This window comes from Sturnus vulgaris, chromosome 9 (assembly GCF_052056855.1).
Source record: "Sturnus vulgaris isolate bStuVul1 chromosome 9, bStuVul1.hap1, whole genome shotgun sequence".
Lineage (NCBI taxonomy): Eukaryota > Metazoa > Chordata > Aves > Passeriformes > Sturnidae > Sturnus > Sturnus vulgaris.
Genome location: NC_142251.1, coordinates 30,112,662 through 30,400,393, shown reverse-complemented (window position 1 = coordinate 30,400,393; position 287,732 = coordinate 30,112,662). Strand labels below are relative to the sequence as shown.

General features: G+C 44.8%; 2 protein-coding genes, 1 long non-coding RNA gene and 1 other non-coding gene across 14 annotated transcripts; 2 read left to right on the top strand and 2 right to left on the bottom strand.

Annotated features, from left to right (window-relative positions):
- Nucleotides 1–523: 523 nt before the first annotated feature.
- On the bottom strand, nt 524–46,113 carry LOC148222882 (uncharacterized). The gene is made up of 4 exons (XR_015805553.1): nt 45,737–46,113; nt 5,177–6,600; nt 4,415–4,581; nt 524–1,103 (listed from the first exon to the last, which is right to left on the bottom strand). It is a non-coding gene; the product is annotated as an uncharacterized LOC148222882 (long non-coding RNA).
- Nucleotides 45,799–46,113, top strand: LOC148222883 (Nuclear RNase P). Its single transcript, XR_015805564.1, has one exon.
- Nucleotides 46,114–46,640: 527 nt separating this feature from the next.
- On the bottom strand, nt 46,641–66,113 carry SEC16B (SEC16 homolog B, endoplasmic reticulum export factor). The gene is made up of 25 exons (XM_088169547.1): nt 65,812–66,113; nt 64,723–64,829; nt 64,110–64,209; nt 63,879–63,993; nt 63,047–63,176; nt 62,561–62,718; nt 61,903–61,964; nt 60,050–60,185; nt 59,272–59,502; nt 58,522–58,619; nt 57,505–57,586; nt 57,279–57,396; nt 56,632–56,743; nt 56,343–56,448; nt 55,508–55,648; nt 52,507–52,620; nt 51,783–51,855; nt 49,499–49,750; nt 48,972–49,042; nt 48,540–48,677; nt 48,271–48,378; nt 47,369–47,450; nt 47,169–47,266; nt 46,999–47,073; nt 46,641–46,703 (listed from the first exon to the last, which is right to left on the bottom strand). The coding sequence occupies exons 1-25, from the start codon at nt 66,111–66,113 to the stop codon at nt 46,641–46,643; spliced, it is 3,072 nt and encodes a 1,023-aa protein (XP_088025673.1).
- A 28,788-nt stretch (nt 66,114–94,901) lies between these two features.
- RASAL2 (RAS protein activator like 2) lies at nt 94,902–257,859 on the top strand. 11 transcript variants are annotated; one of them, XM_088170338.1, is made up of 20 exons: nt 94,902–95,073; nt 175,787–175,914; nt 183,714–183,837; nt 210,193–210,299; nt 220,588–220,697; nt 229,344–229,497; nt 231,051–231,149; nt 231,950–232,504; nt 234,297–234,441; nt 237,139–237,283; nt 238,135–238,371; nt 239,040–239,241; nt 241,515–241,714; nt 242,962–243,823; nt 247,174–247,308; nt 248,402–248,604; nt 249,041–249,128; nt 251,045–251,075; nt 252,958–253,017; nt 253,119–257,859. In XM_088170338.1, the coding sequence occupies exons 1-20, from the start codon at nt 94,914–94,916 to the stop codon at nt 253,181–253,183; spliced, it is 3,810 nt and encodes a 1,269-aa protein (XP_088026464.1). In that variant the 5' UTR covers nt 94,902–94,913; the 3' UTR covers nt 253,184–257,859. The 11 variants fall into 11 exon arrangements, with proteins under 11 accessions (XP_088026464.1, XP_088026466.1, XP_088026467.1 ...); XM_088170340.1 differs by having other exon boundaries at nt 241,536–241,714; nt 252,958–257,859; XM_088170341.1 differs by lacking the exon at nt 251,045–251,075.
- The last annotated feature ends 29,873 nt before the right edge of the window (nt 257,860–287,732 follow it).

Here is a 287,732-nt window from a genome sequence, read left to right as displayed (position 1 = left end):
TTATTGAAATGCCTCATTTGACATTTTGACTGTTTCAATTAGCTAACAAGGAACGCTCCACTTAATCCACCCTCAGATACTGAAAGAAACCAAGTCTTTCCCTTCCCCCATCCCAGATCCAGCCAGGCAGCTACTTCCCAGCTCTGGAGAAATCCCAGCCTGGGTGATGGCTCCTGCCCTGGGGCAGCCAGCAAGGCAGAGTATACCCAGCCCAGTGCTGGCCAACATTAGGGAGCAACCTGCCCTCAAACCCAAGGCACAGCATCAGAAAGTCCAAGGAGGAAGGAAAAGGGCATTCAAGAAAACGCACTGCCAGTGCCTTTCCTTGCCACTTTGGGGAACACAAGAGCAATGTGGTACTGTCAGACCAACAGAGTGGTCTCTCTTCCTCATTAGGATTAACCAACAAGGAGCCCTGGCTGGTTTGAACTGCACTGAGCTGAAAAATTACCCTCAATGATTCAGTACCCGCAAGAGAGGATGAAACACTGTGAAAACATTTCCCACCTCCTGCACACAGTTCTGGGTTAATTCGATTGGGTTAGTTTTATTTCTCCAGGATTTATCCGCCACTGTGATTTTACGCCAAGGAAACCGAAGTGCCGGGAGCTCTCCTGTCAGCACGTCTAATGGCCAAAGCCTTCCTCCACAGAGCATTTTATGACCTTTAAACACACACACACACACACACACACTCCCCATCCCACAGGTGAGCTCCTGCCTGGGAGGGGACTCACGGCATTACAGGGGAGGTGCTCCACACTCCATAAAGTCAGGGCAGTCACCTTTGGCTGGGGGAGCTCTTTTGAAGATTGATTATCCCACCAGGAGCATTTTCTTTGCTTTGGGCAGATAAACAATTCACCAGCTCTTCCATAGCTAGATTTTCACAGACAACTCTGCAGGCACCACCAAGAGGATTTCCTCCCACATTTGGAGGTGAAGGAGTGGGCAAGGAATGAGGCACACAAAACCACAGATGTCTGATGTCTACAGGACACCACTTCATCCAAAATGCGGGAGAGTCCTGGAGGCTGTAGACCCTCACAGGCAATGCTGTCCACGTTTCTTCATATTTGAAGGGATCAAGAGATTGAAAAAAGCTGCAAAATAAATTAAATAAATAAAGAGTTAATTATTGGCCTTGATGATCTTGGAAATCTTTTCTGGCCTTAATTAAGTGGATTTAGGTGTGGAGAGCTATCTGTGACACCACCTGGTCTAACTACAAGGACTTTCAGGTCCAAACTGGAACACCTGGAATCTGGCAGAGAGGAGTAGAAGCTGCATGGCAGACTACGGAGCAAGGTAGAGGCTATGCATCAAAAGCCAGCAAAGACCTTTTTTTTTTTTTTTTTTGTAAGACCTTGGTTCTTCTGTTGCTTCCCATAAGGAAAGTCTGGCACAAGTGATGGGACAAATCATGCCCATTTTATGCCAACCATCACCTCAACCTGTTTGTTGTGTCCCAACTAAGGGCAGTATTCTCCATGGGAGAAGAGCAAAACCAGGGCATATTTGAAACAGCCTGCCCCACTGCTACTTTAGTAACTCCCACATCTGTGGCAAGCTTGTGTTACTAAAACATGCAATTTCCTCTACCCACGAAAATAAACATCAAAACAATACAAGTGTTTTCAGGACTACCCCAGTGGAACCTGTCTTCCTTTTTCATGGAAACTAGCTGGCTTTGAGAGTTGTGTCAGATGCCACCAGCTCAACACCAAGTTACCTTCCATCATGGGGCTCTCCTCAGCAGTTCAGGAAAACATACGTGTCAGGCAGCACCTAACTGAGTGTGAGACTGTGTGCCAGGGGAACAAAGAGCTTAGCCAGGTGCACAAAGGCTTTGAGGGAAACTGACCCTAATTCTCTCTGGAAATACCTTGGCTATCTTTGAGCTCCTAGTCCCAACAAAAGGCACATTCACCATCATAAGAATTGTAAGAAACCCCACATCCCTACATACAGCCTCTCAGCAGTGCTGGAGTTATGTCAAATAATCACTCCTGCTCAGCTTCACTTTAAACCAGTCCCAGTGCTTTCGTGCTCCATGACTGCTGGAAGGGTTCATTGTCTTTCTGCTTGTTGCCAATCTCCTGAGCTCATGGACAGCCCATAACTAGCTTGTGCCAATATCTGCTTACTATAAACAGTTCTTCTCCCAGAGTGCATCACCTCTTAGCCTGGATTGTGTGATGCCAAACACAGGGTGTGATGGGACTTGTGTGAGTCTGAATTTCTCTGCAGGCTCTTTTCTACCTGCTCCCATTTGACCTCACTGGTCTTCAGAAAGACTGGCCACAGTATCCTCATTATTTCTGATGTAGTCTCACCGGTCTAGCCGACAGCAGGGCCTAACATTTCCCCCAGCAGCATCTCACTAGGGCTTCCAACAATCTGTTACTCCAGCCTTGGCCGTGTCTTTTTATTCTAGTGAATCATAGAATATTCTGAGTTAGAAGGGACCCACAAGGATCATCAAGTTGAACTTCTGCTCCTGCATAGGACATCCCCAACAATGCCACCATGGCTGCCAGACTTCAGGGAGCGTTTACAAATCCTCTTTGAATTCTGGCAGCCATAGGTCTGTGACCACTTCCCTGGGAAGCCTGTTCCAGTGCCCAACTACCCTCTGGGTGAGGAACATCTTCCTAATATCCAGCCTAAACCTCTCCTGACACAGATTCATGCTATTCCCTCAGGTCCTGTCACTGTGTCAGATCTGATCACTAACTCACCCAAGCTTTGGTCCTCTGCTTTCCCACCACAGAGAGCTGGAAAGGTCCTTAATTCCTGGGAAAGGCAGCTGAAGTCTCACCCACTCAGCCCAGTGCCCAGGAGCTCCCCTACCCATGAACAGAGCCATACCTTCATGGAAAGAAAGCATCACTGGGCGAGGAGAAGGGACCTGACAACAACTTCTCCATCCCAATCTCCCAGACAACCCATAGGGCACCAAATAGCTGCAGCATCTCAAGCAGAGGTGCCTCCATTAATCACAGCCCTCTGCAGTTAAAGTTATTTAATTCAGAGGTGAGAGAAGCTGCTCAGTTGTTTATGTCCAAGGGTTAAACTTGCCCCAGCCGCACACTAAACACATTTTTTACAATCTGGCAGTGATCCTTGCCTATTAAGCATCTCTGGCTTCAGAGAAGACGTATTGATTTATTTCACTTTTATGGCTGGAGGTATTTATTCCTATTTGCTTTCTCGCTTCTTCACTCCAGCTGGGATGGGGGAACAAGGAGGAGAAAAAAAAGCATTACAAAGCTGGCGGAGCCAAGAGGTGATGACACACAGTTTTCGAGGGCACGAAGGCTGGGACAAGGGAGGTGGGGACCAGCTTTGGGGCTATGCCAGGCTTTGTCACAGCTTTTATTTTTGTAATGAAAAGAGGAAAATGTGTGGCTGGAAGAAAAGGAAATCACATCAAACTTCAGAGGGAAGGCTCCTATCGAAGTTGTGTCCCCATAGAGTGCTTTGTGAGTTAGAGCTTGATTGATTTGTACCAGCTAAGGACCTCAGCAAATCTCTCCTGTGGGAAGAATCTCCACACTTTCCCGTATCTTAAAGCCAATCTAGAAAGATAAAACCATACAGCTGCAAGAGAGAGCATGGACTAAGATCCCTCATTTTAGCCCATTCCCCATACTGCCAGAGACAACCATTTCCCGGGCAGGGCCCCCACTCCAGTGTCTAACACTGTGTTTCCATCTCTTCCTGGCTTTGTTACAGAGGGCCAGTACACAGATTGGCATTTGCACCCTTCCAGATGTTTCTTTGCATGAAAAGAGGTGCCATGAGATGCCTGGAGATGTGATGAAAGCAACAGGACAATTCAGACCCTCCAATTCAGCAGATGCTCTGGCTCATGGCACAACTCCCATCTCACATGCCCAGTTTGTTCTGCCTCCTAGTTGGGAGTTTGCTTCTCAGAAATGCCAAAAAGTAACTCACAATGAAAAAACCAATCACATCCCTTTTCAGCAGCATCCAATGTCAATGTATGAGCTTTAAGGTCTGCCACAGAACCTTTTCACAGCACAGGACCAGACATAAAGCACCCTGCTCTCCTGTGGCTGTCTGGACTATTTTGGGAATATGGCTTAGAGGTGAACACAGCAGTGCTGGGTTAACAGTCAGACTCAGTGATCTTAGGGGTCTTTTTCAGTCTTAACAATACAATGATTTTGGTTGCAGGCATGTTTGAGGAGATGATACTTTTCACTCCCACATGCAGGTAATGCAGATTTAACACAAGTCCATGGGTGTAGGCACCATCTTCGGATTTCTGGAAGCACAGCTCACGTCTCTGTTTCAGAAAGTGAGCAAAGGCCTGACTAAAACAGGGAAAACTGGGGGAAGAAGGGGAGGTAGGAGCCAGGGGCAGTGGGGAAGAGGGTAGGAATACCTGGACAGGAGAGATGGAGCAGGTCCTGCTGCAGCAGGGAGAGCTGAAAGGCTTTTGAGGGAGGTGGAAGGTGCTCTTTGGAATTTCTGGAGTAAGAAGGGCTGGGGGTTTAGAACTCCATACAGAGAAGCATCAGTCCTGGAACACAGAGCACTCCAAGTCAGGGCCTGAAAAAAAAAAAAAAAAGGACAAAAAACTACAGCAAAAGATTTCTGGGCATAGTATACAGACACTGAAAGTCCCTTCTCTGCACCTCACTGAACCTGCAAAACCCAGGCTGTCCCATCAATCCCAAGGCTGTAAATCTTTCCTAGAAGCTTTGTGTATCCTCTGTTAATTTAGCCTAGCCCTAAGAAAGCAGAATTTGAGCTCCCATCCTATCTGTTTGTCATGCCTCCTGCTTCAAAAATAAACCCACGTTTCCATTTGTCAAACACAACATGGAGACAGACAAGGAATGAAGGGAAGAGGTGGGCTGGTAGCAGAGAGCCGCCCCTGAGCCACTGAGCGCAGCCGGTTCACGCTTCATTAGCATCCTCTCTCAGCAAGCTGTGAGCACAGCCTTGCAGTCTGGCTACACACAGACAGGCAGGAAAGGAGCACATTTTCCATTTGGAGCCCATTTCCCCCCTTCCCAAGCCCAGCTAACCCCCGTGGAGGCTTCCTTGGGCTCAAAGGTGCACACTTCTGCTCCAGTGTCTCCCGCACTAGTTAAATATACCTTCAGGCAAACGTCAGGAACGAGCCCAGTTTGAAACTTACTGTGTTGTCAAGATGACAAGTGCTCCGCCAGGCTGTTAGTCTCTGCTGCCCTTCCCGTGTCTGTTCTCGCCCCCCTTCTCCTCATTAGAAGTTCCCTTGATAAACCAAGGCTGGGTATTTTTTTTTTAAATCATTTAAATGTTTTCTTAACTTCAAAACATCAGCAGCTGCAGGACTGAAAGAAGAAGACCGATGTTTTTACAGCAATAAAGACAGAGATTCAGCCTGCTACAATACGGCAGGATGGGTTCATCGACGGGGAAGAGCCCCAGTGTATTGTACTCATGTGGCCACAAGCAGGAGCCCAGCCTGGAAGTCTCAGTTCTCCATAGGCTGCTGCTGGCTCACCCCAGCCTGGAATCCTGATAAGGGAGTTGGGAGCAAGTCAGCACATCCTGCTGCCTCAGTTACCTCAGCTTTCTCCAGTCTCACGTCCAGTGTGATCTTCAAAGCCCTCAGTTTCTGCCCTCCACACAACAGGCTTCAGAACATCAAGGATGGACTCAGGGTGTGGATGACACTCAGAAGCATAACAGCACAAAGCAAAAAGTCCCGAGGAAGGAGGCCACAAACCAAGCAGGAGCACAGACTGAAAGACAGACATCTGGAAGTGCAAGACAGGCTACAGACAGAGCTCAGCAGCCCACAGCTCAGCGATGCCAGCAGGGGACTGCAGTAGCCCACGGGACAATCTGTCTCATTGTGCTCAATGCCTTTGCCTTCAGTAAATTCTGCCCCTCCCCACGTGGCAACCTCAGGGAAAGGAGGGCTAGACCCTTAGCCCCTTCCTCCAGCACAGGGTCGCCCTCACAGGGAGAGGCACTGAGGGTTGACTGTTCTTGGTTCTCTGCAGGACAGGCAGCAGGGGAGGATCATTAGTCTGGCTTTTTCCCTCCTGGCCAACTTCTCAGTCTCTGTGCCTCCATGTCCTTGGACTTCTGCTCTTAATTACTGGATCTTTCAATCCTATTGGTTAAGTGTTTGAGAAGCACAAACCAAGCTCCCCTTGAAAACAAGGTGAAACACTGAAGCTTCCTACAGACCTTTCCTATTATATCCAACTGCCCAGGTTCCTCACAGCAATAAAATAACTAATTTTCCCTGTCAGGTGTGCTGGAAAGCATCTTCATTAACAGCCCAACTCCTGGAAGAGCTTGCTTTAAGTTTTGGCCATTGAATCAAAGCAACTTGAGAGGGAAGATGAATTACGCATTCTCCTCTTGCCTTCTTTGACTCCAGTGGCTCTCACAGCATCTCCAAGCAGCAGCAAGTCCTGCAGCTAGGGCTAAATGGTCCCAGGAGTCTCCCTGCCTCACCTGGGCTCTTCCTGCATGTTCTCCAAGGCTGGCTCCCACTCCTTCCACAAGCACACGCAGCATCTGGCACTGGGTCTCTAGCCTGAGCAGGGGCTTTTCTTGGTACCACTGAAAAATAAATAATCACGATTAGCTCCTCTAAATGAGCATTCCCATCCTCTAATAAACATCGTAAAAAAAAAAAGGAGAAATTAGCCTTAATTCACTTTTATTGTCACAACTGACATGTTGCAAGATCTTAATTGGACTGAAAAGAGTTTTCAGTAAGGAGATGCTGTTTAACTAACTCATTAGCAGCAGCCCAACAGAGAAGGATGCTCCAGTTTTAGGAAGGGGAAGAGAAAAAACAGATCCCACTAATTCCCCACCTGCCCATGCCCCAGACAGCCTCAGGAAGGAACACAGTAAACAGTCTCTTCTTTAGCTCAGGCACACAGCAGTGTGCAGCACACAACCATTCAAACATCTGCCCTGTGTTCTCTTCCACCAATTAAAAATGACCCCAAAAAGGGCCCTGTGGGCAGCTACACTCCAATTGAAAATATTTGAGTCCTTCACAGTTCCCATCTCTATGCACTACCTACAGGACATTCAAAAGTTCCTCACCAACAAGGGCTTCACCTCTTCTCCAGCACTGTCTTCCACCCTCGGGTTCTCACAAGGTCTTGGGAAGCAAGGTAAGGAGTGTAGTTCCTCATCTGTCTCCCAACAAGCAGAGGGACTGCTTTGCCTCATCTATAGAAGAAATATATTAACCCACCTCAACAAGGCTAACTTTCCAGCAAAGTCTGAACCCCAGGGACAGGAGTGCATGCTGTGCAGGTGTCACAGTCAGCCCAGCATCAGCTGCACCTCAGCACCTCTGACTTGGAAAGACAGACAGCTCTGTGCCAGTTGTTCCACCCAGCAGATCCGGAGCAGTGCCTGACTGCTTTACTCCAGCTCTCTCTGTCCCAATGCAGATAAATTTAGTTTTCTGCTCTCGCTGCCTGGGGAAGAGAAGGGAGGGGGAGCTGACATCTTTCAAATGAGACCTTAAAAATAAGCTGTCTGCATGTCTGGACGTTGAAGAATCCCAGGCAAAGCTTTGTCTGGATAAAAGAGTTCATTCCAGCACCGTAACCAGGCTGTACCCTAACCAGACTGCTACCCAGCCAGAAACAGCTGTAAGCACAACTGGCATTTCCTGCTGCACCCAGGGTGCTCTGGGGGTGCCACCACGCTGTGTGCCACATACACATGCAGTGACAGCCCCTGTGCTTCATTTCTTCAGCTTTTCACAGAGATCTAGAGGACAGGACCGACAGCAGAATCAGGAATTAAAGTCCAGACTGCCCATTTTCCATAACTGTCACCCACTCCAGTCACTAGCCCAGCTTCCCTCCCAGAGACACTTTCTTTCCCTGGGGCTGACAGCTGCTCTGTAAAGGCAAGTAAGCATTTGATAAAGAAACTAACAGGATGAATAAAACCGTGTGTTTGTACAAGAAAGCTTTTGCTCTGATCTTTAGTGCTGCAGTATGTTTTGACCTACTATTGCAAGACCCAGCTACATCTTCCCTCATTCCATATGTGACAGAAGGCAAAAAGGAAGCTGCAGCTGATGCTGCAGAGCCGTGTGCTGGGATTCCAGCTGACAAACAGCCTCGGCAGAGCTGCCCACACAGACACACGGATTAAACCTCACACCCTCTGCTCTCCTGTCACCTGAAGGAGGAAGTGCACAGGGACATACACATATACACACATACAGGACTGATTCTCCACTCAGACACTCAGTGAAACACCAGTAGCCTCCAATACAAGGAGAAACACACCTCCAAGATTATATACTTCCTAATGAGGGCTGACATTTACCAGCTACCACAAAAATTCTGTATTACCCAGAATAAGACTTAGACACAACCACCTCGGCTTGGACAGGGCCAGTAGCAACAGACCTCAAACCCAACCAACAGAAGCTGAGGTTGGCAAGTGGCATCGGCTCTTGTGTGGCATTCAAGGGGAGGATTGATGACTCCAAGTAGCCTTTGCTGTACAGCCTCTCTAGGCTGTCTGGCTACCATACAACCCTGTTGGCTTGTCAGTTCTGTGTTGACACAGAGGAAAAGGGGGCTCTAAGCACCAATATCATAGGCTTGCAGACTGATGAAGACTCCAAAAAGCACTGAGATCTCACCTGGGATGTCACCCAGGACAGGATTAAACTTCCGAGCTGCTAAAATTCTCTGGAAAAAAACAAGTCCTCTTCAGCATAGGCAATCTATGAACCACACACAAACCCAGTGCATTTTTGCAGTGGACTCCAAACCCTCACTGGACACGTCTCATCTGATTTACTATTGCTGCATGGAAGGTGGATTTATTCTCAAATTTAGCAGCTGCCAAATCAATGTTTGAGAGTTCACATGGGGATTTGCCACAAGCTTTTGCTAAGCCAAGGCAGGACTTGCACGCTGAACAACCCTTCCCTCGAGAGGAAGCAGTGGCCTCGCTCCATCACAGTGTGGGTTGCTCATTAGGTACCTCACTCTTGCCTAAATCCAGTGGTGATCCTCTTTGAAGCTGCTCCCTCACTTTTCAAAGATGACATAGTGACAGAAGACAAGGAGCTGACAAAGAAAAGAGGCCTTCTAAACTTCAACCCCAGCTTGGCATGCAGGGCACATGGTAACAGGTTTATTTTTTCAGCAAGCAAGTTTCCTTTCTTCCAATCAACTCTGAGGCAATAAGAAGAGGGTTTCAACATGGCATAAATCTGCCAGCAGAGTATCAAGGCTTCAGAATAGCAAGGGCACAGACAATTGTCCAGTGGAAAAGAAAAAAAAATGGTCAGAGCAGTAACTCTTGCAGTATTTGTTCCACAAACAGAGAAGGTTTACACAGATTTTCTGGGCAATTATAGGGCAGGAAATAAATTTCAACAGAAACTCATCTTCTCCCTCTTTTTGCAGTCGAATCTCTTTGCCTCCCGCCCCTTGCAATGTCCCCAAAATGCTTTGCAACAAGATGTCAGTTACACAACCCAAGGCTGAGCCCCAAGAGCCAGTGAAAAAGTGTATTAAATTTAATAGCATTGCTCCAGGTAATCTATGGCCACTTATAATCAATTGTCCATGCCTGCTGCAGCATGACTGGAGCCATTTTCCCAGGCTGCAGGTGTAGGACTGGCAGAAAAAGCTCCTGCATAGGCTGGGAGTGAGCTGTCTCATAGCCTTGAGAGGCTGAGGGACAGCCAGGCAGCTCATCTCTGCTGCCACACTCCTGCAAAGCCAGGGTCCAAGGTCTCCTGGGAGATTGGAAAAGCCAGGCATTACCACGCCAACCCCAAAGAGACTATCATCTGTCCTGGGGAAAAAACAAGGAGCAACCAGTCTCTCTCCTTTGGCATCAACTCAAGGAAGCAAGAAAAGGATCACTGTCTGTTTTATGCAGTGAAAATGATGCACAGGGAGATAGGAATGATTTCTCCTCTGTTGCGGCAGAGCTGGGAAACCATTGGCATCTCCTGCAGCCCCTGAAATCCAGTACTCCTTCCACACTTTGCAGCACCAGCATCATTCCACTGCTCAGGAGCAGCTCCAGGCTCCTCCACAGGGCTGAGGGGGACATGAGCAGCCCTGGGCAAGGGGCCAGGCTGGGAGAGCCACGCCAGGCAGGCAGAGGGGAGGCAGAGAGGAGAGGGAGGGAATGGAATTCAAGAAGAGAGCTTCAGGAGCAAGGCTTGCTCCTCCCATCCTTGCCATACAGGAAGGAAACGCTGTCACACCCATCTCAACACTTCCCTTAGTACATGTGGTAGGACTTAGCTGAAGAGGAGACTGCCTCACATCCCAGGTCAGCTGTTGTCACCACACTAGCCAAGTTCAAGCAAGATCTGGGTCTAGCCTCTATTTCTGGTCCACACAGTAAACCCAATTTTCCCAAGATGAGGGTACACTTAGATTCATAAAACCCCAAGGAGCCACAACGAATACAAATAGCCCAGACCTTTGCTGAATATGGTGCTTGCCTTCCCCCTGCTCAGCTCTCTGGGGACCTTGGCAAGGGGCTGAATTTTGTTGCCAGCTTCCAGGAGGACTATAATAGGGAAGAGTTACAGGGCACCAGTCTACATGTGCTGTATTTCACAGTGCCCAGGGGCAGGAACATATCCCTGGCTTTCTGAGTCTTCTCCTCTTCTTGACCCCAAATGGGTAGAGTCCACGACAAAATGTGGTCAGAAGCCAAGTGAGATCAGCCCCAAGCTTGAAGGAAAGCTATCAAGTGCAGCCAGTAAGAGACTGCAGCCTTTAGGCTCCTTCCATATTTCTCCCTTGACACTTACATGGACAAAGAAAGTACCTGTCACGTTGGCATCCAGGAGAAAAGATAAACACAGGAACAGCCTCTGAGGTGTGGTCTCCATCCAGCACCACAGCGAAAGCCCTAGGAAAGGAGGAGGCTACTGAGCCCAGGATCCCCATCACTCAGACAGTGAGCAGAGCCAGGTGCAGGGAGGAGGTGACAGCAAGTGACAGCTCCAAGTGTTGAGGAGCAATTACAGTCCTCTCCCTAGCAACATTTTCCTTCTCTAAGCCCACAGCTCTCCTCCAGCCAAAGACAAGGCCCTAGTCCTACACAGGCAGCCTCCACACACATTGGGAAGAGCAGACCCCCTGTCTGCATCCTCAAGCACACACAAAAAACTAGCTGAGCTTTGTCACAGCCAAGGACACCCACCACCTCCAAAATCCCTGCTACCTCCCTGACCAACAGGCAATTGTCTGAGCAATCAATCCTGAGCCAATTTCATCACGTGCTGGGGAAGGACAGCCAGAAACTACTGTCCAGCCCGCTAAAACCGCTGGTCCCCTAAGGTCATAAAATTCAAGACACTTTCACTGAGGCAGCGATAAGAGGCAGCGGGGTGCTAAGCTGTCCACTTCAACCCAGCTTTAATCTCGGAGCTTCTCCAAAGCCTGGCAGGAAAGGGATCCATGGAGCTCGCCTGGGAAGCGGCTGCTGGGCTCCTGAACAGAAACATTGCCATCTAGAGGCCCTGCCTGTGAAAGGGGTCGGGAAAACCTGGGAGGAATTTCCATACTCCCCCGGCACCTGTGCGGAAGAGAGCTGTCAGAAGGGACAGGGAACCCGAGGTTTGGGAGCACGCCAGAAGATTTCAGTCATCATTGCTCAGAGAGCTTTAAGGGATGTTACAACACTTAGGTCTTTCTTTTCTTCTTAGGAGAACTTGGCCAGAGCTTGGGTAACAGTTGCTCCTTCTGCTTTGGGGTGTTTGAAAGCTTGTCTTGCCCTTGGCAACCCACTTGGAGAGATGTGAGCTGGGGAAGCTTCTCCACACCCTTGAGCAGATCACCCTGAGGGGACTGAACTGTCCTGTGGGGAGACAGAAATGCAGCATCACTGCAGTGCCTGGGAAATGGAAATAGGTGTGAAAACATCTGGATCAGCAGAGGATCTCAAACTCTTTCTGCACACAAGAAAGTGCCAACCACCCAAAGTCCTCAGTAAAGGCAGGTTCAGATCCCAGTAGACACTACTTCAAATCAGGCCCATACTCCACAGCAGAGATATTCTCCACAATATTTTTGGCCCATGTTGCTCTCCAAGCCACAGCCTCTCACATGCTGCTGCCTCTATCACACAGGACCAGAGGGGCACATCATCAGCATCTCGTAAGCAGAGGGAACATGGTTCAGGCAATGACCACATAGGACACTGGCAGGGTTGCCTGCAGTGCCCTCCCCTGGTGTGTTCAGTGCTGCAGAAACCACACCTACCCCAAAGCACAAGGAAGGGGGAGAGCACGGCAGCCTCTACCTTTTCCAATTATATGTGAACAGCAGGCAAGGCCCAGCATTGCTCCTGTGGCTGACATGGTGGACTCCACACAGGGGCAAGCTGGACAAGAAGCTGGGTAGATGATAAAGGAGAGCATGAGCCAGGGAATTCAGCTGAGGTCAAAGGTAATATCCTCATGTTAGGTAAACTAAGGTTGGCCCATTGCAGTCACTGGTGCAGACTGAATTGTACCAGCGAAGAACAGGAGCTGGAGCACACAGCCTCCAAGCTGAAGAAACCTCTCAGCCCTACAGAGCAGCTTGCAAGCAAGATGCAGATCTCTAGCACTTCACTGGTCTCACCCTCCAAGATCCCCAGCAACAGCACTACACAGTCACTGTCACATACAGAGAGTGGCCTGGACCCTCTAACTCTGCCCCATGGTTAGTGCACACCCTATTGTGATCTGCTGCCAGGGGTGGGACACAGCAGTGCTCCCTCCACCATTGCAAGCTCACCTGGGAGCATCAAGCACATCCTCAAATCCAGACCAGTGCTTAGTCAGAAAGCTTTTGTCAGCAAAGATTAATTTCTCTGGTTTGCAGGTTTCTACCTGAGCTACCTCAGAGCTTGAGCTCTCTGGGGAGGAAAAGAAAAGATAATAAAATCCCCTGAATGTATGATCAGAAAGGAAGCCTGATCGGGTGTCCTGCAGTCCTCTCACGTTTTTAAACTGGTGAATCACTGGAACTACTAAAGAAAAGAAATATCACCTAGCCTGAGCCCTGGAAATCTCATCTGGGAAGGTGAGAAACTAGAAAAAACACACTTGAGCACAGGTTTTGAAATGAAACCACTCTTCAGTCTTAATTAGGGCTTGTCCAGATGAGGCAGCCATTAAGGTGCTTGCACAGGGAGCTGTGGTTAGTGTCCACTAATGGACGAGTAAGAAGACACCCCAGGATTTAAGCTACTGGCGCCTCTGAGGACTGATGGAGGGGAGGCTTCCTGGCAGCTTTCTTCCTCTCCTCCACGGTCAGCAGGCTGGTAATGGATGTCTGAGTCCTAGCCCTCCTCTCCCACAGCGCATCATTTGATTTACCGCAGACGCGGGGCTGGAGGTCCCCGGCAGCACTCTGCATGCCAGGAGAGGTCACCGTCTCTTTGAATAACGTCTTCTTAGAGTGCCAAGAAGTGACATCAAGCTTTGCCCTCTGCCACCCCCCTGGCATCACAGGGATGCTAGTGAGAGGAGGGGTGAGAGGAGGCGCGTTCCCCGCTGTCTCTGCTGCCCATGCATGATTTATACCTGCCGTGTCAGACGGACAGCAATGGCACACGCTGCCTCCCAGCACTGGCGGCACGGCTGGCAGACATGAATGGAGATGCTGCTCTGCTCCATGCCAGCCCAAGGCTTCCTCCATGTCCCCTCCACAGAGGGCTTGCATGCAGGTGTTTGATGGGAGAGCATCTCCTGGGATGTCACTCTGCAAGGAGCCACGTTGGACAAGCCAAAATGCTCAACAGGTTCACCGCTGAGGTCCTGAGACAACATGTGAGCCATCAACATGCTGACACAAGAAACACAGATCACATAAAAGGCACTTGCATTCCTTTATTCCTTTCCCCAAACTTCTCTCTCCACGCCAACATAGGCTTGCAAGACTGCCTTCTGCTCTCTGACCCTGCTTTGACAGGCACAGCTGGTCCACAGACCAGCAGGTCAGACAAACAAGTGATGGCACGTGGCTCTCAGAGCTAGATAGGAACAGCTGACAGATATAAGAGACAGACCCAGCCACACAGGGAGTCAGCACTGTGAGCAAGGACCCCTGACCCAGGTCTTGGTTGGGAAGCTCCCCATCTTCCAGCATTTGCAGTTTCAAGTTGCTAAGTGGCCTTCCTTCAAAACAAACTGAACATCTCACAACAGGATAGAGGCTACAGGTGTGTTTTCTCCTCATTCCCCTCCAAAACCCGCCTTTGCCGCTTCTCAGACGTGAACACACGTGAGCAGCCACCTACAAACATCACAGATCTCTCTAGAGCCATTTGGTATTTATAGTGGCCCCTCCACTGACCTCTCCAACCAGCAAGATGATGCAGGACTTGAGGGCATCACAGCAAAGCTCTCAGCCTGAAATTACAAACATTGTCCCACCACTGGGTCATTCACCACAAGATCTTCCACCACTGCAGCCAGCTGGGACCCTCAGCAATTTTCAGCTGCAAAGTCAGCATTCAGACAGGGCTGCTACTACTCTCCCAGCCATGAGCTGGAGATTTAAAAACCACACTCCAGATAGGGAACTCCAGGGTGGGTGGCAAGGGGGGAAAACATTCATTTGTCCTTGGCAGAACAGCACGGCAGCACCAGCAAACCCTCGGCTTTGAGGGCAGAGGAAAGCACTGGCAGCTACAAATTACTAATCAATGTCGAGTAACAACAACAGCAGCTAATAAGGAAGGGCTGATCAGCTTACTATGGCAGTAATTATTCCTGACACCAGCCCTCAGAAGGAGCATCCAGGCTTAGCACACTGTCTGCCATGATGATAACCCAAGATAACTAGAGAAATTTTGTGCTGGAAAAAAGGAGGGGGAAGAAAAAACCCTTAGCAATTAGCAAGACTCGTGGTGCTAATTACACTGTGAATGGTGTGCAGACTTTGTCAGAGCTCACTTGAGCCTTCTGGGTGATGCCAGGGAGGGATGAAGTGCCAGCACACCTTTTCACATGACAAACAGTTCTGGCACCTGGTTATTTTTGAGAACAACACAACTCTCTGCTGCTAACACTGAACCTGGCACACATCCTTTGCCATCACTGCCTGAGGAAAAGCCTCTCATCTCCATATGTAGTAATGCTACAGTTCAACATCACATCAGTAGGTGGTACTGAGCCCACCTAACCTGGGTACAGGTCCAAGTGAGGGTGAGATATAGCCAGCATAAGAATACGAATCTTAGTTTACCACCATGTCTGAGGTGTGTATGTTCAAAGTAGTAGCTGTAGGTTAGGGATTTAACCCTTTGGAGCAGCAGAAGTAAGACACAGCTACAGGGTCCCTCTCAAGATAGGAAAGAGACAACTTTATTCTAAAACACGTTGCTTAAGCAGAGCCTCTCACAACTCTGGGGACAGAATACAGCCGATTGGTCCAGAGAAAGTGACACCTCTTCACAGGCCTTGTCATGCATGCAGCAGGTGTATTATCTTTGTTATTAATTCTTCTCTTATGTTTACATTAAAGGAAAACAGCTAGCTTTGGGAAAGAACCCTGGCTAAGTCTGAGAAAACTGGACTGACAAACTCTCACAAGAGGTTTTTCTGGGCCTGAACAGCCACACAAAGTGTACTGCATTCACCCACAGCTGCTCAGGATCCTGCAATGATGATGCTCTGCAGTGCTGCAGCAGCCCAGGCACAAAAGTTCCCATCACTTCCAGCACAGCCACTGGTCCTCCCACTGAAGAGAAGTTTCCACCAGCATCCCTTCACCAGCACAGAGTTACTGCACGCAGCAGGGGTAGCAGAGTGAATGTGTGAACACACGTGTGCTTCCCCCATGCGCTTCTTACTGACAGAACAGGTGAGAAGAAAATCTAACAGCGCCCAAGGCTCGAGATCGCACATACTCCTCACTCACCTCTCTCCCAAGCAGGCATAATTAAAGGCATCGTTTTCTTGCACCCTTCATTCGAGGGGGCTGACAAATTGCTCTCTCAGCAATGGTGTGTGTTTTAGAGACATGACTTCTCAGAAAGGATGTGGGTCACTGCAGTCACCAGCTCACAGAATCGCGAGTTCTGCAGGTGCAGAGACGAATGAAGAGGTCGCAGCTTTCCTCCACACAGATCAATGCAGTCACAGCAGCAACAAGAGCTGCTGGAGCCTGTTCAGACCTTGTCCTCTCCAGCTCTTTCTTCTCCTCCAAGACCCACAGGCTTTGGCACCTTACACAGGACAGGGACTTTACCTTGGCCATGGGGTCTTTGCAGAAAGCCAGCCCCCTGTCAGGAATACAAACCAGTCTGGCAAGATCCAGGAATTCAAGAGACAGTGGAGGTGCCCATCAGCACTGTTTCTGGCCTACAAACTTCCCAACACTTCCCACAGGTGAGTCCTACTCCTCCCCTCCCTTCAAGGGTGTTCTGGTGCTCTGTACCAGCCCACCTTTCCCATTCCACAGACAAAGCTGTCATAAAGTCTACAATCCTAATACAGGGCAGCATCAAGGGGACATGGCTACCAGCCCTTGCACAAACAAAATCCTATTACAACAGAGATTCTGATTCCAGCCTTTATTTACAGAAATTATTATTACAAAGGACCCTGAGGGAAATCACAGTTCTATGCTGCACACACTGAATTCATCATTGCTAGGTAAGAAGCTTCATAGTGTTTTGAGACACACTGAGATGCAAATAACATCTGCGTTGTATGTCATGGAGTGAGAGACAAAGGAGGAAAAAAACAACCACAGCCTAAGCTGGCGCAGGAAGAGAGAAAGGGAATGGTATGTGTGCTTCTTTTGTCCAGCCCAAGGCAATTTTTATCTGCAAGGTGCACTAAATCCTTTGTGCCGCTCGATTAAATTTACAGCTGACCTAAGCACAGATTGTTGTTCTACCAAAAAAGAGCAGTCCAGACTCAGAGCTGTCCACAGGGTCAATGCCATGGCCCTGTGCAGACATGTAGGCAGCCCAAGGAAGGGAAAGAGGAGAGAAATGCTGTAGGGCTGGAACAGTTTGGAATTGCTACCATGTGCAGTATCATGAGCTGTGCCAGCACTGACACTAAATCCTGTGCTGGAGCATCTACTTTCAGGTGAGGGAATACAGATGAGGAAGGGGAGCAAACTCCCATTGCATCCTCCTGAGATGCCACATTTGGACAAGCAGGGAAAATGAAGGCATCAAGCACCTGGGGCACCCTCCCACCTGCAATTCATGCATAGCCCCGTGATGCTCAAACGGCAACATGATCCAGCAGTCAGAGTGCTGCCCTATCATAAACCTTGACTGGCTGATCGAAGCAAAGAGGGAAAAGGATCGTGATGTCCAACAGGGAACAGACAGATCTTCCTGGGGCACATCAACCTGTCAGATGCACACAGTTCAGGCATACTGGAAAGAAGGAAGAAGAGAAAGAAAAGAAGGCATCTGACCTTACACAAATCTACAGGAGCTGCTCCTAAAATTTACCAATGCAATGCAAGCAAGGCATTGGAGAAGGGAGGTGAGGTCTCTGACACTGCAGTGTAGGTGCCATAGCACTGTAAGGGTCATAAATCAGACACCATCAGAATCACACGCACCTTCTCCACCAGAAGGGTCTCCCTTGCACTGCAGATACTTGCAATAACAACCCATCATCGCTTTGCTGTAGACAGGCAAAAATGTTGACTTTAATGCCAGGCTAAGGATGCCTGACCTGCACACATTTCCAAGTGGTTTTTCTTCAGCTATTCCCATCCACCTAGAAATTATTAATCCCATCTACTTGAAAGTATCTCCGCAAGGTGAAGCTCCCATGTCTCAACATTATCAGAGGAAAGCAAATCCTGACAACAAGAGGAAGGTCCCATCAGTTGACACCAATGGGTGAATGTGACAGTTCTCCAGGAGGGAGAACTCAGGGACAGCCCAGGTAGGACTGGCACATCACAGAGGGGACATCAGAACAGGGTGCAAGCTCAAAGGCTAAACCAGATTTCCAGAAATGGAGGCTAAAACCAAACCATTCCTTCTTTGTGTCCTCAATCAACACATCTCTCCTGCTGCTGTCTCCACCAGAAAGTCACATCTATGGAACACAACCAAGGCAGCAGCCTGGACAAGGCAGGGTAACACAAGGGGTGGCCCCTGCAAAGCTGTTTATCAGTATTTCAAGGTGAATCTGACAACACAGCTGGTTTCCTAAGTGTTAAGAACATGCTTCGCTCTAGCCTTTCATCTCAAGCAACATGCAGCTCAAAGGGCAGCTTGCCAAAAGCAAAAATCACATACAGGACGAAAAGCATCACCCCTGGGAAATTTGCTTCCAAGGCTGGAAACCTCTCCCCCAAATCTGACAGAATTCAAATCCCTTCCCTGCTGAGACAGTCTCTTTCAATTTCTTCAGTGGATGTATTTCACGCCTCACCTGCAGAGCTACTGTTTCCTGGAGAAGGAGGAACCATGGAGAAGTTTGAGCACAGCACAAAGACAAACCTGGATTGTGTCCACCCCCTTTTTTTTTTTTTTTTACCATTTCACCCACTACTGAAGCATGTTAGGAGTGAGATTTCAGAGAGCCCAGCATTACTGTCCGTACCTGAACCCCTTGCCAGCAGCCCTGAGCTGGCAGGAACAATACAGCCTCTTCGGGAACCCTTCCTGCTTGTTCTCTCCCCACAGCACAATCGGAGGCTAAACTCACACTCCAACAACAGTGCTGTGGATGAGTCATACTCGCTGCTGTCAGCTGGAATGATTAAGGATGAAATGGCATCACTTATCAGCAATGAGGTGGCTGCAGGACCACTGAGACAGTCACAAATTGGGACTAGGAAACAGAGCCCAAAGCAGGCACCTTCTCAAAAGACCCAATCTTTTGTCCAACTCTTACACAAAGCTCAGCATTGCTTCAAAGCCTAAACCAACTTAAAGCTATCTGCTTGCAGAGACAGCAACTGGCTCTTGCACATGCCTATGGAAGATAAAACTTTGAGGGGCTCAGTGATAATTTTAGGACCAAATTGTGTCAAGTTTTTAATGTTTCCAAGTTGAGAGTCCTGCAGGGTCAACAGAAGTGGGCTCACAGATCATAATGGCTCTGACTAATCACAGCCAACTCTTGGCTGGCTGCCTAGTTAAAACTTGGATTACTCCAATGGGAAGCTGACCCTGATTTAAACTCAAGCCCACATTTTACAGCTTCACGTTTCAGTTGCCAGGCTCTCCTTGACATACCTTCTTTATGACATCGCTGTTTCCTCTCACACTTCTGGTGAGCCACCAAGAATCAGGGCCATTAGCAAGGTCTGGTAGTCCACAGGTCTAAGACAGCAACCTCCAGCCAGGAAACCAGTGTGATACATTAAACAGCTGAGCAACTAAACCCACTGGATAAAATTACTTGCAGCAGAACATCAGTTCTGTGGGGAGGTCTCCCTAAGCTGGCCCACATTAGTATTTATTAATAATTATACCAATATCTTTCCATTCACACACTTTTCCCTCAAGATGCAAGAACAGGATACCCATTGCAAGAAAGAGCCACACGAAGTATTAGATAAGACATTTCAAGGGCACCTCCCCAGCTCCAAATCATCCCCTGAAGTAGCCCTTGGCCAGCAAGACAGGTGCCTGTGTTCCTATGGCATGTGGAACCCTAAAAAGTCATGACTCACCAGCATTTCCACCCTTGGAATTTGAAATGTAACAAACTAGATGATCTTTAAGGTCCCTTGAAACACAAACCATTCTATGATTCACAATAGAGTGGGTATACAAGAGATCACCTCTTGCCCAAATATATATAAATTTAGTTGACAGCTGTAATGGGCATCAGAGCCTTGCTCTCCAGGGGAGATTCAGCTGAAGATCACCTGCAGATCAGATGTCTGACTGGAATATAAAGGCAGGCATTGGCACTGAGAATGGTGCTTCAGGGATTGAGAGCTGATGCTTTTCCAAATGGCCAAGTAAAGCAGATAAAGGAGCTGTAGATTGATTTGATGATTTAATCAATAAGATAATTATATTAATTCAATAGTTTGATACAAAGCCACTTCCTTTCTGTTTGATTTAACTGCATTTCAGAATTTTCATTGCTTAGTTGACCAAATACATAAAATAGCAAATTTGTGCTAATTAATTAATATTAGATGTATTTTCCTTAACCATGAATTGCAGAGGCCCAGAGGCTGAGAGCATTATCACCCAGCAACCACATCATGACATCCCATAGATTTGTATCTACAGTCACCACACAGCCAACTACGTGTGCTAGAATTCATCCAAAATGCAGGACAACTGTACCATGAAGGGACGTGGCAGAAAACAAAGATGCAGGTGCATCCACATCCTTGAAGTGTGGGCATCTACACTTCATAGAAATTACCACTTCTGGTAATGGAGTAAAGAAGGATCAGTATCAGGTATATAGTGGTTTTCCATTTACAGGAAAGAGGAGTAAAGTGTCATCCCTCAGGACAGAAGACTTTAGGGGTTCACTTTCAGCCTTGTACCCTAAAGGAACACCAACTAGAGAAGCCAGTCAGCAACATCACCACCACCCTTGCCCAAAGCTACAGTTACATGGTGAGCCCAATGCCTACTATTATTGCCCCAGAGAACCACTGTAAGAGGGCAAATAAACCCCACTACTATTAATGCCCCAGAGAATCACCATAAGAGGGAAAAACTGTGATGGCAACCTCTACCTTGTTAGACTGCAGGGCATTCCTCCCCAAGGTGGGGAGCAAGTATTCTTCACTCTCCTACCTACAAAGGTGCTCCACTGCTCCGGTTGCTGGGCAGCAACATTTGAGAAAGCAGACTGAAGATGCTGGGGAGACTGGAGGTGTCTGCAATGACCTTTGGTTTTTCTGCTTTTCCTAGGAAGGAGAAAAAACACACTCCCACACTCCTGCCTGCAACTGTATCTCTACAGTAATTCCCGGTGCTACCACAACCTGCTTTCAGACTTAGTTCTTTTTCCTCCTTCTTTCTCCACTTGAAAATTCGCTAACCCCTGACACTGCAAGGAGAGATGCCGTGAAGGCGATCATAGGTCAGCCTTCTTCAAACAATTGCAGGCCTTCTTGCCAGGTTCCTCTCTGGGTAATACCACTCCTCCAGCAAGGAAGAAAAGTCTCTAATTAAAAAGACCTGGACAGCAACCCACCAGCTCCCACTTCTGCCCTGATCAATGAAGCTTGCTAATTAAAAGCAGTTGACCTGAGCAAAGAATGGCTTGGAGGAGATTAGCCCAAGGGAGACAAGATTTAAGAATTAAATTACTTGAATGGTCTGTTTCATTTTATTTTACAATCCCCGTTCTTCCTCCTTGCCCACGCAGGTAAATGGTTACTTTGAGGACTCAGTCCAAATTTGTAAGAGCAAAGGAGCAGAAAGTATGGTCCTGCTGTTTAATTCACTCTCAAACACTAGAGGGTGAGTGCTTGGGGCTGTCGGAGCAGCTGCTCTGTCTGATCACTGGGTGACAACTGAAAAATGGCTGGGTGGCACCTAATTTCTACAGTTTGATTAACTAGTCCTTTGCACCCTGCCACATCAACAGGACTGGGGACAAACACACAAGCAGTACCTCAGACACTCACCCTGACTCCACAGCCAGGGTCTCACTGACATTTATCTCTGCCTGAAACCCTCAGGAGATTTATGCTCAGCAATCAAAGGGAGACAACCACCACCCAAAACTAATAGTGCTCAGATCAGGCCCCCATCATCTGGCCTGACCAGTGACTCACTGGTTTCAGTATCTCACCACACAGGGCTATAAAGCAGGTGAGAATCCTAAGGCAAACTGACATGCAGCAACACACCATGTCCCACATCTGGGATCTTGCAGGATGCACTGGGATTGCAAGGAAAGTTCTCTCTGGAGAGCTCTCACATCTAGTCTCCAAGGTTACTTTGCTCTGCTCACATCAGTGAGAACTGCAGGAGCTCAGCACCTCTAGAAACTCTGTTAGTAAGAGGCAATGCAGAAGAATGTAATGCTTCCTTGCTTCAGGAGAATTGGCTGGAAACATGAGGGTTTTTTCCCTCACTTACAATTAGAAATTCCCGTGCAAAAGTGAAGAATGTTCTCTTCCAACCACCAGTATTTGAGGGCCTTCACCACAGAATAAGGGGATTTGCCCAGAGCATAGACATTTGCACAGAGAGAAAAAAATATTCTTGAGAGAAACAAGAAGCTTCCTAATCAAACGCTTGGGATTTTATGTCTGTTCCACACACAATCTCGGCATTCATTTTCTTTTTTAAATCACTGTCTTGGAGCCGAGAGGAATAAAACCAAGAGCAGGAGTGATGGCAATCCTATCTGTGTAACTTATTAATTCACTGCCCTTTTTCCTCTGGCATGCCATTTGTTTCCTCTTCGCCTCTGATGTGTCTGCAGAGCCCCAAGTGTCCCCCGATACTCCTGTTGATACCAGATTTTCAGAGCATTTCGGATTTCACTCCCCCATGATTATTCTCGCTCCTTTTCTCCTTCATGTAGCCTGCAGCAACTTGCTTACCATTTTCCAACCAGCACAGCTGGACATATCTGACATTGAACTGACCACCAGAGCAAGGCACTTTCTATTTCAGCTACAATTCCCAAATGAAAATAGTATTCTGTGGCTTCTTCCAGTTCCCTTAAAAAAGCATCCTGGTTACAGGGTGAGAAAGAAGTGATTGCACAGCATCCAGAAAAAACAGCTGGTCAAGAACTAGGGCACTAACACTAGGAAAAAACCCCACAATACCTCCTTAGGAATGCCAGCCAAAGGAAAAATAATTTGTCACCAGAAATCTAAACATAGCCAAGCCATTCCAGAGAGGCAGTTAATTCATATTCCTCCTCACCAAGGGAAGTAGTGCAGCATGTGGCAACGGACACAGAGTTAAACCCAAACCTCTGCTAAACCAGAGATCTGCCTCGAAAGTGCCCTAGGTGCCCATAGACCTGATGGGGCTCACCAAGCCCACAGGGATGTCGTGGCTCAGGCATTGTTTAAACTGAACAAAGAATGTCTGAGATGTTATAATATGCTGTTACTTAGGCCTAATTCCCTAGCTGCTGTCCCTGAAGTAATCCCATCATTTTTATTACCAGGAGGGAGTCTATTGCAAACCCAGCCACTTTTCCTTCCAAAGGGGAAAAGATTCAGAGATGCAGCAAAACATCCTCATCTGACTTGTGAAGCAAGAGATTTCTTTAAAGAAGGTCAGTCTCTCCAGCAACACCTCCCTCGTGCCCTACGGAAGAGAAGTACAGGGAAGCATGACGAGAAGCAAAGCTGGATAGTCCATCAGAGGAAGGTGCCAGTGAGATGGAGTCCTTTCCAGCTACCTGGCTGAAATTCAAATGCTAGATTAGCGTCTCTGGCACACTTCTAACAGGAGGCAAAGGAGAGAAATGTAGTGCTTCCTTCCAGCCTTTTGGATCTACAAACCTCTCCCAGGCAGCAGATATTCCAGTCCACCTAAAGGAGGCTAGAATTAAAAATTAGACAATTTGTCATATAAAATTTCCAGGAAGGAGCTGAAGGAACAGAGCTGAATTTCTATCAGGCAGAGATGCTGTAATAACACTGCAGCAGCTGGGAACTCCAGTCAGGCTAAGGTCAGGGCTGCTCAGCATCCATTGCAGCCACAAGCCTCTCAGAAAACCAAAAAAAGCAAAGGATAAACAGTTCCCCTTGGCAAGCTCGCTCCTGTCCGGCTGGATACAATGGGCTTTGAAGGTTGGAAACTCAGCGGGGCTGGCTGCAGCGAAACAGGGAGGAAAAGGGAGATATAGAAGAAGAAAAAAGTTAATCTTCAAAAACAAAGTGGTTTTGTTCATCTTCTCTTTGGTCACCAAGTTAGCTCCAGCTGTGACTTGGGTCTGGGACTGAAAAGAGAACTCTAGCTGGAACCCTAGGGAATTGGAGTCACTTATGTGTCTTCTTTGTACTGAGTTATAGCTCACATAAAAATTAAGGTGGCAAGCCCTGAAGGTGCCCTTTAGCCACATAAAGGGAAAAGTGCTGCAAAAGACAGACCTTGATAAAACAGATCCAAATGAGGACACATTCGGCATCCCTCGGGGTACATGATGGCTGCACAGGCAATCATCCTGACAGAGCTGGGCAGGGCTGCGGCTCTTCCTTTGGCCCGCACCCATTCTGGGGAGGGGAACACAGGAAAGTGCAGGGATGCTCACTCAGATTTGGCTGTGTCCTATTTCTCCTATCAAATCGCTACAAAAGCGGCATTCTTCCACCTCTCCCCTCGGACACCTAACAAGGATCAGCAGCTGGAAGCCCCTTACCACTGCCAAGCCCAGCACCCAAGGACCTTCCATCTGTGTTCTAGCCTGCCTTTTGTACTGATTTGTTACATTTTCATCCTGATTGCACGCCTCGGGCAGGCAACAGTTGCTCTGTGCAGTACTTGGAGGAGGGGAGTTTTACAGCTTGGCTGCTGCCAATGCACAGATGTTACAGATGCTGGGTCACGGCAAGGTGCTAAAGGCCTTCAGAAATGTTGCAAAGCATTAATTACATTCCTGCAGCTGTTCTTTAACTCTCATCCATGTCTCCCTTCTCCCAGGGGCTGCCAGAAAGACAACTGTGAATGGGAAATCAAAGCAGGAGGCTTTGAAAAGAAGTAAGGCAGAGTCTTTAAAGGTTAAAATAAACAGCACTCTGCAAAGACAGAGCTTTTTTAAATCTGTCTGTCCCTGCCACTTGATTAGATATCTCCTATTTTGGTACAGTGCTGAACTCCAACAGCATCCAAGGCGAAATGGAAGAGGTCACCCAAATCCTGACATTCCACAGAGCATGTCTCAGCTTGAAGGTTGATCCATGAGCTTGGGAATGCTTTGTCTCACAAGACTGGAGCAAGGAATGATTAGTGGCATGCATTTAACCAACCCTCCCATCCATGTAGATTTAGAGACAAGGGGTTTCCCTGGTTTTCTACAGGTTTCTGTGAACCTCTTGAAGAGAGTCCAGAGGAAGACCACAAAGATGTTCAGAGGGATGGAACACCTCTCCACTGAAGATAGGCAGGGAGAGTTGGAGCTGTCTAGACTGAAGAAAAGGCCTCAGGGAGATCTTGGAGCTCCTTCCCGTGCTGCTATAAGAGAGGCTGCAAGAGAGCTGGAAAAGGTCTTTGGACAAGGTTCTGGTGCAACAGGAAGAGGAGGAGTGGCTCTAAACTGAAAGAGAGGAGGTTAGATTAGATATTTGTAAAATCTTCTTCCCTGTGAGGGTGGCGAGTCCCTGGCACAGGTTGTCCAGAAAAGCTGTGGCTGCCCCATCCCTGGAAGTGCTCCAGGGCAGGATGGACAGGAGTCACAGCAACTTGGTCTAGTGGGAGGTGTCCTTGCCCATGGCAAAGGGAGTTGGAATGGGAAGATCTGTAAGGCCCCTTCCAATCCCAACCAGTCTGTTATTCTGCAGTCAGAAAAAACCCATTTTGCCCCAGCTGGACCAGAGCTGTACTCAAACAGACCAGTGACTAAACTGACCTGCAGAACCCAAGCTTAGAGCTTCTTCCATCCCTGCTATGGAAGCTAGAGTTATGCTAAGAGTCAAGACAGCATTCAAGCAGGCTTACTTGGAACAGCTCTGGGAGATATAGGGACCCAGATTTCCTGAACTTGGCTCTTATGCTTCAGTTCCTTGACAGCCACCATGTGCCAGGGCTGGCAACACACAGGCACTTCTCTGGGCAATGGAAAACCTAGAAAACATAAAGCTACTGCTGAAGAAGTAGATCCATGTCTACAGCACAGTGCCATTCAGAGCTGCCACTGCAGGAAAGCAGTTAAGGAGGTCTGCACCCAGATTTGAACCCTACTAAACATCAGGAATTAATGAATATCCACACACCACCAAGGAAGCCATTCTGGTGCTAAAATTGCAGCCTGCCTGGGGTGGCATCTCCATACCCCACAAACCAGAGGTTCTCAAGGGGAGAGTTTGTCCACTGCTTATCCTCAGACCAGCTGCAAAGTAAAGCTCCAACTCAAACATGGGCATTCACTAACATCTGCATGGGCTGGGCTGCAGCTGTGCCACAGAACCATGAGTGGGCTGATAAAACCCACCAGGCTTCTAAAAGGCCTCTCCCTCCCCTATTCCCCATGCTTTAAGCTGCAGTCAAACAGAGCATAACCCCTTTTAAGACTTGCAGATGTGTTTCTGAATCTGGTTGGGCAGCTTGTGCTGGTGAGAGGGAACAAGATTGTCTCTGGAATCCTTTGTGCTGCAGCTCTGTGCACAATAGGCTCCTGCACACTCGGGGGCTGAATAACTTTTTATGCTAGAGATGAAGCAAGGGCGGAGAGAAAAAAATAATACAGGCACAACAGCAAACTAACAGGCAGAGACAGTGAGGTGATGGAAAAGCAGGAAGGAATAGCAACACTGGTGTGCCCAGACACTCATTCCAAACAGCATCTCCCACATTCAAAAAATCATAAACTAATAAAGAATAAGTTTTTGCCTGACATCTCTTGGATGTGCCTTCAGTCAGGGATCGTTAGGACTCAGCATGCAGGCCAGGACTTGAACTTCTGTATAATGGCCCCAGACAGCTGCTGATACCCTCAGCTGCTGCTGGCACAAGTGTTCACTTCTCTGCATTGCTTTAGAGTGACATCTAAAAAAACAAAACAAAAAACCTCAATGTCCAGGCATTGAAAGCGGATCCACGATAGCATTAAGCACTGAACCCCAAGGCCCTGTCACACCAGACTGGGCTATGCTGACAGCCACAGGAGAAGGAGCTTCCTCCAGGTAGCCCAGGAGCCTCACCCTAGGTCCCCAAATAGGATACAATTCGTCCCACACCAAAGCAATGAGTGATGGCTTTCTCCCCTTCCCTCTGGGGAAGCCTGCCCCCGGGTATGCAGCCATTTCCAGCAGGAATTGGAGATCATCAGCATCATCCTAACAGTCCTTACACCTTGGGCTTGCCTTCCTTGGGCAGCTGCCCTAGAGCAGACAAAGGTGGGCCAACTTCAGATTCCCACCAGGATGTACCAACAGCCTAACAAAATCAGATTAAAGGCTTTGCAGGACCAGTTTTTTTGTTAAGACATTTCTGGACACCCCCATTCTGCCTAAATATCAGAAGACAATGTTTTTATCTGACTAATAGAGCTCCTCAAACCATGTGGCCCAGGCTGGCTATTTTAAAACAACATTCAACAGAGACTTTTGTTTCTGACAGAATAATTTAACATCCCACTCTTGCTGAGTACTCTCACCCCAGGTATCAGAGTGGATCAGAAAGGCTGTGCTGGGGAAAACCATAGAATCAATAAGGCTGGAAAAGACCTCCAAGATCATCAAGTCCAACCACTGATGCAGCAACATAACTCACATCACCTGTGATCCTGGAGCAGAAACTCCTACCTGCCCAAAAGATCCCTCAGCAGGGACATGCAGAGGCAGCTTCTCCAGCAGCCTCTCCCAAACAGCAGCTTTCCTCTTTTCCAGCATTCTTTATTTATTTTTCAATCTACTTCCCTCCTCTCCACCCCCGACTCCAAATTCAAGTTATGTAAATTCTAGAGAGGGGCTGACATCTTCTGATGAAGATGATCCCATCGGTGTTATTGTCTGGCTGCTAGCTCCTGGGAAACAGGCAAGGCATGAGGGCGGTTGCTGTTTTTAACTGGAGGCCGTGTCTGACTCGAGCGTTAGGGGAGTTAATGAGCACTGTGCAAAGGGAGGGATGGCTGGCAGAAAGCAAACAGGGAAAGCTTTATTTTTACATTTCATTATTTTTTGTACGAAAAATAAGCCTGGGACCTTAAGGGAGGCGTAAAGGGGATTTTTAATAATTTTTTTTAATAGCTGAATTTATATAAATAGCAGGAAGAACCTGCTAAGATACCCTGTGCCTAAATAGCAGGGAGGTAGCTGGGTCTCCACAGAAGTTACCTTACTCTTCTAGGCTTCAATACCTGTGAGTGTGTACATACATACACACTACAGCTCTAGGAGAGAGCCCTCTGTGGCTCAGCCAGTCCATCCAACCCCATCCTGCATACAGGATGGATCTGCACAATTATCTTCTCTTGGGGGTCACAGTCTCCAGGCTGCCCCAAGGAGTCCAGGCAGACTGGGAGCTCCCTCTCCAGCTCTAAAACAGATTCAGTGGGCCACTCAGTGGGGGCTCAGCACCAAGCAAGTTGAAACCAAAATCAGTAGTCTCTAGAAAAGATGGATGGGACCAGCAAGCCTGACACTATTCTCCATAAAGCAACAGGGAAGAGGTTAAAAGCAAAGATTTATGAGCATATATCTCTGCCAGAACCACCAGGTGATCATGTGTACACATTTCTCTACTCTAAGACCTAATTTTCCACCATTTCCCTTGATTTGCTGTTTCTATTCTCCCATTTCCGTGATTTAAGGCCCAATTATTTCTTGTCCTCTTGCCAGTGAAACAAAATATTTCATAGGCACTCCTGCTGCCTCTTGCCACTCCCTCCCTCCTTTGGATGCTGGTTTCAATGCCTGACTCATGCTTCGTGCTCTCTAAAATTTAGAGTATTTTAGTGAACACCTAACAATGATTTTACCATTTTTCTTAGTGATACAAATGGGATTTGGCACCAACTAGCTTGCTGTTGGAATTTAAGTGAGTCTGTGGCTGCCACAGCTCTGGTAAGTCTCTGCAAAGCAGTCCCTGGAGACTGTCACCTGGGCAAGATTTCATTGTGTCCTTCACAAGGGATGAGCTACAGATCCTGGGCTGAGCTGGAGGTGACTGTGCTGGGATAGGGAGAAAGGCAGACAAGTAAAATCTGTAGTTTATCCAGGCCAGCCCCAGCCTTCCAAGGGAGGGCTGGGAACTACCATCCCTACACAAGTCCAGGATCTGGTCCTGCTCCTTAAGGATATAGATAAGCTCTGCCCTCATTAAAATGAAAGAATAATGTCACTGGTGGGTCGTCCCCAGTCTAAACTTCTAAGCAGCATCAAATCTTCAAGTGGTTCACAGACTGGCTTCTGTCAGCCCACTGAGCACCAGTCCTTTAAAACATTCCTAGGCAAACACCCTCCCCTTGGAACAATAGTTTTACAATAAATTTCCATTCCTATTCCTCCTCTTTGCCCAGGCCTGCATTTCCATAGCATCCTCCTACTAGCTCCCTTAGTCATAACCAAACCTACCCCAAAACAACACAACCATGAAAAAGACAGTTAAAAGTGCTATTTCAATATTGCCAACCTTTTTCAAGGAGATGGATCCACAATGTTAGGCAAGATTAAGCACAGATCAAAAAAGAGGTTCCTTAGGCCACGAGCCTAAGAGGGGGAAAAAGGCTCAGCATTGCTCTGAACCAAGCTGAATATGGACTCAAAATTAGTTCTCCTGTATTCTCAATTCATGCAGGTCCCCAAAATCTTGAACTTCCATGACCATCAGCTTCGATGACCATCAGCTGCTTACCTCTACCTGCACAACATAATTCATTTGGCCTTAATTTTTTCCTAAAAAAAACCCTCCAACCAAAACCAAACTTAAAGCTCAACTTGCTGGGCATGCAGCCTTTCCATTCAAACACCACTGAAAAAAATCTCAAATTTGAAAGTTGTAGCTCATCAGCTGGCTCTAACTTGGGTGGCTCTCCAGAAGGGACATCTCCAGAGATTCTAGCCCTTCCAGTGGCTGGCTGGAAGACAACCAGGAGGAAGGAGTAGGATGAATTACCCTCTCCTACATATTCTGAGCTATGCCTGTTCTCTTCAGCCACACAAACATATACCATAGCACATGAAGATGTGTCCAAACCTGATCTCATGCTCAGATTTGGGGTCAACTCAGCAGGAGAGCTGGACACAAGCTGGGAGATGCAGAACTCTGTCAGAAATCAGGCCCTAAAACATTGCAATGGACCTAAGAAGGTCAAAACATTCACACATCCCAAAGCAGGCAGGATCTGGTCTTCACACTCACCATGGCTGCTGGCAGCTCATTCACACATTTCATGGAGCCCAGAGGACAAGCTGAGGACTGCAATGCTGTTTCCCTACACCAGACTTGCTGCTCTGTTATCAGGATTGGGCAACTTCACTCCAAAAAGCTTCACAAAATAATCGACCACCAAATGCCACCAGAGTAAGAGGAGTTTGTCTTTGGTAACCCAAGAAAGGACTGAGATTTGTTGCGGGGGCAGCTCTTTATCTGAGCTTAAAAAGAAGAAAACTAGACACAGCTAGAAATATCAAGTAGGAATGGAAAACATGAAGAAAAACTTCAAAGACTACAGATTTCCCCATACAAAGCCATCATCTCTTCATAGCTGGGGCTACACAAGACAAGATCTCCTCCATTTTGAGTATGGCCTGGAAAAAGCTTCTGGGACCCCACCTGCCACTCTGTGGGGCATCAGACCTGCTCTGGACCCCTTCTAAGGATCAGCCCAGTGAGGGCTTCTGAATTCCACTCACGGTTTGGGGATCAGCACCCCCCAAGATCTCTAAAATCCAGAGGCCTCAGAGGATCCTAACTAGTCTAACTTTATTCCTCCCTTGGTACAATCAGCTCTGCTAACTGTATTGGCCTGAGGGTTACTAGATTAATGTCACTTTTAATTTATCATGTGGCTGGCTAGAAGCATCACCTCCAGAGGAAGCTGACTCACCCTAAGCACACTTTTCTGAAGGGCCAGCCAATCCTGCCCATTAGACCACCTTCCCTTCAAGTTACCTGTCAGCCCAGCACAGGCTGGACAGCCCCCAAAAGCTGACACACCACAGTTCATATTCCTGGCAAGTACCATCACAGAGCTTAAATCCCCTGAACAGTATTGGAAACAGTAAAAGCTGACCATTAGGGTAGTTTTATATGGAATAGATATTCTAGGTTGTAAAGTGTGTTTGGAAGGATCGTTACACTCCCTCGGCTGCCTTTCCTCAGAGGAAAGAAGATAAATGTTTAGACGGATGTTCATAGCCCAGGGCAAGGGAAATACAACATCTTCTGGAAGAGTGAACAGAAGTACCAGAGAGCAGACACATGCCGAGACTCTGCTCAGAGCCAGCGTGACCGGCTTCCCCAATGTCCCATCAAAGCCAAACCACCCATGGCAAGCCCACTCCAGGGCCTCTGTGCCACTCTCCCAGCATCCTGAGTGGGAGGTGTTATAGAATGAGGTGCTCATTAGAGAGCCCACCCCGATCCTGGGCAGTGTCAGGGATGACCCAAGATAACAAGACTACAGCACGTGAGCTGTGCAGTGCCTGTGTGCTTACTCTGCTGCCCAAACATATCCTCTCCCATTTGATTTGACCATTTCGCAAGCACAGGATGAACTGTGTAGTCCTTGGGGAGCTCACTAAGCCAGTATTTCTGTAGGAAACAGAAGCTTGTGCAACTGAATCTAAATATAGCTTAAAAAAAAAAAAACAGCCTTTACTCTATCTGATCAAGAGAAAAGTGTTTGGAGGGTAAATTGAGACAGGAGTGTTTGCTCAGATTTATGGGGAGAGGTCAGAACTGAATCCATCCCTTGAGCGGAAGTGTAACTACATAACCCTGAAGTCCAGCTATAATTTCCTCTGCAGCCTGGCAAAATGACAGAGACCCTTTCAACCTCAGCTATTTCATAATTCTGTGGGATGCAAAATTAACGGCACTTTATTTTGACACTAGGAACAGGAGGGATATGGTTAGGGCTCCAGCAGATCTTCCATCCCTCGTCCCACCTCATCTGATTGAATCTAAACCTTTACTAGAAAAGAGGTCCAGCCCTTTTCCCAAAAGAAGCTGTTAAAAGACATTTACAGCCTTGGAAGAGCAGATGTCCACCAGAGATCAGTTTTTCCATTCATCCATGGAACGGATCAGTTCAAAAGAATAGGGACAACACAAACCCTAAAATGCCCAGGTCCTCACATGCTGAAATATTTCTCAGCGTTTTCTTTGCTAGAATGGGGGCAGGGGAAGGGGGAAAGACAGCAGGGAAGAGAGATGTAACTTGGTTTACTGGACGCTCCTAATCGAGCACTAGTGCCTAGGATCAAAGATTAGTTGATTAAAATCCAATTTCAAAGCTTATTAACTTTTGAATGAGAAATGCTGCTATGGTGAGTCTACTTGGGCAGGCTATTTCTGGCTTGGCAGAAGCAGCTGGCAGGGAAAAACAGCTCTTTGCTTATCAGCACCCAGCTTAGACCCAGATGAGACAAGAGGATTTCACCTCCTCAGACCACTTTAAATCAAGACTAAATGAACAAAAGGACTTTCCTTAAGCTGGATATTAAAACCAGCTGGGCATTTCCCCTTCATGCCACCACAGCTCATTTGAAAACCATGCAGAGCCTTTGTGTTGTTTTGCTAAGTTACCCAAAATGCACTTCCCTGCACAGTATTCTGGTCAGGCTGGCAAGTGACAGCTTTGACATGAAGTCTTGAGGTATCTTCATCCCACATCCTCCTTGCCCAAGCAGCCCCTTGTCCCTAGGGCAGCTGTGCCACCACGACCAGCTCTGTCTCACTACAAAAGGGGCAGGAAACCCTGGCACTGCCAGCTGAGGGGCGAAAAGCCAAGCTGAGATCTGTTTGCCACAGGCTCTTATCCTGGGGGACATCAATCACAGCTCCTAACCTGAGATCCTTTCAGGACACCCAAGTATATTTTAAAGCATGTAAGATACAGAATCACAGAGTCATTTAGGTTGGAAAAGGCCTCTTAAGATGTAGGGTGGAGCTGCATCCTGGAGCTTTAGCGTTGAACACATTCCTCGTCCTAAGGACAAATGGGGGTTAAGCACTGCCTTTGGGGAGCCAGTTCGCCCCATCCCCTCCTGTTTGAGCTAATCCTAATACTGCTTGCAGAGTTTCCCAGCTTCTCTGCTCTTTCCCAGGCACAGCAATCACAAAGATGAGAACTCCAACACACAATCCCACAGGAAACTTTTTCAGGTGGTAAGAGCCCATTTCTCTCTCAGGTACAGAATTTTTCAGAACATCTCTCATCCAAGGAAACAGTATTGAGGGCCATCTGTGCCCAAACAAGAATTTCACCACTTGTGCAGAAGGACTGAGTTTATTAGCCAAACACAGTCATTGTCCAGGTCAGCGATTGACAGGGACTCACATGTGTGTTGCAAAGGTGGCAGCTGTGAAGCACCAAGGTCTAGGTCTGACTCTTGTCCTGCTCACAGTGAAACATGTGACGTGTCCTCAAAAATCACCAGAACAAGAGGAGGTTAACACCAAAGCTGGAGGGGAAAGGCAATTCCTGCTGTTGTATATAAAAGAGGGAAAGTGGCAGGCAGTCTGGGTGACCAAGTTTGCTTTGGTTGGTGACAGCTACATGACAAATACCTTGTCTCTCTGCAAGGCACCTCAGTAACTTCTTTCCTCTCTCCTGCTGCACTCCAGGAATCATGGACACACTGCCCAGAGCAGCATGGCTGAAGGAACTCTGCTTCCAGACAGTTTCAGACCCAACTCCAAACAGCCATCAGATCAGAAATTGACACAGCAAACACTGACTTCTCCTTGGTTCGATTAAATCTTATCTTTAACCATGGAAAAAGGAAAACAGCCTTGCAACCTGCCTCCAGTACACACGAAGTATGCAGGAACTCTTCAAAAGGATTCCTGCTCCTGCGGATCAGGCATGGGCTTTCAGAAGAAAAAAATCAGTTATTTCCACACATCTTTTTGCAATGTTCAACCAGATTTCTGTTATACATAGTGACTCTGGGGGAGGAAGCAGTATGGGCAGCACAAACCAGAGGCCTCCCCCATCCCTGACAAACCCTAAGCATGTGATAATAGAGAGAAAAGGGTACAGCTGCAAACTTCACCTCTACATAGGCACAGCAGGGATCCAGCCTCTGAAACCAAGCCCACAGAAAACGTTGAACATAGAGAAAAAATGTCGGCATAGAAATGTTGTAGTATAAAACCTCCCTGCTGGTGGTGAGACCAGTCTTGCCTTGGAGAAAGAGCATTGTGTTTCTCCCCTAAACTGCAGGGAGGTCAGGACGGAAAGGCACAGAAGTTTCTTTTATGAGTAAAAGGCCGTTTTTTAAACTACCTCTAGAAAAAGAGTGACTCTCCTGTTATTCAGCCCATACCATCGCACCAGCCCAAAGGGCTAAGAGTCCCTAAGCGTGGGAAAGGGCCAAGAGGTCAGCATGGGTGCCACCCTTGAGCTCCACCTTGTGCTCCCAGGAGCAGCAGCCCTGCTCTGTCCTGCAAGCCTACCTTGTATTCCAGCAGCAAGCTACAACTGAGCTGTGAAACAACACTTGGAAGCAAAGGCAACACCCGATCAGCCAGGCGAATGCTGAGGAGAGGTGACAGTAACAAGGAAGGTTATGTTTAGCCTCACATCTGTGCTGTTTGGAACTCTCTTCACAGGGAAGAAAAAAACAGCTTAAGAATAAATCTTTTACTTGGAAAACATCCAGTCTGGAAATAAAAAAACCAAGAGTCTAAGAGAATGAGTAATTGAATGGAGAAAGATCGTTGAGCAGGAGCAGGCAAGGTCAGGGGATGCAAGGAGCACAAAGGAAGGACCACCAGCACAGGAAGGATTTGGGGAAAGCAGCCATCTTCAGGGCAGACAGCCATACTCCAGCTGTCTCACCAGGATCATCTTCTGGAAGGGAAAGAACAGAGCCCTGTGGTGCCTCCACTTTGCACAGACCACACTCCTACAACCAGCCACTCCACAGTATCCTAACGTCACAAAATCCACCTGCACCTCCTCTGAAGTGCCCCAGTCCTTCCTTCTCTACCCTCGCTCAGCCTCACCTGAATCACATCATACTGTGGCAGCCAGTGCCAGCACAGGTGTAGAAAAGCATGCACTGTTTGCTCAGGACCAGTTCAAGCACACATCATTGCATCACATATTCCCATCTAGCCTTCCAGTGCCCAGGAGCCAACACACCATGGCAGCAACATGATCCTTCTCTGCCTACCCCAGTCCCAAGAAAGCAGCACCACGCTTGGTTAAAATGCCAGACAAATATCGAGGCCATATAATCCAGCTCCAGGCTTGCTAGGGATATTACCCCATTACTGCTTCAGTGCCGTGTGAGCCATCTGAGTCCCACTGCATTACAGGTGGTTGCAAATCCAATTTCCTTCCCCAAAAAATGAGGCATGTTTGCAGCTACCTCAACTCCCCTGCACCCTGCATAAGGATGGGGAGACCGGCTGAGCAATGAGCGCAAAGCCCACGTGGCATTAGTGCTCCATGCTCATATCAGAAATCCAAATCTCTAATTTACTTCATCCTGAAGTCACTTCAATGAGAGCATCACTCCTGGTCCTACTTCTGTATTTATTTTCTGGTTGCAAATATAATTGTTATACTAACGGTGCCTTAGTTGTGATTATAAATACCCAAACCCCCATGCCTATGCATGTGCAGGAACGCATCCACACACGTTCATTCTTCTGCCTCTTGAGAAATGGGTCTGTTCCGCTTTCTTCTGCTACTGATAAAATATTGATTAGGGAATTTGAAAATTTGAAATGATTTAGGAGTCCCTGGATGGGAAACGTAATGTACTGTGCCAGTCGCATTATGAGCCATCCATCACCTGTCAGCAAGCAGCAAGAAAGTGACAGAATCAATACAAACGTGTCTGAAGATGGGTTTAATTCATTTCCCTTCCCCCTCAGGCCATGGCTGGAGCATCCCAGCCGTTCAGTAACACCAGCCCAACCTCAATCCACCTGAAGTACAAGGGGGTTAACTTCTTCCTTGGAAGTCCAACCACATCAGGGCCGAAATGGGTGACCTTGACCACATTCCCGGGGGAGCATAGTCACTCCAGCCAGCCAGGAATTGCTAAATCTAATCCTGAGGGTTGCACTCAGCTGCCCTTGTGCCCCAAGATGCTCTGAGGTACCTGCAACATCCACATGGATCACAGCACCTGCACAGTTCCTACTTGAAGCTGCTTTGATTGACGGGCAGGTTGTTATTTGTCCCTAAAGCCTGCCCATGGATGGTAATTCCAGCCTGTCCCAGCACATTTTATGCCATGAAACACTCCTATACATTAGTCTGGTTTCAGAGGGACCAGACTGGCCAGAAGTCAGTGTGAATCTCTCCTTGCTTCCCTACTTCCCTTCTGCATCACCCACCCTTAGTCAGCATGGCCGGATCCAGCTCCTTGTGCCTCAAGCATTTGTTGTTCTTACACTCACCAAGAGTTTTAAAATAAAATTTAAAAAAAAATTAAAAAAGAAAGGGTAAGCAGAATCCACCCATAAGGCGATACATCATCCTCCCACATTTTGCAGATAGATTCAATTGGCCTGTGGTCCTATTTTGCAGATTCCCTTAGAGTACTGCAATTCATCCTGCAAGGCATTTCAAATGAGACCAGACAGAGCACCAGAGAAATGACAGGAGTCGGGTGCCCTGCTGTGCTCCCCAGGAGCAGAGAGGGTGACCAGGCAGGCTATTGCTCATGTGTGATTAGAGCCAATTATTTCAGGGCACCCCGCAGAAGGTGACGGCAGCACCAGGGCAGCTCAAACAAGACCAGAGTTCCCAAAAGCTGCTCTTTAAGCCAGCCCACTGTGGACTACGTTAGGCAGCAGCATTAACCCTGGCTGTAGAGCACATAGTGTGGCACAAGGGATATTCCACAGCACAAGACAACTTTTGACCTGCCAGCTGTGGGTGGAACACTCAACAGCCTGCTGGGTGGGAAGAAACTTCCACCTTGACTGACTCTTTGTCCCGAAAGAAGCCTGACAGACAACCCTCCCCTCTTTCTGACATCTTTCAAGGCTTCAAGGAGGCAGCGCAGGCCAATGGATACAGGAGCAAGCACTCATCTTCTGGGCAGCATGCTTCTCCTCTGTTCTTTGCCTGATGATGTAGCTTGCAGGTATGACTTCTCAGACAAAACGTCCTCATTTCTTTTAATTCCATTATTTAATAGACTTCAAAAAACCCTTTATGTGGGAGTCTCAACTACTGCGACTATGCAATTGACTCCAGATACACCCCTTCCACCTCACCATCCCTAATAGACTCAATAAATGGTTTCCAAATCCAGCAGAAGTGCTCTATTTGCTGCCTAGTATACCATATAATCTTTTGCAGAGGTAGTATTGATCTTATTAAACCTGTAGCCATCGAGTCTTCAAATGTGTCTCAGCATTGCTTGCCTACAGCAAAGTACCTCTTCCAGCCCCACAGTGACGTGCAGGTGACAGCACCAGCCTACATTCACCCAGAGACAAGAGGATTAGTGCATTCCTGAGAACAACTGAATAGTCAGTAGAACCATGGCTTTAGGATATTTAGTCAGAAGCAATATCCCATCTCAAAAAGAAATGTCTGAGTCATTTTAACTGTAAGGGACAGAAATTAGGGGCTAATTCAGGCTGTAACAGGTACTGAATACCAAGTCCAGAAGCAGCTCTGCTCATAGCTAATGGATTTTGTACAATGAGAATGGCTCAGGGCTCTCGGCTCATCGCTCCAGAATGCTCCCAAGACTTGCTATCAACCACTTTGCCAAATTTTCCTCACACGTCCATAAAGGGAGAAACTCATGAGATTACTTGCACACTCCTCTCCAAAGAAGCAACCCTTCTCACAGCACAAAAGTTGGCTCCATATGAGAGAGGAGAGGCTGTAGGAGGCTGGGCAAGGAAAGCAGCATTAAGATGTAAAGCACAGAACTGGAATCCTGGAAAAAAGGATCTATATACACATCTATAGGTACAGGTACATGAAGCTCACCTTTTTGAAGGAATGCAGCACCACAGTGTGCTGGGAAGGCAGAGGCATAGAGCACAGTCTAACCAGATGTTTGCCTGACAGAGCATCAGCACTGGGTTATGTTCCCAGGCTGCCCTGGCAGCGACATCCAAGGAGAGGACAGATGGCAGCTCCACAGTGGCGCATTAGGACCATGACTTGTGTCTTTCTTCTAGACAAGGCTCTGGGGCTGCCAGCTTACAGCAGGCACTGAAGGAAGGGGTGATAAGTGGCCACTGTCTGGCCCAGAGGTGCTGGGGTACCAAGCAGAGAGGAGAAGGAGGCATGGCTTCCACCCCTTTGACATTCGCACTGTCCCAGTTGTGTCAGCCCCACTTTTCAGCCCATCCATCACCCTGCTGGCTCCTGAGGGGCCTCAGGACCTGCAAAGGTGGCTACACATGTTGGACTATTTGTCTTCTCAGGTTCTTGGGACAAGGGGGCTGACAACCCTATTAGTTATCTCATAAAGCAGAGCCCTAACACATCCCCAGAGAGGAGGACAGGGAATAACCCCAGGGAGTAAGAGAATATCAAAACCACACGGCTCCCAGTTTCCCAGGGAAAGGCAAAGCATCAGTACAGCCCGAGAAATTAAATCCTTGAAAGGAGTACGTGGGGAAGACGAAGCTGAAGCTTCCACTCATCACTTGTCATCTTTCCTTAGCCAAGGGTAAGTTGCTTCTGTAACAGGCAGGGATCATCTCCCCTTTCAACACTGACCTTTGAAGCTTTGTCCTGAGACGTGCCCAGGCTGGGAGACCTAAACTCCTCCTGCACCAACTCCAACTAGTCCTGCAGTCTTCAAGAAGACACATCATTGCTCTGGGAACCAGCTACCCACTCACACACAAGAAGAGGAAGAAATACTGATCCAACAGCCCAAAGAAATCATCCAAACCTACATAATTCCCACACACCCTGGAAGCAGCAGGTAGGCACCGCTGTGCTGGAAGAAAACCAGGATATATACAACAGCTCATCAAGGTGCTGAAAGCACCAGGCACAGAGGTCAGATGACTAAGAATTGTACTACAAGTCCTCAGAACACAACAGCGGGATGTCACATCATTTTATTCCACAGAAGAACGGCTAAAGAAGTGCCCTGCTTCCCACATTGCCAAACCAACACTCCTCCAGCCAGTGCAAGTATTCCCAGTGCACACATACATCCAGGCATCAAGGCAGCTCCTAAATTCCCATATAAACTGGTTTTTAGAAAGGTGTCTCCACATGAGTGATTATAACCCAGCTTATCACTGTCACCCAAAGCTGCCCACCTGCCCTGCCAATACCTCCAGCAGAGCAGGATCCCAGCCAGCACCAGTTCCAGAATCTCCCCCAACCATTCAGGACACAGCCAGAAGGCAGAGACTGAGCCAAGGCTTTGTAAAATAGAGCATGTTGTAGGTGGGGAGGAGGGGAAACAGCTCTTTGAGCAAGTAATTTCAACTGCCTTGAGAAAATAGGTTGTTAAAATGATATAAATAAATGGGTTGTTTGAGCAGCCCCAGAAATGCTTTCAGAGAAAGCTTCCTGGTAGGAACATTGATTGTAAATGCTTATTAACTGATCCTTCATTATCATATATGTGATACATATGTTTACAAATTTTGATACATTTTTATTAATCCTATTTAACTGTTTGGCTCTCTAAACCTTCCAAGAAGAACCATCACCAAGCAACTCCCTAAACACAAATTCCACTTCTGCACAGGCAGGCGTGGGCACCAGAGGAGTCACTCGAGCATCTGCCTGTACCAAGGAATGCATGGTGCCAGTGCTAGGCCCAAAATGGCTCTTTTGACCCCAATCTCTCAAAAAAGGAAGATCTCACTTCAGAAGATGTGTGATAGGGTCACTCAGCCACCTTTGTCCACCCATGTAATCCATCAGTCAAGAGACCAGGTCCCTCTAACTCTGCCTCCTGTCTCCCACAGGAACTGGGCTTGAGGCTAATAGCAAGAACTGAAGAGAAGGTGGAAAGTGGAGGTACTCTCCCAGGATGATTCTCCAGTTCCTAGCTGCCCAGCACTTAAAAACTCCCAAACTGTAAATTGTTTCAGGGCTGTTTAGGCCCATCATCAAGAGTTATCTGCCATGAAATTGCTAAGTTCCCTTTTAAAGGTTCATGATGGTTTTTTGGCCACCACAACGTCCCAGGACAACACGTTTCCAAGGCTGAATTAGCTCCCCCCACACACAGCATGTAAAGCTGTTTGATTTAAACTTGAAGTCCATTATTTTCTTACCCTGCAGGGAACAACAGTTACCTTCTAATCATCTTCTTGGGTGGTTTTATCCATGTCTCAAGCCCTCCTGGTTGATGCTTTTCCCAAGCTGGTGAGTCCTGACCTAGGCTACCCTCAGATGGAAGCTGTGACACCAAGTTACATAAAGCACAGCTCCTTGTTCTTGCCAACATATTCTCCAGCAGCAATGTCAAGCATGAATGATGCCCTGTGCTGGGACAAGTGTTCTCCTCTGGGGCTCCTCCCTGGAGCTGCTCTACCAGTGGAGAATCTGAAGGTCTGTTTATTTTAAGTAGGCTAGAGAGAGGCACAGGCAGAAGATAGGTGAGGAGGATCCCTGCCTCGGGTCACTGCTTCAACAAGAGACAAGATTTCCCTCCAAGAAAGCCAGAGGGATGCACAGATTGTCACCTCCTGGCTACTTGGGTAGGAGTTTCTGTCCAAAGAAGAGGCATCATGCTGATGGTCAGATTCCTGCAGGCTTCCACAGCTTCCATCACCCTGCTGGAGGAAGGGGGTCCCGCCAGCCCTTCTCCAGTAATCCTGCCTGAGGACTGCAATGTTCCAGCTAGAAACAACCCTCTGAGTACACAAGAAGCAGTGATGCTGGTATGGTCTGCAAGCTCCACCTGCCACAGAAATCACAGCCAGTCCACCAACACATTTTGTTTTCAGAAGCTGAAAACCCCGGAGAGCTGCCAAGTCACGGATTCTTCATCATTAGCACCTTGCCTAAGAGTGCACGTAGCACGGTTGGGGTTTGCAGGAGAAAATGGGAAATATCCTCTCTCCACATACAGCTGTTAGAGAACACTTCATCACAACAGGAGACCCAGCAGGGCCCAAAGCAGAGACTCAGAGGTACAAACTGACAGGCACAGTACATCCCATGGCCTGCATTCCCCAGCAAACACCTCCTACCAGCTCAAGCACTAGGAAAGCAGTTACACCTTTCTAGACACATTGCCTTGGTGTTGCGATTTTCATACCACTAAAGACAGTGGGTTGTAGCAATCAGGTGTGTTTGGGCCTTCAGCACTGCTGCAGGGTCGCAAAATGGAATCAAACTCCTTGCCACAAAACCTCAAATCACCTGTGGGCCAAACCTAGGCTTACATCTCAGCCACACACCTTCCACGGACACCTTTGCCAGACAAGCCAATTCATCAGTCCAAGAATGCCATACCCTACATAGTTCAATCCTAATCCAGCACCTGCAAATTCCACTGAGAGGTGGAGCAGAGCATCTCTGTCACCAGCAGTCAAGCACACACAAAGCTTTGGGCTTGTCTGTACTGCCCAGGCATTATTTCCCCCACAGAGAGAATGCAGTGGAAGGACTTTTCAGACACACAGACCTCCACCCCTCCCTCACTGCAACTGTGTGGTCCCAGGGGCCTTAATTATCCAGCATCCTTCTTGCAGGGAGCTGCTCTCTGGGAACATTTGCATGTTCAACTCCTCTGGACAAGTTCTGAGGCAGGCAGCTAATCCTCTCCCAGGTCTCAATGTCATATCAATTTTCCTGTTCGAAGCTGAGCTCTCTCCATCAGGGGTTTTAAACTAATGAGACGTACTGAGGCCTTCAACTCTGGGAATATCAAATGCAGTGGGATTCAATTTCATTTGATTTTCCTGTGGTTTTCCCTTTGTAATTAACACCAGACAGCATGCAACTCCTCTTCATCCTTTACCACTGGATACCATCTCCGCTCAAGACAAACATGTTAGGAAAGGTGATGCTTCTACCCTATGCTGCCAAAAGCATAATAATTTTCTTTTGCTTCCTTCCCCCCAGCATGAATATAATCCACATCCTCAAGGTGCTATTCAGACCCTTAAATCTCCAAGAGCAGTGGCACAAATCCCTCAGGGTTCACAGTCCCTCCTACTTCTTACTCAAATAGATTATGATCCAGAAACACTGGTGCATCAGCACAAGCTCTGAAAGAGTTTAATGGGTCAGTCTTTCCTAAAATCCTTAGGGGGCTGAGGATCTCCAATGTACCCTAGCAAAGACGAGGAAGTATGAATCATAGAATCATTAAGGTTGAAAAAGACCTCTAACACTATCAAGTCCAACTGTATCTGTTTCCATCTGCATCCTTTCCAAAGGCAGCCTCGTAGTCGTTCTACTACAGCAGGTTTTCCACACCGCAAAAACACAACAGCTGGCACTGACCATTGGCTTGGAGATCACACAAGCCAGTAACTACTTTAAAAAAAACAACAAAAAAACACCTAAATGAGCTCAGTTGTGCCACATCTGGCAGGACCTGGAAGAAAGGCAATGTTCTGTTTAACCAGAGGAGTTTGCAACAGTCCCTCAGCGTAGCAAGGGGCTGCACAGCAACATAACATGGTGCAAAAAGACCTGATCATCGAGGGGCAGCTCCTACAGGCACTGTTATATGAAGGTTTTGAGGGAGAATGTGTATCTTTCAGTGTCTATTACTAAAACAGGACACTGCTAATATCCCATGGCCTCAACCCAGCAGAAATTCCTGCAGAAGGGCTCTCCTGCAACCCCTCTAGACAGAGAACACCTGAGGCAGAAAGGGAAGATACTGCTCTAAGCAAAAGCAGGTCAGATCTGCATTACACCAAAAGAAGCAGATTCTTCTCCACAGTTTAGAAATAAAGGTCACCAACCATAAACCCTATACACCTTGACCTTGGACTCTCACTGCAGGAGCTAGGTAAAGGTTCAGAGCAAGACCTGGGGTTCTCTCTGCCCTTCAAGCACATATATTAAATATATAGTTTTGAAAGGCACAGCATACTGTGTGATATATTCCAAATTAGCATGCAAAATATCTCATTTATCAAAGAAAAAAAAAGATTTTGCTTACAAGAACTCAGAAATCACCTTGACTTTTCTACAGAGAACAGCAGAAGCTGTAAGAGACTCACCTGGACTAATGCAGTCTGCAAATTTAAAATCATGTTCTTCCTTTGTATATCTATAACAGCCACATCCCATTTCTTATAGTGATTTCCATGCCAACAGCCCAAAATGACCATTTCAAGAGATGCTACATTGCATCTGCTTTCACCCCAGTTCCACATTGGAAAATATTTGGGTTCCATTAGCCGGACCATTTGCCACCTGAAGCTGCAACCAACAAACTCTCCCATACCTGCAGCACCCTCCTGGATGTTCAAGGGTTGAATCCCTCCCTTGTTAATGCTCACAGTGCTGTGTCCCTGCCTTGGAAAACACCAGCTCAGCTTCTTGCTGCTGTGCCAGGAACCTGCAAGTTCCAAGTGTCGAGCAGCACCTCAGAGCAGAGTTCAGCAACACTTTATTATCGTTCCATCTTAGAGTTCCCCACAATGCCTGGCAGCTCTGAATGAGCCCTCCACGCTGTGACAGCGCCAGGACCATCGAGGTTTCATCAATATTCATGTCCCAGTGACACTCCAGAGAGCAATGGAAGCTCGTTTTCACCAGCAGATCATTAAACAAAGGGAAATGAGTGACCTCGCAAGACCAGCTGGGTCACTGATGTCACCAGGAGCCGAAGGGACAGACAGGGTCATCACCCAGCACTTCTTTTAATAAATAACAGCTCTTAATGAGCATGGCCTTGCCATGCCCAGTGGAACCCACGTGAGACTGGAAGCATCATGGACAAAGATGCCCAAATTGCAATGTCGGGCACAGCAGTGCTTCCTCTCAGAAAGCCTGACCAGGGGGATGCTGTTGGAGGAAGCAACATTCAGCAAAACAGGGCTGTAAATCTGAATTAAATTGCTGTTTCAGGCACAGTTAGCCCAGTGAAGGGAACACACACAACTCCCTCCAAGGCAGTAGCATTTAGGAGCACCCCAGGGCTTCCTGGAATGCTGCATCCCAGCTCAGGGTGTTTAGCAGAGAGCTTCCCCAGGCTGCACTACAGCACTCCACAGGCAGAGACTGGATTACAGACCCTAATTGCTGCCATCCGTCACGTTAACAATTAGCATCAGGTTAATGCATTTCCACTGCTCTCAGGAGAGGATGGAGAAGGAAAAGGGAGTCTAAGTCCCAATTTACCTCGAATTCACTGGGAGGTCACAAGAAAGCAACTGACAGGCAAACTTTCCATATACCCAGGTTACCTGGGATATTCCCAGCCTCTGAAAAAAAAACAAAGTCCCACAGGAAAAAATCAGTTCCTTCCTGATGCGCAAGCAGAAAGCTGCCCTACCTCCACGTTCCCACATACAGAAAGTAGCTAATGGAAAAGCATCTTTCACCAAAAACGAGACAACCCCAGGGGTGAAAGATGCCACAGACTCTCTTTTCTTAGTTCTTTAACTGATGTTGATATCCAACTCAGGTGCACAGTTAAGACTGATTCAGCCTCTAAACTTTTCCAAGACCCTTGATCTCGAAATGTCCAAACATGGTATCAAGAGTGCAACAGGCAGGCAAAGAACCTCCTGTACTCCACGTGCATGGCTGCACACTGAGTCTAAGGGGATTTGCAGCACACTACTTCAGAAAAATATTGCTATTTAACTCCTTACAACCTCAGGGGGATGAAGTGTAGAGTCAGAAACCAAAAATCTGAGAAGCAAATCTAAAATCACAGAATTTATTTCTAAAATTATTTGCTAGATCTGCAACTTCCACAAGCAAGAAGTCCCCTGTATTTATTTTCCTTCTGAAAAAGAGATTGCCCGAGTAACAGGATAGACCATGTTCAGTCTTGGAAGAGCAGGATGTCTAAGACCTGAGGTGAGAGATTTGCACACTCACACCCTTTAAACCAACTCAAAGGACTGCAGGGCAGCAAAAAGACTCTACCACGCTGAAAAGCAACATCCTGAGCCCCCAAAGAGCTGCCCAAAGCATCCTCCAGCTGGGACTGATGGACATAAAGGTGTGTGGGTGCACAGCTGCAGCACATAGAGCTGTGAAGACACCCAGCAATATGGGGGTCCCCCCCTCCTGCACCCACAGAGGCAGAAACATCCCAGATTTAGGTCCCATCCTCAGGAAACCCACTGGAATTGTGTGCTGCAGTCAGCCTGACTCACCCCAGCACAGCATCCTGGGCTGGGCCAGCTCTGTGGTCCTGGGAGCCAAGCAGCCTCGGAAGAAGGGACAGCCAGGTGACGGTACCTCTATCTGCCCACGCAGGTGCCCCCAGTTCATATCGGCCTTGATACCCAGATATTATTAAAAGCCAGGAGCCCCTGCCCTGCGGGCCTGGGGGAGTTAGAGCCATCCACATACTCACCCACCACCGCCAGCCCTCACAGCACCCTGCTGGAGCTGCCCAGGGCAGCCTGGACTCGCCCCCGCAGCCCATCCCGAGCGGCTCCAGCCCCACGGCCTGCTGCCAACAGGGCTTGGATCCAGCGTGGATCCGTGGGGCACGAACCCTACAGCCTGCCACGAGTGGCCACAACCCCACATCCCTTCACGAGAGGATCCCCATCGCACAGCCCAGCACAGGCAAGTTCTAACCCCACAGTCCTTCAGACCGAGATCGAGACCCCACAGCCTGCCACAGACAGGTTTCGGCCCCACTGCCCACCACAAAGATTCGCGGGCCCAGCTCCGAACACAGCCCATCAGGCGGCAGCTCCGCGCGCCGCCATCAGCCCGCGCTTCAAGCTCCGCAGAGGGACACGCCCCCAGTCCCCCCTTCCGACGAATGGGCGGCTCCAAATCAGCATTCACTGTAGAGCGCGCTGGGTAACGCCGGCGTCTCACCCTGAGCTGGAGAAGCCGGGCAAGCAAGGCTATATATAGAGCCAGCAAGGCCTTCTCAGGCGTCTGGGGGAAGCTCACTGCCGAGGCCACCCACGGGGTGCGCGTCACCCACGCCCCGCCTCGGGGAAGGTCTGAGGGAAGGGCCGCCCGCGGCCCCAGCAGGGCCCCGCCCGCGACGGGCGGGTGAGCCACCAGCAAGGGGGGGCGCGGCGCGGGCCGGCCCGGGCAGGAGAAGCCGCGGCGGTTCCCCCGCGGAGCCCCCGGCGGATGCTCATGGCCCCGCGGCGCTTTGAGACAGACTCACGGCCGGCGCGTTGAGTCCAATGGGTGAGGTGGGGCAGCGCCCCATAACCCAATTCAGACTACTCTCCCCCGGACACCTTTTTCGGTACCTTCCTTGCCTTCCCCCACTCCTACCCCCTATTTATTGTTGACTTCAAAGCCCCAAACGTGGAGCCCAGCAGAGGGCAACAAAGATCATTAAGGAGCACTCGGCTGTGAGGAAAGGCTGAGTGAGTGAAGAGGGAACTGGGAGGGGACTTCATTAAAGTATCTGTGTATAAATAACTAAATGTTAGCAAAGAAAGCTACAAATAAATATTGAACTGGACTTTCAGGAAAGACACATAAGAGATGACAACAATGACTTAGACAAACCAGACTTAATTTTTGTGAAGGAGGAAGGTAGGGGCCTGGGTTGCCACCTGGGTGGCCAAACTGTTCACCCCACTCCCAGTCTCACAACCCCCATTTTTTGACTTTAAACCCAGAAAACTCACCCTTATTTTACAACACCCTCCACCAAGCAGGCTGAACTGCTACTACCCCATCCAAAATAACCACAAACAACATTTTAGTTAAAGAAACTTCCTGTAATTAGTCTCTGCCATCCCCACCCACCGCATCACAGTGGGTTGGGATAGCGATGCCGGGAAAGCAGCCTGGGTTGGGTGGGTCGAGCAGGAAGCTATGAAATAGAGAGAGGTGGTGTGAGCTGTGGGCTCTACCCCAAAATGTTGATTTCTCATTATCAGGATGCAAACACAAGCATCCTCCCTACATTTTGTTCATTCATCACACCCTCCCATCCATTTACTCATTAAAAAACCCTATTCCCAGAATTGGTATCAATCAAGTAAACACCCCTGCCCACAGCAGATCAGGATGAAATCCGGCACCACCCCAAAATCCATGAGACACCTCCTCCCCAAAGTCAGGAGCCACCCCCAGCCTCATGCAGCACCGCTGCTTCAGGAAAATGCTCTCACCTGAGAGACCTGGGCAGGGTTGAAAAGAGGAATTGAAGCCAGTGGTGGGAGAGGTCCAGGGTAGCCAGTCTGGAAGGACTGAAGAGAGAGAAACTTAACAGACACCCCAAGCAGAGAGGTGTCCTGGACACCCCCGTCACACACAGATACACTTCTCTCCTCACCTGCTGTCCTGCTGACTGCCTTCCCTCCTTCTCCCATGAGCCTTTCACATCTGCAGACTCTGCACTAACAGCAAAGATACTTTCACCCTGCATTCCTCCTAGGGCAGGCAACCAGAAACAAAAGGCAACTTAATTTTAAGAGGAGAAACTTGTAAAAGGCTGATGGAGGAGAGAGGTGAGGGCAACCATGCAGTATTTACCGGAATTTCTGGAGAGAGGCTGAGCCAAAGGGTTTGTCCCAGCTGCAAGAGGGGCAATGGGTGGGGATGGTGACGTCCGCTCCTGAAATCACATCCACACATTTAGAGCAGAAACTCCTTGATTCAGGAGAACACCTCTACACCAGATACCACACCAGGCTTTTGGGGTACCTATTCTGCACCTGTCCTGCTGCAGAGGTACCCCAGGAGCTGCAGAAAACATGGCTAAGAAGGAGCTACAGTGTCAGGGCAGGGCAAGCAACTCTGGCACAAAGCTAAACCAGCCTGAGGGTTCAAAACTAGGCAGAAGGCTGGACACTGGTTACAGTGTAAGGGGCCAAGGTCCATGGGTCCCCTTCTGTTCTTCATTTCTGGCTAGTTTTAGAACAATATCCCAATGCTTTTTGCTCTGGGACTGTAGGTCACTCTCTACCAGGAAGAAACTTCCATGGGAGGTTCTCACTCCAAGCCCCACCATCACGGATGTGACGCCCTGAGGAGCTGGCTAGGTCTGGGATAACCACACATGACTGCTTTCCCCTCGCTGCTGCACCTCGGATTAAAGAGGTTTTCCCTTCCCTGCATCTAAAACCTGCCAGAGCACTGCTGCTCACAGCTGCTATGTTCCACTCCAGTGGAGGGCAAGCAATCCCTGCAGAGTTTGCCAAGGGCTTGGGTGATCTCATGGATCAAGGAGCCTTTATGAATTTACAGTTATTATTAATTAAGGATTCACTTCGAGGCTAAAAGAGCTCCCAGTCCCACTCTGTCCCCACACAGAATGGCCATGGGCCCTGCACAAGAACAGAGGGAGAAACAGTGGGTGATGGGGAGATGTGTCAGCTATTCTCACAGCTGCACCCTGCATGTCACCAGGGATGGGATGGCTTTTTGTCCCCTACCTGTAATCCTGATGTGGGAGAGTCTGAGTCTGTCTCAGACTCAGCTTTGGGAGAAGTTTCCTTGGTGGGTTTCGACCGAAACCAGCCAAACCACCTGAATCCAGAGCTCTGGGAAATGGAGAGAAAGAGTGGAAAGGGATAAGAAGGGGTGGATGCCAGGGTCCTCCAGGTGCCTGATGGGAGTGGGCACCATTTTTCCAGGGGCAGGGCTGGGATCAAGGACAGGCAAGCTCAGTGCATGAGGCTCACGATGGCTCTGGCACGCTCACCTTGTCCTCCTCTGGCTTCTTGGCCTCTGCCTGCTCTCCAGCAGTGTCCTCATCTGCACTGTCCAAGGAGGGCCGGCTGTCCCCCAAGGAGACAGTGGAGGTCTCTGAGACAGTCCGAATCCTGGTCGGTAACTCCTCCTGCCATCAGACATGGAAGCTGCTACGTGCTGTTCCCACAGGAGCTGCACTGAGCATGGTCAGAGTCCCCCTGGGACTGCTCCACACCCAGATTATTGGAAAGCATCCCTAGGGACCCCCACATGCCTTACACAGCAAGAGCACCCGCAGCAGGGCACAGCTTTCATCCAAGGACACAATGGCACAATGATGGGGGGATTCCATGTGAGTTAAGTGCATGGAAAGATGGATCAACATGTCCCAGATCCAGCCAGGACCCTCAATAAAATGGTTTCTCTGGCCTCTCTGACTCACCTGCTCTGTGGAGAGGGCTGGCTGCACCCCTCCAGGGGACAGCCTGGCATCCCAGGGCTCCCCAGCTTCTCCTGTGGAGCAGAGGGAAAGACACAGTCAAGGTTTCATCTGTGGTCTGATGGATTTATCCAGAGCTTCTACCATGCCCCCCTCCAGAGTACAGTCATCCACATGGTGGCCAAGATGTTGCCCAAAAGATGCAAAAGGCCGTTTTGGTCCCTGCCACCACCAGGGAGTAAGTGGTAAGGTAAGGTAAGGAACTGGTGCATCTCAAAGGCAAATTCTAAGGAAGAAATTCCCTGCAGTGAGGATGATGAGGCCCTGGCACGGGTTTCCCAGAGAAGCTGTAGCTGTCCCATCTCTGGAAGTGTCCAAGGCCAGGTTGGATGGAGCTTGGAGCCACCTTATGGAAGATGTCCCTGCCCGTAGCATGGAGTTGGAACTAGATGATCTTTAACATCCTTTCCCAACACAAACCTTTCTGGGATTCTGTGATTTTTGCAGGGAAACAAGGCTGCAGCACTTACCTGCTAGCAGCACTGGCTGTGGAGGGGGCTCAGCAGAATCCCCTCCCAGAGGGGCATGTGTCCCTTGGCCGAGCACAGGGGACTGCAGGTCTCTCCCAGTGCTGGGCAGTGGTGATGCCACGACCTGAGCAGGTGCTGGGGACCTGAGGTACACATCTTCCTGGGAGCTCAGTCCCTGGGATGGCACAGGCTCAAACCACTGGTCATATTGGTAGCCTTCACTCTGGGGAATCTCATTGCCAGGCTCTTCATCTGCAAAAAAATCCCACACCTCAGGAGTTTAAAATTTTTGTAGTGTTTATAATTCTATCAGGCTGTTGCCCAGATTTCTCCCCTTTTCCATTACGTATCAGCAGAAGCTGAGGGAGGAAAGACTCCAGGGACCACAAGGGAGAAACTAGAACTCAGCACAGCCACAGGAACCTTCCAGAGGTTTCAAGGAAGGTGGGCTGGGAAAGACCAGGGGAAATATTTTTTTAATCCTGGTAAGGTTATAAATGAACTCAGAAGTGGAATGCTGTGGAAGCAAAGAACCCACAAGCAGCATGAAACAGTGACTCAAAGGAGCCTGAGGTCTCCAGCCTTTTCCCCCACTCCTGCTGCACACCCTGAGTAGGAAAGATTTATCAGGTAGCCTTCATTATTGTTCCACAGCAGCACCCACAGATGAGTTCCTTGCTTTAGGCAGATTTATTCAGGGTTGGGTTTTTTTGTTTGAAAGGCAAGTTGAGCGAGCGAGATTTCTTTTATTTAACACACACATTGGTCCCAGGTGTGTGTCCTGCTTATTCCAGCTCAGCAGCCTTCTGCCAGAAACACTGGGCACTGGGAAATTCCTTTCCCAGTGCTGTGAGACGTGGCAGGCAGGATCCAGATCCCCTAGGGAAGGATTATGGCACCTCTTGATGCAGTGCTATCAAACCCTTTGCTTTGCTGCCAGCATCACCTGCAGCCGTCTCAGGATTGCCTTCACACCCATGAGCTGCTCCCACATGGCCTGGACATGCTCAAGATCCACAAGGAGGAGGCTGGATGCTCAAACTCATGCTGCCTGGCAAGCTTAGCTGGAACAAGTCAGGGAGGACCTTGTGGGTCCCAGATTGGCACCTGATTCGGGCTTTGTCTTTCCAAGATGGATGGATTCAGCACCAAGCCAGCTTTCTCTGCATGCAGGTCCCTCAGGTGGCAGCTCTGGATGGCCTTCATCACGAAGAAAAGAGCCAAGCCAAGCAAGATGAGCTGTGGAGACTACATGGAGCAGATTTGGCCCGGAGAAGCCAAGCCAATAGGATCATCATACCTGCAACTTCCTTCCAGGTAAGGAAGATCATAGTCTCAGCCCTGATTGCAGCAGAAGGCAATCAGGATTGATGATTCTTTTTACTGCCTGGGAGAGCTCTTTGAAAAGGAATTTGGCAGAAGCAGGCAAAGCTGATAGGAAGGAATGGCTTGAAGGAATTAGCTGTGTTTCATCCTGTCTGCACCAGCCTCTGCTCTCCACACTTCAGTGCCAGCATTCCTAGTAGGAAGCCAGATCCAAGCAGCAGGGTACTGTGTAGGAGTGTCCTGCTGCTGGAGATGGATGTGAAGCAACACCTGCCCCCAGCTTCTCCTCAATGGGACATCCCAATGGATGCCTGCTCAGCTGGGAAAGAAAAGCTTCCCTTTTCTGGGAAAAAGGAGGGTTGTGTCCCTCATCTTGATGTCTTCTGGACCCTCTGGGGGGTTGGCACAGGAGGGAACTCTTGGGGTCACCAAAGGGTGAAGCAAAGGGATCAAAGAGGCAGAAGGGAAGGAGAAATGCTGGGTCTTCAGCAACAGGCATTGTGCAGCCTGGCAAGCAGCAGGATGCACTCCCTCCTGAATCCTTTGCTCTTTAAGTGTGAAATCCCTTTAGTTCAGCTCCAGTTTGCACCCTCAGAGGACTGCCTGGGAATGAGGCCGTCTCCCCTGAGGCTCAGCTGGGAGGCTCATCCAGCACCCACCCCCAGCTCCTCTTCTCCTCCCACGGTACCCACAGGGACCCCGAAGCTGTGGTAATTAGGCCCAATTACTCAGATTTTGTACAAGGACATGAGTGTTGTACCCTTGCTTTGCAGCCCATGCCTGAGGGATGCATCCAGGCAGGAACAGCCTTTGGGCTCTGGGGAGATGCAGGGAGCAAGAAGTTGCTGCTGGTAAAAACTCCAGGGATTAGGAAACTGCTTCCCAGCCCATGGCAACACAATTCCATGCAGGGAGAGCCCACTGGGGACACCACAATCTGCTGCTTTGTTTTATTTACCTGCTGTCGGTAGAACAGCACAGGGCAGCTCCAGCTGAGTGGGTGCCACCTCTGGAGGGAGATCATCTTCCACCTGCAGAGGTAAAACACGGTAAAACGGACAGGAAAAAGGATGGCACAGGACAAAGACTAAGGAAACCAGGAAGCCAATGCAAAGGAAAGTGCAGTGTTAGTGGATATGAGGCTCACAGCCCACCCCAGGATGCAGGAGAGACCCACACCAGCGTGGACACAGCTCTTTCCCAGTAAGTGAGAGGGGCTGCAGCACCCCTGAGAGCAGGCAGGAAGGGAAATGAGGTGGAAAAGGCCACAAAACCAAAAGCAGAGGTGAAATCTGAATGAAGAGCATTAATCCAAGCATCAAGCGATAGTTAAAAGACCCAAGAGTACACCCGCAAGGTGACACTCCACCGGTGACCTCTGCAATGTCCTCCCTGCAAAGGGAGACAATCACTCGCCCACCAGCCCCTGCCTGCCCTCCTTGAGCCAAAACAAGGAGAGTTTTGCCCTGTGTGAAGCTCTGCAGCCCTCAGGTACTGCAAGCCCTTTGCTCCCACTGAATCTGCAGGTCCCAGAGTAGAGAACACATCTCAGAGTTCACAAGCCAAAGAACATCAGCTTTGGAACCTCCATCCCTTCAGATTCAGGGAAGAGGAGGAGGATGCTCCTGCAGGCAAACCATAGTACAGCCCAACTGTCCCACTGCATCCTCGCTCCTCCTTACCTGCCTTTCCCAGCAGCAGGCTCGGAGCTGCTCCAGCCAGTCAGGCTCCAGCGCCTGGTCCTGCTCCGGCATCTCCAGGAGCAGAGGGTCGGAGAGCTTCAGCCGCTCAGCCAGCTGCAGGGCCAGAGGGACAGCAGGGATTGTCACACGCATCAGATCCACAGGGATCTGTCACACACAGCTGAGCACATGGCTCAGGAAAACAGCATCACTTCGTAATACAGGGGTTAAATAACACCAGCCTCTTCTGCAGGATTTATTCCCTCACCCACACCACCACAGAGGTCCCAGCCCACCCCATGCCCTGCAGTCTCAGCAGGGCTGGCTCAGCACCTCCACAGAGATGCCAAAATACTGTGTCAAAGATGCTCCTCACATCAAAGAGACAGGCAACTATCATCATCCTTTTTCCCCCCTGAAGAAAATTAGTGGCTTTAATCCCCCCTAACAGCCATCCTAGGGCACTAGCAGATTTGCAGGACACCTCACCAGGAGCCCTGGAGAGAGCCCAGCTCCCAGGGCAGTTCATCAGCTCCTCACCTACCCCAGGAGGATGGATGGAAGCTGGTGTTTGTCTGATCTGCATTTACAAATCTCTGAGATTTCACAGCCTCCCAGGCTTGTCCTGGTGCTTGACGTTCTTAGAGCTAAAGAGTATTTTCTTAATATCTAAGTGAAATCTTCCCTACTGCAAATTAAGCCTCTCTATCCCTGCTCCCATGGAAGCTGTGAGAGGAACCAGGCAGCATACCCCACGAGCAGCCTCCTGTGTGCTGAAGGGCTCTTATCACATCCTTCATACCCCTTTCTCCCCCACCATATCTTGCCTAGAAGAAATAACCCTCAGGCCTTCTTCAGAGGTCATTTTCCCCTCAATCTCTTATCACCCCAGCTCTCCACTCCCACACTCACTCCAATTTAGCCCTGTCTCCACATGCAGCAGCCCAAGCAGGCCCCAGCCAAGACCCCTGAGACCCCAGCACAGGGGAATTATCACATCCTTGTCTCAGATATGCCAGTTGTACTCTCACAACCCAGAATAACATTATAACATTGGTCGGTTTTTTTTCCTTTTGTAACAGCATCCTGTTATGCTGCTGCTCAGTATTTTTTCCATGTTCCACTATCTCCCCCATGTCCCTCTCTGCAGTATTGCTGCTATGTGTTTAATTTCTCCTGCAGAAGAGGGGTCTGTGCTGCCCTGGCTGCAGCCATCTTGGTGACATGGGGCTCTAGCTCCCATTAAAAGAGCAAGAGGCTCTTCTGGAGTTGACCCGGGAGTCCAAGGTGAGATGTAGGGCTCCCTGCAGAGCTAATTCCCTGTCTGAAGAAGTTGTTTAGACAAGAATCCAGTTTTAAAACAGCTGGGTGAGGGGAGATGGTATCGCTCTTCATCCAGATCTTTACTGGATTTTCTCTCACTGGTATCAGCCTACCATCTCCTTGATCTACTGGAAGATGTCCCCCATGGCAGGGGAGTTGGAACTAGATGATCTCTAAGTCCCTTCCAACCCAACCCATTCTAGAATTCTTGGGGATTTCTCAAGTTTCCCCTGGCTACTTCATGCTCCCTTATGTTCAATGCTTCGCTAGAAGGCTGTCACCTTGAGGGCCACCAAAAGCCACCTAAAGTTGATTTTGCAGCTCAGCCGCCCTCCACAGCCACACAAGACTCAGTTATTCCTTCCTGCACGAGTCCCCAGCAGCCATTTCTTTCTAGTCCTGACCTTTTAAAAAACAAACTCTAAAACAGCACAAATCACACTTTCCAGTTCTGTGAGTTTACAGCAAGACAGGACCCCAGCTTGGGACTGGGAATGGCGACAAGAGCAAAATAATCTAGCAGCCAGCCAGGAGCCTGCACTACCTGCAGACCCACTGTCCCATCTCTTTACAAAGACACATACACTCATCCTAAATCAATCACAGGAAAAAGGAAATTATAAGCATGATTACTCCTAAACGGGATGAATGTTTAATCCAAAAGCTAATGTGCACTTTGATCCAGTATTAATGAACCAGCACCTGGTTGTATATCGTCCCCAGCTTCAAAAGAGGGGAAGTCTTAATCAAACACTAATGTGTATCATAATTTGTAACACAGTCTAGAACATCAAAGACAAGAGCATCTACGAGTGCACTAGTTTTTCAGATGAAAGTGTTTTCTCCCAGGAGAAGCATTATCCCCAGCAGAATGGCAGATCTGAGAGGCTGTTAGACAATATATAGACTTAGAAGATGGGGTGAAGAAGCAGTGGCAGCCAGATTTTGGGTGAACTCACCTGCACCCACTTCAGACAGGCATCTTGCTGCCCCTCACCTCACAGCACCATGGCTTTAGTGCCTTTCATAGAATCACAGAATGGTTTGGGGTTGGAAGGGACCTTAAAGCTCATCTTGTTCCAACCCCCCCACCATTTGCAGGGACACCTTCCACTAGATCAGCTTGCTCAAAGCCCCATCCAACCTGGTCCTAAAGTCTGGAGGAAGGTGACAAGCAGCCTCAGCACTGGCCTGGTCTTGTGAGAGCTCCACCTCCCTGGGGGACCTGGGACACTTGGCCTCACCCCTCTCTGCCCCAGCCCCCTGCTCAGGAAGTAGAGGGGCTGCACTTGGTGCTACAAGTTGGGCCACTCTCCCTCTCAGTGTTACCCCAGAACACCACCCCTTAGGAGGTAAAGAGAATTGCAGATGATGTGCTGAAGGGGAAATGTGCATTTAGACTTCACTTCTTAAGTCTGTGACATTTAGAAGTTCAGAAAACCTCTCCAGACTTAGAAATATACTTTGTTTCCATATAACCCTGCTCCTACTTGGCAGTCAACATAATACCTTTGTTTTCTACCTCAAGCCCATGGGGATTAGAAACCCTGTGGAAGTTGGCCTTGCTGTGCTAGGCAGCAAACCCTGGGGGACTGCTCAGAGCCGCCAACCACTCCCACCCGAGCAGGTGCTGGGTGGGTATCATGCTCTGGTCGGGATGCAGGAGGTGCACACTCACCCTCACCACTTGCCGGGCCAGGACGGGGTGTGCGGGCGAGTCCTGGCGCAGGAGCACGGTGGAGATGTGCTCACAGTACTGCAGGGCCTGGGCTGGCAGCCCGTGGTCAGCCAGGCGGGAGGCATAGAGCAGCTTGTACACCTTGGGAGAGGGAAGCAGAGCAGCCATGGGTGGGAGCAGGGAGATAGACAAGTCTGTGGGTGCCCTGTGCACCTCAGCGTGACTCAGAGCTCCCTGGATCATGCACCCACAGGTCACTTGCAACTTGGGGCCACTTCCACCCACCCCCATGGAGGCATCCAATCCACACCCCCCCCCCCCCCCCCCCCGCCTCCTCGCCTCGAACCAGGCAAGGAGGAACACGGCAGTTTCATAGAATCCTAGAATGGTTTGGGTTGGAAGGGACATTAAAGCTTATCTACTTCCAACCCGCTGCCATGGCCAGGGACACCTCCCACTAGACCAGGTTGCTCCAAGCCCCATCCAGCCTGTCCTTAAACACTTCCTGGGATGTATCCATCCAAATCCATAGTGCTCAAGGCAGCAATAGCTGGGTACTGCTTTGCAAGAGGAAAACCTCACCTATTACCCAGGAAGGTAAGGCAAGAAGGAGCAGGAAGGCAATGAGAGCTAAGCAAGCACTGATCAGACACACTGTGCACCCCAAAATCCACCCTGCATGAGTTCCTTGGCCAAGACAGCCTCCCTGTCATTCCCAAAGCCCAGTAAGGGGACTAGCCTCAGGAACAGCTTGAATTCCAGGCTTCAGGGAGATGGGTGCATGTTTTGGGGCAAGTCTGAGCTGCTGCAAGGTGTAGTTGAGCATATCCAATACCTGGAAGGGGAGCAGGAAGGATTCGGGCTGGCGTAGCTGCTGGCAGTACTCGAAGATTTCCGTCCTCTGGATGGCCTCTGACCTGGCAAACTGGGAAAACGCCTGGCTGCAGAGAAGAGGGGCAGGGTCAGCGAGCAGGAGCAGAGCTCCTTCTCCAAACAGCCCCACACAGAGTGCACATTAGCAGCAGGAAAAACCCCAACCAGGGATTGCTTTTGTAATCCCAGGGACAGGGAAAACGTGGGGCAGGTGACTCTGGCAAGAACTCCAACCTCCAGTGCTTGCTCACCGGTGGCTGCTGCCCAGCAGGGCCATGCGATCTGCCTTTGTTCCAAAGTAACCAAAAGGAATGTCTGCCATCAGGTAGCAGAAATGAGCTGCTTCAACTGCTCCCTTGCTGGCTGGATGGGAGAAGAAAGACAAACATTAGTCCTGAGACATCACCACATGGTCAGCTTTGCTTTGGAGGCCCTCAAGCTCAGGCAAAAATGCAAACCCAACTGCCTCACTTTCCTGCCCACGCAGACCCTGATCCCTTCCTTGTCCCTGTTTTTTGTCTGTTTTCCCCAGCTGCTGCTTTTTGTTTCAGGAGGTTTCAATTCAGTGGTAAAAACGGGTGAACCTAAGCAGGGCCAGCTCCAGCTCTTGCAGGATACCAATATTTGCATAAAATCCCACCACTGGGAGCAAGGCTCAGTCCCTGCAGTTACCTACACATTCTGTGGGCCCAACTGCTCCAGGTGTATCCACAAGAGCAGCTAATGGGTATGCCTGGGCCCAATTCATCTGAGGATCCATTGGCATCTCACCCCTTCCACCACACAGGCACTGCAGCTCCAGGGATACAGGCACAACCATCTTAGTGCGGAGTGTCCATGCATGGTGACATTGCAGTGCCTGCCCCTGTAAGGGCTGCTTCCACTGATCTCAGCTCACCCAAAGTGTCTCCCATGGTGACAATGGCTCGGTGGTTCAGCTCCGTGTCTCCAACCTTGTTGGACAATATCACAGCCAGGTGGGGCCTCCAGTCACCCCACGTGGCATCCCCACAGCACTGGAGGGAGAAGAGGAGAGCAAAGGTGAGCTGAGATGGTCACCAAAAGATGGGTGTCACAGGCAGGTGACAGCACTGGGGAACACATGTCAGCGTCAGCTCACAGACCAGTGCTGCCTGAGGGATCCTTCCCGACATGAGCTGGAAGAGGGTCTGCAGTGGGTCATTAGTGGCCAGTGTGCTGGTAAACCTGTGAGGAGACAGCAGAGAAGGGCTGCACCCCAGGACCCCAAACCTTCATTCACCTCCCAGAGCACGTCCCAAATACCCCAGGAAATTGATGTCTTGGGGCGTTTCTCAGAGAATCCAAGAATGGATTGAGTTGGAAGGCACCTTCTAGTCTAACCCTCGTTCCATAGGCAGGGACAGCTTCTGCTCCAAGCCCAGTCCAACACGGCCCTGGACAATTCCAGAAATGGGGCAGTCATAGCTTCTCTGGACAACCTGTGCCAGGGCCTCACCACCCTCGAGGGAAGAATTTCATTCCAACATCTAACCTAAATCTACCCTCCTTCAGCTCGAGACATTCCTCCCTGCCCTATACTCCATGCCCTTGTAAATAGAAGGCAGAGAGGATCATCAGCCTCTGGGGATGATGATCTATATTGCCTTCAGAGAAGGCAGGTCTCCAGGACAACTCTGCATAAAACCTCCTTAAAAGGATTTGGGTTCCACAAGACAGAAAATTTCTGCTTAACTCTCCCTGAAGGGATCAACCCAATCCAGACTAAGTACATTAAATTCCACCTGAAAATGCTCAGACAAGTGGGATAAACAGCTGGGAGTAGGCTGGATCACAGTGAAGATGGCTCAGCTCCCACTGCCCCATGGCTGTCTTTGCAAGGGCAGCATGGCCAAAGCCAAAGACTCAGAATAAATTAACCCTCCATTTCCAGAGAATGGCTTTCCTCCTGCTTTCCAAACCCCACTTGTTTTCTCCTGTCTGTTGGGAAGCCTGAAAGACTTGGGCCTGTTTGGATGGATGCTCTCTGTCCCTTTTGCCCCCTCTGGAAACGCTCCAGCTGGGATCAATGCTCTTTTCCAGTTCAGAGGGCACTGAAGGGATAGCAGGCTTGTAAAGCCAGCCATGGAACGTCATTCCCAGCTTTAGCTTCTCCAGCTTACCCAGTGAGGACCCAGCTGTACGTCCGAGGGTCCATCTTGCTAGAGAGGAACAGGGCATGGCCCCACAGCTGGTTTCTCATGGCCCAGACCAGAGCATCCTGCAGTTGAGGGGGAGAAGAAATATGGTTTGCACCAACTCTGCTTCCCCCCCTCCTCTGCTCCCCCAGCTCAGAGAAGAGTCCCAGTAACTGCTCTGGCTTTAATTAGCATCCTCCAAAAATCTCTTCCATGTTCAAATCTCCTCCAGGTCCCTTTGTCTTTCTATCTTGAAAATTTACAAGAACTTGGACCTTCAAAGCAATGTTATATCCCCTAGATTTCCAGGTCTGTGCTGCCTGTTAGCTCTCAATGCTGTGGGATCCCAGTCTAGGCACCCAAGCTGCAACCCCCCTCTCTTCTCCTTGTGCCTTAGGTATCCTGTGAGATCACATAGCTGCAAATGAGTTTGGAACAAGATGAGTTTAAGATCCCTTCCAAAGCAATCCATTCTACGACTCTATGAAATTGAATGTGTTACAAGTGCTGGTAAAAGCCTCTGCATCTCATCTTCACTTGGGTCCCCCATCCCAGTTCCCAGTGGTGGGAAATCACTGCCATAAGCCTGTTGTACAAGCACAGCTTGGAGGGTTGATCCTACAACCACAAGTCACTTCTTGACCACCCTTCCCTTTAAAACCTGCCAGAAGAGTCCAACAGGTCCAAGAAAAGAAAACCTTCAGCCCCACATACTGGATCCCACTCACCACTTACTTTCTTCCTGCCATAGTAGAGGAGCTTGGTGAACTTCTCCACTATCTGTGCCTGTGTCTCCACGATGGGAGGCACCTCCCCGGTGATGAGGTCCAGCGTGCCCGGCTGGCGCGATGCCCACTCGTCATCCGTCAGGCCCATCATGTTGCCTGCAGGGTCCTGCCTCTTGTACTTGTCCTGGCGCCTGCAGTCCTGCATCAGCAGCTCAGCTGCGTCCGAGCCCACCATGGACTGGCAAAGGGAAGGAATGAGGCACGTGGAAGCTGTGCCGTGAGCACAGGCTGATGGCGCTTCCAGTCTGCTCCCTCCTTACACCTGCATCCTTGTCCCAGCACAGCCCCCCAAGACCAGCTTTGGCCACCAGCACATGGGTTTGGAAGGAAAAGGACTCAGCACAATTAGCAAGACCTTCACAACACTCCTGATGGCCTTATCCACCTGCTTCCAACAAGCAGCTACAGACTGGATTGGGTGGATTTCAGTGGATTAAGGGAATGGCCCCCTTTTAAGCGTAAGTGCTGGCTCCTCGATGAAGGTGGCACCAGTCCCCTTCATTGGCTGTTGGTAGTTCCCAAGAACAAAAAGCAATCACTGAGAAAGATTTGCTCCAAATATCCAGACAGCATCAAACTGAGGGATAGCAGTATGGAAACCAGATCCTCTTAAGGTACACCACTTCCCTCCAAAAATAGCAACTGAATCAAGAGGCACCTAAGGGACATACTACTTGTCTCATTTCCAAGATCAAAAGGGTCCTCCCCTTCCATGGGATACTTACCCCATTCTGCCGGCAGAGAAGGACCAGGAGTTTCCAGAGGAGAGAAGAATCTCTGCCCCTCTGTGTTGAGAGATCACAGCCTGTGGTTATCTTCTGCTGGCAAAACGTCATCACATCCACCTTGTGCAGATCTTCCCTACAGCAGTAGAAAGAAGCATCAAAGAAACCCAAGGCAATGCAATCTAGGGTATCATTCAGGCTCAGTCCCCAGGTTCACTGATGGGGATGCCAAAGATTCCAAGAAAGAGCTGGAGGAAAGAAGATCCCCAGTACCAGTGACTACTTTTAAGTTCAAGCACACTCAAATTTATTGTGACTCTTAGCAGATTTCTGTGTTTCAGGGAGTACATTTCAAATCCACTCTTTGCAGTCCTAATAATATTTTCCTCCATCCATCTGCAAAGAAACAGTTTGGATTTTCTGTGCTGTGCTGCCATTACATCCATGGATGTCCAAGGCTGTAGAAGCAGGCACAATCTGTTGTGGAGGCAGAGTGGAGGGTCACTCATGTGACCACAGAAACCCTTTGGGACTGAAACAGAAACCATTAAGCTACATGCAAGCCAGGCTGAAGTGCTGCCAATAAGATAACCATACAGTTAGAAAGAAAGAGTGGACAAGGCAGGAGAGAGAAACTGCAGGTGGAGATGTTGATCCCGACTCAATTGTTCCAACATATTATATGGAGATTCCAGATGTGTCCTTTGGTACAAATGCAGTCCGAATCATAGGATGGTCTGGGGGTGGAATGGGAGCTTAAAGCTCATCTAGTCCAACCCCCCCACCAAGGCCATGGACACCTTCCACTAGACCAAGACCTGTCCAATTTGGCCTTGAACACTTCCAAGGATAGAGCATCCACCACTTCTCTGGGCAACCTGAGGCCTTACTACCTTCACAGGGAAGGGTTTCTTCTATATATCTAACCTAAAGTTCCCCTCTTTCAATTTGCACTCATTCCCCTTTGTCCTGTCTCTACTGTTCCTGACAATGAGACCCCCTCTGGCTTCCTTGTAGACATTTCAGATACTGGAAATATCTGTATCTTTCAGATACTGGAAGTGCTGTGATGTCTCCACACAACCTTCTCTTCTCCAGCCCAAGCTTCCTCAGCCTGTCTCCATAGGGAGGTTGCTCCAGTCCCTTTATCCTCCTCTGGACTTGCTCCAACAGTTCCATGTCCTCCTTATGCTGGTGGCACCAGAAGTGTTTGCAGCACTCCAGCTGGGTCTCCTGAGAGCAGAGTACAGGAGGAGCTCCAGATCTTCCACCCAGCTTCTGTGTATATACAGCTCTTTTGCCCAGAAAATGCTTTTTCCTTTTCTCTCCCTGCCTTTTTTTTTTTTTTTTTTGGGCGTGGCCAGCAATAGAGACAACCTGATGCAATACACCCCCAGCTCACACTGGATGAAGGTATTTGTTGGATTTTGTCCTAAAAACTCTCTACAAATCCATTTCCTACAGATACATACTGGGTCTGACCCTGCTGTAGCTCAGTCATCTCAGGGGACAAAAACCTTAGGAAAAGCTTAGCCACAGGTTGACCCAGGGTTTTAGACGTCCAAAGGAACTCAAAAAAATCATTTTTCTGAGACAAAATGAGTACAAAATAAGGTCAGATGTACAAACCACACTAGACCCACATCCTATGCATATTCAAAAAAAACATGTCTCACAATCCAGACCAATGCACGCTGCATCAAAGGGGCTGGGCTCCCAGTCTGAACTTAGACATGGCCTTTGTAGATAACTCAAAACCACAGGGACCCTTCGAGTCTGCCTTGAGCTCATGTCTCCTCATAAAGGAGACAGCCAGGAGGACACAGTTCCTAGACCTGCCTGTGCTGCTGTACCTGGCCAGGGGCCCGGGGAAAGCTTGCAGCTCCTCTAGCTCTTCTGTGCCATGAAGGATCGCCTAAAAAACAAAAGTAAATTCAGCAGCTGGACTCCAGCAATCAGACCAGCCACAGCTGGGCTATTGGAAAGCCAGTGCCTTGGCCAAAGATTCAAGGGGACTTAACCCTGTGCTGTCTTAAGGTAACCACAGAGCACAGACCCTGAGCTATCACATGGACTCCAGTGCTAAGGTCCAGTAATGAAAGGCCTGCTGAGATGGCATCTGCCTCCTTCTGGAGGTAAAATAGGAGACTGGAATACTGTGGTAGACTCGGGGCATGGACAAGGCCCCTGTATTGGAGCACCTTAGGAAGATGAATGGAGTCCTTTGGAGAGGTACAAACCACATCTGTCCCCATGAGAAGGGATCACTATGAGCAGGTCACAGGTACCAAGGGTTAGACAGCTGAATCCTGAAAACACCACTCAGGCAGAGGCTGGCATGATGGAGACTCAAAAGTCCATGTGGGATGGACAGAAGATGGGAGCAAGGAATGGGAAGGCTGCTGAGGAGGCTGCTTGGGTTATGAACCATGTTTGCATCCCTCAGGGAAAGAGGAGCCACTCCGGGGGGGGTGGGGCGATGGGGGTCCTGGAGGGACAGCTGTGTCCTACCTCCAGGCTGTGCAGCTCAACACGGGGTAGCCATCCCTCATCAGGGTGGTGGGGACACACCAGCACCAGGTGGCCCCCAGCTCCAAAGCACAGTGCTGTGTGCACCTGTGGGAACTTGAGGGGGACTACTGCGGTCGAGGTGGACACCAAGAGCCCCCCTGCAACGACACACAGGCCACTGTGAGCCACTCACACTGATCACACACCACATCCACTGTGGAAGACTTGACCAGGTCCCAGCTTTGTGCCCCAACTTAGGTAACCCTCCACTGGCCCCTCTATGCAAGAATTGTCCCCCAAAGCAGATGTATATAGCAGCTCCTACACCTACCCAGGCAGAACCCCTGGAGCATCCACCCACCCCACAGCCCTCCAGCCTGCACAACCTCCTCCAGGAGAGAACCAAGCTGAGAGACAGCCAATGTCCTATCACCAGCCATTTATTCCCTTGCTTCCCTCTTGTCAGAGCCCCCCATTACACCTCACCTGTTTGTCCCCCATCCCAGGGCCCTGGAAGCACGGGGTCACAGTGGTCAGCACCATCACAGATGTACTGGCTGAGTTCATGGCTGCTGGAGCTGAGTCCTGACTCATGGTACTGCAGGAGCAGGCTGGGCTGGCCCAAGGGCTGCGAGGAAGGGAGAACATGCAAACCTGGCTCAAAAACTAGGGACACTGCTGATTTCCTGCCCCCAGGCAGTGGGGCAGGCTCTGCCACTCCAGGAAAGTGCCCAGCAGGAACAGCACAGCCAATTCCCATCCGAGCAGTTAATGTCCTACACCAGCTTGGGTTCACTTAGAAAAATAAGCCTATGCCAGGGTTTGACAACCCTTTTATTGAAGAAATGTTTCCTAGTGTCCAACCTAAACCTTCCCTGGCACAACTTAAGGCTATTTCTTCGTGTTCTGTCACTTGTTATGTGGGAGAGGAGCCTGATCTCCACCTGGCTACAGCCTCCTTTCAGGGAATTGTGGAGAGTGACAAGGTCACCCCTGAGCCTCCTTTTCTCCAGGCTGAAGCACTACAGTCTTCTCTGCCTCTCCTCATCAGGCTTGTGCTCCAGACCCTTCCCCACCTCCGCTGCAGAACATCCCACTAAGCCTGGATTTCTGTCCTGCTCCTGGGCTGAGCATACAGCCCTGCACCTGGGGGAGTGACAGCCCAGCAGATGGAGACATCACCAACACTAAAAACCCACTGTGATAATCCCCAGGGAACGTCAGGCACCAAGTGCAACATAGCTGGAGGAGGACACGTGGATTGTTCCCAAATCTCTGAGAGATTCTTGTCCTCCACCCAAGCCCATCTTGAGGTTACCTCTTTGGGCTGGCTACCAGCCTCCCCTGAACCACTGCCGAGGGTTCCTTCCCCTGTCCCTTCACTCCTGGCAGTCGAGGCGTAGCTCTCGTCACAGAAGTTGTAGGTCTGCGTCCTGCAGGTGGGAGCAAAGGGAGGCATGCTGAAGGTCTGAGATTTTTGAACCACCCATAAACCTGCTAATTTTGCAGCAGATGATTTCACAAGGTTGCACAGACGTCTCAGCTTTACCTGTCCTGTCCTGGGGGGCCCGTAGCCAGGTTGGGGTGGTAGCCCCTGTAGTAGTGCTGGTCCCGGTAACTCTTGTCATAAGACTCTCCTTGTCTCAGGTCTAGAGATAATCGAGATTCAGCATCATCACTCCAGAGCAACAATGAAGTTGTAAAAGTAAAACCATGAGTCAGGCAATTTGCCATGCCCACCCGGTTTGCTTCCAAATTATCCCAACACAGTGGAGATACGATAATGCCTTGTACACATTTGCCAACACAGCACTCATGTCCTTTTCTCTTTCCTCCCTCCTCTTCTGTTCAGTCTAGAAGAAGAAAAGAAGAGGCCCTGGCCATCCTGATCACACAGCACCATCACACTCAGGCTGGAACCAAGAATGACACAGGTTTTAGCTGTGGTAATGAAGATCAAACACCCCTTGGGTGCACCTAGTTCCTGCTCATATTTCCTAAATGCACACAGGGAGCCAGTGCTGCAAAGAGTACCACCACCCAGGAGTGTGGGCAGGAGAGAGCCCTGGATATGTGCAAGCCTTGGGAGAAGAACCCATCCTGGGGAAAGCATCACTTCTGCAAGCTGCCTCCATCCCCAGACCCAAAGGATGAGCCCATACCTCTGTCATCCTGCCACGCCACTGGCTGCCTCTGATGGCTTTGGTAGGGGTAGCCATTTCCATACCCAGCTGCAGGATACTGCCAGTGGGGGTTTTCATACCCCTGCCTAGAAAACAACACAACATACTGATCTGGGGAAGAAAGGGTTCCAGGGTCACATCTAGGGGCCCTCCTGCTTGCTTGCTTGCTTGACCTTTGAGGCAGAAAAGGTGATGGAAATAAAGCCAGGTCCTCTGCTCAGTGGCAGGGCCAGAAACTGGTCCAGCATCACAACTGGAAGGAGCAGAAGGAGGTTTGGATGTTTTGCCATCCCCAAAGCTGTGCACTGCAGTCTCAGGTGACATCCAGTTTTATAGAATCCAAGAATGGTTTGGGTTCAAAAGGACCTTTAAAGGTCATCTCATTTCAACCTCTGCCATGGGCAGGGACACCTTTTACTAGACCAGGGTGCTCCAAGCCCTGCTTTGAATCTGGCTTTGAACACTTCCAGGGAATGGGCAGCCACAGCTTCTCTGGGCAACCTGTGCCAGAGCTCATCACCCTCAGAGAGAAAATTTACTTCCTAATATCCCATCTGCATCACACGACCTCAGCACAAAACCCCACATACTGACTCCATAATTCACTGAGGGCAATAACTCACGCAAATGAAGCCAGATTTGCTGGAAGCTCCTTCTCAGCACTGAGAGCATCCTCCAGCCCACATTTTATCTGTCCACTCTCCACTGTTTCAGCAGCTGAGCTTGCAGGCTGCCGCTTGCTCCTATATTACTGCTTGTATTTTTATTGTTCATCTTGCACTTAGGAAGAAAGAACTTCATTTAATCAAATCCGTAAGAAAAATGCACCTCAGGACTGAGAGCTTGTCAGACAGCAACCACAGAAGTGACAGTTTTAAGAAAAAAAATCAGAGCTGCAAATGCTACGCAGCCTTAAATATAGAAGTCATGGTGCTGTTTGAATAGCTGGACATCACCTACTGACATGTAGCGTCCCCATGCAGTCACAAGGGCAGGAGCTGTGAGCAGTGAAATGGGCAGTTCTTATTTTAAGAAGGTTTCCATGAAGAGGGATCAAAGGCACCTCACCTGGAGTGGGGCTGGCTGGGGTAGCCGCTGTCATAGTGGGAAGCCGGCCGGCGGGCGTCACTCCGGGGGTGGTGGCCCTCATCCCGGGGGTGGTGGCCCTCATCCCGGGGGTGGTGGCTCTCATCCCAGGGGTGACCGGGGAGGTGTCTCCCGTGCCAGGAGCCGGGGCGAGGAGCCTGCCCTGCGTGCAGGAGCTGCCGCCGGAGCGGTGCCGGGGGACCGGGGTGCCCCTCTGCCCATGACCCCCGGGCTGCCGGCCTCTCCCTGGGCTGGGGCGGCTGCTCAGGGGCCCAGGGCTCCATCACAAGCTTGCCAGCAAAATCCTCTCTGGTTTTGGGGAGCTTAAGCCCCAAATGGCTTTAGTGGCCTGCAAATTATAAGTCACAGTGTGTCTGATTAGCAGTTTTTCAACCTCTTCAAAGCCCCCTTTGAAGCCCGTTGCCAGCTACTCTCTGCTTTTCAGGAGCATCCTGGAAACCCAGGATCTTTTCCAAAATGCCCAGAGGCAAGGAAAAGTCATCTCTACATCTTCCTTAACTTGAAGCTCCCCTTAAAACACCAGGATGAAATGGTCTGCCTTTAAATGCAACAGACATCCATCTCTTCCCAGAACAAGAATCTCAGAATGGTTTGGGTTCAAAGTGACCTTAAAAATCATCTAGTTCCACACTCCTGCCATGGGCAGGGACCCCTTCCGTTAGACCAACCTGATGGGGCTTTGGGCCCATCCAATACTTCCAGAGATGAGAAGTTTCTCTGGGCAACCTGTGCCAGGGCCTCACCACCCTCACAGGAAAGAATTTCTTCCCAATACCTAATCTAAATCTCTCCTCTTTCAGTTTAAAAATCATCACCCCTTGCTGTTTTGCTACAGGCCATGATATAAAATTTTTCCTTATCTTAAAAAGCTCTCTTATACCCAGGTAGGATCCTCCTGCACTCTCAACTACAAAACACCAGCACTCACAGCCGCCTCAAGTTGTGAGGGAGTGAGAAATCACCCTCACCTCTGGGACACGGCAGTGAAACTCCATTTGATATGCAGTAAGGGAGGAGACATTGGCAAAGCTTCGGGCAGGACAAGGAGTTTTGCTCAAAGAAATGAGCAAGCGGAGAGAAATGGAGGTTTGTTCTTGTGAGCTATGGGATGGGGTGGAAACAAGGATTTCCTCCTGCCTTTCAGCTCCAGCTGAAGAATTCCAAGCAGGCACCAGGTTTAGTTATAGCAGTCCCATGCAGAAGAGGAAATCCTGAGGAAAGCCCAGGGCAGCATGTGGGTGAAGCCCAGCTGCCAGGGGGATGTGACCCTCAAGACCCCCCACATCTCCTCTTGCAGCATCAGTACCCAAAGTGCCCCCACCACTACAGACCTCCCCAATGCAGGGAGATGGCCAAATGCTATCTGAACCCCTCCTCACTCCTCCCCCTCAAAGTTTAAGGCACTCTAGGGTAATTTCAGGACTAGAAGACACACAGGTCTGAGGTGACTCAGTTCGTGGCTTTCTAGGTGACATCCAGGTAAACCCTTGCCCCAAATAGTCCCCGGCCACAAACATCCAGGCACCCATTATTTCAGTCCCACCAAGGCCCACCCCAATTTTTGGCCAGGGGCTCCCACCACCATCCGCCCCCTGCAGCAGCCACACACACCTGCTCAGAGACTGCTGGGGCCCTTCCTCTGCTCCCTGTTGCCACTTCCAAAGTCCACTTCCACATGGGCCAGCGGGCAAAGGGCAGCCTCTGCTCCTCCGCCCCGTGTCGGCCGCTCACTCGGCTCCCGGGGGGATCCCGCTGCTGTCTGCATCCTGAGGGTCACCTCTCCCATCACTTGGGTCTCCTCCCACCCAAGATAAGGAGCACGAAGCCCTACGAGCTCAAAAAAAGCCAAGTATTTCTCCTGGGGAGTTTTTTAATGCTGTGAAGTAAGTAGGGGCTGATAATGATAGGACAAAGGTGAAAAGCTTTAAGCTGTAAGAGCAGAGATTTAGATTAGATGTTAGGAGGGAATTCTTCCCTGTGAGGGTGGTGAGGCCCTGGCACAGGGTGCCCAGAGAAGCTTTGGCTGCCCCTGGATCCCTGGAAGTGTCTGAGGCCAGGCTGGACAGGGCTTGGAGCAGCCTGGGACAGTAGAAGGTGTCCCTGCCCACGGCAGGGGGTGGAATGAGGTGGTCTTTAAGGTCCCTTCCAACCCTAACCATTCCAGAATTCTATGAAGTGTCTTCTTCAATACATCCTCACATCTTTAAATAATAATAAAAAATAAAACCTGATTGGTTTAACTGAGACCCAGTCACAAGTCAAGCAAATAACATCCATCCCACCATGTACTGCTCAGGGCAGAATTTGGGCAGGATGGAGCTGGGCTCCACCCCAGCACTGCCTCATCGCAGTCATTACAGCACTATAATGCCCTTGCTCTCTAAGTGACCAGGGATTCCTGCCTGAAGACCCCATCCTGAACTCCCCTAGGCACCTTAAAAGCTGAGAAAATGAGCAAATTAAGGCAAATGATGTCATAGAAAACCACATTAAAAGCTAGATATAAGGTCTATCATCTGCCACCCAGCAGTTTAGTGATGTCTCACCTTCTCCCCCCATTTCCAGAGCCTCCAAATTACCTCCACTGTAACACCACAGCACTGATTTGGGATTCACAGGCAGGAGAGTTTGCTTTGCATCATGGTGGCACTGGCAGAAACCCCCTCCTTTAATGATGTTGAAAGACTACATATATTATAGTTTCAGACCTTGAAATTTCCACCCTGCTGGGAGAATAAGAAATTTTCCCTGGTGATCCTGAGAAATAAGCCCTTGGTCTCTGCAGAATTCAAGATTTCAAGTAAAAAAATATCCTTAGCACTCAGCCTTACAGAAATCCGACTGGGAGAAATACAAACCAGGGCAGCCCTGTCTTCGTGCTGCTGAGCTGCTGCAGTAGAATGAAATTAAGCATCTCCTCTTCATTTCACAGCTGCCTTTCAAAACTTCAGGAGGTTTTGAAATAAAAGGTCTGTTACGGACAGATCGGGTCTTGGGGGAAGCAAGAAAGGATCCCTAGAAGCCATGAGAGTCACACTTTAAAAATACACAACTTGATAGGCTATTTCATAAATATAAATAACATAATTCCACTTGGTTTCTGGCTTCTAATTTTAGTTTTTTAGCCAAGAAGTGACTGCTGGATGTTTCCAGCCTGTTTTCGTGCAACAACACAAATCTACACTGGGAGCCTGCAGGGCTCAATCAGCATCACATAAAGATGCTGAAAAGGGGAGTCAATTTAAATTAGATTTAAGAAGAAGTTTTGGGTTTTTTTATGAGGGTGGTGAGGCCCTGGCACAGGATGCCCACAGAAGCTGTGGATTCTCCATCCCTGGAAGTGTTGAATGCCAGGCCAGATGGGGCTGTGAGCAACCTGATGTGGCTGAAGATGTCCCTGCTCACTGCAAGGGGAGCTGGACTAGATGACCTTTACAAGTCCTTTCCAACCCAAACTACTCCATCTCTACCATCCTTAGGCTGCTGTTGCCAGCCTAAACTGAGAAGTTTGGATTACAAGGAAGATTTGGGAGCTTGTCCTTCATAAAAGCAACTGCAACTTTTGATGCTTGTGTCTAAGATGTGTGCAAACTCTGCTCCTGTTCTTGCTGGGGAAGAAGTGAGAAACCCTACCAGCAACAAAAAGCTTTGAGCAGAAATGGTTTAAAATGGGTGGGGAGCACCAACTTGAAGGCAAAAGCCAGAAAGTGTGTTGGAAAAGGAAAGAGCCAAGGAATGGAGCTGGGGAATGAAAAGTGACAGAAGGAAAAACAGAGACAAAAGGCTCAGATGGGCTAGAAAGAGGGGAAGAAAATTATAACCTTCCAACGTCATCGCATCTAGCCAAGAAATTACAATTTTAAAGGAGTCTTAGCTTCCTTGGAAATCTAAGCCCCGTGCCCTAGGACTGCCATCAAGCTTACAGGACTATTGTAATGCAGGCAGCACATGCTACAGATAGCATTTGTCACAGAGCTGAAGGGACACCGCTATCACGTTAAAACATCACATTTTTCTGCTTTAAAATTTTCACTGTTGTTGTTACAGTAACAAGATTAGGTGGAAAACATTTTTCTTCATGCCCTCAGTGTGTTTGTGCAGCTCCTTGGGGCCCTGATCACAGACAGCCCCAGGCTCTCAGGTCAGTCCCCCACAGCAAACCCAACCTCATCTGAAACCTTTGTAACCCAAGAGTAGAAATTCAGGTGGCTTCAGTACTGGAAACTATTTTGAGGTGATTTATGTTGTTTCTACTTGGTTCTGAGATTATGTTTATTTTTTTTTTTAAACAGAATTGATAGGAAGCTTTGTTAATCTCTGAGCTTCAGCCCCCTCTAAATGTGAAAAATATATATATGTAAACAAACATGCCTTTTTTTGGTGGAGATTACTTGAGCATCATGCAGGGCAAAAATGCAAGTAGCAAATGAGCTACACAAAATGTGAAAACTCATCTTAAATATTCTACACAGCAAAAACACCAGCCCTGAACGTGCTGCCAGCTTTTGAGACATTTGACACCCTATTTCATGTCACACGGAGTAAAAAAACAAAAACCACCCGAGACTCAGGTTCTCAGACAGGCTGAGCACCTGCACCACATGACGACAGCCTTCATCCCCAATCAGTCTCAATGGCGGCTAATTAATAATTAGCTTGATCACCCCTCCCAGGCTCAAAGGGAAGGAGCTGTGAGAGCCCCTGCTCCAGCTAGGGGGTGGCATTTGGAGCTTCCCAGGCCATGGGAATGCTGGTGGGAGGAAGGTGGTGTCTCCTAAAGCAGCTGGATGAGGTCAGCTCCCACCTGCAAGCCACTGCATCAGCACCATCCTGTGGGTGTGATCTGGCCATCGTGGACTCACTCCATGTCCTCCTGCAGCCACTCTGTGAGCTTGAGTTCCCACCCATGGTTTTGCACCTTCCTTCCCCATAGGAGGCTGTCTCCAGCTTGGATGGACTAAGCTGTCCCTCCCCACCACCCTCCTGCACATGCACAGCCACGTTCAGCAGCTTCCAGACACACCTATTAATTTTTGGAGACTTAGGCAAGAATATTAATTGCATTCCAGAGGCATTCAGCATATTAGAAAAAGCATTTTATACCCTGCATTGTATCTGGTGAAGAAACAGAGCTGCAAAAAGCTGTTATTTGTGAAACTCAAAACACATCCCTGGTGTGGATGCAGCAGAACTGTGACCTCAGCCTTCTGCATGAGCTCCTATTACCAAACAAATACCAAAGAACTTCCTAATCTTTGTCTTCATTCCCACTTCAGCCAACCCTCCTTAACTCTTGCCTGTGAATACTAAGTCCTGGGACCTGCATCCCCCACCCCTAAAGGAGAGGCTGTGCAGCTCCTGCATCCCATCACGGGTGGCTCTGCAGCATCTCACCCGCCTGGACCCACTATGGGAAGGGATTGGGATGCACAGGGACCCACGGAGGGACAAGAGCTAAACCCAACTGCAGTGAGGAGGCCAGAGAGTTTTCAGTATTCAGGTCCTCTCGTTTTCCTGTGCAACACCCCTTATGTTTTCCCAGCCATAAAATTGATGTTTATCTCGCTTCTAACTGCCTTACAGAGATCATTACACATTGCAAATGCAGCCATTTGTGGATAAAATGAGCACAAGCAGGCTGTAGACTGTCACACCACACCTTCCCGTGCCACATTGCAATGCCTTACAACCTTTAAGCTGAAAATTAACATATAAAACCAAGGGAAGCAGAAATATTTATCAGACAAATGTGAAAAAAACAAAGCAGAGGTAATTCTTCCACCTGCCCCACACCACTCCCTGTTCAACCATGGAAAATTAATTTTTAAGTAGGACGTCCTGCAGCTATCCTTGTGGCATTAAGTTAAAAAAAAAACAAACAAAACAAATAAAAAAACAAGAATAAAAAAAATAAAAAAGCCAAGAGAAGGTTGTTATTCCTTGTTGAAAATCTCCTTGCTCTAAAATGTCCCTCTGGATCTGTGTCTGTTGGAAGGTATGGAGGGCACAGAAGGCAAAGAGGGGGATGCAGATGTCAAATGAAGAAAACCCCAGCGGCCACAGCTGCTGCCACAACACCTCTCTGTGTCTGTGCCATGAAGAAGCAGGGCAGGGATGCCGAGCTCTGGATTGGAACACGAGGCCAGGGCAACAGCAGCCCTCCTCAAGCTGGTGCCCTCAGAGACTTTCACGTCACTCCAGTCACCCCCAGGCTCCTTTCCTGGTGGCCATGGAGGGAGTGACCAGACAGAGATCCTTCCCCAGTGTCTCCATCAAGTGCCAGAGCAGGGAACGCTGAGCAGCTGGAAATCCTGAGCCGGGAGAAGCTGCAGGGTGTCCTTTGGAAAACATTGCCATCTGGTGTCTCTTCAGACACCTGAACGCTGGTGGCCTCCCCATTGGAGCCATCAAGGAGCTTTATTACAGGTAATCAGGGGCAATAAAGACCTGTGGCAGTTACAGATCGCTTGGCTGTGTCCTGTTCCTACTGCTACCTTGTAAAGTTGGACAGTAACCGTTTCCCTCATTTTTTTTCATCTCAATTTATGACTCCTCTGCCATGAAAAGCCACTTACGCCCTCCACAGTTACATACACCGTATCCTCCAAGGCCAGTAAATCACCGTCTCAAGTCATGTCAAATTTTGTGAAATAAAGCTAAATTGCAGCTGTACTCTAAGGCGAGAAGCTGCAAAATTGAGAAAGAACAAACTCTGTTTAAAGCCAGAAACCCAGCTGGCAGCTTCCCACGGCTTGTGGAGGCAAAGATCACAAAAACCCCTCAGTGAAGGAGAAAATCCTGATAGTGGGGAGCCCACAGGACCCTCTGTGCCACCCCAGGCTGCCTCTGTAGGTCTTCTGTGGGGTAATCCCAAGAGTTAAAATAGTCCAAACTCAGAGGATCTCACTCAATAAACTGATCTGCAGTCCCTCACAGCTAGAACAGAGAGGGCTGGGAGAAGGACAGAGCCAGGTTCCAGCAGCACTTATTCACTGAGGTCCTCAGCCTGAATTCGGGCTTGGAAAGAAAACTGGGGAGCTGATGGGGTCATAGCTTCTTGTTTTAAGTTTTGAGGTTTGTTGGGGCTTTTTTGTAGAGACAGGAGTTAGAGAAGTACTAACACTGCTGGATTTCACTCTGCTGAGCCCATCTGGGCTCACTCAATGTGCTGGGCACTGCACCAACAACTGGGGAAACTGAGGACAAAAAAAACTTGACCTCAAACCACCTTTTACATTTTTCAGGGGCACAGTGACTCGTCTTTTCCCTTCTGCAGCAGAGTTAAACTTTCATGAAAGCTGAATTAACCTGGAGAAGAGCCAGCTCCAGGGACAGAAGCAACATGATGGAATGAGAGCAACAAAGACCCAGACCACTGCTGTTCCTGCTAATTCCCCTGCCTGCATCCCACAGTCGTAATTTCCATGGGGCTCAAATTGCTCCATGCACTGCAGCTTCTCCATCCCACCATGACAGAACATCCAGCCTGGCACAGGCACTAAGCACCTCTTTCATTATTTCTCAGGAAAACCCTTGCAAAAAAACCAAATCAAAACAAAACAAAAACAAACAAACAAAAAACACCAAAAAAACAAACAAAAAACCCCCATAAAAACAACAACAACAAAAACCAACAAAAGCCACACCAAAAAATCACCAAGAGCCACCAAAAACCACCAAAAAACCCTCCTGCTATTTTGGAAAACAGAGTCTCAGTTCAGGAGTCTTCTTCACTTCACAAGGTGACCTCAGCCCATTGCATGAGCCCAGAGCAAAGGCTACAAGCTCTCCAGGTGGAAGAATGCCTCCCCAGAAACAGAAAAGATCCAAAGTACACACACATACAAAAGAGGAAAATTACGAGCAGCCATGACAGAGACAAGGAAAATCACAAAACATCTCATGCCAGAGTCTTAGCTGATAAAAACCCAACGTGCATAGCACACAGCTTCGGGCTGGGATACACTTAGCCCCCTCTGTTTAATGGGAGTACATGCATCAGTTAATCAGCAGCACAAGACACAAAGCATTTTGTACCTCCTCGCCCCGTGTTGTGCAATTAAAAGGCTTCTCATTCAGGCACAGAAAGAAAAGTCAAGGGACTTCGGCTGTGAAACATCCATTATTCAAAAGTATATCCATTATTCAGAGTTTTTCTTAAAATCCTATTGTCAGTTTGAAAGGAAAAAGAAAATGAGTTTCTGAAAGCTGCGCTCCGTTGATATTCCACTCCAATTTTTGCTGATTGTAAGTACTAAAACTCCAGACATTTTGAGGAACTAAAGAAATCCTTCATAGCTGCTGGAAAAGGCAACACCCAGTGGGTAGTCACAATTTTCCCCCCCTCACTTAACTCTACCGAGCAGAGGTGTGAAACACCCCGGCCAACAATGCACACTCCTTTCCCAAATTGCTCAGTGACCCCAGCGTGAGGCTGGGGAGCAGCTGCTCAGGAGGAGGCCATAACAAACTGCTCAGCAGGCAGGAATGGAGAGCCAGCACTGCACCCCAGAGCTGAGTGCACCCCAATAGTGCTGGAGTAAGCCTGGGTGGGAGGCACAGCTCTCTCACAGCACTCAGGAGCTTCCACGTCGGGTGCCAGGGCTCAGCTGCAGGAGCTCAAACGGGGAACAGATCCCAAGGGTGCCTCCTGCCATCCAGATGTTGGGGAAGAGGAGCACCAGATCCCACAGAGCCCCCCCAAGAGCTCTAACACAGCCCTTGCTGCCCACAGTGGAAAAAGCACTGGGACAAACAGCACTGCTCCAGAAAAGATGCTACCCAGGAACCACCTGGACAGTAGAAAATATACAGGAAATCGTGATAAATTGCTGACGTTAGAATGCAAAATAAGTAGCCAAGGTTTTACCTTCTCTTGGAGCTGGAGGAGAGAGTACTGAGCATCCCCTGAGAATACAGGCAGCAGGCACCTCTGTAGGGATGAAACAGGTCTTAAGTCCAAGTCCTGAGGCTGGAATTGGGTCCAGGGAAACAAATATGCTTGGCCAGGCCCACATCACCAGGGTCTAAGGCCAAGCCGCCTGTGCTGAGCTGAGCTAGGGATTAGTGTTTCTAGTCAAGGCTTAGAAAGCAGAAAAGCCCCCAGTCTGAGCTTATTCAGAGCCACAGCCCACGGGTGGGGATGCACCAGAGGCACTTACAGAGAGGTAGAGGAGCTAAAAGCTGCCGTGCTTTAGGGTTGGCTGTTGAAGAAAGAGCTGAAATGAAATTATTATTGAAGTTATATATCAGATTAAGAAGTAAGGGCTAAAACCTGAAAAATGATTGAGAGTTATGAGCCAATAAAGGTGCTTATAACTTCAATTTAAATAAATATGCGTGAAAGAGGAATGGGAGCCTTAAAAAGGCTTCTCTGTCCTTGAAGAGATGAGGCTATAACATGTAGTAGTCTCTCAAGGCTCAAAGGTTCATTTATGTGAGTAAGGGAAGAACAAAAGAAAACATGGCAGAGGGAAGCAGCATTCAGTGATAAATACTTGTTGTAACTTTAATACTATAGAAGAATATATGCTATTAGGTAGGCTTAAAATCTGTTTATTTAGGATTTCTGTATGTAGAGTGTGTAACTAAAATGTGGAACCTCCAGTGGTGTGACCTGAGCACTGCAAAGACATGACTCCACTAGAGCAAATTGATGCAAGGGTGATGACTGACAACTAATAAATGCAGTAACTTGGGTGTAACGTATTAAAGCCCTTAAACACTGCTGGAAACTCAGTGGGTGCCACAGGGTCGAGGTCCTGCTCTTCCACCATCATGCTGACTATTTTTCTACTGTCAGACTACCAACTTTAGGTGTTGCCAATAACTTGGGGAACAATCTGAGTGTATAAAATGAAGGCATTATTCAGCAGCCTGTGCTGACAGCTATCTTTAAACAGCACATTTATCTGAAGTACAATGGTGCTTCAATAGTGGATACCTATAGAGTGCTTCCAGGGCACTAAAATGAGCTGGATTTTATCTGCAGGAAGGCTATGGCTCACAGCTTATTTGGACAAATTTTTTGCTGCAATAGGCCATTTTCTGCTATTACCAGTGAAATAAGCTAAACACCCACTTCTTTTCTTCCGCAATGAGAAGCTGTGCACGATGTGATGAATTTGCAAAGCTTTTAAAGGATGGATGGAAATTAAAGAACTTCCTCCAGGGTCTAAGGCACTGCCAAGCAGGACTGGAGCTGCAAAAGGATGCCGGGAGGGGTCTTGCAGCCCAGGCAGTGCTGAAGCAGCTTGAGGAGCCAGAGCTGCTGTGATGCTGGAACAGCAGGGCACAGCACAGACAAATTGAAGCACTGACAGATGAAATGGTTTGACTGTTGTGACTCCACAGCCCGCTGTAGCTCAAGTTTCTCTCGTTAAGCTTCAAAGAGTAACAGCCAGCTCGTTAGTGGCTCTCAGGGTCCCTTTGTTTGCAGTGGCTCTTAGAAAGGTAACAGTGTCTGTGATGGCCCCTCCTGGGACCAAGCTGGGCTGATGCAGGGTCACGAGCACATTCATTCTCTCCAGGCAAAAATGCCTGGAAATGTGGCAGGCTGTGTGGAGGGAGGGCAGGAGAGCTGTGTCCCTTCCTTGCTGGTCACTGCTAGTGGCTGCATGGACTTCATTCCCTGCTCAAAACACACAAACCTGTACCCTGAAATAGTTCTGATTGAGAGGAATGTCGAATTTGTCTTTACAAACGAGCTGTGGATCTGCTGGTAGATAAGTCTAGCACTGAGAGATAAAAGAAACAATGGGATGGATTCCCCTGATTGATTAATGAAAAAAGTTATTTGCCTTTACAAACAAACTGTAAGGCTGCTGATAAATGAAATTGGATATCGAAAGATGAAAGAAGCAACGGGGAAAAAACTATGAATCCCATAAGAATTAAAAATTAAAGGGGAGGGTTATACATTAGAGGGGAATTTCAGGTATCAGGCGTTCCGGGAAGTCTGTGCCTCTCAAGTACCTCAGCCAATGGGGAAAGAGAGAGGGAAATGCGGCCGGGAAAACAGGATAAAAAGGAGGCTGCGTCCTCCAAAAATTTGAGAGATCCCAGGGGAATGTCCCATGGCCTCTCCCTTTATTCGAATATAGCAAAAAGGACTCCTTTATCTCCTTTTTGGACATGAACCTCTTGTGTTTGTGGATTAATTTTTCTGACATGATTTTGGTCCTCATTTCACCTCAGACCTTTCTGTGCAGCTCCTGATGGGTGTGCTGCTGGTGAGGCACTGCTCTGATACAGAATCACAGCTTTGGCTTGGAAGGGACCTTGAGGCTCATCTGTTCTACCCCTCTGCCATGGGCAGGGACACTTTCCACTATCCCAGGTTGTTTCAAGCCCTGTCCAACCTGGCCTTGGACACTTCCAGGGATGGGGCAGCCACAGCTTCTCTAAACAACCTGTACTTCACACACCCCCACCACCATGGCAGGGGCTCCTAAATGGGCACCAGTGGGACCCTAATTAGCCTCTGCTGCTCTTTGTACAGCTCAAACTAAGAAGCAGCTGGCAGTGAGCTATGATGCTCTGCTCCCTTAACCACTGACTGCAGCCCAGACACAGAATTAGGCTGTTGTAAGGGGGCAAAGTGGCCCCCAGCCTTCTGATGGCGTTGGATAAGCAGTGTGAAAGCCAGCTGGCACCTGGAGATGATAACCTTTCCTGTGGCTTTATGCTGGAGCAGGTGGTTGAAGGCTTTATTTAATTGCAAATTCAGTCAGAGGTATTTATGGTGATGGCCATGAGGCTGGGAAGGAAGGGGTGGAATAAGGCATGTGAAGAAGTCTGCATCTAAGTCTGGGCTTTCCACTCCTGGGATCCACTGCAGAGGCTGAAATAATGCAGGACCAGACCAGCTCCTGGCTATTCCTCTGCTCTGCATCCTTGAGTGTGCTGGATGGTGGCTATGTAAATATTTCTGTGGACCTGAGCCATTACCTAAGGATTAAAATACAATTGAATAAGTAAAAAAAATTATTTGAACACCTTCAAACATGCTCCAGGGGGAAAATGCATTTGAAGGAGCATCAGGATCCACTAATCCACTTCTAAAGCATATCCCAACATATTATTCTTTCAGAACACAAACCCTTTGGTATGGGAATGAGTGGGTTTTTATGACATTGTCACTAAGCACATCACAATTCTGGCCTTGCAGTACCCAATCAGGAGTTAGTGATTCCCTGGCTCCAACACAATGAAGGAAGATTTAAAAGGATGAGGGGATAATGGGATTTCCTGATTGAATATTTTTCTTAGAGAACCAGGACTCTGGAGTTCCTGTGCCAGGGGTCTAACTGCTCACAAAACTCTGTTTTTACAAAAAAGAAAAAGGATATTTGCCAGAATAATTCTGAGGAGTCTTCCCCATGCTTACCCTTTCTAGCTTGGAGAGTGCTCCAACATGGGGATGGGTATTACTGGGGAACGGAAAAGATAAAGGAAAAACTGAGAAAAAATCTTCCTTGTAGGGACTTGGAATGCTCCCATGGCACAGAAGTTTCTTCAGAAGCAGCAGGCTGGGGGGAAGAGGAGGATTTTTCTTCCTGCAAAACCCACTCTCATAATCCTGCCCTCTCACATGAACCTGCAAGGGGAGTGAGGAAAGAAGATGCACTAGAGGTCTTGCATGTAGTCTTGAGGCCTAACTGTGGGATGGTTTGTAAGGATAGTGCAGGAGGCAATCTTTTCCCAAGGAATTGCAGCTGTACTGATTGCAGAGGAGTGCAAACAGCCTTGCCTGCCCTGTGAGGATGGGTGTTATACAAGAGTGGGTTAGCTGGTCATGAGAAAGTTACTGGTACAGTTGGAGACCCAGGGTCTGCTGCAGTTTGGGATGGAGTGTGCTGGCTGTGCTGTGAGGAGGAAGGGACATTAGGTTGTGCAAGTGACAGCTAAGGTAAGAAGATGCTGTGTGAGGGACAGACAGGGTTAGGTGGCCGGGTAAGGGACAGCTTGGGGTTAGCCAGTCATGAAGAAGAAAACTTGCTGAGAGGAGAGAAGGAGTCAGAGCTGTGTGGAGCTGCCTGTGAGGAAAGGAGCCAGTGCTGTGTGAAGCAGATAATGAGGAAAAGATGTTGGAGTCAGTAAGTCAGGAGTCTCTCTGAATCCTTCAGAGAGAGATTAGAGTGCAGGTGTTGAATTAAAGCCTTTGGATGGAATGAGTGAGTGAGTAAGTAGTAAATGGAATGAGTTTTAAGTGCTTTTAGTAAGTAAAGGGTCTTATATACCAGAGAAGTAGTACATGTTCTAGTGAAGGTTGAAAAACATACTAGTGTTTCTGTGGAGGCTCCAAGAACCTGGCTTCAGACATAATAGAGTTAAGAATATTGCTTACATTTTTCAGTTAGAACAAGATAGGCCATGTATGTAGTCTATAGGTAGCCTGGTGTGCTAAGAAACTAGAATTCTAATAGGTTAAGGAGTAGTGGTCCGAGTTTGTGTCTTAGTTTCTATAAAAGATTGGGGAGAGCTGCTGCTCTATGCCATGTATGTTTTGCCTTTGCTTTTATGCCATTGCTTTGCTTTGTTTTTGCCTTTGAGACTGATGTGCCTCTGCAATAAATAACTTTATAGCAACTATTAACTTGCTTGGCTTTTTAAAGAAGAACATAACCTGACAGTGTGGGTGCCTTAAAGCACCCAAAGGTCCACAAAACCTCACAGAAAAGAGTCAGAGTTGCCTGAGAGAGGGCATGCAGAGTTTTTAATGTAAGACTGGTGTTGGTGCCAGTTGTGTCTGTCTCAACATAATTGCTACATATAACCTGTATGCTGAGGCAGGCTTTTACTTCAGTGCAACTTTCCAGAGTGTCCTTGAAGATGCTTAGTTAGGATAATGGGGAAAAAATCCTTTACTGTGAGGGTGGTGAGACTCTGGAACAAGTTGCCCAGGGAAACTGCAGATGCCCTATCTCTGGGAGGATTCAAGGCCAGGTTGGATGGGGCTGGAGCAACTTGAGAGGTGTCCCTGCCCATGGCAGGGGCTTGAAAGAGATGAGCTTTAAGGTGCCTCCCAACTCTTTCTGTCATTCTGTTCCCACTAATGGCCTTGATGGCCGTGTCAACTGTTCTGCTGCTTGTGAGCATTTCACCTCCTCTCTGCTCCAGCTGCAGTTCGTGCTGTGGCTTGTGCTGCCCTTCAGAGCCAGCTCACATTTGGGGTCATTCCCACTGCCACCTGAGACTGAAGGAACACTCACCACCCCGTGCAAAAGCTGCTCTGCTCAGAGAAGCACAGAGAACCTCAGGCTGGAAACATGAGGTTTTTTCAAGCAAGCTGGAAGCTGGGGTGTGACCAACTCTTTCTCTGTATATATTTAAATGTGTATATGGCACAGTGGAAAAAAAGCATGCCATTGATTTCTGAAATGTGCAGTGCTTCCAGGCCATGGGAACCCCCCTGCCATCAGGGATGTGCTGGGCACTGCCATCCAAGGAAGATCTCTACAAAAAGGAGCCCCATCCCCTCCCCTCTGCCCCAGCACAAAGCTTTGATGTAGTGAAGTGAAACGTTCTGCTAACAAGGGCCCGTGTTTGATGCTGACTTTACAAGCAGGAGTGCATTAACTCCAGGCTGTATTGAAAATGTCACTCCTGTACCATTCAGACTGCCCATGTAATTGCCTCTGCTGTGGAGCAGGAGGAGGAGGCTGGCATGGATCAAGGTGTGGAAATGATCCCTGCAGCCTGTCCCATCCTCTGCTGCTGTCGCTCTGTATGACCCTCAGGACATTGCTTCCTTTCAATGGCTTTGTCTAGGGACGTTCCCATCTTTCAGAGGAGTGGAGAACTTGGCATTTCAGCTGGTGGCTGCTGCTGAAAATTGCAGGAGTTGGACACTCCCACTCCAGCTCCCTGGTGAAGGCTGAGTGGCACAGACACCGCTGCTCACAACCAGAGCTGCTGCCCTGGAGTCCATCAAGGGACACTGAGCTCCTCTTCGGTGAGACAGCTTTGTGACAGGGCCAGCTCAGGATGCTGCCCACTGAGGGGAACGGGGAATTAACTCACCACTGCACATGGCCTGTGGTGTTCCAGCACTGGACAGGTTCACCAGGAATATTCAAACTCCGGGTAAAAAGTTTGTGTTGAACAGTTCTGAAGTTTGCACTGTATGTATGTGGGTTTAGTTTGTAAGAGTTGCCTTTCCTGCAGCTCCTGACACGTTCAGGCTGTTGAAATTCAACAGGTCAGGGCTGCTGACTGAATGTCTCACTGGGTGCATCCCACCTGGATGCTGTGCAATCCTCACCTCCTTGGCACCAGTATGCTTTCCCCTGCTAGAGGGAGGGAAAATCAAGGTGCAAACTTGAAATTATCACCTCTGCTTATACAGATAGGTGCCAAAGAGACAAGATGCCAGGTTTTTTGACAAAATTGTGACAGCTGAAATACCCAGGTGTAGGGCTATGCTTCATGTGCATGCTGAGCAGCTGCTGCTGTTTGCACCGGTTAAGTCCATGTCCCGTGGCCAAGAACCAGCAAGACTGTGCCACAGGTGGTTGGCAATTGCACCATGTCCTCAGACTACACCTCCATGGATCTGCTGCAGCACTTGCTTAAAGACCTGTGACATGAGTAATCTCAAAGAGGGATGGGGCCAAAGATCTGTTGAGCTGAACCCATGGTGGGGCTTGGTATTTGAAAAAGTTTTAGTAGTTTTTTTACATCTTTTAATAGCCCACTGTTAGGAAAAACTTCCCCCAAGCATCATGCTCTGTCAAAAATGACAGGGTAAGGGAAAAAAGTAATCTGAGGGTTACAAAGCAGTGGTTCAAGCAGAACTAAAGGCCTGAACAAATAGACAAAAGTCTTTGCAGTTTTGGAAAACATTGGCTCTGTAGCCTCAACTTCTGATCAAGGATCCACTCTGTCGCCACAGCTTTAGTGCCAGTCACACCACTTACTCTTCCCTCTTGGCTTCCCTGCCAAAAAACCCTTATTGGATGGGTGTCAGGAGAGAAATCATGTAGTCCTGCTGTTCTCTCTGAATTAAACATTTGATTTCCCTGTGTTTTCAGGAAGAACTGTGAATAGCCCGTGCTATGTCTAGTAACAATCCACTTAGCAATTGCATTAACCGAGTGTATTTACCCCTTTCATCTCCCGAATGTGACTCCTCAGGCAGAACCTGTGCCTTCTCCATCGGCAGAGCTCAGCATCCCTCATCCACAACCACGGTGCCAAGGCTTGAAGGGGGCAACCTCCATGGCACACCTGGATCTCCACCCACACATGATGTGGGAACACGAGCCCGTTCCTAAACTCCTGTATCCCTACATTTTCCTCACCTCCTTTCCCTTGACATGGGCCAAAGACTGGGCAAGTCGTGAGCAGCAAAATTCCAAGCGGGCAGAAGATGGCAGCAACAGCCCAGCAACAGCTCTGCTTCACTGGATAGGAATTTCCTTTCTTCGGGAAAACCGGTGTGGTTTTGCAGAGGAGAGCAGATATTTTCACCCCTTTGGCTTCAGGACTGTGATCAAGGCACAAGAGGCACCTGGACTGGAAAACCAAAGGAGACAGCTCAGCGTGAAGAGCTTGGTGCGAGAAGGACCATGTCAGCATTACCCATGCATTGAAAGGCCGGCTGGATCATTACAGGAGACTTCCATGGATTTTAGATACTGAGAGCAGGTACACAGGCCCAGCAGACTTTCTGCATGGTCTTCCTGATACAGTGAATGCTGTCCCATGGGAGATGGGAAATGGGCAGCAAGCATTGAGGAGCAGCAATGCTAGGACAGTTTTACATGTTTTTTCTTTTAGTCTTTGATCATTGCAGACTTGTGAGGATTTTAGCTCCTGGGTGCAGGTACACGAGGCTTTGTGGATTTTAAGCTTGACATCCCCTTTCCCCAGTGGAAATATTTAGGAAAAATCAGAAATTCACTTTTTTAGAGCTCTGCTTTTTCAAGGATGAGGCAAGTAGATCCTGAACACTCCACTGTGGTGGGGGTGTAGGCTGGGATGGGCTGGCAGACACTGGACGTGACATGTGGGAGAGGAGAGACATCTGAACATCACACTGCCTTTCACCCTCTTTTCTTCCGTCTTGTACACCTTTTGCAACGTGCACATAACTTTTGTTTATGTCCTGTTCTTAGGGAGAACAGGATGGGACTTTGAATTTACACAGGTGACTCAGCCAAGATCTTCTTGAGCAGAAGCAGCAGCAGAGCTGGAAGATGTTCTGTGTCCACACTTGTTAAAGGGAGTCCAAGACTCTTTCTTCTTCTTGGTAAAGAGCCTGAGATGTAAAGAGATGATAAAGAGATGTATCAGTGAAGAGAGGTAACTTTTTTTACTAATGCAGCATTGAAAAGGACTGATTTGAAAACAGGGCTTATGTTGTTGTAAGGTGTTTCCCAAATACTATAAAAAAATAAGAAGTTCTCATGTTAAGGAGGTTTTCAGGGCAAATGGACAGGGCAGAGGGTTTGAAGAGGGAGCTGGAGGCACAATCAAATTCCCAGAGCAGGGCTTTCTCTGGTGTGTGAAGCTGGTGGCTACTACCCTGTCAGTGTTTGTAGAAGGGACAAGGAAGAGATCTAAAGTGAAAGGGGTTCTGGAGAGGGAGTTGATTTGAGCTGAAAGAGGGGAGCAGAGGAACAGCAAAGACAGGCGAGGCAGGTACAAGCTCCTTTGAGAAACATTACTTGATTTACTTTCCCAGTGTAAGGGTATTAGATTATTCTCAGTGACCCAGTAAGTGCCACACAAGCCTTTGCAGTGATCACTGTACTTTATGGGGCTGCAGAGGAGGGCATGGAACATCCCCCATGACCAGAAGCTTTGCCAGTTTGGTAGCCTTGAGAATCTCCTCTTCAGGAAGCTTGTCCCGGGATGAACACCACAGCCTGCAGGAGGGAAGGCTCTACCATCCTCTTGCCAGGGCAGTGTTTCATAAAGCTCTTACAATTAAAGCTGAGGAGTGTCTTCGGAGTGCTCCAGATGGTGGTATGGGAGCAAAGGTCTTCAGTGCTGGGCTTGGGGGGAAAGCAGAAGAAAGCCCTGCTGTGGGGCTGAGCTGCAGGCACACCTGGGGGAGCAGAGAGTGCTGAAGGGGAGAGATAAGTGATGGGGAAAAGAAGATAGGAAAAAAAGAAAGGATGACCTGTCCCAGCTTGGGGGGACTTGAGAGGCAACAGGGTTACTGCAGCTCCTCCCAGTCCTCCTCCCAGCACAGCATCCCAGGCACAGCTGTGCATCCCCAGCGGGCATTGAGCTCTGACTGGTGCTTTCAGTATTGGGTAAATATAAAAACGCTGGGTAAATAATTAGAGTATCTAAGTAGATGTAGATCTTTGCAGCTTCAGTGAACTACACCAGATGAAAACTTTGCAGAGGAGCATTCTGGCTTCCAAAAGCTTGATTTTTTATTTTTTTTTTAATTTTGTGTGAGAATGTGCCTTTGCAGAAGCTTGTGGTGGTTCCCAGCAGTAAAAATGGGCTGTGTGCTGCCATCACAGTGTGTCATCACACCGGTTTTCCCAATGGGGAAACCAAACATTCAGGGGCCGTGGGCTGAGTCAGAGCTCGCAGAGCCAGGGGATGAGAACCCTGATCTGCTGACTCTCCACCCCATAGTTTAACCACAACTTTGTCCCTACCCCTCGAGGGATCTCGCACGCCAAAGCTGTGCTTCTGCTTGCGCATGATTTTTGGAGAAAAGTATTTTCAGAGAAAATAATGCGCTTCTTGGGCTGAAACGTCTTATAATAACTGTCCGGAAGGCGGATGGGAATGCATGTGGGGGAGGGGTGATGAGACAAAAATTCGGGGGTGGAGAAATCAGTGTGACTATTTGTTGCAGCTCTGACCCTAAGAGGAAGACCAGAGCACACCCAGCAGTTACTACTCCTCACAGCAGCTACCTGACAGACCCGGGGCTGAGGTGGGTGTGGCTGTGCCAACGTGGCTGCCCAGTCCGTGTCATGCCAGCTGTGGGGTAAAATGGGCTGGCTGATTGTTCTGGAGGCAGCTCCCGGTTGGCAGCAGTGCTCACACCACCTGTGCATCTTTATCTGCGAGTGAAGCGGTACGTTTGCATATGAGCACCCTTTTGTCTGGCATCAGGATCAGGAAGAGAGGTGAATTCCTCTAATAAAATCCTGCAAGAGCTCTAAGGGGCAAAGTAACAGCAATGGGACTGAGAGACGGGATCTGTGCCCTGATCAGCGCTCCAGCAGACATGCCACAGTGCAGGATGCACTGCAACTGAATGGGTGTGAGATTTTCTGTGTCTCCCTTTTTTCCTTATAAAATTAGCTCAAATAGGTGGTATTTTAGTAGCTTAGGGGGAGAGTGCCTCTCTTACTTGGATCATGACCACTAGCCCTGATGCTTTGTGGTGATGTGAAGAAGGGAGCAGGCTCAAGCTGAGTGCTGGTACCATTTTTAGATATACCAGGTTGTTACTCGACGTCATGCTCAACTTGTAGGATTCCAATCCTGCAAAAGGACCATGAACTGGCTATTCTCTGGAGCAAGTGGATTTTAAAATACCAGCTGTAGTCATAAAAGTGCTGAGACTACACTCCCATAGAAAATACAGAGGTGGGAGAAAAAATACCTGATGCAATTCCCGGATGCTCAGTATTTTTCTGGCAAAAATGTGCACTCATGCACAGGAAGCCCTAAACATTTTGGACTGTACCTGCAGAGAGGACTGGGCACTGCATGTCTGGACAGTGGATTCCTGTTGGGAGCATTAGCTGTGGTTTGGGAGCTCAAGCTTCTAGAATTCAAGCTGTGTATCTCCAGGACAGTCATGGTGTGGGCGCTGTGTATGCTGTCCTTCACATCTGCCCTTGCCAGGCATCAGCCCTTACCTGTGAGCTGAAGTGGACAGCTTGAAAAGCCTTTTGCTGCACTTTGCCACAGGGAGTCTGTCAGCTCATTTCATCCATCAAATCAGCATACGGCCAGCAGTAATTGCTTCTTGTCTCTGCTGTACAGCCCTGATTAAAAACCAGGGGCACAGCCACTAAATGTCATTGCTGTGGTATTTTGTGCCCAGAGGAACAAATGGTGCTTCCCACCAGCTTCCAGCTTCCTTCCCCATAAGCAAGGGAGGGCTCACCTGAATGTACCTGCCATGAAGGCAGATGCAACCAACTTGAATGTCTGTGAATGACCATGCCCCTGCCCAGGATCACTGTCTGGGGGACAGCCCAGTGTTTCAGTGTAGGAAACAGGATGGTCAGTTCCACCTTTGAAGTAGTTCAGATGCAATTGAAATGAATCCCTTGTGGAACCCTCCTGGCTTCTGCTGAACTACGACACAGATGGGTCTGGCTCACTGCATGCAGCAAAAGCCACTTAATTACAGCAGCAGCTCAATTTATTTGTTTTGGATCATCTTTATTAGCCATCACTTAAGGTTGTAATTAAGGGAAGAATAGAGACTGTAAAAAGAGTACCATCCTATGCTGCTGGTCTTCTTCCTGTGCTGCAGCAGCTGAGTGTTGCTCCAGTCTGCTCAACACCTTCAGGACTGTCTGCCCTCCTGTATGCCCAGCACTGCTGTCACCTGTGCTCCAAATTGCCTGCTTTATTCCTGGAGAAGCACTGCTGTATTTTTTCCTGGGACACTTTCAATTGACTTGGGTGGAATACCTGATACCCCAAAAGCTCTGTAGGCACAGTATGAGCAGCAGGTACCTCCTGGAGGGATTTTACTTCTTGAGAGCATCAAAATCCTTGCAGAGACCCTGGCAGGAAAAACAAAGGCCTGAGGAGCGAGACCTGAGGCTCACATGGTAACCAAAGGAGCCCAGACCTTCTCAAGAGAGAACACTGCTCAGAAACACAAAACTACATCACGGCTCTGATTGTGGCTGTGGTCACATGCTTAAATCCTTGTGTTCAGTGGAGGTGTAGCTGTTCAGGTGCTTCATCTCAAGTGCCCAAGATATTTCTGTGAGTTTCAGCCTGCCTCTGTATCACTGTCCTGAATTTCCTCCTTGCAATCCTACATCTTGATTGCACTCTTAGGGCTGAAGGGCTGCTGTGGCCAGGACCAAACAGCCATTTTCTACCATTCCTGCATTAAGACTCAGTTTTTGTTTGTGCAGCCCAGTTCTGGGATTCCTGCATCTTATTTTAAATGCAACCTGAACAACCACAAGCATCAGCAGAAAGCTTTAATGATCTCTGTGTTTTTAACAGGGACTGAATATCTCATCCATGTCACTGTGATGTCTGCTCCTGGACCAGGGCCAAAAATGGCCTGTGGGATAAACTTTGTTCACAGGTGAGTGGCAGGGATGCAATTCCAACCCAGCCCCTTTGCAGGTGCCATCCTAGTGGGATGCAGGGCTGGACTTGGCTTTGACAGCTGGCAGCTGTAGTCAAGCATTTTTGTGCGGTCCATGAGGAAATTCCCCAAACTGGCATCCACCCCCTGTAAAAGCATTAGAAGCTCTGTTTGTGGTGCAAGGGAATGTGTATCAACTGTCAGGGTCTGCTCATAGGACAGGGGAGAAGGCTGGATGTTGTATTTCTGTGTGTGTGAGCTGTTACAACCTCCAGAGCAGTGTTTTTCCTTTATTTATTCAAACATCTCAAGGAACAATAGATTGCTGGACTGGGATGGGAGAGGAAGAGTTTGTTCCTCCTTTCTTCTGAAGCGTCAGCATGTCACAGTGCTCTTGATCACTCCTATTTGGTGAATGATCCCATGGTAAATGTGGAAGTGCAGCACGGAGAACCCCAGGGCTATATTTGTAATGAAGAGCCATCTCCAGGCTACACCAAACAAGGTTATTTGTGTCCTGGTACAGCCTTTGTTTGCAAACAATGGCCTCTCTAGGTAACCACACTACAGAGCACAAGTGCCTATTTATTTGCATCTGCCTCTGCTCACAATAGTGAAGGAAGGGAACCCATCTGTTTGGGCAAGGGAGAACAAAAATACAGCAGAGGGAAGTTGGTTACATTTTTAATACAGGCACCCCAGAGAAAGAAGCCCATGATTCTAGAGATGTAAATAAATCTAGCGATTACTCTTTTCTCAAAGTTCAAGCCAAGTAATCTAACTGGGAGCCAGACAAGAAAAATAGAGGCAAATAATTAATTCTTTCCTTGCTGGCCTCATTTCTTGCTCAAAGACAGAACCCCAACCTCTTTGGCTGAATTACAGTCCAGGAACTGCAGCCTTTCACTGACCCTAAGTCCATCCCACGACCTTTTCTGCACTGACTCATCATAGCATCTGTTGTTGTCACCTCCCCAGTGTCCTGGGGACCAGCTTTATCACAAAAAAAAAGACCTGTTCAAAGGCTACATTTCTAAATGCCAGTCCTGGGCTGCCTGAAGACGATCCAGCCCATGAAGAGAAAGATGGCAGGTTTGTCACAGTCTTGCCTTTGCTTGTTAGAGTTAGTTGGAGAGTTTTACAGATCGGTTCTGAAGGTTGCTGGAGGCTAGTTATTTTGTTTTAAAGTCAGGGCAGCAACAGACAGGCAGCCACTATTAAAAGGAGAAATTTTAAAAAAATCATTTGGGCTTTAAAGGCAGCTGACTGCTTCTGACAGGCTGAAGGATTTTTCATGTCTGGATATTCCTGACCTGCAAGGTGAGGAGATCTGCTGTCTTGGAAGAGGATTTGAGCAGCTCCAGCAGACAGAGAGGAACCTCCACCTTCTTTAACAAGGGTCCTGTGCTGACTTGTGAGAGCCTTTAATCAGACATCAGGTACCCTGGCATGGCCATATCCAGTCATTCCTTGAGCTTTGTTTCCAAAGAAAAGATCCAAAATCAGACCTTTCTTCATTTCCCTCCTCCCCAAATCCCATGAGGGAAAAAATTACATTTAGTGCTGCATATGTCTTCAGATTTGCTTTTTATAAAGGGATTGGGATGAAGGCACATTTCACCCTAAGAACATCCTGTTGGAAGGATAAGGTGCTGTTACCTCATGCTGCTCCTTTAGTCTCCACTGAATAGTTTTACTTAGGTTGAGAGAATGTTTCTCAGCAATTAGATTGAAATTGGCTGGTTTGGTGCACTTCTGACACATTTTGCAAAAATACTTGATGTGCCACAAAAGAAGTGACTCATACGAGGAAGAAAAATGTTTCTCTGCTAGAAAAGTTATGAAAGTTAAGACCTCACAAGGGTTCAGTTGGTCACCCCCCAGCCCGAACTGTCCACAGCATCACCAGGGTTTATATTTGGATGATGTTCTCCCAAGACTGAGTCACATTTCCTGCTTCGAGTTGCTCCAAAAGGCTGCTGTTTCAGGCAGGGTCCACATTTCAGTCTGATTCATGCAATAGGCAGGAGTGGCCCTTTCTGCTGCTTTTGGGTGGACTTGCATTATCCAGTGCATATGAAAATTAGACCCAAGCTGAGTAAACAAATATTGATCTACTCAACCTCAGGTCACAGCTGAGAATAGCATTCTGAAGGAGTATATTGAAGGGGCAGGATCACATCAGAGGGTATAAATGCAGGGTGAAATTCAACCCTGCTCCAGGGAGTTTGCAACCTTAGCACAATCAATAGGAGCATCTGAAAATGCTGGTCTCATTTGGGTTACAAAAACCCTGTGTCTTTGAGTGCTTCCTCCTTTAGCAGCTGAGTGTAAGAAAATAATTAATCAACAGTCCAGAGCTGCTGAAAAGAGAAGGGGGAGTGATGCTGAAAAAGCTGTGTGTCAGGGGCACGTGGGGCTATAAGTAGATTGGGATGGGAGCAGAGGCACAGCCTGTTTGAGAGAAAAGCAGGGCACTGGGATACCCCTGCTTGAGATGATTAATGCCAACCCACACCCCATCATCACTCAGGGTATGAGCATTCCTTTTAGATGGTGACTTGTGCTGCTGAACGTGCTATGTGGTAATTTTCCAGGTACTTGGCCATTTGACTTGAGGGTTTTTTAAACATGCTGGATGAGATGTGATGTCTTGTGAGCACTGGAGGGGAGGCAGCAGAGCACATTTTTCCCACTGTGGTGAATTAAGTAGGATGCGCTGCTTTCCCAAGTAGAGTCCCCGACCTTCCCGTAGCTCTGTAGGGTCACAGTTTATTTGCTAACACCTTAGAGAAAAGCCAGAGCCAGCTGGTCTTTCCTCAATAGTCTGAGCTTTCCTCCGAAATCTACATTGTGATTTCAGAGGAAAATTCAGACTATTGAGGTTGGTGTATTCAGACCAATAAGGCTGACTCATTGCAGGCCTGATCCCTGACCAGCAAAGTCTCTGGGACTACCAAGAAAATTATTTTCCAGTCATAGGATAGTTTGGGTCAGAAAGGACCTTAAAGATCATCCAGTTCCAGCAAACTGTCTAGTCAGATGGGTTTTCCCTGTTTTCTCCCCAGCAGGATACAAGGAGAGGAGCAACCATCCATCAAGGCACATTGTCACCAGCCCAGCAGGCGGCAAGCCCCAAGTGTGGAGGGGACAAGCTCTCACAAGCCCACATTTTTGGGCCTGGTTCCTGTTTCACGTGGCAGGTTGGCCTCGACCCAGTGCCTGCCCCAACAGAGCAGGACACGGCAGCTTGAAATGGGCTGTGGGGAGAAGAACAGCTGAGATCCCGGCATGTGTATAAATAGAGACAGAACTGTTATCCTGATGAAATGAGACCAGATGTTTCTCCCAAATCCCTCCTCTCTGCTAGTGAAAATTATAATTTACTTACAGTGGGGCAAAGCAGGCAGCAAAATATTTAAGACCAACTAATGTTGGGAAGTCAAAGGGGCAAAATGCCTCACTGGAGTAGGGGTACCATGCCCTGTGATGGTGCAGGGATGGATAGAGCATGGTCAGAGTGGGAACCAGAGGAGTCCCTTGCTGCTTCTGTTCTGTTTTTCTGCTTCCTATCCCAGTATTAATGGGCTGAGTTTTAAAGCCCATGCCATGGCCGCTTTTGTGACGTAGAAATTCAGAGTCAGCACATGTATCCTGGAGGCAGTTGGCACAAGATGAAGGAGGGATGGCAGCAGCAGTTAAAACTGGGTCTTGGCTCTTTAATATTTAACTTTCTCCAGTGCTTGGGGTTTTTATTAATCAGTTTGTGTATTATCTGCCATCCCCATTCAAAGAGGGTTTTAGCACAGAGATTTCAGTGCTTAATCCCAGGGGCAGGGAAAGTGGAAGAGTCTCTCTGAAGGTTCCAGGGCTCAATCTGGCCTCAATTACACCAGCCTAAATCAGCAAAGAGTGGCCACGACAGACTTTGCTGTGACCGCGTTGGGCTGCAGGTAACAAAATTAGGGGTCAGTCCTGTATCTCTCCAGGAGACACCTAAGGCTCTAGCCACAAGGGAGTTCCCAGGAGGATATAAACATTGTCAGACTGGCTCAGAATAAAGGTACACCTTGGGCAACAACTAGGGCCTGGCTGTGGCCAGCTGCAGATGCTTAGGAAGGGATATGGGAAGACAGAGAGTATAAAAGGATCCTTCCTCTGGCATTTCCTCCCGGCTCCTGGTAATCAGCAGTTGAGGGACTTCCTAAGCTGGAAGTTGCATGAATTTGTGTAATCCCTTTTGGTTTTTTTCCCATTCATTTATACTTTTGGCCTCCATGACATCCTGTGGCAGCAAGTTCCACAATGTAATTATGTGTTGTGTGAAAAAGTACTTCCTTTTGTCTGCTTCAGACCTGAGTCCTGAACATTTCTCTCCATGTTCTTGAGTTGTGAAGAAAAGGGAAAAAGAATTCCAGGTCCATACCAGACTGCTTTTGACCTCTTCAGACTTCTCTATCTTTATTTGCCCCAAGGTTTTGTTCTTCCAAACTAGAGTCTCCTTGTTTTTCCAGTCTTTCCATCTCATATGGTATCTATCCCATCACTTCCACTGTCCTTACTGCCCTCCTCCATGTCTCTTCTCATTTTCTTATTGCCTTTTTTTTTGAGATAAGATCACTGAAGTGAGACTTGCTCACTTCTGAAGGCATGAATTAATTCTCCTGGAAGAAGGTCAGCTCAAAAGCTTTCTTCTCTCAAGTCACACTGTTATACTTTGATTTCTTCTACAACACATAAAGCAGTCTTGGGCTTAATGAAAATACACATGCAGCTCTCTTCAAATACTTGGATTTAACCTATTCTGAGCAAACCCCCAGCCCTAATTTAACTACTGTCTGTGGGTTAAAATGACACCCACAAGTAGATCAACTAATGGGGCTGGTTTATACAAAGGGAATTTCATGCATGTGCTTACATTACTTCTCATTTATGCCTTCACAAATGCCCTGAGCACTACGGGTGAAGACCCCCAGCCAGAACAGCTGAACAGGCGAGCATGAAACTTGGGAGTCTCTGGTTTCCACGACATTTTTATTTATAAAATAGATCTATTTTTGCTCCTGTCATGCCCGCAAAACCAGTCTTCCAATTTTAGTCATCTCTGCTCTTTATTGTTGTTTATATAGTCCTGAACCCCATGAAAAAAGGCTGGAGAATGGATTTTGTCTTCTTCTGCCATGTGAATTTCAGAAACCACACTAGCCAGTCCTTCCAGACCTTGCTGTTAGGATGGCTTGATCATACTTGCAGATACAACCAGTCCTCACTTGATGAGAACGAGTTGTTTCTTTCTTGCTCTGCTCCTGCATAAACGTTGTCCCAGGATTGTGCAGCAGCTTTTTTTAAACTCCACTTTTGGCAGAAGCTTAGCAGCCACATCCTTCCCTCACAATTTGCCAGCTCCTCTCCCGCTTCTCCAAACAGCTTCATCCCCCTTTCCCCTCATGTCTGCTTGTGTGAGTTTCCTGCAGCAGGGAAAGGGCCCAGGCTCAAGTGAGGGATGGGGATGCCTGTCTGGGAGGCTGGCAGCAAGAAGGGAGCTATGGGGAGAGTAGGAAGGGAAAACCTTGAGGAGTTTATTGGATTGTGGCCACTAAATGATAAGCTGGGAGAATATGTACATTTTGTATTATCAGGAGCATTGGGAATGAGCAGGGGCTGAGAGCATGTAGGAGGGAAAAACTGCTTTTCCTTCTGCTTTATGGTATTATTATGGCAATTTATGCTGATGTCTGCTCTGGAAAGAGTGTCCCACACACCCTCAACTCTCAGAATTTTAGAAATCATGCTGCAGAACATGTTTTAGAGTGAGAAGGAGAAAGGAAATGTTACTGGGTGTCCCAGCTGTACTGCTTCTGAGAGGAATCACCCCCGTCACAGTGGTAGAGGGTCAAATCCTTGCCAGATTTCATCCTGGTTTAACTCTTCCTGGTTAAAAGGGAAGTTTTAAAATCCTTTTTTCCCAAAGACTCGAGGCTGACACCATTAAACTCACTGTCTCTTTCTTTCCCTGGTCTTGTCTCTTACCTCCTAGAACCTCAGGAAGCGCCAAACTCACTGGTTTGTTTTAAACGAAACAAACAGAGGGATAAAGGTCCAAGAGCTAATCCCAGCACAGTGAGATCCTACAAGCCTCTTCACTGAGGGTGTCCACCCTCTACCAGATATCAGGTATGAATCTGTAGGAAACTGGGCTACGCCAGTTCTGCCAAACACGAAACAACCTAACATTTGGAAGAAGGTTTCTTCGTTTGCTAACTCAGCCTGGAAATCACAGCAGGGTGCATACGTCCACCATGGCAGAACTCATCCTGTTCTCTCCCAGTTGGGTATAGAATGACCCAATTGTAGGGCGAGATTCAGGTCAAGCTCTCAGTCAAGCATGAGACAGAAACTCAGAGAATGAGGTTTCATCAATTAATCATGGGGATGGCAGGACTTTTTTCCTCCATTGAAACAGTTAATGCAGCTTCCATTGCAGACCCAACTATATGGTGTGAGGATACTCCAACTCACTTGGATCGGGAGGGCACTGTTCACTGCCACTTTGCAAGTCCTCAGCTCCCAAGAGGAGCTTTTAGGGACTCCTAAGACACACCTTCAGGTTCGGGCAATGGATCGGGACCTGTCAAGCTGCAGAGCTTAGAGAGTTACCGTCCTTCTTTTCTAAGTGAAGTTGCTGTTCTTCAGCGACAACTTGCTGGGTAAACCCTCTTTATTCTGCTCTGGTGCAAAACCAAACAAAGGTGTGGGAGCTGTTATCTACTTTAAAGCAGCTTTATGGCACCATAATTGCTACAGGTCCACACTAAATCAACCTCTCTTTCAATAAAGAAGAAATTGTTAGTGCCTTTAGTCTGTGTACAGAGGTGAGCCCTTGGAAACAGCCTGTGCTAATGGAGATAATCACTGGATCTGAGTGCTTGAGTGAACCCACACAGCTCATATTGATCATAGACAGGCGCAGAATCAGTCCAAGAGATTTTGGGATGGAACCCAAAGCTGAACCCTTCTGCTCACCTTCCCTGCAAATTCAAGTCCCAATGCCACGATTTAGAAGTCACTGCAGGATGTATGCTTTATTCACAGCTTTATTGTAGTGGGGGAGGCGAGCAAGCAGACATTCAGGACAAGCCACCCTGCAAATCCCCTAAATGAAATGCATTTAGTCAAGCCAGTTGTCCTCTTTTCCCCGCAGCACATCTCCTCGTGTACCTGAGAAACAGCCTGTGTGAGCGCATTAAAGATTTATAAGTCTCGGTCAGGCGAGCGAGCGCAGGTCTGAGCCTGGGGAATCCCACGGCAGCCGCTGTTTGAGAATCAACCCATCGGCCTCGCGTCGCTGCGGCGTAACTGGGAGAGCGGGCGGCCGTGAGAGGAATGCGGCCCCAGCCGGATTATCCCGATTTGTATTCCTCCGGGACGCCTCTCCCGAGGCGTGACTCCCCTTCCCGCCGCTCTCCCGGCGGGGCTGAGGGGAGGAACCATCTTGGGTCCCCTCCGGGGCCGCCACACGAAGCCCCGCGCAGCGAGGCGGCCCCGGCAGGAGGCGGGGGCCGCGGAAACAGCTGCGGGCGGCTCGGAGGGCAGCCGGAGCACAGCCTCCCGCCATCGCCCTCAGGCCAGGGGCGGGGCGCGGGGGCTCCGCCCGCGCTGACGCGGAGGGCGGGGAAGGGGCGGGCCCGAGCAGGGAGGGAGGGAGGGATGGAGCCGCACTGAGGCGAAGCGGGGCCGGGGCGCAGCGCGGGCGGCGGCGGCGGTGGCGCCTGCTCGTCCCCACGGCAGCATGGAGGCGGCCGCGGGAGCGGCGGCAGAGCCGGCGGCATGGGTGGCAGAGCCCTTCGTGGAGCCGGAGCCGGGCTCGGAGGAGCTGGAGGCGGGCGGCGCGCTGGACCGCGTCCTGCGGGAGTCGGTCTGCCAGCAGCAGGGCTGGGTCCGCGTCTACGGTGAGGGGCGCCGGGGCGGGGAGCGGCGGAAAACTTCCCGGCCCCAACTTCTTTCTCCCTTTCTTTTTCTCCCCGCTGCCGAAGCTCCCAATTCCCCGTGGCTCCTTGCCTCCCCCCGCCCCGTTCCCGGAGCCCAGGGGTTCGCCCCGCGCCACGCCTTTCCCTCTCCCGAGGTGCAGGATGCTCTGGTGTCGGGATCCGTGTCCAAAGCTTTTGTGTGCCCGGAGTCCCAGGATGTGCGCTTGGGATGCGGGTGCCGGCAGGGCTGAGCACTCCCGGATCTAATTAGTATTAATGAGCTACTTAAGGCCTGGGAGGTGCTGATACCGTGGGTCCCGTCGCCACAGACTTACTGGTCTGTGTTACATTGGCACCTTTATAATTTATAAAAAGGATGTTAAGATCTTTAGCAGTGCAGGACGAGGGGTTGTTTCCCCTTCTTTGTCAAACTCTCCCTGGTATGCAACCTTTTAAAATTAGCTTGATTTATGTGGCCAGGCCTCTGGTTTGTTTAGGCTTCCAGCTGAAGTGCAGTCGGATTTAATCTCTCGATCAGCACCTAAATAGTGGAGATTCTGTTTTATCTTTTCCTTGTCTCTCCCTCCTGTTTGTCTTGGTAATCTAAGGATAATTACTCCCACGTTTAAGAGTGAAGAGCACCGCAGGCATTATTTTGTTTTCCCTCCTGTAACAAATTTGATGGTCCAGCCTTGAAAAGGCACCAGTTGTGGTGTGTGCACGTTACCTTTGTCTGATCTTATTATTCTCGTCCCCTCCCTGGAAGTGGTCAAGGCCAGGTTGGACGGGACTTGGAGGAACCTGGTCTAGTGGAGGGTGTTGGAGCAAAACCATTTTGAAGGTCTCTTCCAATCCAAACAATTCCACGTTTCTGTAATTATGGAGAACCTGTATAAACACTCTTATTGGTACTGTTTTAGATGTCTTATGCTGGTGATTGTTCCTTTTGTCTTCCTCCCCTGTCCTGAATCCCATTGAGATTCTCCAGGCTTTTCCCGACCTGTAAAACTAGAAGCAAATGCTCTCTGTGTCATTGATCTGTTACTGGTTGCGTTATTCCTGAAACACAACAGTGACATGAATAAGTTATCTGCAACAACTCTGCTGCTTTTCTTGGCTGATGGCAGGTAATTATTGTGAGTACCACCAGCCTGAGCCTTCACACATACCAAATGAGGAAGATCAAGCTGCAGGTTTTCTGGAGAGCATGGTCTGTTCAAAGACCTTTGTGTTTATTTTGGAAGCTTGAAAAGCTGGTGGGTTGAGGTTGTCTGTCTGCTTTCTGTCTGGTGCATCAATGAGCAAAGTTATACTTAGCACAATTAATTGCAATAGAAGTTTGGGATTTTTAGTAGTTTGCACTGTGTTTAGCTTGCTGCTTCTTGCCTACCTTGCTTCCATTAATCCCAGCCTAGAGCTGAGACTATAAAATGCAGCCTTATGCAAAAATATCTCTGCTATTGTTGAGAGGAGTTCCAAAGAAAGCAGTTTGCCTTCGGATTGTTTTTGTTGAGATTACTTTCTAAAGGTAGTATGAGAATGTGCTTAAGAAGAGGATGTCTGGCACCAGCCTATCTGATTGTTACTCAAAGTTGTATCTTCCATGAGTGGAAGCAGGTATGTGCTTTCAAAATTAGCCAGAGTGAGGAGCTTGTTGATAAAGTCATATGTTGTGATGTGCTTGTAGTTTGACACTAACATGTAGATAAATGGGAAAAAATTCCGTGACAGGGCCCGGCTAGCTCACAGGCTATAAAAATCAGCATATACTTCAAGCACGTGAAAATACATCTCATAGCCCAAGGACAATAACTAATTATTCATAGTCTGTGTTTAAAAATAACTCGTTATCCCTCTCCCTCATAAAGAATCTGATGTGGTAGCGTCTTCTCTCCTTCTCCAAGAAATTGCAATCGGATTAGCTAGTATTTGTTTGTTTCCTCCTGCATATTAGCCTTTTTTTTTCCTTGCGTGAGCACATCTGGAGAAGTTTGTGGACAATGAATCAAGCTGAAACTGTGCCATGTTTGTGCACAGCTAAATATGGGTTACAAGCCCATGAGTGACAAGTGTTATTCATAGGATTAAAAGTAAAGCCTTGCACAGTTGTTTGAGGAACCACAGCAGCATAGCGAAAGAAAACAGGAGCAGAAAGCTTAGCCTTATTGTCTGATAAACAATGAGAACACTAACACTAACACTAATTATTTCACCATGAATGGCTGGGGGAGGGAAGGAATATCGAGCACATGAAAAGTGAAGAAGCGTTTTCTGGCATGGCAAGAAATACAGCTTTTGATGTCACTGCATTTCTTTTCCACATATCTCTGTGATCATGAACTGCTGTGTAGGGGAGTTATTGCAAACGAAAGGTGTCTGTCTGAAAAGTGTCCCTGGTACTGAAAACGTGTATTTTAAAGAAAAAGAGCTCAGCAGCCACTTCAAAACAGACTGCTGTTTATTTCTGTGCATCTCTACTTGGCAGTGGTGTGCTATCCACTTTGTCTCTGTCCAAAGAAGTAATTACTGCCATGAGGGGAGCTGGTCTGGTTGCAGAGCCTGTAAAACTTCGTCTGTTAGCACAGAGAAAAGAATTTAGCAGTAAAGTCCCATCATTGCTGGTCTCTGCGGCTTGCCAGCAGTAGGACAGTGATGTGAATACAGTAGGACTTTACAATGTCTGGGATGTGATTTCAGTGTGACACTGAGGTCTTGTCTGACTTCACTATGAGATCTAAATCACAGTCTGGCTATTTTTGCATTTCCTGCCTTAGCTGCACTAGTTCCAAGGGTGGCTGTTTCATTCTGCGTTCTGGAGGTTCAGCAGCTTCTGCTTAAGTGAATTAGCCAAGACATTATCATGGAAATACAGTTTCCTCACCCACGGATGGAGTTTGAAATATAATTAGTTTCCTCTAACCTGATGTTTGTATAGTGGACAGAAGCAGCAGATTTGCTTGTCAGAGTGATAGGTTTAATTGCTCGTGAAACACAAATCATGTGAGTGCTGTTGGATGATGTTTCCAAGAACTGGTTTTTGACACACAACTAATGTTTCTGTAAAATATGTATCGACGTGTTCTGGGTGAGGGCCTCCATTCAGATTTGTGCCATGTGTGCAAGGGGTAGGAGGTGGGAGGTTTCTTGCCTGGATTAATGCTATGATTCTTTTAATTTTTTTTCTCTCTCTAAAAGTGATAACTGACTTTTGAAAGCATCCACCCATGTTTCAAGATGTTTTGCTCTGCTCTTTGAACTAGGTTTTGTGAGGAGGAGGCAGGGTAATAACTGAATAGACAGCATTTTCACTTCTAACTGTGAAAACAGAGCAATTACACTGCCTGGTGTGGCTGACTGAACATCCATGGATTTTGCAGGAATGATTCCTAAAGTCAGCATCACAGCATTGGTGTTAAATGTTGCATGTGATGGGGGTAGAATCAGTTTTTGCCTGATGTATGGTCTGTGTCTAAACAGGTTGCAAACTTGTGTGACGGGCTTGTCGGATTCATTGATGATGTGCCTGCTCCAAGCTCACTGCAAAAGTTCCTGTGCTAAAATTGAAAAAGAAGAGTTGCTGAAATATGTAAAAAATAGCACAGGGAAGAGTCTGTTCTTAAATGCTCATCCTGTGAACAGACATTGTTGCTCTGGGGCCTTATCTGGACTAGGAAATGTCTTTTTCTTTTAGCAGCAGTGCTAAAACATGATAATAATTGCACAAACTCCAGTGCAGGTGGGATGTGGACTCTTTGATCGCTTTGTCCTCTAATCCTGCGGGCAGTCTGGAGACTTTCCTCACTGCTGGAATGACCCTCCTTGCCCCCCTTTCTCCTGGCAGAAGGAGAAGGCTCTTCAAGCATATGCTAGAAGGGCTCCATGACTTTTCATGGACATCAATCTGCAGACAGAGCTCCACTGGCTCTAACTCCAGAAAAAATTAGACCCTAGACCCTGTGCAACCAGACAGAAACATCTCTTGGCTGCCTTAAACCTGAGTTCCAGGCTTTTAAGTATTGGCCTTCAGAAAATACCAGACCCATGCTCAGGACTGAAGCCATGGTAATGTACGTGGTGTCATGTGGAGATTAAAAAATAGCTGTGGCTTGGGCACTGAGTAGAAGCATCTCCTAATCATGTGAAATTCAGTTCAAATACCCAATTTCTGTGAGCTGTCCATTCCAGCAGTTTGTTGTCTGCCTTGCTCAGCTCTTTTAGATCAATGATTTCAACTCTGTTTTGAGGGGTTTCTGGTTCTTTACAGTCTGCCTCGCTATGACTTTGTAAGTAGCTTTTTATATTTACCTTTTATTTTTATATTCTCGTTTTATTCCACTGTTTGCAGTCGCATCTAAAACCGCATAGATTATCCATTTCCAAACCATCTTGCTTTGGATGAATACCAAGAGGCTTTGGTGACAAGTAGCATCTTCTTGTCAGCAGATCCTTTCCTTCCAGCCCTGCTCAGGCTGCTGGCCGGCTTTTTTCCGAGATGTGCACGCGGGGATGGGAGTGTGAGCCACCACCCTCCCTGCCCGGGGTCCTGCCTGCCCCCCGGCTTCTACCCGAGCCCCAATAGGTCCCACCAGGTGGCGGCATCTTCATTGCGGTGGTGCAGGACCTGGCGAGGATGCCCGAAACACGCGGGGGGGATCCCGGTCCTCTCCGCTTCCAAACCTTAGCACTCATCTCCACAAGCTCAGTTACAAAGTGCTCTAGAGGCCGGCTAACAAGGGGGAGGTGGGAACGGTGTAGTTAACGTAAAAACAAAAAAGCCCCTCATAGCCAAGCAGCGAGGCAATCTGATAGGTGAGATGGCTGTTACTGAGGGTTTTCTCCTACTTGAGACATGTACAGTCAGCTGGGCTGGGGTTTGTATACCTCTGCCTTTCTGAGTGGGTATGGAGCTGCAATTCCTTGCAGGAGAACATTTGCTTTTAGGAAGGATTTAACAGGAGATAAGGTGGGGATGTGGCCGAGACCCTTGGAGAGCTGCACGACATCTGTGCAGCCAGTCTTGTGTTGGAAAGGAGAGGTCAGTGTTCACGAGTGTTCCTTTCCCCTCTGATCAATAGGCTTATTTTTAACTCGACCAGAAAGTTGGTGCAAAAGCAGGCTTGAAGATAAACCTTGTTGGGCCGGGAAATGTAATTTCCTGAGTTTTTTGGACAATGCGTGCTGTGGTGATGTTTGACCTTATCGTAGCCTTCAGGTATCAAATGAGGGACAGACGTTGAATACTGACAGCATAAAGCTTTTGTTCGTTTTGTTGAAATGGTAGGTAACAATGAATTTTAGTTGGAGACCCATTGTAAAAGGCAGAGTTTAATCCAAACCGAGGTTTAAAGTGACTGTGTTTGCTCTGGATGAAAAGTGTGCTGTGGGCAGAGATGCTGCTTTCCCTTGCCAGCCGGCAGCAGGGAATATCAAAAGAAGTGCTCTTACAGGTGATCTGCTCATGCCTGCTCTATTCCAGCTCCTCTAATAGCCCTTTTTGACTCCAGGGAATTCTTACAAGCATGCAGGGCGTGAATTACAGATCTTCTCTGCCTTGTTCTCCTGTGCAGAGGTGACTTGGAGTGGAGCTCCAAGGGCTGGACACAGCCTGTTTTCTCCTTGGTTGCTTTACTCTGAAATCTTATTGCAGAATCAGCCCTTTGACATTAAATCTGTTTGTCTTTCCTCTTTTTAAGGAACACTGACAGGGGTTTATATATAAATGAAGTTCTAAAAATTTTGGGGGGAGTTTTTAGCTGGACTCCTTCAGCTGGCTGTGTTGTTGCTAGTGTTGCCTAGGTTACTAATTTATTAAGTCACTTAAATATTTGGAGGCATCAACAATACTAGAGTATGCTGGGGAAAATGAGGATGACATTATTTTAAAACACTGGTTTCCTGACTCCTGTATTTCAGTCACACGATTTATCTCTGGCTGAACATTTTCATGTGGTGCTGTTTCCTATTTTTAAACAATAGGGAAAAAAAGGGGAAGATAAGAAGAGCATAGCTGTGACCTGTTGACTTATTATGAGATCATGGATTCCTTTTAACTGATATTTATAGATTTTTATAAAAAATAGCTGAGACTTCAGTATTTTCTGACATACATGCCTTTTTAGCCTCAGGGTCAGAAGTTAAGCTCTCATCTGAATTCTTTCGAATCCTCTGTGAAGACACATAGTAATAATGGAAATACAAAATGTATCTGCAAGGAAAGTAACCAAGTGAAAAGAAATATTGCTGCATTTTGGTTTGTAAAATTCTCTCAAAGCCCTTTGTGTGTTTTGCCACCCTCCTATCTCAGAAAGCTTTTATAAAAGTGATCAGGAAGGGAATAGTATTTGTTAATTCTCTTTAATAGGGTTTAAAAAGGTCACAAAAATGTAGAAAGGCTCTTCTCCAGGAGTCGGGATTATTTTTAATTGTAAAACGAGTTGGAGCAGTGCAAGTAATAAGCTCTTGGAGGTGAAGGGGTCTTTGCACTTAAGTAAATGTAAAATCAAGTCCTGGATTTAGATCCTTTATTATCTAAAGGGATTTTTTTTTCCAGCTGGGAATACCCCATTAGAAATTAGCTCTTACACTGCAAGCACTGGCAGGCAGTTAAACACATTAATTCTGCAATCTGTGGGAAAACGACACCCATTTCAGCAGATGTGAGATGCGTCTGGTGTGGATTTGCATAAGAATGCATATGCTTCTCTGTGAGTTTCTGCTTGATTAAAACTTGCCGGCACCTTTTCTCTTCCTCTGGTGCTGTGTCTGCATTCTTGGATATTAATGATTTAATTGAAAATACCCCGGTTTTTTCTGTCTTAAGATAATTCATTTTATTTGCACAGTGCTGCACTGTAGATGCACTTGGTGCCATATAGACAGAGGCTGCTTTGCTTGTCTTTTGGAATTTGTAGCCAGGACCGGAGAATAAAGGATACAGCAAACATGAAAAATGGCAAATGTGTTTGAAAGTGGATGGAAGATTACACGGTGCAGTATCAGGAGCGGGGAAGGGATTGTGTGTATTCAGTCCTAGCTTTCCAAGTGGGAATGCAAATCGGTACTGTGATGAGAGGAAGAGAAGTGTTGAGGAATATGTGACTAAAAATTATCTTAGACTTAATCCCTCCCATGTTAGGATTTCACAGTAACAGTCCAAGAGATTCAGCAGAGCCTCTTTACCTCGGTCCTGTTCTCCATCTGGATGGCATGAAGAGAGTGTGGAAAATTCCTTCAGGTAGACCATAGATACTCTAGCATTCAATCTGAGAAAGCTTTCTTAACTCTGGTAGTAGGGAATTGAAGCAAGGTACTGGGAGGCAGGATATTGGAAAAGAGGAAGATTACTTGGATTTTGACTTAAGATTTCCAACAAGGAGACAAAAGTTCCTAGGAATAAACATTGTGTCCATTGTATCCAAGTAACATGATGTAACAAACGCTGGATGCTCACTGCCACCTCTAGAGCTTCAGGAGATGTTTTGTGCCGGGAAAGGGAGGAATCTTAAAGCAGAGGGGTCTGTGGGACAAGCACCAGATGGCAGTGAGCCAAACTGCACCAACAGCAGCTTCATGCCCTCCTGAGAGAGCTCTGATGTTCCCCAGCTCTGGAATAGCAGTCTTCAGGGTTAGGCTGAATAAGTTGGAAAGCCTGGAAATTTATGACATAGCCGCTTTTTTGGGGATTCCTCACAGAGGAACTCGAAGTTACTGCATGGAATGTAACAGCGTAACTACATTTCTCCTCTTGGGATATGCATCATCCTTTGCTAGTAAGGGCTTGGAGGAAATATTGGTGGGTTTGGCACTTCTGGAGGGATTTCTACTCCAGGTTTGATACTTGCATGACAGAGTTAAAAACCTGCTTGCTTTTTTCAGGATCTCATTACTTGAGTCAGTGGATTGGCTTGAGATAAGCAGAGGTAATTCACTCTCTCATTTAGCTGACTCTTTAGTGCACTGATACTGGTCTCAACAAGATAGGGGACAGATGCTGCACTACTCAGCACAGTGTGTGCTATGAGGGTTCCAGGAAAATGTGTGCAAAGCAGCAGTGGCTGGGAGGGCTGAATGCAGTCCTTGAATCTCATTTAGAAATTAAATGATCGCTTTGCTTCAGTTTTCTGTTCAATTTTGTCTTGACAAATGGTGACTGCTTTATTAACAATTCCATCAGGGTTAAAGGAGGAAGGATCAGTTTCACTTACTTGCACCATTCATTGCCTTGCTGTGTGAGTGCATCCAAAGCATTAATGGTTTTATTTGGGGAGGCTGCTCTGAGCTGAGGTGAGGAAATGAGGCACAAATAGGTCAGATAACATGTCCAAGGACATACAAGAAACTTGGCAACAGAAGCCAGATCTCCTGACACACCTACAGTGCTTTGCTTGCATGCCTTGGGTTGCACCGCTTTGTGTTTTGGGTGTCTCTAAGCCCGCTGCTTTACTTGGATCCTCTGTAACTATTAATAATCCTCTCAAATATCCTATTAGCTGTCAGATCTGTAGGTCAGCAGGGCAAGATGCTTTCAGAGGGGGGACTTTCATTCAGGTGATTACATCTGCTTGGTTTTTTTTTTTTACTCCCCAGAAAGCCAAAGGTAAAGTTTTGTTGAACTTCAGAGTGGAATAAACTTGTCTCATTACAGTGATAGCAGACTGGGCCACTGGTATGAAGGTGTTTGGATAGTCAACATGCATTCGCTTCTTGTAATTTGTAAGCAGGGCTGGGTGGTGCCTAAATCATTAATTTCAGGTAGGTAACTCTTCAGTGCTGACTGAGGGAAGAAAATATATCACAGATCAAAACTGGAAAACCATAGAACAGTGGTTTAACCACTTTGAGCCCCAACATTTGGGACCCGGTGCAGTGTGTAACACAAGTTTGGTTGGCTTTGCCAACACTTGACTGACCCATAGTAGTTTTCCATGTTAGTTAGGTATTTTATTTTAGGAGTAAAGTGCAGTGCAGGCTCTAGGAAAAAAGAGGAGACAAAATGCTTCCTGAGCAGATGTTTATTTACATTATGAGTTTATACCTCAAGCTGTACAGACAAGCTGCTGCCTTTGCTGCGTTTCCTACTTGCTTAAATATCTGGAACACGTACATCACACACTAAAAACACAATGTGCTTACACTTGCTAGGAAATCATTAGACTTCCTCGTCAAATAATACTAAGTATTTCCTATTCTGAGGTATGTTTCTGTAATTATTTTCCATCTTTTTTTGTTCAGGATGGGGGGTAGTTGATAGGTATCCTGGAAAATAAGAAGTCAGGAAAGAAACCAACATCCTTCTAAACCAGTTTTGGGAAGATTTATCTTTTAAATCACATTGGTTTATGGAGGTCCCTTTCTCTCTTGCTTTCTGGCAGCACTTGCTTAGGATGTCAGTGAGGTGTGGGGTGATTGATTACTCTGTTGAATGGATTTCATGGGGTCCTTCCTTAACTCCTTCCATTAGCTAAGGCCTTGCTCACTGAAGTTTTCATATAGCCTCAACTCCCTAGAGATAATGAGTTTTATATCCCATATAGTGAAGTAGCAAAAAAAGTTTTATGGTCTTGCCATAAATATTTATGTCAGTTTGCTTTCACATACCCTTGGCTGGTGACTCCTCTGCTTAAAGAAGCTCCTGTAGTTGTTGATGTCCAAGTCTGTACATACTGGCAGAGCAGTGTGAACTGAGGCCATTTCTAATTCAACTCTCCTCATTTTGATTCCTGTAGTTACTAATTTCTCAATTTATAGCCATTAAATCCTTATAACCATTAAATCAAATTAGGAAGAAAGCCTCATTTTTTTTTCAGCCTAGACAAACTTTACAGATGGAAGTTAAGCATTTTCCACCCTAATTTTGGTGGGTTTTTTTTCTTAACTTAGGAATGTGAAGTAAACGGCCTCTGTTTGCAGAAATGATGAATGTGTAGGATAAAATAAGGGATGATAAGAAGGAAACAAATATTTTTTTTATTCCAGATCAGTGCTGGAAATGGGGAATTTGCATGTTGTAAAAGTCAAAATATGTCTGAAACTTTACTGGAAAAAATTTGAGAAGAATGCAGTAATAATAGTTAAAAACTTAAGTGGTTTGATGAAATGAAAGGGCAATAATCTTCACAATTCTGGCACAACTTGCTTGGTGCTATTTTATTTTATCAGAATACGTTGTTTTTCTGTGTTAAAAACCAGAAAAGGGTGGAAATACAAAACTGTCTGAAAATGCAGTATGGCTGTCAATGATAAATATATGTTTGCTGTAAGAGCAGCATTCACCTGAATCATCATGTCTCAAATTTATCTGGATCCTGACTTCAGCAGCGTGTTTGGCCAGTTATCTCAAATTGTACATTTTTGATAATTTGGGTTTAATGGCTCTGTTGGCACCTTTAACCTCCTGCTTATATATAATGGTGATATAATACTGGTCTTCTGTAATTACTACGTATTTGAGCCAGTAAGCAACTGTGAACTATACATAAGCAAATAGAAGGAGGCTTTCTCCGTAGTCCTATATTTTGACTTACACATTTTTATAAAAATAGATCATTATCCCTGTCTTTATGAATAATTAGAAGAGCAATAGCTGTTAGGATCGAGAGACAATAACTGTTTTCTTTGCAGTGGTCCAAATCTCTTCTCAGAACGGGTTGGAAACCAGACAGCCCTGGACACAGCAAGTGCTCTGGTAGGAGTTCAGGTAGTTTCCCCTATGAGCAGGTTCCTATAAACAGATGCCAAGAATTAAATCAACCTGCTTCTTCTGTGCTGAGAAAATACTTGCTCTCATTACAGGTTACGTTAGCTTTGATGTCTCACTTAATTCTGGGGGGAAAAAAAGGGTCAGAGTGGACTCCTGGGACCTAGTTTTGTGTGTGTTCAGGCTGTTGACCTTTTACATCTCTGCATGATTACCACAGGTATCTGCTAGCCAGGCCATGAGGTCTCTTGGCTGACATAGCTATCCTGTTGTAAAACATGACCACCACATCTGTTTGCTGATCAGTCTCTACCTGGATGGCTGTAAAAAAGCTTTGGAATGAATCTCAAATGGAAGCTGTGGTGACAGAGGGGTGTTGGGAGGTTGATACCCAGCACTGTAAATCTTTGCTGTCAAGACTGCTGTTGTTGTTGATGGAATTCAGAAGGGTTATCACGAGTTCAGTCTAAAAAGCGTGCAGTTAAGTTTAAAACTTTAGAGCAGCTTTGCAGGAGACTTATAGAGGAAAAGCTGTAGTCTTTCACTTGGAGTGTAGTTAATTTGTTTCAGCAGTTTACCAACTGAGATGTTCTTGTACTTTTGATTTCCATTTATAACAACCACTCAATTCTATAGCTGACACAGTATCCCTCCCTGTTTTGTTTCCCGACTTTATTGATGTGGCTTTTTTGTGACCTACTTTCACCACTTCAAGGTGGCTTTTTTCATTGCCTTCCAAAAGGAACTGCGTTCCTTGAGAAATGCTGGAAGCTCACTAGTGAGTTTTTAATACTGGTGGATGAAAACTTGGACCAGCCTGAGTGGCCTTCTGCTGACACCCGGGATAGATGATGTGACTTACTCTTGGGTACTTTCCTTACTAAGTTCTGTTGCTGACCATTTTGAGACCCTGGAGGCGGGTGTTTGGAGAATTAGGGAAGGAAATGCCTGTATTTCCTTGGAGCTCTCATTACTCATGATGGAACTGGCCAGCCCTGTGACTCCTAGGGACATTGCATTGGCCTCTTGTCCCTGCAGTATGTCATGTGCTTATTACTTAAGCACTTGCACAGCTGGAGGAAGCAACATCCCAGTTCTTATTACTTTTACTCATTCTGGGGTCTTCTTCATGTGTGTTGCTCCTTGTGGTTTTCTCTGTAGTTTCCACTGGTGGTGATTCAGTTCGAGGCTGAGCTGTAACTCTCTTCAATTAGTGGTGCCTTTGCTTTTTATCTGGGCAGGAGGTGTGTGTTTACTTCTTTGTGGGGACACTGAAAAAACAGTTAGTGTGATGCAGATGTGCAGTTTTTAGCAGACATGTAACATTTAGCTAAGTCTTATGGGGAGATTAATACCTCATTGGAAAAAAAGAATTCACTCCTGTAATTTCACAAAGCAAATGCAGCATTTGTAATCATCATCTCCTAAAACTGACTGCTTTTCTCCCTGCTCCATTTCACTTGGGTGTCAAGTTGGTATAAACACTGGTTACCCAAAAGAAAAATCTACTCCAGTCCTTTTTCTGGAACCTTGGTGGCTTTTTGGTTTCCAGCAAAGAGTAGCCAGCTTTGTGTGTGTGTCTCTATTATAAAATGGGCATGCTATTAATTTTAACTGCACAGTTTTTGCTTGGAACAGCAATTCAAAAATTCCCATGAGGGAAATTGTTTTTGTGTGTCGATGTCAAAGGAATTTCAGCAAAGGTGACATTCAGCACCCTTTAGGGTCTGGAGTTGAGCCTGTCTTTGCTCTTCTGGGGTTGGGTGCACAGTGCCCTTAACTCACTCAGGAAAATCTTTACCAGAAGGTGAATGGAGAACTTGAACTACAACAGATGTTCAAGTGCTGCAGGTAGCAAGTATTGGAGGAGAAACACATTCTTGTAGCCCACTGTTGTAAATCAGAATCCTCACTACCTCCCTTGTTGCCTTGTGTCTAACCAGCTGTGGGCTTGTGTGCTGGTATGAACATGAGGTGGAGTTATGCTTTGTAAATGGAATGCTGAAAGAGTCTGGGGGCTAAAAGTACAGCTGAAAGTAGCTGCAATGAAGTAATTTGTCTCAAAAGGCAACCTCTGGCATTGTGCTGAGCGTTACCAGGGCTCTGAGGTTAAAGGAGCTGTGTGTGATTGGGGAGAAAATGCAGAATTCAGCAAGTGTGGGAGTGCCAGCTGGAGTGACCAGTGGTTTTCTGGGTACATCATCTGTTTCTCCGTGTTTCTTGCTAGCAGGATTCTGGGTGAAAGTGGGGTGGTGCTGTTTTTGTTGGAAGCAAGCTTGGTACAAGGGGCCATGCTGGTCCAGAGGCATGGCATGTGAAAGCTGTTAGTGGTTTGCAGCTTTTTAGGATGTTCTTTTTCTCTGGTTGAAATATTCAGCAAAGCAAGTGAAACATTGGCACTCATGAGGGATAGCTACTGAGTTAATACCTTGTTTTTTTGTTTTTTTTTTTAATCTTTCCCTTCATCAGCATATAGGAAACAATGAATGCAAATATATTCCCCAACACATGCAGATACGTTTGTTGCTTGGAAGCTGAGCTGGGCAGGACTCAGAACTATCAGCATCTGATTCCAGAGCTTTGACAATCTCCAATCTCCTTAATATTCTGATGAGCCACCGTGGGTACTATTCCTCTATGGGGTTTTTTTGCCTTTTTTTTTCTTGAAACTCATATTGCAGTCTGAATGCTGTTGGTTTAGGATTAAAAGAGATGTTGGCTGGCTCTGTGCTTTGCACAATTTTCCTGTGACAGCCAAAAGAGGGAGAGTGGATAGTATGATTCTCTTTCCTCCACAGTAGTACAAATTAAGCCTCAATTAGAAACAACTTTTAAAATTGAAGAGTTATCTCCTGTTTGTAATTGTGTCTCTCTAATACTATGAGTACCAAGGCACATAAATCATTCATGCAAGGAAGATATCCTCAGAAATTTTTCTTGGGGAATCATAGGACTTCCAAGGAAAAAACTTTTTGCCTCTAAAGACACTTAGAATCTCTGCTCTGGATTTTTTGGCGAGAGTATTACTCTAGTTACATCTTATCTTCAGAAATAATTGCAAATTGATTTAAAGAGACACATGTTGTTTAAAATGTAGCTTTCTTACCCTGGTGGCAATTAGATTAATCTTAAATGTAGTGTAAATCTAGATTAGCTCTCCATCCTAAGGGCTGGCCATTTTACTGTCCAGCTGTTTTCCAAATGATTTATTTCCTTTTCTCCCTTGGTTTCTTTGCCTCACCCCTCAGCTTCACTCCTGCTGCTTACAGTGCAGTGAGGGAAGAACAGCTGCACTTAGCAGCTCCAATAAATGACTTTATTAGAATTAGAACTGTGTCTGCATTACACTAATACCAAAGGTCTTAGTTAATCTTTTAGCCTCTAAAACGGATTGCCATCATTTCCACACTACCTCCTTACAGTGGAGGAAGACAGCTCTGACTCAGCCCCTGGATAAATGGGAATACAGGGAACTGCATGCTGCTGCCAGGCAATTTGTTCAGGCTTTGTCAGTGGCTAGAAATGTCTTTCTCCTCACTTACTGTGATGTTGAGCATAACATGTGGGAAGAAGACTTGCTTTACAGCAGCTCAGGAATAAGGATGACCTACCTTTCTGTCAAAACGATGTTAAAAAGTCCTTAAGCTTGAGGATTTAAAGGGGATATTTAGAGGACAGTACAAATGTTATCCCAGGACACAGCAAAACCAGTGTTCCATCTGAAACCTAAAAATTCTTCAGCATTCCATGCTCACAGAAAATAAAATGAAACACCTTACTCTTTTCAGGTGTTCCAGTAAACAGGTGAGTTGGGAGTTGCCTTTTTTTAGTTGGGAAGTAGCTCACATATTGTATGGCAGGATGGAAATTTCTTGTTTCTTGTCCTGGTTCTTTGAACTTCAGAGCAATGGAATTACATGCCAAACACAGCAGAGTTATGTGCACTCCCAGGGAAGCCATGCCTGCAGTGTCCTGGAGGTGGAGCAGAGCAATTCTTAGAGGTCAAACTCAACTCCAAGGTCTATATGAAAGATCTGAACGATGAGTTGGTGCTTAATGGTTCCTGGAGAGGCCTCACAGACAGACTCCTTTGCCTGGGAGGAGGTTTCCATTTGAAATGCTACCTCTGGGCTTTACTTTGAGGCTTCCTAGCTTTTCTTATCTGCTGGACCAGGAAAGTCTCTACAGAGCACTGGAAGATCACCAATGGAGAGTCCCAGTGCCCAGGAGATGTGACCCCCAAGGGTACTAGGGAAAAACATTTCCTCTTCTGCATTTTCTAATTTCTTGTATACTATTTGTAGCCTGTTATTTTTCCAAATTAGTCTCTCTGCTACACCCACTATGGCTCCTAAGCAAAATTTTATCCCTTTTAGAAGTGCAGCCCAGACAGAATATTAACACCATTATAATTTATTTTGTGAAGAAAGGCCTAAAATGGAACAATTTGCCTCAGTTGTCTTGTCAAACTTGTTTCATGTCAGTATGTGAAGTATTTCACTAGAATATTTCCACCTTTACTCTTAGTAAGTGGATGTTTTTTGTGGCTGGTACACACAAGGTATGAGCTTCCATTCACACATCTCTACCATAGCTGCTTTGATCTCACTCATATACCACCTGTTTCTTTTGCATAACTTATATAGTGGCAAACAGAACAGGGTAGAAAAAATGGGATTTGATTCTTATTTTTCTGAAGGTGTGCCATTGTCTTGAAGAAAAGAGAAATTGTTTTTTATAAGCCAAATAATGGATTTTCAAATGCAGTGTGTGGTTTGGAGTGTCTTTTTTTTTAACTGTTCTACTTTTAACTGGCATTCTGTGGGTGAAGTGCTAGAATAAAACCCAGCAGCAGCTTGGTGCTGTGCACCATTTGGATGGTAAAGCAGAAGGAAGAATACCAGGGAAGCTGAGGAAAGGGGCAGCAGCCCTAAAAATCCAAACTCTTCCTAATCCATCTCTTAATTGTGTTACTGCACTCTCAGGAGTTCATAGGCAGCCTGAAAGCTGAGACCCAAGTTCTTCATGGGATATTTGACAAATCCACCTGTTAGCGTCACCTGACAACTGATTTATCATCCCTGACAAGTAGAAAACTGTCTGCAGAACAAGTAAAATTTAGTAACAGTGATGGGGTATTTTAAAAATGGTCATGATCATGTAAATCCTGTTATATCTTTAACCCAAGTTCTAACTGTAAAATGACCTTAACTTGTTTAAAAAAATTTAGAAAGGTCTCATTTTAACAGATAACAGGACATTTTCCCCCCTCAGTTAATTTTTAAATCCTGTTGCCATTTAAAAGCTGACATTTCTGTCTTTTGGCCCCATTTCTGTGGTAATAGAATATTGAAGATGATGTCTTTTAAAGAAAAAACCCAGCATGTAGCTATATCACATCAAAAAATACAAAGGAAGAAAGTCTGCTTAATCTGACAAAGCATCAGTGTTTAGGCTATAAGCTCATTATGTGGCTTGTGTAGTGGGAGCTGATCTTTTTCAAATTAATTTCTATGATTACCATAATAAACATTTTAATAATATCCTTTCCTTCCCTCATATCCTCAGCAGCTGAATATTTCAGTAGGTTATCTGGTCTTTCACAGCAAGCCTTTATCCCAATCAGCCATGCATGATCTGTTTACAAGAATGCTTATAGGTATTTCCACTATCATTTCATGTTCCAGGTTATGCTGCTTCAGCAGCTTCTCTCAGTGCATTTGGGGTGTTCCCAGAAAACACTCAGGGAGTTTTCAGACCTTTGAATTTCTAATTTTATTTGCTAGTCAATGCAAAGGAGTCACATGATATTCTATTTAAATCTTTCAACTGTCTGGAAAACAATTTGCTGTAGCTAACATCCAACACCTTGAACAATGAGGCTGGTGCTGCAGCATTTGGTTTGGTATGTGCATTATTTGCTGACAGTAATAAGTAAAGCCTCGTGTTCTGCTGCTGCTGTGACTGAAAGGTTGAGAGAATCTAGAAAGTATGAGTAGGGCACAGTTAAATGGCAGAGATTTGTTGGGATTAGGGATCTTTTCAGAGCCACCTCCTCCTCTAGGGTTCTAACACAGGAAGGACATGGACCTGATGGAGGTATCCAGAGAAGGCACCAGGATGATCAGGGGGATGGGACAGCTCTGCTGTGAGGAAAGGCTGGGAGAATTGGGATTGTTCAGCCTGGAAAAGGGAGGGCTTTAGGGTGACCTCATTGTGGCCTTTCAGTAACTGAAGGGAACCTACAGGAAAAATGCAGAAAGACTATTTACAAGGGCATGGAATGATAGGACAAAGAGAAATGGGCCCAAAATGAAAGAGAGTAGGTTTAGATTAGATGCAAGGAAAAAATTCTTTCCTATGAGGGTGGTGAGGTCCTGGCACAGGTTACCCAGAGAAGCTGTGTCTGCTCCATCCCTGGAAGTGTTCAGTGCCAGGTTGGATGGGCCTTGGAGCACCCTGGTCTAGTGGGAGGTGTCCCTGCTGATGGCAAGGGGCTGGAAGTGGATGGTCTTCAACATCCTTCCAGCCCAAACAATTCTGTGGTTTTCTTGAAGCTGGTGGAGTTTTACGTCCATCACTGGCTGTTGCACCACATAGGTTTGAGTCTTGCAGCTCAGCATTCTGATGTTGCTTTTCTTCACTTGCATTTTAGGAGCAGTGCCAGAAATGTCAAAAAATATTGTACTGATCTAGGCATGGTCATAACATACATCCTCTGGGATCCCTCATTTCCATCCAAGACCTGTCCTGGCTCAGTTTCTATAACAATCTCACGTTCTGTATGTTGTCCATGATTACTCCAAAGCTCCTGCTTCCCTAGTTTGTTTCCCATCAGTAGTCTTGAATATCTGTCCTGTTGCCTTGAGCATTTCTTCTGTGTCTCGCACTCTCCCAGGCTCGTTGTCAGCAGGTAGAAGAGCTGCACCACGCCAGGTAGGAGATCTGAAATCCATGTATGGGAAGGCTAGGCGAGCATTTGAAATCAAAATAAAATCTCCCAGCAAAATAGTAGCATAATCAGCAATTCTAGTGTGTAAAGCTGATTTTTCTAACCTGTCACTTTTCTACATATGGTTCCCCCTCACCTCCCCTTTTTTTTTTTTGCTTGCCCCTGCTGTTTGGGCTTTGGGGGCAGGACACCTATTTTTAAAGATGCATTAAGTGCACTAGCTAAATTTACTGACCTAAGAAAAAAGCACAAGAATAATGCAATAATTGTCAAAAACTCCTATCTAAACCTTTGTAACAGAAAAAAAGCATGGATAAAATGTATGACGCTTTTGAAGTGATTACATCTGTTAGTACTGAGAATAGACAACAAAGTCTAGATATTGTTAGACTTTATTCTTTTTCTTTTTTGAAACTACCTGGTTGCTGGTAAGTGTCAGCATTATTGCTGTCTTGAGGCTTTTCCAGTGACAGCTTATTAAGAAACTGAACCTCTCAGAACTGCACTATTTTAAAAATAGGGGATTGGGGGTTGTGTGCAAATGAGGAAGCAAACAAAGAGGCTTTGGAATTCCAGTCTGGTGCAGAGGAGGAGATTCATTGCTGCAGGAAGAAATGGCTTCTAAGAAACTTTTGGAAAAAAGGAGGAAGAAAATAGCAGTGCTTAAGCCTGTGACCTGCTGTACACTTTAAATGTTTCAACATCAACATGGATACAAGTAGTAAAGATGGAAGATAGGAGTAAAATACCTCTCATGATAAGACCAGAAGAAACAGGTTTTGCTGTACAGATTAAATGCCTCTTGCACTTGAATTTTAAGCAATGTTTTGCTCTTTTAAAAGTGTTCGAGGAAGACAGATCAAGCAGGAGACATGATAATTATACGAAGCTCGTTTACTTCTGACATGTCACGCCAACCATTAAATCAGATGTGATGAAAACAGGTTTAGAAGGTTGTTTTGCTAAGCCTGAACTGTTCATTGTTTTTCCATTTTATTTTAGCTGTGATTTTGTCTTGTCTATGAAGGTATAAATACATACAAATATGACTTACTTTTAAACTTCCCATGTTTCTAATAAGTGGTGTAGGAATCTGCTGCTCCTTGTTGACCCTGTCCCTCTGAACATCAGTAACAATATGTTTATTTTCCCCATCTCAAATATTAAGCTGTTGATTTCAGTGGTTTTGACCTCCATTTCCTGTTGGAATGAGACTTTTTTTTCCCCTCCTTCTCCTTGGATTTGAAGGTTGACCATCAAGAAGCAATATTTTTTGTTTGTTTTAAGCTATGCAACACACATTCATTCTGTGCTTTTTCTGTCCTTGGTTTCAGCTTGTAATATCTCAACTTCTTCCTCATTTACTCCAAACACATCCAGAAAAAAGGGCTGTCTTTCCTCTTGCAGGCTCTAAGGCTTTAGTAACACTGACATTAATATTATCAGCTGGCTAAAGTTCATAGGGTGATGCTGAAGTGAGAAATAGAGAGTGTAAAGGAATTGCTTTGTTACTGTAATCAAAGATGTTTCTCAGGTAGAAAAATAAAACTCCTTGTTAGAAGTTCAGCAAGATCCAATCATCAGTGTTGGGGTTTGAAGGGACACAACTAGAAAGCAGACTGACAGTGGGATACAAAGGAGATGCACAGCATCTGTCATGCCTGAAATTGTACAGATTCTGTTCAGTTAACCTGATCACTTAAATTTTACCCTAGTTTTACTTGTCCAATTAAACATTTTAAGTAAATTTTGTTTAGTTAATACACATGTGATTGGTGTCTTCATTTTTGCTCTGCGGCTTTTTTAGTCTGATCCTTCTTTCAGATAGCATCATTAAAATACTGGCTCATTAGAAAAATGCCAGGTTTTTAACATCATCTTAATGTAGCCTGTGTGCATCTCTTTTTTTTTTTTTTTTTTTTTTTTTTTTGTAGCAGTAGTGCATGCAAGCTTGCCTTTTTTCCTTTTATATTCTTTTGTTTCTCTTTCCCCCGACTGTATTAACAGCTTGGTAGATGAACCAAGAGCAGGGACCCCTGCATTATGTTGGGACTCGACTTCAGTGGTGACTTATCTGAAGCCTTGCCTGAGTAATGGCTCTGTCATTGTTTGCTGGAGGGGATATATTTGGCTTCCCTGGTCACAGAGTACTAGTCTGACTTTTCTGGTAATACTTTTGACTCTTTCTTTGCTGGCTCAAAAAAACCCCAACAGTTTAAGTAGCCTGTAGCAAAGTTGGAGCTGGAGGTACAGTACATTTTAATCCTGTCTTCATTTCAACAGTATTTTAATTACATGAGATGGAAAAGTTTAAGTCACTCTGTGTCTGCTTGGTGTCAGTAGATCACAGACACTGTGTAACTGTTAACATTCTAAAGAAAAATATTCTTCAAATTTAACTTTGAATACATTTTCCCTCTATTTCTTATGCTTGTGATGTGAGAGATGGGAGTATTTTCTCTCTTACTTTCCTCCTTTTCCCCAAACTCTTACTTAGTGTCTCCAGACAGAGAGAGAAATGGGATATGTCAAAAACTTACATCAGGTTTGTTTGCAGTGGCCTGTTGGGCTCTGGATGTTGCTTTGTATAACAGTTACCTAGGAATTTGGGTCTCCTCTTTTAGGATGCACCCATTACCTCTAAAATATTGTGGCTCACTGACCTTCAAGAGAGTATTTATGGAACATTCATCTTCATGAAGCAAATGCAAATCTATCAGATCCCACATTTCTCAGCAAGAGGCTTTCTGTCACTCTAATTCCCTTATCATAAATGCAGCAACTTCAGTTGTCCCTGAGTCCTGGCCCATCTGTCTAGGATTTACTAGAATAGTATCATGGTTTAAATAACACTGCTTCCATTTGTGGAAGCAAACATTTATTGTTTTATCTGCAGGCAGAATTGATGAATATTAGTGTTTGCAGGGATAAACGGCATTTTATCATGGACTCATAGCAATATCCCACCTGGCTGCACCTGCTGTTGGAGACAAAGTACAGGGAAAAGTGACTTACAGGCAGACTTCCAGGCCCAGAGGATACTGGAACCCTCTCTCAAAACTGATTAGAAATTACTTTTTTTCCTAATTGCAGCTGTCTGTTAAAATTTTAAGTTTTATTTTTGTGATCAAACACTTTTCCCAGCTCCTTTTCCTGACCAGTTTCAAGGATTATTTTTTTCCCCATGCAGAATAAAGAATGACAATGTGCTGCAGCTTGGGGGCACATTTGTTTGAATGCTGTCCCATTTGATTAGACATCCTCGATGAACCAAACCTGCTGATTTTTTTTATTTTTTTTTTTTTTTAACCCATCATCCTAGCATGGAGCCGAATTTTGTTTCAGATCAGGATCCCTAGTACTTCTACTGATTTCACAGATGGTGGAACTATTTTCCAATTTTGCAAGCTGATTTTACAGATATTTGGGGAAAATCATCCTACTGTGTAACCAGCATGAGTAAGCATCAAAACTTTTCTGTCTCTTTCCAGTATCTTTTTGCTGACATTTTTTCTTCTTACAGTGCCTTTTGCAGTACTTTCATATCTATTTTATTCCTGGCTTGTAGCAACTGTGAGAAAAAAAAAATCTTTTAAATAAGGACGGTTGTTATTGTGTGGGGGTTTGAGAAGTTATGAATTCACAGCTACTTGAATGTGCAGGAAAAAATAGCCCTCTTTTTCCAGCCTTAATGATTTGAGGACTTTTGTGGGAGGGCAGGAGGCATCAGTCATTTCTGTGGTCATTTCATGCTGCTGGATCCTTCTGCATCTTCCAGCCTGTGTCAGATCCTCTGATGGGTTTATGACTGTACGTCAGTGTTGGAAGGCAATTTATGCGCATGCTCTGCTATGTTGGACAGCTTCAGTAATTAGAGGCTTCTCATTTTTTCCTTGATATTTTACTGCTCTCACACTTGTGATCCCAGGGGGAGGTGGTTCTCCGAAGATACAGCCCAAGGCACAGCCAGACCTGCTAGAAGGAAAGGTTCTACTAACCTGGTTTAGTGCTGGACAAAGGGTGTTGTGAATTTCCTCCATTCATCGATTTGCCACTCCCAAACAAATGAGTAGTCTGTCCTTGTTTGCATCACCTGATTACTAGCCAAAGTTTAGGAATAGAAGGACAAAGTAGTATGTGTGCTGTCGAAGTAGCTTCTAAACATTTGATTACAGGGTTAGAAAGAAAATAATATGCCAAGAAAACGCAAGTACAGATTATGTGTGAAAACAAGATTCTTCCTCGGCTGCTCTGGGAGCCGGCAGCACACTCTGCTGCTCTTCAAAAGGCTCCATGGCTTTGGGATTTCTTCAGGCTCACAATTCTCTTGCTGAAATCACTGCTGAGCACAGCCTTCTCCTTGAGCTTAAAATAAAACAGCCTAGTGCTCTGCCCAGGCTGGGCTTTGAGAGTCAGGTGTGAACATGGAACAGGATAGTTTCTCCCCTGTGCTCTCAGCTGGGATAAAAAACAGGGTGAGAATCCTTTCTTAATTTTTCCACTTAATTTGCACATTTGTATTTTTGGGTCTTTTGTCTGTCTTTGACCGTTTCTCAGAGTTTGGGACTTTGGTTGTCCACAGACCTCATGAGCTTTTACCTTCCTTCTCTCTTTGAGCACTGCACGAAAGCCAAGTGTCACACATATGACAGGTTTGCTATTCCCTGCTTTTTTTCCTTTAAGTTACCTTCCTTCCTTTCCCACCACTTCTTTTTAACATTTTTAGCTGCTGTAACCTTTCTGCTATAATTAACTCTGAGCACAACTGTTATCTTTCCAGAGTTTAATTTTTAAAAGACAGTCTAGAGGAAGTAATGCTCACTTGGCTGAAATCCTTTTATTGTTTTAGCCAAGTGGCCAGCTTGGTGATAGTTAGCACAACAGGCTTTTTAAAAAGTTATCTGCTTGTCCTCTTCAGGTCCTCAGTCTGGATAAAGGACCACACGTACCATGTGATGTGCAACTTAAACATTAGACATGCACTCTCCCCCCAGAGCACGTGCTGGTTTATTTTGACTTAGTCTGGATTTGTATAATTTGTTATTAGGCTATCAGTGAAAATAAGCTTAGGGCATTATATGCAAAGCAAATCTGATTTTTGACTTGTTCCCTCCTGAAGAAGAATTCTGTGCAAGGTGTTAATTTTGCAGAGATTGAGGCTTGAATGTTTGGAGGGAAGAATTTTCCTTGCTTTGAAGCTTGTGCCAATTATGGCTGAACTGGGGAGGTGGCATGGTGGAAGCTGTGCATCCTTTTCCTTTTAGTGTATGAATGAATTTTGTCTCCATATTTTGTGAAATCAGAAAGAAAAAATAAGTTGAATAGGATACAGGAACAGTAACTTTAACTTCACCTTGCACCATCTTGCAAACAAATCAGCAGCTATCGTCCTGCCCTTCCCAGAACTGGGTGTGGTGGCTGGAATAAAACATCTCACTAAGCGAACACAGCCCTATTGTTTCAGGGCAGCAGAAAGATGACTTCTAAAGGCTGAAGTGAGGGGTTTGGTAGTTATTTTTACTGTGGGTGTATTTTTTGTGGGTTTTATTTTTTCAAGTAGGATATTGGTGCTGGTCTTGCTGCTTTGTTTCCAGTCTTTATTATTTTATTGATTATCTAAATAAAGAAATTTTACAAGGAACCTTCAGGGCCAATCTCTGTAATTTGAAGCTCGTTTCAAAGTATCTGCTCCAATTTAATTGAAGAATTAAAGTGAGTGATAGCTTAGCTTTGAAGTGTTCCTCTGCACCAAAGAGGGATTGCACGGAGAACTTCCCTCAACAGTTGCGTCCATATCCTTTTTCTTCCACCTCCTCATTGTTTTACACTCATGCTTATGGCTGTCTTGAATTTCATTTTTAGTTTTCAAGCTGGGATTTTCCGTATTCATTTTGTGAATGCAATGCAGGAGTCAGCCTTGTACCTTAAACCCAGTCTAGATTTACTAGGTGTAACTAGGAAACAGGAACAAGAAGGCCTCCTGCATAACTGGTATCATTTATTTTGCTGAATAAACATGTTCTTATGATTATTTCTTTACGGCAGCAGTCCCGGAAGGTTTCTGACTGGGTGTTCATGCACACCTGTGTCCTGTTTTGTGACTTTTGCCCATGGATGGGGTCTGAAGTATCTCTGGTGTAAGTGTGGTGTGTATGCTCCTCTTGGAGAGATGCTGGATACTGAACAAGATAGCTGGCCTTGGCCCAGGGATGACTGGTGGAAAGCTTGAGAATTGTATTATGCAGAAGAAAAGGCTCATGGACTGTAAGAGAGTCCCCGGGATCTTGGAGTGTGAGTCTTCCACAGAACCCCGGATGGTGGTGCAGCATAACTGAAGATAAAGGGAAAACCACGTGTAATAAAAGTGTGATTTATGATTGTGACTTCTGGTGCCAAGTACCTACGTGTAGAGACTGTTGTTCTCGGGAACATAAGGAGTGGTCTTTGTGTTTATGATATTGTTTACTCCAAACAGTAATTGACACTGAGTGTATTAGAAAGGAAGTGATTTTAGGATGGGTTTTCCACCTGAAACACAAAGGCAGAAAGAAGTAGGAGATTCTTCCTTTGCTAGAACCTGCTGGGGCATTGAGGTGTCTGAGCACAGCCCCAAGTTTGACATTTCAGCAGGTCTCTTATTGATGAAGTAACACTTGACAGTATATAGCAACATTTTTCTTTCAACTTTTGTTTTCATTTACAATGAGCATTGCTCAATTAAAAGTTTTCCTTTTAAGATCTGCTGCTTTGCCTTTTATATTTGATCTTTCAAACATATTCTTCTGTGGCTTTTCCATCTCCTCTATGTTTTCTGTTGCAGAAAATCTAATAAAAATGGCTGACTAAAAAAATAGACTTAAAGCATTCTGCTTTACTACAAACCCAATGATACAAATTTTAGAACATGAAGATCTTGTCAGAGCAATCATTTCCGTTTGCTTACTGTGGTGGACTAATGTTTGATCCTTCAGTAACATTTAGAAATATAAAATTGCAAATTTTGAAAACCTCCTCTCCATTTCAGACTGAAGTCTTAGACTGCATAAAAATCCAAGTAGCATAGAGCAACATGTGCTAGTCAAATGAGTGAAATACTTGACATCCTTCAGCTCTGGTAACAAAAGGACCATAGTCTGTGGAATCCCTGATGCCAGCTGTGTTGAAAGTTGCTGACTTGGCCTGTGGCTGTTCCCTGCTCATACAGAGTTACACTTTCACAGACACAATCTGAGCTGTGTGCAGTTTTCTTTTTCTTTCTAAAGAAAAACAAACATATGCTTGAATATAAGCAGAGAAGTATGTCAAAGATGCAAAATAAAAAGCAGGCAACAAAGCATGTTTATTTACAAGAGTGCCTTTGTAATTTTGGTTTCTGACTATGGTTTGCCACACCTTCATTTCTTTATCCCTTTCTCCTTTCATTCATCTTCAGAAGTACTGCGGTTTGGCCTAATTCCTTGAAGAGGAATGCAATAAAATGATAGTATTTCTAAGGAATGCAGCATCGCATCTGACTGTGCAGCCTTCCTCATGTTGCTCTTCGACTTCTTGGGCTCTGCTAAATGCAAATAATCCACTTCTAAAGGGCTTTTCCTGTGTGGTGCACATAATACAGATAGGAAAAAAAAATAAAGAGCAGCTTCTGCTCTGTGCTTTCTCCCAGTTGTAATGGGGAGAGGTGAGTGATGGCACAGCGCTTCCTTTTTTGTAACCATGGTTAAAAAACCAGAACAATCTAACAAGTCTAGGCTGCAGGTAGGGCTGCCCTTTGTGAAGATCAGTGTGTTGTGCCATGGAGGGTTTAAACGTGCATGCCATGTGAGCCATGGATTTGATGACATCTATAGTGGCTACTTGCAAAAAGAACAAACTCTGATGTTCTTTAGCAAAGTTAAGTATTTCCACAAGTATTTTCTGTTCTACAGAATCGTGATCTTCAAATGTAGGACTGTGATAAAATGGAAATAATCTGAAGTTATAGAAAACATGGACATATCTTATGTGGTTAATTTTGGTAAGCTTGACCTGTGAAAGTAAATATCTGTTTTACAGTGTTGTTTACACTAGAAATCAGTCGGGAATACGTGTTTCTTTGAAAGATGATTCTTTTGGCTCAATTTTACTGGGGGCTCTTGGGATCAGTTTGCTCTGCAAAATGCATTGTACCCTAGTAGTTATTCTCCCTGTGTGAAGGAGGATGGCTGGTAGGGTTGACTGTCAAGGAGCTGTTGAGCTGAATAATTCCCTGACACATCTTCCTTACTGCAGGAGAAGTTTCCTTCTAAAGTCAAAATCATTTTCCCAACAATAAAACTGTTAGGAAGTGCAGTGCTGTGATTTTTCACTTTGCTAATGCAGCTGGGAAACCCTTCGGTTTAGAGGCAAGCTGAGCATTTCTGTTGCTAATCTGCTATATTAAGGCAAATTAGAGTTAACTGGTGTGCTTCTAAATGTGGCCTGTGTGAAATGAAGTTCCTTCCAGTGTAATGTTTTTTTTCCTTTCTTTTAATAGCACAATTTATTATTCCAGAAGTAGGTAATTCGTCTTTGCTGATAACCACATGCCTGATCTTCCCTTCTGCCGTCGTGGTTCCCTTGCAAAAGCACCGTGCCTTTCAAAATGCCAGCGATTGAGTTGGAGCCCCTGGAGGGGCTGGATTTAGGCTGGCTGTTAACAGATCAGCTCTCCTGGAATTACCGAGCTCTGGCAGAGCAGCTCCTGTAGCTGAGTGCACATTATTGCTTTCCATTTGCTCTGTGAGTCGCAGGACAGCCCTTCCTGCTTGGTGAGGAGTTTGTGCCTTTAAAAAATGAAGAAATAATTTTGTAGCTCCCAGCAGACCTTTCAATAAACATTAGCAAGTTCCGCTTATCCGTGACATAGTATGAAAATATTTTCCTGTCTGTGTGTCATGACTTCAATGGCTTGAAATGACACCTTTTGGAAGTGCCTCTCCTGCTGGGATGCTTTGTCTTTGGAGTGACAGTTCCCACCTGTGTCTGTCACGGACTTCACCATTGTGAAGGATCCTTGGTGAAGCCATACCTGGCTTTGCAGCAGCTCTGTTCACTTGACTGCAGGAAACACTGGAAGGTGTTGGAGATGGGATTTTTTTTCCTGAGACTCTTCTGTTTATTTTTGTTGTGTTTCAGCACTATGGAACAGGATGAATGAGGCAGTGCAGAGATAGGGAGAAAGGCTTTGTGGTTTTTATTAGCAACAACTGTGCAAGCAAACTTAATTTGGCATTCTGAAGCCCGCTGGTGGGGTTCCAACTTTACCCCTCAGCTGTTTCTCACTGCATTGCAGAGGCCTCTGTAATCTAGCAATTTCTCATTGTCTCCAGCCCCTGCCATTTATAAATGGGGACTCAGGTTGCAGAGCAGATTAAGTGAGCATTCCCTTTTATTTTTAATTTTAATACAAGTGTTTCCTCGAGTCATAGGAAAAATACACCTGGCACTCACTAGCCAGGGGATATGTGCTTATTAGATAACATGGAAAATACCTGTATGATCTTGTTCCCTATGGCTTTTTAGGAAAGAAGTAATAATATGCACTTTGAATATGACACTACTTATATGTCATCTATTCTTCCACTCCCAAAACAACCAGTCTGGTTTATTTCTCTTCTTCCTCCTCTCTCATTTCCTTCTTCTATAGTTCATGGTATTTCTCATCCTGTCTCTTTTGTCTGTGTGCTTCCCTTCCTTACTGCTGCCCCATGTGCAGCAGAAGTGCCATATTGCTCATTTTTAGATTAAAATTCTTATTTTGAGTGGGATGTTTTTTTGGATATCTATCTTTATCTGCTTTCTTTTTCAGGTTGTAGGAGAGTTAGAAAAGTTTGCAGCAGCTGCCCTGTAGAGGCCAAGCCTTCTCTTCTCTCCATGCCAAGGGGACAATCTCTACTGTTCCCTCACCCAAATTCCATGTTTGTACTTTTATTTGAGAGGATTTGTGGGCATCACTCCCCCTACCCCTGCCCCCTTAAAGCAGTCATTTTCCATAAAACCATTTTGCACAGATTATTCTAGGTGGTTATTCATGGCAGTTACCATGCCAGTGGTGAGTTAGCATGTGCAACCATGCTCTGGGGATCCAGAGTGCCTTTTGCCTTGCACAAAAATGGTATCCCAGAGCTATTCTATGCTAGTGGGGAGGGCTTCTCTCTTGGGAACTAAATTTTTGTCTGCCTATTGTTTGCACTGGTTGCAGTCCAGCAGCCTGTCAAATGTCTGACTTATCCCCTCTTAGAAAAACTTGAGCAAGTTTGGCATAACACTAAGCTGACGTTTTTTAGCTGACTAGTGACTCACAGTCCCACTTACAAGAAAGCAAGGAGTGATTGGGTTAACTCTGCTCCAATAAACAAGGCAACAAACAAGTGTTGCTTATGCTTAAAGGTATTCCTGATTTCTGCAGTAAAATTGGCATCTCGTAAATGCTGCTTCATGTTTTCCTCCTCTCCAGACAAACATTTGAAAACCAGGAAAGAGATGAAAGTCAGTGCATTTTTTTTTTCCTGCTTGGTAGCCTCTAATTGTAGTTCAAACAAAGCCCAGGATTACCAGCACCTAGGACGGAAAATTTACGAAGTACCGTTTAGCAACACACCTGGAATCTGATGTGAAGATGTGGTTTACTTTTTTGGGCTACCCTATCTTGTAGCTTTTTTTTTCCCCCCTCTCATCGACGCTAAAATACAAGAGCCACGAGGAAGAGTTGTGCAGAACAATTGAAAACAACTGCCTTTCTGTTCTGCTAAAGGAAAAACAATTGCTTCACTAGACTGCCTATTCAGACTTTCACACAGCCAACATGGAAACCCATGAGTTATCAAAAGAGGCAGTTTTGATTCCCATGATGACATGGGACTGAAATGCTTGTTTGAGGTTTTGTGAGGGAAAACACATTCCTTTGCACGTGGATTGCAGTGGGCTTTCAGGGTTATTTCAGAGAGCAAATTACAAGATTCTCCTGTGGTTCTGAACTCTTCTGTCTTCCTTACCAATGTGCCCAAGTTTAGGGATTAAGAGTAGGATTCTGGCAGCTGTCTGCCAACAGCAAAAGTATGACCTCGTATGCAGTCACAGCTATTAAGCATGTCTGGTCTGTGGTGGGGGAAAAGGGCGATTCCAGGAGGAGAAAAAAGAAACCAGCAGACTTCTTCTGCTGTTATCGACCAGGACCTCAGCAGTCTGGCCTCTAAGGTTATAAATTCCTGCTGGGAGGATCACTCCAGGTGGAGGGTGGCTCTGCACTGTCCTCTCCCACAAGTCCACAGACAGAACTGTTGGTTCTGTTTATTTTGTGCTGGAGTGGTTTCATAATATTCCTAAAGCTGTATCACCTCCCACTGAAAGCAGTATGACCTCTCACTACCAGCACTGTCCCAGAGAAAGGTGCTGGGTGGGTTGTTTGTTTGTTTGTTTATTTGTTTGTTTTTAAAGTGGTCGTTTTGGTTGGCTGACCTTGGTAAAGAAAACCTTTAGTTGAAGATTAATATCTGCATCCTTCTCTTATCATATTGGTGCCTGCAATAAACATATTTCAGACTTCAAGAATTATCAATAGAGCTGCAATGAATAAATTTTATATCACCAGGGCGTGATTGAGAATGAGGGAAATGGGTACTTTTGAGTCTCTTGTACCTTGCAGAGTAGCCAAAGTTGCAATTATTGTCAGTTAACTGTATGTTCTGTTACTTACAAAGATAAGATAGTTCACTAGCAGAGTAATAGCAGTATTTTGTTATTTTAACTTGGCAGTATTCTATCATAAAATAGGAAATCTGTTAGCATACTAATGAATTATGTACTCTTTCTGTGGTGCACCAGCAAGTAAACTGTGTGAGGAGACACTTGTTCTTTTATCTTTTTAGCATCATTTGGCTAGAAATCCTCGTCTAAAACAAGAGGCACAGGGGAGGCTGAGATCTGATGTGTTTTTCTTTGCACTGGTGCTGACAAGAAAATAATTTATTTCACCTCCCAGCAGAGCTGGTGGCAAGCACTGTGAGCAGTGCTGTGGTAACAGTGATCAGAAGTGAGATGGATGTTCTGCAGGTGCAAACAGCATTTCCTCCTTGTGCTGAGCACGGGGTTATAGAAATGCACTTGCCTCTGCTACGCAGCCCAGAATTATTTTTCTAGAGAAATCCATGTGCATTCCCAGCTTTGCTCATACTGGATGAAGGACTGCAAAGTCCTGTGGGAGGACCCAGGAGAGTATGTAAAGACTAACCCAAGTGCGTATTTCTTCTGGTTTTGCCCCATTTAATCTGTTGTAGATACCTCATCTTATTTTAGTTTCCCATCCTCAGTCTCCCTGACTTCCCCGTTTTTTCTTCTCTTTCATCTTTAAAACGTGGAGTTTTATTAGGAAGCTGTAATCTCTTTATAGTTCATTTAATTTAAAAGCACATTAACCTGCAGAATGAGCCACTGGCTGTCTCTTGTTCAATTTCCAACGAATTTCCTGTTTGTCTGGATGCTGGGTTATTCACTCAACAGTTAAGGGAGGCAATTAGGCTGCTGAAAGCTCCTTGTGGCTGAGATCTGCCAGGCTGGCACTCGCTGCTGTGTCTCAGCCGCAAAAGCTTTACCCCTTACTGGCAAGGGCATCATTTGTGCAGTTGTTTTTCATCTTTTGGTTCAGATTTCCCATCTTCTGAATTTAGCTTCTTGTCTTTTTTTCTTGTCTGGCTCAAATTGCAGCTCAAAAGCATTCTTTAGTATGTCTTACCTTGCATGTTTATGTGGAAAATTGCCTGTGTCCCGAGGGAGTGAGAACAGTTGGAGAAGAGAGAACAATCTACAAATTCTTCCTTATCAAAACCATTTGACAGAAATTGAAACTTCACCCTTTTTTTTTTTTTTGAGTGCACTTTAAAATACTGTATGAACTCCAACAAACTTAATTTGTTCATCGAGAATGTTGTGTAAGAGGTGAGAAATACTTGTCACTGTGTATAGCTAGTATTTGTGGGGAATTTTTTGTCTTATCCTTGCAGGTTTTGTGTGGAGATAGAACAGACAATTGTAGGCAGTCTGTGAGTGCCTGCCTTGTTCTGCCATCACCTGTAGCTACTGATAGGACAAGGGAGAATGGCTTCGTGCTGAAGGAGGGTAGATTTAAATTGTGTATTAGGAATAAATTCTTCCCTCTGAGGGTGATGAGGCCCTGGCACAGGTTGCCCAGAGAAGTTGTGGGTGCCCCATCCCTGGGAGTGTTTAGGGCTGGATGGGGCTTGGAGTCACCTGATCTAGTGGCAGGAGGATGGAATGAGATGGTCTTCAAGGTCCCTTCCCATGTAAGGACATGAGACCCCTTCTGCTAGACTTGCTGTACCCTGCATATCCCTCTGTGAAAGGACCTGATCTTATGTCCCTTCCCTCTTCTCTCCTTTTGCACTATGAATTGTGCTAACGTGGGTAAGAGAAGCTGCAGGGGGAAGGGGACTTCTTCCAGAAGATTTACATCACTGGGGAAGAAGGGGACACCTGACTCAGGGAAGGAGTCTGAGATTTGAAAAAGTTGAGATAAATAGCTCTTGGAAGCCTTGGTGAGGACTGTGCCACGTGTTCAGACCTCCACAGCCAAGGTGAATGTTATTGTTCAGAGGAGGGTGAACCTCAGCCCTGTACTGAGAACTTGCAGAGCAGCTACTGTGAAGTTTTGATTTTTGCAGAGGCTTGGATATAGTAATGAGGTGCATTTTAGAGAATTCATGCTGCAAAAAAGGGTGACTCCATGTTCATGATTTCTTTGCAGTGTTTTTTTGTCCTATCAAGAGTTATTAGAGACATTTGGTTTTGATGTCTTGGATTCAAGAATAAAATATGTCACTTTATTAGCACGTTTCTGGAAGGGTATGTGGTTCTCTGCACACCCCCTGCCCTTGCTCTCCATGGCCCATAAAGCCTGATTGTTCTATCAGTCACAGCAGTGTTAGTGCAGCTTGCAGTTACTGATAATTTTGCTGTTTTAAATGTTGCTAAAGCAAAACAGAGACATGGAATTGCAATTGGCATTTAAACATAGTAAATAAATATACTTCTGCTCCCAAATAAAGACTGTCTCTAGAGACAAATTTATAGTGATCTTCCATGTAGTCTCAGTGGTCTTTTCCTTGCATATCTTAATTCCTAGCTAATGTGCAGAGAGACGTGGTATTGGAGATGCTTAAAACATGGAATTTTTCAATTAGATGGCTTTTTCCAAACTGGACATAATTTGTGGGTATGGGAGGTAGGGAGTTGGTGAGTATCTGTAGAGGTAGACTTTAAATTAGTAACTTATTAATTATTTGTTATATTATTTGGTTTGTTTTGGGGTTGTTTTGTTTGTTTGTTTTTCCCAAAGAGAGTCTTTGAATGCAGACTGTACAAATACTTTGAGAATGATCGAAGCTATTAATGCATCATTGATTTCTTCCATTGACTTGTCTATTAGATAATTAATCTCTTCTTTTTAACAAGTGTGTATTTTTCTGTTTCAAAAGCAGCCTCCCACTGTCCCTTGCATAGTGGGAAGCATCTAAAGCTGGCTTTCTGTCACTTTGCCAGCCTTGAGACGTGGCTTCCAAGGGTAGTTGAACACTTTGGACTTACCCTGCCTTTCTGCTGGAGCTGGAGGAGATGGGGAGCAGATTCACTCATTGCATGGCCACTCAAGCCAGTTTAATCTGTCCTGCCTGGACAGTTCATGCTGTGATTCTGTGGTTTTGTCAGCAGGAGCAATCTGAAACGAATCTCAGCAGTTCCCTGGATACTTATTCGCTGTCCTGTGTGCTTTCTTCAGTCCCTCATTTTTCTTAGGCCAGTTGTAAGAATGCTTTGTTAGATGGTCACTGGTGATGAAGATTTTTAAAAGTAGCAACTGCTGTAAAAAATTGCTGAACTGCATGTGTTTCACAGAGTTCTGTGAAACTATTTCTAAGAATACATTCCACTTAACACCAAAAATCCCATAAAAATGCGGAATGATGAGCTGGTTTCGGGTCTGCAAAGGGACCGTATTTTTGCTGTTCTGAAACAATTTGTTGAGCTGCATGCCTGAGAAACAAAGTGATTTGACTCACTGCTTATATTTAGTATCATTACCTATTTCATTAGGTCCCGTTTTCTTCCGAGCATTAATGTTTCTGCTCAGGAAGGTTAACAGGGAAAACGCCCAGCAGAAGGCATTTTTGTGCTTATCAAAGGGCAAATGTGTGGAAAACATCAGGTCACTGTGCTGGGTGTCAACTTGTTGGGTGTTTTTTTTCTTCTTTTTTGAAGAGTCTGTGGAAGGAGCAGTATCTAAGGGTGGAGAGAGGATGTCCTTCCTTTTTGGTGAAGCCTGTAAAATTAGAGGAGCTGGTGGATCCTTAGTGCAAATGTGAGCTGAAATTACAGCACCCTCTTTGTTGTGGTCCAGAATCATAAATATCATAAATATACGAGATCCCAACCTTAAAATATACCCTGTGACTCTACCTGCCCAAGGTGATAATTTTTGTAGTTTTGAGTATATTTGTAACTGAAACAATTCTAATTGTTGTTTTTATATGTAATATTAAAAATGTGTTTGGTCTTACATTTCTGTTTGAAACAAGTTTTTACTAAAACTTTCTGTAATCACATGGGAAGCAAAGGGGAGATGTGCAGGTTTAAAGTGCTTCTGGTGAAGCTTTAGTCTAAAGTTTAAATCTTTGAAGATTGTTTGAAAGCTTTGGCTGCCAAGAAAGCCTGGGCTCAGCTCAGGAAATCGCATGATTCCTGGTGCTTCTGGAACCAGGTGAGGAGCTGTAATTGCCTTTTCACCAGGGAAGTGTAGAACATTCTGTTCAGTTGGTGTGTAACAGGTGGATGCCCCAAACACTGGGGAAGTGCTGTTGAAAGTGGAAGTGGGTGGAAGAGTTTGAGCCCAGCTTTGCTGGTCTGAAGCCTATGTGCTGCTCTCCATTCTCCTTATTGCCATCTCTTGTGTTAGTATTGGTCTATCCCAGAAAAGCTCTTCAGGGGGTTAACTGACCAAACTCATCTTTCTCTGTGACCTTAAAAGGATCACAAATTCAAGACCATTTTTCTTCCTCTTATGGGGGTGTGAGAAGCTGCAGAGCTGCTATCACATTTTCCTTGCTGAAGCATGAAGGGCTTTGATTCCTCAGAGTGCTGCTTCTGGGAGCAGCAATGTTTTCTCTTCTTTGCTCCCAAGCAGTCTCATCCCAGGGCTTTTTATTTTTACTACATGGAACCCCTCCATAACCAGGCTGAGGAACTTCTGCTGCCTGAAGTAGTTGCTCTGTACATTGGTGCAAATCTGAAGTGTCCTGCAATATCTCCTGAGATTCCCTGGGATAATCATATCAACCTGCCAACAAATCCTGTTAATATTCATGTGGCAATTTTGTACTGTAGTAGTGTAGTAGTTTTGTACTGTAGCAGTGATTTCATTTACACTTGAAGAATTAAATTCTGAATGCCTTTTGGTAGATATGTACATAAAAATATGTATTGAGTCAGTTAGCTGGCATGTTGGACTACACCAACCTCTCCCTCATAAGAAGGGTGAGGACATGCTGGTGCAAGTCCAAAGAAGGGCCATGAAAATAATCTGGAGAAGAAAAGACTGGAGCACCTCTCCTGTGGAGAAAGGCTGGCAGAGTTGGAGTTGTACAGCCTGGAGTAGAAAAGGTTCCAGGGTGATCTTACAGCACCTTCTGATACCTAGAGGGCCTGCAACAGCTGTGAGGGAATTTTTACAAAGGCATGCAGTGACACGACAAGGGGGAATGGCTGACAGAGGGCAGGGTTAGATGGGATATTGGGAAGAAATTGTTCCTTGTGAGGGTGGGGAGCCTCTGGCACAGGGTGCCTGGAGAGGCTGTGGCTGCCCCATCCCTGAGTGTTCAATGCCAGATAGGAGCAACCTGACCTAGTGGAAGATGTGCCCGCCCATGGCAGAGGGTTGGAATGAGATGATCATTAAGGTCCCTTCTAACTCAAACCCAGTCAAGTGAAAGGGAACAAGGGCAGAAGGATGTTTGCTCAGTCCAACTCTTACAGGCTAGCAAGATTTTCCTGCTGAAATGGAAATGAAGGTTTGAAACTCTGTGCAGTTCTTCCATAATGAAGTGTTGCTATTCAGGCTTCAATGGTGGAATGAGAAGGAGCCCTTCTGCAAAAGGCCACTGGGCTTTCACACTGCTTGCCCTGTGCTCCCTTGCCTCTCTGTAGCTGGGCTTTGCTTATGTGGAGGGTTGTGAAACTTCTCCACTGTACCTGGAATTCTCATGTGAATTCTCTGGTTTTGAGAGCAGCTGTTTCTTTTTTGACTCCAACCCCTTGATCTTGCAGTTAACCTTAAGGAATATCATCGATTTAATTGTACTTTACTGTTATAAGAATTTAATTTCTTGAAAGACAAAGTGAAAAGAGAAGGGGAGAAGAATCTGCTGTTGCCTTATTAAGACAGTAAGAAAAAATGGGAGTCTTCAGTAGCCAGCTTTGCAAGATGGTAATAAAAAGGGTTTTGAATACTTGCAGATCTCTCAGTGTTTTTGTTTAGATATTAAAAAGGCCTTTTATGAGATAAGCGGTCTTTGAGAGAAAGACAAAAAGCATGTCTGAAAACACATAGGATGGCAGCTCCTTCAGACAAGCACTTCTCATCATCTTGGGGCTGAGGATTACTCACTCAGTGAGAATTCTCCTCACTCAGCCTTTTGTACCAACCACAGCGTGGCTTGCTTGAGAAACCACATGGAGGTCAGGCACTATTTCAGTGGTGTTATCAGTGAAGACACTGCCTGATGAAGGCTCCAGACCAAGAACTGCTATAACTCTGGTGTGCTTTCAGAGACAGGAAGAGTCTCTAGTGCTGCAAAGCCTTTCCTGCCCCAAGTGGTTGGGAGAAGTCTACCTTTGGAGTGTCATTTTCCAAGCACTGGATTACTGTGAGCAGAAGGGCTTCTATGTCTGTGTCCCAGCCAAGGTGAGAACGATCCCTGTTTGGCTGACCCTAAGGGATAGACCAAGACTCCCCTGTCCATCCTCCCTGCTCTCTCCTTCCAAGGATGGCACCAGACATGCAGGTTTGGAGAGCTGCTGCTGGACAGAGCAAATGGGCAGAATCTGTGTACAGGTAGGGCACTGTCCAGAGCCACTCAGCTTGTCACAGTCTGCAGCAGGGTGTCTGTGAGCACAGCACTGGACATAAGTGGCTGCTGCTGTCTCTCTCACGAGCTCTGCTTGCCCTTACTCATCCTGCCTACCAAGTGCATGGACCTCCTTGGGGAGTCAGTGGAGTTGTCAGTGAAATCATCATCTTGCTTTGGAGCGTTTTGGGTCAGTAGAACTTGACCTGTCTGCTCTCTTCTCCATCAACAGAGATTTTGTTGCCAGCAGTGGAGCAAATGTTAGAGCCCTCTGGATCTGTGCAAAAGTGTTTGGTGCATGCTGGTGGTGTGCTTTGTTTGCTCAGAGGTGGAGCTGCCTTGAGGTAAATGCCAAAAAAATGGTGGGGAAAAGCCATTGGAAGCTGAAGGAACCTGAGGCTTTGTGTGGTGAGGTGGAGATCTCCCAGAATACAAGCAGGCTGTGCTTGAAATGCTGTTGATGAGGATGTGTTTGACTCCTGCCAAATCCCTGCACACACACTCATTTCTGCCATTTCTGACCTTGTTCCTGGAGAGCTGGGGGCTGGCTTGTGGGGCAGGCTGGTAGCCAAAGCCATATGCTCTGACCAGCACACAAACTCAGCATCCCTCTTCTGCTCCTTCATTGCTCCTGCACTGCAAGGTGCAGCAGCTGTAGGTGGTGGTACCTCTTCTGGGGGCTTGTTTCTGCATCTGCCTCCCTCTTCTTTGCCTTACATCCCTGTAGTGACTGGAGCTCTTTTCATGAACATTTTTTGATCAGGCACTTGGAATGCTAATGGGACATTTCGTACTGGAAATCCAGGAGACCTCTCCAGAGGAGGAAGCAGCGTCTCCTGTTTGTCTTGAGTTACCCTGTCACAACAATGGCTTCACAATCTGCCTAATTTAAAAGCTAGTTTTAATCTGATGGGAAGATGTTTGTGTATTTAAAATAGTTATTCCTTGCTGGAGCCACTCCCTTCTTTTGTCCTTCACTGCTGGACTTTTCGGCTTCACTCAGCTAATGTGCAGTGCTTGTTTACAGCCGAGATACTGGAGCATGAAGAAGGAAGTGTGTCCATTTAATTCTGATTCAGTTCCAGGCTTCCTGTGCGTGTGCATGCACGCGTGTGTGTGTGTGTGCTCAGCCCTGCTCCTCCAGTCGCTGTGCAGCCTCTGCAGGAAAAGCCACGGCGCTGGCAGAGACAAGATGCAGGTGTCTTTTTTTACCTCTTCCACCTGGTTTGGGCCTGAGCAGGTTTAGGCAACACGGGTAAAAATTCCAGTATGGCAAGCCTGATGAGGAAGATGCTGATGCAGGCAAAGACATGGAGTGGTGAGTACGGGAAACATCTTGTCTGATGGGAAAGATAACTGCTCAGGAGGGTTTAGGTGCCTGGGAGGAGAAATGTGGTAGCAGGCAGAGCTGTTGGGTATTGCTGTTGTTTTCATCTTTCATCACCAGTGTGAGATGGCAACCTGAAAATGCCAAAACCTTTGTCTGTGGAGAAGATGGTTATCCAGGTGAATGTGTGTTCAAAGTCTCTTTCTTAGCCTGCCCTGGGATTTCTGCCTTACCTTGGCTCTGTAACAGCAGCAGTCTGTCTAATTTGGAAGTTTTGGAGGGAGTGGGGAGTTTGCAGGAGACAGGCATCTCAGGAGCATTTAAACTGTTGTGTGAGCTGTGACTGCACCAAAAGATGAGGTTGAGAAGAAAACAATACTGGTATTTTATTGCTTTGCTCCTGTTCTTTTGATTTGGTGGCAAGTATCTGGATTCCAGTAAGGTGCTCTCGTGTTGCATGGTTACAGAAATTGTCATCAGCGGTGCTGGATATTTTGGATTTTAAAATATTCCAGCAGCAGCACCAGCCTGTGCCTGGTGTTTTTCATTTAAATTTATGATGTTATCCAGCTCTTAATTGTGCAAATTAGTGCAATTATGGTGTGTGATTATATGCATATCCAGTGACTGTTTCTAAGAGGCTGTCTCAAATGGCAAGAAGTGATTTTATTAGCCTTGTGTCTTTCTGGTGCAAGCACCTTTCTTCGTGCTGCTGTTCTGCCAAGCAGACATCCCAAACTGCCTCAGCAAGAAACAATTTTTGCAGTGCCATATCTGAGGGAATGACTCTGTAATAGGGCAGAAGGCTCTTCAATAACTCTGACTAATTAGGATTGATGAGGTGATTTAGCAAAGACTGAAACAGCCCTCCTGAAGCAGGACAACTTCTTTGCTCCAGGCTGGGATAAGGCTAGGAGTGCACAACCTGAGCCACATGTGGTCAGGTTTATCCAAGTGCCAATTTGATCAGTGTGTGAATTTTAATGAAAAGTTTTTCTTGGAAATTAGGACTTTTGTGAGAGTTATTGGCTGCTGTCACTCTCTCTGCAGAGCTGCAGCTGAGAGTGTGGAGGGAGCAGTGTAGGCAGAAGCATTTCTCTTTTGTAGAAGTTACGGGCTAGATGTGCCAAGTATTGTGCTGCCCTTTGCTGGGAAGGAGGGCTTGCTCGCAAATGCAATTCCTTTCTGTCCCAGACTTACTGGTCTCTTCCTACTCAGTCAGGATTTCTCAGAATCCATGACTTTCTGCCCCTAAGAAAAATGGAGATATGACTTGAAACAGAGTAGTCTCCTTGATTGCATTGTGACAGATGTGGTGTGACAAATACAGGAAACTGTAGAGATCTCCTTCATCTCTCTATAAATAGCTTGGGACTTAGGGTAAATTAACCAGTCTTTACAGAAAGAAGCTGAGTGAAAACAAATGTCATAGAACCATGGAATGGTTTGGTTGGAAGGGACCTTAAAGATCCTCTCATTCCAACCTCCCTGTCATGGGCAGGGACACCTCCCACTATCCCAGGTTGCTTCAAGTCCCCTCGAACCTGACCTTGAACACTTCTGGGGATGGGACAGCCACAGCTTCCCTGGGAAACCTGTGCCAGGGCCTCACCGCTAACACAGGGCAGAATTTCTTCCCAATATCTGAAATGACCCTGTCCTCTGTCAGTGTGAAACCATTCCCCCTTGTCTCGTCACTATGTGCCCTTGTCAAAAGTCCCTCTCCAGGTCTCTTCTCGGCCCCTTTTATTGCTTCAGGGATAAGGAAAATGGAATTATTCTAGTTGAAATTTCACTTAAAGAAAAAGTCAGTCTGAGAATTAACATAGAATGCTTTTTTTATAGGCAAATCTAGCAGGTATTAAGTGACTAGAGCATGCATTTACTTTGTGTACATACCTTGTGTACATTTCTTCAGAGACATTTTAGTCCATCAGTGACTGAAAGCACAATTCTTTGTTGAGGAAAACACAGCCAATAGGGCAACATGTAAATAGCCTTGGCTTTGATAACTTCCAGCATGATTTCAGAACCCCTGGAGAGCTGTGCTGTTTTGGGGTTTTTTTTCTTCAAATCTCACTGTTTACACCATGGGGAGGTGTGCTAAATGGGTTTTTAAAATGCCTGCAGGATGTTAAGAAGTTGAGGATGCTGGAGAATGAGGTGAAGGGAATGTGATCCCAGAACAAGTGTACCCATTGAAAAAGCACTTGGACAGGGTGTGTAAATACAGGCACTCCTTCTGTCCCAGGGAAAGCAGGTGCTTGAAGCCAGTCTGGTTTCTGCATTTGCAGAGGGTTGAGTGCTGGGACCTCAGTACTGTAATCCCAGCCTGCTGCCCACGTCTCCATACCAGTCCATGGGTATAAGGACTACTGCAGTTAGCAGGCTGAGGGAAAAAGAAATGGCACAGGAAGGAAACATTACAAAGAAGCACAAAGGACATTTACAGTATTTATTTTCCAGCGTTGATGGTATGGGGAGCAGCAGAAATACAGATCTACACCTTATTGTGTGTTGTCACATGTAATTCTGGCAGAAAAAGTCTGCTGCAAAAGACGCTGATTTTGTCTTTACTAAGTAGAGTCTTTGTCTGATGACCATTCTTCTTTATTTAGTGCTTCTCATGTTATTAAAAAATAATATTTTCTTGCATTCTTAGTTGTTAGGGAGAGTTTTTTCTTGAAGGAAATCTGAAAGTGATCATGGGTTTGTGTGGTCCAAATGTATGCATTTGATTAGCCACCAACAACTTACAGCACCTTTCAGAGACTTCAGGACTAATGAACTACATGAAATATCAGACGTTAAAAGGGACTTCTAAGTGGTGACTTTTGTATAAGAACAGATGTGGTCAGATAGTATTTCAGCATTATTTATATTCCACATACGTTGAGACAGTAGGTTTTTTTAATGACCCCTTTAGAATGTAATATTTTTAATATAATGAAATATTTTTAATGACTCCTATTAATGTATAAATATGTTTAAGGTTGGTTATGGTGGAGAACTTGTGAGCAGTTCATGAAGTGGTGGTGAAACTAAACATCCTAAGGTTTTGATCTTTATTTAAAACAAAAAGGTTGTAAAATGTCATGGTCAAAATCAGCAAATGGCATTTTGCCAGCCTAACAAATGCTGCCGAATTTATCTCTCCTCTCTTGAGATCCTTGCTGTTTTTAAATACTCTTTAATTTGCCTGTCTGCTGGTGTACAACTGCAGAGAAAATGGTAACCATTGTTTGGATTTGGGGTAAACTGAAATAAGCTTGAGCCATGCCTTAGCTGAAGAGACTTTAAGTCGACTGAAATTGGTTGTTCTTGAACACTGTTGTTTGTCTTACATAACAATACAAACTGAATGGAAAACTCAACACATTAAAGAACAGCAAGGTGGCAAAATCTTATTGAGAAGGACTTAGCTAAGCAGTATCCTTTGTTTTCTAGATATGACACTCCTTATTTCAGCTGCATCACCACAGCTGTTGCTGCCATATTACCTGGAGGTTCTGTAGGATGGCAGTGAATGCAAGAAGCTGTTCAATGAACTTTCAAATTGTCACATCAAAGCTCTCAAATAGCAGAAAAGTAACAGCCTTAATGGCTGCACCGTCTTTACATTTCTGTCTGCTGGCAGGTAAATAATGGTAGTACTAGGGATCTCGGGTAATTTTATTTAAGCATCAGGAATATCTTCTGTCTGAGAATCCTGAGGATGATGTATCAGAAGCCTTTACCTTTATATAGAGCATTATGGCTTTTTAGGGTGGTAGCCCCTGAGCTGTCATATCAGGACCCGTGGCTAAGGGATTTCAGTATGGATTTAATCACCTGAGTGCAGTGACATTTATGCTGCCCGTTCAAGTGAACATGTTATAGAACATATTTACTCAGAAAAGCTTCTTGTTTAATGGCAATCTTGCAGCACAGGTGTCAGAAATATTTTAAATCTGTTTTGCATTTAGAATGCTGCATTCTTCTGTCATGGAGCCATCAGAATCCTGTCTGCAGAAAGGTTTTTAATATTCTTTAAAAACAAACAACAACAAAACAAAAAAAGAAAATAATCTGTTTAAAAAGAACATGTATATGTTATATAGGTTGTAAGCTTGTATATTCATTGTTCTTATGAACCTCCTAGCCAGGCACAGAATGCTGTGTGCTATTTCCTCTGCAGACAGATAATTGCAGGAGGGAGAGGAAATGTAGAGGAGCCATGTAAAGTACAAAAATCTTAGTAAATTCCTATTTCTGTTTGCTGGGAACTATTTTTTTTTTTTAATATGTCATGAAAATATTTTAGCCTCTAAAAAAAGAAAGAAGTTGGATTAGTAATAAATCACTTTTGGCAATAAATTGTATTGTCTCTGAAGGTACCTTATATTAAAAGTAACTTTTTTCCTGTTCTTGAATCTCTGTATCTTCTCTTCAGTAAGAGACTGTTACTTGTATTGTTCCAGTCACTTTTCTTGTGGAGGTAGATCTGCAGTCACTTTCTGACATGACAAAACACTAATTATTGCTGCTGGTGTAAACACTGGAAGTATTTGGGTTCACTTGTCAGTGTATTCAGTTATTATTGTGATTAAATTTGTAATCCTGAGGGTTGTTATCAGGTAACAGTAAGAATTAGTTTGGAAAATGAGGTTTCCAATTTCAGTTTTAGTCGGGCCTGAGAGGAGATAACAAATTAGATGATAGCTTAGTAGTAGGAAGAGTGAATTTAAACTGAGTTTTGTGAATACTGAAAGTAACTCTGGGGGTGAAAGTTATAATTAGGCTAGTCAGAAAAAAATCCAAACATTAATTTCCTGATTGTGTCTGTAGATTTTAAAGTCTTAAAAGTCCCTGTATGGAACTTTTGTCATGGCCAGGTATTTTCTGGGGCAATCACAGGCAGCGGCCTCTTCTTTGAGCTAAATTTAACTTTTTCCTGAGTAAGTGCTTTAAATAACTATTCTTGCTAAATTGCAGCTTTCTACCTGTCAGATAGCAGGAGCTCCACATCAATTGGCAAACGTGTGTGGCGAGGCAATGGCAACATTAGACCTGTGTGTGTCAGAACTGCTGCACTGCTGTCTCTGCTGCTTCTTTACTCCTGGAATCTCTGGAGTTAAGCTCTTGAGATAATGAGCACATGTTTCTTCCTTCTCTTCCGTTGCCTTTCCTCTCTCTGTCTTGTTTCCCCTCTTATTTCTGGCTCTAAGTTTCTGAGCTTTAAATGCACATTTATTCGTACTTTAGTGAGACATTGTGTGGTGTGTCACTATTCTCTTCTCTATTGCTGCATAAATTCTGCCTCATTTTCCCTGTAGTGTAGTTTGTGATGATTGGCTTCTGTTATTTTACTAGGAACCCTTGCATTTAATTGTATTGCATTTAACAATAGGAAAAGAATGTGAGAACAGTGATTTCCCTTCCCCCTGCCTTTTTTTGGCTTTATTTGGATTACCCAGAAATTACCACCTTCTGGTTCATTCAGAAGTTCCCTTAATATCTATGTAGTACAAAATTTAGAGGTCTTAATGGCAAAAGAGCTGCAGCTTCTATTTTAATATTCTTTCATTGCCAGTTTTAGGAAGAGAAAATGTAAGTTGATGTTGGAATAGAAATTTTTTTGAGTGTTGAATTTATCGAACTGTGAATTTTTTGGTAGTCTAGAGTTGTGATTAGAAGAAGGACTTTCAAAAATAGGCTGAAAGCAGAAGTGCAGGTGGGTGAACTGTCCTGTTCAATTCAGTGATCAATACCTGTAAATGGGAATTGAATGGATATGGACTATTCAGCTGTGAAAAGTACAGTGACTACAACAGGAAAGTTTGTGGGATTTGATCCATTTTTTGGCTGTGTTTGATAGGTTATTGCATGGGAAGAGCAGAGGAGAGTAAGTGGGAAAAGTAACTGAAAGAACCTAGTAGGCTAGAAGAATGAAGGACAGAAATAAACCCAACTTTTTTCCCAGTGAATGTGACAAAGATTCTGAATAAGAAATTGATGTGCAATCATCTCTGCATAAATCATGCACTATTTCTGGAAAACTTGCAGGCTTCAAATTCCACTGCAGACTGATTAGTTAACAAAGCCAGTTTAAGAGGTATTTGTGTCCTCCCCCCTTTGCTTACAGGTTCCTTTGATGAGCCGCTTGAAACTGTGGAATTGTAAAACCACAAGCACCAAAGTGAAAGGTTTTAAACAGCTCTGAACAACAAAGTGCTTCTACAAGGTCAGCTCGTAGCCAGAGCTCCTGCAGGGTACAGAAGCCCAGTGAGACCAGAGCATTTTGGATTTGCTGGCCTTTGTCTGTGCTTCTGAGATCCAGTGAATGTTGAGTTGTTGGTTCTCTCTGGACTTCACAAGCTTAGTTATCCTCCTTCTGTCAAGATGACCATTGCAGCTTTGCAAAGTCATTCTTTGCATACCTGAATTTCCACCCAAACCACTAAGAAATGCTAAATTGGGTGTACATTCTACCATTTAAATGTGGTTTAGTGGCTTGGCAGCAAATGTGAATTTTTATTCACTTGATAGCAAAAGCTGCTTAATTTAGGCACAATGAAAGTTTGCGAAGTGGTTGGGATTTGGGGGAAAAGTGTTGGGAGACCTTGTACCCGCACTTGTGAGTACCCAGTGAGTCATGGTTTTGGCTCTGGGAACAGAGCATTCCACTTCTCAGCTGCTTAGGGAACATCATCTGTGGATGATGGGGAGCAAAGAAAATAAGAAAATAGAGAAAGAGGAGCTCATGCCTTCTGTGCATCACAAATACAGCCTGCATCTAATCTTTAGAGATCCAGACAGGAAAGACTTGAAATGCAGACTCAAAAGAGAGCTTGTTAAGATAACTCTTTAAAGACTGAATAAGAGTTATTTTAGATATCAACACCTAAATTTTTTGAAGTGTAAAAGCAACTGTGTATTTAATGTACGACAGTAAATATCTGTGGTATTATCAGCTATTTTCAAGCACTTTCGTGTCAGTAATTTCTTGCTCATCTGTGAGAGTCTGAATCCAAAAGTAAGATGGCAAATGTGCAGCTTCCCACAGTAACGTTGCTGCATCTGTTAGATGAATTTATCATAGAATCCCAGAAGGTTTGGGTTGGAAGGACCTTAAGGCTTGTCTTGTTCTACTCCCCTGCCACGTGCAGGACACCTCCCACTATCCCAGACTCCTCCAAGCCCTGTCCGACCTGGCCTTGGACACTTCCAGGGATCCAGGGGCAGTCACAGCTTCTCTGGGTAACCTGTGCCAGGGCCTCCCTTCCCTCACAGGAAAGGATTTCTTCCCAATATCTAATCTAAACCTACTCTCCTTGTGCATATAAGTTCAGTGAAGTTTTATATGATACAAGCTGAGAACTGAGACTTCTCTAGTTTAATAATTAAATATTCAAACCCTCTTTATTGAACAGTTGTTCCAGTGGTCCCAGACTGTCTTGCCCACTTTCTATTCTGGCTGCTGTGTTCATCTGGTGCGAGAACTTCAGAAATATGTTTGACAGGCCAGGTAAATGCAGATGCTGTGAAAAATCCCCCAAACCAAACCGCAATTTATTAAACTCTCAAGGTGATTTGTTAGAGCTTATCTTGAGGATTGGCTTTTTGTATTTAATTGCAGCAAGTTATATTCCTTGGGGGTTTATATTTTAAGAAGATAAACTCAGATTTGCCCTTTTTTTTTTCTTGTTTTCTACTACCAGAGTAATAATCAGTTTTCTTATGTCAGTTTTCTAGACAGTCAAGAAGGTAAAAGAAGGACTTTATATACTTGACAGCTTTTCAGACAGGAAGAAACTTGATTTTATTTTGGTTTCAGTTGTCCCTAAACGTGTGTTTGTACAGGGAGGTGAGTTTTGGCCCCTGTTGCTGGACATCATGCCAGCTGAATGATGGTGAAACCACAGCAGCTTCTCATGGGTCTCAAAATTGTGTGTCAATCCTGAGCACCAGAACCTTTTAATCTAAAACTGTTTGTGAGGAGCAGTGTGGTTGAGATGCAGGAGGGCACAGCTGCTCCAAAGCTGTAGCCCAAGGCATGGGTTGCAAAGGAGACTTTTAGGTGCATTCCATCACCATTCCTACTTTTCCGTACCTGGTGTGAGCAGGAGAAGCACTAACTGGGTCCCCATATTTCCTCCTTTCCCCTACATGAGGGTTGCAAGTGGGGAGAGGGTTGTTTTGAGCTTTGGGATCTTTTCCTTTCATCCTACCTTCCTGTTTAACAGTCTCTAACCGCAGATTCTTCTGGCTGCTGATGGCCAGAGAAGAGACTATTTTACAGGAGGCTTGGCCAGTTAATCTTTGGTCCAGAGATGGGAAGTGTAGGAGGAGCTTTAGTGACCTGGCCTGGGTTTTCATAGTCAATAAAAACTGGATACATTAGTATGGAATAGAAGTAAATAGAACAACCCCAGTTTGGCACAGGGTTGACTTACAGGACTTCTCTGTTTGTAGCATTCCTGGTGTTGGCATTGTCCTGCTCTGTCCTTACTTGCTGGGAAGTGGGGAGGGAACAGGAAGCAAGGATTTTCATCTAAAGAGGTGGCATTGAGAATGCCAAATTCTGAGGATTTCCTGACCTTTCTTGTTTTTCTGGAAAGAATAAAACAAAACTTTAATAAGAGAAAAAATAAAATCCTTGTCTGTCTGCCTCTTCCCTTGCCACTCCCTAGCACTTCTGCCTTGTGCATTGCCAGCCTGGGGTGGGATGTTTCCAGGCTCCTTTTTGAAGATGTTTATTAATAAGTTGAGGTCTATATGTTTTGGGGTTTTTTTCCAAACAATTTCTTTACTGTAAGTTACTGTTTTTCTGTGCAATTGATCGATGTGTGGCAGCTTGTATCTAGGGAGGGAAGTCACAAATGGGTTGGGCCCGTGCTGTGCAAATGTGGAGAAAGGAAATTAAAAAAATAGTTTGACAATAACCCTAATAATGACAGCTAGGGACAGAAACTTGTTAAAAAAATACAAGTTAGAACTAACTTGCTTTCAAACAATAAGAATAAATGGGATGCATAACTGTTCCAGACTAAAATAGAGCAGGGAATAGAGGCTGCAGATTTCTCTCCTCTAGCCTCAGCCTGCCCCGCAGAATTTGTCTTAAAAATATCCATAAATCAAGAAGGGCAAAGACACTTTAAGATGTGAATATTTTTAGCAAGAAGGAGGAGCATTTCAGTGGTGTTCCTTGCCATACGTTGTGGTTATAAATCCCGTTATCTTGCTATACTTCACAACAAGTCAGGATTTCAGGTTTGGTGTCCCCAGTATGTACATTTTTGTTTCCAAGCACAAAGTGGGGAATTCTCCTTGTTTGTTAAATGCTTTGGGGAAGAGAGGGAATACGTGGCTGGATGTGTGCTGCAGGCAGGAATATCTGGTGGAAAGATATGAGCCACAGCAGGGCAGGGGTAGCAAATGCCCTTGCCATGTCCCATGTAAGGAGATTAGGTTAAGACTGCAGCCTGGACTGAGCAAAAATTAGAAAGGATTGTGCTGCATTAATTCACACAGGTCTAGCTTCTGTAGCACAGTGACAAAACAAAATTAGTAATAGTCTAAAAATATAACCCTGAAGAGAAGAACTTTCTCCTCCTCCTTTTGCCCTGGGCTCTCTCCTCATTTCCTGCATGAGCACCCGAAGTTAGAAACTTAAGAGTGGGTTTTGAATGGAATTTTTCTTTCCCCTCCCATGCCTTCATTTGAAAAAAATTAAAAAAAAAACAACAACAAAAAAACCAAAACAAAAACTTTAAAAAGCCTGTTTCTGTAGCAGTGACTCAGTCCTGCAGCGCCTATCTGCCTTGTGTCAGGCACGGGGCTGTCTGGGGGAAGCAGAGTGTGCACATACCCGAAGTGTGAGACAAGCTTTGAAATTGCACCAAGTGCACTCGGAGCATCAAATGTGCCGGATCACGCTGCGATTCCAGTAACAGCCAGAGCTCTCTTGGCTCCCAGTGGGAAAGTGGTCATGCTGCTCGAAAAGGGGAGAGAGGCCAAACTGCACATTCATTTGGATCATTAAATAAACAGTAAATAAGAGAAGGCCTCTTCTACTCAAACTCCATTGTTTTTTCCTAAATGTCTATATTTAGATTTGGCAACCAGATTTATCACAGTGATTGGTGCATTGTTTAAACAAGGTCACCGATGTGTGTGCGTGTTTATCTCTGCTTAACTGGATTGCTTATTTGAAGTAGAAATACCTCCAAAAATATTATGCAGAGCTCTTGAAAATTTGGGTACTCGTGCCCCAGAGCACATGGTCCTTATTAGAAAATAGATGCAATTATTCCCATTCAGTTTTGCAGCTTGAAGTCCCGAGGGATTTGTACATAAAACTGTGGAGATTTGATTCCATCCTGATTTTATGTCTCGCTTGTAAGAGTGTTTCATATGTGTAAAAACCTTTTTATAAGGCAGAGGTTATAATAAGTTCGTAAGTGAAGCCAGACGGGTGCTGTCCTGTCTGTCGGAATTGGAATACACAGGCTCATTAATTTAGTCTAACTCTGGTGGTTGCTTGTGTCTTTATAAAACCTGGAGTGCCTTTGTGTTTTATATTTAGAGCAAATATTCTGGACTTGTTGTCAGGTTGGTTTGAGACTTCAAGGTACAATTTCGAAGTCAGACTTTATTGTTCACAGCAGTTCCATGCTGCTTGGTGAGGATGAAGCATGGTTTACTAACAGTGTGAGTGTGGTTAAGGTAAAAATAGCAAATATCAGCTCATTTTCCCTATTAGCAATGAAGTGAGAAAACAAGAAAAAAAGGCATTTCAGAAATGTCAGCAACTGGAGCGGATTTTTCTGTAGGCAAGAGCATGCAGTTCTGGGGAGTTTGTTTCCTTTGTTTTTTTTCATGCTTCTGTTAAACCTTTTGGTTAAAATTTCATTTTTTGCGATGAAAATAATTGAGAATGTATTTTTTAAAAGAGATTGCTTAACAGTGGCTGCCTACTGAAAGTGCTGCTTGCACAGACTTACAAATGCGACTGTGCTCAATTCGGAAAGGATTGGCCTCAGAGAGAGGCAGTTCTGGTCATCTGGTGTTCACACCTGATGAAACAAAACGAGTCATTTTGGAACTTGAAACAAAAGAGATCTCTGCTACCATAATAATGAATGAAAAGACACCAAAGAGATGAAGAGCTTGTGCATGGCTTGCTGGAAGAAGGGGCTCCATGTACAGCTGACACACACAGCAGTCCAGAGGGTGCCCTTGGTGGCTGGGGACCCTGCCTGGGATGCAATGACTTGTGCTTCATGCAAATCATTTTTCACAATGTCCACTTCTTTGTTTTGTCCTGTGGTGAGGAAGTGTGTACACATGTCACAAATTAGTTCCTTAAATAGTCTCTGAAAGAGAAATTATCTTCTTGCTCTTCCTCCCTCCTTCCTGTCCCTTCAAAGGTTGAAATTCTTCTGTATCTTTCCCTTTTGGGGAGAAACTCTTTTTGTATATTTAAATTCCAAGGCCAGTGCTAAGACATGCAGGCTCATCTCTCAGAGATCACGCAGTGTGTCACAAGCCATGTCCTACACTGGACATCTTTAATTATTCTTTAAATTGCAAGCACGCAGGTTCAGTCAAAGAGGGTGTGCTCCTTTCTCTCTCCGTGCTGTTTTGGTGCCTGCAGGTCACCTTGCTTCATCTTTTGGCTCTGTTTTCAGAGCTGGAACCTCCTCCTGGCCTGGCACCGGGCTCGCAGCAGGTCCATCTTCTTTCCAGCGCCTCGTCACTGTCACTCACCTGTGGCTTCTGCACTGATTCAAAGCTCTTCCTGACAGACAACCTGTGGAGAGAAAACTCTGCTGGTTAGGAGGTCGTTTGCATTTAAGAAATGCTCTTTTTTCTCTCCCCTGCCCCTCCTCCCCAATCTCTTTTTTAATTTCATATTTGGTTGTTTCTTTTACTACTTTCTCAATGCATTGCTAAAGCACCTGGAATTTTACAGAGACCCTTTTTCCATGCTGCTCCTAAGTGTTTTAATTTCAGACTTTTGGCATTTTGAGATACCCGGATGTTTCATCTTTCCTCTCTGAAGTTTATATCTCCATTTAGATGAAGGTTTAATCCTAAATTTCTGCTGTCACTGGTTTGCTGTCAGTTGTTGCACTTTAATTTGCTGATATTAGCACAACATTCTGATGGGGTTACAAGATGGGTGTTAGGATAGTTCTTATCCAGCTCAAGGGATTGCCCTACCTAAATTCACAGCCTAAAATAATTCTGGATTTGTAAATTCTTCCTCGTGTTTTGCTGTCTAGGGACATGGCTTAGTGGTGCACTTGGCAGCTTTGGGCTCGTGGTTGGCTTCAGTCTGAAAGGTTGTCACAGCATACAAAGTATTTCTATTACTGATGGTGTTTGATGATAAATGCAACAATTTAATTATGCATGTTGCTAAAGTTCTTTATTTATATACATTGTAAGAGTACACTCTCCAGTGATTTGGGTGAGTGTTGTCCATTAGCTGGTGGTTATCTTTTGCTGCCAGTTGGCTCTTACAGTGGAATTTCCAGTATCTGAAAAGCTTTTAAAATATATTTACATTGTAAAATTTATTTACAAAACTAATATTGTCTGAAGGAGTTGTTGATATAAAGATAGTTTATTCACTCTAAAAAAGGATAAAATAAGATAATAAATTATAAATAAAATAACAGTTACAGCAACTAATTTAAAAATACACAGAAGGAAATTATAAATCCAGCTCCTAACATCCTTGGTGGAGAGTTAGTAGGTCTTATTTTTGCACCAGTCTGCAGTGAAGATGTGTTCCTTTCTACTTGGATAAAAATAAAGGCTGGAAAGCTCAAATAAATGCACCTGCTATTTGGGCATAGTTACCAAGACAATTTTTGGAATTTTATCCATTAGGTTGCCTATATACTCTAACTGTATTTCCTCCCCAGTAGTTTAGGCTGCAGTTGGTTTGATGAACGCAGGGATCACATCTAGAAATAAAACTGTGTTTTGCTGGTAAAAGCCTTGCTTTAAGATTGCAGCAGTAAAGATTTTTTTTCCCTAGTCTCTCCGCAAAAATCCCAAACACTTCAGTTGGGAATGACGAGGGGTGATGGGAAGTTAATTTTGCCTGCCGAAAAATAAGGCTATTAAAAACTGAAATGAGCAGCTTATGTATGGTATTTCTGATGGTCCGAAGCCCAACCTGTAATCATGAAGAAATGGTTGTGAGACTGGTCATAAGTGCTTTTTTCTTTATGCAGTCGAAGTTTATTTATTGATATAGACATAATGATGTATTTTATCTGTAGAGTTGCAGGGGTTGGCGGTGAGGTGGGTCAGTCCAGCTATCTTTCTCCAGGGCTCAGGCTGGTGATGTGTGGCTCCAACCTCAGCTCCCTGTGTGTCAGTGGCTTCACAGCTCAGTGTTAAGGCCACAGAGGAGCCAGAGCTGTAGGAGCAGCTGTGTCACTTCCCCACAGTCCCCAGATCTCTCCAGATATCTGCTGTGAGTGCCTTCACTCGCTCAACACAGGTCATTCTGCTCTTACACCTTTCCGTGCTGCAGAGCAGTTGCCAGCATGCTTACCTCCAGGTCATGCATTTATTTATTTGCACCAGTGCACGCTGCTAAAATCCCTGGCTGCCTGGGGTGGCTCGCAGCTGCGTGTGGGCTCAGCCGCTGTGTGTGTCTGGCTGCCTCTTAAATGTACATTTTTATGGCCCTCGAAACTTGGCACGAGGCTGTGTTTGGTCGTCAACAACAACAAAAGATTGCTAGTGAAATTAAAACCTGGCATCACCGTTCTAGAGGTTTATTCGCGATGTATTGAAATGGGATTTTCTTGCTAACGTTTCCTGGCACCCATCCAAAGCCCAGCATCTCATAAATTTATATTATCTCTCTCTGCTCTGCTCAGTTGACAGGGCTGTAGCAGCTTCTCATGCAGATCAGGGGAACAGCATGGAAAAATGAAACCAGGAGAGTTTCAGAGAGGTAGTTTGTGTCAGCAAAGAAATTGTAGCAGTTTTGCCAGGGAATCAGAAGGCAGAAATCACAGAATCACTGGATGAGTCAGGTTGGAAAGGGAGCACAGTGGGTCGTCTGATCGCAGCTTCCTGCTCAAGCAGGATCATCCCAGAGCACAGAGCAGAGATTGCATCCAGACAGATCTGGGATATCTCCAATGAGGGAGACTCCACAACCTCTCTGGACAATTTCTTCCCATGTGTGGTCATTGCCCAGTGAAGTTATTCCTCATATTCAGGTGGAAATTCCTGTGCATCTTGAAGAGTTTTCAGTACTTGTCTTCAGAAACTAGACCATAGCAAAAACAGAGCTGAGTCAGGCTGGCTTGCTGTAGCTGTAGTGGCAGGTTGGGCTTGGAATTGTGGGGCAGGGACAGCAGTTCCAGCCTGCCTTGGCACCGAAATTTAGGTGAGGAAAATGAGGTGCTCTGTGGCATTTAAATAGTCTGCTATCACTATTTCGCTTTCCAGAGGCACTTCAGTCTCAGCATAGTGATAGTGGAAACAGCATATCTTGATTTATGTGGGATAAGTAAGCTTGCAGTGTAGCCCCTGGAAGGCTTGGCCAGCTCCAGGCTTGTGAGAGGCACGCATGGCAGCTTTGCTCTCAGGAGCTCTAGTGTGGGCTTAGTGAGGGATCTCTTGTCTTCCAGGCATGCCAATTCCAAGCCTCACTCTTCCAGTCACTCTAATCCTAAATGCAATGATTTCTAAGGTGCTGTTTAATTCATCCTCTGTGTAACTTCTAAACATGAATTAACTTTGAATATTAAGAGGTCGGGTAAGTCAGGTGCACTGGTCTGTGCTGAGCTGAGGAAAAGTCATATCCACCTGCAGGAAATGTTGTGGGGGGAAACAGATGCTTCTTGGTGATAGGAGATGGGAAGGGGATGTTAGGTCATTAATTACTTAGCCTTGCACAAACAAAACTTAATTTTTTGAAAAGTCTCTAATTTAAATGGAAGGAAAAAATCTTTCATCTTCTGTACTGTTTAACTATGTGTCAAGTTGGGTCAATTGGAAAACTTTTGTATTCATTTCTGCTTTGTATATTGATGACTCCTTCACGAACTGTTCCAATGCACTGAGTGTTGGCCTAGCTTTAAATGGCAAAAAAGGTAAGGGGAGCTAGACTGCTAAATCCAGGGTCCCTGACCCTCTGTATTCCTTCTGGCTTCTCTAGGGAGGATACAGGGTTCAATTTGATTTACTTTTCTACAGGTTAAAGCTCATTTGATGGCTGGTTGTTGGGGACTTAAGCTGGGATCTTTTCAGAAATGGTATTTGCTTAGCCTGATGATTTCCTCAATTAAAAAAGAGGACTTGGTTGAAACCAAGTGTGGTGAATAAATGTTCAGGGTTTATCATGGATGTTGGTGGTTGTGTGGCATTTTGGTTTTGTTTCTTTTTATTCTCTTTTAACTCTCTTCTTTCTCCTTTTTCCCTCCATGTCTTGGTAAAAAATGAGAAGCTGCTTAGTTTGTTTGGTCCAAAACTAATTTAGAATGGAGCAGTTCGGTCATGGGAGATTGCAGTTCATCCTTTTTTTTTACAATATAAGCTATGAACTCAAATTTTACACGTTGTAGTGCCTTTACTCAAGCACTAGACAGCTTCCAGAGAGCAAGCAATCATTAAATATTAATTTGTAACATCAGAGCCAGGTTCTCCTTCTTCCAGCTGTTTGGCAATGGTGCACTTGGGGTTTTCTGTGGTTTTGCTTTTTTACTTTTTAAATTGGTCGGTACTATTTATTAAACAACATACTCTGAGAAATTGCTGAAGCTCCATGCAGCAGAGCTGGGTAGTTTTTCTGGAGAGCTGAATGGTGTAGAGCAGAATTCCTACACAGGAGGCCCTTGGCAAATATTTATCTTCATATGCTCAGCGCAAATGTAAGGCTGCTTGTGTATATTTTCTGTGAAATGTTATGAAGTTAAGAAAGATTGTTTTCCCAATACAATCTTAAAGCTGAAATACAGTTACATTCCAACATAGCAAATCTGCATTTTGTGCATAAATTACTTAAATATCTAGGAGTCGTGAAAAAAAAAATGCTGTTAAACATGTCAAATGTGATGATTAAGTGACTGGATTGTTAGGAAGAAAGTAGTAATTTTCTGAAAAGCTAAATGAATGATTTGGCACAATGAACTGCAAACACTGCTCAAACAAAAGAAAACTGAGGAAAATTTGCTGGTGAAGGATCATGTTTGTAGGCAGTTGATATTAAAAACACGGGTGAAAATATTTCAGATTTTCTCAACTTAATTGACAAACTCGTTTATTCCCCTGACATTATTTTACCTGCTGACAGCTGCGTGGGTGGCTTAGTATGGCTGGAGATCCCACATCACTAATACAGTGGCAGTCACAGCTGTAAGCGGATTTCTTTGTGATACTGAGACTGTGAAATGCTTCCCAGGATAAACTGCTGCTCTGGAAGGCCTGGACTGGAGCCTGAGTAACTGGACTGCAGATCAAGGAGAAAGTGCCTTCGGGATTACTCGCCTGCATGTTCTGTGGACACAACAAATGCTGGAGCCACTTGAGACCAGTTTTAACTCAGTGGCATTAAATTCATGTTGACAGAGCAGTTTTTGGAACATCATTGTTGCTGCTGCTGATGTGTGTAAGGAAGGGAGAGATCAGTTTGACTCGTAGCCCAGGCTAAAATTTTTGAGTTAGCTATTTAAAATAATTTTCTTACTGGTAGACTAAGCAAACATGTCTGTCAGTGTTTTTATGTTAATAAACATGTAAACCTTGTCTGCCTTTTTAGAAGCACTTTGAGAAAGACCCTTTTACCCTCTCTAGAGTACACTGTGAAACCTCAGCTAAGGCCACGAGTAGTTTCCTTTGATCATAAAATGTGTTATTCTGAGCAGTGGTAACATGAAATAAAAAGTGAAATCAGAATTTTAAAAAAAGTTAAAAGCCATCTCAATATTATTCAAACTTAAACTAAATTGTGACTTTGATGTTCTTTGGCTTCATGTAGAGTGCTTATTGAAGCCTTTCTCTGTATTGTTAGGTCTGTACAGAGCTGTAGTCCAACCCCTGGCCACACCAAGAAAAATAGTTTTGAGTAGCAGTTAACCCGTAACTGGTTTTGCACATTGCTTTGTGCTGTAACTTGAGATGTGGTTATTCTTTCTGTGTGTTCCCTGAAATGGGTGGTCTGTGAGTCACTGATCAGTGCAATGCCAGCTGTATATGGAAGGGGATGGAGGGATCTTTCGTACGGTCAGGTGTCAACAGAATGGTGATGAAAAAGGAGGGAAGAATCCTGGTGATCATCTCTGTCCTCATGCTGAGACTGGTGTCTTGCCTAAAGTTCTGTCCTGTCCAAAGTCCTGTTGTGCTAAATCTCTGCCTTGGTGCAGCTGAGGTTGTACTATCCGAGCTGAGTCATTCCTCAGGGGTACTACGTGCTCTGATAGGGCAGGTAAGGGCTCTCCAAGGGCTGTTTCAAGAGTGTGGTCTGTGTGGATGCCCAGCCTGGCAGAGATCAGTGGGAGTTACAAAGCACACTAGAAATCCACGGCAAGCAAGCCCAGGAGAGCTTCAGCGCCTGAACTATCTGCATTTGCTGTCCTCTCCTACCCTTACGTGCTCCCAGCCCAAAAGGAGATGTCAATATGTTAGTGGAAACTTGTGCAAACATGGCTTGCAGGGCTGACCAGAAACCTGCCTCACATTCTCAGCTTTCCCTGCTGATTATGGCTTGTGCCACTGGAGTGAACCACATCATCATCCCTTGGATTTATTCATACTCCTGGAGTTCCATAAAGCCTGCTTTACCAGCCTGCCTAATTCAAAGCATTTGGCCAAAGCACTGCTGCTGCATTAGCAGCAAAAGGCTCAACAAGGAGAAGGAGGACCAGTTGCTGGAAAGGTTGGGGAACTCAGTAACAGCAGACCTTGTTAAAACTGAGGTTTTCAGTGCTTCTGTTTGCCTTGGTCTTGAAAACATGGACACCTGGGCCTCTCTGCTTGGTGAAAGGGATCAAGGAGGAGAACAGCTACCAGCAATAGATGAGGGTTGAGTCAGGAGTTACTTTAAAGAGCCTTTGTGAGGCCATGGGGCCAGATGGGCTGAAGCCAAAGGTGATTAGCAACCCCTGGGATCAAGAAGCAGAAGACAAAAGCCAGCTAACTTTTTTCTGGTGGAGTCTGTGTCTTATTTTCACAGTACCAGTATCTCTGTGTTTACTGCTTGTGCTTCTTTTAAACTTCATTGCTGTGGATGGAAATTGTAGCAGAGTTGTGGTATAGGTACATTTTGTCATTCCAGACTTATGCTCTGAGCATGATGTTGACAAAGCACAAGAGGCAGCATCGTGATTTGATGCAGAAATTGCATTGCAATGTCCAAGCTGTTTCTGTTTCTGGGGTTATGTGTTGTGACTTCTTAAACATGGTCATTTTTAGATAGTTGCTTCTGTTATTTATAATTGAAAAGTCTAACTTGCTACTGAGTAGAGAAATTATATTTTGATTTGAAAGAGGTTTTAGGGTAACTCTCTCTCCGTTCTAGGGAGCAGTGATACCCTTTCCCATATATATACATAAGTAAGGAAGTTTTTGTATCAGCAGCTGTCAGGAATGTACTTTGGCTGATGAATGCAGCCTAACTTGAAGGCGGGATCCTATAGCCGGTCAGTTAAGCTTTATTGGTCTGCCAGAGCAGATTATCATTTTATTTAAACGGAGGGGTAGTTTTCTTTGTTACTTTATTGCCAAGGGTGTGTCAGCATTTCCATTATAAACCCCCTATTTTCAGGGATTTGAGTAGACTTGAGATTTAAGTGTTCTGGTCTAAAACATGGGAAGCGTATTCTTCATTCACCAGCGGATATTTTCTTTATGAGATTTTAGAGCCATCAGCTGTTTCTCAAATTGTAGTGAGGGCAAGAGAGTTTTTTCCTCTTGGTTAAACAGATAGGACTATTTTTTCCATCTCATTTATTGCAACTAGAATTATAAAAAATAGTCCCCTATTCTGCTGTTTTAAAAGGGAAGAAAGGGGGAGGAGAAAAAGGAGTACCTTACTGCTGCCCTGTTCTGTTTGCCATGCCTCAAACCCTTCCCTTTGGTCTGTGTTTGGTGAAGTCCCACCCATCCTCTCAGTCCCTTCTCTCCTTCTCTTTACTTATTTCCCTGCAGCGTGTTTACACTCTCACTGCATTGAGTTGCAGGGTTTGTTCTCCTTCCTCCATTCTTCTTCTTTGCTTTCCTGTCTCGTGCTTCCAGCACTCAATTCTGATGAATATGCCTGTATTACCTTTCTCTAAAAGGCAGCTCTGAGGTACTCTAAGTGATACAACATACCTGTGGTAAATAGAGACTTTATACTTAACTATATAGTAATGTACTTTGCTACTTAACTGAAGAACACGTGCATGACTCTTAGTTGAGTACTGCAATTTTCCAATGCTTTTCTGAGACGTTGCTGCATCTCTAGAGCAAAGTGCTTTCTTTCGCCTTTTTTTTTTAAACCAAATCTTTAATGTAGACTGAAAAAAGTGAAGTGTGATCAGCACAGAACAGCACTGTGGGTTTTCATTGCTGGGCTCTTTTAGTCATTTCCTGAGAGCCTGGTGCAGAAATGTGACAGCCCAGGAAGCAATAGCAAGCTCAGCAAGGCTTTGTGTGCTGTTAGAAGTTGGTGTGCTACAGGTGAGGGCATATGCATCTTGTAGCTCTGTAGGAATACCTGGTTCTGGGATTGGTGCTCAAGGTCTTCAGGAAGAACCTCTGCTGTTCTGCAGTTCACAGCCATGAACAAAGTAACGGGGGATGTAAAATGGTGAGTGAGGAACTACGGCTACGTGACTACTAAGCAACAAGGAATGTGAGTGAAGCGCCAGAATCCAAAGGGTGGAAAATGAGTGCTTTCAAAAAGCATCATAGTCTTTTTCCTGGGTCCATCAGAAGATCTTTGTTGGAACAAGATGCTGGCACAACTGCCTTGCAGCACTATCATTGGTACCACCAAATTAAAAGGAAGAAGTTGAATAAACAGATGAGTTTTGACTCAGAGAAACCTCTTGGAACGTACAAATGGCAAACACATCCTTGGCCTCCCTGGAGGGTAAGCAAAAGAGAGACCTCCTCCAGTTTGGAAGGGGAATGCAATGACCCAAGTCTTGCCAAAAATTCTGCAATCATGGGTGCTACCAGTGCTGACAATCTCCACGAAGACCCCCCTGAGACTCTCTCCCCGACAGGGCCTCTGCTGTTGCGGGCTCCCTTCAAGCGCTCGCTGTCCGAGCCCGTGCCGCACACCGGGAGCGGGAGCGCCCGGCTGTGCCTGCGAGCCCTGCCCGCGCTGGGCGCCCAGCCGCACGGCTACCCCGGCCGGGGCATCTTCTCCTCTCTCTCTAGTGGCTTTTCAAAGATAAGGAGTCGAAAAGGGGGCTCTGTCAGTGAATCCATAACCGAAGGGAAGACAGAGGACAATCAAATTGTTTTGAGTCCAGGTAATGAACTCACTTTTGTTTTGTTCTGCTTCTGTTTGTGTAACAGGTGAGTGTGATGGTTGTTTAAACTGCTTTGTAACTTGTCTTTATTAACATGATGGCAATGCTCTGATGTTCTATCTTAATTTTTAAAAAGCAACTGAAAAAAAGGTCCTTTCCTGATAAGGAAGTGGTATGAAATATTTTAGTGTGTGCTTTAAAACAAGCATCACCTGGTGGTAGCGGTAGCATTTCCTTCTCAAGTGTGTGGTATATGCAGTCCTGCAGGCACAGTGTCCTCTGTGGTGTTGCGCTGCTCTGATTGAGATATCAAGCCTGCTTCTGTCAATGAAGTACCAGGGAGAGAGAGAAATTAAGCTGTCTTTTAAACAGAGTTCCAGACAGTGGAATGGATCTAGTTCCTCATACCAGATTCTCCATTTTGTAATCAAGCAGCTGGATTGGTGTCTGCTCTCTGGTAGATGCCAAGGACAGCCGTATTGTAAGGGTTTAGCCAGCTGGGATTGAGGTCAGCAAGATGCCAGTCTGAGATTTCATTTCAATCTACCCTGCTGATAACAACACTCTTAAGGCAGGGTGGGGAAAAAAAGGTGTGGGACAAAGGGGAAACTTGCCTTTTTTCTCAGGCTTTTCTCAAACTTTCTAGTGGGCTACCCATCTTGAACCTGGTAACTGATAATGCCATGAAAAAAATCCATAAAGTTTAAATTTGTAATAAAACAAAAAATAAACTTTCCTTCTCCTTAAAACCTCAGCACTTTCCAGAGTCCTCCAGATTATCATATTAAAAACCTGATAACATCTGGATACAGTTGAGGCTGCTGGACAAGTCATCAGTATTCCAAAAAATTCAGTAGTAGTAGTGAAAGAAAAATATACTATGTCTGCAGGGGTGTTCATCTTTCAGTCTCAGTGCAGTGTCCCTGACAGGCTTGTGCTTGCTATTGGAAGCTGTCACGTTGTTTCAAAACAAAAACAAGTGACCAAAAAGAAGAAATAACTAAGAAGGACTGTATCTGTTCAAGCCTATTTATTTACAGTCACTGATTCATTTCTCCAAGACCTTTTTCAATAGAAATTTGGCTTGATGATGCTTAATAAATTGGGTGGAATACATGGGGGAAAAAGAAGGTAACAGAACTGCTTTTCTCCTTTTTCTTGTCTGTTGAAGTCTTCTCATTAAGGAGTTGGTTGGGTTTTTTCTCTCCTCTGTATTTATTCAGATGAGGAACAAAGGTTTGTACTGCAGGCTCTCACTGTTGTTGAGACCTTCTGGGTCTCTATGTGATATGAGCATTTTGGATCAAAACCACAATATATGAAGGGCTGAGCATCCTTCTTTGCTCTTTTCTGGTGCTCTTGGAAACCAAATGGTTCTCTCATAATTCACAAGTATTGCCAGTCTCTGTGTTACTGGGATGCTTGCTTTTTAGTAATGTGTAAAGTAAACAAAGGAAAGGGATTATTTGTGAGAAGGCACCACTTGGTAAACTTCATGTCAGTTATGGGACTTTGACGGAGCCTTTTGGCTCTTTTTTTTGGTGGGGGGAACCTCTGTCTGAGCCTGCCAAAATTGGTTTTTTAAAGGGAGTCACAATTCAGGAACTGAGAGAAAAACAGTGGGTCTCTAGATTAAAAGTCAAATCCTCTCGAGGGAGGAAATTGTAGCTGAGAAGGTGTTTGGGGAAATAAGTTTGATGAAGTCACCCATAAAAACACTTGCAACAGCCATGTCCTGCTTGGGCTACTTCACAGGAAATCAGAGCTTTTGGTGAGATGGACAAATGCCTCCATGGGGTTTCTCTTCACCCTTTGCCATCACAAACATTCAGTCTCTGATCCCTCAAGTGGAAGACAGCTTGTGTTTATCAGAATTAGTTCATCCTGTAAGAGGTGCAGCTGTGTGGAATTTACAGTCAGAGGACAACTGATTGCTCTCCACTGGTTTTATTTTTCCCTTAAAGAAGTGCTCCTGTGGCATAATTAGCTGGAGCTGCTGGGCAGAGGCTCCTGCCCTGTGCAAGACTGTGGGCTGAGACCTGATAAACCAGTGGTAAAACTCGTGAGTTCCTGGGGTTTACAGCTGAGGTCTGAGGGAGGTGACTTGAAGATAGAAGGGGTGAGAGAAGTATGCATCTGTTCTCAACCACAGTCTAGATGTTCAGAAGGGATCAAATCTTGTATTCTTCCAAAAACCACACAAGTTTAATTCAGTGGGTGTTACTGGATTGTCCATTCTGCTTGGATGGGCAGAGGGTGTCTTTCCATGCCTGTAGTCCTGTTTACTGTTCAAAGAAAAATCCAAGAAAATGCATGCTTCTTCCTCAAGAAGCAGAACTTGGTAATCCTCATGCAATTGAGATCTGTGGTAAAAGTGCTCAGACACTCAAACTAACAACAGGATGGTGTGAGACATGGGGTTTCTCCAAAGTATGCAAACAGCTTTACGTGGAAAAGCTTGATCAAAAGTCTCCCAGGAAATGTCTGTTTGGACAGAAATTCTTCTCAAAATGACTGAAACCCAAGAGACCTTTTCTGTGTTGTGAAATACACAGTGAGAGAGGCACACTTTGGACTTGAACCAGGAGAAGCCAAGGGAGCACGTTCCATCTCACTTCTGTCCATGGAGCCAAGTCCTCTACTTCCACAGCTTCACTCAATTAAAAGCCCTCTCCACTTTCCTCTGAAATATTTGGAGATAATCAAATTTTTTTAAAGTTTGTCTTCCTTCTAATGCTTGCCTGGCCTCTTGTGTTTTGCTTCATCTCTGTGCCAGAATGGTTCCCTTCAGGAAATAACTCACGAGAAGACCAGTTGTTTTTATGGCAGCTTGAAGAGGGAAGTGGGATTTAAAAAGAAAAGAAAAAACAAGATCTGGATAAATATTTTCCAGTTGGTCTCACAGTCTAAGGAAGCATGTTCAGACACTGTTTCATCAGTTCTTGGCTATGGAAATCCCTCCTGGATGGATTCACTCATTCTCTTAGGCGATGAAAGGATGCTGAACCCCAGGAGAGCTGTGTCCTTTGGCTCTGCCCACAGCCTTGGCTGGATGCAGAGCCTCCCCAAAGTGCATGGCAGGCTTCTGCATCCCACTGCAGAGTGGGTTTGGGGAGGAAGGGCACAGATGGAGTGGACAACCAGCAGCAATAGCAGAGCTCTTTCCTGGTGTGCTGAGTGGGTCTTCCCAGGAGCAGCCTGGGCCGGGTTTGGGTGTGAATGAAGTGTTTTTGGTGCATATCTGCTGATTTTTAACCACTCCTAGAGCCAGGGATTTGGAACCAGCATTTCCACTAGCATGTGCAAAGCCTGAAGGTAAAAGTCTTATGCTCACTATTATTATTATTTACTACTTAAGAATTATGAGAATATATTAATTTCTGTTAAATATGTTAGTGTGAGGAAGGAGAAGTGTCATTCTGTTAAACTTGTTGATTGAGAACATACCTTGAAATGGGCAGAAAGAAGATAAGGAAGGAGCTATGCAGACAAAGCCTTGGATCCCAGGGTTGTATGTGAGCAGCTGCACCTGTTATTATTTCTGAGTATTACCGGTGACCCTGTTATATTCTTGAGAATGGGTTTGTGAGAGAGTTCTCAGATAACATTTATTTCACTGTTGCTTATCTGGATCTTGGGGTGGTGTGTGTTTAATTGTAGACTGATGACAAAATAATCCTTCAGTAGAATGCCTTACCTATATCTTCCCTGGGTATCTCTGTTTTGGTTTGAGGGGGTGAAGGTAAACACTGATTTCTTTTATTTAGTGTGTGTTTAGTTTTCACAATTGCTCTCTTGTTAATGTTTTTATAAAGACAGTTCTTCAGAGTTCCTTCCTTCTCTTTCATCACCTGGATAAAGATATGTTTCTTCAGTCTTTTAATTTTGATTTCAAGCTTTCATTCATTTTATAGAGGATTTTTTGTGCCTTGAGTGAGAGAATATTTTATGTCTTTGCTTTTCCAAAATTGTTTGGGTTTTTTTTATAATTCACGAAAGTAATTTGAACTCCATGCTCTTTTTAAGATCTTTACTCTGTAGGCTTATTAAATGTCATTTCTTTCATATTTCCATATAAACTTATCTAGAGATTTGTATTTTCCTATTTATAACTCAGAAGCAAGGCAGTTCCCTCTTCAGTTTCTTTTAGCAATTCCCAAAATACAAAGCTATTTGTACCTGAGTAGGATTTTAGTATTTATTACTCATTGGAGCAACTTTTCTGTATTCATGTTTTAAAAACCACTTGCTCATTTTAGAAACCCTTCTACTGACTCATGTTCTTCCACTCCCAAATCTCTAAGTAGTTTATGCTCTTAAGTAGTTTATTTTTGGTGAGGTTTTTATTAGGGAATTTTTACACAATTGAGCTTATTCATGTGTTCCTTTAAGTGCTGTGCAAATGCCTTATGTTGTGAAACCTGATGTTGATATTGAAAGGTGTAGTCTTAATGTTCAAACTCCTTCACCTTTAATTATCAGAGCAGATTCAAGGTAGCTGCTTGTACAAAATCCTTCGTTGCATTAAACTGTAGTTTTGTGTAGTTATTAATATGAAAATAACACATTGCTGCTCAGTTTCTCTTTTTTAAACTGTAGTGTGGTCTTGTGGTAGTAAATGTTGTGTGAACATGGTATATTTGAAATTACAGGGGTCTGGGGATGGACAGGGAACATTTCTGACATTTGACAATTTTAAGTACCACTTAAACATCCCTCCCCACTACTTCCTTCTGCCTGATTCCTCCCAGGCATTGTAACGTTTAATGTGGGCTATAGGCTAATACTATGCAGCTGAATATTTATGAACACAGCACAAGATAATTAGCCATAATATCCGTAGCCATTAAAATTATGCTTATCTGATTTTAATTCCATCTAACGGACAGTGTCTCTATGCAAGTAGTTGTGGTCATTTCAGCATTGACTGGTGATTTTCCTGCATTTAGTCCCCAGACTACTTTGTCAGAATCCAAAAATTCACATTCAGTGGGATGAATGAGGATGTTTATATTTGTAAGAGCTATTTTCTGACTCATGAAATCATGGCAAGTGACTGGCAGGGTGTTATGTTCCAGGTTGCTTTTTTGCCATTTTTGTGGTCAGTGTCCGTGGGACTGTCAGGATGTTGGACTTGATGCTGCTCGTGCAGGGGTCTGACAGCTGGTGCACGCAGGAATATTATCTGTGATTACCTTGATCATGAGAAATTATTGCATAGGAATTATCTGAGGAGAGGGTAATCATGTCCTGGAGACGTCTTGTCTCCTATGTTTTCCTAGCAGGAAGAGAGGGGTTTGAAGAGATGCAGCTTTCTTAGAGGCAGCCAAAGAGTGGAAGTGTGGAGATTAGGAGAAAGGGCTCCCGGTGAAGTAAAGCTCTGGGGTTTTGGTGGGAGAAGCTTTTCCTTTGATAACAGGCCAGACAGGGTTGAAAAGAGGTGGCTGGAGGAGGAAAAACAGTCTTGGCTTTCCAAAGGAGAAGATGTGTCTGGAGCGGGCAGATTTGGAGTCTTTGGCAAAGCTCTGTGTTCCAGCTGTGGAGTCTCCAGAACAAGAAACTTCGACTGTGAGACCCAACAGGGAAGGATGTCCCGGAGGGCAGTGGGAGATGCTCACAGCCCAGGGCTGTCTGTGCTCCACAGCCCAGGAGGGGGCCCAGGCTGGTCCTCACCAATCCCCTTGAGGCGTCAGCAAGGCCAGGCTTGGGAAGTATGAAACTGTGTTAGACTCTGCTCAAAATCCTGTTTTTTTTTCTTAAAGACAGGCCTAAAATGCAGCTGCCAGGGGGTACAGAAAGGGGAAGTGTAGCCAGTAGTTCAGTTCCTGCTAAGCTTACTTGACACTGGAAATGGGAGCCTTAACTCTTCCTGACACATATGTATTTGGGGTCTGGAGAGAGAGGGTAACTTCTGCCGTGCTAAAATTTTCTTCAGGCAAAGCTCCCTGGTTTGCATTTCCACAAAGGCTGCTCGTAATGGAACTTGGCGCGAGATGAAAATTGCTTACAAAACGAGCGCTTCCTAGGCACATTGACCCTTTCTTCCTTAAAATAACAAACCCAGAGGAAAGTATTTGGGTTTTAGGCCTTTGGTTTTTTTCCAAATAATGAATGGTGCAGATTTGCAGAGCTAACAGTATGTGATTTAGGGCTCAAAGCAATGGCATTTTAGAAGTAAACATGTGCAAGATTATCTCTGTGCACTTATTTATCCCATTACTTTGCTATAGAGTTACTTGATTGCTTGCTTTAACTAATTAACTTGTATTATCAATTTGCTTTATGTTTTCTGTGGTGATATTTTCTCTGTGGTAGTTACTCAAGAGACTCTTTAGACTCATCTGAAATAAATACTTCATAATCCTGTAAAACATCACTTGTTTAAAGGAAGCTGTTTATGTAAACAATAGGCTAATGCATGAAACTCTTGACATGTTAGCATTGAAACCAACTGTCCCCTGTGTGGTTTTGTTCTTACTCTGAGGAAAGCTGAAGCTCGACATCTGGTCTTCTGTGGGTGAGAGAACTTTTTACAAGTTACAGGACCACTTGTTCAAATGAAGTTAAAAAATATTTCCTACAGAAAATAAATTACCAAAATAACTTCTTAAAGAAGCTCATTTTTTAGAGAGCAGGCATTCCCTGTCTTTGTACCTTATGGGGAATAAGCTGGTCATTTTAATCTGTGCATTTGGTATAGAAGATTCTTCTCAAAACATAAGAATTTATTAAGGGTATGTAGTGATAAGATTGGGGGCTATGGTTTTAAGCTGAAAGAGGGCACAGGTTTAGTTTCCATATTCAGAAGAGATTCTTTGTGAGGGTGGTGAGGCTCTGGCCCAGAGAAGCTGTGGCTGCCTCACCCTTGAAGCATCCATGGCCAGATCAGATGGGGCTTGGAGCAAACTGGGATAGTCAAAGGTTTCCCTGCCCATGACTGGGCCAGGAACAAAATGATGTTTAAGGTCCCTTTCAATCCAAACCATTCGGGGATTCTGTGTTTCTCTGAAAAACCACTTGCCTGAAAACTGCTGCAGAGAGGAGCCAGATGAGTGACAGTGATGTGTGAGAACAGGAATGAGCAAACCCACTTCTGCAGTCAAATGCATTTATTTGTGTCAGCTGTTACCACACATCACTGCTGATGCTGTCTATAGGTTTGAGACTTAGGGGATCAGGATTACATGGTTTTTTGAGGTTTGAATTCTAGTTCTTGAGATTTGTTAATTTTGTAAAGATCTGTGATTCTTTTTGCCCTTCCTAGCCACAGACAAATCCCTCTTTCTAAAAGGTGCAAGAAAGTACTCTATCAAGTCCAAAGGCAAGTTGTAAGAAGACCTGCTTACTCCTTTTATGTCTGACTTCAGCTGCTTTTGCATGTTTTATAGGTATTGAAGAGCTTTCCTGTATCCTATATTCTGACTACTCCCAAGTAAAATCTTCTGTGACTATTACAGATAGTCTCAGAAGACACAGATATTTCTGTGATGATGGTATGGTCAGAGTTTTAACTGCATCTCACTCATCCTAAGATGAGTTGCTGTTGATTACTTCTGCTTACATCTATGAATTTACAACCTATTTTCATAGATAAAAATAGTAGGCCTTTTGATGTAGATACTCTTATAAGCAATTTTCCTCTAACAGTCATTTAGTGACACAGATGCTTTCACAGGCAGGTTTGGCAGGCTTTGTCAAAGTACTACAAAAAATCTGCTGAACTTCAAACTCTTGCAGTGAGTCTCCATCTACTTTCTCTCTCCAATTAGCTCTGGCTGCACTTGTACACAAGAAGAGGCTTTGTTGGCAACACAGATCCAGGCAGTGCCACTGAGAGAGCTGCTTGTGAAGGGAAGAAGGTGAACACACAGATCCAAAGAGCTCCCAGTTGCCTTCAGTTATCTCCACTCACGCTGTGCTTTTTTTAACATTAGTGATGGGTATTTTGGCTGTGTCCTGTATAAATAGCCTCTCTCAGTAACCACTTCCTCTGCCAAGCTTTGTGAAGCAGTGAATCCTTGCATGCCTGATGTACTGTGGTGCTGCTTTTGCAGGCTGGGCTGGCTGAGTGCGTGGTGCTCAGCAAGGGGAGGATTCTGGCTGCACTGTGGTTTATTTGTAGGTTTCCTGTCAGCCCTCCTGAAGCTGATAAAAGGAGTGTGGTTCAAGCCACTGATGTCTTGTATGACAGCCCATTCCTTTATTGAGATAGTACTTAAATGATACTCAGACTTACAGAAATTGGGATGAAGTTTTCAAAAGGAGAGGGGAAGGAGAGCATAAGTGTTCAGTCTGTTGTGGCAGAGACAAATCATTGTCTTGATGTTGGTTTTCATTATTTCCAATTGTGACTTCCACCCCCACTTGTATATGCAACTGTCATATGATAATTTGGCTGTTCTATATGGTAAAAAAAAAATGTTAGGGCTGACCTGTGTTGGTAAAAGCCTTTCAGTCAAGAAGAGTTGGTTGACAGCACAGGGCATCTAGGAGAGTGTCTAGTACCCTGGCAGGGTGGCAGGTGAGGCCCTTGAGCCTTTGTGGGGTTAGGCATCAACAGGTTTCTATATATTTTCTATGTCTTTTTTGTATCATTTACTGTTACTACATAATCTCAAGAAAATGACTGAGGCAGTCACCCTGGTACTTCAGAAAAATCAGTGTATGTGATTAATACTAAGGAAAGAGCAAACCAACACATGTCAGGAAAAGGTGGTGCAAAGTTTTCTGCATTTTGGCCGTGCAGAGACAAATCCTGTGTATGGACAAATCCTGAAAAAATCCAGAATCAGGCTGGTGCCCTCCTACACACTCGAGTGCTGGTGAGCAGAGACTAGGGCTGGGGAACTGGGACTGCTGTAGGGTCTGTCTAGACCCAACACAGCACTGCTAATGATGTTGTTCCCCCTCCTCACACAGGTGCCTGACTGCTGTGTTCACTGCTTTAGCTGTGCTAACAAGGTATTTTCAGCTGCTGTGTCCATACCAGCAGAGAGGAGGTTGTCACAAAACCTGCCCGAGGAGCTCTTTATAATGACAGTTCCTTAGCTCCTGCTTGGATATACTCTAAAAAGGGAAGACTTTTTTCCAGGGAATATATTTTCCCTGTCTTCATTGTGGAGTTTCTTCTGAGCTTCTGAGCTTTCTGTGAATGCTTCATGCCCATAAGCAGAAGTGAAGGCCCTGAAATATAATTGTAAAATGCAGTTATTTTTCTGGGGGCAATTATACATGTAGAGCGGGAGTTTTGAGTTACTTTGACAAAATACTTGAATGGCTCAAACGTACTAATTGAAAAAATTCTGTTTCTGCACAGGAACCAAAACAATTTATTGGGTGCATATGTAGCATCTTGTAGAGCCAGCAGCCACCAAATGCAGGAGCCTGGCTGTGCTGTGAAGCATATGTGCCCAGATTTCTGACACCTTCCTACTGTTACTGTGGAAACTATCATTTCCAACACAGTCCTGAAAAAGGGTTTTTTTATCTGCAAAAGGGGACAAGGTCTGCAGATGAGAAAGACATACTCCTGTGCAGTATGAAGCCAGCTGGGGCACTGACTGGGCTGGATTTGCATGGTTGTGCTTGATGTGGAATTGCACGTTCAAATGGATGTTGATGTGCTTATTGTAATTCTAATGGTAAAAATCCGGGTGGGTGTGTTATAAATGCCCTGAGACATATGGACCTAAGGAGACCTATCCTGAGAAGTGGAAACTAGGGAAGGCAAGGGAAAGAAAAAACATCCTTAGAGAATCAGACATTTCTGAATTATCAGGTACCCAGAAGGAAAAAAGTGACAGCATAGAGGCTCATTAGACTCCCTCCCTGCCCCCAACAAGCCCGGAATGAATTAAAAACACGTAGAGCAATCTCCAGTCTGAATAACTTCTGCATGGCTATATAATTTCAAAGAGAAATGCTTTCAGGGTGATGATAGGTTTTGTCTACATCTGTAATGTCTCATTTGTCTTTGGATACCCAACAGCCTTTGCTTTGTTTATTCAGAGCTAAGCAAACATGAAGCTGAATGTACTTTCCAATGATCAATGTAAATCAACGTGAAAAATGGAAATCATTATAAAACATAGACACACATATATATTTTAGTGAGGTTTGCTAGATTGATTGCTCCTAAACCTAGAGCTTGGCTACTCTTACGTGCAGAGAATTCAGAAAGAGACAGCCATAGCCCAGGGACAGTGAAGTGTGGTCACTGATGGATAAAATAAAATTCATGTCTGTTTGCATTTTAATGGATTTTAATCACATGAGAGTTTGGGGGGAAAAAATAGATTTCCTTTTTTCTTTTCATCATTGTGTCTGAGTGCTTCAGGGCTAACAAAAGTGGTCCCAGGTACTGAGATACATACCATTTTCAGTTCTTGTACTGTTGTTAAAAAAGGCTTTTGCAAAAACAAGGGATGTGCACAATCATCATTAGTCACTGACAGCAGGACAAATAGTACCGGTCTGTAGATGTGACAAGGAAAGCAGAGCTTAAAGTTTTTGGCAAACTAACTAGTGAGGAGGAAATGAACAAGATGCCACGGATGGTCTTTATCACTAGAGATTTACAAAAATAAGCTTGACATCCATCGGGGTTGGGGAGTAGGGTACCATCCAGCTCTAACCACGTGGAAGCAGCACCATCTGTCTCTAGAAAACGAAAACTCTTGAAAAAGGAGAGTTGTTCCTTCGTCTTTCTTTGGTGCTGCCTCTCATCTGTTTGTCATTCCCGCTGTCTGTGACATGATCTTCATACGTATTTTAAACATTCTTGCTTTGTTCTGCTGGCAGGGACCAGCTCTGCCCAGTTCACCATTCCTTCCTGCTTTGTCAGCTGCTTCCTCTGGAAGTCCATTCCTCCAATTCCATATTGGGTGAGATTTATCCCTCAACTCACAGAAATAATTTTTTGTTCAGGAACCATTGCTTAGGCAGCTAAGCCAGGTATTTTGTGATAATACTGTCACTAAAAAAGAAAAATAAAGGGAAGGGAGGAGCAGAGTGTGTGTAAAATGCCAAGATGTTTCATGAAGGGCACAAAATACAGAAGCTTTTTGCCTATTTTTTTTGTTATGTCACTAAGTGAGATGTTTGTGTCTGTTTATACTCTGATTTCTTGTGTGTTTTGAAATCTCATTGTACTCAGTGGTGGAAAATTGGCTGCTTAAGTAAAGGCATGTTAAGGACAGCTCTCTACAGTAGCTGGAAGGAAATCCTTCTTGAATGTATTGTCCAAGTTGGTTCTAGTTAATAGTCTCTTGGGTATGTGAACTTTCCTTGGCTTCTCCACCCGTCTTCTGGCAGCAAACAGAATTCTTAGCATTTCAATTTAAAAATAAAATAATTAATAAAAATCTATGCTGCCCTTCTAAATTGTGTCCCAACAGGAGTGGAATGCACTTCAGTAATAACTCATAAAGTCACTTGTGTGGGTTGATTATTCCTGCTGGGGAGGAGATCCCCACAAAACAGCAACATAAAGCAAATCTCTTCAAAATATTATAATTATTATGTTTCTATAAAAGATCCCCTCTCTCTTTCCCCCAATCTGATTGGGTTTACTGTTATGAGATGCAATTGCTCTGCAGGACTGCTAATTAGATGTTACCAGGCCTGTTTCTGCAAGGTTGTGACCTATAAAATTCTGTTTAGCATTGCTGTAGGACAGACATTTTCTCTCCACTGGTTATTATTTATCCTTGCTGAGTTCATGTGTTCTCTTTCTAGGATTTTGGAGAGGAGTACTTGGCTGTACCCTTTGGACAGAAGGGGGTTTGGATTTTCCCGGGGAGCTTTGTGCTGTCAGTTTGCAAAGCAGACAGAAGGGAGGACATTTGGGAGCAAGTGCATGTTTGTACTTAGGCATTAGATGTAAATATAAATTAAAATATAATTTAAAATATAAATTTTTTCAGTATAAAAATCTGGCTTGAAAATACAAATCAGCTAAAAAGCAGTGAGGAGAACAAAACGTTTGGCCTTCATGAGCTTTATATTTTACAAGTTTTGGGGAACAGAGCAGGAGTAAGGAGGAAGAAAGTGAGAAGGTGAGGGTTTAAGGGTAGTGAGTGTTTGGGGGGAGGATGTGGCCTATATTTGTCACAGCTTAAGCTACTGGAAAGAGAATGAAACGTTAAGTAGAGGGAAAACCCAGCTGAAGAATGCCTGAAATACTGCACCCTACCTCCAGATCCTTTTAATTAGCCAGCCCATCCTCAAAGGATACATTAATCATGCTGCTTGAGGTTTGCCAAAAGCATAGGGAACCTGCTCCACCTGTTCAGGTGGTATCTCAGGAGCCTTGAGCTCAGCAGGGCAAAATGTCCAGACCAAGCTGGCCTGCAAGAAATGTCTTTCCCCTGGCACAGGACCAGCTCAGCTGCCTGGCACTGTTACTTCTTCCCGTGTTGCCTCTTTATTCCACAGCTGGTTTCCCACAACTCAGTATCCTAAAGTGGTTGGGGTCTGCTATGGGCAAGGACATCTTCCTCTAGGCTGGATTGCCCCAAGCCCTGTCCAGCCTGTTTTTTTGAAACTTCCACCCAGCTTCTCTGAGCAATACAATGCAGAGTAAGCAAGAAGAAAGAAATCGCCCACTATAGTCTGAAATTTTGGAACAAAATGAAGCTTGATGCTGTGTGGTAATGAGGAGAGCGAAGCACTCTTGATGCCAGCCTGCAGCTCAGTGTCCTGCTTTGACCGTCTTGGTGGTGACCTCCTTATGCTTAACCAAAGGGGATTTTTCTCCTAGCTTCTCTCCATAAACCATGTGCAATAGCTGGATTAAATTACACAGAGAAACCAACCTCACATAACCTTTAACTGAAGGTTAAGGGTAGAGCTGATAAAAGAGGTACTACAGGTCATTGCCATACTGCATTAAATGTGGGATTCAGGTTATTTCCCACAAGACATCAATTTGCATAAATCTAAATATGGCTCAGGATCCCCATTGCACTTTTATAAGATCCAGCCTCGTTCCTCTAAAGTTTTGTGTCATTATCATTAAATTATGAAAAAAGCCCCATCTTTTGTATATTAGTGTTGATTTACTGAGATGCATGAAGACTTTTGAGTTGTTAGTGAGGACAATGGAATGAGGTGCTTTTGCTTTTAAGTAGGTCAAATCAACAAATTCATGTGTAACAACCTGATGGTTCCAGGTTCTTCTGAAAACATTTTGAACATGCTATAAGGAAGCAGAGTGAGTCTGTCTAAATAGCGGGAGGGCTATTTAAAACTAAACTGCAGGGCTTCTTGTACATTATATTTGAATCCCTTGAGGGGGTCCCTTACTAAGTCATTTGTTTTAAGTGGTTAAAATACAAAAGCTAACTTTAGCCTATATGGCTGAATGACCTGGTTAATATGCAAAAACATGCACATTATTGCAGCAGATTTTAGTGTCCTGTGAACTCTCCCTTTGACAAGAGAAATAAACTCCCCTCTGTGAGACATCAGCAGTGCTCACAATTCTTCTTTTCCCTTTTCCCCATAGTCTGAGGCAAGAGAAAACCCAAACTCAAAAGAAGCACATAATTATGTGTGTCTACTCAGGCATCAAGAAACATTCAGGCTGAAAGTAGCTAAAATTGTACAGCAGAAGCTGGCTGTGCAGTGGTGGCAGGGTGAGTGAGTGTTTAAAGCATCATGTGAGATCTTCGTGAGGGTATTTTTACATGTTATTCTTTATTTTTCCCATATTCTTTCTTGTCCTAAACACCACCACACACATTGAGATAGCATAGGGTGGGTTTCAGAGGTGGGGAGTTCAGCAATCCTGCCATTGCTCTGGGAAATGAAGTTTATATGGTGACAATGAAAATACCTGCTTATTGGAAAGAAGGACAAAGGTGAAAGCTTCTAAAAGAGACAGACTGCATGGTGTAGTTCAGGCTGCACTGAAAGACAGCGTGCTTGGTTTTCAGTCGTTCATCTGCAGCTTGTTGTGGGCACTGTCTCATCACCTGCTCCTTTCCCCTGGTTCTTTGTCTCCACGGAAATGCTCCCCTACCTTTGCCTTTCCCATACCTCCTTCTGGAAAAAGCAGAAGGGTCCTGCTCTTTTTAAAGTGATCTGTGACAGATGAATGTCATCTGGCCTATGCCTTCTTGGCAAGGGTGGGGGTAAAGCAGTCTGTGAACTTTGGTGTTGGTACTTTTGCCAAGCTCTGTGCGCTGCTTGTGCCACGCATCTTTAATTTTGACCCCAAGTACACTGGTACATGTTTTTGTGCGTGCACCAAAAATGTGTGCAGGAGCTGAGCAGCTTTTGCTTTTAAATTGTTTTGTTCGTTTTTTTTTTTTTTTTCACAGCTGCCTTGGGCCAAGGTCCTTTTAAAGTTCAGGACGTTTTTTCTTTTGTCCTCTTCCTGCACTGCTGCAAAAAATAAAGAATGAAGAGGGAACAGCCCACTCTGGATGCCTGGTGCTGAAGAGGCTGTGAGATGGAGATTAGGGGTTGGTGAGAGCAAGCACTGCAGAAGGGAGAACAAGGTGAAGGGCAGAGAGCTGGATAAGAAAAGGACCATGCATAAATTAAGAAGAAAAGCTGCAGACTTTTTTTTCCCACAAATAATTAACTTTTCTGCTATTCTCCATTTTCTGCTTTCTAAACCTCTCACGAAAGCCTCTCCTTGCTTTGAGGAGAAGTGTCACTTGAGAACCTTCTCAGAACTTGGCAGCTATGTAATAGGGGCATGTAATCTTTTATAATCCTCTCCACAGGTTTGTAATAACCATTTCTGTTTTGAGATTCCAAAGTGTTTTGTAGGCCAAGTGGGAATTTAACTGTGAGAGAAAAATGTACTTAATATTCAGGAGTAAAGATGAGTGATCCTGGGCAGGGAACGAGACCTGAATAAGAAGGAAGGGAAACTTGCTTAAGCACTGAAGGAAGGGTCACAGCAATGGCTTCAAGCAACTGCGGGTTATTTGAAATCTTAGTTATCCTGGGAACCAAATTGGTTTTTTACACGGACAGCAGCTTCTGTTGTGGTGATGTCATGAGATTTATGAGGCTGCACAATGAGCCACTTGTTTGCAGGGCACAGGGAGGCCGGGCCAAGCACAGGGCGCACCTGCGTGTTTTGTAAGGTCCCCGCCTTGATCGGGTTGTGATTTCTGGTTCCACTCGTTGAGCCACCAAGTGCGCGGTGATTGCCTGCTTGGAAGTTGCTGGCACCGATCCATCTGAGAAGGTGCTGATGTCTTTGACAGGCACATCTTCCACGCTGTGTCCCCTGAACCGGGGTGGGGACAGGGACACAGAGCAAGGCACAGCCGAGGGAAGTGAGGATCAATTACCCTTTGTAAGTTTAGCGTTTAGCAATCGGCTGTGCAGCAAGTAAGAAGCTTAGAGGAGCTCAGTAGTATTCAAGCTAATTGGTAGCTTTAAACTGCTATTAAGAGCTCCCACACCTTTTGTTCAAAGAAGCTGCTCTGTGACAGCAAGCTGGTGCAACTTTCTGCTTTCTAGTCAGAATTACCCTGCCAGGCCAATTTGAGCTTTAGGCCTAATTTTTGCCTCTGCCCTTAGCTCCTTTGCTCTCATTTTTTAGGACATTTTCAAGCAAGAAAGCTTGCGATTGTTGGCACATTCAGCATCTGCTCACTAAACTAGTCGTAAGATTTTAAGACTTGCGGTTTCTTTTTTGGAACAGCTCCATAATTTTTCCTTTTGAAAATAAAATCTCGGTGAAACTGCTCACATGGTTGTGGCCTAACTGAATTTGTGCTCTCGAGCTCCTGCAGAGCCCTTGGGTACCAGGGAACACTGAGGCCTTTTAGGAAATGTCAGAGGCTGAGGGCGTCAAATCTGTTAGCACAGGCCTTGGGAAAGGTTTGGGTTTGGAATTGCATGTGTTATGGGGAAGTGAGAAGGGAAATCTTGGCTGATCTCTGCCGTAGTCTCAGCCCTGGTGTGAAAACTCCAGCTGAGCTGTAGACAGGCACGGTGGTGGCATTGCAGATGCAGTGACTCGGGCCCAAGGGAAGTTGGCAGAGCCGCCTGGGAAGCTCAGCTGCAGGAGTGAGGGTGCTGTACCTTGCTTGCTGCTGGCTGACTCTTGTACAAACAAGTCAGATCTCTCCTAGGGAAGGAATTGAAGGGGTGGGAATGATGTCAGCAAGAGATCCCGTCCTGCTGGGAGATGCCAGGCTTGTTGAACAGTAGCATTCTGTATTTTGTCTCCTGCTGGTTGCAGAGGAGAAAGCCTTTGGTTGCTAAGACATTCACTTATCTGATGGTTTATTCCTTCCCACTTAAAAATTGCTTCTGAAATGTTTTCTTAGTGCAGAAGATTCAGAGGAAATTTAAGAATCTGTCTGGTAGCCCTGATAGTGGACAAAATGTTGATTCTCACTCTTTGAGTTTTAAAGGTTAATCTTTCTTCCTTGGTATCGAGGTGAGACTTCTGCATGTGAGAAATTCTGAGCAGCAAGGTGATCCTTCTCCAACCCCATCACAGATGTCAGCAAAGCTTCCCAGCAGCTGCTGGGTTAAAGCTATGCCTTTGGCTGAGGGCAGCAGAGACACACAGCCCTCATTCAGAGGAAGTGAAAATCCTTCAAACCTCACCTGTAAGCAGTGAACAGCAGATACCTTCAGACTTCCCATCTCTAAATTTTGGGAGATTCCTTCTCCCGGAGCTGACATACTAATTGTAGGGAAATGGAAGCACACCCCAGAAGCATGAAAATTGCCAGTCACATTTCTTTAAGGATGTAGGGCATGAAAACTGTACCTAACTGACCAGTTTTTGCTTTAATCTCTCTGTGACTCCTGAGATTCTTCACTGGGAGAGTGGAAAACCAGTCTTGAGGCTGTGTCTTATCACTGCCACTCAATAAAAGACCAGTGGAAAGTTAATAGATTAAATTGGCAAGTTTGGCCTATACGAGAAAAATTAAAGATCTTGTGAAGATCGTGTGTTGCAATGCCAAATACATTGGAATCTGAGAAAGTCATGGCACTGGTCGTGGCTTCTGCCAGCTTCTAAAATACTGTTTTCACCTACTTAAACCTTTTATGACTTTATTCTGAGGAGAATGGATTTTCCAGGTACTGTTTTGGCTGTAAGCAGTTTGCGTGAGAGCTTCTGAGATCTCTGAAACCTGATGGTTTGAGTAAGCCTTCTTTACCTCCTACTCAGGATATTAGATTCCCATAAGAGAATTTGGTTATCATTGCATGCAGCTGCTGGAGGAGAGCAACTGGATTCAGCTGAATTGAGGACTGGTCATTGCACGTGTACTGAACTTTTTTGAGTGTGGCTGTTTTATGTAACAGGAAGAATTCACACCAGATACTTACCTCTGTAATAACATCCTACATAAATGGTGTGCCTCTCATCCCAAAGGGTCTGCTCACTCTTTCTACACTTAACATGCCACCTGCTGCACCAGGGATCTGTTGCTGACCACTAAAATGTAGGTGCCTCATAGCTGAAATGGAGCCATGCCACAGAGTGATTTACAGGGGAAAGTGAGCGCTGCTGGATCTCACAGTAGCTATGAGAAGCTTCCTAGAAAGGAAGCCCACGTTGTGCTTTGAAACAAAATGGCAAAATTAATGGTGTTGTTTCTAATGTATGCTGGTCATATTTCTAAGTGTGTTGTGATTGAGAGAAAAATTAATCAAGCCTGACAGTATCATGTTTTCTCTGTAGCATGGGAATCTCTGCATTGCCACACGCAGTATGCACTGAATTTTCTTAATATTATACCATTAGTCATGAGAATATTGTTTTCTGTGTTGGTGCAGTGTGGTGGCTGTCTATACAAACTTGGAAGAGGAGTGTCCCTTCCTCTTCCAAGTGAGTTTGGGCATTGTGATAAGTTTCTCTTTGAACAATTGTTTTTGATAATGTCTGTCTGCACCGTTGTGGCCTTGGTTGGATCAGAAACCATTGCACATGGCTGGGAGTTGGTTTGAGAAATAAGAAATGCAAACAAAATCTCTGTATATCAGCATGAGAGAAAATAGAAGTTGCCTTGGTTGTGCTTCCCCCAGCACAACCCACCCTCAGTGGCTGACCTCTCTCAACCTCTGCCCTGTGCAGATGTTGAGAGATTGTCCCTCTTGCAGTTGGGCCAGGATTGCCTCAATGCCTGTGTAGATTTGTAGATCTTCACCTGAGCATCAACAGCTGCCTGAGCTAGGGGCACAAACCCACCCAGCTATGTCACAGAGCTGCTGTTGCTGTTTATTTTCACTGACATTAGTAACTTCTTTTGCAGAAATCCTGCCTTGTTTCAAATTTTGAATGAATGGAGCATGTTGAGGCACTGTGTATTTCCCTTTCTGTCACATCTTTCCCTTGAGTCGTTTCAGGAGCTTTGAGATGGTGGAAGTTTAGTGAAAGGATTTGTAATTGTTATTTATCTTTGAGGCTTCATGTCGGTAGTAAGGCTTGTTTCAACTTCTGCTTAACTTGCTTTATCAAGGCTGGAACTGATGAGTATTCAAACTGGACCGTGTGGTCATGCACAGCTGGGTAGGTTGGGGTTCGGACAAGCTCTCAGATGACAGCACTCAGCTAAAATGCTTCTGTCTCATCCCGTCTCTATGGTAAGTACATAAAACACTATGGAAACATTGACATTGGGCAAGCAGACCTGTTGTCAAAAGGTGTTAGGACTCCTACTAATCTCTCTTCAGGGGAAAAAGAATTCCTCCCAGCGTACAAATTTGGCCAGCACATTAGTTACTCAGCTGCTTGGCAGCTCCTTGTTGGAAATACAAGGAACAGAATATGGACCCTAATAAAGTCGAGGAAAATTTGGCAAGTACTTCCATTAGCCCTTGATTTCACCATAGGAATAGTGCAGTTCAAAAAAAGGAGCTCTGAGGCATGCCAGGGGTGCTGTTGTCATCACTGGGATGGAGGGTTATTTCTGTGTTTTTATTGATGTTATGTAGAGAGTGCTTTTTGGCAGAGACTGAAGGCATGAATTTGCCTTTAATGTAGTTTTATTGGCTTGATTTGTATTCTGTCCTTTTCACTAGCTCTGAGGAGAGAAGATGACGCCTTTCTGGTTGTAGGAGAGCTGTTGGGGACTAAATGACTCTGAAACACCTATTATCTCTTGGAAATAATTTTCTGATTCTACCCATTGCCTGCTTTTTTGAAAATACTCTCCATTCATGGATGCGTTTGGAATTTTAAAGAAAATAATTGTTGCATGTTTGGAATGGAAGCTTTCAGAAATGTTCCCATCTGATAGCACTGTTCTGCTCCATAAATACCACTAAACTGCCATCAGTTTTCCTAAGATGTCTTACCCTGTCTGTGGGGATTAGCTTGGCAGTGGCTGCTGCTTTCCACGTTTCCTCGCCCTGCACCACTCAACACTTGTTGTTGATGTGTGATTATGGTATCACTGCCCCTCTATTTTTCCCCTTCTTTAAAAAGAAGCCCGGTACTTCATAAGAATAATAAGGTACAAGTTGTCATCTGACTGAAAGAAAGGGAGCTTTGTGGATATTTATAACATGGCCAGTGGCATTTCAGAGCCCCAGAGGAAAAACAACACAGTTTCCAGTCTTCAGTGATGTCGGATCTGGCAGGAGGCAGTGGCAGGGATGTACCAAGAAGGGGATTTTTTCCAAGCTGTTACTTAACTGATATTAGCATTTGAAGGCACATAAGGCCTGACCTTTAATCCTATGTGTAGACTTGCTGATCTCCTTACTTGAATGCCTCATTGTAGTGCTGCAGAATGAAGGGATTGCATCAGACCTGAGGGAAAACTTCTGCCACCAGAACTTGCCTATTGAGGTGTGTGGCTGCATGGCCCATCCCACGTGTAACATCTGCATACTCAGAGCTTTCAGATGCACCTCCCTGATCTCTTCTCTAGCTCCTGTCTGAGGTTGCATTCATCAGTGAGTGATCATTCATCTCCAAAGCTCAAGCCTTGTTGTATGAGCTGACAGAGAGTAGCCCCAGAGTTAGAAAGAACAGTGCTGTCCTGCAGTCTTTCTCAAAAGTTTCAGTGTTCCTAGTTACACATGGACTTCCTGCAATTCACTTCTATAGTGATTCAAACCATGGTGCTTTATTAGTTTTTAATCAGTGGGGCTTTAATGGAAGAGGTTGGTGGGTTTCATTACATTCACATGAAGAGTTGGAGCCAAGAATGTAAAATGAAAACCGAAGATGAAGGGTACCGGAAAGCAGAACAGGGTTTGTGAGGCGACCAAGTGTGTATGTGATACTGTGCAAAGTCCCAAAGAGTCTTTTGTCTAAACTGGTGACATACTTCAGAATAAATTTTGAAGTCGCAGCTGTTGTGAGAGGCGCCAAAGATAGCCATGCAGGAGGGCGAGCTGAGAAGTAATTTAAATAGGTGGGACTGACGCACCAAAGCTACGCTGAGGTCTTTGTTGCCGTGAGGTTTCTGGGAACACACATTCCCCATCCGTGTAGTTTGGGATGTGCTTGCAGTGTCAGCCTGGGGAGAGGACTGGAGTTACGGGATCCAGTGCTCTGGAAAACCAGCTTGCTGAAGAGAGCACTTGGTCAGGCTTGCAGGAGTGGTGGGGCTGTGCCTCGACTTGTGTTCAAAAGGACACAGGTTCAAACCAAAATGTTTTCACTGTGGTGCTCTCTAGGGGTGATTGACAGCTCCAGACACTGGCATGGCATGTCGCTCTGCCAGCAGCCTGTGGAAAGCTGTTCTGACGTAGCCAACCCACTTGGCAACAGAGCCATGGCTGGCTCTCAATGTCTGATGACTCAGTTAAGTCCTGGAGTTGTTATTGCAGTGGAAGAAGTCGTTCTGTTCTTTAATTCCTTTGTGCAGCCCGTGGATCAGTTGGATGGTATTCTGCCAAGGCCTTAGTTAGAAGAAATAATAACACAAAGATCTTTTGGGGCTGGGCAAGTCGTGATTGTAGATTCTGTGTTGGAGCAGATGGCCCAGGAGTTTTTTCTTTTGCTATCAGAAAGTTTACCAGCAGTTCCAAATCAGCTTACTTGGTTATTGCTCAGCACAACAGCTGGAGGCACTCTCGCTGCCAGCCCACCCACATGAGCAGGACAGGGCATGCACGCCTTCATCCTTTTCTCCCGCTGCTGATTTATCATGTGCTTTCCTTACCCAGAAGAACAGATCCCCAGAGCTCTCATCTCCCCATTTCTGTTGCACACTCATACCAGGAGCTCATGGCTTCACCCTTCTTGCTCATCTACTCTTTGTCAGGTTTGTCATGCTTAGGCAGGGGTAGGGCTCATGTGCTGATGTTTGGGAAGCCAAGGTCAAAGCAGGCACAGCAGTGGTTTTATTTTACATCTGCTTTGGGTTTTGGTTGGACACAATGATAAATGTGAGTTGCAGTTATGCCAGAAATCCACCTGGAGGGCTCATGTCTGTGAAATGGACTAATACGTTGTGGGAGAGTCTGTTGTGCTCCAAGGAGTTTGCACAAATGCACTTTTGCTTCACAGAGCTTATGATGGTTTCCCTTCATGATGCTTACACTTAGAGTTTTGGGCAATTTTGAGACAGCATTGATTGTTACTCTCACAAACTGAGTTGTGTCAGAGAAGTAATAGTGTGGGGCCTGATTCTGCATCTCAGCTTCTTCCCTGAATTATTTAACCTGACATTAAGAGCACAAAGGTGCTCTTTGTTATTCGGTAGGAGCCATGCAGCCCCCTCCTTTTTCTTGCTTAATGGTTGCCTATTTCAAGCACTTTCCTGAATGATCACAAGAATCTTAATGCAATATGAGATTGAACAAGGGCTGAAAGCCATCTTCCAAGTCTGGCTCTAGAAGCTGACACATCCCTTGCAACGCAGAGGCAAAGTTGCAGGAAGAGAGCATGAAGATGCTGCAGCGTTTTTGATAAAAAGGGGGCACGTGGAAGGTCTGCAAAGAGGAAAGTAAATAAGTAAGGTTAAACCTTAGTCCAGGTTTAACGCTGGCTTTTGGACTGGCTCTCCCTGGAAGGTGCTGGGTGATTGAGGATTCGCTGGCCTCTAGTGGTGACACTCGGGAGAAGCTACAGGAAGCAGCTGTGGTATCTCTGTGCGTATTACTAGGCGTGCTAAAAGGCAAGTAGTGCTACAAAACATTTCGAGTTTGAACACTCCGTTTGCTCCTGAAACACTTTAAGGAGGTCCTGGATTCCTGTGCAGGAATTCCCTTGATTTTTGCAGTGTCTGTTTTAGACCCCTGGGACTTGAGGGATCTACAGTGTCTACATTGAGAAGGGATGATTTTTCGATCATTGCAAGTAAGTTGTATAGAACTAGAGTGCGAGATAAAAATGAAACTTAATTTTACGAAACAACCAAAACCTTGTAAAGAGATGAATCATAGAATGCTAGAATGGTTTGGGTTGGAAGGGACCTTGTTAGTAGTGACAGGCACAATGTCATATGCAGCTCAATCGTGAGAGACTTATGGGAAACTGATTTTAAATTTAATTTTAATAGATCAGGGCTGGGACCCAAACAAGTTGGGTTGTGGTTTGGTTTGTGGTTTTTGGGAGGGTTGTTTGGGGTTTTTTTAAAGTATGAGTTTTTGTCACTGTAGTGTCTGTGGTTAAATGAAAATGCACAATTTCATCAAGTAGGTTCCCCACCAAAAGGTGCTAGCGAGCCCTTCTCGATTAAATGCCAATCCCTTGGAATTTTTCCTTCCCTTCTTAAAGCTTGCCTTCCTTGATCTGTGTCTTCCTTCCTATATCTCTCTATCCTTAGTCTCAAATAATCTACTTTATTAAGATTTAGAGTACATTCAAGGCCACACCCCTTTGAACCATGGTTTTGAGAAGGGAGTGGAAGATTAAGTTTTCATAAGAGCTCTTGGTCTTTTCAGTATATTTCAGCCTTTGACAAAGACATTTCTATTCATCTCTGGTATTGCCATTTTTGTAAGTCATGCTGTAAGTAAATAAATATTTGTAGCACATGAGTGCCTCCCACGATTCCCATTTTTCCTTTTAAAATTCTGAAACAGGCCCCACTAAGCACAGAGTGCAGTTTTGGTTCAGATCTCACTGCAGAACTCTGAAAGCAAAGAAGGTGGTTAATGCCACGTGCTAACAACATCATGATTTTCTGTTCCCAGATGTGAAAGGACCACCTACCCACAGACTGTCCTGTGGCCAGTCCCCCTACACTGAGATGACAACATGGGAGAGGAAATACTGCATCCTGACGGACAGCCAGCTGGTGCTGCTCAACAGGGAGAAGGAGGTGAGACGAGCTCGTGTTGGTGCTGCAGTATTTGCCCTTTGGCCTTCTTTGGTAAAAGGAGAAGGCAGGTTTCTTCATCTCTCGTTTATTTCACTCACAAATCCTTTGGAACGTGTGCAAGGGGGAAAAGGGAACTTTAAAGGAAATTCTTTACTGTGAGGACAGCTTGCCCAGGGTGATTGTGGATGCCCCATCCTTGTAGGTGTTCAAGGCCGAGTTGGATAAAGCCTTGAGCAACCTGGTCTAGTGGGAGGTATCCCTGCCCATGGTAGGGGGTTGGGACTAGATCATCTTTAAGGTCCCTTCTAACCCCTTACCATTCTATGAAAAGGGGAGCTAAGCTATCCTGTGTATGGATGGCATGGTGCACACAGTTACAATCCAGAGGGCCCAGATGCTGGTGGCATGAAAGAGGTGACAGCAGCCAGAGTGCAAACTCCTTCCTGGAGTTCTGCAGCCTGTGTTTGTCTGCCATTGTGTCTTCTTATGTTACTACTTCTTTTAATGGTAGTTAAAGCCACCACAGGTTTGTAAACCTGACTCTTTATGTCAGTGCAGGCATAAAGGTAGGGAAAAGTCAAGGCTTTTTTTCCACAAGTGTTAGTCTAATATAATAGTTTCCTATATTTGGAGATGACCTGAATTTCTATGGCTTTTCTTGATTCTTTTGAAGCTGCTGTATATGGCTGTTAGAGACTGCTAGTGAGACCTGTTTCTGGTGTCGAACAAAATATTAGTCAGCTGAGTTCAGGTTTATTTGCAATGAAATATTGCCTTGCATAGGGGGAGTGGGAGGAAATGGTTTAGAGAAGGACTTGAGTTATTAGAAGGGAGCAGCATTAATGCTGATGTGTGGGAGAGGTGATCAAACACAGGCAAAATGGAAAGCCCATTTAATGTTATTTGTTTACTATGTAATTCCTTTTCTAATCTGACAGGACTGATACCTGAGGAATTGAAGTATGCGCTGTAGAAACTTAAGGAGATGTGAGAATCATTCTGAAACAGTGCTGTAGCAGCATAGCTGGACCAAAAGGATGCATCTAATTAAAGAAATGTAATCAAAAACAACTCTGGCTCATATCACAAATGCTTACCTGAAGGTGGTAATCATGCACTTAGGGGTTTTTATTTCTCCTACTACAGACAGCTGAAAGCATTTTGCTGGGAGTAAGATGAGTCTTTTGACTAGATCCTGAGGAGTAAATGTGGGGAGTCCAATGTATCACATCATTATATTCTCTGTTTAAATACACTGGGTTTTGTCAGAAGCTGAGGAAATTCAATATCAGGCTATAGAGGGCCTGAGGTTTAAGCGCAGCAATAACCCCAAGAAAGCAAGCAGTAGTGTGCATTCTTTCAGTGTGCTCTCAAAGGAATCTTCTGCACTACCACAGCAAGGAATAGCTTGTTTTGGGAAATGCTGCATGCAGATAGGCCAAGCAGACATGCCTTTGGTGCAGGTGTGACTCTGCATACTGATAATGGGATTTGTTTCAGAAGCCTGTAGCTGGAGTCAGATTTGCCATTCTGATTTTCAAGTAATTTGTGACTACTGTGAAATGAAAGGAAAAAGGGAAGTCCTTGCAGAGCCATGAGTGCTCAGTAGGAATATAAGAGATTGGCTTAGTCTCACTTCTGCAAGACTACACAGCAGTGTGCAGACAGTCCCTTACATACAACATATAGAACTGCCAGTCAGGAGAGAGACACAGGGCTGATACTCTGGATTTACACCTTCTTCTAATTTTTCTGAACTAGGAGTATCCCTTTGCAGCCTTCCTGAGAAAGGGGAGGGGAGGCAATGCAGTTAAATTTTTCTTGGCCAGTCATTCAGCACTGAAAGAGGCTCTATGAAATGTGATCTAGAAACAGGAGTACACAAAGGCCTAAGGCAGCAGTGGAGTGAGATGCTTGTCAAGAGCCTGAAGATGGAAAAGTCTCTACAAGGGGAATCATACAAAGCTCCTGGGTGGGACCACTGGTACAGGGAGACTAAACAAAGCCCAGGTGAATAAAGAAGGGGGAGGTTACTTTAAGAAAAAAAATGAAGATTATGTTTAGAGTAAACTTGTTGGAAAGGTGATGCTGGAGGAACTGTTCATTGTCTCAAACCAGGCAATAGGAAACAGGAGCAGGAGAGTTTCCTGCTCTGAACATGGTCATTACTGATAGAACGGGTAGGTCAGAATTCCTTTGGGCTGCTGAAGAGGATCTTAGAAAAAGTGTTCAGGACAGAAGAACACCCACCAGTGAGCAAGAGGGTGTAGGGGAAGGAGGAGGAGATGGCAACAGCAGAGTGCCCTTGCAGCCCAGAGGGAGCACTTGCATCATTGCAAGGCTGACATAACTTGAAAGGTGTAAGTCTGAAACCTTTAGTTTTATTCTCTGTGCATTTGCTTTGTTACTTCACGGAATAAAATTCGAGAATCTTGGCCTGTGTGAGTCTGGAAGAAAACAGAAATGTGTGTTTACACTTTGTAAAATCCTTCTACAAGTGCGTGTGTCCAAGTCAGAAAGTGAAAAGCATACAAAATGTAAACGGGTAAAAGGAACAGTTTTCCATTGTTTCAGTTATAATGCTAAGTTTGGGTTTTTTCAGTTAGTGCTGCTAAAATACAGCATTATGAATTGCAGATTTTTAAGACTAAGAGAACACTACAGAAATAAACAGTGCAGTAGAGAAAATTCATTTATCGTAGTGTCCCACCACTATGAATTTATTGTCAAGGCAATTTGAATGAAGTATATGCAGGAGAATTTTGTGCTGTGCAAGAGCAAGAGTAGGTTGAAAATCGGAGGCCTTTTGAAGTGCAACTTGATCCAAAAATATCTGTAATTACTTAGACAAAAATAGTCTGGCAGTATCACCTTGTGTAGTGTAGAAAAACATTAATTACTTGACACTTTGTCAGCTTTATAAAATGAGAATAGGTGAGACTGAAGAATGAAAATTATTAATGAAAGGAAGAGATCAACGCCCAAAAAGTAAGTAGAAAGAAAATTAATCCCTGTAGGAACATGAGAGACAACTTAGCAAATAAGGCATCCTGAGTGACAGGAGATGTGCAATTATTACAACATGTCCCAGTGTGATAATATTTATTAGCATTTTCCAAGACAAGGAGAACAGACCTAGACTGATGCCCATAAAAATCAGGTATTTCTTCCACAAGGAAGAGTTTCCCCTGTCAGGAAGGTGTAGATGTTTTCATCTGCTCTGGGAAACCTGTTTCATCAGGTGGGAGGAGCTGTGAGGGTACAATAGAAGTGTCTGTAAAATCAGAGCCATTTAAAACAGGGAAAGGCAATGAGTGCTCATGAAGAGTGGTTCCAGACAAACAACACTGCACAGCACTTCCACTTTGAGGGATGTGACAAATGGGTGCACCTGGCTTTGGGCTGCTTTTTAGTTAGGCTTTGTCAGCAACTTGGCTGCAGTCCTGCAGAATGTTTTAGTCTTGTGTTCACCTAGAAAAGAAGATGAACAACACTTTTCACTGCGTTAGACTCTTCCCTCTCTGCACCAAAACCTCATCTTTCTTCTTGGATTTAGAGGTGGTTTTAATCGAGGGAAAAGGCTATCAAAGACCTACATTCACTGTGACAAGATCCACTGCTTACTGGTGCTGGTGGCAGAGACCAGCAGCAACAGCACACCTGAGATGTATTTTCCTACTCTTCCATCTCCTGTGACTGACACCAGAAGTGGTATGACAGTGGTGATCCCAAAGGATCACTGCTGCGTGGGGCCCTGGGGGAAGTTCTTCCCAGATCCCACTGCCCTCCTCCTCAAAGGACTTGTCACATTGGTGGTCTTGCAGCAAACACTTTTCACCTGTAAATAAGAGTTTGTAAAAGCTGAAACCAGCCATAGGATAAGATTTTCCTCAATTCCCAAGCAAATTTAATTATTTAATTTCCAAAAGCTCAGAGAAATGTTTGTTGTCAACATTTTTAAAGTGGATTTTCGTGTCAAAATTTTAGCTAGCTTCTAACTTTCTGAAGGAAGGTAAAAATTAAAATGAAATATTTAACTGTTTTTCTGACATGATTCCAAACTACCTGACTGTTAGATCAGAAGAGTCTGCAAATTCTCAAATTTATGTCTTGAACCACTCTTTCCAATCTTGAAAAAACTTACTGCAATGAAGACTTCTTTTTCACCTACTTTTTTTAAGAGGGACTATCTTAGTTTGCCTTTAGGAGGCATCAAATGCTTGGAAAGCTCTTACTCCTATTACTTCTGAAATCGCCTCATCATCAAGCTGCTAGAAATCCCTGACACAGACTTTTTATACTTAAAAAATATGTTTGGTGGCAGGTGAGTTGGCATGCTGTTCAAGTATTTAGAGTCTGAGCTCTGAACCCATCCTCATTAAATTGTGAAATCTGTCGCAGAAACGTGACCTGTGATGAAAATTGTTAAGATTGCTAAAATGATCAGTATTGGGACTGTCCCTATTTACCTTTTTATCAGAGAATTAACACTGCTCAGATCCCAGTCCTGAACCAGCAGCCCTTCAGCATGTCAGCTGAGGGTCAGAGAATTCCCAGGTTGGTGAAGTTTCAGCAGAGAAAGAAGAGGATAAAACTGAATAGGGGAAAAAAAAAACCAAAAGAGCTGAAAGGCTGAATCACCATTAGAGTCCTGACTCTGCAAGGCTGTGCCATTCTCTTCAGTCCTTTGCTGAACTGCTTGCTGGAGTGGCAGGGGCTAGAGGAGTGTTGGGAAGCAGTTGTCTGCCTTGGTCTTCACATGGTATTTATTTGTGCACTTCCTTGTGTTTTGGTGCCTCCCATCCATGAATCCGTTTGTCTGACCACAGAGCACTTTATACAACTGTTTAAAATGTGTCTAGTCCCAAGAGATGCAGAGCTGCTGACCAAGCTCGTTTTACATGTTCACTAAGCTGTATTATTTTTTAGAGCAGGCTGGTCTCATGCTAAGCAATAAATACTGGCCCTGCAGTCTTTGAGTTATTTCTTTTTGTCAATATAAACTGAGACTATGTTTTGGAGAAGCTTTACTGTAAATAACGAAACATTTTGAAGTCAGACTTTTTGAGTTACTTTGCTACTTTAATCTTGTCAATTAGATTGGGAGATGTATATTCTCTGGCATAGAGCAAGCAATATAGCATTAAAATGTTGTTCCTTCTACAATTTATGAAATTATTGAATGAAATAAATGATAGCAGGTTTTTTCTCAAGCCACTATAAACACTAAAAAAAGCAGGGTTTTGCTGGTGTGGACTGTACTGCTATAGGTGAACACAGCTACACCAAAGGACTGCTTTTAGTGACCCTGAGCATGTGCTCCTGCTCTGGGCAAGCGCTTGGTCCAAAGAGCTGAGTGAGCCAGTGCTGGGACCTGAGCTCTCAGACAGTCCTGCTGCTAAGGGCTCAGTCCCTGCCTGATGGTCAGTCCTGTCTCTGGTATGCAGGTTTCTGTTCACCACCAACTCCAGTGAACAGCACATGAGTACAGCCTGTGTGCTTCTCCCAAGGATTCAGAGAGTGTTGTGGGCTCACTCCCCATTCTCCCCTCCCCTGTGGCAGAGTCAGGCCATCCCCGTGGCTATCCATGCTGTCATCAGGGTGGCAGTAGTGGGATTTTTTGTGTCAGTGGATTAAAAGAATGTTCCTGCCACCCCATGTCTGAAAGCCCACAGAGGTACTGAAGTGTGCTTGGAGAGGGACTACATTCATTTCTCAGTGGAAAAAAAGCCTAATAGTGGGCAAATCAACTCTGCATTGGCTGTACTGCTCTAGAGCAAGCAGGTAGGTGTAGGTGCAACGAGCCCACTGTGGCAGGAGTTTAAGGAGTGCTGAAGCAAGTGTGTGTGGTATGACTGGTAATAGCTGATCTGGAAACAGGGCTCACAGCATCCTACCAAAAAATTCCCTGAAGGAAATGAGAAGAGGCAGAGGATCAGGAGAGTGTTTAGAAGGAAATAAGGCTAAATGGAGCCTCCAGATGAGAACTGAAAATTTAATATGTAAATGTGATGTAACAAATGTGGCATAAACCAACAAAATTAGTCAGTGTTTAACTTACTGATGTGCTTTTGCAGAGAGATTATATAGCTGTAGAAATCACCAGAGAAGACAAGTTTGATCAGAATAAGCACCAGGGGCTTGGGAAACCTGTATTGAAAAATGGGCACTGTTTGAAGGGGACAAATAGACCAGGATAGTAATTAATAGCCATTAAAAAATTACATTAAGAGAATGCTAAGTGCTTAGAAATCAGGAAATGCCAGAACAAGTGTGGAAGAGCCATTGTAGTGTGCAGCTTATTTCTTAAAAATCCAGTATTTCTGAGATCTTTTACAACCTTCCGTGCAATTGAATGTGTAGCCGTGGAAAGGGGTTTTAACCCTTTAAGTGCAGTGGAAATAAGATGCACAGCTACATGGTCGTCTTTCATGACAGGAAGAAAGAGCCAAGTTTATTCAGAAACACACTTGGTTTTATAGCATGACTCGCAATTCCAAGAGTAGAGAAAAGGTGATTGGTTCAGAGAGAAGACACCCAGTTGCCAGGGCCTGGTCACACACCACAACAGGTGTTCTATCTTGTTATTAATTCCTTTTTATTTTGACCAAATTATCACCCTGGGAGAAATTCTCCCTGGCCTTGAGCTGGGCCAGCTTATTGGCTGGGAACAGAGCTGAAAAGCTCCAGCCTGGAATATTTTTCAGGCTGTAATTTTCTTACTTTCTCAATATGTGTCCCACATGAATGATAGCTTTTTGTTTGCTATTAATACTCATTTTTCAGAGTTGATGGAAGATACGAAAGGATAAGCAGCTCAGGAAGTAGGACAGGGACTTTTTTTTATTCCTTTAGGTGCCAGCTGTATGTTATGTAGCCATATGAAAAGAAATTGCCATCCTACATGTACTGTGGTTGTACTGTTGGAACCAAAGTCCTCATCAAAAGTACACTGAGATGTGTGTTAGTTTTGAGCCTCCCTCCAGTCCCTAGGTGCTGAATCTCCCTCATCGTTGAGGTTTCTTCCAGCAGTTGGAATGTTCAGGGGAGTCCCACCCAAAGCACAGATTCTAGGCATGGTAACAGGCACCAACAGAACGTGTGGTGAGCAGTACCGAGCGGTGTGGTGAGCAGTACCGAGCGGTGTGGTGAGCAGTACCGAGCGGTGTGGTGAGCAGTACCGAGTGGTGTGGTGAGCAGTACCGAGCGGTGTGGTGAGCAGTACCGAGCGGTGTGGTGACCTGCGTGGCTGCAGGTGCTGCGACTCTCTGGCTTGGAGCCACCACAAATGCAGTGGTTCACCAATCCTGAGCTCACTTATTACCTGACCATGCCAAGACCTGCTGGACCATAGCCATGAGCGTGCTGCTCAGGGGTCTTCATCTTTGGAGGTGGCTCTCTGCAGCCTGGGGCCGCCTGTACAGCGCCTTTGTCCGCCAGGTAGCTGTCGCAAGTTTTGTTTCTGCAAAGTCTAGCACGGAGCCATCTGAGCAGCAGCCTTTGCCTGACTTTCCCAGAGTGGAAGCAGCCATGGGTCTGGCGCTGGGGCAGCAGTTTGGAAAGGCAGGACTGCTTTGTTAGTCGGGGGGTCAGAGGCTGCTGGCCCCGCTCGTGGCTATCGTTGGGCTGAGCGTGCTCTTTACCACCGGGGAGCCTCCAGAACTTTGTGTTAAGGCTACAGATACCAAACTATGCCCGAGAGCTATAAGCAGAGTCTAAAATGAAGTCTCCTATCAAAATGGCATATTAACAACGTGGCCTGTGGCGAGTTAACAGCTGTCGGTGTGGTTTTTCCGCAGGTGCCGACGGAAGGGACCCCGGAGCCGCAGGATGCCTCCCGCGGGCGCTGCCTGCGCCGCACTGTCAGCGTCCCCTCCGAGGGCCAGTTCCCCGAGTACCCGGCAGATGGGGCCGCCCAGCTAGGTAAGACAGAACCTCGGCCACGGGAAATAAATACATCAGTTGGGCTGCGAGCTCTCAGAGGGCAGCACCCTGCCAGGGCAGCCTGGTTAGGTGAGTACCACCGCAGGATGTGGAGATCCTGCAACCCAGGCTGCGTGTGTAAATGCCTCCAGCAAAGCGACTGCCAAACACCAGGATTTATCCGAATACCAGAGAGATGGCTGTGGGATGCTGGAGGAACTTGGCACACGGGGAGCTTTGTAGCTGTGTTTTTAAACTCGCTAGGCACCCTGGGATTTAAAGGTGAGAGCTGCTGGATGCAGGTCAGTGGGAATGCAGCTCTTGCAGATGGCTCTAAGTGGTTCCCACTGGTTTTGAACTGTTAGGTGGTTATGTTTTACCTCACCTCTGGAATTTCCTTTGCTTCATGTTTTCACAACAAGCACCAAATAACAGGTTTTTCTCTAGCTTACCTCATCCCTGTTCAGGGTACAATTCCTAAAAGAAACAGCCATCTGCCTGCTGTTTGCTATAATTATCCATGCTGAAATTTAGGCAAAGCAAAAGAAAAGATAGGTATTAAAAATGACAGACAAAGACTCTGTTGCAGTGCTTCCCCAGATTTGGCCCAGTTCTCCCTCTTTTCCCCACCCCATCTGTCACTGCATAAAGAGCACCATTCCAGCTCTTCCCAGAAAAGAAGGAAGAGGTGGCAACCACACACAAATGAGCTCTTCTTTCTCTTCCCAGCCTATGCAAGAAGCTTTCCTTCACATAGGCTGGTGAGACTTAGGAGCAGTTCTTCCCTGCTTCACTCCTGGGAGAGTGAGCTATGAGGAATAAACATGCATCCGTAAATAGTAAAGCAGCCTTGATAACTGCTATCAAAGGTAAAGAGCAGATAAGGTATTTTTCATTTCACAGCCTCAGCTGTTTTGTTTTTACTAAGAATTTCATTTTGCAAAATATTGCACACAAGTAAGGAAAATCCCATTCTTGTAGATAGCTAATTAACACATTTCAACTGTATTGCTTATTTATTTGTACTTGTCAATAGCACTGTTTAACTCTTCCTTATTTGAGGAAGGCAGATAAAATAATTTTTTTTTATTTCTTAGATTCCAGATTGGAAGTCTGAAAATAAACAGGGTAAAGTTGGGGGATTTAGGAAGGAAAACTGCAAAATACTTTGAGATGAGTGACATGAAAAGAGCCCTGACTAGATTTTTTGGTGGCGTTTCAAATGCACCTCTAAATGATCATCTTGTTTTGCCACATGAATAAATGTTCATTCTTGTTTGGAACTAAACCTGCTATTAATCATGTTTACATAGTGTTGTAGGCAGAATACTTACTCCAGGTATATGGCTAGTGAGGTGAATGAAGAATTGTATTGCAGCCAGTCTGCGCTAGGCAATGAATATTATTTATAGCTTCACAAGCTAGAAAGACCTTTAAAAATCTAAGATTTAAATTCCTTCTTCTTCTATACCATGTGCAAAAAATGGGTATATTTTCTAGACTTCACTGAGCGTCTCAATAGCTAGAAATCCCAGTGTTATTTTTTTAAATGGAACCTTGTAACATTCTTGATCTTTCTTGAAGGCCATAGGAAATGGATGACTCTGCTATTTGGTATCCGCCTTGCTGTGTATTTTGCTTCAGTTTTAGATGCAAGTGCATCTTGTAGTGTGTTATTTGATATATGCCTGACAAGAATATATTAAAAGTACAAGATATCTACATGGTCTTCTCCATGTGAGAGCTACAACTGTAGTGAATACAGATATCAAGGAGTGTGTAGGCAAAACAATTGGGCATGCAATGGGAAGGGAAAAATTGAGCAATGCCCTTTCTGTGAGTATGGATGAGAGTGAGAGGGAGGGAAGGTCATATATGATCTCAGATTGCAGTGCCCTAGGCAGTTCCCTTGTTCTCACATCCTAGTTAAAAATGTCTCTTGACATGATTACAGAATTCCTGCTAATGAAAAAAGTGGGTTGATAGCAAGCAGTGGGAATAGCTTTATGTCAAGATGCTGAGCCAGAGGACACATTAGTGAAGGGAACCATTGCACATCTTTATACAGTGGAAGAAACAGATGGTGGCAGCCAGGACCTATCACAAGCAGTACAGATAGCAACTGCACTAAAATAGCTTTGGAATGGACACCAAAAGCTGAAAGGCGCAGCTACAGTATCTGGAAGAGAAATTGCTATGCAGAGCTGATAAGAATATCATGCTAGTCCTAGGGAAGCATGTGGATAACTGCAGGCCTTGCATCTGACAGTGATATCTGAAATTACTCTTTGCACAAGAACTCCTTAGGAATGGCTCTAGTGCAGAGGTGAAGGCATAGCAATAGCATTTGCTATTTTCTCTGAGTAAGGTTGCCATACCTCTCTTGTGATTTACTAATTAATAGATATATTTATTAAAAATTAAAAAGGGGGATAAGGCTTTTTTTTCATTTGTAGAAATAAAGTTATAACTTGTATGAGAATCTTTTTGTTAATGGAGCAAATGGAACAGTGCTTCAAGGGCTTTGCATAATCAGCAGTAGCACTCATTCTGCAGATTTCTGTGGCATTCTTTACAGAATTATGCACACATCTGTGTAGCACCATTCTTAGGAAGTGTGTGGGAGAGAAACTACCCACGTTACATCTGAGAAATTGAAGCGAGAGCTGTGTAACTCCCCGAGTTCAGCATTAAGTCAAGTGTGCTTCACCCAAGGGCTGCTGAAGTATTCTCACTGGATCTTTCATTTCTCACCCTTGCTGCAGGGTTGGCTCAGCTGTTTGGGAGACAGCTGCTGCACCACCGTGGTTACAGTCCCATGTACCAAGATAGACACCAATTTCCACATACTTCAGTACAGTGAGCCATAATTTGTGATGGTTCAGCAGCTGCCAGAGGAGCAGCTGAGCCATCCCTTCTGTGCAGCAGGAACTACTGTGGTCACCCTCAAACGAGGGCCAGAGGGGCAGACACAGAAAAAAACACAAGATGGAAAGTGGCTTGTTTAAACACTGAAAACTAATAAAATAATTTAAAAACTGTAACTCCAGAGGCACTCAGCATATGCTGCTAGCTTAACAGCTTGTCCTCTGCTTGTAGGAAGTGGAGAGGTTGTTGCTAATGCTGAGATTCTTAATTCCTGTCTGGAAGATACACTGTACACTAAGTTGTGTCAGCAAGCCATCTGTTATATATATGCCATAAAATTTCCTTGATGCATAATCCTTATCATTGTAGTAATACCTCTGTGAGTGAACAGGCACACTCTAAATATGTCATTTACTTGCTAGAATTTCATCTCGGCAGCACTTACTCAGAGGAGCCTCCATTCAAGAAAGCTAAAAATGTAGCTGTAATTTCTTCCTAACTCCAGCTTGACAGCCTCTAACCTTCTTTCAAGTGTTATTTGCAATGGGCCAATTCTGTTACAAAGTGTGATTCAGGCCCTGGAGACCAGCACCTAAATGTCACAGGAAGAGGAACTCAAGCTGGCCCATCTCCGTTTTGCCTCCAATTCTGCTCCAGATTCTGCTCTTTTCTAACAGGTGTATTTTTTCCTGTTAGGGAGATTACATCCTTTTAAAGGATTGTTGTTTATAACAGTCTGTTGGAATTAGCCCATTCATATAGTAAAAGCATGATTCAGATTTCCACCATTCATGCTGTTTGACAGGCTAGTAGTAGTTACCACTTCCTTTCCCAAAATAATTGTCTTCTCTCTTGCTCTACTTCCTTCTCACCACCTGCTCACTCTAAATGAGAGCTGTTTAAGAGACTACACAGCAAAAGTTTGGATTCTGGAAGCTTTGTGGCATTAATAAGAGATTTTTTTTGCCTGCATATGTGGAAATATCAGGAGGAATTGAAAGTGATCAAAGGCTTTGGGGTTCTTTGTTGCTGTTGTTTTTTTAAAGTATTAGGAAAAAGCTTCATCAGGGAGAGTTTTGAGATTCTCTGATGCTTGGAATGGCTAGTGGTGATGCAAATAAATCTTTTTATATTTGGAGGTGAAATCATACAAGAAAAAGAAAAAGACTGTTTAACTTGTTGAAACAAGTTAACCCGGCTTTTTCTCAGTCGGAATGTGCCTCTCTTGAAAAAAGGTTGCTGAAAGGAGGTCAGAGGTGAAGATGCCCCTTGTAAATTTTAGTTTTGTCCTCACCCTGAGTCACTAGCACTGAGAATGAAGCACTGATCTGTTTCGATGGCAGACCCAAATTGCATTGCTACCAGGTGAGCAGTTAGCTGGGCAGAAATCCTGCCTCTGTACTCTTCTAAAAATCCAGAGGCTTTGGAATTGGAGTGAGCAACAGAAGATGAGTTAAGCAGCATCTGGTTTCATTGCTGCATGGTGTGTACCTCTTAGAATAGTTCCTGCAAGTCTCTGCTGAGCCCTCCTGCCTGGGGAGGATTGCTCCAATACCCAGCCCATGCTCTTTCTTCAGGTAAAAACCTGGCAGGAGAGAACAGACAAGAGCTAAAAAGATTCCTGGGGTGGTTTTAAAAACTGCTGTTTCTAAGACAAAGTTGTTTACAGCTAAAACTATCAAAGCTGAGCCTTGCTTTCTATATATTCCAGCTGGAATGAGTATTTGTGATGAATGAAAAAATAGATTTACTCTGTGCTCACCACATAATTAAGAGCATTATACAGTAAGAGCTAGGATAAGTACCTGGAAAGGGTTACTAGTTTTAGAGATGGGGAGAGAGACTGTTTTGAAAGAAAAAGGATTGTTTGTTACCTGCTCAGTGGAAGAACCTGCAATGCACCAGTTTTTACACTCAGTAAAGATTTTTATGTTCCACAAAAATTTATTTAGGAGATATGCAGGAATTTGATATAATGGAAGTCCTGTCACTTCTAAGGAAACTGTGTGCCAACAAGCGGGCTGTCCTTCACCCTCCACCACTCAGCTTGGCTACAAAGAATATCTGCTAGAAAGTAGGGATGAAAAAATGCACTCCCCTGTATCTCATCTGTAGGAATTTATGGTGTGTCTTGATGAAGTAATTTTCCCAGTAGCACTGTCTGCTTTTTCACCCTGCTGCCATGTGCAAAATACCAATCTACTGTCAACTGTTATGCATAGCAGGGATGCAAAACAGGGTTTGTGCTTAGCCCTCAGTCTGAGGGGTGTGTTTGGCAGTATCTCTGGCAGGAAGATGGATTCAGATGTGCTGACTTGACGTGTTTGCCTGACCTGGGCTTGCACCAGCGTGTTTGTGTGTACCTGTGAGAGATTCCCATCCTCCTCTGCAGACTCAGAAGAATCAGATGCCTTGCTGCCAGTTCCCTTTATTATGTAATTTAGCAAGCCTCAGTGAGCGGTTGGGGATTTTCTTTTACTTTTTGAACTGTGCTTTGTACCACGAACTTCAGTTGCAGTGCCCCCCCAGCAGCTGCAAGGTGATGCTGGACTGAGGTCGGGACAGGGAGTGTGGTTCTGCACCCTGTGGGATGTGGCACCACACGGTGTTTCCACAGGCTGCAGGTGGTCCCATGCATTTTGAGCCCCATGGCTCTATTCTGTGCTTCCCTTCAGCCCAGACCTGCCAGAACTCATGCGTGGGAGCCTTTAGCAAGCTGGGATCTGAAGCCTTTGGCTCATGTAATTACACAACTAAGGGTTTGCTGACAACCACAACCTTTGCCTGCTTCACCGTGTGGTGCCTTGGGTCATGATCTCTTAGTGCTGTGACTTGGGTATGAGTAGTAGGGAGTGTAACTATGCCAAGATCAATTGAAATTCTAAAACTTCTAAGTCTTTAGATGACATTGTTTACCCATCATGTTCTGTCCCAAAATGCAAATGCATACAAACCATGAGTTGCCTTTTAAAAAAACCTCCAGCTCTTGGACAGGCTACACAGAGAAACATCTACTGTGTGAAAAGTGCCCTGCTATCTTTTGCATCCACAAAAGAGGTTAGGAAACTTTGGAAAAAGCCCTGAAGTAATCTGAAATTTGGACAATGTACAGTGCAATTTGCCTGCCTTGGAAGGATGAAGAGTCTGGACAACTCCACTTGAAATTAAAGCTGACTCCAGGGAGGCTGGATGTAACAAACAGGATGCCTGGATCTCAGTGACATTCCCCTGGGCAGTTGGAGTTATTTGTATACAGAAAATTGCCAAGCTGCTATCTTTCTTCTTCTGTAACGTGAGCGAAGCCAAAGGATTTTGGTTTGTTCTGAGTACTGCTGAAACTTTATTCCCTTGCACACAGATCATCTGTGCTGAAAGCTGAGTTTCATCATGAAGCAAATTTTATCTGTTTAGATCTTAAACCTTTTTAGGGCAGAGATAAGGGGTAAGAACACATAATCTCAGCTTTCTAATATTGACGCATAATCTGTTAGGGCTTTTTTTTTCCCTTGGAAATGTATATTTCATCCCTGCCCACTGCTTCCAGAGCACACACAAAAAAATCACTTTAGTGATTTTTAAATTTTATGTTGAGAGCATAAAAGAACACTTTGTAAGGAGAGCGTGTTGTGCAATGTTGTAATTTCTAAGAACTGGTGGCTCTTGGGCCATCTGGGGCAGATTTGTTGCCTGTGTTCTAACCAAATCCTGGTTTATTATGGAGGGCCTTATGATTTTGCTTTGTTTTCTCAAGAACAACAATAAAAAAGTATTTATTAAATTCTTTAGAGACATCTCCCTTAAATCATACATGAATTCACTGTGGATTGTTCAATTTTGTAGACCTCTTTTCTAGTTGTTTATCTTGTGGCAAAAAGTAATAGCACTTCACCCAGCCATCAATAACGACTGACTTTTTTCCATCAGTAATGACTGGCTTAACACTTAATGGAAGATCAGCCTTCCTTCCTACTGCCTGAATTTCCTTGTCTTGTCTAGAGTTGATTTGAACTGTTGACCTAAACTTAAATGTACTGATCTGCTTCAGAGTTTGGTATTAGTTAACAGAATTAGCTGTTGATCAGTTTATAGCTTTAGTATAAATTGATATTGATAAAAAATGCAAATATTTATGAGATTAGGTGCATCTAGTTTGAAATCTGTATGAAATTAAGTGTACAAAGCTGTCTCTGCTGTGCAAGGATATGCACATTCCGGTCGTCTTGCTCTCCCACCCTCCTTGGTGCTGCTTTTGTTGCTTGCCAGGGGAATCGATGTGACTTCACACAGCTAAGTGATGATCAATTCCTTGTTGTGTTGATGGGCTGGCCTTGAATGTGACCTGGGAGATGTTCCAAATTAGCCCCAGTAGCAGCCTGGAGTTAGAGGAGCTTGGGTGTAATACAGAGCTGCTCTCTCTGTTGGCTTTGATGGAGCCAGTGCTCTTACAGTAGGAGTGGAGCCACGGCCCAAGCACATACTGGGGACTTTATTACCCTGCCACCCTTTGTCAGTGTTCCCTCTTTCATGGCACAAGGGGAGGAAAGAATTAGAACTGTGATTTTTATCTGCAAAGTGGATAAGAACGTTTCAGCAGCTCAGCAGAGAGAGATAATTTACTTAAAAGAAAAATTTAAAAGTTACAGAGGAAAACTGGGGTATTGAACTCCACTGGAGTTCGTCAGGAACTCTTCTACCAGGCACCTCTGTGCTGCAAGCTAATCATGGATTCCCAAAAGCAGCCTTGGAGCTGGAGAGGACTATCCATTCTAGCACTGATCAGTGCCCATTAAGATACAATTGGTGGTCCAGTAAAGTGCTTTTGGCTACAGACTAATAATTCTTCATGCATGTTTGAGGCTGCTTGATCTCATGCATCGCCCAGTGAAGAACTGAAGGGTTTTTCTGCTTTATTTTTGTCTCAATTGAAACTGCAAATATTTCCTTCACCTTTCAGAGAGCTGGATGCAGTTTAGGTGAGGATCTGACCATTGAAAGTTCTAGTCATCTCACTTGTTCCTTCTCAGAAATAGTCTTTTCCCACTGTTCTGTGGCATGGACAAACTAAAGCAGTATCATAAAAGTCCTGTTATTTGAACCAAAGTCATGCAATATTTTCAGAGGTTTCTAATAATTTTTATTCAATGTCACAGTCTTTTGGAAACAACTCTTATCCCTAGACTTTGCAAATTGCATTTCAAATTTCTGAGTCTGGGTAGATTTCTAGAATAATTCCAAGTACTTGTATAATCTGCCTTTCTCACCTGTAATTTTTTTATTTATTAATTGCCCCATTCACTCTTTTTATCTGAGTCTTCAGCAGATGTCTTTGGTTGAGTCAGACAGATTCTTCAGCATTTCAGAAATCTTTTTTTGAGGTCCATACAGCAAGTTGGAGGATTGACAAAAATAGCTACCCAGACTGAACCTTCCTGCATCACTAAAAATGGCTTCTTTGGGAGAAATAGGCAGATTATGGCCATATTTCAGAGCTGAATCTGAAGTTTTAACTGTTCTGTTAGAACCTGATTTTGAAACAGAGGATTCCTAAATGATGGAAAAAGAAAAAGCAAAACCTGGAAACAAATCCAGACAAATTGCAAACAAATAAATAAATAAAAAGAAAGAAAGTAAGAAGCCAGGATTTGCCCATAAAAGCACAAGAACCCTTTGAAGAGATGTACAGGCTAACTTTTACATCCCAGTCCTAAATTTTTCCATCTTTTCTCTCATGCCCTGTGGTACACGTGAATTGTGTGATGTTGCTCCACCCTCCGGAGAGATGCTTTTCTGTGGTGCCGCTGGTACAGAGCTCTGGAATGAAGAGTGCTGTGTAATTAGCAGAGCATTCGTGGCTCTCTGCCATGGGGTGGGCACACACAGGAGATCATGGGCCCTTAGGAGCTGTTGCTGCTCTCGGCGGAGTCTGCCTCCACTCTGATCCCAAGTTTTTACTACTGATTCCAGGAATTAGGCATTTCCAAGCAAGAGATCAAACCAATTTGTCCTTTGGAGGGACTGTATATTTTGTTATGCTGCTGTTAGTGACAGATCTTTGCGGGAAAATGCCTTTTTTTTAAGCCTCTCTCCTGTTCCAGTGCTACTCTTGGTGCAGGATCCCGGATCCCTTAGTGATTGGCTTTAGAGGGCTAGGGAGCAGTTACAATTTTTTATCATTTATTTTGCAGCCAGTAATGTTTAAGCACACTTTGAGTAAGTTGCTTTCCCAAGGGCTAGGCTTGCTTTTCCCACAGATTTTCCACCTGAGCCTTGGCAGGAGGTAGGGTGACCAAAGCTTCCAGGGGAAACACTGAGGGTGTGGGAAATTGTTACCTGAGATAATGTGCAGAAGTTCGTTTTAAGTAACCCTGCAAGAAGAAAGGTGGTGGAAAAAAAGGACTGAATCAGAGGGGAATATGGTATTGCAATCAAACGGCAGAATTGGAGAAAATTAGGAAACAATTGAAGAAAATTAAAAATAAACAGAACACTCACTCTTGGCAAGAGCAAAAGGTAGGAGGGAGCATGCAGCCCCTCATTTCTTGGTGAGCAATTTTAGCCTGTTTAGCAACAGGCTGAACAATTTCACATTCTTCTTGTGTGTGTGTTTGTGTGCTCCGGTGGCCCTGGCTGGCAGGTGGGATCTGCTGGAGGGCAGACTATGGGCTTTTAAACATGAGACGCTCTTGTCTTGGGGTGTCACAACGTTTAACGGGATGGTATGGTGGCAGCAGCAACCAAACTGTGTAGGGCTTGGCTTCTGTGTCTTAAAAAGCTATAAATAAAAATGCTATGCCTGGAAGTTCAGCTCCCAGCACTTCTAAAATAAAAAAAGAACAGAGCTCAGGAAAAGGCAATTAGTATCAGACTTCACCATTTCACTCCCAAAGCCACAGATCTTTGAATTTAAAGACAAAAACAAAAGTCAGTGCAGAAAACAAAGGGGGGGAGGGAAGTTTATTGTTTGCTTAAGTGACACTTGGGCTTTTTTTGGTGCTGTGTATTTCCTAAGCTGTAGGAGCATTTGAAGTGGGGAAACATCTTCAAAGGAAGTGCCGTTTTCCAAACACATTCAGATGTAGTTCCTCGTCCAGCTCATGAGATATTTTCATATAAACTGGCTTCTTGCACTCTGGACAGCGTGTGCAGTGATATCACCCTCTTAAGTTTCCTTGTAGCCGATTTTAGCCTCGGAGTCAGCTGCTTGAAATGCCTGAGTTTCCTCAGCATCAGACGAGTTTTCGCAGGAGTGTCTCCTCCTGCCCACACCCCTCCCACCCCACCCCGAGTGCTTGCGCTGCTCTGGGCTCCGCGCACTCCCTGGGGCCGGGCGGGATGGAGTGCGTGTCCATGCCGGCCGGATCGTGTGGCCCTTTTTGGGGAGCATCCCCTGCGCTGCGGGGGCGGGCGGCTCTCGGAGCGCGCCTCTCGCTCAGCCCGAGCCAAGGAGCTGAATAGCGAGGCTGGCGCTGGACGGCTCCGGCTTTTCTGCATTCCTGCCCGGCCGGGGCAGCGAGCGCGGAGGCTCCGCCGCCTTCCTGGCAGGACCATGGTGGAGCTGAGAGCATTCCCGCAGAATGCAGTGCACAGGTGAGACAGAACCCCCCTGTAGGGCGGGGATTGCTGCGGGGATTGCTGCCAGGCGGGGTTGGCTGCGAGGCACAGAGCTGTTCTGTTTTTAAAATAAATTGAGTTGACTCTAAGCTACTAAAAACTTGCAGGGGTTTTATCTGCGTTGCACGTGTATATCAACTCTTTTATTCATTATTTCGGCTTTATGCAAAGGTGTTTACATTGGTACTTTTCTGCTTACTGGTACAGAAATTAAATGTTAGTATTAGAACAACATGTAGATGCAAAGATGAAGAACAGGTTTTTGTAAGCTGCTTTCATATTATTGCCACTTAAATCATGATGTTTATTCTCCCTCTCACTGAGAGCCCTTACCTCAGTCAGTACATTCTTAAAGGACATTGAATTTCTAGGTAAGGCCAGACATCATCATTCAAGGGCACGCTGTGGGAATATATGTCAGGATTTACTTGTGGCTGGCATTATGTTATGTTTCCAGCATAGGAAGGATGTTGCCAACCTTACTTCCTGTCCCCTAGAAAGTGATGGTAAATCAAGGTTGTTCAAGGAATCCTATAGGTTGCACATAAAAAACAAGATTTGGTTTCCTTTCAATATAAAGGACACTGCCTTAGCAGTGCCACTTGCTTTTCCAGCAGCTTTTGTCCTAAAATGTATTAAGTGTTAGAAAGCTAGAAAGCATTTAAGTTTCCTGCCTTTTGATATGGTTGAACATTTTCGAGTAGATACAAAACCAATAAATGTTGTCTAAGGAACCAGGGAATGAAATCTCCTGAGTCAAATGTTTTCAACCTTGGAAACCTCCTTTAATAGGTGCTGATTATGACATCCTCCTTCCGTAGACAGGGTGAATACTAATTTACTAACTTGAAGAGAACTGTTTTTGTTAGCCTGAACCAATAGGCTTGCTCTGCAGCTGCTTTTGAATTACATGATCAGAAAATGAAAACCTTCTGCCTTAGCTTTTTTCAAACAAACATGCGTTTCTTTGAAAAACAAGCAAACTTTTGGCAAACTGCTTATAAAGGTCAAGGCACCACAATGCCCATCCCTTCCAAATTTCATTTAGGTGATTTTGAGGTAGTTACCATGAGGTTGTCTTTAGAATTTCTTGTCTCCTTTTGGGGTTCTTTCATACGATTAACATGGTAATAGGGTAGAGAATTGAGAGTACAGTGCTGGGCAGTTGTGAAGGCAGATGTGAGCAGCAACTTACTTTCCTGCAAATTCTTCATGTTTTGCCCAGCTTTATCTGATACTCTGTTGGTGCTCTCGCTCTTTTTCTCCTTAAAATCTCCAGGGAGTGGGGAGAAAAGTGTAATTGCAATGAATACTTGAGGTGACTAGTGTCAGAAAATCTGTCATGGCTCTTTAAAGCTCATGGGAGCAAATCAGCTTCATTTGTGCATAAACAGGAGGAAGAGACATTCTGCTGCACTAAGCCTTAACCTTGCCATTTTCTGATACCTGGGAGTCAGTGTAATGTGTAATATTGGAAGTCAGAGAATTTGGGGATGCATCAAATTACAGGGTGTGAATGACATTTGTAAATGACTCGTTGGCATCAAGAGATAGATTCAGTTTCCAGCCTGTAGAGGTATGTACGTTGTCCAAGCTTTAATTCTCCAGAAAGAGAACACTTCCTTTTATCTAGATTTCTTGGCTAATTGGCATTAGACAGCACAAATGTTTTTTAGGAGGGCTAATAATGGTGGGATTTGAAACTGGGCCAATGGCAGAATGGAGACCTCATGATCCTCTTCCATTAATTTTCTTCAGCTATGGATGACTGCTTCTGGTAAGGGAGAGGGAAATCTGTACAGGAAGTCAGCAAGCAAATGGTACAACTACAGGCAGAGCTTATGGTTTCAGCACTATCGCCTCCACATGTGAAATTGTCTACAGGCTAGGAGTATATATGTTATAGATTTAATGGGAAATGATGGTGAAATTGTCGTGGTACACATGACAGCAAAAATTAGATTACAGAGTAAGAGCTGCTTCTATGAGCAGGAGATGGCAACTACAAATGGCTGTGGTGAGTCTGTATGGAACCATAGAATTATTAAGGTTGGAAATTATCTCCAAGATTATCAGCTCCAACCGTTAACCTGGCACTTCCAAGGCCACTACTAAACAATGTCCCTAAAAGCCACATGCACACATTTTTTTAACACTTCCAGGTGACTCCACCACTTCTATGGGCAGCCTGTTCCAATGCTTGACCACCATTTCAGTGAAGAAATTTTTCCTGATACATTCTTGCCTAGCAGAACAGTGCTGATCCTTGGGCAGTGGGTCTGCTGTGGTAACATATGATATTACATTCTTCTTCTCCTGCACCTTCACTGTGCTCAGCAGGGACTTCTAGAGGGCAATGTTGTGATGTGAACACCTGCCAGAGAAGTGGAACAGCTCTGCCAACATGTTTCCTTAGATTCATGTCTTTGGGCAACCTTCAAAAGTGGCATCAACCACAAGCATTGAAAAATCAACATCTGGCTTAAAGAAAGGGGATTTAAACTATTTTTTTCCTATTTATTTATCCATTTTCCTAATTGTTTTGATTCGTTTTGGAGTAGGCTTCCATCAGATTTCCAAGTTCAGTCTCACTGACACTCTGACAGACAGGTCCTTTTTCTAGAATAGATGTTGTAATTGTCTCCACATCTGTTTGGTTCCAGAGGTAACAACTACAGAAAAATGCCAACTGTACAAAATAAAGCATAATTCTAATGCCAGCTTTCACAACATTCATGGTCTTAAAGTCCTGGCCTAGTATGTCCCAAGGTCACTCCAAAATGCCATCTGTATTTTCTTCAGAGAAACTCTCACCAGAGTGTCCAGGAGGAAGCTCTAAGATATTGCATCAGTCAGAAATTAAGCCCATGTCCACAAGATGGAGGACTTGGTATGTCCTTGTAAAAGTTCCTTAAATTATGCAGTCTCTTCCCTTGCCATGCTTCCTTGCTTCACCACCAAATCCGGTCCGTAATTTGGGAAGAGATTAAAAAACCCCTCCATATGCTCCCTTTCTTGCACTGATCTCTAGTGCTTGGCAGGGCCTTGGGCTTTGGCAGTTGCTGTATTTTGGTGCTGATGCAGAGATTAACGTAGTCTTCCTATAAACACATGTGGAACTGAGTGGTAAGAGGGAGGGAGACCACATGATTCATGGGGCAGGGGTAGGGAATCATATTGCTGGTCACAGCCACTTGTTCTCTGGAATGCTCCTGCTTTTCTGCTGCCTACCTGGTAAGTGCAAGCTGCATGTTTTTGGGCTGCTGCATACTAAGAGCTTTTTGGTGGTGGTTTTCTGTCTCTTTATGTGGTGTTAGAAGTTAGCAGGTAACTTTTTTTTTCTGTCTGTGCTAGTCATGGAGAGTTCAGCTCTCACCTGATGGGGTTGGCAAAGCTTTGATTTCTGGATACATAAAGGGAGCAAGCAGTGACCTCAGGGTGGAGCAAAGCTCCCTGCTGGCACGGCACCCTCCACCCTGCTCTGCAGGAATCGCTGGTATTTAGGTTGTGCTGAAAGCAACAAGTTGAACTTGTTGTGGGAGTGCTACATAGGGCTGTCACCTGGAACCCAACATTGTTGGAAGAGGGTAAATGATAATTTAGTTGATGGGGCAGTTCCTGTGATCTGGACAGAAGCCCAAGTGTCATGGTCAGTAGATCATCACATTGATCATGGTGAATGGCGTCCCACAACACTTGGAAACCATCCTTGTGGGTGTCAGGCATTCTGAGGGAACCAGAATGTTGCAGACTGAATAAAATTCTTATTTCTCTCTCATATTTAGTTCTCTGTCATGTGAACTGTTTTTCTCAAAATTCTAGTTCTCTGTTTTCTGTATGTTAATGTGGAGTCATAGAAGGACATGAGACCCCAAACCAATCACCACTCAAACCCCAGCCCTCACTAACTTTTCTTTCATTTGTTTGCTTGTTGGAGATGTCATCCAAATGAGTCTAAATAAGAAAAATAATTCCTGGGTGTTTCCCAACTCTGGTTGAGAAACAGTAGGTCAGGAAGTAATAGTAGAGACCAACAAGAATGGTGGAAGCATGCCAACAAAACTGCCTTAATCAATTATTTTCACAAAATAGAGCACTTGAGAAGATATGAATTGTGCAAGCTATGTGGCCTGCAAGGTGAGCAAGAAAAATTCTTGGGAAAAATGTCATCTTGTGAATGCCAGCATCAGAAATTAAGTACCCTTTACATTCTGCTCATTAAATATATAACTGGGTGTATTCATACTTTAATATGTCTGTTGACATGAGGCATATGGTTCACAGTCTGGAACGGCACTCCAGAGTGGATGGCTCTGCAAATAACGTCTTGGCCCCATTTGGAATTAAATTAGCTTAATATTTTTGGAGTGGTCATTAATGGTACTTACAAACTTGCCGTCCTGTTAGTAACTTAGCTGAATCCCTTGGCTATTCTGAGGATACCAAGGAAGTTGGATGGAGTACAAAAATGTAATTAAGATGGTGTGGAAGTGGGAAAAAGTAGTCCATGGTTGTTCATCAGTGAAGTTCTGAAAATCCAACAGCTCTGTCTGGCTGAATTACCTGTATTATTATATACTAGAGAACTTCAAGGGATGTTGTTTTTCTCACCTTCATTTTGAGCCTTTCTATCCATATTTATCTTTCCAGGATGTCAGTAGGCAGCACTTTCACTGGGAAATTCTTTTTTTCTGCCCCCCTCCTGAGTAACCACTGGTTAAGGTCTCTGATCTCAGCTGGGCTGGGAAGGATGGTGTTGTTCACTCTGGAAGTGAGGAGAACAATTACCCAGCTAAGTGACAATATTACATCAGTGTGCAGAGGTTGTCATCTGCAGCTGGGTAAGAGCTGTTGAGAGTGAGTGTAGAGATCAGTGACTGTGCTAAAATCACTTCATTAAGCAATCTGAAAGGATAAAATACTAGACGATAATGTGTATGTGTGGGCTGGCACTTCATCAGCATGGTTTCGCTTTCCACAATAAATGAACTGGCTTGAAGAGACACTTGAGTGTCCATCCTTTTTTTTTTTCCCCTGATTAAAAAAGACTTTCTGTGCACTTTGCCATGCTCCAATGGGGCTGTCCACATCTTCTCATGTCTGATGTAAATCTTCTACTGATTTACACTGCAACAGAATGATTCTGATAGTAGCTTGTTCATAGGATCATGTCACAGCACTACATTCTGCTTTTGCTTAGGTAGCTTAAGCCAAAAAAGTTACCCATGTTCCAAAATAGATGTGAATACTTCCATCATGATCTCCTAATACAAATCAAGTTACTCAGCCTTTTCCACTGGGATCCTCTTGAACTAGATCACACCTTGGTTAGGAGGCTCTTATATTGTAATGCTGATCCTCAAAGCAAAATTACTTCCATTATAGATAGGCATTTTAAATTATTTCATGAAGGAAATTGAGCCTTGTGCATATAAAATTGACATATTTAGGTGTCTGGGATACTTATTTTAAGCTAGCTGCTTGTTCCATGCTATAGCATTGAAAATTGGATTGGAAAGTTAGAACTGCTTTCCATTTTTCTGGGGCAAAGTGCCTCAAGTAGCTCCTGTTATTTCCTAATGGGCAGGTATGAAGGAGAGTAGTTTGGCCTGACACATGAAATTGATCCAGAGGTTGGAGAAACAAACATTCATTGCTTCTTATTCATTCCTAAATTATCTGTAAGACATTTTATTAGGAATGACTTGGGTGTACAATATCTAGAGTATATTGCTGTGAGGACATAATTTACTGACTAAAGCAATATCCATCAGTCAGTCTGTCAGCACCTATCCCTAGTGCATGCAAGACCCATTTTTCCTCCCCTTGAAAATGCCACATGCAGAGAACATTAATACATTATGATTTATAATACCACCATGACTATGTGCTTACAAAGCATCTGCATCAAAAGGCATCTTTGCTCTATTATTTGCATATATTATGAATTTTCATTTACAAAAAATTCTTGTAGAAAACTCTGAGAGTCATGCTTTTGGGTAGTTTCACTGATCAAGAAAGCTAATTTTTTAAATTCAAAGGATGGTAAAGCTGCTTAGCTTCACAGGTTTCAGACTCATAATTTTGGGAGAGTGACATTTGTCACAACTGCAGAGTTCAGTCAGTGGCTGTAATGCAGGAATTACCAGGGAGGGATGTATACAAGTTTTAAATGATTGTTTTTTGTAAGATGCTCTAAAGCAGAAGGGCTTGCTTTAATTTCCAGGCTTAACAACTCATCTGCTTTTAGAACTCAGAGGTGAGGGAGATAAACCCAAACACTTTGAACAGGCTTTCTGATGTTCTCACCTGCTACTCTGTACAGCTACTGGTGCTAATTTTAGAAAGCAGTTTCTCAAGATAGATGTTAACTGCTTCTTGATTGTTCCCTGCTTTTTGATTGTTTTTTGGATGTTTTTTTATTACTGCTTTGCTGACCCTTCCCACCTCTCTATATTTTCATATTTTCCATACTTCTACTCTGGTCAATAGAGCCATTTGTATCTGGATTTGCATTGGTTCAACAAACCAATGTGTAAGTCCCACAGCATAAAAATAAGTTAGTCATGTTTTGAATGGTCTTCTCATGCTGATTTGCATTTTGTCTTACAATCTGAGTGTCCTGGAAAATTTGGACAAGACTTTTTTTTGTTTGTTTTTTGGAGAGCTTTAGAGCACAAGACCTCCTTTAAGACAAATTTAAGAAGCTATTCAAAGTATAACTTCTTCTGTGACCAGCACTACATCTCTCCTGCAGCTGTGGAGCTGTGTCTCTGTCTTTCTTGCACAGCAAAGTCTGAAAATCAAAATCAATGCTCCAGAGGAGTCTGAAGATATATTTGAAGGGATTGTTTGAAACTAAGTATTCAAAGGATAGAAGCAGAGAGGACATTTCTGATACCAGTGTTTGACAATGGACGATCAAAGCATACAAATATCAGCCAGAGCCCAGCGGTTGGCATATGAGGCTTGATAAATTCAGTCTTGGAACTAAGGAGCAATTGGCTTAGCAGGAGAGGAGTTAACCATTGGAACAGCTTACAAGGGATCAGACAGGCTCTTTATGTCTTTGCCATGTGTGGTGACAATTGGATGTCCCTTTTTTTGGAAGATGGGTCTTTGTTCAGAAATAATTCAGTGAATGGGTGAAGTCACTGGGTGATATTCTGAAGGTGTTTCAAGTCGTGTTAAGATGCGTTTGGTGTTTTGTAATGTCAGTGGCTCTTCTGCATCTTTCCTATCACTTTAAATTTCCAGGATTTCTAGGGGGACTGTCTTCATGACTTACTTTCTTACAAGGATTTTGTAATTCTTGCTTTTATTCTGATGTCTGTCTCCACATCCTGACAGTCCGTTGCAGGCAGGTGACCTTCATGTTAGTGTGACCTGCTAAACCACACAAAAGGAAGATAAATAATAGGGAATGTATTTATGCAGGATTTTCCCTTCTGTGGGTTTCCCTAGGAACGTTAATTCACAGGAGAAATCTGCTTGTCAGAAACTTCACTGTCCTTTCAGATCCTCGTTGCATCCTCCTGACTGAAGTCTTTGTCAGTTCTAGCTCCATTTTTTACAAAGTTTTTTTTATCTTCCCATATTTTAAAATACTCCAATAAGCCAGTTTCATATTTGATATGTAATATACTGCCCCTGCTATCATGAACATTTTAAAATATTGGGAGGGATTAATAAAGCTAAATTATTACACAAGATGAGGCAGCCAGGGAGGAAAACAGGATCTGTATGTGATTTGTACTTCTAGAAAGGATGCAAAATTGGTAAGCATTCATGGGAAATCAGTACTTATAACTTTTCTTTATAGAGCTGATAGTTAATATTGCAATTTTTAATGGAAAGACACACAGCTGACTGTTAGTACAGTATTTGATTAGGGAACTAAAAGAAACGAGTTGAAATTTTAATTTCATATTGACCAACCAGATAGACCAAAATAGCTGTCTAATCCTTTCTCGAAAAGTTCTTTAATTCCATTCTTATTGCAAGTAGATTTACGTCATTAGTTTGCAGAGTCTTAAAGAAAAGGTTCTCCTTGTGGAAGTTGGACAAAATGTGATCCTCCCACACACAGAGGGAAATTTGTTGGAACCATTTATTTTGTAAAAAAAAAAAAAAAAATCAGCTCTTTTTGCATGGGTGGGAAATCTATGTATCACAGGATTTTATATGATGTAGGGAACATTTCTGAGTTTTCGTCCCAGATAGGGGATACAGATGCCCTTGTTCAGTGGGAACAGGAGGACAGCTCTGCTCAGTTTGGCACGCTGCTGGGGTACCTCACTCCTAAACCTCCTGTCCCATGTTCCCTCATTAACTGGGAATTCTGTAGAGCATATGCCCTGCTTGGCAGGTGTTTTATGAAAATATCTGTCCTGCACAAACAATACTTGCTACAGTTTGTCTTGGTAATTGAAATTTTCCTCCCTGCTGGGACTTGATAGCTCCTTTTTTTTCTTCATTTGTTGGTTGGTATCTAATTTTTTGCTTTGCTGATCTAATGGCTTTTTGGTGTAGCTTGGGTTGTAGTCAGTGGTCAGCAAATATCCTTGTTTGTAATAGGGATTGGCAAGTGTATAAATTATTCAAAATAAAGACATGTTCAGAAATTGGTGAGCAAAAGGCAGCTGTCTCTTTAAAGGGTGCAGTTTGATCAGAGCATCAGCCCCAGCCCCTGAGGACAAAGGCAATTTTGATTTGTGGGGCCCAGGAGTCCCTCACTTACCAGGATTCGTCACTGCTCGTGCATGTGTAAACCTGCGAAATGCCCTTTTGTGTAGAATAAATCTTACGCTGTAAATCCCGTGCAGTTTAACGTTACCCTTCCTTCATAAAGTCCCGGCGACGAGTCTTCACTGCAGAGCAAGCTCGCTGTCCAGGCAGGGCAGAATTATTTCCCGTTTAGCTTGTTTTTTATTTTTTAGATAAATAACCACCCATCAGTGCTGATGGCTTCCTTGAGCCTCCAAGATTGCTGCTGTCTCCTTACCTCTGTCTGCTTTGCCCTGCGGCAGTGGGGGCTGAACCCAGCAGGGCTGTGGTTGTTGTGGTGCTGGGGAAGAGGAGCAGTTCCCCGGCTCCTGCTGCTGTGGCAGCCAGCTGTACATTCCATTATTGCCGATCAATGCTGCCGCCATGCGAGAGGAGGGGAGAGGGAGGGGTGGGAGCTTCCTATTCACAGATTGATCAACCTGCCATTGCATGAACAAATTCATTGCAAGGAAGGCTGGGATGCTGGGATAATAGCTGGAGCAGGAAGGGGCTTGTAAACAGGGGAATGCAGGCTCGACAGTAATGGGGAGGGGATTTAAATTGCCTCTGAGCTTGCTGTTTTTTCTTCTAGCATAAAGCACAATACCTGAGCCTTCAAACAAAGCCAACACTGTGAAGAATGTTAGAGCTATATTGCACTTAACTGATGAGCTATTGTCCTGATTTATTCGAGCTTCTTCAGCACTGATGTATTTCTACTTTTTACCTAAGTTGATTCTGTTATAACCTCCTGCCTCTTCTGGATTTTGAGACCTCAATTTCCCCTGCTTCCCTTTTTTGCCTTCTTTCTATTCCTACTTGGACTGAAGCCTGACACAAAGGGACAAGTACAAATCCCAGTTACCGTTCCCACCCATGCCTGCAGTGTCAGATGTACAGTTGAGAGAACAGGACAGGATCACACTCTCATGTTTATCAGTGTAGACAATAACTGGAGTACTGGAATCCCAAGACCATCAGCTCCTCCCCATCCTTCCTACCCTGCTTCGTTCACTCACTGTGTTCTGCATGGAAAAGTTTTCTGGCTGGAGAATAAGTCTTCTTTCTCCTGGACATGTGGCCGAATGGCTGGATAGCAGCACCGAAGATGAGAAAAGCCTTCTCTCGTTCCTTGGTACGGTAGGGTGCAAACTGTATTTTTTGGGTTTTAACACTTTACTGGGAAGCCTTTACGACTTTGGTGCTTAATTTCTTCAGTCTTTTCAGTTACCTGACCTTACTTCTTTTTAGAAGCTGTTAAGTGATGTGCTGTGTTAATTAAACTTGGTTAAAGTCTGTTTGAAATAGTTACAAACACACTGAGCGAAGGTTACCTTGTAAATGGGGATGTGCCCTGCAGCAAAAGAACTAAACTGGACTGACTAAACAATGTTACTTAATGCTCTGGTTTTCTTCTCTGTGCCACTTGACAAGCTGATCACTGGGTTCCATCCACTTCCTCTCATTTCAGTCAGCTTGCCTGATTTCTGAATGTGTGATGGTAGCAAGATAAATCAGGGGAGACTGCTCAAAGTTTTTCTTCTTAAGAGAAATGTGCAGATGCATTTAGAATAAAAATTCTAAAGTGGTGTCTTAACTCTAGGACCATGTTTAGGGTTCAGTGACACCTCTCGGATGTCTGAAGTACATTGGGTCTTTTCCTGTCTCAATAACAATAATTCTTACTGCTCAGGCACAAAATCCTGCCACAGGGAGCAAGAAGTGCTGAGGCTCAGAGCAGCTTTCTGGGCCATGGAGAGGAACAGGCAGGAGCTGTTGAGCTTTGGTGCTTCTAGTGGCAGTGAGGCTATCCCAAAGGATTGCTTTTTAGAGAATGCCTCTATTCACAGCCTTTTTACACAGACAGTAAAAAGATAGGTTGGGAAAGCTGTGGCTCAAGGCTGTTGTTTAACAACGAGGACAATAAATATTGATATCATACTAATGTGTGTTTAAGTCATAAGCCTCTAAACAAATTAGGCTGCAGGAACAAGTTACCATGCGTCAGCTGATCGGTGTTAATTATCTGTGTGCAATCTCTGCAGCAAACACAAGGTAATTTGAATTAGCAGGGGCAGTCCAAGATCATTAGGAGCTAACGAGGACATCAGCATCTCCAGGTCATGAGCAGCAGCTCCTTGTCTCTGCTTTTGTGTTGGCACCCGTTGTCCGGGCAATTTGTTTGACTGTGTGTGGAGCCAGCCATTAAGGGAGGTTTTAGAGGCTGCTGCATGAGGAGACCAAAAATGAGCAAGGATCCCAAATTTTGTACAGCCGTGCACATCAGGCAGAGGCTACGTTGAGCAGTTTAGGGATGTGCATCTGCTTCATTTCTGATATGGTTTGCAGAGCTGGAGGATTTGTTCTTCCGCTTCAAAGCGAGTGCATCAGTCTAAGAACAGCTGATGATGTACTCACACAGTACCATGTACAGTTTCCTCCATACTTTCTGGGAAAATAAACTGTGGGAATTTATTACTTGAAACTCCAAAATTATTCTCTCCTATGATATCTGTGCCCTTTCTTCCAGCCTCCTCTAGTATTCATCTGCTTCACATGTTAGGTCTTGTCTTTCAGACTGTAAGGCTGTTTAGGAATCAATGACTTAAGAATCTTTTAAATGACTGACTATTGTCGTTTAGGTTGCTTTCTATTCACCTTCTCTACTGGGCACTAATTCAATTGCATCTTTTTATATGCCAGCACAGTGTAAGTGTCTAACAACAACGAATTGCCTGTCTGTAAATTTAAAATATTTTATGGTTACCTGGATCATCTTTCAAGACTTATCTCATGGACTCAATCCCTAGTAAAGCACAGTATCTTCTTTTCAAACCCTTGCTAATGGACTGTGAGTGTTTTTGATCATAGTTTCTATCTAGCAGTTGTTTGATGCTGGAGTTCTACAGCAAGTGATATTTGCAGGGTTCCCTTTGTATTTCCCTTTTCAGGCTTAGCAGCTTTTGTGCACTTCAGTGTCCTGAAACTTGGTTGCATTCCCTCTGATGTCCCTTCTTGTGATTTTTTTTTTGCCGTCTGGTTGCCTTGATAAATGTGGAAAAGCTATCTCTGCAAATTTTCCCTTTTTTTCCTTTAAGTTATACCTTGCAGGATTTGCATAATGTATTTTGTCAGAACACAAACTGGTACTTCAGGACTTAAAACAGATTTGGGGTGTTTGAGTTTGCTTTTACATTAGGCTTCTTGTACAGGCATTTAATGAAAGTTTTATGACAATCTGTGAATTGGGCCTGAGTCTGAATTCTCCCCAAATGATCAAAATGTGAGAGAATGCTTATTGGAAGATAAAACATTAACATTTTTATTTATTTTGATATGAGGCTTCCTATTTCACTAGGTACTACCCATTTGAAAAATGCTTTTGAGACACTTCTTCTTGTTCTTTCTTCTATATCTGCAAATAATTCCTAACTGGTGTGGCTGTCTCACAAAGCTGGGAGGTTTAGTGTCTGCTTCTCCCACCTGGATAAAAAGTTCTTCACAGTGAAAATACGAATTTCCACCACAGCAAGTCTTTCAAGTGGCCACGGCACCGAGCAATAGGAAATTTAGGTCAACCCCCAGAGCCCTGTGGTGACAAGAGGTCGCTGAGGCTGCACCACTGTGGCACAGAGGGTTCCCTTCAAAGGAGGGCAACCTCACCACTACTCCATGTAGTAATTGGCACCTGCTTTACACGAACCTTCCTCCTGGCCTAAGAAGAAGCTTTGGTGTTGCTGAGGGTAGAGAGTGGCTCAACTGCATTGCATCCTTGGGCAGTTCCCTCCTCAGAGGCATCTGCCACTGCAGAGTAATTGGCTCAGCTAATTTGAAACTGACTGTTGCTATATAGTGTGTAAATAATTATTTGGATAAATACCTATTAACATAAATATTACTGCATATCACCAAGGTATCAGGTGATAAAAGTACCCATTAGGATGCTTGCAACTTATTTGTTTGATGGTATTGAGGAAAGTGTCCCTGCCTGGATGATCTTTTAGGCCCGTTCAATCCCAAATCCTTGTAAGATTCTGCAATTTTTTGTTGAAGGTTGAAACAGGGAGGATCTGTCAGGTGGGTTTTCTCTCCTTTTGCCTTTTTTTTTTCTTCCCAGAAACAGAAGAACTGAAAAGGCTTTCAGATTGTTTTGATGGATAAACAATGTGATCCATCTGTAGCCTTGGTGCCTGAGAGTGGGCAATGCAAAAAGCAGTTGTAATTTAATACTAAGCTGATGAGAGGTGCATTGATTTTTGCAGCAGGTGAAGATTATGCAAGAGTAGCCTCAAGCATTACTAGTGGAACAGGGGAGGGAACTGTCTTAATTTTTTGCCTGGTGGTGACAGTATAGATTTCTTTCACAAGACTCAGCAAAAATACTGTTCTACAGGCATCATAGCAAGTTGCTTCAGCTTTTGATTTCCAGTTAACATATCCCGACAATTTTGCTGCATCTGAGTCTTCCTTTTCCTAGGAACCAAGTGTGTCTATTTGCTGTTGCCTTTTAGAAGGAGAAGAGAGCAAAAGGTGGTTTTTATTTTTGGTTCACTGCAGGCACCTAATGAATATTTCTTTTTCCCTTCCCCATTTGGTACACCTCTGTGATGGTGTGAGTAAAGAAGCAGCTCATTTTACTGATGAAATGTCAGCATTTTATTTGCAGAAAAGTTGGATTGCTGCTGGCTGGATGCTGGGGAGGAGAGGGAAGGCAAGGGGAGCCAGGCACATTCCTTGTGGTAGCTTTTCAACTCCATTCAGTTTCAAGTTAAGCTCTTTCCCAGACTGCCCCTCCTGTAGAACGTGTTGTGGAAAATAGTGGGGAATTTGGGGTCGCGTTTCCATTTATGACTCAGCAAAGTTAACAGACTGTTTTAAATTACCGGAGCAGCTTTGATATGATTTCCTGCGCGTGAGAAGCAGAGGAAGCCAAACCTATTATGTTACTCCTTACTAATCAGTGTAACATAAAAGGTGCTCACTCTAGCCCTGTTCCAGTGGAATATGTCAATCCCATTTGCCTTTGTTACATGGACATGGGAATGGCAGTGACAGTTCTTTATATCCTACCTAACACAGCTCTGGGCAGAGCAGTACTTACAGGTGCTGCAGAAAATAAAGTTTCCCTTCATGTAGGTCAGGGAGGCAGCTGGTGATATTAAAGTGCACCGTCAGGTAAAACTGGCAGCACTGCAAAGGCTCCTGAGGTGGTGGGACTGACTCAAAAACCTCGGGCTGGCACTGGCCCCGCTCCAAGTGCTTTGTTCTCTAAAGGTGCCCTGATGGGGACTCACCCTCCAGCTCTGGAGCAGGTGGTGCTGTAGGGGAGCGTGGCCGGTGCTGCTCCGGAGGAGGAGGGCTCTCCCACGGGGACATCTCTCCGTCGCGGCTCCCCCTGGCTCCGGCGGGCCGGGATGCGCTCGGTCGCTGCGGGCAGGGCTCGGGCATCGCCCTCACATCTGGCTGTGCCCTGCCCGCTCCCCAGCGGAACACTGCACAGCGTGTGCTGGACTCTGCCTGCTTCACGGGGCTGCTCTCCCTCCTGGCACTCCTTTCCCCAAGCAGACTGAGGGGCTCAATGTCACCAGTTTGCTTTTTTTAAGTGATAAATATCTACCGAGTGAGACACTAATACTGCAGGGTCCGGATTTCTTCGCCTCTCCTTCTCCTCTATGCTCCATTTTGTCAGTCTCCAAGCATCCATGGGAGAGTATTATAACTCTGCTGAAATCAAAATCCGGTATGCAAAGACATCACAAGTAATGTTATCCCTGAAGAAGGCTTCTCTCCTTTCTTTTTTGCTTCGGCTGTTTGGAGGAAAATGCCGCTCTCGTGGCACCAGCTGGCTGTCTCTCCTCATAAACCTTGTTTTTTGCTGCCGTGAATCAGGATGCACAGGGAAATTTTCGGTAGCGGAGGGAAGCCGGCAGTTGGGCGTCTGTTAATAGCCTGAAAGTAACTAATGAGGATGTGCAGCCGGAGCGATTGATTGAAGAGCTGCAGTCCTGTGTGCTGCTGCTTCGCTCGCTCACTCCCCGCCAGCCCCGGCAGGGAGGGAGGACGGAGACACCCGGCGAACCCTCAGGTGGAAGTCACGGATCCCCAGGGCCAGGAATGGAAGTTTAAGCTGCATCTGGCTCTTGAAAGGAGAACAGCAGGAGTCAAAATGTCACTACCTGGCGTCACGGCTTGCTCCTTTTCTTTAAGGTTCAGAAGATAACAATGGACTTTCTGCTAGGAAGTGATTTTTTCCCTCCCCATGTCGGGAGGTGTTTTATGAAGCTGGATTCCTTAAAGTCTGGCAATTGAGCTGGAGATGGGCAGCACTTGTGATAAAGGTATCTGTATGCATACATATGCATATCTAGCTCTATATAAAAATGCATATATGTGTGTTTGTGGAGAGATTTTTAATACTGTGTGTACCTTATTGGCTATTATTTCAGTATTTGTACTAGTCAAAGACATCGGTGCAGCTTTTATGAATGTTCGTGCTCATCAGATCAGTCTGCATGGATTTAAGATGCCAAAGTCGTGTCTTAGTAAGGTCATACTGCCAGAACAAGGAGAAGTTGACCTATTTTTTTTTTTTATCTGCAGAGATATATATGTCATTACCCAGGCACTTATAAGTCTTCTAGTTACATGCTTTGAGCAAGTGGTGGGATCATACACAACCGAACTTTGCCCTTTACCAAATTACGTTCAGCTGGGACTAAAACTGAGCTTCCCTGGGTCTTGATTGTAATTATCTGTTAATTACTGCACTGCTTACGTAAAAAAAATTAGATGTTAAAAAAATAGATTTAAGTTCTCTGAATACTGTCTCTCAAACAGTAACAGAATATTAAGTATGTCCAGATACTGATCTTTACCAACACTTTTTATTTTAATCTCCCACAGTCAAGTCAGATTCACAACCTTAAATCTGCCAATGAAAATGCCATTGTAGGTTAGTAAGTGAAAAAGATACAGGTAAATAGGTGGGTTAATTCAGTAATTGAGTCATGCACTCAAAACTTTCCTGAGGCTTCTGTCCTGCAGAGCACAAAGCCTGACTGTTCCCCACCCCCGGGCACCCATTCACCATCATCTTCTTCTCTTCCTCAGAGGTCCCAGCAGAGAGATCTCCTCGCAGACGGAGCATCTCGGGGACCAGCACCTCTGAGAAGACCAACTCCATGGATGTTCCGAACACTTCTCCTTTCAGAGTACCAGTAAGTGTGCCTTCCCTGCAAAGGGGCATATTTCTCATTGGATGGGAGGAGGAGATTAAAATACCACAGTGTACAGCCAGGCTGGGGGAGCCTGGGGGCAAAGGAATGTTTGGTTAATATTTCCAGTTGACCAAGAGGTTTTGCTATCAAGTGTCATATATTATCAATAAGATTCCTGGTAGATCCCTAACTTGTTCCTTTTCATTGCCTTTATCTAAAGTTGCAGATTGAGAAACATCAGTGTTAATGTGGGCAGTGACCTATATAAATACTTTTGAAGTCACCTCCTGGGACTGCATTCCGTATTCAATCTTGACAAGGAAGCAAGTTCCTTTAGCATGTGATAGCATTGAAATGGTTTTATAGTTTATTCAGAAGCTAAGGAAATTTCTGCAGGTGTGTTAATTCCTCTTTAGCTCTTTGGGTCTTGTCTTGAGTTTGGTTGGCTGTGAGTCTACATGAGAGTTGTTCAGCTACAGCCTGGATTTTGCTTGGGTCAGTCTTTGTGTCCAGAAGCACAAAGACATTTGTACTATTAGACTGAGGACAAATGTTACAAGTTGAAATGAGGTGCCTAGTAATTTCCAATAGTATTTGTTCATGTTTTAAAATATCTACCTTGAATACTGCAAATGTTTTTAAGCCCTCCTTTACTTTTGGCAAGTAATCTGCTGACTTGAGAATAAATCTGGCATCATGTAATTTTAAAAGTAAAATTTAAAAACAGCCAAAAGATTTGATGAGAGTTATTTAAATTATTCAAGGATTAAGTTTGGTCAGAATGTATAGAGTACATGATGTTTAAAGCAACCTGTGAATTCATGGTATTTTGGAATGCAGAAAGGGACCAAGGAAGCAGTGAATACACTGGGTATCCTTACTTGGGCCCTTTTCAGAGTCATAGAATAATACAGATTGGAAGGGACTAGATAATCTCCAGAGGTGCTTTCCCACCTGAGCTATTCTGTGTTCTATGAACAAACCTCTGTCACGTCAGAGATCTGTTTTCTGGATAGTACTTGGGAAAAAAGGGCCTTGGTCTAGTTGTATGTGAAGTTGATAGAAGAATGTTCTGTTATGTCACGTTCTGAGATTTTGATACCAAGTCCATGATCAGAGTTCCAGAAAGATTTCTGAACTCTGAGAGCCTTCAGAAGTCTTATCAATGTCTTCATTTATAAGAAATTCTGTTTTCTTTGCCTTCATCTAGAAGTAATAGCCCAAGCCTTTAGATGTATCTGTACATTGTAGTAGCTTTGTCTAACTGCAAGCTGTGTATCAGAAGTGTTTGATGACTATCTGTATTATTTTATATGCCTGCTTTTCCCCCTCATTTTTGTACCATTCCTTTTAATGATGATCCTATCTCTTAAGTAATGTTTTAATGGTTCTCTAATTCTTCTCTAATAGTTCTCTGATACTACTTAGCTCCTGCTCGCTTTCAAAACAAGAAGCCTGCAGAATGTTTCTCATTTCCCCTGGTGGTGTGTTGGGCTTTTAGGACTCTGGCAGATAGGCTCAGGAAGCAGTACCTGGCTGCTTTTCTTGGGCAGAAACCAGCAGAAAGCTAGAAGCTATTTGTGCCATGTGGAACTGGATTCTGCTGCCTTGTCTGCCTGGCCACCTGTACACCCAGGAGCATAATGCACCCTCCTGTCCTCCTCATGTGGGGACAAGGCTTCTGGCTTTGGAGGTTTTGTTCTGAGTAGCCCATTTATACCCTGTTACCCCCAAGTAGGGGCTGAGATCACCCTGTTTTAAAAACATGACAGCTTGTGAGCTGTTTAAAAGAGCAAGCTGCAATTAGAAGTCAGCTTGCTTAACAATACAGAGGAGCTCAAGCCAAAACTGCTGAAACCAAACACACTGTTAGCTTGATAGATTGGCACACATCTAATAGGTAGCTGAGAAGATGGGGAGGAATCATGTTCATGCCTTTGACTGATAATAAGAATTTCCCAGATCACAGGAGGAAAGGTGACTTGGGCGCCTTGTGAAAGTCTCAGTCTTGGATCACTGATCTGAGAAGAGCTGCAAGTGAAGGATGTAAAAGGTGCCTGTAATGGCTTCAAATCTATGTCTGTGAGGTTGTCCCTATTTGACAGGGATTTATTCTACATATAAAGGAGATTAATAGTAAGAGAACTTGCTTTTTTGTTTTTCCAGACTTTTTCACCTACAGTGCAGGTTGGAGGGCTGCAGGCAGCTGCAGCATAGTGCTGTCTCAGTTATTCTTCCTGTGGCCCTGACTCTGTGCCATACCTTGTCTACTCACTGCTTGGATTTCTAACAGAAAGCAGCTTAAGGCAGGGGACAGCTTAACCTTCTTCCATCCTGATGGAAAATTATGCTGAGACTTTCATAATAAGTTGCTTCTACAGCTTTTTAAGTTTGTCTCTCAGAACAGCTATTTAAAAGCTGTCTTCTCAATAGGACAGTAGCTTCCAGCATGTTCTATGCAGGTTTTTTCCTTTCAAGAACAGGCAGTGGTACTCGGAACAAGGCATCTGTTTTTTTTAACACTGCTAATTGGCATTGCTTTAGCATCTGGAATTTTGATCCATAACAGCATAATTGCCTTTAAGCAAACATTTTCTTGACAATGCATTTTTAAAGTAATCTATTCAGTGGCGGTGGTCAATGAGGGATTTATTTTTAAGGGCTGATATGCAAAGTTTGAGAAATTTGCCTTTTTGCCTCCTGCACGGGCACTGGAGGAAAAGATGTATGTTTAAATTTACTAGTGTGTGAAAAGCAGAATTTCAGTAGTTATACTTCTTCCTAGGATGAACCACTATGTGGACTAGCATGTCCTATGTGTTTGTGAGGGTGGTGAGGCCCTGACACAGGTTACCAAAAAAAGCTGTGAGTGCCGCATCCCTGGCAGTGTTCAAGAGCAGGCTGATGAGGCTTGGAGCAACCGGGGACAATGGAAGGTGTCCCTGCCCATGGCAGGAGGCTGGAATGACATGATCTTTAAGATCCCTCCCAAGCCAAACCATTCCTTGATTTGTTCTGGTTATCTTCCACCAAGGGGAGTAAAGGGGATTCTGCAAATGTGGGCACTGCACAACACATACAGAGAGAAGAGCTCTTGGTGCTTGTCTTTTCTTTTTCTTCCCCATTGCCCCAAATTTTCTTGTCTGCACTTGAAACTTTAGTCTCCATCTAAGTTCAGCTGTGTACATTGATGTTTGACAATTGCCAGGTGTGTCAGGAAGAAATATTGAGAGAGAAGGGAAGGGCACAAAAGGTAGGAAAATGGAGATGAAGAAATGTGTCTACGCACATATAGACAGATGTGTGCTGTTTATAGATACATATATAGGAAAAGTCATATTTTTAATAATGGATATTATTTGACTGAACAAATAGGGAGGCAGAGGGAGCTGGCTCCAAGCAGGCACTGTGACGCATAGGTGGGCGAGAAAGCAGCTTTTCCCTTCCCACACACACCACGTCCTGGCAGTCCTCAGTCTCCGTGCATCCCGTTCCCTGCCGTGGCACTGTGGAGCCCCGGTGGCACTGCTGCAGCCTGACACATTCCCTCATTGCTCTGCCGTTGGAATTGGGTAAATATGGGACTATCCTCATCCTCAGACCTCCTGCAGTGACAGGATGGAGAGGGATCTCTAAACTCACCCTTCAGACTCTCACTGAGCTCTCCGGTTTTGGCTCAGAGTTGTTATTACAAATAATATGATTCATCTATGTCTGCTGGCTAATGGGGAAAGAAAGATGAGAAAGAGGCAAAGGAACAAGTGCAAATGAGACAGGAATGCCAGAGCACAATCTTTGAAGTAAATAAAATGATTTTTATAGGAACCTTGATGTAGGATACTTGCAGATTGCCTTCCTTGGTTTGTTTCTGGCCGAGGGTATAATTGGATCTATAGAAGTGCTGTCTGCCTCTTTGCTCTTTAAGAGTACTGCTAAATGGAACAGAAGACAATGCATCCAGCCTGAGTGAAGGTCAAAGCTTGATGAGATCTCGTGGCTTCCCAGCCTCATCTTTTATGCAGTCAGCAAGATAGTTGCTTCTCCAGAGCACTGCTGCACTCCTGCCATGCTGCCAGGGTACAAATGTCTGAGTTGTGCTGCCCGTGTGACCCCGTGGCATACAAATACATATTTTTAATTCTGCATCAGCACCAATGCAGAGATGGAACTGTTGATTTGCATTAGTGTGAGGCACCACAGCATCCATCCCCCATGAAAAACGCTGTGCTCAAATCTGTCCCCTCAATAGAAATTTACATTTTTCCTTCCACTTTCTACTCTTTACTTCCTGTGACAGGTTTGTTTGAATCTGCTCTAGTTTTGATCACTTGCCTGTGCTGTGATGGTTTAGATATGCTGGCTAGTCTGTGAATTCTGTGTCAGAAAGCATAAACGGGTGACTGACTATCTCCAGGATGCTCACCACGCTTTCATCCGTGTCTTTATTCTGGGACAGTGCTGTTCATAGGCTCTATAACTTTCACAGTGTCTTGCTGCCACAGCAGATTTGTTCATTACATCAAACTTTAGTGTTGTGTCAGATGATGGGGATACCAAGGCTCTGACACTGTCTGATGGACCTCGATAGCGGGAACAATATTCTCATGTTTGGTGTAAACCTGATTACAATTCCTTTTATTCTTTAGTTAATGTAGGGGAGCTATGAATGTACATAGCTTTAAACACTGTTCACATTCCTGTTGTCCTCGGCTTAGTAGTATTTAAATAGTGCCAACTCATTTTATTCTTCACCTCTAAATCATGACTTAGTCAAGTTATGCAGAGTATAATTAATGCATCCTCTCTGCAAATGAGTCCTTTTGGCCATTTTATCACTTTTCTTGCTCTTCTGTTTTTAATTCCCTTCAACTGATTCTCCAAGTTCTGGTACTAAAGTTCACAGGAATGTGTGTTACCAGTTTCTAATTGCTCCTAGCCCTTTGTGTTATTTCTCTGTCCTCCCTGGCCCTTGCTTCACCTCCTAATTTAATATAGCTCAATGTAATTAATGTGCTGTTTAACTTTCCTTCCAGATGATTAACAAGGATGTTAAGCAGAAGCAGTCAGGCCAATATCCCCACCACATCCCATTGGACCCTTTATTCAACCTTGATATCTTATCACTTGTTGTAATTACTGGTTTTAGATATTCCTGCAGCCATTCCTTTGGTTTATGTTATGAGCTTTAACAAAGCTCATTTTTAATAATTTCTTGTAATTAGCATGTGTGCTGCATTATCAAAAGGTGTTCTGAAGTGTTGGGGTGTTTAGTGGCTGCATGCCAGGGAAAGAGCCAGGGTCAGGAAATCATTGCCTGCCCTTCCTGACAGGCTCAGATGACCTGTTTCTTATCATGTTAATTTTTTGCCACTGTTGTTTTGTTGTTCTCCAGACAGATGTTTTACCTTTATTCCTTAATTCCTGGATAGGGGCTTTTAAGCATGTTCCTTCTGTCTCCTGTTCCTGCTGTGGGCGGCTCCCACAAGGGCAGCCAGGTGCTGCTCCCAGTTGTGTCCATGCTAAACACCTTGCTGAACTGGGATCTGAAAAGCTGATGTGGCCCTCTTGGCTATCAGGTAGCTCTTGCTTCTTCATTAATTTTTCAGTACAATTCTCAGTGACTTGGAAATTTGACTCCTGCAGGACTTCTGCCTGCACATCATGCAGAGTGCACACAATCTTACGATGCATTTTATTAACAGGTGTATTATCAATGTACCCTTGTTACAGTATCCTCTGCATTTCCTTGGCTTTCTTATCACTGTTCTGAAACTTGTTCCTCCTATTCTGCATCCCTCCTGTGGCTGTAAACCATTTTTCATTGGAAAGTTGAAATTGTTACCTGGCCAAATCTGCAGTGCTGTCCCATCAGGGGAAAAATATCTTTCCTGATCCTTGCTGTTGATCAGCTTGTGTCCTGAAGCATGATTATTGCTCACTCTTGTTATTTTTAAACCTGACTAATGCAGCTACATATGCTATTCTTCCTTATATAAACACATAATCCTTTTTTAATCTTGCTGAAAAAAATTGTCTGTATAATATCTTGTGGTGGTGAATTGGATGGGCTCATTTATAGATAGCATTGGGAAAGATCTCCTGACAATCAGTGAAACGTGCTGCCTCTCATGTTAAATTGCCCTTTGGTTTTCTTATGTAACAGAGTGCATGAGGAGCTTAGGTAATTTCCATTTGTTTTATGCATCTATAATCCTATCTTGCCTTTGTTCCTAAAATAAATAGTTGGTCTTTAAAACATATCATTTGTAAATCCCCCTCTTGTCTCCCTTTAATCAGTTTATACTTCTGGAGTTCTGTTTTGTTCTAGCTTTCTTGCTGAGATGAGAAAATCAGAAGAGTGATGCATTAGTGTGAAAGCTACGGCAGATTTACATAACACCACTCTGCTTTTATTGGGCTTTATCCTCTGTTTGTACATTCAGACATGCTTTTTATTGTTTTGTGCCTGTGCACAAGGCACCTCTTCAGTGACGTAGTGCCATGTTTTTCGACGAGTAGTGGTGGAACGTGGCTGTTTTAAGTCCCTGTCTTGTTCTGTATATTACCTCCAAGGTGTATCTAGGGTTGTTTGTTTTCATCTGCTTTTCTACTGTGTGAGTGGTTGAGAGTCTTTTTAAAGGGAGTCACTGCTAATATTTTAATGTTGAGTGTTACTGGGCTCACCACCAAACTTCACCTCCTTGCTAGTTTAACTGGCCTTCTGCTGTTGTTCTGCAAGGAATAGTAAACTTCATCATTTTCCTGCTCGTTCCTGGAACATCTTTCTAGTTTGATTTTTCCCTTTTACCACCTGGCAATCATCCCCTGCTTCCTTGCCTCCCACAGCTTTACAACATTACTGACACAGGACAGTGTTTTCACTTGGCTGTGACACTATTTTTTTTCCTTGATAGCCACTTTTGAACAGCTTAAGGAATAAAATGCTTCATGTCCTTACCACACACGTTAGTGGGGAGGCAGTTCTGCTGTCTTCCACAAGACGAGTCTCATTGCTCTGTAAATGAAGCTACCCACCTGGTGTTGTTAATAATGCATTGGTGCTTCTCATCGAGAATTACAGATGTTCAAGATGTGTTGCAAGGCTCAAATGCAGTGTGTTTGTCCCCAGAAAGAACTAATGTAGGTAACAGCACTGTGTGTAAGATGGACCTTTTTTGTTGCCCATTTTACCCTTCTTTGAAACTTCCAGTAATACCATTGCAATTTATCGATGGCTGATTTGTGTTATGGTTATACAGAGTTTCATTCATTCATGGCTGAATTAACCTTTCCAAAAACAAGCCAAGACAATCATTATTTATTATGCATGGGCTGCTCTCCCTGGAGTGAAGAATCATGTGCTTAGGGAGCAGCAGTTCAGGAGTTGAGCAGCTCGTACTTGGGCTGTCTTTGGATTTGTCAGACAGTTCCTGTGGTGCTCTGCTCAGGTTATGGACAAACAGCCAGTTGGCATCTTTGGCACAAAGTGAGCTTTTCCTAAAGCCAAAACTGCCCTCCACAACCACCACCCCTCGGTTGGTCATACTTGGGGGTGAGAGTTTCTGTGCTTTCTGTGTGCAGCTCTGAGGGGAAGTTTCCAACAGCCTGCTGAATTATCCCCTCTCCTGTGGAGATTGCTCCTTGGCATAGCAGGAGAGTCCAGTAGCTTAACTTCCAAATGAAATTAATAGAATTCTCAGTGGGATTGAATTATTTTTAGATGTTGTTATCATTGGGTTTTCTTAGGCCAGTGTTTGATGCTTTTGGATGAAATGACAAACCTGCCCTGACCTATTCCTGACTGCATGTGTGCTTGTGCGCCATCACTCTCTCCCCATCTCACTTTTCCATCCCTGTTCCCCTAAACCTGTGATTCTGAGAGCAGCTTGAACTCCATCTCATTAAGTGTGAACCTCAAATCTATCTCTTTTCAAATTTCATCCTAGCTAGCTTATCCTACCAAATATTTTGTACTTCTTTGATTAAGAACATAGTCTCATCAATTTGGGCAGTTTGGGTAATAATTTACATATTTTTGTCTGAGGGTGTTTGTTTAAGGAGTAAAATTCCCAGTGTTTTTAAAGAAGCTCCATGAAAATTCTTAAAGCTCAGACGCTCCATTACATTTAGGTATAAGAACCAAACAAGAGTCTGTTTTATGTTGAAATAAGTAGGAGAATTACCTAGACAATAAGAAAAGTAGTAAAGATATTTTTGTCTTTTAAATGGTGCAAGCTGTTTTATAAACAGTGGCAGGAATTTCTTGTCTATAGGAGTAAAAGGAAATAAAACTTTCAGTTAGGTGGTATTGTTGCAGATAGAAGTTTATTTTTCATCACTACATCTTTTTTTTATATCTGCATTTGGTATTTAAAAGCATTTTCTTTGGCAAATGAAAGTCGAAAAACTCTTTTCAGTTCTGGCATGTGTGAATTTCTCATGCTGCTCCCAGGTTGTCCATCTGTAAGTACTGGCCCTGCATGAACTGCCAGCACAGAGCAAATATTGAAAATGTTTTCAACTCTTTTGAGGATGACCAATAAGCACACCCTTTGTTTGAATACATTTTTGTCTTTAAATATGTTCGTACCTTGTTTGAGGTTTTTGTTTTGTTTTGTCTCATTTTTCTTGCTTTTGGTTTTTTCGTGTAGTCAGCTCTGGATAGCCTTGTTCAACCCCAGATTGAATATTTGTTTCACTGGGGTATAGATTATGTTCAATTAAACCAAGAGCATGCTCCATGTTAAAGCAGTACCAATTTAAAACTGTACATGTACACAAAAATGAATATTCACAGTCCTTCTGTGAGTGGGATTTGGAATTATTCAATATAGATACTTCTGGACCCCTTCTGAATTGGGCCAGCTTTGTCTTATTTGCCCTTAATGGGAAAAAGCCATGTTATTTCATGTTTGTAATCTGAGTAGACTGGGAGGTACTGGACTGAAGCCAGGGTCCACCAGATCCCTGTGACTGGGTTTGTTGCCTTTTATGCTGAGAAGTCAGAATATACAAAAGTGCCTTTGAAAGTGCTGTACATCCTCTACTTGAATTCCAGAAATGGCCCCAAGAGAAGCCCTGGAGTATCTATTGATTACAGGGTTTTTTCAAAGGCACTTTTTCAATACCAGGACCAAGAAAAGTGCAGCATCATGGGCAGAGTGTGAGTGGTACACACAGCTGAAAACACTTCTTGCCTTTTGACAGTACCTTTTCCCCCAGCACATTGTATATGTTTGTGGGGTCTGGTTTTTGTGGGGTTTTTGGTTTGGTGGTGTTTTGGGGGGGTTGTTTGTTTGTAGGGGGGTTTTGCTTCTTTTATTGTTTTTTATTGGCTTTTTTCCCCCAGTATTTAGATATCAGGCCTTTTCTTTTCCTCTTTATCAGGAGAATGTAGCAGCTTTCACCCCTGAGGAGCTTCTGGCTGGCAAGCCTCAGAAACTGAAGGGCAGTCTTAAATGTAGCACTGCCTTCAGATGCAGAAAGCAGATTCCCCTTCCTTTGTTTCCTCTGTCTCCAGAGGTTTTCAATACTTGGCTAGACCAAGTCAGAATTAGGCTGACCTGGTGTTGGCAGCACATCCCCATCGAGCAGGAGATGGTCCCAGAGGCTTCCTCCAGCTAACATGGCTTTGGGCTGTGATTGTTGGGTGAACAATTGTAGTTTGGAGACAGATTATTTGAAGATTCCTTTTATTTTTAGACCCTAAGCAGATTTTTGAATTGAGCTTGCTTCTTTCCAATACTATAACTGATATATGAAGCCACTGGTGTTTGTGAAATGCTTTGAAATTTTCTATTCTGGCTAGCCAGATTATTGAAATTATGAATTATTTTAAGATTTAACATGCTATATCTAAATTAAAAAGGAAAACCTAGCTGCAGTTGTGGGCTCAACAGAAGCTTATAATATAAGACCTCTGTACTTTTAAGCTCACCAAGAATTAAAAACATGGCATGTAGAGGGAGAAGTAAGAACAAACAGTGATATTGAAGATTGTTCCTTATTAAATGGTAATTGTGGGGTTTGGATGTCTTGTATAATAGCTGAAATCCATCGAAGTGCCCCAGTAATGTGAGTAGTGCTAATTATTGCAATTGGAGGCTCTCACCTCCTGGAACTGTCACTGACAATCCAGCCCTGCCTTTCTTCATGCTCAGAGGAATCCCAGTCCAGCCCGTCCTGTGACTGGCACCAAACCTCTGTGTTTGGACTCAGTGACAGGGCATTGAGTGATTCACTGCCGTCATCAGTTTCCCCATTTCACTTCTGCAATTTCTCATTTTAGGGCTTCTTCAGTAAGCGCCTGAAAGGCTCCATCAAGAGGACAAAGAGTCAATCCAAACTGGACAGGAATATCAGTTTCCGTCTGCCCTCTCCCAGCAGTGCCGAGGACAGGTAAGGTGCTGTGTGTCCCCAGAGCTGGCACACACTCATGGCAGGAGAGCCACAAGGCCATTTATTGTCCAGCTGGCCCAAGGGGGCTAGTGGGGCTGCCTCTGGCACTTTAGTGTGCTGATACAGGATGGAAAACTGCTGCTCTTCACAGCTGCCAAAAAGCTCAGGTTAAGCACAGGGACTCCAGTACCTTTTCCTGCATCTGTTTCAAATTAGCTGCAGGCTTCCAGTGTCATGATACAAAACCATGGGATTGATCAGCTGGAGAGAAATTTGCCCTGCTGCATGCAGTGCTTGCCTGCAGGCCAATGCTGTGGTGAGATGAGGAGTTGTGCTGGTGTGAGCAGGGCGGTTCCACCAGCGCTGGCACAGCCCAGAGATGTGCAGTGCCATTCAGGCACACTGAGGACCCTTGCAGTGTAGGTGTTTTGGTTATAGCAGTGTTACCACAAGGAACACATGATCTGTTTCTCAGAAAACTGGAAAACTCGGTAATTTCTGACCATCTTAGTGCTCCATTTGGTATGTCATTGCATGTTTACCTTTTGGCTGGAGATCCAGGCTGGGAATGGATTGTATATGAGGCAAGCAAAGGCTCTTGCACACAGAGTTTCCTAACTATTTGCAACGTCTCTTGATTGTTTTTATTAAACATATTCTGTGTTACATTCCACGGTAGCCCAGCAGGAGAAGTAGATAGAGTGAAAAATAAGTTGGCCTGTACTCGAGGCCACGGCAGGCTTCTGTGCTTTGACATTGTTCAGTGCATTTTCCCTTCTCCTTTAGCTGAGCTGAATTCATGAGTTCTATCTGTCATGCTGTGCTGCTTCAATCAATGGTGCTGCCTTCTCCATCTGAAAGGCAGACCATAAAATCAGAGAGATAGCAAGGCTGTGGATGTTGGAGGTCTGTTAACATCAGGAGTTACAGAAAAGCCTGCTGTTTACCAGATGTGGCTAACCATCTAGATGGCCTTGCTCCTGTAGTCCACCCAGGCTGCTTTGAGGCAAGTTTTCCTATAAATCTCTATTTTCAGGGTGTTGCAACGTGGCTATAAAAGCAACTGAGTGAGAATAAGCATCTTAAATAATGCCACCAGGTAACCAAGTACTGTTATTTTTACTATTGTTTGAAACCAGCTTTGTCTGAATTTTTGTAATGCAAAAATTTCTTTGCCATAAATAATCTAGTTGTCTTTCTTGAGCTTGGTACTCATGCTGGATACTTGCTTTTGTAGTGTCAGGGAAGCACTGTTGTTCTGGGAAAGCTAATAAACGTAGCTATAATTATTTCCTACAATCCTTGGTTTAAGACATGATATTACACACAGCAAAGCTGCTTTCTTTTAAAAAGCAGGCCCCCTTCTACTCCCTACCAGTGTGGGCACAAATATTCAACTAGACTCAAAATGCAATGTGAATTTTCTCTGATGGCCTGAAAGCACAAAAGCATAAAATCCTAGTAATTAATTAATTAATTAATTGTAGCATTATTGAACATAGAGCTGACTCTAAATTCACAAGAAGGAATTGCCACTCTCTCACTTTCTCTTCACCCTCCATTCTGTATGAGCCTCTCGATCTGTAGCAGTAAGAACTTTCCTGTCCTGCCCTAGTGAGTCAGCCCTTTGCTGTTTCAAGCAGGTGATTCTAGGTGATGTCATGGTGTTACACAGGTTTTCCCGGCCAGGTTGACTGACAGCATCTCCCTTTTCTTGTTCTGACAAACACAAGGGCCCTGCCTTCAAAGAAAATATTATAAAGCTTTATAAATTAAAACCCTGCATGGATTAGAAGGAAATAGCTGCTGTCATACTGCCTTTTCATGGTTTTGGGGTATTCGGGACCTGTCAAGAAAGTGGAGATTTTATAGATAAATACCTCTAAAATTCTGGAGTAAGGAAGATTAATTATCCTGGTGCACATCAAGATTTGGGATACTGTAACATTGCATGCCATGCTGGATGGTGACAGAGGATGGATGCTGTCTGTTCAGAGTTGATTTAAAACAGAAGGGAGTCAGGAATGCTGTAGGGAGCAGGGATGGAGATGAGTTGCAGATTTTTTTGTAATCGGATTTTCTGTTTCAGCAGAAAGCAATTGGCCAGTGTACCTATTCTGGCTTTTAACTTTATTTCAGTGTGTCTGGGTTAGTGGATAGGGATGGAAGAGAGTTCTGGTTCCCCTCTAGAAACACGGATCAGTATCCAGGTGTTTTGTAGAAATAAATCCATAACCTCTCAGGCTGTAATTCACATCCCTCCTGTTACTCAGGCTCAGGCTGTTTGCTTGTGGTTTTTTGTACTTGAATACACGTATGTTGTCTTTACAAGGCACTGATGTGGCAGGACTTAGATTGTGCTCCTTTGTGAGCCAGGGCAGGTGGGAATGAGGCTCTTCAATGTGTGGTCAGAGCAGCATCTCACCAGGTTGCCAACAGCTCTCACCATGAGGCGACCTGGCACCATGTCACTGTAGCATCTTTCACAGCTTTTCCAGCCTGTTTCCTCCTGCATCCTTTGAGCTTTTCAACTCACACATTCATCTGTAATGTTTTCTCAGTGTCCATAATATATAAAACATGTTAAAAAAAGCATGAGAAAATACTTAAGGAAAATTTAGTTTAAAAGGAGAGACGAAATTAAAATTTGCAGTTTGTGGTCAGTCTCCAAGAGGACCAGCAGTTTTGTTTACGGAGAGGGAGTGAAGATGATTGGGACTGGCTGCATATGGTCTCAGTGACTGCAGCAAAGCTCTGCAGACAGCTGGGAGGGCTTTGCCCTGTTGGGATTTACTGCCACGTGGGAATCGTCCTGCTTTGCTAAAAGTCATTTCATGGCATTATGAGCCAGGCATAGCAGGGCTCGGAATGGGCTCTGGCAGGGCACAGGGAGGCAGGTAGCCATGGCTCTGGGCTTCATGGTCAAACGCTATCACTCCTCCAGCCACAGCTTCTTCTACTTTCGGTAAGTTCCTGCTGCTCCCTCCTTGCCTCTTTGCAGTGAGAAAATAGCACGGGTCGCGTAAATAATAGAAGCAAAACCTGCTGTGTTTTTCAGGTTCATTCTAATTTAATGTCGGTTTTTAAAAAAAAAAAGGGTGGGGGATTATCACCCTCATTTAGCTGTCAGGATAGAAATCAGTGTTACACAACGCGTTACTAAGGCTTGACTCACTCCCAGCTTGCATTCATTCATCATATCAATTGCTATCAACACACAAGAGTGTGGGGAAAGGGGTGGAGTGGTTTGTTTCTCGGAGGGATGCCTCACTCCTGATTTGGTGAACGTATTTCTTTCAGCAGTTGTTTGTTTTTTCACTGAAAACTGAACAAGACCCCAGTGTTTGTCACAAACCTTCCCCTTAGTGCTGGGTTGCTCTCTTCCACCTGCAAGCTCACGTGACCCCTTTATAAATACAAATTTCTTAAAGGCTGATGCTTCTTTGCAAAGCCCAGGCTCCTCCATGTAATATTCACCTTGAGTTTAGCAGGGAAATGAAACTGAATCAATTAAGCATTTCTGGTCCATCAAAACAAACCAATTGGAAACGTTAATAGGAGAGACCAGAGGAGAGAGGAGGACTCTCCTGCTGTGAAATTCAGCAGCCTGCTTGGCTGAACCCTGAGAAGTGTCTGTTAGACAAGCTGTGATCTGCAGGGAGAGCAGGCAGGCAGGGAAGGGCTTTGCAAATCCAGGATTCAAACAATGAAGCTTTGGGAAGGACCTTGCCAGAAAAGACCAGAATCTCAAAGGAAGACAACAACAATATACTCAGAAAAACACAGCATTTAATTGCACCTGAGTGTAGCTTGCAGATAAATAAGTTACCCTAAGTTTCTGATTTAAAAAAAAAAATATATGTATATAATAAAACTGGTTAGACTTGTAGAATTGTTGACCAAGTAATAGGATGTTCAGATAATTGGCAGTTGGAAAATGAAGAGGGGCGTGGTGCAAAAAAAAAGAGCGTTTGGACAGGGAAAAACGTGGTGCTGCAGCACGGGCAGAGCACGGGTGAATTGCAGGTGATGCTGGAGACGGTAGGGTCCCATTGCACAGGGCTGGGAGCTGGGATAACAGCAGAGAGTTCACTGCATTACAGTCCAAGCTCTCTCCTGGGACTTTGCAGAATGGCTAAGTATTGAGTTCAACTCTCTGCTCTCAGGGAGTGTCTCCCAGCACATTGGGATTGCTGGAATTATTTGAAGTGTGCAGACGAACAGCTTGATGTGATGCCAACTGGGACTTGGCTGTAGCTGGTGCTTGGGCTGAGTTCTTTCCTTTCACGCCAGTTTGGTAAAGGAAAGTTCATTTTAAAACTTTTTTTTTTTTTTTTTTAATCTTTTGGATTATTGATGTCCACAGGCTTGTTTTACAAGTAATACAGTGCTCTCTCGGGTAAGCTTGGTAATTGAATGTCTTTTGTGCCTTGTAGGTTGGCTTTTAAATAGGTCAAAATCAGCAGGAGAGGTTCATAACCAGAGCAATTAGGATTTTAACGCTTTATTCTACATGCTTTATAGACAGTAGAATATAATAGAACTTTGCTAATAAGCTGCTGTGCCATGGGCAGCCACTGAAAGCCAGTGGTTTCCAGTTCCCGGCTTACAACTGAGATTTTCTTGTCATGGAAAATTACTGAATCATGGTGTGCAAGGAGAGGGGTCAGCTTGGGGCTGGGCCAGCAAGATGGGGTGGTTGGAGAGTTCTTTTTCCATGACCATCGCATGCTGCTGCCAGGTCAGTGGTTTAGGGCATTGTCTGGGCTCTGATTTACAAGGAAATGATGCAGCTCTGAAGACCAGTACTCCAAAACACATGAAAAGAGGTGAGAAGTTTAAAATCTTCCCTGACATGCTTCTCCTCTGTCTGTTTTTCCTATGGGAAAGAAATTGTGGAGAATGTGTAAGAATTATTTGGTGCTTTGGTAACTGAATTCCCATGTAGTTCCTTTGCAATCTCTGTTGTTAACAAGCATAGATAGAAAAAGCAACAGGATAAAAAGTTGATCGTGGGAGGTTAGTTGTAATTTAAAACAGGATTTGTGTTGTTAATGGAGCTGTTTAACAGAAACAGATTTGTACAAACAACCCTTCCCCCACTTTTTGCATGTGTGATCTTCCTGTTTACAGTAATCTGCTTCCCTGGGATTACCTCTCTGCTGACAGAGTCTGAGCAATACTCATTTTCCCAGTAGCTTCCTACCTAATACAGGAAGGACCCTATTAATCCAGCCCCTTTGCTGGACACTGGGACATGAATTAGTGACATCTATGCCAAAAGGAAGCCAGCAAGCAATTTTCTTTCCTTGTTACAGATTCAGCATATTAGATGAGGCTTTAGAGCAGCAGAGAAGTATTATTTCTGTATAATTATTGCCTGTATTGATTGGGATGCTGCTGATACAGGCACAAGTCAAAGATTTCTTTGCAGATCTATCAGTAGATGAAATTTATACTGTGGTGCTCACAAATGCATGTACTTGTGTTTGTAAATGCATGTGGTTGCATCTAACCAACAGCTTTAGGATGTTCTGATGTTTGTGGAAGATAAAGTGTCAATTCTAAGCCATTTAATCAGTTTATTGAGCTGTTTTAAATATGGTATCTTCAAAGGATTGCTGGAACAGCCTGACATTTGTCTTCCACAGGACCCTGAGTCAACAAAACTAGAGAGCTCCAGCTGCTCTGCAACAAACCCAAATGCTCACATCCCACTAGTTAGAAGAGCAATAGAACAGAAGAGATGCTCTAAAACCTGTGACTTGCGAGATGGGATGTGCAGGCTTGGAGTACCTCTGCTGTGTGTACCTGCCTTTGCCCCTGCCCTGTTCCCAGAGGCTTCTTGGAGGCTTTCTTTTCTTTTTCTTGGAAGATTCTTTGCTCTCTCATGTTGCCTTTAACGTCTGGATCTCATCAAACTCATAGGAAAGGACAAGGAGGAGCTTCTCTGTCTGAGAAGGTCTCCTTAGGGGATGCTGTGCCTTGGCAACCCAGGAGCATGCAGGAGCCTCTCCTGGCACAGTGGGGGCACAGCTGACAAGGAGGGAGCTTTCCTCACCGTAGCTGTGGCTGCACTCCTGGCCCCAGCCTATCTGCCTGGCACGGTGTTCCTCCGAAATCTGTAACCTGAGGCTTGAGGAGGAACTCCTCTTGAATTTGTTTGTGCCTTTCTTCCTCTCCGGGCAGGATTTGTTGTCTGAGATGTAGCACAGGGCAGGAAGTTTGGAGGGAAGGGCTGTGACGCCACTGTGATCTGGGGATGCTCTGTTTAGTGGCTGTACAGTTGTTTCGTGTAGATCTGCTTGTTTTGTCTTGCTCCAAGTACAGCCTCTGCTTAACTGGAATTTGCAAAATGCTTTTTCTTTTTTTTCTACTTTCTTTAGTAATTATTTCTCTTTTCCTCCTGTTCCCCCTCTTTGTGCTCACTCCATGCTTTCCTTCAGTGACTGGGAGCTGGTTGCAGGCTTTCAGTACTTTGTAAGGACAGGAATTGCTCAGAGTTTGAGGCAGGGACAGAAGCCAAGTGACCTCAGCAGTGGTTTCTTGAGAGGAGAAATTAGAGAGGATTTTGCAGAGATGACATTAAAGTGGCGTATTGTGGTGTGTTTATTTTAGACTTGCCCTACCTTAACTGCAGCGAGTGCTCAATTATCCATGGCTGAGGTTTGGGTTTGCCTTGGTTCAGCTGCTGCTGGAACCTGTTAGAACAAAGCACAGCCCAGCCAATGCTCCTACCAGGGCTGCTGCTTTGCATCTGAAATCAGTGTCTTTGGAATATTCCTCCCATCAAAGGGCTTTGCTGCCTGCACTTAGGTCATTCAGTATATTAAATGGGAACACAGTTCTCCCTTACTGTTTAATAAATCTTACTGTGTGTGAATCTGCTCCAATACCTTCAGTGTTTCATTCCATACAAAAGAGCAGTCGGGTGAACTCTGCTTGTTGCATTGCCTGTATCCTTTGTGGTACCCAAAGTTTTGTTAAGCAGCTTTGTTAAGATGCCTTTTCCAAATGTTTGGGGTTTTCTTACCTCTGAGTTCCCCTATAGAACTTCTCACAGGTAGGAGGAGTTTGATTTTGCTAAGGATAAAGAATATGAGGAACTTTTTTTTGTACATGTGAGGTAAGTATACAAAAACTAATTATTTTTCAGAATAATTTTTCTAATTATATATTAAATTATATCTAAATTATATATAAAATGATATAATAATTTTTCTAATTATTTTTCAGAATTAGGGAAGCTGTTAGAGAGCTGTTAGCTCTGTTTTTCTTTCCTCTATAAATAGCATTTTTAAACATTTTCCGTTTGATACTGGGAGTTGAGTAAAAGAGGAAATATTGTGAGCACAGGAGCTCTGTGTTTCACTGAGTGATGTGTTGAGAGCTGATGCCTCTCTACTTCCACATTTATTCCTTGTGCCCAGTCACACTTGCTAGATGGGCAGCCACATTCATGGACTCGGCTTCAGGGATCACTGAACACTTCAATATCTTAACAAAATCTAGACTCTGCTAAGCTGGGGCTCTGTTCTTTTCCTCCTTGTCGGTCAGCTGTGAAGGATTTGACTGAATTCCTGCCACAGGAAAAATAAGATGTGTCTGCACGTGATGTTTACCTTTGAAATGCGAGTTGTGCCTAATGTGTTACATGACTGTTGCAGAAGCCTTTGGGGCAGGTGTCAGTTTGGAGGCAGAAGGAGCAGAGGTGAAGCCGCATCACATTTAAATTGGGCACATTTTGCAGTGCTGTTTGACAGCAGAGCTCCCCACTATGCACAAATGTTGCATTAAATCATATTGGGAGAGTACAGAAGGGTTAAAACCCATTTGATAATGTCACTGGTTATTACCAAAAGCTGTGGCATAGTGGAGGGAGAGAAATGTCTTGGAGAAGTGTTCGAGAACTGGTGGGGACAAAGAGAAAACAGCCTTGATAAAAAGGTGCTGTGAATTTGGGAGATTTCAGCTCTGGTGGAGCTCAGGGTTTACAGGACAATCAGCTGGAAAGGAGAAGCAGTATGTGTTACTGAGAAGTTAAAAGAGAAAGAATGTCTCAAGAAAAATGGAAATTCAAGCTGGAAGAAGCAGCTGAAAAGGAAAATGCAAAATGACTGATTTGTGCAATCGTGAAGTAGGAAGGAATTTGTGTATTTGATTTTAGTGTAAGGGCTTTGTATGTTAAAAATCAGGTACATTGTGAAGGGTCATCTGCTCTAATGAGTAATCCTTATTCTGCATTGGCTACAGATTTAGGGATCCATGTGCTCTTTGCTGCTAATACACAACATCTGTCTACTAATCTAGCTAGTGATAAGTATTTTCAGTATTACATCCAAAGCTACCTATAGGCTTTTTTTTTAATTTCAGCAGTTAAGTTCTGATTTTTTTTGCTGTTGTTCTTTTCACTGACAACTTGGCAGCTGTAATTTCTAGGTCAGTGGGAATGGACTTCCTAGGCTGGATAGTCCCTTGGGAGTCTGGGGTTACTGGCCTAATGTTATTTTCATAAGGTTTGCAGACTAATTGTAGAACTTGCTCTGAATAAGCACCGAGACAAGCTGCAGCTTTCTCTGGGATCTTGCCAGCTCATTTTGGTAATTGTGAGTAAAAAAGACATTTCTTTTCCTCCTTGTCCTACAGACCACGTGAGCTGCCCAAGCTGAAGGAGTCCCGTTCCCATGAGTCTTTACTGAACCAACCCAGCACCATAGAGACTCTGGACTTTGCAGCAGAAGAAGCAGTCTTTGTCAAACCACTTCACAACAGTATCCTTGGACGAGACTTCTGCTTTGAGGTAGGGACAGGCTCCAAACAGGCAACTGCCAGTCCCCCTGAACCCTTGGGGAACACTGCTCCAGGACTGGGGGACTGGGAAAACAGAGCAGCAGCTGCTGCTGTGCTGAGGTTTGGCTGGGGGCTGTTGAGCCACCATGTGACTTTTAAAGTCCTTGAGGCTAATGGCATCAGTCACTGAACAGAGAGAAATCTTTTTCAATTACCGGGTCTTCTAATTGAAAAATCTCTTCAGTTTGATAAATATCTAAGCATTTGTAGCGTGCATGCAAATGTATGGTTGATACGTACAGCACAATGGACATGCAATAGTATGTACATTAGCTGTGTGTTCACCCTCTCCAAATTCACCTAAAATTTAATTTAGAAAATTTACTGTAACCAAGAAATGAGATTTCCAGTCAGAGCCCCTTTCCATTAGCTCAGTGCTCTCCAGTTGCCAAAGGAGAAGCTTCAGTGGCTGTGGACGTGTCCATTGCACCACAGAGCAGGATCCAAGGATCCCTTTGCTGTTTCAGCAGAGGCTGCAGGCTGTGGCTCTGAGCTCTGCTGCCAGAAGCAGGCAGAAACCATGTGTGTAAGCACAGTCCTTACCATCACAGCTCCAACAGTGGAGCTGTGTGTGTTTGGATGCAGCTGAGGCCACATCACCTGTCATGGCAGGGACAGGTCACTCTGTCTTCAGCAGGATTAGTCAGATGTGTTTAAACTTCTGGAACAAAGATGTGTTTACAGTCTGGAAAATTCTGGCAGTAAACCTGCATATCAGGCTCTGGTCCCTCCGGACGCATCCAGGAATTGTTCCTGTTTGCTTCAGCCTCATTCTTCTGGTTGGAAGCACTTTGCAGCTTGCTTAGGCTTGGGGAGTTGGGTAGGAAACACTGGCAACAACTTAGTTCTGAGGCTGTCACCTCAAACTGCTTTGTAATTGTGAGCACAAATGAATGGAAAGAGTAAATGAGGCTTGTCAAGCCACGTAAGAGGAGAAGAAACCAAGGTGGTTCCCTGGTATGGGAAAACAGAGCTGTCAGGGCTGGAGCAGAGCACAACTCCCTCAGTTTGTTTAGGCTGTTGCTGTCTATATGGACCCTTGGAAATACTTCGAATTTACTGAAGTCATCATGTCCAGTGTGTTTTGCCTTATGTTAATGCATTGTCAGTTCTGTCTGTTAGTAACCAAATCATCTGCCCCTGGGCCTTAACAGGGAAATCGGCAAGCTTTAATAGCTACAGATCAATTAACAACTGTTTAAAAAAACAAGATTGACTGGCTGATTAAAGCTTTGTTTAAAAGTCTTTAGGAGGAGCCTCTGGCGCTCTTAATTTTATATAAATTGTTTCGTTTCTGCAGTTTTATATAACCTCAAACTTCTTTTTCTCTCTGTGTTTTGTGGGCCTTTTATGCTCTCTGCCTTCTAGGCCACTGTAGTTTTAGCTCCCTTTTTCATATTTACTGTATTAGTCAAGCACTTTTTATCTTCCTCCTTGCTTTTTGCAGCCTCTTCCATGTCTCCTAGGCTTGCCTGAGCTCAGCCTGTCATTTATTTGTTCCAGGTAACCTACTCCAAGGGCAGTAAATGCTTCAGTTGTTCTTCTGCAGCAGAGAGGGACTGGTGGATGGAAAACATACGCAGACTATCGCAGCCAATGAAGGTAATAGAAACTGCGAAAATAAGATTAGTGGGGGAATGGAGGTGGTATGATTGGATTTTAGTCCAATGTACCAGGGTTTCCCACAGATGCATCCTCAATTAATTTAGTCTGGGGAGCCGTCCGCTCATCCGTGTGTCTAAAGCTGCCATGTGCTATTCCAGGGAGGGCAGTAGGTCAAACCTTTAATGAGTAAATACACACCGGCCTGCTTCCTGATCCCTGCCCCAGTGCCAGCTTGGGATGCAGACTGGATTTCTGAAGCCATGCACCTGGGAGAGATGGGGCACGGCTTTGTAAGGGTCATGTTTTAATCTAGGGACAGAGATAGTGTGGGGGGAACCCGAAAAAAACCCAACATTAAACAAATTGAAGTCAGAGTGAGATAGAGAATCGAGTTAGAGATCAGCTGGAAATATCTGATAAGTCACTCCGTAGCTGCCATCCTACCTCCCAGGGACATGCTAACAGTGCTCTGGGATTCCTCATCAGTCTGGCAGCTTTGGACAGGCTCTTGTGCAGAGTGTTTGTTTTCTAAAGCATTTCAAATACAGCTTTTGAAGAAGAAAAATATTCTAGTCCCCCACACTCTTGACATACAAAAGACAGCCCTTTGCCTCTGTTTTAGAAAATGTCCAGTTTTCTAGAGATTCCAATTCTCTCTGGATCAGACAGTCTGATTCTGAATTCTGACTCTGTCCTTACCTCAGACAGAAAAGGCAGCCCTTTGCTGCTGCTTTAGAAGATGAAATACTCAGCTTTTAGGGGTTTTGAATCAAAACTGATATCTTTCTTCTGCACAGGACAATTGCCGTCGAGCTGAAAACGTGCTTCGCCTCTGGATCATAGAGGCCAAGGACCTGACCCCCAAGAAGAAATACTTCTGTGAGCTGTGCCTTGATGACACCCTCTTTGCCCGCACCACCAGCAAAGCAAAAGCAGATAACATTTTCTGGGGGGAGCACTTTGAGTTCTACAGTCTCCCACACATTCAGAGCATCACAGTTCACATCTACAAGGACGTAGAGAAGAAAAAGAAAAAGGACAAGAACAATTACGTAGGCCTGGTCAACATTCCCACAGCCAGTGTGACCGGTCGCCAGTTTGTGGAGAAGTGGTACCCAGTCAGCACCCCTACAGCCAACAAAGGCAAATCGGGGGGGCCTTCCATTCGGATCAAATCCCGTTACCAGACCATCACCATCTTGCCCATGGAGCAGTACAAAGAATTTGGGGAGTATGTTACCAGCAACTACGCCCTGCTGTGCTCCGTGCTGGAACCTGTGATCAGTGTCAAGAACAAGGAAGAGATGGCTTCTGCCTTGGTGCACATTCTTCAGAGCACTGGGAGAGCCAAGGTAAGCACAGATGGCTCCTGTTGAAGTGACTCTGGCTACTGATAAGGGATTCTGGTGGAAACTGAGGGGCCCATGAGACTAAGCAGCAGCAGCAGCAGCAGATGTTGTGTACAATGTGTAAGCAGGAGGACTCTGTAACTTCATGTTATTCTGAAAACTAGCACTTACATTTGAGTGTTCAGGAACCTTCCCTTGCGTTTCTAAAATCAGGACGTAGGTTAAGAGATGAGGGAACAAGAAGTTGGTAAACTGGAGAGTTGCTTCTAAAAATAAACCTGTGATAGAATGAGCAGCAGGTACCAGTGCTGAGTCAGCACTGAGTCAGCTGATCAATGCCAGCATCACTTTGGTCAGCATTTGAAGAGCCATTTGGGGGATCTATACCAAGATAATGGTGATCCCACCTGCCCCAAGGATGCTGTTAGGACTTCTGGGTACACACTGATTTCTTCAAATGGATTGTGGGAGAATGTCCTGCAGGTCGTGGGAAGCATTAGCACACATTGATCTCTGGCTGCTGCCTGCCAGGGGCTGTGTGAGTAGTGCCACGCTGGAGGCAGCTTCTGCCAGTGAAACCAGCTAGAGCAAGTAAAGCACAAGTCAGAAGGATAGACATGTGGAGGGATGGCTGTAAACAGCATCCAAGGGACAGCCTCATCTAATTATTCCAGAAAAAGTCCTTTTCTGCTGGCATATTCACATGCCCCTTGAAAACATCTTGGGATGGCTGGTGCTCTGTGACAGTGTGTGTGACAGGACCACATTCCTTAAGTTATCTGATGAGAGAAGCTGCTAACTAAGATTCTGTTGAAACCCTGCTGGAAAAGAGGTTCTGAATTGCTGCAGTGCCAGCTGCAACAAGTTGATAAATTAGTGTTTTAACTACATTCCTGGTGTGTGAAGTTTTGAACCTCTGTTTATGGGAGGCACCAGGTGCCTCAGGCTGCCGTAATGCTCCTAAGAGGGTATTTCCAGCTCGTTCTTCTGCTGATGGGGATGCAGCTGGATGTTCCCAGTTTGCGCCAGGTGAAAGGAATTCTCTCAGATTTTGTTGAAAAGAAACAGCAATAATGGACTGAAAACCAAGAGTACTAAATGTCATTGACTCACATAAAGTTACCACTTCAGGAAATAAGTATTACTGTAGAATTAAGCCCTATATCAAAAGATTATTCTCTGTATCAAGGCTTGCTGACAGTTCCTGCCTGGACAATTGAATAAGGTTCAAGTTAAGCTATGTAGATAACCAGCAAGTTGTATGTTAACTTCTTTTTTCCCAAATCCTAAAGCACTTTAGGTTTGTGAATTTAATTTATTGTGCCATTCTTCTTATTTAAATATCATCAAGCTGTAATAAATAAATGTCATCAAGCGGCGTCACTTCCAATTTGGATTTTTAAATTCATGTTTGTATGGAATATTCTTTCTAAAGATAAGATAAATTTAATAGCACAGTTTCTTTCAGCAGACAAAGCCTCTGATAAACAAACTGCTGAGAGATTCTGTTCTGGAGCTAAACAGAAACACAAGTTTGCCTGTAAAGGTTTTTTTTTTAGAGACTTTTGTTTCACCCTTTATAATTTGTGATCTATATCATTCTATAAGTATAATAAACCCAAGAGGACCCCTGGCTTTTTCCTTGACCCTTACTTCATGTAGCAGCTGCACCCCTTGTCTCAGGCTGAGAAATTATTTATTATCCTGAAATATCCTTCCTTCTTGGCTTCTGCAGTTAGCCTGGCAGGACTGAGCTGGTTAAAATCACCTTTGCCATTTGACCCTTTTTCCTCAGGACTTCTTGACAGATTTGGTGATGGCTGAGGTAGATCGTTGTGCAGAACATGATGTCTTGATCTTCAGGGAGAACACACTCGCTACCAAAGCTATTGAGGAGTACCTCAAGCTGGTAGGGCAGAAGTACCTCCAGGATGCACTGGGTAAGAAACTCGATGTCTGCCACCTGTTTGCAAGGCAAGGGCTTCCCCTGAGATGTGTCTGCAGCATGGCTGCAGCTGGGAATGTGGGATGGGAAGGAACTGCCTCAGCACTCTGAGTGTCTCATACACGGATAGCACCCTGTCTTGCTCTCAGGGCCCTTTCTCCACATGGAGAAGGATGCTCTTTGGTGCCTGCAGGAGTAGCACCCAAGGCTAGGCAAGCTCGATTTGATGTAGCTGAGTTCCTCTTCAAGTTTGTATTACTATGTTCTGTTTTTCTGAGTAACTTTCTTTTGTGTGTCTAGCATGATAAAGAGGTATAACATTGCAATTTCTTTGTGAGCATTGGTGGTTGTTTGATGTGATATACAAACAGGCTTGAAAAAGGGGTTTTGACACATAGTCCTTAGAGACACAAGGCCAGGGAGTGAGGCTGCAAGGCTACCGAGCGTCCCAGGACAGGAGATCAAGATGCATCCTGTCTGGGAAGCCTCTTGCCAGTGTTTATCCTGAGTGTTCATTATTCACTGACTCATTAAAACTGCCTGGCCATCCCTTGATCTCCTACTCCATTCTCTCCTTGGGGTCTTCATGCCCACTGTTACGTGCTAGGCTGGACTTTGATTATTTTGTTATTGTCCCCCCTCTACCAAAAGGTTCAGCTCTAGTCATAAGCCAGTGCCTGGGGAATTCCTGGCCACACAAAGCAGTAAAGGGGGCCAAACCCAGGCTCGTTGCCTTCTGCACACACGCCACAGTCGGGTTTTAGCAAATCCCCTCAATCTTCCTGATCCACAGTTGCACAATGAACCACCCACCCCCTGTTTCTGGGATGAAGAAAGCTTTGGAAATTGATGCAAGAGAAACAAGATCAGGGCAAAGCCAAATCCCACACCACATCCTTTCACAAAAAGGAAAAAAAAAAGCCAAGCAACTTATTTTCCCAGCAGTCTCGCTTGTCCTCAGCAGTCCCAGATGCTGGCAAGGCATCAAGGAGATAGCTGGCTAAATTAGTTCTCCAAGGGTCAGTGTAGTCAGCTCTGGGATTATATCCAGTTTGGCCATTTCTGAAGTGTAATGAGCCTGTTCTGGTAGTCTTATTCTCCTGGGTGGAACCACTGAGTGTAAGTCACAGTTGTGGGCTCTCACCTGGTACGGGGAAACGAGCAGCCTGGTACTCTGTGCTGCACTTCCCAGCAGGCTGAACATCAGCTATGGGACCAGTCCATTACAGCTGCCTACAAGCTCCTTAATGTGCAGTAATTGCATAAAATATTTTAACATTAATGACTTCTAATACATCATTTAGTGCTGAGTGATAAGATGGTAAATCATAGGCAGTAGAGATGAAAAATGCCCCTAAGGCCATCCAGCTTGTCTACAGCTCAGGGCAACTTTGCCCGTGACAATATCCCCGTGTAATTCTTTGTCAGGTTTTAAATGTCATTTTACTCAGCAGCCCTGTTTGAAAGGATTAACGACACTGTGGTTGGAGTTAGCAATCCAACATGTCTGTAAGGGAATCTTACATCTGATTGTAGCGGGGTCTTGTGGGCCACAAAGAGTAAGATTCAAATGTGTTTAAGAATAAAAAACATTACCTGGTAAAGAAGAGTTAAAACAGAACTGGCTCAACAAAAGTGATGCCAGCAGTTTTGCAAGAGATTTAGGTGCCCTCAGCAGAAATATTCTGGGCCCCAACACAAAAAAAAAAACAACCAACCAAACAAAACCCCCAAAAAATTAGGAGAATGTGGTGCCTGCTTTGCTTGCAACAACACCAAGCTGAGATTTGGGAAGGGGCTGAGAGGTGTTAAAGGGGTTTTAGGAAAGCAAAGGCTAAAAACAAACCCCTTTTGCACAAACAAGCCTTGTGTTAGCTCAGAACCAGTGAGATCATCTGAGGAGATGAACTTGAAAGACATTGAATCATTAAACCAGTGAATAAAGGGTTTTTCCTAGTGAACAACAACAGTTTAAAAATCACTTGGAATGCCTGCATATAGAGGAGGGAAACCACTGAGTAGTTCATTCCAGTCTGTCAGACAAAGCCAACTTCATGTGATTTATATGTGAGCAGTTTCTGTTGTGATACCGAAACGGGGGGGTGACAGAAATGCCGAGGAGCTTGAAAATGCTGGCCATAAAAATGCTGTAAGGTGTTGATATAAGAGGTTCAGAAAATTAGCAGCTCTAGGCAATGCTTGGGTATTACTCTTACTCAAGAGCAAGGTGACACTTTTTAAAATTAAAAAAAAAAGGTAGATTTAGAAATAATATAAATAGATGTCATTGCTGGCACATTTTCTGGGGAAATTATGAAGGCAAATAGCACACAGCTTCATTCCTAAGACTGTGGGTAATTTCACAGTTGATAACACAGTCTGAATACCAAGTCAAATCCTCTAGGCCATAAGGGAAGTGCCTGCAGGGTTGCTAAGCAGAGCCATCCTGTTTTTGCACATGTGCTTGGGGACAGCAAGGGCACGGGAGGCTGAAGCATCAGAGCCGGGGCTGTGCTCTGTTGGGAAAGGGCTGGGAGGAGTGTCCCCAACACCTGGTGTCTGGAGGCTGAACTGCAGACACCCAGAGCAGGACAGGCAGCTGCCAGGGAAAAACATAAGCAGGATTTAAAGGTGTGGCAAGTAGGCTTTTCCTGTAACTACCCTGGTTCCTCATCATCTTCCTTTTTTCCAGGGGAGTTTATCAAGGCTGTGTATGAGTCAGATGAAAACTGTGAAGCAGATCCCAGCAGGTGCTCACAGAGTGAATTAGCAGATCATCAGTGCAACCTGAAAATGTGTTGTGAGCTGGTCTTCTGCAAGATTATCAATTCTTACTGGTAAGGCATCTTCCTTTCCTCTCTTTGTCCCCCGTTTGCTTGGAGGTGCCTGTTCCTCCTCTGAGGGTGAGGGAGCAGCAGTAGGACAGGGAAGGAGCACAGCCCCATCCATCTTCCCAGGCTGCCTTTGTCCCCTTTCCTTACTGCCTTCCTGCATGTGACTCCTGATTGCAGGTGGAACCTGTGCCCACACTGAGGGGTCCCAGCCCACAAACCACAGCTGTGGGGGCTTCTGTCAAATCCTGTAAGGAGGGAATAAAGTGAGAAAATAATAGCTTAGCTTGGACTTGGCATAAAAAGCTGCAAGTTTTGATGTGTACAGAAGACTTTAAGACCCTTCAGATGTGTAGAATTGAACAGGAAATCACGAGGAGGAAGTGCTGGCAGAGAGATTTCTATTAATCTCTGTTTCTGAGTAGCAGTGGAAGAAGAGGGGCCTTTCTGCTTTGGCATGAAGCAAAGGCACAGTATTGAGAGCTTAACAAGCAAGGTAAAACTGTCAGATATGGAGATGAGCTCAGTTTGTTTTCGGTATTCTAACACCCTGTTTGCTCCAGGGTAGCAATGGATAAGTAGTTCTTAGCGTGCAAATCAGCGTGTCTGGAAAAGGCTTCACTTAACACATATGAACAAGGGGTGCTTTAAAGACTGCTTAAGTGCCACCAGATTAAATGGGATCTATGAATAGAGGCCTAATAATATTACCTAGCCTAGAGAGAAAAAGAAAAAACAGGGGAGGTAAAAAAAGAGCTGATGTTTTCTCACAGATAAGTATTTTGAGTGACTGATCACCAGTTCAACTTTTTGCATCTTGTTTTATTTATATGTTTGTTTTTTTTTTTGCTTTTCAGCGTGTTCCCCCGTGAGCTGAAGGAGGTGTTTGCATCTTGGAAGCAGCAGTGCCTGAACAGGGGCAAGCAGGACATCAGTGAACGCCTGATCAGTGCCTCTCTCTTCCTCCGCTTCCTGTGCCCTGCCATCATGTCCCCCAGCCTGTTCAACCTCATGCAGGAGTATCCTGATGACCAGACCTCTCGCACGCTCACCCTCATTGCTAAAGTCATCCAGAACCTCGCCAACTTTGCCAAGTAGGTGATGCCAGGGAAACTGAAATCTGCGGCATGCCTGATTCCTAGCTGTGCTCACAGGCAGCTGATTCTCTGGCAAACTGAAGCCAGCTTTAGGAAAGGAGGAATCTTCTCACTTAGATGTGAACACTCGAGACACCTCAGATAAATTCTCCTTCTTACACACAGATTGGAGCTGTGTTGAATTCTGTGTGGGGGACACAGCATAAAACCGAGAAGAGTCACACAAGCATGTTAGTGTATATGCTGTTTCAAAGGAAAGAAGCCTGTTCCTACCAAGGATCATGATTTTCATGCTCTCTCCCTCCAGAATTCTCAGCTGAATGATACAAAGGGCATGGCACATCTACATGAGAGGAGAGAAAGAATATGTGTGGGAGGGAGTGGGGAGAGTTGTGATTTGTAATATAAACAGTGAGGTAGTAGTATTTAAGTACAACAAAGCAGTGAATCTCTTAAATTGTCCGTGTGTTTTTTAAATCCAAGACTTCAAAATCTTCCAATTTTGGTGCCGTTTTTTTTTTGTTTGTTTGTTTGTTTTAGTACTCCATATCTTCAGAAAGGCAGGTCTAAAGTAAAGTGTTTAAGTAATTGTCTGTAAGCACTTGTACTCTGTATAATGTGTGGAGGTTATTGACTAGGTTTCCCCCCACTTCCCTTTCCTGCAGGTTTGGTATTAAGGAAGAGTACATGGCCTTCATGAATGAATTTTTGGAACATGAGTGGGGAGGAATGCAGCGTTTTCTGAGGGAGCTCTCTAACCCAGATACCATCTCAAACATGCCTGGATATGATGGCTACATCGACCTGGGCAAAGAGCTCTCGGTGCTGCATTCCCTGCTCTGGGAGGTTGTGTCCCAACTTGATAAGGTAAAGCTGTTTGGAGGCCTAGCAGGGTGAATCCGGGGGTGGTACCATAGCAACAGTAAACACCAGGGAATATCAAGGGAAGCCAGGAGTTTTGGAGGTTTGTTTGATAGTCCTATTTCACAACTGCTCCTTCAGTGGTTTCAGATCAGGGCCTGTAGCAGGGTATGTGTGGTGATTGGGCTTCAGCAGCAGTGCAGACACTTTGCAGAGCCTGTAGGAAGGTTAGGTGCTAAAGGCATTGCTTAAAAGTGGGCCTGAAATTTCCAGGGCCTCCTAAGTGAGGCATTTGGACAGAAAAAGGCCACTTTGCTGTGCCCTTGTGGTGCTAAGGGAAGTGCTTTGCTTCACACCAGGCTCTCCCCTGGTTCTGATGGAGGAATGAGTTGGCCCTGCAGAACTGTTCTCATCAACAACCTGATCCAAAGCCTGCTGAGATGCTCTCATTTCTGTAGTCTTTGATTTTGGCATACAAGGAATGCCATGTAAAAAGCTGGATCTGCTCCGAGTAGCAGAGCAAAAAGCATTCTGCTGTACCCTGTGCTGAGCTCACGTGCAGTGTCCAGGTTTGGTTCTTCTGATCCCAGCGGACACCACCAACAATGAACACTGCTTCCATTTAGCTATAAAAGGAGGAAGGGCAGAGCTTTGTTCTTCCTTAGCTATGTGGGTTTGCAGGAACCAAAATCATTAAAATCTTGGTAGCAAAGGTAGTTGATAAAGAAAAGCTGAACTGTGAGTCTTTTTTTTTTCCTCAAGTGCTTGGAACTGTTCCATACTTCAATTTTTTAGAGGTGCATTATTTTGTCCATGTTCCATGCATATTCTTCTTTCTTCTGAAACTGGAGAAGTAAGGTGAATAGCAGTGCACTCGATTTTTATTGCATCAGGGTTTGCCAAAATAGTTATTGGTTGTGTCTATTTTTTCACTGTACATTATTTAAAAGAGAAAACAAAAATATGAGCTTGTTGCGTCATAGTAAATTGAAATGCCCTTGACTCAAAAAGACAGTCTGTATACTAATCTTAGTTTGATAACAAGCTTTGATCTTGTTTTTTAATTTACCTCGTGCATATACAAGGTGTACATTCCAATTGTATGGATCTCCATGGCTCTTTCTGTAGGTTAGATGTATGGATCTATCCTAGCAGGCCCTTGGGAGATGGTACAATGGTTTCCTAAAAAGAGAATTAAGGGGTAAAGTTACATGCATTATGGCTTTACTGTAGGGAATGACTGGGAAATAATGAGAGGAGCCACCTTGGAGATTTTAGTAGCCACAGTGCTGTATGAAAGTGTCTCTAAAAAGACCTTCCTCTGGAGCCAAACTGGCTGAATGCCTGCTTATGGGGAAAACAAGGGTATCTTTGAGAAGAACATTGGTTTTGTAGCAGAATTTTAATTTTTTAATGAATCTGCAGCTCCTTCACCTTCTTCCTGCAGTCCCAGGAGCCTGGAGATGCCCTGTAGCTGATATCCCAGCAGTGGCCCAAAGGGGTGAGAAGCCAGGGCCTGGAGGAGCAGCCTTTCTTGCTGAAGGCTAGCTGCTCTTACCCTCAGCCTGGCCAGCACTGAGCTAACCTGTAATTGGAGCCACACATTTCATCCCATGATGGGGTGATAGTGGGATGAGGATCACTGATGCTCTCATGCAGTTATTTTTCATGTTTGGGTTGGGAAGAATGGCTTAATTAATTGTTGATAACGGTGCGAAAGGAGATGGCATCCATGTAGGATACCAAAACCAAAAGGCTTATGAAATGAAAACCCTCCCTTTCCCCACCACCCTCAACCCCTGCGATCCTCTCATGATCCCCCTCATCTGTTGGCATGCATTTCCTTTACCATGTGACACCTTTTGCCTGGAAAGATCCCCCCACTGGCTGAATCTGTAGCCTTTGAATGCCCTTCAATGAGCAGATGCCGTAGTTTTCACTTTGACCTCACCCACCTGGAACTCAGTGTGCTTTGCATGATAGTTTTGCATTGGAATGGCAGTAGTTTTGTTTTATTGAGCATGATTTTTAGTTTTGGGGGTCAATCCTAATTTCTTTTCTATTTCCTTTTTTTCCTCAATGTCTGCTGCACCCCGTTTCGTCTCCTCCATCCATGTCGTCGCCGTCGTTGCACTGCTCCATAACACTGCATTACGATCCTGGCACACCCGCACACAACCACCCACCCTCCTTCCTTCCACTCCATCCCTCCGCCTCTGTACATCGTTACCAAAAAAAATCCAAACCTGGCGGATGTCGTGGTGCTTGTATCCAATTAGGGTGAAAATTCCTTCCTACAGGCAACCGTGGCAAAACTGGGACCTCTTCCTCGTATCCTTGCGGATATCACAAAGTCCATGGCCAGCCCCACACCCACTCAGCAGCAGCTGAAGCGTTTCACAGAGCACAGCTCCAGCCCAAATGTCGCTGGAAGTCTCTCCTCAGGACTTCAGAAGATAACTGAGGACCCCACTGATGGGTACGTCCCAGCCAGGGCTCGAGGGCAACTGTGGGGTTGTCAAAGCTGTGAAGAGTTGGAACGAGATGATCTTCAAGGTCTCCTTCCAGCCCAAACCATTCCATGATTCCAAGGGTTCAGGGCTTCATCCACCTGGCTGCCCAGCCCTGCTGTGGAATGGGGAGCTCGGGCCTCTCTCACAGGGAATACACCATCCCAGTAAGAGGTGCACAAGGTGGCACTGGCCACCTGGAGCTTTGGACTTACCCAGGACTCAACCACATCTCTGGGAGTCAATGACTTGAACTGATTAAACAGCCGGTTCTGTGATTTACTGCCAGCCTGAGTGCATGGTCAGCCGTCGTTTTTCCTTCTGGCCATCAGGCTGGTAATGGAAAAACTGAGCTGTAGGTAAAACTTACTACCCGTGGAACAGCAGAAATAGTCCCTCCAGTGTTTCATTTAGCATTTCTCACACTGTAACAGCTCTTAATCTGGAGCTGTGACATGGCAGAGCTGCCAAAGGGCTCGGCTGCTGCAGGCCCAGAGCAGTACCTGTGCTCTCAGATACAAGGGCCAGTTTTATCATGTGCAATTCTCTGCCCCCTGAGCTTACATCCACCTCTGAAGGACCCTTCACACAATTCCTGCTGAATGTTAAGACCTCCGTAATACACAGTCATAGAATTATTAAGGTTGGAAAAACCCTCTAAGAGTATCAAGTCCAACCATTAGACCAGCACTGCCAAGGCCACCACTAAACCATGTCCTCATGTGCCACATCTCAACACCTTCTAAGGATGGTGACTCCACCACTGCCTGGGCAGCCTGAGCCAGTGCTGACAATCCTTCGGGTGAAGAAATTTTTCCTAGTACCCAATTTCAACCATCCCTGGCACAACTTGAGGCGATTTCATTTTGTCCCATCTCTTTTTATGTAATGGCAAAGACTTAAATGGCATCTGAAGTCGTGCTAGAGGCAGAAGTCATTAAGGGGGGAGGGTATAGTGGGAATGGTTTAGATTTCACCTGTGAAAAAATAATAAAGATTAAGGACTTCTTGAATCAAACACAATTCTCAAAGATAAGTGGTAATTAAGGAAGAGTGTGTTCCGAGTCGCACACAAAGGGCTTATAAAAGGAAGTCTGGCTCCTTGAAGCTTTCAGTGGGGGGAGGTAAAGGGAGGTATAAAGACTTCTCTGGGGCATATCTCTTGGGGTCTTGGCTGCTTTAAAAAAAATTAACCAAATTCCTTTCCACTCCACAGTGACATAAACAAGATGAAGTCTCCAACCCAGGAAAATGTAGATGGACATTTTAGGGGCAAGACCTTACTGCTGGTTCAGCAGGCATCCACCCAGAGCATGACTTGCTCAGATAAGGATGAGAAAGTAAGCGTCTTGCCCAACGGACGTAGCATCTCTCTCATGGACCTGCAGGACCCTCACACAGCTCACAGTGACGCTGCTTCCATGATGCACGACGTGCCTTTGCGCCTGGCGGGCAGCCAGCTCTCCGTCACCCAGGTGGCCAACATCAAACAGCTGTGGGACACCCAGAGCACCCCCCAGAGCGCTCCCCAGGTCCGCAGGCCACTGCACCCAGCATGGAACCAACAGGGCAGCCTGCGGCCTCTCTCGTTCCAAAACCCGGTTTACCAGCTCAACAACCCGAGCCCCCCCATGGCCAAGGCCTCCGTGGACTCCAGCCCAGAGAACCTGAGCACTGCCAGCTCCCGCAGCCGCAGCAACAGCGAGGACTTCAAACCCAGCGGGCGCAGCAACAGCAGCCTGGAGGACTGTGCCAAGCGCAGCTCGCAGAGCGAGGACTCGGCGCGGCGCCCCGCGGGCCCGGACAAGCGTGTGCCGCTGGTGCTGCCCCGCCAGAACAGCAGCAGCCAGGCACAGATCCGCAAGATGGAGCAAGCTGTGCTGGGCACCAGGGCCAAAACGCTGCACTCCCTGACGCACAGCCCTTCCCTGCGCAGCACGGGCAGCGTGTCCGGAGCCTCGGCGCCACTGGGCATTGAGCCCGTCCAGAACGGGAACCGCTCCCGCCACCAGTCCTCATCCTCCCGGGAAAGCCCTGTCCCCAAGGTGCGGGCGATTCAGCGGCAGCAAACGCAGCAGGTAAGGAAATCCAGCCTCTGCTTTGGTGTTCAGCCTCTTGCTCCTTGGCCTCCAGGGCTTTCTCGACCTTGGAGTCGAGCTGAATCGAGAGGAGCAGCACTTATGCCAGTAGCAAGTGTAAGGAATGGTCATACTTGTCACCCTCACAAGAATGGCAAGCCACCTTATCTGTGCCGCTGGGATGCTTTTGTACTAACTTAAAAAAAAAAAAAAAAAAAAGAACTGTTTTCCATTTACTAAGGTAGCAGTAAACCTGCTGAAAGAAACAGAACTGGAAAATTGCCCTGAATACAAAGGAAAAAAGCCAGGAGCAGCTTTGTTCCAAATGATAGTTCAGATCACCACGTGAGACTGCTTTTGCCCTGTGGTGTTAATTTAAAAGCAGAGGTACCTCAAAACAGGGAAATGAAAAAATATAAAACATCGCAGAATAACTGCTGCCAAAATAACAAATAAGCACAGTTGTCTAAGTGTGGAGAAATCCATATTTCACTATGATTGAAGCAATCTCTTGCTGATCCTCAAATAAGTGCTGCTTTTTCATTAATCATCCCAAACTATGAATAATGCAAGTTTTTTCTGGAAAGGAATGCTTATATCTACCAGCTCCTAATGCCCATTATCAGTTGCTCATAAGCAACTATAGATCAAGGTTTTCCCGCCAAAAAGCCAACATTCCTTTATATTTTTTTAAAAAAATACTAATTATGTTGTGATTTGCTGTGTATGAAAATATTTTCCTAAATTAGTTTAATTTTATAGAGGAAGTGAGTATTTCAATGCTACAGTGAAGGTAGAAAACATGATCTGCAGGTCAGAGCTTTTGCAGGGGGAAGGCTTTGGGCTGTGAGGTGAAGCTGGCAGAACAACCTCTGCTCTGCCCAAGGTTTTCTTGGTGTTCCCTGACAGTGGAGCTTTCTTGGCAAACTTCTGAATGTTACAGGAGAACCTGGGTGATGCCTGGGAACCTAAGAGCAATCAGGGCTTCAAAACTACTTTTGAAGTAGTTGATATCTCAACTTCATTGAAGTACAAGACCAGAAACACTGAATCACAAACCAAAGCTTAATATGCCAAGTTAGTAATACCCAAAGAAGTAATTGTTTGTTATTTGAAGTGTGTGTGTGTTTGTGTCTTCCTTCAGAGTGTGTTTTACAATGAGTCATAGGGGCATGGCTAGGTGAAGGGTGTTTATGAAATACAACCAGGCCTTGAGTGGTTCTGGTAGCACATTTTAGGCCAGTAACAGGGATAAATGTGAAGGGGATGTGCATCCACTTATTTTCCCACTGTACTTTCTATACTAATTGTTTCCACTGGATTCATTAGAGTACTTTCTACTGCTTTATTCAGAGAAGTCAATTTGTTCTCTCCTTCCCCACACCCATGAACAATGTCTTGAACGGTGCCAAATGGAGCGGCCAACATTTTTTTCAAGGCAGATTCCATTGCGTCCTTTTAATTGCAAATCTTGTTGTGGAATTCTGTTCTTGTTTGAAAAAGAGAAAGAGAAAAGAGAATTTGAGCATATTCTTTCTAGGCATGTTTTGTGGGCGTTATAATTATTAGACTCTGTTCTCTACAAGTCCCATTTGTTTCTGAATATAGAGCTGGGCCCTTTGTTTGCTGGGAGAGGTCACTTTTTGCCTTCCATTTCTATTTAGAAGGTAGGTGGGAACAGAAATGTCAGTGTGTTCCTCTGGAAGTGAGGCAGAGGGGAATTAATCATGATCCTAGCAGATTAATTCTTTTTTTGCCCTTTATTAGAGAGTAACTTGTAACCCATTAGCATGTGTGACTTGCCATCCGCTTGGTCTTTGACAGCTTTCAGAATTTGGCTGCTGGAAATATTCTGTCCTACACTTGGAAGGTTGTTTGGCCAGGTTTGCTGCTGCTCAGCAGTCTGGTGCAGGGCTGGGGATGTGCTTTATACTCACCTTTCTTCTGAGTCCCCTGTAGCCCCAGTGGGTGGTGATAGTGTTCATCTGTCACTGTTCCTGATTTCTCCAGCGATTCACAGCCACCAACGGTCCATGGTCTCCCTTGCTCTGGCTGCCTGACAGCAAAAGACATCCAAAAAATCTGAATTAAGGAGCTTTGCCAGGCTGCCACACTGCACCTAAGGGGCTATTCGCTTTCCTGCTCTGAAGACTTCCTTCTAGGGAAAAGGCCTTTGCCTAAATCCAAGGATTTTGCCTAATTCTTACACCTTTTATTAGCCTTTACATTTCTGCTGAGGCTTTTTCCCCTGCTGGAGTGTCCATGGCTGCTCAGGACAGCTGAGCTGTGGGAGCAGATCCAGCGCCCACCAGCCCTGTCTTCCTGAGCAGGAGAAACACAGCAGGAGGGTGACATGATCCCTGACTCCTAAAGAAGCTGTTTCTCTCCCATGGAGAGCTCCTGGCTGAGACTGGGACTTCAGAAGCTCCAGCCAGGGAGCACAGTGCACTTGAATGCTCCACTGGGTCAGGCAGGGAGCTGAAGAACTGCCTGGGCACAAAAAGAAGCTGCAGTTGGGAAGAAGTTAATCTTTTGCATTTCTCAAAAACATAAGACAAAGTTGCTCTTTCAGGAGTAATTATGCTAATTCCTGTGCTTATAAACTTGTCTTTGTCCGTGAAAATTGCTTGGAATTTATAGCAAGCCATGTTTTCCCCAGCCAGGCGGAGAGTTTCTTGTCTCTTTTCTTGGCTCCCTTTTTGGATTCCCTTGAAGAGAAGAGAGAGAGCCTCCAAAGAGGTTGGACATTCTTCCAGTCAGCACAGCTGGCCCTGGCAGGGTGGCTACGCTGCAATGCACCATCCAAACCTGGCAGGCACTGCCATGATCATGTCACATCTTCCTGCCACATTCAAGTCCTGCCGTGCTGTCCCGGATCCAGGCTGTGCATTCCCATGCTCCACTGTAGTCTCTCCCAGCCTGGCTGAGGAAGCTGTTCCCAAGTTCAGCTCCTCAGCACTCCAGGAGTGTCTTACCTGAGCATGCTGCGAGCAGAGCTTTGTCACTGTGTTTCCTCTGTGCAAGATGTGGCAGGGTGAGAAAGCCTTGTGGCAAAGGGAAGAGGTGGATGTGAACGGGATTGGGAAACAAGAACTTTTTCAGAGAGAAGCTCACTTGGAGAGGAAGAAAAATTTCTAGAGGGCATTTGTTTTAGAGGGATTCAGGTGGGTCCAGAGGGGTTCAGGTTAGGTCCAAAGTCAAGGGAGGAGGGAGTGTCCCTGCAGGAGACATTTTGGGGATCTTTGAGCCTGACAGATCCATGGGTATCTTTCTCCTCCAGTTGAACTGGATTTCAGAGCTGGTTTGTGTGCAGTTTCTCTGGAGGATGCTAACAGGTGTCTCTGGCCCAGGTGCAGTCACCAGTGGACTCAGCCACGCTGTCCCCGGTGGAGAGGACGGCTGCGTGGGTGTTCAACAACGGGCAGTACGACGAGACCAAGAAGGACACGGCTCAGAACTTGGACGAAGTCAAGCACGCTGAGAAGGTAGATTTCACTCTGTGTGCAGCCAGCTTGGGGGTGCCACAGAGTGCTGAGCACCCCACAGCGAGTTCAGAGGGACTTTGAGGCCCTGCTGTCACAATGTCACACATTCTCACACAGGTTATATTGGTCATAGTGATCACTAACTCTGTAAATAAAGTAAATCAGGATCATTAACCTGACTGAGCATATCTTAGGACATGCACAGGGGCTATGCAGGGCTGCAGCTCATCTTTCATCAGTAGCAGCAGTCAGATTTTGTCTTGGGCTTCTCCTGAGGCAAATGCCTGTCACCCAGGTACTGCACTGAAATCTGCATGATCTGTTTTTTAAATGTTTTTTTGAAATGTCTTTGTATGTTTTTTCAGGAATAGATCCCATTTTTCCAAATATAGTCATTTGTTACTGTGGGGATGGAGTTGTTGTGTAAGAGATTTGGTATTTTGAGAAGGCAAGGAGTGAGGAGGAGAACATTTAAGAAACAGAAACTTAGGATTGTTAGGAAAGGTGAATAAACCCAAAACAAAGGAATATATTGAGAGTCGTGGCACCGTTGCAGAAATGATTGCCTACAGCGACAAGAACAAAAGCTCAGCCAAGTAACCTGACAGGCTCTGTTGCAGTGGCTGGTTTGCTCTGACCTGCCCTGATTGATTAAGTCCTGAAGACTGAGCTATTTGGGTCCCACACAGGTCTGGGTTTCTAAGTTTGGGCAGCCCAGGCCATTTCTGCAGTTGAGCACTGTTAGCAGCATCTGCCTGAGAACTGCTGGAGTCTGGAGTAAGGCAGGATGTGACCAGTCAGAGCTGAGGAGCCGTGTCAGAGCCCTCTGACTGTTTGAATTGTGCTGCAGAGTGATACCCCACAGTGTGGGAGCAGCTTGATGCCCAGTGGGAGCCCACGTGCTCCTTCTCTATGGTCTCCCCTACGTTTGCTTCTCACTTCCTTTACTTCAATCAGCTTATTTTTCATTTAAAAAAAAACAACAAAACAACAACCAGCGCTCCCCTAAAGAGCAGCAGAGCATTATAATGATCTGATATCTTCTTTTTTCTCCTTTCCACCTGATTCCCTGCTGCCTCCCTGCCGCCCCCAGTACGAGCAGGAGATCGCCAAGCTGAAGGAGCGCCTGCGGGTGTCCAGCCGCCGGCTGGAGGAGTACGAGCGGCGCCTCCTGGTGCAGGAGCAGCAGATGCAGAAGCTGCTCACGGACTACAAGTCTCGACTGGAGGATAGTGAGGACAGGCTGCGCAGGCAGCAGGAGGAGAAGGACAGCCAGATGAAAAGTATCATCAGCAGGTGAGGCTTTGGGAAGATCGGGACTGGGTGGGACAAGCGGCTCCCCTGTGCCGTTCCATCCTTAGAGCTGAAGAAATGGTGATGCAGGTGTGGAAACTTGCCTGAGATTGTCAGGACAGTAAAAGAAAATATTTAGGAATTTTTAACTTAGGTCTCTATTGTACTTAGTATAGGTCTTTCTTTTCGTTGCTCTTTGGAATCTGTACATGAGATTAGTTTCTCAGAGCAGTGGCATTTTTGGCAATGTCCATTCTGAAAATAACAAGGTTGGGCAACTGGGAGTATCAGATAGAGAGATAAGCTTTCCTGAGAGCAGCAGAATTCTTCTCTTGGAGAGCCAGGAGAAGCAGAGAAATCGAACCAACAGACCAGAGTACCTGAAACACTTGGGAATAATATTAAACTGTCCTAATTTGTCCCTCTCTTTTCTCATCAGACTCATGGCCGTTGAAGAGGAGCTGAAAAAGGATCACGCTGAGATGCAAGCAGTCATTGATGCAAAGCAGAAAATTATTGATGCACAGGTAGGTAAAGAGCTCAGCATCTCCCAGAACCTGTGTGTAAAACCTGTTACTGGCCCCTCTCTCCTGTCCCAGCACTGTTCTCTATCTTCCAAGCCTTATGGGCCTGCAGGGTCACACGTGTCATTTATTGCCTCTGGGAGACAACTGAGGGCTTTAATTAATACTGTCTGACCTGGGCTTTGAGGCAGCCTGGCAACAAATCCCAGGACTGATCACATCTCCAAAACCTTTGCTAATTTGTGAGATCCCAAGGGAGTAAAGGAATAGCAGGGCATTGTGTAGACATTGATCCAAGTGTGGGCCTGGGACCTCTGGGAAAGCTGTGCCTCACCCCAGCATAGTTTAGCTGCCATGTGCATGCATCTCAGCTGTGCCAGCAATAGCATGGCTTTGGACAGTGGAGTCCAGGAAAGAGAATGCTGCAATGGAGCCATTGTCCTGGGAATGTCACGTGTGGCATTTCACCCCACTGGCCGTCTCCCTGGCAGTCCTGGGGAAATGCCCATTTCCCACAAACCTGCAGCTCCCACCTTAGTCACCCTGGGCAGCTGTGGGGAGGGGAACCCAGTGGGATGTGCATGTGGGTGTATCCTGTGGGGTCATTCCAGCTTTCCCTCTGTGTCTGTGCTGATCCCACAACAGAACCTGGGACTGGTTTGTATCTGCCTGCCATGTTACATTTCTGGTATTTGCACTTGGAGGGTCTCTTTCCTGCTTCTGGGCTTTTCAGTAGTTCCAACTGGAAACTTTCTTTAATAATTTTTTCAGGAATAACCTAAGTTATTCCCTTCACAAAGACTGGTGGTGGGAGTCTCAGCTGAACATGGTTAAACATGGCACTGGGGTATTAGAACTATTTGAATTCATGTGGAACTGTAGGGAAAATAAAAAGCAGCAAAGAGCTGTGTTTTTTGGAGATAGGCACAGTCAGGGCATCTCACTGTTACGGACATGGAATGGCAGCTCATCCAGGCAGCAGCCTGGATTCTGAAATGGGTGGATGCATTTTTCGTCTGACTCAAGAAGGTGGAAGGGGCACTGAGCAAACACACAAAGTGATTTTTGGAGAGTAGAGATTGTGACTGAGTAAGAAACTTGCCTGTTACCTGTGTGTGCCAGGAAGCTCTCAGCCTTGGTGTTGGTTATGGGCTAGCAAGGTGGAGCATGGACGACTGTGATCCCCGTGTCACCAGCTGGCAGAGGGACCACTGCTGACTTCTGAGACCTTCAAACCTTCAGGCCTGGAAGGATGTAGTCCTTGATCACACTTCATCAAGTGATGCAGAATGTATCAGCTGTGGTGGAAACTGGTGATAAAACAGGAGCAAAGCAGCAGCATTAATGATTTCTCTTTTTCTTGGTCAAGCAAGGTCACTGGCAGACCTCAGCTGCTTCTTCACTGTCAGGCAGTGAATGGGGGAAGTGCAGTTGTCACTGTCCTTCCTCGAGTACCTGAGCAGAGGAGGAAACTGGTAAAAGATTCAGAACACACTCACCAGGGGATCCCAGACATCTGCTGGGTTCTGAGCAATCCTTTGAAGTCGCGCTTAGAAGATTTTATTTAGTCTGATTCCTTCAGTGGCTAGAAAAGGAAAGGTCTTTTTTTGTGTGAGATTCATCGAGTGGGGCTGGAACCCCACTGAGTGGGGCTGTTGCACCCAGCTGAAGAGTTAAAGACTGCCAGGAGCAGCAGTGACCTGGGATCCTGTGCTTAGGGACAGCGGCCCAGGATGGTTTGAGGGGTGCAGTGCAGCTCCCAGCACTGCCCCTATGCACACAGACACGAGCTGTTCTCCTGGCTCTGGAGCCTGAGCAGGGATAGGTCTGGCCAGACTCTCTCCTCGGAGCAGCACAGCTGCAAAGAGAGCTGGCCCAGTTGCTATTGCAAGTGACATCTCCACTGTGTTAAATTACAGGTCATAAATGGGGATGAGATAATTCCAACAGGCAAGTAAACCAAATCAGTTCTCTAGCTGAGCAGTACCCAGTCCTGGCCCAGCACACTGACCTCCTACCCATTCCAGCTCCTCCTGCTCCCTGTGCCCTGAGCATGTTAGAGACGTGCCTGGTAGATCCAATTTTCCTTTCAGTGAGAACATGCCTCTACTCACCAAGCTCGTGCTTTTAAGATTGATTTTCCAAGTGTGGATTTCCAGCTGTTTTGCAGACTGGCTCAGTAAGTGCTCAGCAGTGTCTGAAAACACACAGCCTTTCATTCTCAACTCTTTGGAAAGATTTTTTAGAAGTTTTTCAGGAAAAGTTTCAGAAGGAAAATTTTCATTTTAAATTGTATATTCCAGGTGAAATACAGTCGGAGGAGTAGGAGCTTTGCCTGCCTAAGGAGCACATTTCTGATGAGGCAGTTGTGTTCTGCAGGGTTCATTTCAGCATGGGAGGAAAGGCCTGTAACTGCCTGGCTCTGTGTTCTCCCTGCTCCCCTCAGCTGGATTGGGATGAGGGCTAAGGCAGGCCTTGTGCCTCGTGTCTTCTGTTGGTTTTACACAGAGCTTGGCGTCTTCAGGACTGTAACAGAAGCAGGACTTAAATTCTGCTTTGTTTTTGCATCTGAGCACTCACCCCTGTGGGGGAGCCCGCTGAGAAAAGCAGACATTGCTGATTAGTGCTGTAGCACACACTTATGTGCTGGGACCAGAATCCCGTGTGGTAGCACATGAATCTCCTGAGCAGTGTATCTGAACTGTTCTTTAATCTTTATGCCTTCTTTGCATCATTTTTCTCTCCATTTTGTTTCTCAGTGGGCTGGACTGGGAAGAGTTCCCACGTGCAACTTGTTTTGGTTGAGCAAATTAGACATTTTCCCTTCTTAAAGAACAAAAGCCAATCAGCTGGTGGCATGGAGAGCACAGTTACCTTCCTGCTGTCTCTAGCACTGCTTTCTGCAGCTGCATTATTACTATTTTTTTGGAAAAGATGGAAATTGTCATTTCCAATTATGCCGGCAACTCCTTGGCTTGCCCCTCCAGTGCTGTATCCCACTGCAGATATCCCACTGTTGGCAGGCCAGGTCTGGTGATGGGTTATGTCAATTTAGCAGCACACATCCCTGAGCTGGCTGCTCTGAGTGGAGGCTGGCACATTCTGTGCAAGGACACTCCAGGCACGTGGATTTGTGAAGCCTGGGAGTCCCCCGAGCTGGAATGGGTTTAGGAGCAGCGTGGTCTGTGTTTGTTCTTTGTGTTCTGTCGATGGCATCTCCCCTCCACCCACAGTGCCCTCTCCCCCTCACCTCCAGTAACCCTCAGCGTTAGCTTTGGCTGCTGCTTCTCTGTGTTGCTGTTGCACCGTCACCGCAGGCTGCCATTATCTGCTTTTTTTTTATTATTAATTATTTGTTTATTTCAAGCATCCCATGAGTTTACGCTGAACACACTTCATCCAAAACACAGAGACAATGGTCGGCAGATACCACTCGCACTTTTCTCTGCCAGATGAAACCCCCCCACCACTTTCATTTTCTGCTGCCTGTTTCTGTTTTTTCTAATGTACTTCTAAAATATAATAGCGAAATTGGCTACCATTGTTATTAACACCAACATCCTCCCACTCCCCTGTGGCAAAAGCCTGCCTGGCTGGGTGGAGCCTCCACACCTGGATCAATTCCCCACTGTAACTCGGATTCGTCACGCAAAAAGTCCCGGAGGGCCCCAGAGGAGCCCATGGCACCCCGAAAACAGAAAGAGGCAGACAGCCCATGTCGCCAGGGAATGCTGGCCCAGCTGCCTCTGCCCAGAGCCCGGGCTGGGCCGGGCTGCTCCCAGCGAGGCCGCTGGGTGTGCAGCAGCTCTGACGCTGTGGGCTGTGTTTGCAGGAGAAGCGGATCGTGTTCCTGGACTCGGCCAACACGCGCCTGATGAGTGCCCTGACGCAGGTAAAGGAGCGCTACACCATGCACGTCCGGAATGGCAACCCTCCCAAGCTTTCCATCACGGAGAATGGTGAATTTAAGAACAGCAGTTTCTAATTCTGCAGGTGCTGCCAACCACCTCCGTGGAAGAGCAAGACGGAGCAGAGCCAAGACCCCTCACCGTCACTGATTGTTGCACATAATTCTTCTGTAAAAGGAAAATTGTATTGTTTGAAGATTGTATTGTTTGAAGATTGTTCTAAAATTGGTTTAGAATTGTATTTTTAAGTTGTATTTTAAATTGTTTTAAGATAGTATTGTACATTCAATAAAATTGAAAAAGCAACTCTGAAGGGTGGGCTTTAATTCCCCACTCAGGGCCAGGAGAACCAGGCTCCCCAGAATAAGTCCTTGTGGATCACTGTGTAAATAGAGGGAGCTCTTGGGTTGTGTACAGAAAATGCCAATGTAATATACCAAAAGGAAGTGAATACTGTAGATTTTTTAATTATTACTATTTTTTTTATTATTATGTTGTTGTTGATGTTGTTGTTGTTGTTGTTGTTTTTCTCTTGTTGAAAGCACTGCAGTCCTGGCAGGAGGAAGAGGGGAGTGTGTGTGTGTGTGTGTGTGTTGTGGGTGAGAGAGGTGAGCAGCGGGTGACCCGAGACAACTGGCTGATAAAACGACATGAATGGAGTGAAATTAATTCCATAGGAAAATTTATCAGCTGAGTTTATTCCCCTCTTCCCCAGCTGGTCTTTAGCTGAATGCAAACTTGATAGCAAACGTTTTAGCAAGAGAACTGGCTCTTGCTGTGTCCCGTATCTACTTCTGATAGGACTCTGTCATAAAACAGTCCTTCTGAAGAAGATACAAAGTGGGAGCAGCAAGCTGGATTCCTGGAATTTGCACAGTCAGGCTTCCTGTCAGACAGAGGGAATCTGCAGGATTTCGTGGTAGGATTCTTTCTTTTTTTACCCCAGTTCTAAAGCAGTTTTATATTTTCTGTTTGGAGGATTTACAGACCTGTAAATACTTTTTTAACAATTTCTAGCCAGTCCCCACTGTACGCCCCCTGCAGCAGCACCCTGAATTCCCTCTCTGCTCTCCATCAGGAACAGACAGGTTAATCCTCTCGGGAAAGGGCTAACCAAAGGGTGCCCATGCCCAGCACAGGAAATTCCATATGCAAAAGTCCCTTTTTCTAGAGGATTTCTGTATTTTAATGCCTGCTTATTTTCACTATTTCAGCCGCTTGCTTAGCCAGTGTAGTTCCAATGAAAGGTGCTTTCTGCACCTTTGTTGAAAGATCTTCCATTTCTGCTGGAATTTTCCTTTTTCTGGATACTTTAAAGGGATTTTTTTTATAGTTCTGTAGAGAGCAGTTTTTTTCAGGAGTTTTGACTTAGTTTTTGTCTTTAATTCCTTTCAGTTGCATTTCATAGAAGCATGATTCCAGATTATGTGTGAATGGGATATTGCTCCAAAGTGACCTTCTCCTGGGAGATAGTAACATTCACAGCCTGTAACAGATGAACAGTAAATGGCTTGGTATTGTCAATTCTCATGATTTCATCAAGTGCTACAATATTTAATCTGAGAGAGAGTTAATTTTTTTTAAATCCAAGATTCTGGAGTCAAGGGTGAATTTTTACTTCCAGCTTTTGCTGTGCATTTCTAACCCTCAAACTCTTACAGTAAATGAAATTATTGCGGCATTGATTGAAATTGCTAATTACAGAAACATACCAATAACAGCAAGTGTGATTAACCATTCATATGTGCTGTGGAAATTGGAAATGTTTACTTCAATTTGAGACAAAACCTTGAGAGGTGCCTCAGTGTGGGATTGTCTCATGAAAAACGCAGTGTCTAAGCTAGTTCCCTGCACATGAATTATTGGCAATACCGAGACCCAAACCCAGTGTCTGTTGCCAAGTTTGCCTGGTTTTTGGAAATGAATGAATCCCAGCTCTGTGGCTGATGCAGGAGGTGGCAGAGCAGTGTCTGCTCTGGTGTCACAATGCTCGAGCAGTGCAGAGGCCCCTGTGCTGTAGGATGTGTATGCATCAATCCTAGCCAGGCCTTCTGGAGCACAGCAGTCTGCAGTGAGCTGGGGTTTGGGATTAATGCTCGGCTCTTTGGGATCAAAGCTGCCCCAGCTACTCAGCCAGGACTTGGTGCTGACACACCTGGGGTTGTGCTCTGCATTGGCTCAGCAGTGGTTACTTTTCCATACTTTCCAAACCGTCTTCCAGCTCTAGATCCTTGCTGACCTCAGATATTTTATTCCTCAAACTGTGCCTTTGAGTTCCTCCTTTCTCCCTTCAGGCATCGCAGCCGTAGCAACTTCTCCTGTTTGTGTTGAGCTGTCATGTGAGGGCCTCTTACACAAACCCTTTTTGTGGGCTGTTTCTGTGGGATCTGCATGTCCCTGTAGCCATGTACTGTAATTGCACAGCTGTAGCATGGGGGAACACGTTCCTGTCCCTTTTGGGATGGGCATGTGAACTGCTGCCTTGTGGCACCATGCAAGGTGATGTGGGTGTGCTGTGATCGAGGTGTGAGTGAGCGCCCGTGGGGCTGCACTGACAGAACAAGGCAGAAGCAGGTGTGTTGTTCTAGGAGAGTTATTCCAGCAGTATTTTGGGAAACACCTTTCCCCAGAGCTCCCCAGTGCTCTGGAAATGTCAGAGGTCTCTGGCTGAGCTGTGGTTTGATGCTGAGGGCTCTGAGGTGTCCACTTGGGTTTCTGCAATAGGGGCAGCATTTCAGCCTGGATTTTTAGAGGGGAAATAATCCCTGCCCCAATACTGGTGAGGTCTTCGGTAGTGCATCATCCTAATACTGTACCTTCTCCTGTGTGTTTCTCAAGCTTGTAGAATGCTTGTAGGAAAAAGCAGTGACTCTCTCAGAGCCTGACCCCTGTCTGGTCTCACAGCTGCTTGCTTAGGCTGGTTGTTTCTCTGCTCTTCCAGTTTCTCCCCTAAGGTGCCAGCTGTGCTCCTCCAGCTCCCACCGCCAAGGAGTCGCTGCCTGCAGACCCGAGGGATGAAGGTTCCAGAGTCAGTGCTGCAAGACTGGAATTTTTTGTGCTGCAGCACAAACACTGCTCCTGAGTCCTGCAGGCAGCTGTCTCTCCTAGTTTGTTACCAAGCAGCCTTCCAGAAAAACTTTCAGTTGCCTGGAGCTGACAATACATGAAAATGCCAGTTTCTATTTTGTCCAGACTGATAAAATCCAAGTGGCACTAAACCACGTGTCTGTTCAGGAGCAGGAGCCCTGCCTAGGCCTGATCACGTTTGGGTTTAGACTCGTGGCCAGTGGGTTCTGCAGCAGTGAGGGAGTAAATGGTGCAACCTGTGACAGGGAGCATGCCAGATGCTGGCTTTGGGTTCACACTCTGAGCAAAGGCTGATGGGCTGTGTCTAATGCTGTGCAAGGAGCTGCTGCTCTCACTGGGGAGCAGATGAAGTAGTGCAGGAAAAATTGGATAGCCTGGAGGAGGAATACCTGTGTTCCTCAGACTGAACAGGAAAGTCACCCCATCCTGGTGTTTCAGTCCGTGCTGGCCACGTCGGTACCATTCTAGGAGGGTTCTCTCCAAACCTCAAAACCCTTGCCCTGGGCTTCCTGAGTGCTCAGGAAAAGGTTGAGGCCAACACAGCAGGGCAGGAAGATGGAGCAGCCTCTTGTGTGTGGCCTCTTGGCAGGTTGTGTGTGGTGTCTGCAGTGTGTGAGGTGAGCAAGGTGACAAGGGACAGGCTTTGAGAGGACAAAAGGAGCACGGCCTAGGGGCAGCATCCTGTAAATCCCTGTTCTTTGCAACTCTAGGAATTCAGGCCTTTTTTTTAGGGGAAATAGATTTCACATCTAGGAATTACCAGCTGTTACTTCCCTGGTGTATCAGAAACGGGCAGCTTTTTACAAAAGCTATACATTTGCCACTTTCCTTTCCAGTGGCATAACTCAGGCAGGGAATCTACAGGAGCATGGAAAGGGATGTGTGTATTGTCTAGTTAGAGAATATCCACTATCTAGTTAGAGGTGTATCCACTAATAAATTCTTTATCCATCTAATAAATCATCAAAGAAATGGGGTTTATTTTGTGTTCATGTAATTGCTTTGGTTTGGCTGTGAGTTTTTCCCCCATGATATATTCATTTCATATTTTGATGCTTGCATAAACACACCAGCTTCTAACTTGGAAGTCCATGAATTTTACAACCATGTCCATGAAATGTGTCAGCAATACTTAACTTGTGTGGATGAGTTCTGCTTGTGTTCTGCGAAAATGTCTGTGTTGTTCCTGGAGAACAATTCCTGTCCAAGTCGAACCATGATGTGCATTTCCATCAGTGGTAGGCATGGTCAGCCACAGGTATCCAGCTGAGTCTGCCAGAGGAAAAAGGGTTAAATTTAGGGTGATGTTTTTAGGTGTTTCCTTCCTTAACAGTAAGTTAACTCCCAGGAGAGTGAGCATGTCCTTACAGATCATGCCTGCCAGGAATCCTACCTGCAAAAATAGATTTTCTGTCTCAAGGGCCTTAATAAGAGTGTTACTACACAGAACTGTTCTACAATGATAGCTCTAAATAATTTATTTTTTATTTCAACAAAGTACACCTTTAAAAAGGAATAAACTTGTTTTTCAAGCCGTATTTTTATGCTTGTAGCACTGGACTGTTTGGTCTCTGAGATCCATTTCTGCATTTCATTGCCTGGGTTTGTTCTAAAGAAGATTTATTTTTGTTCTGTGAATAATTTTTGAAGGTTCTTGTAATATGTACAGATATAGATACATTTGAGGACTTTTATTGATATTCCTACAAAGAATACAAATAAACTTTAACTTTAAACAGTTTGGATTCTAAACTTCTGCTGATTGAAAGTCCCTCTCTTTTCTGTGCTCAGGTTGTGTTTGTGTAAATGCAGAGGGTAGAGGTGAAGGAATTCCCACTGTGACAAAATGTCTGGGACAGAGCAGCGTCCGCCTGGAGCAGCCTGAGCAAATCAAGGGCTCCAAGGCCAAGGGGAGCAGGATCAATTCCTGCGTCCTGAAACTGGGAATATCTGGCATTGTGGAGTGAGAGAGCGACAAGCTGTGGAGACACGGAGAACTGCTCTCTGCTTCCTTTGGCCATAGGGTTTTTCACTGAGTGGTGAAAAGAAGGTTCCCGTGTAATAATTAAAGTGGGTATTCCCCTCACGCCAGGCCAGTGAATGGGATCAGCCAGGTTTTCCTGTCCACTCCATTCCTAAATTACACATTCTCACACAGCAGCCCAAAGCTGCAGAGTTGGAGGCATGGTCATGCAGAGGGATATTATTTACAGGTTCACATCAAATGCTGGATTCAAAGATATTTACATTTATTCTTCATATGTGTATGAAATCTTGTGTATAGTGAATGGGAAAACCTTCCACAGTGAACTTACTGAGTGTAAAATCCGTGGGCAAGGGGATGTTTTGGAAAAGTTTCTTTTCATTTCACAGCCCCTGCGTGTCCTGCCTTGCTCCTGCCTGGGCTGCCAGGGCTGTGCCCGGGGCTGTGTCCCTGCAGTGGGTGCAGAAGCCGCGGGTGCCCGGGGCGGGAGGGGCACGGCCAGCGGCTCTGCAGGAGCAGCAGCCAACAATTCCCACACTCTCCCTTCCCACAGAGCACCCGGCTCCACTGCCCAGCACAGGAGGCAAGGAGAGGCCAGGGAGGAGAGGGGATGGGATGGGATGGGATGGGATGGGATGGGATGGGATGGGATGGGATGGGATGGGATGGGATGGGATGGGATGGGATGGGATGGGATGGGATGGGATGGGATGGGATGGGATGCAGACCTAGCGGGCAAAGTGATGCTAGTGCCGCGTCTGCTATGCTGGTTTGGGGAAGGGAAGAGGGGCAGAATCACCGGGAGAGGGATAGGAAGGAGGAAACAAGAGAAGGCTGTACCAAGGTGAGCTGAGGGGGTAAGGTGCAGCAGGAGCACTGCACAAATAACAGTGAGGATGGCACTGGGATAATACAGCAACATTCTAGGCTTTTCTGTCCCAAACTCAGGTATTCTATCCTGCCGAGGTCTTTGAATTCCACTTTACTCCACTGTGTGTATATGAAATGTACAAACTCTTCTCCCACTTCCAGCCACTCTGGACAGAGCGCACAGGGCTCTGGAGCCTGTCCTGTCACTCTTGCAGTTCACTTGAGAAATTGCTTGGGAGAAGCTCCCCTCCAAGAATCCTCCTGCCCAAAGGATGCAAGTGTACAACCTTGACTCATTTCCAAGGATGTGTGCTGCTGCTTTACATTAAGCAGCATCTGCTTCTTAGATCCATTAGCAGATGGAATAGCAATGTGCTTACACTGGGATATGAGTGTCAGGAGAGGAGAGTCCTTGGTCTTACTAGGATCCATCTCATATTGCTGTCTTTCACCTTTCTCCTGGTCCCACAGATTAAATATCCTCATGTCTCCTCACTGCTTTTTGCTGTGAGGGGTAGATCAAATATCCTGGTTATAGGCATGAAACCTGGCTACCTGTCAGTTCTTCCTGCAGTCAGCATGAATCCCTTGTCCTTACTCGGCTCTGTCCTGCTTATGTGATTGGAAATGTGAGTTCTGTGGACCTGAGCCCACTTTTCAGGACCCTCCTTAGCCCAGCTCAGTAGCAAAGCAGCTGAAATGGAAGAAATTATTGCCAATATTGCAGATTCTGCAATGGCTGCCAGGAGCAGGGCACTCAGGATGGATGTTCCCAGCACCCTCCAAGTTTTCCCAGCTTTCACACTATAATGGGACCCAAAGGGCTGTTGTATCACGAGTGGAGGGGGATCACAAAGGACAAATACCCAGTGCTGACCCCAGTGAAGGATGATGCAGTGATGACAGAATCTAACTCAGAGGGAAACATAACCTGCACAGAGATGAGTGACATTTCTCACCACCTTTTCTCTGTTGTCCACGCTTCTGTTGGCAGCAGGATGCAGACAGTGGGAGCAGTTCCCACTCTGCTTGGCAAGGAGCAAGTTCTGCCTGCAGTGAGGGAGGAGGAGTTAGAGCTGAGCTGCAGGATGCAGTAACTAAGCCCTTCTCTCCCCTCACAAGGGCTAGACGTGGAGCATCCATGCTGGACCCTACCTTAAACTCCACTGTGGATTGTTACTGTTGGAGGTGCTGTTCTGAGGATATGCCCTTCCTCCCTTAGAGGACAGGGCGTGCCCTGCCCTGGCAGACAGCAGGGCTGTGACACCCTGAGCATTCCACAGCTGTGCAGAACATCCTGCTACAGAGCCAGCAGCATCTCTGAAAGGAGGAGCTGCCCTTACCAGGGGTACAAACTAGGAATGCTCCTAGTAAAAAACAGCTCTCTGAAAGATTTGAAAATATGCTGGGTGGATTTCAGTTGTTACCAGTGAATTTACTTTGGCCTGCCGCTTAGCTGCAGTGCCTGGGAGCACACGTCCCTTTGGACATGGGGCCTTGCCCTTGGGTTTGTACCTAGAACATGTTCCCTTTCCCTGGACCTCAGGTGTGGATCTGTAGCCTGTGTCTCACATTTCAAAGCTTTGTTCCTGAGTGACACCTCTGTGTGCACTGGTTCCCTCAGCACTTTAAAGGGACTTTTTCCAGGACTCAGGATTTCCCTGGTAGGAAGGATTGATGGAGGACTGACTTCCCTTTTCCTCAGTACCAGAAGGTACTGCAAAAATTTGGTTTATATTTTTAGATGGTTATTAGGCTGAGGAAGACCGGAAGAACTCGGGCCTGATGGGACTGTCATAATTGGGATTAAGTAGAGCCTTTCAGATTTTTCTCATTCTTTGAGAAACTGAGTGGCAGCTCCCTGTCATGTCAGGATCTGTACTCTGCTGGGGAGCATTTAGAAAGTCATTCCTGCAGCAACCAGTAAGGCTAAAAAGGTGGATAGAATACTTGCCATCTCCTCTGGGGTTGACTGAAGGGTAGAGATTGTTGCTCCCTCAGTTACATATTTTTTGTCACAGGTTTTTGTTGGGGTTTTTTTTGTTTGTTTGTTTTTTGTTGGGGTTTTGTTTTGTTTATGTTTTTGGGGTTTTTTTTAAATAAACTCTCTCCCCGTGGGCAGATTCCAGATTGTGGCTTTGGGAAAACAGAGATCTTAAAATGGAAAGTCCATCTGCCCCAACTGCTGACTTGACAACTGTGCTTCTGGAATCAGCCTAAAGGGGAAGACAGAAAGGCTGAAGGAAGCCTTGTCCTCGATCCTGCTTGCAGCTCACAACAGTGATGCTCTGCTCACCCGTGGCTCACAAGGTGTTGTGAGAGCTCTGCCCATGTGCTGCTGTCTGGCAGCTGCTGGGGGTGTTTCTTGAGGCTGTTTGCTGTGATGATGTGCTCTAGGGAGCTGGCATCACATCCCCAGTTACTGCTCCCACTTGGTTGCAGGGTTTCTCCTGCCCTGGCCAGGGACAGAGGCTTGGGGTTATCAGGGGCACTGGGGAGTTTACAGTGAGCAGCAGTGGTTATCCCAGAGATCAGAAATCCAGGGGAAAAAGAATCATCTACTGTCAATAATGCTGACGGCTGCTTTTCAAGTGTCTTTCAAAACTACTAAAATGAGCTCATTAGCCAGAAACTGCTGGGCCCCTGACTGCAGACTGCAGCCACTCCACTCCTCAGAGGGGCTGGGTGGGTCCCACGCTGGGGCTGGTGTCGTGTTAGCCAGCTCTGGTGGGAGCACAGCTGCTGCCCTGGCCTCAGCCCAGGGCAGGAATGGCTTTAATGCTGCAGGGCAGGAATGAGCTGCTTTGGCAGATTTGTCCTCAGAGAGCAGCTTGGATAGTCCTTGGGTCAAAAATACACAGGCATCTGATTTCAGGATGATTTTAGGATCCAAGTTTTTGGCTGGTTCTGGATGTGAAGATTTGGGCAGGTGTTTCCCTGGTGATTTGTCTCTGTGCAGCTTTCCTGGATTCACACCTTTCCTGCAGTTTGCAGGTGTAGGACTCTACTGGTACTGATTTATTCTCTTGCTGGGACAGGCCTGGTCTCATGCTCCTGCTCCCCAACAGCAGAAGCCCTCCCAGACTGGGGCAATCAATACTAACCTGGCCTGTCCCTGGCCCTAAACAGTAAAAGCAGTTTTTGCTCCAGATGTGCTCACTGCACTCCTTGGCACAAGGTAAAAGGGGGGGTTATTATCCCACAGTCTTTGGAGCATCCGTGCCAGTACTTTGGCTGCTGACCCACCCCCCCAGACACAAAGCAGGATGCAATCAAATAGTTTGAAAATTTTAAAGTGACAATGAAGTTTTCATACCTTCCAGTACAACACTTGCAGTTGACTTTGATCGGGGATTTGAAGGTGAGATGTGCATCGTCATAAAGAGACCATCCTGGTGGGCTTGTCAGAGTGGTAGCCCAAAGCCAACAGAAAACCTGGAGGAGCCCAGCTACCTGGAATCTGCTTAACTTGGAGCTGGCCTCAGCCCAGTTTGCAGCAGACTGGCTGCTTTCCCCGTGGGGAAGGAGAAAATGCAGTGAATCAGAAGTTTTGGCATCCTTATTTCAACCTACCTGTAGTTCTTCCATGTGGGGATTGGTGTTGTCATTGCCAGGGCTGCACAGGGAACCTGCAGGTTTTTAATTTCATTTTAGTCTCTTTAATAGCTGTGTGAGTGGTGGGTGAGTACATACCATACTGGTGCTCAGTTTCTCCTCATTTCTCATGAATCTGGAATCATGCTTCACTTTTTGGCTTCTTAGGGTGGGTCACAGCTATCAGAGGGGCCTCTACTGGAGTGAGTCTGGAATTAATTTGATAAATGATTCCTACGAAGACATGACACGAACAAGCTCATTGTTAAGAGTGTTTCCTTAACCACTGCTCCTTTATCAGCATGAAAAACAAGTAAGTGGAGTATCTTGGGCAAATACATTTGTGCAGATGCCAGGAGAGCTACAAGCCTTATCAGCAAACAGGTTCAGTGGTAACATTTGCAATTCAATCCACTTTGGAACGGCTGTCAGTAGAATGCTCATCTTTCCTGAAAGCCTTAGGCCATCCCTGCTAACTCCAGACCTCTCTGACAACACATCAAAATCTGCTGCTGTGACAATGTCCACAAAGACTTCCCACTCATGCTGCCCTCTGTGTCTCACTGAAGTACTAGGGACATAAAAAGCAGGACAAAGCAGGTTCTGCCCCAGCTAAACAAATCTCTCCTTCCTACCCACAGGGCTGGGCTGCAATATTTCTCTTACAGAAGTGATATTTATTAGGACAAGTGAGCTAATGATTAATGGCTGTGCAATAATGTGCTGATGTAAATAAAAAGCCTGACATGAGAAGTGGGCAGAGAGCAATAATCACAGGCTTTGCTTGTATCCATGGGGATGAGCTGGAAACCCATGAGAATTAAAGGCCACTTCAATCCCTGTGCTCACAGAGAGCAGGACAGCCCATTTCAGCAGCAGGGCCTCATGTAGGAAAAGTTGGCTGTTAGGAACCGTGGTGAAGGATTTCTTTTGGGCTGTCAAGCAGCTGCCACAGAATGCTGTGGTTCACTCTGAACCTGGGTTCTCAAGGAATCAGATCTTAGTTCTGGAAGAGGTGACAATTATTTGTGTCTGTAGCCTCTACACGTATTTCTGAAGGCTCTTCACCATGGAACTTACTCTCCCATGGCAAATTCTCTCCCCAACAAAAATGGTCAAGCTTTGAGACTTGAGTAAAGAGCCACATGTTTCTGTGACCAAGGGGTGGTAATAGGGAATATTTCCTGTTTGGGAGCTGGGGGCTTTCCCCATGAGGGATATGCAGCAGATCTTGCTACCTCAGCTTTGGACAGATCCTGGGTAAGACATGGAAAGCTGTTGCTTTAAGTGGAGGTCGGAAGATTACTACCAGACTGGAGGGTAAGAATCTCTCTGGAAAGGAAGGCAGTAAATTGCTATAAACTGCAGTTCCAAGACCTTGATTAGCATTTATTGATTTTGACCTTGGGATAAACAGCACGGATATGCTAACAAGACTGTGGAGGATGCAAATTTGGGAGCTATCTTCAAATATGTCTGTGGTGGCGCTGCAGGAGCTGCCAAGACCACCACCTTCCCAAAAGCATCTCTGCTACGAGGAGGGACAGCTCAGGGCACACCAGATGCTCGCCCATCAGGATAATTTCTGGGGGTCGACAAAATAATGTCAGGAGGGCTTCTTTGTGTGGTATTCCTGTAGGGCTTTATTGACCATGCACAGAAGGGAACCAGGGGCAAAGAACAAGAACTAAAACAGGGTCCAGGTATATAAACCAGATAGCAGAGGGTGGAGCAACAGAACTGAGGGTCAATGGCTGAGGAAGCAAGGGCAGTGCAGAGGCAGGACCGAAGGGAAAAACCAACTGGGATCCAGGGGAGGAGCAGCTAGGAATGAGGCCAACAGGGAAGTCAGGAGCAGGGAACATTCCAGAACTGGAGAGGAGGACAGAGATGATATAACTGAGTAATTAGCATAAAACTGCAGAGAACAGTGGGAGAACATCATCATAACCTATAGAGGCTTATGTTTCTTCCCAGGGCCTCTAGCCCATAGCATCCTTCACTGACTCCTGGGATGCAACACATGTGAGGACCAGAGTATCTTGGAAAACTAACTCAGTAGACTGGAATAAAAAGAACAGGATTCAGGTGTGGAAAAAGGAAGGAAAGTACTAAAAGTACAGACAGTTAGAGTACAACTACATATAGTAATAATACTGTGACTGGATTTGGACATAATAATTAATGATTGACTGTGCAGAAATGCATGAGGGAATCCCACCTGGCCTATCAGCCAGACAGCAGGCACAGAAACACTATTCCACATGCAGCCATGCAAACCAGACTGGAGCCATGGGAGCACCACCCAGTTTGCATCTCCTTCACAGGGACAGAAGTTTGTTACACACATCAGGGATTTTAATTTCTCCCATGTGTCAGTAGAAATCTTGAATGGACTTGAGGAGAATGTACTATCATGTGGGCTGGATGTTCTGCTCACTGGAAACGGAGCTAAAAAAGAGACTCGGCTTTTGTGCCATCTCAGGCAACATTTCAGAGCTTGCTAATTGCACATTTCAGTGTGTTCTTTCAAGAGGGCAGGATCCTCTGAGGATAGGCCTTTGCGGCTCCATCAAAAAAGTGTGCTAGGCAAGCAGGACAGATCCAGCCCTGAATGAAGGACGTTTATCTTCATGTGAGGATTTTAATACCATGTTCCCAGCAGAGGCTTTCTGGAGCTTCCCTTGGCTTGATGCTGAGCTATAACACCACAACCGACAACTTCCACCATGGAATTTGGTGTATTTGCTCCCTCTTCAGGCATCTAGTTTGCCAGGAACAGAAAACCAACAGAGAAGCAAAACTCAGGATTGTCTGGATTGTATGCTGTGAATTGTGGAGACAAGAACTTAGGTAAGACATGTTCCTTCCCTGATTTTCCTGCCTCTCTCCTGGTTCTGGAGCCAAACAAGCCTCCTGCAGAGCTGGAGGCAGGCAGGAATAGTGCTGTAAAATCCCCCGAGCTCAGCTCTGGCTGAAGCATTAGTGGTTTAAAGCACAAATTTATCACAGTCATCAGAGCATGCAGATTTGTGAGATGACTTAAGCACATCCAAAGGGGTACTGCACTATCCCTGGCACACACAGCTGTGGCTGTCAGGAGCAAAATCCTTTATATTTGGTCCAGTGGACTGTTGGAGAAGCTGTTTTGGTAACATTCTCTCTGAAACACTAAACACTAAAGCCAACCCATTGCTTCTGGTTTATGGTGGTAGAAACCCAGTCCTGGGTGCAACACAAGTGGTGTGAGCCAGGGCTCTTAATCCCTGACACACCCCCAAAACTTATCCCAGGGAGAAAAATTTGGAAGGCCAAGAAGAACTTGGAAATTGCTGCTGTTCAGAACTGGCTGTGTGTAATTTCTCCTGTGCCTGCTGATCCCCTGCTGGGATCTTCTGCATCAATCTCTTCTGCGAACCACACCCCAAACAGACCTGGCCCCCTTCTATGCTGCTCTTATTTGCATTCCCTGAAACACGAGCTCTAACAATTACATCTTTTATATTTGCATACACCTTATGAATACTTTTGAGGTGATGGTAAAGATCAGGCTGAGTGGTGAAGTGCAGAGAATTTAAATAGATCAGTCTACCTCAGATGCTTGAAGAAGAAGAAATCACTCTGGGCTAGATACTGTCCTGATGCACATCTAAGTATACTGGCACTGAATAGTGCAGTGGTCCAGAAATTTTAGAAAGCTGATTTTCAATCCTGTCTTGTCCTCCCCACACTGTAATTTCAGAAGGCACAGCACACAGTCTCAGTCACTGAGTTTTGCAGACACCAGGTAATGCAGGCAGGAGATAAGGATCATGTAGCCATACCAGATTTTGGATGCTTATGTCTCTTCCTTAACTCATGATCCGCAAAATAGGGTTGGAAAACTTGTAAAGACTGAAATACCTGCTCTTTTTTTCTCTGATCTCAGGGTAGAATGTAGACGTAAAGCTGTTCAGAGTGAATCTAGCGCAATTCTTTTTTTCTGCTACTAAAATGGTTTCAGCATTGCAAGATTTTAGCAGGGACAACCTTGGTTTCATGCTCCCCAGTTCAGCTTTATGCTTCAGAGTGCCTGTTTTCAAAGATTACTGTTCATGCAATGTCAACCAAGTCATCATCACCTCTGCTGGCATGTGGAAAGTGTCAGTGGCAGCACTTCCATCCCCTAAAGCTACACTCTTCCCGCTGCCCTGTATCCCATTATCTCTGTGCAGGCATTCCTTCTGTTTACCTGCCATGTTCCTGCCCTCCAGGCTGCTTCTACAGCAATTCTCCCTAACAGTGCAGCCTTCAGGTGCAACCTCAGTGCCTGTGGTAATTGTGTTTGAAGGTTAATGTTTCATAAAAATATCAAAGTGTTTCTGCCCCTCAGCCAATTATTTTGGTAGAAGCCAGAGATTTTTTTCTCATTTGTTGTGGTTTAACAGTTACATGCTTGGCAGATAGATGCTTGTTTCTATCCAGGGTTTAATCTACCTGATAGAACATTATTAAAATATGAACTGTGGGTCTGGTGATCTTTTGGGAAGTGAGGGGCTCTGAAATGGCTTTTTCTCCCTGAAAATTCCCCTGAGTGCTAAAACAATATTTGGAGCTGTGTCATCAGGTTGTATTTGGCCAAAGACTTCCTGAAAGGCCAGAAATGAGGTGCCTGTGCTAGTGACTAAATGGCAAACCCCAAAACATTTATCTTCTGGCTTTGCTACACTACATAGTAAAGGGAAGACTGAAATAATAACTGTTCTGGCTGTAAAGTGAACCCTTTTTCTTAGAAATTTGTTTGTCACGTCTCGTGCAGGTTTTGTTTTCCCTACACAGCCTGGGGGAAAAACCTCCACCTTCCATAAAAATAAAAATTCCGGCACTATAAAAACACCTTCAGTTGACAAGAATCTCCTAAACCCCCAACAGAACTACCCAAAAGGTAGGGAGATCTGCACAGATGGAAGGAGGGTTATTTCAAAGCAGAAGGTTCACAAACTCCCTTGGCACTGCATTTGTGCTAGAAAGAGGTCTGATTTTGAGGGGTTTGATGAAAAAATACCTGCTGAATTCATATGGAACAGAAACAACCACCTTTTATTCACCTTCCTCCCACTGCCCAGACTGGCAGTGGTAGGTGTGTGCCAGAGCCTCCATGCATTGGCTGCTTCCCTTTCTACTGCAAGTGAAACCATAGCAGTGTTTTACTCAATGCATTGTACAAGTTGTTGCTGCATATAAAACTAGTTTGATCTGGGATGAACTGAAAAATTAAATAGCTGCTATAAAATACCATGAAATCCTGGTTTTACAAGTTAGATTTTGTGTGGGAGAAGGAAAGATGGCTGCATTTCTTTTTCATGTTGTTTGTGTATCACTTCCAAGCCTTAACTGATGAATGTGATATAGTTTGATAGCTAAACATATCAAACTAGTTTAGTGGTGAAAATTTTATTAAAATGAAAATAAATATGGGCCTCTCTACATAGGTGAGAGAGAACACACAAGGCAATGCTTGAAGTTAATAGGTTTGGAAGCTTTTCAGACTGGAATAAACCCACAGCTTTGCTTACATGCAGCACACATTGGTTAAAATATATTTCAGCTTTTGCATATGTTTTTGAGTATTTAGCTAAAAACGAGGCACTGCATCTAATTATAATCTCAAAACTCACAGACAAATGCTATAGGCTCAATGCTTTGAAATATAAATGGAACTACAGTAAAGATACTGATACAGGGGTAATAAAGAGGTAAAATGTGACACACCTTCTGAAAAGTTGAGAAAGAGCACATGGGTCAAGTAGGAAGGACCAGAGCAGTGATGAGAACTAGAATAAAGGGCTGTAACATTTTACACAGGACTTGAGTCTGTCTAATCCAGAACCTGCTCCCCACAGTCACAAAGAGGCATTTCAGTGCCACCCCAAAGCATCCTGCATGACAGGGACACTGAGGGGGTTTTGTGGTGAGTGAAGAAACAGTATTTGCCTGAACCTCACTCATCCCAGATTTGTGCTTTAGAGCCTGAGATTTCCTGATGTGTATTTCAGCATTAATTAAGTCAGACATGAACTATTTAATTATTGGCCAACCAACAGAGCTGGAGCTAACTTTGAATTTCTTGAGGTTCCTGTCATTAAAATTGCAACTTCATTTAGAGAGCCATTCTCTTCTTGAAAACTTGGGCAAGAAAAATGTTCCTTAAAAGCATCCCCAATTCTAAAAGTTATTTGCAAGAGTTAAATCAGCAAGCAGTGTCTCTTCAGAGAAACATGAAAAGTCGTTAAAAGGCAGGAACAGGAGTTAGAAAAGAGACATTTTACATCCTAATTGCTCCCAAAATCACTGCAGAGAGAGACAAGGTCGTGGTACTAAGCCCAACCAGCTGGTTGTTTGGAAGATGGTGAGTGAAATGTTCAAAATTCACAAATCTCAAAGAGGATGGTGATGGCTGGTACATATAATCTCAGAGTAACGATTAACCCCAGTTTATGAAGGCACAGACTACAAGGGAAACGCCACTGTGGCCTGGAACAGCTCAAGCTGTAAAACAGCAGTGCCCGTGCAGAGGCGTCCAGTGCTGCAGCCTAAAAATCCAGTGTGCCGTCCCTGCCCGCTCCCAGAGCGAAGGCCCAGGAATGGTTCGGGAAGCTGCTCATGACCACAGGGTGGAGCTGAAGTCCTTTCAGTTCGTGCCGTTCCTTTCGTAACTTGGCGCCCGTGGAGAAAAGCTGCGGCTCCGGCTGCTCGTATCCCCCTTTGGAGCGCTCATTATCCCGGTGACCTCATTCCGCTGTAGGGGAGGTCAGGGAACGCATTTCGGGGGCTGCGGGTTTTCCAACAGGGTGCACTTGTTTGGACCTCCGTATCAGACACAGACAGGACTTGTGATGAATTTGTAGCACAGTCAGTCATGTGAAATCATCGTTGTCTCTGAGTGCCTGTAATAAAGGCTTTGACCTAAATAAGTGAAGGGAAAACAACAGCTGAGAGGAACTTAGCGGGGTGAAGAATGTGTATGTTAAACAATAAGTTTTCTTTGTTTCTCAGTTCGGCTTTTCTGCTCGAAATGATTTTGAGTGACAGCACTGGATCCATAAAGGACAAGATGGGAGCTTGGGTCTGTTTTTAAAACAAATTCCAAGCAGATAGGCAGCGGGAGGGCGAATGCGGTTGTTCAGATCACTCGGTGTTCATTATTTGTTCTTTGTCCCGTCCTGCTTGCTTGGGCTCCAGTTCCCTGTTTTCCACATGCAACCAAACTCCCCTTATCTCACTGATTCTCCCTCCTCTCAGGCTTGTATGCCCTTTTCCCACAGCTGGCTCGGAGCAGAGCCTGATCTCCTGACGGCTCGCCACGTGATGGGGACTATTTAAAAGCTTTTGCTCTGCCCAACCTCTCTGCCCTGTCCTGGAAGGTGTCTGTAGCCCAGCCGAGGTGCCACTGTGGCTGGTTCATGCACCTCCTTGAGGAGAACTTCTCCAAGTGTGTATCCTGGTGGTCAGGAGCTCCATTTCATGATCCCTGTTGAATTTAGCTACGGTGGCTGAACATCTCCGTGCCTACAGCCTTGAGAGCAAAACCATCTCCTGTGGGTAGACCAGAATCCAGCTGGGACTGTGGCTCCAAGTTCTAGTTCTGTAAGCTGTGCCAGGACAAGGTGTAGGTCTATCACTGGTGACCAGCTGTGTTTTGTTACCTCGATTTTGTTCAGGCCGTGAAAAGACACATTGCCCACAGCTGTGACCATGGAAGATATTCGCATAGCAAACAGCTGTGACCAGTGCAGACCTCATTCTCCTCTTGTAGTTGTTACTGCTGTGCTGGAAGCGGCAGTAGCAGAGACTGTGCCCTGCCCCGCCCCAGGTGAGAATTAAAGTGCTGATTCAGCTCATTCATCCAGCTTTGTCCAAAGTGTGAGAGTGCTTACAGATTTCTGGGGGTAACTCCCAGCTGGCAGGTGCTGATGGACACCTGTGAAGCAGAAATCTTGAGCTAGCTCAGCCAGAAGTGCTGGATGAGGATATCTGTCTGTGGCCTCGGGAGACTAGACAGCTAATCCAGCAGAAACACTCTTCCTGCTGGCCACATTCTAACAGAAGCTGACACAGCTCTGCAGGTACAGGTGCAGCTGTGGAAATATCCCTTGTTTTCGCTTTTGAAATACTTCTGGACATTTTCAAGATGTCTGAAGTTTTTCCGTCAGTCAGAAGCTCCCTGTCAGACCCCATGACCAGTCCCACTTCCCCTCTCCTCACTTCCTCTCTGTAAACCCATGTCAGAATCAGCACACCGGGTGCTCCCCCACTCCTGATGGCTTCTAGCTCCAGCTGGCACCACTCTTGAACACATTAAAGGAGTGTGACATCCCTGGTTTTGGTCCCTATTTCCCCTCTACTCAGGATCGCTGCTGATATAATTAGAGTAGACCAACATAATGTATCATTAGGTCATGGTATCAAATCCAAGTGTAATAGTTTATGGATTGAAATTGGAGGAGGGATCTTCCAATACCATGAAATGCTCAGATGTGAGGGTGGTGATGTGATTGTAATCTTTGCATCTATTCCCTGACCCAGGTGATGATGAAAAGGGATAACTATTACACTCATTAATAATTTAGGAAGCTAAGCAACAGTGCCTGGAAATTAGGTGTCAATTTTGCAGGATTTCCACAGAATGAATAAGGACGAAAAATAGGTCAGGCACAGTGATACTTTTGTCATTTTGAAGAGGGGAAGGAAATATTTTTAGCATGAAGAAAATGCTTTCTCTCCTGGCTCTGCAGCACAGGTAGCTGCCCGTAGCTGATGAGGTTTCTCACACAAGATTGCTCCAGGCCTGACAGGTCGCTGATGATCTCCCTGAGCACTCACAGGAGTTGGTCTGTGTGCTCCTGTGCTGGCAGTCTTGCTGTGAGGATTTCAAGAGTCATCTTCATTTTCTCCTTCTGGTTCAGAGGGTTTGTAGTTCTACAGGGCTTCGTTCTGCCATGGATTGGTGTAACTTCTGAGTCATTTTCCCAACCCAGCATCTTAAAACACTATTTCTTAAAATTTATTTCCCTGAAAAAGAAAATATGTGAGCAATACTCACATACTCCTCTCTGTGAGACAACAAGGGTGTGGTAGTGCTATGGAGAGCTTGAGCTGATACACAGTTGTAAAGGCTGGGAGAGATACAGCTCTGAAAAGGGTTGGAGTGCTGTGCTCTGTGCTGTCCATTCTGCCGCAGCTTTTATTAGCTCTGAAATAGTTCTCTCGGTTTTTAATTCCCCCATCTCCCTTCAGGCTGGCAGTGTGAATAGTGGGTATTTAAAACTGCTTTCAACAGAGCATTTATATTGTTTATATCTAAGAGTACTATTTAAAATGTGAAGCTGAGTTGTGACATTGGGTGTGTGCTTTTGGCATCTCTCAAGAATGCTCATATTAAAAAGGAAAACTTCAATTTGTAAAAATATATTACAATTCTAGCTAAGGAAAGGCCACTTTTCAAATTAAATATGCTTAAATCACACCACTCAATTATTTTCCAGTATACAGCAGTACAATATGGATATAACAGCCAATTAATTGCTCTGCTTTATGTGCTGTTTTTTCCCTGGGTAGCTTGAGGACTGTTCCTTTAGTGCATTGTGGCCAGTGGTGCTGTTGTGGTCAAACCATGTATTGCCAAACCACTTACTACCAAAAGAGAAACCATATTCCTTCCCCACTGTGCATTCATTTCTGCACGAGCAGCACATCCATCTCTGGAAAAGTAGCTGGGAGCATCTCACGAGATACTGTAGACTCAGCTTCTGATCAGTTGGATTTGTTTTATGCACCTCATGTTTTGACAAATCATTTTTCTTTTTTCAGTCCCACAACACCTCAGCAATGTGAAGCTTGCATGTATTTAGGTGCATGCAGGGTGAATATTTCTCCAAAGACAGCTGGTTTTGGGAGTAGTATTGATATAGTAAGTTTTTACTCTTTACCTAAAACAGGATGGCCCAGTGACTGTAACTAGAGAGCTCAAATGCAAATAAGTGTGGAGACAGAGCAGGCTTAGAAGGTAGGCCAAGTCCTATCATCTTTCCTTTCTAGGCCAGGGGACAGTTTTCCTCGGGTAGAAAAGCACATCACAGAGGGTTTTGCCCTCTATCCTATCACCTAAACAGGTGCAATCCATAACTGCATCAGGAGTAACTTTCCCCTGCACTGATAAGCTTGGGTCACTTTGTATGTCATATTCGAGTTCATCCTATCACCTTGTGTTTCAGAAAGATACATTCTAAGTCATATTTCTAAAAATTCCCATTTTTCCTGTCGCTTTGGGATTTTAATGGGGATTTATAAGGTGTTAGAAGCTGCTGTATTTCCACAGCTGATATGTTCTTTTCCAGCCTCAGTTCTGAGCAGTAGGAAGCATTCTATGTTATAGAAACTTCAGTTTTACCTAAAGCTGGTGGGCAGGATTCCTGCTGGATCCCAGCACGTGTGTTTACACTGATAAAGATCTTAGGGTTGCTTTTTTTTTTTCCAAACCATACTGTTATTTCTGTGCTTTTGTATAGAATTTATGATCCTGAGATGTCTTTTTTAAGGTTTCTAGAAAGTGAGTTATGAGTGCAACTTTTACAGCTTCTCTGTTGAGAAGGATGTACCAGAATTACTCTTTATCTAGAAATATCAGTATTCCCACCTCGCCCTGTGAAGTAACATCCAGTACTGGCTAGTTTTATTGCAGTGAAACTATGAACATTATTTATATGTTTTATTACAGGAACCAAACCACCATTAATTCATCTGGGCAATATTTTCTTAATAAAGTCTCATTTTAGCATTTGGTCAACCTCACTCCTTAGGTTAACTTTCAGTGCCAGCAGTGTTTACATAATACATAAATACACTGGTACCTGTAATAATGTGGTGTTTTACTTCCTGAATTCATTATAGGCTCTTAAGCACTTAATCAAATTCCTTCGGATTATCTTGTGCATCCTCTTCTGCAGGCAGGTTTGTATACCAATTTGATCATCTTTATCTGCAGAGTGCTTTTCACCTGAGCACATATGGGACTGTTTGTTCTGCTCTTACAAATCCTGGGGAGTTAACATTTGCTCTTAGGAGCATGGCTTGCCACATGCTCACATTTCAAAGAGTATTAGGGTTTCTTTTGTTTTTAAGTAGACCCTCAGTAACATTTTATACTCTTGATACAGTTACTCTGCATTGCGTTGCAGTAGTTGCATTTCAGATTTCAGTTAATTCCTGTTTATTTTTACATAGCTATAAAGCTTTCTCTTTTTTTACTCTTTTAATTTGTAAACACTTTGGTATACCCAGGAAAAAATGCTTTTTATTATAAATAGAACACATTTTTAATGTATTTGTTTTGGTCTTAAATTCCTTTCCAATTTGTGAATGCAGTGCATTACTGCACATTGCTAGCTGTTGGCAGGCCTGACACTGAACCCCTTGTCCTACTCCTTTTCCACGTGTGACCAATTTTTTGTAACTTCCATTGTGAAGAAAATCTTTTCTCTCAGTTTAGCTACCCTTATATTCTGCCTGCATGCACTGGTACGCGTTTTTAGCCAGATACAGTCTTTCTCTTGGTTCTCATTAGATATTTTTGATTGTCCAGCTTGCCACTGCAGAAGCAGCTTCTCCTGATGTCTGTCTGTGGCAGGATCAGAGCCAACAGGAAATGTGACATTGCACATGGTACTTTGAACATTCCTGGCAACTTTAACCTGTTTATTAAGAAAAGTGCAAACGTGAATAGTTGTAAGATATCAATGTGTAAGGAACATGAATGTATGTGTTTAAATTTGCACAATATCTTGTATAAATGAGAAAAGTGGATGAGAAAATGATCCATTTTAAAGTCTCATTACTTTCAGATAACCCATTTTATCAAATTCTCTGTTCTGTGATATTTTTGAGGTGTCAGACCTCTCTGTCACATAAAGGGCATGCAGCTGGCAGTTTACACATCTTGTATTGAGGTAGTGACTGCTGGCAGTTCCTCAGGTTAGATAAACAAACATGCTCCGTTCACGTGTTTTAAAATGTAAAAAATCCAGCAAATAATTAAGACAAATTGTTGACTTCACATTAGTGAATGATAATTTCTCTGTAGGAACAGAGACATTTTTGGATTATGCAGCTTTTATCTGTAATTATTTTTATATCCTGTAAGTAATGGGTCCAGATTAGAATTCATGGCAAATACAGAGCTAGCCAAGCAAATATCCTTTTCTGCAACTCAAAAATCCCAGTTTTTTCCTTGAGCATCAGAACATCCTCTAAGGCTATTTGTAATTGCAGCTGCATAGCAGAGTTAGAAAAGGGCTAATACTATACAGTTGGGTCAAAGCCCTTGTATTACCATGCAGGTTTAAGGTCATCTGAAGGCCTAATCTTACTGTGTTGTGATTTCCTTTTTCCTTGCTTTTTTTCATCTATCTTTTGTTTAAAACATATTTTATTTTTTAAAAGGAGTGTGGAATTTAGAAATCCTTGTGCTTCTAAGAGAGTTTGCTGCTGTCGGAAGCCAGAAGACCCAACACCCATAGTGATTTTGGGCCAAGCTATCATGGACAAAACTCCAGGGAATACCACTTTTGGATCAGGTTTAGAGGTGCTTTGATGTTTTTCTGTTTCATAGATTTCAGCTATGTGAATCAGAATTTTATGAAGCTTTTATTTGGATTTAAAAGTGCAGGAGAAATGAGATAAATAAACTTCTTCCCATTAGTCATGATTGTACTTTTCTCTATAATAAGCATTGAAATCTGGATTAGACCAAACTGGAAAATGCACAGGAGTGACCCACATAATATAAAATCTACTCTGCCCTTCCCTCTAAGTTAAACATTGTGTAGTCCCAGTCATGTGGATTCTTCAAGAACTGAGTGGATCTTTGGAAATCCTTAGGAGTCAGGTGTCTGTGAAACCTGAGCCAGATGAAGCATAGTAACCCACATGAGGGCTCGGAGTCTGGAAGAGAAAACCAGCAGCAAATTCCTTCCAAATTTGAACAGTTGGCTGTGTTAGCAAACAAAGTGGGCAAGGGCAAAAGATATTGGTTGTAAACTTCTGTGGCAAAACTGCAAGAAGTTTGGGTCTGCACTGTTGTATGAGTTGAGAACATTCATATTCCTCTTTCCTGACCATCTCGTGAAAATATTGGAAAATTTTATAACTTCACAAAAGTTGCAAAAGCCATCAAAGTCATGTACTATCTCCTTTCTTTCTGGTAACACTAGAATAAGAAGCCAGGCCACATCCATCCTGTACCAGGTGCATGCTCAGCCCAGGACAGGTCTGGGCCTGCTTGAGAGCCTGGCCAGCCTGCAAAGCTGGGTGTTAACTCCTTGGGAATAAAGCTGTGTTGGAGCTCTTGCACACCAGCACAGCATTTTAGTACAGGCCTGGGCTGTTCCTCTGCCAGCCCTAAGCACAGTCATGCTGCTTGGTGACATGACATCCCAGCCACCATTCCTTTGCAGCCAGTGGACGTGTTTTCACTTGGACTGCAGCCACTGCAAGGGTGCCAGGTGGGAAGTGGAGCTGGGGTGATCCTGCCCCAAGACCCTCGAGTACCACAGCATAAAGCCAAGCAGTTGTAAAGCTGTTTGGCTGCAGAAGGATTTCCCAGGAGTTGGGGGAGCTCTGGAAAGGGTACAGCTGTGTAGATCAGCTGGGAATTACCTTTATTTCTCCAACATAGGAAAGGGCAAGGAGGGGAAAGGGTATGGCTGGAACACTGCTGCATTCTGCAGATGCCCTGGGGACACTGCAGCTAAAACAATTTTAATTAGCTCCTTGGGTCCCATCTGCTGTCTGAGACATGAGGACTCAGTCATTGAGAGAGACCTGTCTGTTGTGTGGGGATAGATGGGACGACACGGCAGGGCTGGGTCATGGGTGTCTAGACAAGCACACTGAGCTGCCACTGGGCTTGGCGTGCTCAGATTTTGCTCAGCAGCGAGGCTCTGCAATGCCAAAGGGTTCAGAGGTGGAAAATTATTCCTCAATGTCCAGCCTGCTCCTCTGGGCAGAGAGGAGAGTGACACTGAAGGGACAGCTCGATGGTTTGCCCAATGAAATGCAGTTGCATCAGATTGGAGACATACTAAATATGATTTGAGACAATCTAAATGTGGGCTCTTTAACAAGCTCAAAAACTATCAACGTTTATGGAACTGGAAAATGAATTGGGTTAACACAATGATGCATGATCTGTGAGACAGTTTTGCTGTTTGGAGTCCAAGTACTATTTGCATTTATTTTCCAGCAAACATTATACATTGTCATGGATAATTCTTCCATTTGAGTGTTTCAAATGTGTCTGCCTCCCTTATTTGTACCATGAAATCCCTAGTTGAAAATGAAAATGATTTAAAAAATGGTGGTGGCTTAGTGAGTGACCTGCAAATGGAGCTATGTCCACATGGCTTCCAGAAGTGCTACAATACAGATCATCAACTGTTACTTACATGAAGGTACATATAATGTATAACTAGCCAAGTGCCTTGTTCCAAACTGAAATGAAATGGATTAGATTAAACCACTTTCATTATCTTATTTTACTGTATTGAATAATACAAAAAGTTAAAATTATCACTAGCAATTTTCTTATGGGAAATCCTTCTGTGCAACTATTCACTGGAATAATTGTATTAAAGACAATGTATTAAAAATTATTTGGGAAATTTCCAAAAGAGTTAATGGGAAGGAAGATTTCTTTGAATTAAGATTCCTTGGATTTTGACTTCCTAAAACTGTGTCATTTTCCCTTTCCCACTTGGAGGAAGTTATTTCAGACAATCTTCTGCTCTAATGTGCAGATTTTGTCCCTTGGTTAGAGATGCTTCATGTCTTGATCACTTCTGATGCTGTTCTCAATGCATGTTTGAAGCTTCTGTATTTTTCTTTCCCACAGGGTTGTATGGAAATGGGTAGTCAATTAAAAATGTACATGCACTGAGTTGTATGTGTGCATGCAATCCACAAGCTTAGAGTATATTTCTTTATTTTATGTTCGGTGAAAGAGGCAGTCACACACCTCAGTTTTGTTTAGAATGCTTTTTACTGAAGTAATTTCTCTCTTCAGTATCATATTAAAGCCTGTATTTCCAAACTCTTGACCTAAGTAAAAAAGCATTGGCTGTTTGTCACAGTTACCAATGTCACTGAGATGGTTGAGATCTGGGAATGAGAGGCCTGAACACAGCTGTGTTGAAAACAGCACAGTGGCTTCTTCAAAGGGCTTCACCTGCAGAATTGATGTTCTCATGACCTCTGAAATCCGGCTCCTATTTACTGAGTTCAACTCAAGGTTTCTTATGTGTTCTTAAAGGGTTTTAGTAATCCAGGGCTCTGATCCTCAGTTTTGTTCCTCCTATTGCACTGTATTACAACAGAGGCTCTGGAGAACAGGATGCCCTGGGCGGGGACGCCGTGACCTACAAGGTGACAATCAATGGCACTTGACAGCCAGTTGAGGCCCCAAGTCCTTTGGGTGACTTGCTGTCACTGGGGAGGCTCCAACCTCAGATTTCCTACCCAGGACCTCTCAAGTCAAAATGCTGCTCACCCCATTTAATCACCGAATCACACTGCCATGCTGCTGATGTGGGTAAAACAAAAGGAGTTTATTTATATGCTTGGAGGTTGTTTTCTCCTAGTTTGAAGACTGTGGCTTTCTTTCACAGGAATCACTAAGGAGTTTTGAGAAATAAGTTTTAAAATGCCTGTTGACATTTCAAGGATGTTTGCGCTACACTGATGCTGAGTTTCTGCTTAACATAAAACTCTGTGTAAATACCTTGTGACTTCTGTAGTGTAGTAAATCTGCCATCTAGAGAAACCATTCTATTGCTGTTCCTATCGGTGTCATTAGGTGAGCTCAGTGGGGCGGGTGACACTTGGCACTTGGTGTTCCCCCAGTGAGAACCTGATGGAACACCTCGCAGCCAGGAGCCCATGTCAGGGCAAGCATTAGACAATAAGATGTGACAATGGCTGTAATGCCAGGATATCTCTGTGCAGGCACAGGGAGTTGCTGGGCACTGGGCTGACAGCCCAACCTGACAAATGGTCTGTTTCCTGACAGCCTTTCTCTGCATACACAAAAACAAAGCTTCAATGTAAATAGGCAGGAGCAGAGCTTTCTCAAAAACTCTCACAAATTTTAATGTCAATGATTTTTTTCCAATTTTCTCTCACTCCTCAGTAAGTTCCAGGGTTGATTTTTTTCTTTTGGTAATCAAAAGAGACAAGACAGCAAAATTAATAATTAAAAAAACAGTGGAAAGTACCTTGACATTTTAAAGTGGAGGGGAAAGATGATTGCAAGCTGTCACCCAATTCTAAGACTCCCCCTAAAAAAACCCCAAAATCTTTATTTGCAAATTCAGGATACCTGGAAGCTCTGCAGATGTTGCAAAGAATGGTGAAGAAAATTGCAGTACTGTTCAGCAGGGCTCTTTTGCACCTTTTAATTGCCTGACATAATGTGGACAGCAGACACTGCTGCTCCAGGAAGAATCTCTTCCACATCCATAGTTTCTTCCCTCTTTGCATGACTGTGTGTGGGAGGGGGGATTAGTGCATGGCCATATGGGAGGGAGCTCATGCAGAACAGTTTCTTACTGAGCCCTGCTGCAGGAGCTGTGGAGAGGAAAGGGAGCAGGAAATGATGGAGGAGGGGACAGGGCTCCAATGACACTTAATGGAAGGGATGCAAAAATCCCCTGAGGAGCTGAGGACGTGGAGGCTGTGACCCTTCCATATGCCTTGCAGACCCCAACTGGAGAGACAGCCTAAGTAATTTATCAGTGTGAACTCCAGAATGGGTTTTCTTCCTACTTCATGGGATTTTCCATTGGACATGAAGAAGTATGTGTATTACTTTATAGAAAACTGAAATGAAGGTTGGCTGGTTGATAGTTCTTGTGTGAATCAGTAGGCTGGATCATAGCTTTATGTTCATTATATATTAAAGTGGGGAATCAGCTACTTTTAACAACATCAATCCTCCTTCCTGGGTACCAAGAGCCTGCAAACTCCAAATATGAAGGAGTGGGGAGGGGGTGGGTTGTGTGGGAGGAAGCCAGGACTTTATACTCTTCTTGTTTAATTTATCCAGGATCAAATCCTCTTCCACAGTTCTAAGGCAGCTGCAGACTTACTGACCTTGCATTCAATCAGTGACCCATCAGTACTGCTTGGTTTAAGAGAGCTGTCCTTAAATCAGCATTAATCCTTCTGGCCAAAACTTCCCCATGGAAAAACCCCAATGCTCAAATGAGCTTTTCATCTATAGAAGGAAATCTCAGTGACAGAATTCTTCAGATTGTCTCAGCTCAACAAGAGAGAGAGGTCCTGCTGAAATCTGACATATCCTCTGGGATCTGTGGGAGTCAAGGACAGTTTTCTCCAGGCAGGCAGCTTTTCCAGCCAGCTCCCTAACTGCATGGTCTTTCTCTGAGACACTACATGGGAACTATGCAGAAGAGATAATATGGTCATCTGCCAATTAATTTTTCCTGGCATGTTTCCATGGGCCTGAAGAGCAGAAAACATGTGAAGAAGTAGGAGGGAAGATCTGGCTCTGTGTATTTTCCTGAAAAGCTAGCTCTGCTCCACACAAGCTGCTAGTGGTTCTCTCCCTTTATATTTTTCCTAATAAAAAGAGAAGCCTGAAGTTACTTAATTATTTTCCTAAGGATGTTTTCTGAGCTATTATGCACATTCCGTTATTGCTTTGCAAGTGCTGCCTGTTTTATCACACAGTGGCATTTTTATTCCCCTTATTCTCATGGGTCAGTAGACCAGCTAGGAAGTCAAATTGCCCTTATTCTGTTCTGCTTATGAATGATAAGAGCTAGGAACTGGGTAATATCTTCTCAGTGTACTTCTGTAAGCATCCATCCAATCTGCTGCCTTTCCTCATGGCCCATTGTGAAGCAATTGGTTTAAGTACCTGTCTCCTGTTACTTAATAGAAAGAAACCAGCAGAAGAGATTTATTAAATTGAAAGGGGAAAGTCTTGAAATATGTCTCCTACCTGTAGGGATCCAAACATAAGCACAACTCAAATGGGATTAGAGGATACAAGGGAGAAACAGAAGACCTTTTTTCTAAGATCCTATTTTAACATATTTTAACACAGTAACATAACAGTAACATAAAATTTCACATATGCACATGCTTATTCCCTCTGCCTCCAATCAAAATTGATGAAGTCTGACTTTTTAATAATATATTATAAATAACTGGTCATATAACCCCCAAATACTAGAACCAAGGCATAATGAACCTGAATTTTATGTTAAATAGATAAAGGAGATAAATTTTTCTAGTTTTCTAGTTTATGCTGTAAAGCATCACCAACAGTATGGCTTGCACTGTCAGCACATTGTTCTTGTACATGTATGTATGTCTAACCATTAATAAAAATCTTCCAAGCTCTTTGTTTCCTTTGCTGAACTATTTGTTCTCTGGCACAGAGTCCCAGAGCCAAAATATGTTGCATGAATATGCATCTAAAGAGAGCAGAAACTGTCACTACCTGCACATGTGTGTACCTACAAGTGCGTCGGCCTCCTGGTGCCACTGGAGGATGATGATGATAATGGAGGGAAGAAATCTGTCTCTCATTCCCAGTAACATCAATAGAACAAAGCACTTAAATACACTATTTCTAGTTTCTCTTGTTTTACAGTCTTCTCTCGTAGTTCTTTTAAATTCTTCTTCATAATCCTCTTTTATTTTTTTATATGGATTTTAAGCCAGAAGGCAAAATGCAAAATAGTGTTCAAGCTAAGGATCTATTGCTAAAAGTATTATCATATGTTTCATGTTTTCCATATGCTCTGTTTAATTATATAGTACTTGTATCCTATTCAATTTTTATTGTCGTATGCCCAGAATTAAGCAAACTGCTTGTTTTAGATTAATCTCCTAAAATCTGCTCCTAACACCAAATTGACATTATATCATATTTCTCTTATGTCCATAAACCCCACCTGAGCTGCTGTTGATTGAGACAGAGTTTTCCAAATTCAGTTTGTTTGAACGGTATGCAGAAGTCCAAAAGAATGGTACTTGTGAACAACCATTGGAAAACTCTAATTTCTGACTCAAGTTCAGTATGTGCCTCTTCAATCTTATCTTCGCCACTGAAAACTGAGAGTATGTTGAGATACATCTAAAACACAAAACAATGTCGCTTATTTACCCTTCTCCTCCAGGGAGAACAAGATAATAAATTGCTCCAATTTTAGTTGCTGTTCATAATATGCTGAAAAGTGTTCAGATTGTGTGTTGGCAAAAGCAATGTCATAAACTGTGGTATAGAATAAACTACTCCAATCCCACATTATGTCAGAATAATTGGTGGGGAAGTATTTTCTCCTGCAGCTCTCAGAGGATAATTTATGATGAATGTCTAGTTTTTCAGGGTGTAATAACGCTCCTTTGAGTCTCAGGTATGTGCTTTTTCTGATATTATATGACATACAAAAGTAGCTGGAGAGGACATTTTAAAGTTATGAACTTAGATTTTTAGCAGTGTTGAATGTTTACTTCTAATGTATTTGTAGAAAGTATTAACCACAGACTGTTAGAAACCCTTTACAAATCAGTATCATGGATTAGGTTCCTTGTCCTCATGATGGATGGTCCTCTCTTGAAAAGTAAAAGAAAACTCTGAAAACAGAGATTTCATCCTCTCACAGAGTCAGCATGTGTCTTGTTTGGGTTTGTAAGACTCAGATTTCAATATCTAAATAGATATTTTAATCTGTCCAAGGATCTCAATGGGAAAGGATGATATGCAAATGATAATTGTCTTATACACGTCAGGTTTGGCCACAGACTCAGTGAGACTGCAGTAAAACTTAAGGTGAGCACCAGCTAAAGTACAGCCATTGTATTTTTGAAATTTGCTTGTTGAGTGTACTTTGAAGCCTTTCCAGAGAGTACAGGAAAAATCTCTTCATAACTTCCGAAGTTCAGAAACCATCTCCAGCTGAGTCACATTTATAAACACTGGACCGTTTAGTCCAAGTTCCAGGTCAGATGATTTTTCTCAAGAAACAGGCCTTGCTTCTGTACACACTGACTTATTTTACTTTAAAAAGATATTTATTGGTGTGGTTTTTTTCATCTATCAGAAGCTATTCTGATGAATGTTAAAGTGACTTTTCAGCATGGGTATTACATGGATGTGAAAATGTCACTATTATCCTTTGTATTTAAAAATTTTGAAAATTCTTTACTTTCCCCTTACAAATACAAATACTTACAAATACAAATAGTATTTGTATCGGTAAGAAAAGTCCTTCATGCCTTAAGACAATTTGGATCTAGAAATTTTATGGATTAATTTTATATAAGAATTTCTCAGTTTAGGTAGAGAATACTGAAACCTTATGAAGGTGTTTTCCTAAATGTTGTCTTTTCCTTTTAATGTAAATTGTCTAGAACAGTGTTTGCTAAATCCTAACATTCAGCATTTTCTCAATGTCCTGACTCTGTAACTGAACCCAATCATCCTGACAATACCCAAGATACACAGGAAAAAAAGCAGTACTTGGAGTAGCTGAGGCATTACCTTTTTTTGTTAATTTGAAAATGAGTGAGTATACTATAGCTTGGTTTTCTAACTTTCACTGAGGTAAATATGGAACAAAATATCATCCATCCACCTAAAAAAACCCAACATCCATCTAATTCCAGCTCGCAGAAAAGCCCTGGGGCACGCAGCAGCACGATACTGAAGGGATTACCAGCAGCTCAGACTTATAGACAAGATGCACAGACTACAGCAGATTATGGCTTGCTGCTCTGCTTATCCCAAAGGTATTCCCAAGACAATTGTGTAAGTTGTTCTAAAAATGCTGGCTGTAATACAGTGTAGTTTGTCTATCTTAGCAATTTAAGCAATATTAAATCTAAAGCTGAACTGCCTGACTCTCCACACCATTCATAGCAAAGCCTTTGATGGAGCTGCACCTGTTTATACCAGTAGAAATTATAGGCCTAGATTTTCAGACAAGGATTATTACCTGTGGATAAAAAAGCCATGGTAAAGTTGCCTTGTTATGCATTATTTCTGAAAATACTTCACAATACTGTTTTGCAAACAAACGAAACATTCTGGTTTCCCATCTTTGCAAGCAGTAACAATTATAATGGTAAGGGATAGAAGCAGCAGAGTAAACCAACCAAAGGAGCAAAGACTGAAAAGCAGAGGTACCAAGTCCAGTTACTTTTTGTGAAGCTCAAGGGATTGATGAGGTGATATCCATAATTTCTTCTATATAAGAGAAAGCAACAGCCCAAGAAAATAAAATAAAGTTTGACAAAACTCCTAGAGAATGGATGAGGCAATTTTTTAGTATGACAGTATTGTCATTGCATCAAGCCTCTCCTGTGACAAGGTGTTCAGTGGATCTCTAATACCTTTCAAGGGTTTCAAGGCTCCAAATAAACACTAAGTGATGGATTATGACTGACCATTCTATGGCTACAGAGGGTGATGGATGCAGAGTAAAGTGCTCCCCTAATTAATGTGGCTCACATGAGAACCAGCAGGCTGCAGTCTTGCCCAGAAGACAGGAGCACAGGCTCTGTGAAACTGCTCTTCTTTGGTTCTCCTCACACAGAAAAGAGAGCGAGCTGTAGCTCTGTCCTTCCCACTCCTCCATGTTTGGACAAGGAGAGCTAAGTACAAAGCACATCTCAAAGGAACACAACTATCAAGGCTTCCCACAGTGCAAAGAATTCTAGGAAGTTTCCTTCTTTTTAAAGCAAAATTATTCTTCCTGATCTCCCCATATGACATTACCTCTCAATGACAATTTGATTGATTAACTGAATGGTAGTTTAATCTTCTCCAAATTTATTAGACTCCATAACAAAACAATTTGAATCTATGAGTGCAGTGTTTCCAGTTGCACAGTGAGATGTAAAGATTACTGAAAACTTCAGCTGAGCATCTCACTAGTAACATTCCTGACCACAGAAAACAATTGAGAGCCAAGGGGCTTGTGGGCTTGGTCTTCCAGGCTTTTTCCAGTTGTTAAACATTTTGCTCAAAAATTGAAAAATACCTTTCTTCTTTTCCAGATAGTTGTTTAATCACTGCTTAAGGGTGAAAAGAAGTGCATAGGAGCAGATGGCAAGAACATAGGATTTAAGCAGGGAACAGATGTAACCATATTAGGGAGCCTGGAAGATAAATCTCTTGAAATCTTGTGGCAGAGGTGATCATTACTTTGTTTACATAGATGAAATATTACTTGTTTCAATTAATAGTTGCGGTTGACCATATTTGGTATCTTTCCCCTTCAGATAGTCATTAAAACCTGTTGTAAATCATCATGTTTATGCTACTTCCATACTGTGCATAAATCATGTAGACATCCCAGCATCTCCATCCTTTATGGAAAATGTGTAGATAGATATTTATACGACATAAAAAATGGTGCTTGCTTCCTTTTAAGCAGTTTACCAGTAGTGATGTGCTGTCTCTGGTGATGCAGCAGGGAAGCAGAAAAAGAAGGACATCTGCATTCAGCCTCTGTGCTGCCAATCCGGCCTTTGCCTCTGGCTCCCTCCCCGGGGCTGCCAGCAGCAAACGGCTCAAACAGAGTTCCCTACATCTGCAGCGTGGGAAGGGAGCACAGTAAAGAACAGCATTCTTTTTTCCGTGGAAAAATCCATAGGTGGTGTGCGAGACAGTGAGGAAATAACTTGTTATCCGTGTGCAGCTTCCTCGCTGCTGAGACGTGTGGAAGAGCCTTTGCTGACCTTGGGAAAACAGTGTTTTACAGATGTAACGAGGAAGTCCTCTTAAAGTGGCTGTGTGTATATGCTCACTTTAGATGCAAATATATCTGTATTTACATGTATGCTTGGGCGAGTTCAGAAGCTGCTGCTTGGATACACTCTTTTTAAAGCTGAAATTTTTAAAACATTAAGAAAAACCCCACGCTGGTTCAGACTGCTCTTGTGTTGTTCTAATCTCAACTCCTCATTTCATTATTGCCGGAAATGAGAAACAAGCAGAGGTGAAAGCCTAAGGAGGTGTTCTAGCGTTAATCCAACACCTTTGGGAGCAAATATTAGCACATCCATTGAACACAGTGAGAGTATCTACTCTTCAGCATAGCATTCTTAGTAACATTTTTCTCCTCCAGCTCTAAACTTAACACATAGGATGTCTAGTGTGTATTTGAACCAGATTTCTCTGGTACAGACATTTTTAGAAATTAAAATATTTTTATGCTAGGTTTCAAATTTAACTGAATGGAGTGAAAATTTTACTTGGTTATGATCAAAGCAGGAAGCTTATCCTCCTTATTAAGGGGTAGAAGCTAATATACATGTATCATGCAAAAACATCCTCCAAAGGAAAGAGGAAGATGGTGATTGTTACAGCAATGTTACATTTATCCAATTCTGACTCCTATTTTCCCCTGTAATGAAGACAAGGACATCACAGAGGATACAGATGAAAAAGTAGGAGTATGTAGGTGTAAAAGTCACAGACTGTACACCTTACTAGAGCCTGGATATTATTTGCACAGTTAATATTAATGGCACTGCATTTATAAAATACTTGTATAGGTAAGCGCTCTAAAATCAGGCAATAACAGAATTGAGGTGGCAGATACCACAACTGTGCTGCAATTGTGAAAAATCGTTACACAGTTTCAACAAAAAATTATACCATTTTCTTTTCATAAGGTGACAAGTAAATTTAGCAATATTTTGCATTTCTTTAGTGTTTCTCACCCTGACGTATTTGTGTGAATTAAGTGCAGTCAGTCTTATGGAATGACTTACTCAAAGAGTAAGAATAGAAAATAACATGTGCAGGTTATATAAGTAAAATATTTTCTACTATATTCTCCTTCCTTAGGGAACTATGTACTTGAGCAGACATCCAGTTGGGACATCTTTTATCAAACTGATTTTAACTGATGACTTTTTATCATAATAACTCTTTTTAGATTCAGGCAATGATAGAAGAATTTTACTTAGTGCCAAGAAAATAGTAATTAATGAACTAGGTACCAAAATGTAAGATATACTCTTTCAAATTATGTGTTCCAAGATAAAAAAGGTACTTCCTGAGTACTTTCCTACAGTATTCAGGAAGCTAGGATGAAAGGCAGCAAAATTAATTTGATTTTACATTAATGTATAGTTTTAATCCCAGAGCATGGTATGTCCACTCATAATAAAGTACTATTTCTCCTTTTTTCTTAAATTGTATAGAATAATCTGTGTTATAATCTACACAAGTAAAGCCGATTACATTAAAGTAACTTACATTAGGAATGTTTTATTCTAAATTGCTTGTTACCTTGAAAATGAAAAAAATGAAAAAAAAAAAATAAACTGTACTCTGCTGACATTTTTATAGACTTAAAATTATATCAACAAGTGCCCTGAACTGCAATGTCAACTTTTCATTACAGCTGCTCCTACAAGCATATTGTGGTTTGTGTGTGGAAGCACACACATTTGGTGTTGCCTAATGGAAAAATGGTTTTCATGTGTGAAATTAAAAATAGACAGATAAATTTCCTACCTCTCATGGGTAGATCATGTTGAAAATGCAAGATGTTGCTCTCAAAAGGAAATGTTATATCCTCTATAATTTGGAAAGGTTGGGTACAGTGTAGCTGATTACAGTCATGCAGGGCAGTAAATTATAAAAATAGTAATTCCTAATAAAATCTAGTTTATATATGTCCAAAAAATAACCTCTGAGATCCATAGTAAATAATTATTCCAAATACTGCAAGCTGGCCAGACAAACACCATTGCTAAATTTGCTCTCTTGGGTGAAATTTGGTGGTGGCAAGTGTGGGGTCCTGTGGGCTCTAAGACTTTCAGCTGTGTTCATTTGCAGCAATTGCCATGAGTGTGTTGGTTCAGTCTGGCCCTCTGCACACATTCCCTCACAAGCTGCCAGGCACAAGGGACAGTGGTTTCCTGTCACTTTTGACAGCAGCTTTCTTCATTATAACCGACTATTTTGCCACATATTTTCATCTAGTCATTTCCTCTTTTCACTGTTTCCTGTGATTTGAATATCTAACAGCACAGCTGCAACATTCAACTAATAATGTATTTTAAATAAAATATTTAGGAAAA

Coding starts and splice junctions, on each gene's coding strand:
- SEC16B (XM_088169547.1), bottom strand. CDS start 66,113: ATGGAGCCCTGGGCCCCTGAGCAGCCGCCCCAGCCCAGGGAGAGGCCG. Junction 57,397..57,504: donor GGATCCCTCAGGCAGCACTG/GTCTGTGAGCTG, acceptor TTCTCCCTCCAG/TGCTGTGGGGATGCCACGTG. Junction 46,704..46,998: donor CCCAGGTCTCTCAGGTGAGA/GCATTTTCCTGA, acceptor TCTATTTCATAG/CTTCCTGCTCGACCCACCCA.
- RASAL2 (XM_088170347.1), top strand. CDS start 152,101: ATGAGTGCTTTCAAAAAGCATCATAGTCTTTTTCCTGGGTCCATCAGA. Junction 220,698..229,343: donor CCCAGCAGTGCCGAGGACAG/GTAAGGTGCTGT, acceptor CTTGTCCTACAG/ACCACGTGAGCTGCCCAAGC. Junction 237,284..238,134: donor AAGATTATCAATTCTTACTG/GTAAGGCATCTT, acceptor TTTGCTTTTCAG/CGTGTTCCCCCGTGAGCTGA.